This window comes from Dendropsophus ebraccatus, chromosome 5 (genome assembly GCF_027789765.1).
Source record: "Dendropsophus ebraccatus isolate aDenEbr1 chromosome 5, aDenEbr1.pat, whole genome shotgun sequence".
In the NCBI taxonomy this organism is placed as follows: Eukaryota; Metazoa; Chordata; class Amphibia; order Anura; family Hylidae; genus Dendropsophus; species Dendropsophus ebraccatus.
Genome location: NC_091458.1, coordinates 41870684 through 42159041, shown reverse-complemented (window position 1 = coordinate 42159041; position 288358 = coordinate 41870684). Strand labels below are relative to the sequence as shown.

Here is a 288358-nt window from a genome sequence, read left to right as displayed (position 1 = left end):
ACATAAAAGTAAAAAGGAGGTCTTAAAGTGATACTGTCACCTCCTTTCTGTATGAGGACTTCTCTACACAGCTGTAAAGCCTAAATTCCGCAGTTTTCGTTCCTTACTTTATTATACATTTCCACGTCATAGACCTGCCCCTCTGTGATGTCATTGGCATCTAGGCCCCGCCCCCTTGGCGGCCATTGGAACAGACCAGCTTAGAGGTCTAGGCCCCCACCCCCTCTATGTCAACGCATTCCAATGGCCGCCGAGGGTGCAGGGCCTATACGTCGATGTCAAGAAAAGGCTGGCCTACAGCACAGATATGGGTGGGGCTTAGTGACGCTGAATGAATACACGTATAGGCAAAAAAATGGTGCCCTGGCAGTTGATGCCATTAATTTCTCATATTGACCAGCCCCCCTGACGATACACCAAGTGAAAGGTTGGTGCAGAAACACGTAGGGCTATGAGAATCATTACCAGTAACCAGCACTGAGCATTGAATGGAGTTAGTCAGTGATGGGGTTGATAAAGAAAAGAAAATTATCACCTATATTTATAGTACTTTGCAAAAGTTTTAGGCAGGTGTATAAGAAAGTAAAGACCCTAATACACAGGCCAGTGGTGAGGAGCAAGCGAGCTCTGACCTGTCAGATCAGCAGACTGTCATTATCATTCAAAAATCAGCTGTTGGCTGACCGTTGCCTTTTAACATCGGCTATTACACTAAGCGATTATCGTCTGTAATGGCCGATAATGGGCCCGATAAGTCTGATAATCGCTTGGTGTAATAGGGCCTTAAGAATGCTTTGACATTGACATTGGCTGTAACCATGTGCTCATTGTTTTTCTGCAGAATACAAATTTGGAGCCAATCAGACGCCTCCCTGGTGAAAAGCATCTTTCTTTACAGCATTTTTCCATCACCTATCTAAAGTTCTTGCATAGTACATAGAATATTTTTAGAATTTTTTTTATCTCCAGTTTACCAACTATGGATGAGAGCCAGTTGTGTCAGGAGCAAACATTCCTGTGAACTGACAAACACAGTGGGATAGTCAACCCTCTGCTTACTTGCCATTGATTTCTAGATTTAATATTCCTTCAAATTTATCTTTTAGGACATGACTGGGATTATCACAACTTTCTACAACACTGGGGACAAGTTATGATTTTTTTTTTCCATTTGAGGAAGAATAACAGGATTTTCTACTATTACTGTACTTTTTTTTATCAGTGATCCCTGTGTATTAAGAACACAGTATACTTATACATATAAAAGGATTAAAGGAACCTTTTCTCCCATAGTGAGAATCATGAGTAACCATTATAATCCGATTTATCTTATCCTGGATGTTTACTTTTTGAGCCGTCTTGTAGATTTGTAGAACTAGGAGACAGATTTAAGATGGCAGTGCATCATTACTCTGCAAATTATTTCTGCAAATACTTTGTGTTATTCTCAGTGTATTCCACAGTGTGCTTCGTTACCCAGTCTGCTAAATTCAGTATTGGTTAACTTGAAGGAAATTATTGGAAAAATGGGAAAATGTGAATTTTTTAAAATAACATCTGCATGAAATTTGCCTCTCTTGTCTGACTATTCTTCCTTTATTTGATTACCATAGTATTTTTTGAGTCATAATATTACACAATTTAGAGTTGTTAACAAACAAATAGCTGGTGCAAATTTTCAAAAAAAATTCTGTAGTTACTGCAACTAGCAATCTTACGACCATATGCACTCCTCCCGGTGCCTGTGTCTTTCTTTCTTTCTTGACGCTAATGCAGTGCCATCTCCGACCACTGAGGGGCATGTGCGGCCGCTTGCTATGGCCTGTTCAGCCAGTTCAGGTTCATCTTTAACTATTTAAACTTGCACCACCTTTCCTTTTTTGCCTAAGCTTTGTTGGTTTCTTGCATTCCTGGCAAAAGTGTGTTCCTAAGACTCTGATGATTTCCTGTGAATCCTGTGCCTGTTCTTCACTTTAGGCCTGACTGACTCCCATCTGTACCATTTGCCTTCACTGTTGCTGACCTGCCTCTGAAGAAACGAGCCCTGATCATTTGTCTTATTACCATTGCCGTCTCATCCCTGATACCATGCTGACTCTTGTGTTGACGACCTAATCTGCTATGTTACTCGGCCTGTCCCCAGATGCTTTGTACTGACTGTCTGATCCTGGGGGACAAGCTGCTACTGACACAGGAACCACACTTAAAGTGACTCTGTACCCACAATCTGACCCCCCCAAACCACTTCGGATAGCTGCTTTTAATCCAAGATCTGTCCTGCAGTCCGTTCAGCAGGTGATGCAGTTATTGTCTTAAAAAACAACTTTTAAACTTGCAGCCCATGCCAAACGGGAGTATCTGTGCCCTAACTTTGCACCACCCTTTCCGTCCCTCCCCCAACCCTCCTCATTATTAGGAATGCTCCAGGCAGATTGTCTCCTATTCATCAGCTGTGTGAATACTGAACATGGGCTGGATCGTAAAGCACCTGTGCAATGTTCAGCATGGAGAAAATGTTCCAGTGGCATTCCTAATGATGAAGACGGTGGGGAGGAGGGACGGAGGGGTGGTGCAAAGTTAGGGCACAGATACTCCCGTTTGGCATGGGCTGCAAGTTTAAAAGTATTTTTTAGGACAATAACTGCATCACCTGCCAAACGGACCCCAGGACAGATCTTGGATTGAAAGCAGCTATCTGAAGGTACAAGTGGTTTGGGGGGGGGGGGGGCAGATTTTGGGTACAGGGGTCACTTTAAAGAGCAACCTGGTGTCGGCCTAGACTCTAACCTGTTGAGTAGCCTAGTGGGTCCACACTCAGAGTCCATTACAACCTGTTGTTGAGGTCCAACTCTTAATTTTGAAGCAACATGTGCCACAAACAAATTGGTGCTGGCTAACCAGGCATAGAGAGTCTTATGGAGAACATGCCTTAACTCACACAGACATAGTCAATGAGTCAGGCAACAAGTGTTGGGAAATGCGAGGTATAAAACCTTTGCTTATACCTTTGCTTATTATTGAACACCTCCTTATCACACTGTGATGATAAGGAGGACACATCTGGAAAGTGATTTTTACAGAACAGGAACTGAAAGTTAGTTATTAGGCGTAGTGGTTCTGCAAAAATATTTAAAAATTATTTCTATTAAATATAATTTATTATTTACTATATTATTAACATAGTAAAATGGAAAATTAGACAAAATACAAAAATTCCTCCAAAATATGTCTAACATAAAAACTTGTCCGTGGTTGCGGATCCGCGACCAGGGACAATTTTAGGTACCCTTAAAGTGAAAGAAGCCATTCACATGATCCATGCCGTGACCTGCACCGCAAAAAAAAATAGGACATGTCCTAGTGCGGATTGCGGATTCACCTATTCCACCCTGCTGACCGGCTTCATGTTCACCAGAAGTGGCCTGGACTACGCTGCCTTCTTTTCCCCGCAGCGTAGTCCACGCCACTGCCAGTGAGCGCGTGTAGCTGGATGCACGGGGGAATAGGTGAGTAGAAGAAGTGTTTACAGGAGCGCACATCATGCGCTCCTGTCATCTCCGTTGCCGGGGGTGGGTGGAGTGGATCGGTGCCGGGGGGGGGGGGGGGGTTGGGGGCTCAGGCTCCCGTCCACAAAAAGGCCTTACCCCACTACTGCTTTTTAGATGTCAGGCTTATAATTGAGGTAGAAGTATGACTATACCATAGGTTTACCTCATTGCGATTGTAACACTTATGTTGATCAAATAATATTTTATAAGGTCACTGAAATATTGCCGATTTGTTTAATTGCTATAAAAAAAAACAGATTTCCAAAATGATTCCCTCATGGTAGTGTATATCAGTAATTAAAGTAGTTGTATGCCTAAAGACATCAACATGGAGAACACAATGATATGACCGATGATGAATACTAACTGGACTGTGTTATACTTTTTTTGTTTCAAATCACCATTCAAACCTTGGTTATACATTAAATAAATAAAGGGATGCTCTAATAAAGATGAATCCATGCAGTTTCTCTTTCCACTAAACCTTCTCCTTGAATTTTATCTAAATAAAGGAATGCGCCTTGGGACATTGCTACATGTAGTTCTCTTGTCCAGGATTGACATAAAAGCATATCATAGCCAGTAAATTACATTAATCCACTTTAGATGGAAGTGTGGTTGTCCGATATAATGAGAACATGAAGATTAAATATGAGTGCAAATGAGGTAGGCTGAGCCTAGACTCCACTGTTGTTTAACCCCATACTACAGGCTTTGCATTACTAGTATATTGTGTTGTCTTCAAGATCCTGCCTCAGAATTTTCACCTCTGCTTACACTAGTGCCATTACGTCTGGGGAAAATAGTCGCCATAGAGCTGTGCTGGATTCTTCCTAAGACAGTCTAAAATGCTGACCAGCAATCCCTATTGATTTATAATGTGGTCCATTTGGATTCTATTGTTTTAATGCATCATGTGGCTCTATTCTTCCTGTTAAAGTAACAGGAACCCAAGGAGAACCCAGATAGAAGTTTAAAATGTCTTGGTAATCCAGCTCTCAATATGTTCCCTCTAGGTTTCAGGGATTTTGATGGCAAATTTTGAGGGCAGTCTACATCACAGTTGTTGCCATTAAAAACACAGCGACCCAAAAGTAAATGGGATAGTTTGGGATTTCTTAGGATCAGTTTGGAAACAAACCAGTTATTCTAGTCAAGGCTCCATTGATAATGGAAGTCATGACAACATTATAGCCAGTGCTGATCAGTCTAATAGAGTAGAAGCCTCTGTGCTTGTGAAGAACCTTTGTATAACTTTAATTGCCTAAGGATGTAAAGCATAGAGGCAAATTTGCTATATGGAATAGAGGATGGAATTAAAAAGCACTCACTACCACTAAAAGGGTTCTCTGGTTAAACATTTGTTACTTAATTATTACTACCCTGTGTAATAGCATGCGGCCGTGTCTGTTAGCCCCTACCTGCTCGGGTTTGCACTGTGTTGTAATCATCTCCCTTTCTCCCAGCCTGCTTTTTCTCTGATGTCTTTTTTGCTCTGGGCTGGCCTCCTAGAAGATTGGTCTCCCTCTGGTGGCAGGCATGCGCCTGTCCACCTGTATTTATAAGCTTGTTTGAACAAGACTCACAAAAGCCTTGTACTGTAAGGAACAATGTGGTAAGGAAGAGGTATATTTTAGTTTTACCACAAGAGGTCACTGTCTATATATTTGTAACTGTTGCACAGCTGTAGTGAACTAAGGGTTATTGTTTTGTTTGTGATCTGCACTCCAATGAGAGCTGCTCTTCTCTTCTACCTATCTCTATTCTTCTTTCTTCTTGCACTCTCTTCTCCACCACTCACAGGAGCTGTTACATACAACCTGTAGGAAGTTGTCACATGGGGAGAGGAAGTGTAGACCCACAGGAGCAAGACACACAGATTAGGCATCCTGCTGAGTTTAGCCAGGTTCCCTGTCCGGGACAGACCTGCTGTAGTGTATCCTTATGGAAGACACAGAGACTTTCTTTCTTAAAGCAACACTTCTACCTATGATGCAGTGCTAAATAACCAAGGAGAGGAGAAGTCAGAGATCGCCCCAACCCACGCCATGAACATCTTAAACACAGTTTAGGATAGTATCCTAACAGTAGAGGAACTGATCTGGATAAAGCAAAGCAGCTAAGAGCCTACATACTCTATCTCGCAATGCAGGTCACACCAGGAATCCCTCGGACACTTCACTCACCTCAGGTAACTAGGACTGGAGCTTGTGTCATCCTGACAGGATGGGTAACTCGACACTGCAGGGCAAAAGGTGGTATAGCGACAAAGGTCGAAACACGGTCATAAGTCTTCTTCTTCTTTTAAAGTTCAGACAGAATAGTACTACATTGGGTTGGGACTCTCACAATCTACTTCTCTTTACTCTTCTCAGCACGCAACCAAGCCAGCACTGCTATTCTACTTTCTACCTCAACAGTTCTCGGTGCAGATCTAGTAAAGTCAAGACTGTATTATGCTATTGTCACAGCCGCGGCGGCGTCCTGCGTTCCGGGCCGCCGCCGCGACCGCTTCCTGCCCCATGCAGCAGCCGGTGTCCATAGCCGGGGACCCGGCGCTGCTATCACCTCGGCCCCGGGGGGCGCCTCACCTCTCCACGCTCCTGTCTCCCGCTGTGCCGGCCGGCGCGCGCGTCCCCGCCTCCTAGGGCGCGCGCGCGCCGGCTGTCTCAGATTTAAAGGGGCAGTGCGCTCCTAATTGGTAGTTGCACCTAATCACTCCCCTATAAATCCCAGCTTGCCCTGTTCCCTGGGTTGGAGCCTCTACATGCTTCCCATAGCGTTTGGCCCAGCTCCCTGTTGTTCCTGTGTCCTGTCCGTTACCTGGTCCCAAGTCCCTGTTCCTGAGTCCTGTCCGTTACCTGGTCCCAAGTCCCTGTTCCTGGTTCCTGTTCCCCTGTCACTCCACCTGTTCCCGTGTCCAGCCTGTCACGTGCTCTCTCATCTGCAGACTATTGCCTGTGCCATCTCCTGCCACGCCTCGCCTGCCGACACCAGCAACCAAGCCAGGGGTAGCGACCTGGGGGTCGCCTGCCGCAGCAAGTCCATCCCGCCTTGCGGCGGGCTCTGGTGAAAACCAGCGGCCCCTTAGACTCCGCTCCCTGGTGAGGTTTGTGCCATCGCTGGTGCCGGTCCAGTGGATCCACTACTCCGGGCGTTACAGCTATCCACTTGTATCATAGAAGATCTACTAGTAAAGAAAGAGTTTAATTTATGTTACCGGGACTCAGTGGTTATTGCACCAGCACCTACACACAGGCTACACTGTCCTTGGGTCATCTCCCCTTTCTATGGGTGGTGGTACCGACAGTCCAGGTGGGTCATAACTCCACTCCAGACCACTGTGATAAGCGCCCAAGGGACCCATGACAACCCGGCAGGTCAGCGACCATCAACGAAGGGTATAGAAAGCCACAAAACTCTGGCAGATGTGCCTTCATACCTGTGTGCTGAGTTAGCACTGGCGCCACGACAACATACCACCTGGCTGATCTATACTCCACCGACCAGCCACCACAGTAGTGGAGTCACACAGTAGTCGAAGTATGCCATTGGAATTAGTCTAAAAGGTTTATGTGCCTCCCCAATGTGTCTTATGGCTTAATGGGAATCTGTCAGCACCCAGACCGGACCAAAGGTGCTTACAGTGTAATATAGGTGTGTGTCCCCTTGTGTGCATGGTCCCTGTTTAAAAAGCCTCCGTGCAGTAGATTTTTAATAAACGCACTCTAACCAAGTGTCACAGAAAAGTGGTGGCATGGCTTGTGCTGCACTTTGGCATAGCTCACCATATTCATGCATATTTCCCCGTTGCCATCATGTAGTTGCGCGCACGCACCGTTGCTGGCAAGGGCTGCCTGACGACTTTCCAGTGTGTGTCTGTGATGATGATTGGGGGCGCACTCATGGTAAAGCTGTTCACGCATGCACTGTAGGGCAGAAGAACGGTGCACCCATGTTGAATGTTCTGAGGGCACTGGCTTCAGGCCCTGAGTGTGCATGCGCTGCTCTTCTGTTCTACAGCACATGCGCGAACAGCGTTACAGGGAGTGCGCCCACAGAGGGAATAGGTAATATGCATAAATATGGGGAGGAGGAAGTAGTGGGCACAAGTACGGCAAAAGCCATGCCACTACTCCTGTTTGATACTTGGTTAGTGTGTGTTTGTTTAAAATGTACTGTACTGAGGCTTTCTAAACAGGGACCATGCGCACAAGAGGACACACACCTACTGTATGCTACACTGTCAGCACCTCCAGCCGGGTCCGGGTGCTGATTCCCGTTAAGTGGCCAACTACAATTATTGTTGACTGCAAGGATATAGGAAGTTATACGACAAGCCAATAAACTGTCAACTTGTTGAGGATGCTGCTAAAATAGGTGTTAACAGAGCTCTAGCTATAACCCTTGAGTCTGACCATTCATACAGTAAAACACTTTCTTAGAAGTTTATGGTGTAACTACTGAGAACTCAAAGAAAGTTGGGTGGCAACTCCCATGCAACCTGTTACGGGAAAATTTCACTGGACTGGAAACTAGATTGTTGGCAGGTTCCTTTTGAACTTTTGAACAAAAAGCTTTTTGAAAATCTTTTAAGTATTAGCTTTCTTGTAGGAAGTAATGCATATGAATTACATAGAACATCCATAAGCCTCTTCAATCTGTGCTGAAATAATGTGTGTCTTAAAAATTCCATAATAGGTTTTTAAAGTTGTTTAGCCTTTTCTTATCGCAATGCGGGATTAATGTAAAAGTTTCCTTTGCTCTCTTTTCAGTATCGTACTTTCTGTTACTTTTTGGCAGGATGAAAGAAAGTAAATAAATTGCCTGCTGTCACTGGGCTCAGTTAACATTAACCACACGGTAAGGCTGTATTCTTCTACTTAACCACTCTTCTCTGGAGGCTGTTTGTATATATAATACTTATTTTCCCTTGCTGTGGACACCGTACAAACAAATCTGTGATAACGGGAGCAAAAAATAGAATGTTTCTGCTTGAACACGTTTTTAAATGGAAAAGGGTTGAGGTTTAGAACCCTCTATTAATATTTATATAAGGTAAAGTATACGAGGACATCTATAATTGAGAAATTTCTAAACCTTTGCATAAATAAATTTAATATGTTGCATTTGCATGATAGGATGACTATTAAAAGGATAGATACCCTCATTTCACAGTAGATATCTAGGTTACCACTGTAGGAAGGAAGGACTCCCCCAGTGCGTAGGACGGTAGGTCCTCATATTAGGTACAGTAGGTAGTAGAGATGAGTGCAACTCAAGCATGCTCTAATCCGATGGTTCAGCATTTGAATACCGGTGGCTTGTTGGATAGATAGCTCTCCCATGGTAGATAGGTCTCCTCATTTAGTAGGTCCTCAATTAGGTAGGGTCCCCTCCAGTAGTAGGTTCCCCAGTAGGTAAGTAATCAAACGTGAATGACTCCAAACCTCCACTCCAAGATCATAGGTGTAACGTGCTAAATGCATTCATAGGTAAGTGCAAATAAAAACTAGTGTTATGATAAGAAAAGTTTTTACTTACACTTACCTATCAATGCATCCAGCACGTCTTGACACCTTTGATCTTGGAGTGGAAGTTTGGAGTCGTTCATGCGGTATCCATAGCAGTGACCAGTTCCCACACTGTGGAGCGTTGTGCCTCTAAGGTAACACAACCTTCTCAGGTGAGTTTTTTTTTAATTTTGCACCCACTCACATTTTCTATGCGCTTTTCCATGCCATAGAGGGGTGTCTGTGCACCAATATATTAAAAAAAATGCAAAGAAATCCTGAAATTCACATCTCGATGTTCCCATGCCAAGCAGCAGGGTCTTCCTCTTCTACAAGTGGTGTTACCACACTGGGGGTCCAGAGGTCCAAAGCTGTCCCTGCCTCATTTAGGTAGCCTTCAAGAATAAGGGCCAGTTCACACGGGGCAAAAGCAGTGGAACTCTCCACCGCGGAATCCCACCTGCTTCAGTATGACACCTGTAGTCATATCTGCATAATTGCAAATGCTGGTCAGGAGTGCTTGCAGTTAAAGAAACATTTTCGGAAGCCAGGAGGCCTGCTCAGCCACTGGATGCTGCACATGATGACAGCTCAGGGGGCCCAGTGTATTGTAGGTGCGGGCAACAGTTCCCCTGATGCGACGGGCCCCATAGCAGCTTCTTTGGCTGCTACAATGGTAGTTACACCCCTGATCTTTTCCTATGCTCAGTAGCACATCTCATGCCAATTTAAAACTACCCCAGGAGCCATGACCTGAACATTTGACTAAGAATGTTCACACCACTATTATGGGGGATTTAGGGTGAAATACAGGAGAATCCCTTTTATTTGTTCTATGGTACATTATTTAGTGTTATACTGTTCCACTATCCTGTGGGTTTAGTAACATAACACAAGTACATTGCATTCTGTGTAATTTTGGGCACCACCATGGGTTGCTCATTGGTGCAGAGAATACAATTTACGATTTTTATCTTATGTTGTGTTCACATGTATTACACATCTCCTTTTTTGAGCTATGGTTTTATATCCTCATATGTCTACAATACTGTAAATAATTGAAGCCAGCTGAAATATAAAGAGAATGGATTGTTTAGACTCAGACACAGCGCTGCATGTGAATTAAATAATAATGAATGCACAGAATTCATAGTTTTGATCATTCAGCTATGCCTTGAGACATCATTTTCCTCATGGTTAATTAGAGAATGGCATATAAATCATGTTATACAACTGAACGCGCTGATATCTACTCCACTTTATATGCAGTTGAATATTATAAAATATAATTGTACATAAAATGTCATTCATTTAAAAGTAAACAATTTTAGGTCTAATGTGCAATAATAGTAATAGGTTTTTGTGAGCATTTTCTGTATGAATATAATATGTATTTAGAACAGCCATTATGTATTTCTTGTGCAGTGTATAAAATGTTCTGGCTAATTTGTGTCACTTTAGTTTAGCTGAATCTCAAGTTGACTAGTTTGAAGATAAAAACGCAAAAACATTCTGCAAGCTAAAAATATGCACAAACCTTTTTTTTTCTTGGTAAAAGTTAATAACATAGTTATTATAGTTATTTAAAGTTGGTGTTTAATTCAAGCACCTCAGAAATCAGAACCTTATTGTTAGAGAGGTGTTTAGGAAGGAGTCGTGTTTTTAAAGTGATATTGGCACCAGCACCATCCACAAGCTTAGATGCTGCATATTCGATATATACCTGTGTAACACTTGTCTGTGTTTTCTTTTTGCTCTCAAATCACTTCATTTCATTGGTGGACAGTGTCAACTAGGTGGGGCTTCACAGCAGTTGGGCACTCTACTCACCCAGGAGATGGAGCCCAAACTGCTGAGAAGCCCCACCTAAAAGCCCTATTCCATGGGCCGACTATGAGGAGCAAACAAGCGCTGTGAGTGCTCGTTTGCTCCTCATTCCCCGCTCGCTGCCACCACCATTACACGTGGCAGCAGCAAGCTGGTGAGTGCGGGAGGGGCTGCGGGGAGCTGCGCGCGCGAGGGGGGGGGGCTTCCCGGGTGATCGCTAGATCGTCCAGGCAGCCCATAGAGGATAGTGGCGGTCTGCTGCCGCGGCTCCTATTCCGCAGGGCGACGACAGCAGATCACTGCTATCACAGTCGTTTGTTTTTCAACATGGTTGAAAGACATAAGACTGCAATGATCAGCCGTCATGAACGATGTCGGCTGATCGTTGCCTTCTATTCCACGGGATGATTATCAGCCATAACAGCCGATATTGGCCGAATACGGACGATAATCGTGCAGTGGAATAGTCACTGTTAACGGAAATGAAGCGAGAGTGGGGTGTGTGTGACAGTATCACTTAAAAGGGATATCTGTCACAATGATTCTCTCAGCAGATCATGAGGCAGTCAGAGCGGATGTTTAAAGATCAGGTTGTTGTAAATACGTCCCAAACCCAGCAAGTTCCTCACCTAATTAGTAAGCCCGTTTCTGCTCATAAATATCCTACTTTTTACAGTTTTTTTGGGGTTTTATGGTGGGTGGAGTCTAACATGACCCCACCCACCAGTGTAAGTAAGAACAAAGGGGAAGTGATGCATGCTGCTGTGCATTAGGGATGAGCGAACCGTCTGAGGTTCGGGTTCTTATGAACCTGAACTATTGGCTTCTGATTCCTGCTGCCCGCTCTGTGGAGAGGGTGGATACAGCCTGGGGACCGCCTAGAAAACTGGTATACAGCCTATGGCTATGGTTGTATCCCAGTTTTTCAGGAGGCCCTCAAGATTGTATCCATCTTTTCCACGGAGCGGACAGACAGCGGGAATCAGAAGCCGAAAGTTCAGGTTCATACGAACCCGAACCTCAGCCGGTTCGCTGATCCCTACTGTGCATCTCTCTCTCCACTCTGTGTGTACATAAGACAGCCCCATAGACTTAAATTATGTGGTTATCTCAGTCAAGTAACTCAAAGTAAGAAATTGTGCAAAGCGCAGACTCCTCCTATCTCATTCTCCTGATTTGTCGTAATCTAAACTTTTGGCTCCTCACTAACCGATAAAACCTTTAATATGTCTCTACGACAAATCAAAAGGTCTTTTATGTGACAGTGCTCAGTTAATGACTATCAAAAAGAGGAACTTATAGTAAGCTGATGGCTTCAATGCAGTCAGACTAAACTTAAAGGGGGACATTTATGAAATTTACAGCAGGAGCATATGCCAGGGAGAAGGCGCAGATTCACCCCTTCTCCCTGGTGTACGCCTGCCGTATCCTCCGTTCGCCAAATGGGCTGACAGAGGTAACCCGGGGGGGGGGGGGCACGGCAAGGTGGGAAGGAGGCATAGACTTGGTATGTCGGGGCGCCCGCAGGTTCGCACCTCTTAGTAAATTTGGCCAGGGAAAAGGGAGTGGGGCCTAATTTACGAGTACGAGTACACCAGTCTTGATAAATCCCCCCCAAAGTCTCAGACTCTGTGCCCTGGATCCTATAAAGGCCTACAATGTACAATTGATTCTTGTGACTTGGGCTTACAGTATACACAAACAATGGTTCTGCTTCAGAGTTATAGTTGCATGTGATTTCTTATCTCAGACTGCTTTACTTCACAGCCGTACTATTTATTTGCTCTCATGGTAGGCTTCTTCAGCAGGAATTGAATTAAGGCCACACTCCTTACCTCCCTCTTTCCTCAACAGCTTTAATTTTTTTTTTATTCATTACACAGCTAGGACATGTTCACATGTCAGAGAAGATCCTCCTGGCTGGTACTGCAGTACCGGCCAGATAATCTTTGTTTCTGCTAAATTCAGATGCGGGCGCATCAGTGTGCCACATGCACCATTGTGTGAACTGACAAGTCAGTTTTTTGCGGCGCTGCTAGGGATCCCGGCCGGAGTGTGTACAGAGTGTATACACTCCAGCTGGGATTCCCTCATCTGTAGCACAATGTAGGTACAGTATTAATCACGGCTGTGTTGCAAATCGGTAATAACGGCTGTGATTAATACTTTTTGTTGTGTGAACACAGCCCTAGTCAGAGAGTATATATAATTTAGCTAGTATTATCTCATTTGGTTTTATAATCTCTTTTTGGTATTATCACATCTGAAATTCTTTTCTTCAGTTGGGTCAAGTGATTTCATGGTGACCTCTAGAAATTAAAAGTGTTACAAGCTCTTTACATGGGGGAGATAAAAACTCCCATAAGAGTTACTGATGATTGTTACTCAGCTATTGTAACACCGTAAGGCTAGGTTCACACTATGAAAAACAACGGCCGTATTTCATAATAACAGACTTTAATAATAAATAATGGCCGTTATTACACAACGACCGTTGTTATTAAAGGGAACCTGTCACCCCCCGTGCCGGGGTGATAGGCTACCGACCCCCCGTTACAGCCCCCTATACTCACCTAATCCCACCGGGTCCCGCTTCTGGATCTGGTCGGGTGACGGAGATCTCAGCCGCTGCAGCCCGGCGCGCGCGCTGAGAGATGAGTCCAACACCCATAGAGAATGACAGGAGAGTCCAGCACTCCGTCATTCTCTATGAGCGTTGGACTCATCTCTCAGCGCGCTGTTGTTTTTACATAGTTTGAACCTACCCTTATAATGGATTTGTATATAGTCAGCCTCCCGACTATATAATTATAATAATTTATTAATTTATTTTATAGCGCCAACATTATATAGCACCAATATTCTACAGCATCTTACATAGTTTGTGATTGCTCAAATTGGTCTCTGTCCACACTCTAAATAGCAAATTCACCTATCTGTATGTTTTTGGAATGTGGGAGAGAACTGGAGTACCTGGAGGAATATAATCTCAGTACTGCAAAGCAATAATTCTAACCGTGGAGCCACTGGTCTGCCTATACTTACAGCCTCTTATCTTATTTAGAGATATATAGCTATGATGATTAATACACTTTCCTCCCAGCAGGCAGGTATGGTTCTGGCTCTAACTGCCCATGTGACGCTGTAAGGTGCATCATGGTATTGAGAGCAGATTTGAAATAAAGAAAATGCAGTTTGCAACTTGAAAGCCAAGAAAGATATTGGCTAATGACCACATGGCCCAGAGGTCACATGACCCAGATAGAATAATAAAATGTATGGATGCAACAGAGCTGCGATGAAACAGATGACACTGCAGTCATTATATGGACAAAATAATAGCCTGTATTTCCTGGCTTCTTCTTTGTAAACCTTCACATGGATGGTAGAGTAATTTACTGAGGTTTTCTAAAATCACAGTAAAAAGTTGCAAGGAAACCACAACTTATATAGAGTATTATCCATCTTACAAAGCCTTTCTCCTTAGATAACATGTACTTTTCAGTCATATCCTTAATAGCAAGAATAAATCTTTAAGAAATGATCTGTTCTCACATAGTTCAACTTCAATACATATATTTTATATTTCACCGTCTGTACAAAACTATTTGTATTGTCCCCGCTTTGAGCACAGAAGGAACCATTAACCCCTTTATAGGCAATAGCTTTTTTCTTAAGATGAAAATAATAAACGTGTTTTAGACTACCATTTACCTCTTACAATTATCAAGGCTAAATTCTCTGAGGCGACTAATTGATCGCCAGACTTCACATCGAGTTAATAAAGCTTTGCTTTCTGACCCGACTAGCTGTCCCAAAGCTATTTACGGTGTAAGCGATTTGTTTTCTTTGTGTCGTTTTCTACTAATGTGTTCTTATGTAAAAGGTTTTCGTATTCAGTATTTAGAAGAAAAAAATACATAAAAAGTATCTTGCTTAAAGACGACTGATCTTTCTTAACGTATGCCATGGCAGGAACAAGAAGATAATGTAATCTCAAAAGTGGAAAATTTCCTTTCTAATATCTTGGTTGTAAGTACGGTAACAGCTGCAGGGGGAATTACGCTTTCTCAGAACTTTAAAGTAATGTGTTCCAGGTGCGTTAAAAGGGCGTCAAACTGCTCATCACAGCTATTTCAGCAATACAGAATACAAGTCTCAAAGCAAATGATTCTGGGAAAAATATAGCGAAATGGCATAAAATGTATACAGTATCTTAAATGCATATAAAAAGGGTGAAGTGCTGAACGAGACATGTTAGTATCTGCTTACACTTGATTACACCAAGCGAACATAAATAGTTGTGTATAATGGCCACTCTGCAGGGCCGGATTTACCTATAGTCACAATGGGCATGTCACTATTGGTGGCTTTAGGTGCACATAGAATGCACATCTAAGCATTGTGCATTCATTTGTAAAATATATCCATTATCTGAAGTAGACATTTATATTGCTGGTGTGAGAAGGACGTGGAGTGAAGGACAAGGAGAGGGATGCAGAGGATGCTAGAAGATCGCTTCCTATGTCGAATGTTACTAAGAGTGTGTGAAAGCCATGGTGTATGTAGTGAGGACTGGAGGCCTAGCAATGGCTTGTGGACCAGTGGTATAAATAAGGGCTTAAACGAGACACCACCAGTCATCTCAACACTCCAAGGCTTTATTATTAACAACACACGCAGGTGAGAATTCTGTCTCTTATACTCACAGTCTTTTGGTTAAAGCAGTGCTCTCTATCTCACTGTCTTTTGGTTAAAGCAGTGCTCTCTATCTCACTGTCTTTTGGTTAAAGCAGTGCTCTCTATCTCACTGTCTTTTGGTTAAATATGCAAAAGAACACTCCAGAGATCACCATTACAGGTTTTAACATAGTGAGCTAGCCAGACCTTCCCTCTGGGAAGGAACAACCAAGCTAAGGAATGTGTCCAGTTAAGGAAACCACCCAAGCAAGTTATCCATCCACAGACAGCTGTTTTGGGGTATTCGCCCCTCATCAGTGGGGAGCAGGTTTCTGGCTAGTGGGAGCAATGCTAGTAAGTGCATGCAAAAAAGGATGATGGTTGACCTCAGGGAGACCAACCAAAAAACACCACAGAAACCCATCACAGGTCTCGACGTGAGTGTATTTTAGTACATTGCCCCCTGGAAAATCAAATATGCAAAAGAACACTTCAGAGATCACCATTACAGGTCTCAACGTAGTGAGCTAGCCTGACCTTCCCTCCGGGAAGGAACAACCAAGCCAAGGAATGTGTCCAGTTAAGGAAACCACCCAAGCAAGGTATCCATCCACAGACAGCTCACGTTGAGACCTGTGATGGGTTTCTGTGGTGTTTTCTGGTTGATCTTCCTGAGGTCAACCATCATCCCTTTTTGCATGCATTTACTAGCATTGCTCCCACTAGCCAGAAACCTACTCCACACTGATGAGGGGCAAATACCCCAAAACAGCTGTCTGTGGATGGATACCTTGCTTGGGTGGTTTCCTTAACTGGACACATTCCTTGGCTTGGTTGTTTCTTCCCGGAGGGAAGGTCTGGCTAGCTCGCTACGTTGAGACCTGTAATGGTGATCTCTGGAGTGTGCTTTTGCATATTTGATTTCCCAGTGGGCAATGTACTAGAATACACTCACGTCAAGACCTGTGATGGGTTTCTATGGTGTTTTTTGGTTGAGGTCAACCATCATCCCTTTTTGTCTTTTGGTTAAAGCAGTACTCTCTATCTCACAATCTCTTGCTTAGACCAGTGCTTTCTATCTCACAGTCTTTTGGTTAAAGCAGTGCTCTCTATCTCACAGTCTTTTGGTTAGATCAGTGTGCTCTAAAGGCCCTATTACATGAAGCTTTCATTGGCCGTATTCAGCCAGCATTGGCATTACGGCCAATAATCGCTACGTGTAATAGGAGACGCAATGCGCAATGTCGGCTGATCGTTGTCTTTCAACATGTTGAAAAAGCAATAATGCAGATAGCAACTCTCTGCTGCTGTCGCTATCTCCTATGGGCTCCTGTGAGTCCCCCACGCACCTCCCTGTGCACCTACCCGCTCACTGCCGGGATACGAGGAGCAAGCGAGCTCTGACCTCGCCTGCTCCCTCTCATCGCACCCTATAATAGGGGCTTAACTCACAATTTGTTGGTTAAACCACTGATTTCTAACTCACAGTTTCTTTGTTGGATCATTGTTCAGAGTAGGAAGGTGCTTACTATATGGTTCCTGCGTAGAGGCTAGGGAAATCCTTCTATACACACTGACACCAGGCCAGGCCAGAATTCTTGGCACTCACCCAATATATTCTTTTTATTTACATTCCAATAAGGAGGTGACAGTCATATGATGCAATTTGATGCAAAGTCCTTCATCAGTTGAAGGCACATGTGCCAAAATGTATCCTAGGACTGTCTTTACCTAAATTCTGACCAGGTGCTGTCCAGTCTCATCTATTGTGGAGAAAAGTGTTTAGTTGTGGTGCGCAGTTTGCCTCTTGGAGCAGCATCAGTAGACTCCTGCTGCAGCAACCTGTACCTGATATTGGAGCCATATAACATACAGTATATATTGTTTCAGTATATACACAGTATAACCGAGTACTCTCTCCCAGCACCTAAAACCTAGGTGGTCTCAGAGTGTCATGCACAATTTTTCAGGGAACCTCTGATTCAGAATGACCTACTTTGGACCTGATTGACAGCTGACTTATAAATTGGACTCAGATAATAATAAAATTAGAAATGCATACAATTAAACCTGACCTATCGGCTCTGCTTCAGCTGGATTGGCTTTTAACCCTCTCTGTATTTGGCTTCCATATGTTGTTGTTTTTTTAACCCTAAATTTTGATTTGTAATTGGAATCTGAAAACAAAATCCGAGTGAAAAGAAATGAGGCAGCCGAGCTTCTCACTGTTATTCTTGACTGCCTGGTTAGTCCGGAGAGAAATAAGAAACGACAAGTGGAATTGACTACGTGGGAAACAAGTTTACCACAATTGCTTTTCGTTACTTTAATGCAGGAAACAGAGAAGTGACCGCTGCTCTTAGTGCTTAATAACTTCCTCACACTTTTCTCTGTCAGAGGAGGAAATAATAGAAATGGATTCTTGTCAATTGTTTTTAAAAACCCAAGCTGTGACTACTGCTCATTTACTTAATGCTGTGGCAGAGTTTTTTTTTCTACAGTGGAAAGATGACTGTATGTCACTGAGGTCTAATAAAGCTGGGAGTTCTACCAAATTTGACTCATATATCAACTTTTTGGACGCTTTTCTACTAAAAAGAGACTATGAGGGGTATTTATCAAGACTGGCCCTCCCTGCCCCCTTTTGGCCGGACGAATTCAGTAAAAGGTGCACGCCTCTTAGTGAATCCGGCCAATCGTCCGCCCGACCCTGCGCCTGGCGCAACAAATCTGCGGGAGTAGTTTTGAATCATGATTTACGGCATGATATGAATCATGATAAATTCTGATAAATAAAGTGCAGGAGGCCACACCTCCTCCACACCTTAACGCCGCCCGTCCCTCCCCGATCCCCTGATCAGGCAAGTGTAGGATATGGCAGGCATACGCCAGGGAGAAGAATCTGCACCTTCTCCCTAGTTTACGCCCTGGCGGTAAGTTTCATAAATGTCCACCTATGTGAGATTAAGTGACAAGGCATGTCTGGTGCACCATTTGTAAAGTGCATCACTATTAATGCATGTCCCTCAGTGTTTCTCAAGTACTTAGAACTATTTTAACTGGGTAGCTAAAGGCAAAACTATGGGGAGTGCAGATGGAGCAGTGACACCCAAGCCTAGGTACCTCTTCTATGGACCCAAATGCCGTTATGTTAGAATAAATGATACCAGAATTAAGAGAAGTGTTATAAATGGTACATGTTAGGTGGGATGTAGTCACAAATTTTGCATTGGAGGCCGGCAGTTCAATGTTGTATCTGTGAGCAGAACCTTAAAGGGAATCTGTCATTATTTCATTCTGTCTGGACCATGAGTCATTGGGGTGCACCCTAATTTTCAAATCAAAAAATTCAATGGCTTCTTTAACACATTTAAGGATGAAAGTAAGTTCCCGGTTGTTCTTGTGCTTCACTCTTACTCCCAGTCAATGACATAAACAAATCAACATCAACAATAAGAGGGGATAGATCCACCCGAGACCAGCGACTGTGTGATGTACCAGCTCCCAAATGCCCCCATGAACACTTTGGCATAACTGGGGGCAAAGCATGTACCCATCGCACAGCCCCTGGTCTTGCAGTAGACCTAATCAGGTGATTATGAAAAGGACCAATAAATTTTTTGGGTTGGAGCTGAGAGTGGCACTGGTCTACATCTAATAGTTGCCGCATGTGAATATAGGTAGAAGTTCAAAGAACAGTTCTTGAGTTTGTGTTACTTTTAGGGACAGTTTGACACTTAGTAATAACTATCATAACTGAAGACTAGAGATGAGCGAACCTAGAGCATGCTCAAGTCGATCTGAACCTGAACTTTCGGCATTTGATTAGCGGTGGCTGCTGAAGTTGGATAAAGCCCTAAGGCTATATGGAAAACATGGATATAGTCATTGGCTGTATCCATGTTTTCCAGACAACCTTAGAGCTTTAACCAAGTTCAGAAGCCCCAGCTAATCAAATGCCGAACGTTCGGGTTCGGATCGACTCGAACCCGAACCCGGTTCGCTCATCTCAACTGAAGACACATCAATTTTTCTCAACTTTGTAACTTTCTGGCTTACTTGTAAGCTTTTACAGTGACATACAGTAGCTAGGTAGAGGGTCTTAAGCAGTGGGCAGGGGCGTAGCTAGGGGTTCAGCCTAGGGGGGGGGCGAGCAAGTCTGAGTGGGCCCCCAACCGATAATGTTACCCAAAGGGAACCTCACTTGACAACAATGCTTTCTAAATAATAAAGGGTATATTCTGCTCCATTACTCATAGTGAATTAAGATTAAGAGCAGTGTTAGAGACTTCTACATTTACATATATAGACACAAAATGAAAGAGGTTCTTCAGGATAAGAAAAACATGATTGCTCTCTTTTAGAAAAAAACACCACCCCTGTCTTTATCCACATGTCCAGCTCCCCCAGTTTTCCACATGTCCAGCTCCCCCTGTTTCCACATGTCCAGCTCTCCCTGTTTCCACATGTCCAGCTCCCCCAGTTTTCCACATGTCCAGCTCCCCCTGTTTCCACATGTCCAGCTCCCCCTGTTTCCACATGTCCAGCTCCCCCTGTTTCCACATGTCCAGCTTTCCCAGTTTTCCACATGTCCAGCTCCCCCTGTTTCCACATGTCCAGCTTTCCCTGTTTCCACATGTCCAGCTCCCTCTTTTTCCACATGTCCAGCTCCCCTTGTTTCTACATGTCCAGCTCCCCCAGTTTTCCACATGTCCAGCTCCCCCTGTTTCCACATGTCCAGCTCCCCCTGTTTCCACATGTCCAACTTTCCCTGTTTCCACATGTCCAGCTCCCTCTGTTTCCACATGTCCAGCTCCCCCAGTTTTCCCACATGTCCAGCTCCCTCTGTTTCCACATGTCCAGCTCCCCTTGTTTCCACATGTCCAGCTCCCCCAATTTCCCACATGTCCAGCTCCCCCTGTTTCCACATGTCCAGCTCCCCCAGTTTTCCACATGTCCAGCTCCCCCTGTTTCCACATGTCCAGCTCCCCTTGTTTCCACATGTCCAGCTCCCCCAGTTTTCCACATGTCCAGCTCCCCCAGTTTTCCACATGTCCAGCTCCCTCTGTTTCCACATGTCCAGCTCCCCCTGTTTCCACATGTCCAGCTCCCCCAGTTTTCCACATGTCCAGCTCCCCCTGTTTCCACATGTCCAGCTCCCCCAGTTTTCCACATGTCCAGCTCCCCCAGTTTTCCACATGTCCAGCTCCCCCTGTTTCCACATGTCCAGCACCTCCCCCCCCCTGTTTTCCACATGTCCAGCACCTCCCCCCCCCTGTTTTCCACATGTCCAGCACCTCCCCCCCCCTGTTTTCCACATGTCCAGATCAGCCTTCCCCTGTTTACCAGCTGGGTTGTCTGTCCCTGTGTGCAGAAGCAGTCATAGGCGGCCGTCCGGCACTGACCTGGTGCAAGCGCGGGAGACGGAACATCGCGGCGCCAGAGGTGATTGACAGGTGGGCGGGCCAGGGCGGCGCACGTACCAGCAGCGGTGCGCTGAGGCCATACACAACCTCAGTTCACTCACTGCACTCACCCATCCGATGGCAGGTGATGGCGGGCGGCGGCGGGCATCGGCATCACATTATAAAGGGGGGCGGCAGCAGCAGCAGTCATAGGCGGCCGTCCGGCACTGACCTGGTGCGAGCGCGGGAGACGGAAAGCGTGGCACCAGAGTTGATTGATAGGTGGGCGGGCCAGGGCGGCACACGTACCCGCAGCGGTGCGCTGAGGCCGTACGCAACCTCAGTGCACCTGATCAGGTTAAGATGGCGGCGGGAGGGGGGAGGGAGGGGGCTGTGGCTGCACTCACCCATCCAATGGCGGGCGGCGGCGGGCAGCGGCGTAAAAAATCTCTGGAGATCACAGTGGGCCCCTGCCAGAGTGGGCCCGGGGGCGGCCGCCCCCCCTGCCCCCATCAAATTTCGCTACTGGCAGTGGGTCAGGATTCTGGGTCATGGTTGTTAAATCTGGGCCCTGAGTATGATAGATATCATATATAGAGATGATTCTTTCGTGATTCATTCAGTATCGGCATTTGAATCCCACTCTCTGCCCGCTCTGTGGAGACAGACATGGGGGTCCTCGGGCTGCCTCCTCTTTCTTCATGGATGGGATACAAATGCAGATGCTTCAGCTTTGTAAACGTAACTCGCTAATGATATACTGTATTTAGAAATTCAGTATAGACATGTTCAATTCACAATAACTAAACCCATAGCTGATCCATAACAGTTCCTACTACAGTTTAGTGTTACTTTTAGAACCCTAAGATGAAACCATATGAAAGTTAAAAGTCACTAAGCTCTTCATTTCTAATGTCTATCTATGCAGAGTGCATAGCAGTATACAATGTTTGAGTATATGCAACTAATTTCAGTAACTGTGGATAAGATGGCTGAACCTATTAATTAAAAGGGGCTTCCACATGCCTCTGCCCATGTAGTGTATGGGAAAGAGGAATCAACTAGAGATGAGTGAACCTCGAGCATGCTCGAACCCAAGGGTACAGCATGGGATTACCGGTGGCTGAAGAATTTGGATGCAGCCCTAAAGCTGCCAGTAAAACATGGATACTAACACAGGCCATAGGCTGTATCCATGTTTTTCATGACTCCCTTGGGATACATCCATCAAATGCTGAACGCTTGGAAAGCTGAAACGTGTTTGAGGTTCACTCATCTCTAGAATCAACCAAAAGCTAATGTGCAATTTTGTTGCCCTTATTGATTTTAAATTCTGACTCTCTGATATTTTATTCCTCAAACCTGACCCTGAAAAATGAGTTCAGCACTTGACTTTATAGTCTAATCTTTCTTCTACATCTTCATTCATTTACTTTTATCTTTTTAATGAACCCGCGATACAAAGGTCAAAATGGTTTATTTTTGTACTCATACAGTCTTTGAATAATTTTTTCCCATTATATATACTGAAAAAGATAAATGGATGGGAAAATGAAATCAGTTAATTTTATCCAATATGATTTAAAAAAAAAAAAACTTCAATGTTCTCACAAGCTCTTTTTTTTTAGTGATTTTTTTTAACGTAAATTTGGCTACAAATGTAGAATGAGGCGGCCGTCATTAACTTAAATGCATTCCACTGATGTCAGTTAAAATGCAGTTATAATGCGGATGTTATTTTAAAAAGAAAAAAGCATATGCCTTTTCCCTTTTTTTAAATTAGTGTGAACATAGCTTTTTTCTTTAATTTTTTTTAAATCTGTTTTACCCATATAACAAATCCTGTCATAATAATTTAATTTAAATTTAAATCACTGCCCTTTCCTGACTTTTGAAACACAAAAAAACAGCATTGTCCGAAAATGTCTGAACTATAATTGCTTTTTCCCTGCACTTACTACTGCATCAAGGCTTCCCTTCCTGGATAACATGGAGATGTCACTTTCTGGATAACATGGTGATGTCACTTTCTGGATAACATGGTGATGTCACGCCCCGACTCCCAGAGCTGTGCGGGCTGTGGCTGCTGGAGAAGATGATGGCAGGGGGACACTGAGGGACACAGGGCACTGGAGGGACACTGAGCATCCCTCTGCCATCATCCTTTCCAGCAGCCACAGCCCGCACAGCTCTGTTAGTCGGGTCGTGACATCACCATTTTATTCAGGAGGTGAAGTAAGTGCAGGGGAAAAAAGCACTTTATGTGCATTTCCTGTAATAAGTGTATATTGCTAATTTGTATAATTTACTTGTGTTACTGCATCATTTTTTGAATATGCTGCAGTACTGCAATGAAACTTCAACATGTGTGAACACAGCCCTAATTTCACTGCATACTTCTGCATAATCAGTGAAATTGAATCACTCAGGGGATTAAGCCAAGCCTCCAGTGAGATCACGCCCTGCCCCCTCTCTGCATCATCAGCCTGTGCTCAGCAAACACACACAGTGTGAGACAGAGGCACATGATCTTTGTCTCCTAAAGTGGGAGCAGGAGACAATGTGAATTGGTACAGAGGCTATTTTTCTTCACTTCTTGGATTTCTATCAGCTACCAGTATGAGAGAACCGCACAGATATGGTAATACATTATTTAGACACATCAATATAATTTTTAATGTACTTTTAATAGAAAACACATTTTCCTTATGTGGAGTTCCCCTTTAACTTAGCTACTATAAAACAATTTCAGCTGTCAACTTTTTACAGTGTCCTGGAATATACAGCTTTTTCATCACTTTAAATCTATGTACAGTAAGTAGAATTAGCTGTAAATAAAATACACATGTGAGTTGGTATATCACCTGGGGACAAACATGTAAAAATTCTGGATGCTGTATTATAGATGTGAACAGCTGCTTCTGCCTTTTCTGAAATGTGTATGAAAATCATCAATAAAAAATAGCTCATGAATATCCCCGAACCTAGACTTCATATAGCGTACATTACTGCAATGCACAGACATATTCTGAATTGGGCAGGATGTATCATTTCTCTAGGGCTGCCAATAAAAACCTTTTTACTCACTGCAGAATGTTTCTTCCATCTGTGCACTCTAATTTATAGTTATCCTCAAGGCAAATAAGCTGTCATACTCCATTACCTCTTCAGGTTTAGTATTGGGAAGAGTTTCATATAAAAAAAAAAAAAAGAAAAAATTTGACTAATTTTCCCCCTTCAGTATGTCATACTTGACTGGAAACCTACGGCTTCAAACGTATAGAAAGGTATAGAAGCATTATGGCAAAGAAAACTTTGAAATAGTAGCCCTTCGGAGACAATTAGAAGAGAACAAGCGAGGGGAATAGCGCCGTGGAGTGAATAAATATTTCACCTGAAGATTAATGCTGAGCGAGGAAAGTGCTCATTCATGTTAGCAGTAAACATGTTTCCGAATGAAAAGAAAAGTGCTGCTTTGTAGTGTTGGTTGAGATGAAGAAAGGACAGAAAAAGCAAAGCTCAGTCTTGGATCCTCTTTAAGGCTGGCATCACAGAAAGGGGAATTTTTTTTTTTTTAGTTTTCATTTTTTTGAGCCAAAGCCAAAAGAGGAGGAAAAAGAAAGAAATATAAGTTCTTGCTTTTATTTATCTCATTCCTTTTGAATCATCCCTTTAAACTAAATGACAAAGGGCTACAAAAATTGGAGAGTGCTTTAAAAAAGTTAACAATGAATATATGTACAGTATATATGAAATATATAAGAAGAATATATTAGGTGAGGTTTTCTTTTTTCTTTATTATTTTTAATCAAAGAGTATTGTTCCCTTGTTGTTGTCTTGTTGTTCCCTTGTTGTTCAAACTTGTAATGTATCCTATCAGATGAAAATACTTCCTGGTCCTGTTATCAAGCATCTTCTTTCTCCTACCATTCATAGCTAACTATGAATATATGTATATATGAAATATATAAGAGTATATTAGGTGAGGTTCACAATGGTTTCTGTTTTATTTCTGATGAAAGGTATTGTTCCCTTGTTGCTGTCTTGTTTACATTGGCACTGTTGTTTCAACAAACTTGTAATATATCTTATCAGACAAAAATGCTTTCTTGTCCTGTTGTTAAGCATCTTCATTCTCCCACATTCCCTTGCAAACTGTCATACACTCATCTCAACACCATGCTATAGCTAGTGCAAGGATCAAATAACAAGCATGACAACTATATGGAAGGGGGAGGAGGGAGATGGCGGGGAAGTGCCTGGGTACACAGAGAGAGAGAGACAACTAAGAGACAGGCCTATAAGGTATCTCTCCCCAGGGCTTATACACAGTTTAGACTGCTCACTACAACTTTTTTTGCCATATTTTGAATCCTACAGAAAAGCGTATGGAAAAAGATGGTAGCAAAAATGTGAAACTCAATGCATGATGTGTTCTGAAATAATCGCCACTGACCTAAAAAAAACACACCATAGAAATGACACAAACCCAAAATGCATTCTATGAAATGCATTTTATATTTCACGTTGCCACACAAATCACACAGAAAGTCTTGAAAACACCATTAAAAAGTCATGAAGAATGTGGCATTTTACATAAAAGGTTGTGTGTGAAACTAGCTTTAAAAGGGCCTATTAGCTCTTCTGACCTATCTGTCTTAGTAAATACTTGCATTTACAGTTAACCCCTTCCGCCTGCAGTGAAAAACCAAACACAATTGCAGTAATATCCTGTGAGTATGATTACAATATGATATTTATATAGTTTGTTTTGCTTTACTGCTTAAAAAAAATGTAAAAAAAGGGTTATATCACCATATTGTGTTCTCACCCCAATAAATTTTTTTTTTTAATATTTTTTTTTTTGCCTATGGAGCTGTGATAGGGCTCCATAGGCAAGATGTATTGGTATCATGTTTAGATAGTTGGGACTTTTTGATCGCTATTTATTCTGTCATTCTGTCTGAGATCAGGAGATATAGCTAAGGAGACAGCAGGGCAGCAGCACCTGGTTGCAGTGGGTCCCAGCACTGAAACCCACTCAGATCAATACATTTTGACATGCCTGATGACTAGAGATGATTGAACAGGGCCGATGTTCAGGTTCTAGCTTCAGTACCGCCTGGAAAACAGGGATGCAGCCTAGGTAATAAGCTGTATCCCTGTTTTCCAGGCGCTACTCAGGCTGTCTCCACCTTTCCCATGGAGCAGGAGTCAAATGCCGATGGTTCGGGTTCCTACGAACCTGAACATCGGCCCTGTTCTATCATCTCTACTGATGACATGGCAAAAATTGGATGGGCCCTTTAAGGCGACAAACAGAATCTCAATGCCTTTTTGTGCAGGCATATGGTGTTTCCATACAGTTCCATAATTCTGTTAGACCAATATTCTAGGGAAGAATAACTCTATAATATACTGTACTATCCAGTGGCATAGATACCATAGAGGCAGGGTAGGCAGTTGCTATGGGGCCCATGCAGGAGGGGGGCCCTGAGGGAGAAGGTAAGAGCATGTGTCCTTCTGTTTAACCCCTTATGTATTGCAGTGTGTAAGTGACCCAGTGTTTACTTACATGCTGCAACACAAAAAAGGGTTAACAAGCAGAAGACAGAGATCTCTGCTTCACTGCTCTGATAACCCCTGACCTCTGCTCCCCAGTTGCGCAATCAAGTAGCAAAAAGGGCAGAGCTCCATGAAGAGTTCAGAGGTTATCAGTGCACCAGCAGTAAAGCATATGTATATATATATATGTATATATATATGCACAGTGCTTTGTGTTGTGTGTAGGGGAGGGGACCCCTTAAAATTTTTTGCCATGGGGCCCCGTGAATCCTAGCTACGCTCCTGGTACCATCTGATAGAATACATGGCAATTTATATTTGTTATAAACCTAATGGAAACTTACCTCTGTATGAAATCAGAGGATTTTTGCATAGCATGTCTTCTTCTTTCCATGTCTTTTAATCTACAGACAATTGTTAGAAGCAGGGATAGTTTCTTCTGTAGGATTGGTCCATGCCAGCTTTACACAGTGCCTAATTTTAGGCCATGCCCAGCTACTATCTTGAGGTGCTGGGAATACGTTTGCTAGTCTCTGTTGCTATAAGAGTCTTTACATGTCAGTTTGCTATTGTTTTTTCTGGTATTTCCTTAGTATGTATTGTCCTGCTATGTTTTGACTTCTAAGCCTTTCTGCAAAAAAACTACTACTCCCTAAAGGACAACTACTTCTATCAGCCATCAACCTCTTTGGTGAGTTGTTTTTTGTTTTCACTTCTAAAATTTGATTTGAGTATGATGCTTGTATGGTTTGCTTGTACAACTGTGGGTAGGTCTAACTATTCTGTTCTACCATAAGTCCTGAAGGTATCTGAGTACCGGGAGTTTGGGAAAGGCAACTGGTAAAGGTGATGTCTTGTATTGCAGCCTAGCAATTTGTCAGTTCTATTTCAGACAGGGGTTTGCAATAGTGCCCCAAAGGCTTCTTAGGTGTCATATTAGTAGTATTAGTAGTCAACACAACTAAATTAACACTGACTTTCAATGAAAGAACATGAGGTCTTTCTGCAATACTCAGCACATATAGCTCTCTTATATATAAGCTTTTAGAAATCTCAGCATCCATTTTCCTGTTCTAGAAACCATTCACATTTTTTTTTATAGTTTCCTTATTGGTTGAGCATTGATGTACCTGAACATAAAATCAAAAGTGACAAGATATTAATTTTCTGGCATCTTCTTAACCTCAGGGCCTTGTAGCAGGACGGGAGGGGGACATAAACCTAGAGATTATTTGCGCTCTCTCTCTCTCTCTCTCTCTCTCTCTCTCTCTCTCTCTCTCTCTCTCTATATATATATATATATATGGACTATGTATAGCAGGTAATACTTGTGGATAAGCTCAGAGGTCTCCTCTGTTAATGCATGTTCTTACACAGGTAACACCCTGAAATCCTGACCTGCTGGGAGTCTTGGAGACAAAGACTGGTAGTATTACCTATAATTGGAGGAATAGCTCCATGTAACCCTGTGATTTTACGCCCATTCAGTCACATACAGTATGTAGTTAGCAATGGTGTGTGGTATAGGTGGATGTCACGTGTAGCCATTGCACTAACTATACTGAATTACCTCACGGGAGGTCATACTGTATTCTCATCACTAGTAAAACATTTGTCTTTTGAACTTCAATTCAACAATCCAAGTAACAATTTCTCACAGAGATTGCTGCTAAGCCCTCATTTTTTTTCCACAGGGGGCTTACCACATTATAATAATGCTATTCACACTTTTTCTTCATAGGTCTGCAGGCAATAAGCTCGGTAGCTGATCCATTACCTACATATTATTCAACTACAGAGATTTATTAGAAGGCACTGGAGTATATCCCAGTGTGTTATTCACAGAAGCACCTGACTACATATTATAGGATTACACGTATCAATGCTGTTTACATCATGTGTCTATACATGAACCTCGGGGCTGATGAACACAATCAAATGAAGGTACCAGGCATGAACTGAATGTCAAGAGCAAAAGCCAGCTTGGAGAAAGTGTATATAGGAACTATTCACAATATGAATAGTGTCGCTGAGCGATACCGATGACTGAGCAGCATACTAGGAAAGAAGGCAAAAAACAATGTATTCCCGGTCCGCGCTTTATATGACAATATACAACCTCCAGGGTAACGTATAATTTCTTTAGAACTTAAAGCGAATGTACCACAAGTTTTTCACATGGACAGAATGGCACCGGCGTGGGGGAGCCAGTGCCATGGTCCTTTTGAACCATGGCCTGGTTGTAGTGGAGCCCCAACCAGTGCCCGGGAATAGATCAGCGCCGTATGCGGGGACTAAGCCGCAGTTCAAAATCTATCCCTGTGAAAGCCTTAAAGCGAATGTACTGATTAGGGATGGTCCGAACCTGCCGAGGTTCAGGTTCGTATGAACCTGAACGCTCGGCAGCAGATTCCCGATGTCTGCCTGCTCCGTGGAGCGGGCGGATCCAGCGGGAGTAATGCCCTGAAAACTGGGATACAGCCTATGGCTATGGCTGTATCCCAGTTTTCCAGGCAGTCCTCCCGCTGGATCCGCCCGGGAGTCATTACCGAGGGTTCGGGTTCGTACGAACCCGAACCGAACTCGGTTCGGACCATCCCTAGTACTGATGGTACATTCTCTTTAACCCCTTTTCTGGACCACAGGGGTCTCACAGAGTCCTCAGCAGCGTTGAAGGCAGGTAGTGAGACAATGTAGGTACAAAACGCATCAGAACCGCAAGGGAATATTGCGGTATCAGATGAGTAGCCTAACATAACTTCCATTGGATATTTTATTCAACATAGCAACGCGTTTCAGCTGCTTTCTCAAGCTTTCCGAACATACACAGGTAGACACTTATATAACAGTACAATAGGTCAAAACAGAGACTCCAGGTATCAACGGTATCAGCGGTAACTCTGAATCTCCTGGGCCTACAGATAACTGTTTTACATGTTTCTAAAAACTACTAATCCACATAATTATAAAAATACAAAGTCATAATTTACAAAAAAATGCATACAGAATCAGCTCAATACTTAGCAGGTTACCTTTGCCTTCGGTGTCAGTTGAAGGGATGCTGCACAATTTCATTTCTTGTACTGTAACCAGAGTCAAAGAGGAGTCGTGGTGAAGCGCGCCTCACCACTCTGTCCTCCGTCCTCTTCTACATGAATATTCAGTGGTGGCTGAAAGAATTGGCATATCAGTTCTTTGGGGCAGATGGAGGTGTGCACGTGAGACATCCTATTGAATGAATGGGACAGGCGGAACTTCAAGCGGAGTCCATGGCATGGAATCCGCTTGAAATTTCGCCCAAATTCGGTAATGTTAACGCAGCTTTAATACAGACAACCACTCTAGCCAATCCTTACCAGATCATATGTACAAGCAGTGATTGGCTGCAGAGGTCTCATGTCCATGTTGAATGGAGCCAGGAAGTAGAGACTGACAGGGTACACAAAAAACGTTAAAACAGGATCAAAGGATTCATAAATAGTTGGCCAAACCTTTTTTTTTTTTTTTTTTTACAAAATTTTATATCTATGCTACGGTTATAGCTCAGTTAGGGACATTAGTTTGTAAATTAAGGAAAGGAAGACACATGTAAAGTGAATCTCACATCTAGGAGGATTAGGGATTCTGTTCAATGAGTTGTCAAATCTGACCTTGGAAGCCTAACTGCACCCATTATATTAACTACTAAAACCAATATAATGTCCAGCGTAAAAGGAATAAAAAGTGTTTTTTCCTTTGTGTAATGAGTTAAGGCTGTAAGACATTCTATCACGTGACCCCTTCTGGCTCTTCTAAGGACTGAGAAGGCTCCAGAAGATGATATGTTCAAGCTATTTTCCAGGCCACTTATCAGCACACTGGGGGAGGGAGGAATGGACGGCTAAATTAGCACAATTGCATTCATGATGCACAGAGAGCTTATACACTGGCTATTGCTTTAGCACCTCTTCTCTTCTAGAAGGATTGCAAAGAATACTCGAGTGCTAAAATATTCCACAATGTTCTTTACCTCCTAGTTTCTGCATGAATTAATGAGAGAATATGAAATCCGTAAGAAATTTAAGGCACCGAGAGATATAGTATAGGCTCATATATTTTTTATGGATATCCTATTGCAGATTCATGCAACACAAGTTAATAATAAGTCATGTGCATGAGCTTGTATGCCTACTGCAAGAAATAAATCGGGCTAAAGGTGGCTTTCAACAGCTATCGCTCCTAATCTTCCCATGCATGTCTGAATGTTCATGTGTCCTTTGTGGGGATAGGAAGGATGGGAACTCTGGCAGCCGCTCTCTCCAAGAGTAAAAGGGTGCAAAGCACTATTGTGACAAATTAACGTTATAAGAGTAGAATTATATAAAATAATATTGGGGTCAAGGTTACAAATATGGCAGACTAAGGAACTTCCATTCGACCTGTGGGGGGAACAGCCATGGTTGGTCTTAAAGAGTCACTGTCGTTAAATTTTTTTTTGCAGAAATCAATAGTCCAGGTGATTTTAAGAAACTTTGTTACTGGGTTTATTAGGCAAATATGCCATTATTTGCATTTAAAAAGCCTTTTCCCAGGTCCCCTCCCTCCTCTCCTTTCTGTCATCCACTGCTCAGAATCAGGAAATCTAGACTGTTTTTTTTTATCAGTGGGATCCTGTCTGAGCTATGGAGAGGGGAGGGGGGAGGAGGAAGGAGTGAGATTAGTCGGCAGCAGAGAGCAGAGAACAAAGGATTACTCAGTGGGGGAGTTATTCAGACGTCAGAGAGGTCACTGGTGTTGTCCTGTTTTGGTGCCTCATTTCCCTCTCGCCATAGGAAAACCATGATGACAGGGGGGAGAGCTTCAAACTGCTTTTTCATGATAAAAAATAATTTTTCTGCTAATAAACCCAACTACAAAGTTTCTTAAAATTGCCTGTTCTATTGATTTCTGCAAAAAAAAAATTCTAACAACAGTGACACTTTAACCCCTAGATGACCCAGGACGTAGGGTTACGTCATGAAAGTCTGTCACCAGACGACCCTGGACGTAACTGTACGTCCTGGGTGGTTCTCCCGCTATGAAGCGCGCTCCGGAACCTCACCGGTAATGACACGCTGCAGTGATCGCGCTGCCGCGTGCCATTAAGCGGCGTTTAAGTGTAAGTGACAGGGGGAGTCCCCTGTCACTTACCGATCGGGACCCCCGCAGTATGACTGTGGGGGTCCCGATCGTTGAAACGGACCGCCGGAGGTCTCTCACACAGGCAGGCTCAATGAGCAGAGCGCCGATAACACTGATCAATGCTATGCCTATGGCATAGCAATCATCAGTGTAGAAATCAAACTAGTGAATGTAAAAGTCCCCCAAAGGGACTTCAAATGTGTAAAAAAAAAAAAAAAAGTTCAAAACACTATTACACTACCCCAAAACCCCTCCCCCAATAAAAGCTGAAATCACCCCCCTTTCCTATTATATAAATAAAACATATAAACATAAATAAATAGATAAACATATAATATACCGTAGCGTGTGTAATTGTCAGATCTATTAAAATATAACAAGCGACATTGTGATCGGTGAACGGCGTACACGAAAAGAGGGAAAAATTTTATATATATAAAAAAAAATCAATAAAAAGTGATCAAAACGTCCGATCTTCACAAATATGGTATTAATAAAAACTAGAGATCATGGCGGAAGAAATGACACCCCATACAGCCTCATAGGTGAAAAAATAAAACTGTTATAAGTGTCACAATAGGCCCATTTTATTAATATTTAATTGCTAAAAAAAAGGATTTCATAAAAAAAAATATATAACATTAGAGAATCTGTGTAACCTGCATAAGGTTGTGTTCGGACTGACCTATAGAGTAATAATATCATGTCGCTTTTACCATATAGTGCATTACGTAGACACAGGAACCCCCCAAACGTTACCATATTGCATTGTTTTTTACGATTTCACCTATTTATATCTTCATAAATAATATATTTGGAATTCCATCATACATGTTATGGTAAAATGAATGACGCCATTACAAAGTACAACTATTCCTGTAAAAAACAAGCACTTACATGGCTTGTAGATAGAAAACTGAGAGTGCTAGAGCTCTTAGAAAGGGGAGGAGGGAAAAACGAAAACACTAAGATCAAAATTTGCGCGGTCCACTGGGTAATTTTGGGCCTGGTCCTCAAAGGGTTAAGGAGAAAGCGAGTGCTGACCTGTCAGTTTAGTGCTCGCTTTCTCCTCATTACCCACCCGCTGTTTGTGCTACACAAGGGGCAGCGGGGAGCTTCAGGAGGGGCCATAGGACGATCCTTAGATTGTCCGGGTGGCCCATTAAAGTCAGGGGCTGATGCCGCTCCTATTACATAGTGCGATTAGCAGCTGACCATCGCTGCACTGATTGGACTGTTTCAACTTGTTGAAACACCATGATCAGCTGACATTGTGCATGGCGGCTAAATGGGGTCTTTTGACAAGTGTCTATTACACCAAACAATTATTGGTTGGAATGGCCGGTAATCTGCCAAATATGGCCAATAATTGATTGGTGTAATAGGACCTTTAGCCCCTTTGCTGATAGGTATTGTGAACCTGTGCACACTCATTTCTCAAGACCGCCTAACCTGTCAGCAGATCAGGGTATGTTGAATTAGCCTAATGGTCCTGGATAAGTCTTGGAAGGGCAAAGAAGCTCCAAGCCCTTTTGTCCTTGCAAAACTCATACTTTTTCTGCAAGGGCTCTTCTCTTCTAGCCATAGCTCTTCTTGCAAATTAATTTTTTTTCCATGTTAATCCTCATTGACCTTACTTGTGTCTTAAAGGGGTGCTCCAGCGTGGGGGCACTTTTTTGGGGGGACCAGGGAGGAGGTGGCTGAAATAAAAGATGTCCACTTACCTCCCCTGTTCCAGCGGCGGGTCCAGCATCACAGCACTCCGGTGCCCAGTTCCCGGCCGCTTCCTGGTGTCTGTCGCCGCCCAAGACGCTACATCTCAGGGCCGCTCAGCCACTCATTGAAAGAGGCGGGATCCGTTTGAAGTCCGCTCAGATCCCGCCTCCTTCACTGAGTGGCTGAGCAGCCCTGAGACGTAGCGTCTCGGGCGGCGTCGGACACCAGGAAGCGGCTGGGAACCGGGCACCGGAGCGCCGTGATGCGGGACCCGCCGCTGGAACCGGGGAGGTAAGTGGACGTCTTTTATTTCAGCCACCTCCTCCCAGGTCCCCCCCAAAAAGTGCCCCCACGCTGGAGCACCCCTTTAACCAAGGCAGAGTATCACTTACTGCACAAAAAAATCATTCTCAAGTTTTTGATTTCTCATTCAGAAATAATTTGAAATACTGAATGTCAGTCACTTTCATTGGCAAAGTTTCAACATCTCCTTGCCCTTTCCTCCAGATGTACAGTGTTCCTTGGGCATTAAGCTTTATCCATATGTTAATCACATTCAGAATTGCCACTCCTGGCTGACCTGACTCCTGACCTCACTCACTTCTCATGAATATAGTCTTTTGACATTCTGCTATTTTTTTGTCATCTTGTACAGAATACATGTAAATCCTTCGGGAAATGAGATCCATACTCATAAGGCTGTGAATATTTTAATTAACTCCCTAATTTCCTACCTAGACTTTTGCAGCCTCATGGCTTTTTGCCTTTCTAATGGATGGTTTTCTTATGTCAAATCACTCCAGACGACTCAGGACCGAATCCTGCAGCTATCTGTCCACTTTAGCGATCACATTATACAATTGCATTGTCTTTTGGAAGAAGTTTTAGGAAGTCATCTGGTATGCCCAATTCCTTATTTAAAGGGCGGTAAAGGGAACCAATTACCCAAAAATGCCTGTAATGCTAATAAAATGTGCTGCTACATGACCTAGCATGACATATTTCTGTAGCCCGCCTCCCTGCCCGGTATAAAGAGCAAACTTACTTTTTTAAAGCTCCACACTCTATGTAAATGAGGCCCAATTAGTCATCTAAGCGTACTTTCTAGTCATGAGCGAATAGTGAGATATTCGAATATTCGATATTCGTATGAATATCCTGCGAATATTCGAATATTCGATCGAATATTCGATCCCATTAAAGTCTATGGGAACAAGTATTCGATTAGTGAAAAACATTTGAAAAACATTTGACCATTTGGAGGGTAAAACCGGAAGCTGGGGGATTTGAACGCATATCGAATATTTATCGAATATTCGCGGGATATGCGTACGAATATCGAATATTCGAATATCTCACTATTCGATCGAATATCTATTCGATCGAACAGTATTCGCTCATCACTACTACTTTCCTTCCTTTCCACAAGTAGTCACGGTCAGTGCTGTAATCACACCCCTCTGGACATGATTCAATGTTCTGTAATCTCCATAATGTTATAGACAGGCAGACTTTTGCGTCACCAAGAGGCGGGGGGCTCCGTCATCTTCCTTACACCACACATGCGCTGTACAGCAGCGTGCTATCCCCATGAGCAGGCCAAAGTTGGCCCCAAAGTTGGCCCCTGAGTTGTCCATCCCGCCCTCAGAAAACTTTCATAGAGACTCTATAATACACCAATCTGCATGTCTTGTCTTTCTCTCTCCCCAGCTTGCCGCGCCACCAAGGGGGAATTCATGTTAACTCTAATTTGGTTCTCACAGGCAATTGATTCCGGTTCCGGGCCTACTTAACACAACTGAACGTTTGTCAAGCATACAGACCTTATGGGTTGAAACGTTGCTGTTATTACCTCGGATATGGAATAAAACTTAATCAGGACTGATGCTGACGGACTTCTCTTCTCTGTATGCTACTTTGGTCAGTATTGGGATGATTGACACTCCGGCGTGCATCCTTACTACTACCTGCCATTCTCTCGATCTGTTTCTATAGTGCTGTTGGATCTCCAAGCATTTGTTATGCCTGATAACATGTCAAAAGTTATTTTCTTAATGACAGGTACAGTACTTCTTCACCTGTCCAGGACCTCATTCTCACTTGGACACCACGTGCAACCACATTCTACATGCCCTCTACACGTGCACACACACCCACGTGCATACGTAGTGGCATGTTTCCCCCCACTGCTTACAGTGTGGCACTTATGACCAGTACTGAGAATAATGTCAACTCTGTAAAATCTCTGACTTGACGGAAGACCTATGAGCTATTTCTATTGGTGATATGTATACAAAGTCCAATAAATCATCGGAAATAAATCCTCATCCTCAGACCTTTTTTACCGATCATTTTATAAACTGTAAGCCATAAATAATTCTGTAGTACAAGAAAACATTTTCATTGCCTTCCATTTAACTTTTTATATGGCCCCTAAGTTTTTTTTTTTTGCTAAAAATTTCAAGTGTTTGCACATCCTGAACACAACATCTACTTGTATAATATTTTTAGTGTTTTACATAAACATACAGAAAAACTCTCTTACTCAGTGTTTCTTCAGAGTTATAAGGGAGACTGGGAATAAGTATTGACTAAGATTCTAATATCATTTACCCTAAAGAGCTGTAGAAATGTGCAGAGAACACTCAAATGAATTTGGCTGCCATGTACATAGCAATTTGTTCTGCGTATTTTTGTTTTCGCATTGTGCATCTATGTTCACTTTGCTGCCGCTCCCGGCTAAGTTACTGTCACATTGGATTATGGCGTTCGCGGCTCTCGCTATTCTCACAGTACCGTTGTTAGTGGCTGTCAATCATCTGTCTTGGCTGATAAAAGAATTGTTGCTGATGAATTGTATCTTCTGTTGTATTTTTTTTTCGATGGAAAGCTGAATGTAAAGCAAACCTGTCAGTCTGAAGACATATATAATTCCAAATAATAACCAACAAGGGTGAAAAGTAAGCACGCACTAAGGTGTACTCATACCCTCAGGGGGAGTCAGACTTTCATGTCAGCTGAAATGTTTTCTGCACAATGTTTTAAAGTGAAAATAACGGAAGTGACAATACTTTGCTGGGTTGTATGACAAAGGCTTAGTGGCTACAAGCTAGACAGAAATAAACACAATGTTACTACACTGCCAGGGTCAGGAGTAAGGGAGGGGGTGGCTTTTTAGTGACTTAAAGGGGTTGGCCGTTTTAAAGTTAAATTGTTCAGTGTACAGTATTAGTAAGTGTAGTCACTGTATATACTGACAGCAGCTCCCTGTGTACCTTATAGAGCTAATATTAGACTCCCCTTCTCCAAGCTGGGCTGTCCTGCTCTGTGGTGAGTCTGTCTTTAAGATGGCCGGAATGGAGGAGCTTGTGACCATGCCCCGCCCCCTAGTGTCCAACACTGAGCCTGTATAGGCCTATGGAGGACACTGGAGGCGGGTCATGTTCACATGGTCTTCCATATCGGCCATCTTATAGACAGAACAGCAAAGCATGGAGGAAGGGAATGTCATTTTAGTCCTATGAGGTACACAGGGAGCTGCTGTCAGTAATTGCTGTACATTGCTGTAAGTGAGTACACTAACTTATACTACACACAAAACAATTTTACTGTGAAGTGGCCAATCCTTTTAACCAGTGATTTAATAAACCAAGAATAGTACAAAATAAGTTATTAGAATTTTTACTTTTTATAGGCTGGGTTCACACTACGTATATTTCAGTCAGTATTGTGGTCCTCATATTGCAACCAAAACCAGGAGTGGATTAAAAACACAGAAAGGCTCTGTTCACACAATGGTGAAATTGAGTGGATGGCCGCCATATAACAGTAAATAACGGCCATTATTTCAATATAACAGCCATTGTTTTAAAATAACAGCAAATATTTGCCATTAAATGGCAGCCATCCACTCAATTTCAACATTATGTGAACAGATCCTTTCTGTGTTTTTAATCCACTCCTGGTTTTGGTTGCAATATAAGGATCACAATACTGACTCAAATATACTAGGTAAAATATATCTTACCACTCAACGGTGACTGCTGAGTAGATGGTACCGGAGCGATAGTGGACCATACGGGATGCGTAATCGTCCTGAACCCCAATGGATTCCACGATGAGCGGCTGAGATCCTCTGGTATAGAGAAATGGAGGACAAAAAATGGGGTGCACACTGTGTAGGAGATAGGACAGCCGATCCCTGACACTGTCCTATTGCACCCTAAAAGTACTGTCCCTCCAGACAGAGCTCTCGCCCTAATAAGGGCGACTCCGCCACACTCGCTCCTAGGGTCCCTAGTTAAACCCTAATACTCACTGGTGGCTGTGTCCCAATGCATTTCATCTCCCGTTAGGGGAATCATCAGGGGATCTAATAAAAAAAGTGCCACGTACAAAACAACAAAGAAGGGTAGAAGCTGCACGTGTGGTGCCAGCTACGCGTATGGCGTTCCCCTATTGATACACAAGACATGCTGGTTTATATGTACAAAACTCCGCCCAGAAAAGGTTGCGGCTACACACCTGATGCAAATCCGTCTCCACCTGGACATCCTAAAGATCGCGCTCTGACATGCTCAACCCCCGCTGTCACAGTCATGTGTTATCTAGTATTTCCGGGTCCGAAGAGCATCACGGTCACGTGAGCCTTCGTATCATAGTTACGTGTGCGTCATGTGATCGCCCGTTTTGGTCACATGTCCGCTGGTCATTCAGTGCACGTCACAGTGGGTTAGTGTAAAGCTGGAACGCACAACCACGTCACCTGAGACGCACACCTATACTGACCAATCGGCCGACAGCACGAACACTAGTATGCTATGTTTAAAAGGTGCATATGAATGGTACATACTATGTGTAGCATTGATCCCAATGTAAACGCAGTGTCCTCACATACTGTGACTACCATATGAATCCAATGAAAGCTAGAGGTGGCGCTATTCCCAATGTCATCACGGTGTCATAACAGAGGGTATAATACTACCGTATCATATCAAAATATCTATGATAATTCCTGCTACAGTGTAAATTTACACTGACAGTGAGTAGCAGGAAAAAACTGTCATAGCGGCAGCCCATATCTAGTACAAACACGGAGGGCAGTAACCAGACAGAGATGAAACATGTGTCTCATACGATATGTTTCACAGCGGATATAGTATATGCATATCCAAAGCGCGATAAAAATAGGATAGGGGATAAACGGACGTGTGTAATTTAAACAAAAATAATATTATGTGATAGGTCATGGTTGGTTAGGTCATGATTTAGAAAGGAGTTAACATAGATAAAGATACATATTTCATACTACTCCGAAATTTATAAAAAACAAGCATAGCTGATTTGTTCATTCAAACCCAGAGGGTAGACCGTTTTTAATTTATAAATCCAACGGCATTCTTTTTGGAGGATCACTTTGTCCCAGTCGCCACCACGTCTGGGTGGATGCACCTTTTCAATACCCACAAAGGATATGGCTTTTACATCACCATCATGGACCTCGTTAATATGTTTCGCAATTGGGGTGTTCTCCTTCCTCCTAATATTGCCAACGTGGTCCTGTATTCTTTTTCTGAGCTCCCTTATAGTTTTCCCTACGTACTCACGGGGACACGTACATCTTGCTTTGTAGACTATGCCTCGGGTGCGGCAGCCCACAAAGTCTCTGATTTCAAATTCTTCACCCGTGACTACGGAGGAAAATTTTTTTGTTTTTTGTAAAAATTCACATGCAGAACAAGATCCACATGGAAAACACCCTTTCGGGGGTTTAGGGAGCCAGGTTTCATTTTGAACTGGGACAAAGTGGCTATGGATTATCCTGTCACCAATACTTCTCCCTTTGCGATAAGTTATCGCTGGGTGTGGCGGTATAACTTCCTTAAGGACAGGGTCCATACGCAAAATGTCCCAGTATCTATTAAGGATAGCTCGTACCTCTTTGTGTGCACTGTCATACGTGCCTATCACTCTCATGAGTTCATTACCTCCTTCTTTTCTTTTTGGTATTAAAAGTTCCGATCTCTCTATGCTGGAGGCTACTTCACTAGCTTGAGTGATAACATCATTAGGGTATCCCCTAGTCTGGAAGCGCCGCTGTAATTCATTTCTTTCAGTCTCAAAGTCTGAGCGCGAGGAGCAATTGCGCCTCAGACGTAGAAACTGCCCTTTTGGGATCCCCCTTTTCAAAGAGAAGGGGTGCCAACTCTCCCAGCGGAGCAAGCTGTTTGTCGCAGTACTTTTTCTAAAGATAGTAGTGCTTAGGGACTGATCAGGATTCTTCATGATCTTTACATCCAGGAAATTGATTGTTTTTTTATCAATTTCACTTGTGAACCTCAACCCAATGGGATTGTTGTTCAACCAGATCATAAAATCCTGAAAACCCTCCTTCGAGCCAGTCCACACCAGCATCACGTCATCGATATATCGTGACCAGAAGGGGATGTGATTAGAGTGGATATTATCACTATCCCCAAAGACTATGTGAGCCTCCCACCACCCCAACAGCATGTTGGCATACGTTGGGGCGCAGGGGCACCCCATTGCGGTGCCCCTGCGCTGGTGGAAGGCTCTACCGGAAAACACAAAGACGTTGCTGGTGAGGACTAGCTCGAGTAAATCCATGATAAATTGATTATGCTTTTGCTGATGTATCCCTCGCGATCTTAGGAAATAAGCCACTGCTTTCAAGCCCCACTCATGGGGGATTGAAGAATACAGGGCTTCGACGTCCACACTGGCGAGGAAACTTTCTTCGTCCAGTGTCAAGCCGTCGATCTTCCTTAGCAGATCCATCGTGTCCCGGGTATAGGATGGTAATGTTTCAACAAATTCCCTCAGCACTCGATCCAGATAAATACCAGCATTCTGGGTGAGGCTGTTGACCCCGGACACGATGGGTCTAGCTTTCAAGGGATCAGTCCCTTTATGTAGCTTAGGTAGGCCATAAAATGTTGCCACTTGTGTATGGTCTGGAAACATAAACTCGTATTCTGACTGCGAAATGACTTTCTCCTCTTTTCCTCTATCTAAAACCCCTTTCAGTTTTTTCCTTAGTTGACATAAGATATTGGGATTGCAAGGTTCATATGTGGATCTATCTTTAAGTATATCCATACACATTTCCTGGTAGCGATTGGTGTCCATCACCACCAAATTCCCCCCCTTATCAGATCTTTTTATGATAATACCAGTATCACTTTCTAAACTTTTGAGGGCTTCACACTCCTCCCTGCTGAGATTTGCAACGGGATGAGGTTTAACTCTCTCCAGATCTTGTGTAACAAGCATCAGGAACGCATCAATGCAGGTGGGATCCCCCACCGGTGCATCCCTGGTGCTCCTAGGACACAGATCTGTAAAGGGACCCTCTCCTCTACTTCTCTCATTCTCCTCTAGCAGGGCTGCCAGATCCCTGACAGCTGGGAGTTCATTAGTGGTTATTCCCAAATGAGTGCTGACATTTTCATCTCTCATTTTATGAAACTTGAACCATCTCAATTTTCTGATGAACAGATTAATATCTTTTGTCCATACAAAGGGGTCAAAATTGTTAACAGGCACAAATGATGAGCCCTTTGCTAGAACTGATAATTCATAGGTCGTGAGCTGTCTAGATGACAGATTCACCACCTGGTTCTCAGTAGACTTACACATGGTGGTATTTAATTTTTGCTTCGTAGGGGATATCCCACTGTTTTGTCTAAAAAAGCCCCACCGGATTCTGAAGAGTGTGTACTCTGGGGATTCCGGGAGTATGTGTTATTTGTTTTACCTCTACCTCCCCCTCCCCTTTTATTCTTAGCTTGGTAGTAATGCTTTTTTGGGGGTCTATCCCTCTCAATATCTGACTGTTCTGTTTCTGAGGACGAAATGTCAGTTTCTCTGTGATGTTTTGGGTTACTATCCTGATATGTGTAAATTTTGTTATCCTTAAAGTCCTGTATATCACGTAAAAATTGGTTATGTTTACGCTCTTTAATCTTAAATTGATGTCGTTCAATCGTGTTTTGAAGTTGTGTTTCTTTTACTCCGTATTCGGAGTCTTCTTTAAATTTAAGAACAACTTCAGTCTGTTCCTTTACTTTTTTTTGTAATAGATCCAAAGCAATCTTTTCTTCCTCTAGCAGTATTCTCATAAACCTGAGAGAGCTGCTAGTGGCTTCCTTTTCCCATCTACTTGTGACTTGAGGGGTACGGCTTCTAGCTGCCGGTTTAAGGGAAATTCTCAAGCCCCTAGGGACAATCCCTTGTTTGGTGTATGTATCTAGGGATTGGACTTCCCACCAAGAGGTGGTGTATTCTTTGTATAAATTAGTAAGTTCCCTAAATGATGAACTCAGAGACGGAGTGTATTTTTTCTGTGTGAATGCTTTGTCTGAAAACACTTCCAAAGCCTCATTGGACCACGTCTCTGTGTTTAATAAATCAGAGACGCAACCAGCCATGACCAAAAAGAAACAATAAATATATAAATCCAAAAAATATATCACAGAAGAAACTCACACTAGTAAATAGCTAATAATACAAATAGTGGAGTGCAATGAATTAAATCTAAAAAATAGCTTTTATTAATTTAAAGTTAAAATTTAGGTTACAAAAAATAGACCAGACAATTTAATAAGATAGATATCCTAGGTAAAATATATCTTACCACTCAACGGTGACTGCTGAGTAGATGGTACCGGAGCGATAGTGGACCATACGGGATGCGTAATCGTCCTGAACCCCAATGGATTCCACGATGAGCGGCTGAGATCCTCTGGTATAGAGAAATGGAGGACAAAAAATGGGGTGCACACTGTGTAGGAGATAGGACAGCCGATCCCTGACACTGTCCTATTGCACCCTAAAAGTACTGTCCCTCCAGACAGAGCTCTCGCCCTAATAAGGGCGACTCCGCCACACTCGCTCCTAGGGTCCCTAGTTAAACCCTAATACTCACTGGTGGCTGTGTCCCAATGCATTTCATCTCCCGTTAGGGGAATCATCAGGGGATCTAATAAAAAAAGTGCCACGTACAAAACAACAAAGAAGGGTAGAAGCTGCACGTGTGGTGCCAGCTACGCGTATGGCGTTCCCCTATTGATACACAAGACATGCTGGTTTATATGTACAAAACTCCGCCCAGAAAAGGTTGCGGCTACACACCTGATGCAAATCCGTCTCCACCTGGACATCCTAAAGATCGCGCTCTGACATGCTCAACCCCCGCTGTCACAGTCATGTGTTATCTAGTATTTCCGGGTCCGAAGAGCATCACGGTCACGTGAGCCTTCGTATCATAGTTACGTGTGCGTCATGTGATCGCCCGTTTTGGTCACATGTCCGCTGGTCATTCAGTGCACGTCACAGTGGGTTAGTGTAAAGCTGGAACGCACAACCACGTCACCTGAGACGCACACCTATACTGACCAATCGGCCGACAGCACGAACACTAGTATGCTATGTTTAAAAGGTGCATATGAATGGTACATACTATGTGTAGCATTGATCCCAATGTAAACGCAGTGTCCTCACATACTGTGACTACCATATGAATCCAATGAAAGCTAGAGGTGGCGCTATTCCCAATGTCATCACGGTGTCATAACAGAGGGTATAATACTACCGTATCATATCAAAATATCTATGATAATTCCTGCTACAGTGTAAATTTACACTGACAGTGAGTAGCAGGAAAAAACTGTCATAGCGGCAGCCCATATCTAGTACAAACACGGAGGGCAGTAACCAGACAGAGATGAAACATGTGTCTCATACGATATGTTTCACAGCGGATATAGTATATGCATATCCAAAGCGCGATAAAAATAGGATAGGGGATAAACGGACGTGTGTAATTTAAACAAAAATAATATTATGTGATAGGTCATGGTTGGTTAGGTCATGATTTAGAAAGGAGTTAACATAGATAAAGATACATATTTCATACTACTCCGAAATTTATAAAAAACAAGCATAGCTGATTTGTTCATTCAAACCCAGAGGGTAGACCGTTTTTAATTTATAAATCCAACGGCATTCTTTTTGGAGGATCACTTTGTCCCAGTCGCCACCACGTCTGGGTGGATGCACCTTTTCAATACCCACAAAGGATATGGCTTTTACATCACCATCATGGACCTCGTTAATATGTTTCGCAATTGGGGTGTTCTCCTTCCTCCTAATATTGCCAACGTGGTCCTGTATTCTTTTTCTGAGCTCCCTTATAGTTTTCCCTACGTACTCACGGGGACACGTACATCTTGCTTTGTAGACTATGCCTCGGGTGCGGCAGCCCACAAAGTCTCTGATTTCAAATTCTTCACCCGTGACTACGGAGGAAAATTTTTTGTTTTTTGTAAAAATTCACATGCAGAACAAGATCCACATGGAAAACACCCTTTCGGGGGTTTAGGGAGCCAGGTTTCATTTTGAACTGGGACAAAGTGGCTATGGATTATCCTGTCACCAATACTTCTCCCTTTGCGATAAGTCCCTAAGCACTACTATCTTTAGAAAAAGTACTGCGACAAACAGCTTGCTCCGCTGGGAGAGTTGGCACCCCTTCTCTTTGAAAAGGGGGATCCCAAAAGGGCAGTTTCTACGTCTGAGGCGCAATTGCTCCTCGCGCTCAGACTTTGAGACTGAAAGAAATGAATTACAGCGGCGCTTCCAGACTAGGGGATACCCTAATGATGTTATCACTCAAGCTAGTGAAGTAGCCTCCAGCATAGAGAGATCGGAACTTTTAATACCAAAAAGAAAAGAAGGAGGTAATGAACTCATGAGAGTGATAGGCACGTATGACAGTGCACACAAAGAGGTACGAGCTATCCTTAATAGATACTGGGACATTTTGCGTATGGACCCTGTCCTTAAGGAAGTTATACCGCCACACCCAGCGATAACTTATCGCAAAGGGAGAAGTATTGGTGACAGGATAATCCATAGCCACTTTGTCCCAGTTCAAAATGAAACCTGGCTCCCTAAACCCCCGAAAGGGTGTTTTCCATGTGGATCTTGTTCTGCATGTGAATTTTTACAAAAAACAAAAAAATTTTCCTCCGTAGTCACGGGTGAAGAATTTGAAATCAGAGACTTTGTGGGCTGCCGCACCCGAGGCATAGTCTACAAAGCAAGATGTACGTGTCCCCGTGAGTACGTAGGGAAAACTATAAGGGAGCTCAGAAAAAGAATACAGGACCACGTTGGCAATATTAGGAGGAAGGAGAACACCCCAATTGCGAAACATATTAACGAGGTCCATGATGGTGATGTAAAAGCCATATCCTTTGTGGGTATTGAAAAGGTGCATCCACCCAGACGTGGTGGCGACTGGGACAAAGTGATCCTCCAAAAAGAATGCCGTTGGATTTATAAATTAAAAACGGTCTACCCTCTGGGTTTGAATGAACAAATCAGCTATGCTTGTTTTTTATAAATTTCGGAGTAGTATGAAATATGTATCTTTATCTATGTTAACTCCTTTCTAAATCATGACCTAACCAACCATGACCTATCACATAATATTATTTTTGTTTAAATTACACACGTCCGTTTATCCCCTATCCTATTTTTATCGCGCTTTGGATATGCATATACTATATCCGCTGTGAAACATATCGTATGAGACACATGTTTCATCTCTGTCTGGTTACTGCCCTCCGTGTTTGTACTAGATATGGGCTGCCGCTATGACAGTTTTTTCCTGCTACTCACTGTCAGTGTAAATTTACACTGTAGCAGGAATTATCATAGATATTTTGATATGATACGGTAGTATTATACCCTCTGTTATGACACCGTGATGACATTGGGAATAGCGCCACCTCTAGCTTTCATTGGATTCATATGGTAGTCACAGTATGTGAGGACACTGCGTTTACATTGGGATCAATGCTACACATAGTATGTACCATTCATATGCACCTTTTAAACATAGCATACTAGTGTTCGTGCTGTCGGCCGATTGGTCAGTATAGGTGTGCGTCTCAGGTGACGTGGTTGTGCGTTCCAGCTTTACACTAACCCACTGTGACGTGCACTGAATGACCAGCGGACATGTGACCAAAACGGGCGATCACATGACGCACACGTAACTATGATACGAAGGCTCACGTGACCGTGATGCTCTTCGGACCCGGAAATACTAGATAACACATGACTGTGACAGCGGGGGTTGAGCATGTCAGAGCGCGATCTTTAGGATGTCCAGGTGGAGACGGATTTGCATCAGGTGTGTAGCCGCAACCTTTTCTGGGCGGAGTTTTGTACATATAAACCAGCATGTCTTGTGTATCAATAGGGGAACGCCATACGCGTAGCTGGCACCACACGTGCAGCTTCTACCCTTCTTTGTTGTTTTGTACGTGGCACTTTTTTTATTAGATCCCCTGATGATTCCCCTAACGGGAGATGAAATGCATTGGGACACAGCCACCAGTGAGTATTAGGGTTTAACTAGGGACCCTAGGAGCGAGTGTGGCGGAGTCGCCCTAATAAGGGCGAGAGCTCTGTCTGGAGGGACAGTACTTTTAGGGTGCAATAGGACAGTGTCAGGGATCGGCTGTCCTATCTCCTACACAGTGTGCACCCCATTTTTTGTCCTCCATTTCTCTATACCAGAGGATCTCAGCCGCTCATCGTGGAATCCATTGGGGTTCAGGACGATTACGCATCCCGTATGGTCCACTATCGCTCCGGTACCATCTACTCAGCAGTCACCGTTGAGTGGTAAGATATATTTTACCTAGGATATCTATCTTATTAAATTGTCTGGTCTATTTTTTGTAACCTAAATTTTAACTTTAAATTAATAAAAGCTATTTTTTAGATTTAATTCATTGCACTCCACTATTTGTATTATTAGCTATTTACTAGTGTGAGTTTCTTCTGTGATATATTTTTTGGATTTATATGACTCAAATATACGTAGTGTGAACCCAGCCCAACTGTAAAATGGTGTTTATTGAAACATTGGTGACACAAAGTCTACCTGCAACAAATTTAGTCTTGCACTCTTACCCCTTAAAGGGGAACTATCAGCAGGTTAGGCAAATCTAACCTGCTGATATCTTACTATTGTGCAAGAGGCACTGAGGATGAACGTATGTCTCTTACCCTCCTCCTTGGCACTGTTCCCGCGCACTTAGTCATTTACTGCACAGTCTGGTAAGACCGTTTGGAGCACTGGGGCATCGTTAGGAGCACTGCCAGACCCTATACTTTTGATACGCCCCCGGCCGGCCCACCCATTCTAATGACAATCAACTAAGCGAGCTGGCCAGGGGCGGGCGGAATACCCAAGTCATTGCCCTCAGAGCATGGAATGTAGTTATTCTCCAGAAAAAACTAGCATGCTCTCTGGTGTAAATTACGTAAGATAGCCAAGGCAGAATTTAATTTTTGTTAAAAAAAGATAAAAGATCAGGACTTCTGGGAAGATGGCAGACAAATTGACGTGGTCTGGAAACAGGTCAGAATCTAAGTAGTCAGAACAAAAAGAACATCTCGTCTTTCTTGAACTAATAGCATTTCAGAACATTTAGAACCTCATCTCTCAGGCAGTAACTGTTGGAGATGGATCCATAAGTAACCTGAGATGACTGATGATTGACAGAAGAAGTATTTGGATCCGTGTTGGTCATTTAAGTCACAACAAAGGGCACAGAATCTGGAACCTGCACTAACACTGACTGACATGTTGTTTCTTCCTGGTTCTTCATTGGTGGGCCCCCAGGATCATTTCCTCTGCAGGGCCCCAGATATCCCAGTCCGACACTGATGCAGAGACAGGGTTTTTATAATCAAGGTGCTACCTGGCTCTGGATGGTACACTACTCAAAAGTAGTCTCTTTTTATAGGTAGTGGGCAAGAACTTTTATGCCCTCTTAGGGAAAGACATATCTGTAACTGCAGGCAACATTCTAAAGAAATCTGACTTTTTTTTTTTTGCAGATGATAGTCTATTGACATTTCTCCACTATCAAAAGATAGCATTCCAATTGTAGATCATCTGTAAGATACTTGACAATTTAAAATATCACTTAGCATTTTCACTTTTCATCTTTTCTGGCTGATTCATCAAATCATTCATCATCTGAGCCAGAATGATAATTTGGAAGTTAGAAAATAAAATTAATTATTAATAAATTAACTTACTAGAACAGGTCATCACAACACTGTTAATTGTAGGTTTTGGGCCTGGACAGACAATCTGAAGTGCCTGGGACTATAAGTTTTTAAGAGTAGGCGTCTTTTCCCAGGACAGAGTCTGTAAAGTCATTTATAATCCATCTGCACCTTCAGGCTATGTTCACACTACGTATATGTCCGGCCGCATATTTTCCGCGGCCGGACATATACGTATGAAACTCCGGCCGGGACTTTACGCAAGTTGCGGCCAGATACGTACGGAAGCAAACTTACGCCCGTAGTGTACTTACGCTTCCTGAGCGCTCTTCGTAGCGATCTGACAGCGGTCATTTACTTGGAAATCTTCGCCTAGCCCCGGACACCCCACAGAACCTTTTGGATCGGCACAAAAAGCTTGAAAAATGAAGAAATCACCACTACGTACGGGACCGCATGTAACGCTATGGCCGAAATAATGGTCTGGTTCATTTTTTACGGCGCCGCATACAATCCGGGCGTAAGTTCGTACGTAGTGTGAACTGTGCAGCCGTAGATCGTATACTTTACATTGTACGCAAACTACGTAAGTTTCCGGCCGCTTATTCACGGAACGCACTACGGCCAGAAACTTACGAAGTGTGAACCCAGCCTAAAGGTATTAAAGTTATTAACAAGTTAGTAACTTCTTTTTTGATGTGCCCGGTAAGTGGTCCCAATGTAAGTGTACAGTACATAATTAAAAAGTGTAATTAAAAGTATAATTATAGACGCTTGTATGGTGGTGGAGGGGGCCGAAAATTTTCTGACCATGTGATATAGCTGTGTATCACGGGAAATGTTCTCGGTTGTTTCCGCTTTCCGTGTTGATAACCGCAAGAAATATTGCAAGCCTGATTGTGGCAAACTATTTGACAATTCATATCTTCTTTGATATTCTACATGACCACCTGGACACATTTGAAAAAGTGCCCTTGGTTCAAGATGGCGGCCATGTTCCGAAGAAAGCCTAGAAGAGGGGCATCCATACCTTGTTTTGGAATGCTGCTGCTTTGCTGGACAATTATCGTATATTATGCAGCAATTAAAATATTTGCAGGGAAGCCTTGGTTGAGTTGCATTTTAACCTTTACACTTGTGATCATTCACGGCTGTGGCCTTTTTTACCTCCTCTGCTGCATACAGATAAGGACTAGATAGATTTTGCCGTCCTACATGTAATTACAATAGCGATAAGATCAATCGTTGTAAAGTTGGTTCACAGTTTTCTCCTCTTGCAGAAAAACTTGTCTAAATCATAATCTTTAAGGATTAGAAGAGAAGAATTTAAAATACCAATGTGAGAATCCAGCCACAATTTCACATCTGCACCACTGACCCTGTTAAAGTGACACTTACTGAGAACCATCGATTCCACATAATGATTTATTTAGTAGCTTCATATATTGGTCAGGTGTGTGCACTTCTCTTGATAAACCGCATGCTACTCTCTAGATAATGGAATCTTCTGACTGTCACACCAATCAATAAAGTTTAGTTATAGAGGTGAATTAGACACTGAACTACACAGAAATCTTTCAATCAAATCCAATTCCTATAGTAAATGGAGCTAACGTGTAATAGGTGATACGTCAATTTTAATAAATCGTTGGACCTTTTCTGCCTGAATATCACAATTCAAATAAATAAATAATTTGTATATTTGTATATTGTATGTATTTATATTGCTTGTAGGAATAAATTAAAGGGGAATTGCTCTTGGACTCTGCTTTCGTCTAGCCCTTCTGGAACCCAGATCTGATGCTTGTTCTCCTGTGTCTATGCCTGTTGATCTTGTCTGTTCACCAGTTGATCCAGTGTCTTGGCCTGTCTCTTCACCTGCTGGTTCTGTGTCTTAAGCTTTCACTCAAATCAGGCAAATACTGCCCCATGTAATAGGGCCAGCGATCATCATCCCTCGCCCCGGGTAACTGTAGTTAACCCAATAGTGATGTCCCTGGTAGCCCAATTAACCCCCCTAGTCATGTCCCTGGTAGCCTACCCCCAGTCATGTCCTTGGTAGCCTAGTTAACCCCCAGTGCCTGTCCCAAAAAAAAAAATAAACATCCCACTCACCTTTCCTCCACTCCTACGCTGCCCAGGTCCTCATCTCTCCCCTGTAGCCTATGCCCGTCTTCTGCAGGCGGAGTGCGATGAAATGATGTAATCGCGTGCAGCCCGCAGGAGAAGGAAGATGTGCGCCGCTCTGGAGGGAAAGGAGCCGGCACAGACAGCATCCTCCTGTGTCTGGCAGCCGTAACAGAGACAGGAGGATGCTGTGTATGCCGGCTCCTTCCCCACCAGAGAGGCCCATTTAAAAGTGCTAGTGATCAATCGATGATCAGGAAAATGACAGCTCATCGGCTGATTGGCTCTTTTGACCAGAGGTAAAATCTATGGTTATTGGCCTCACATCTTTCTGTGTAACCAGGAGATTTGTGGCCGATAACAATGACTGTTCATTGCCAAACAAACCATACAGTGATCATACATGCAACACAGACATGCAATTCTTTGCGCCTTTTAAAGGATCTGCATATGAGCATCACTCTCATTTGCCACCGCAGATGGCGGAAGATCACTATGTGTAAAAGGACCCATAGACTACTTGGACCTCTACTGATCTAAACTTATGAACTTTTATTATGATGTGTGAAAAGTTTTTTAAAAATGATAGCTATTCTCTAAGAAAGCTTAAAGACAGGGGATTGCGGTATGTTTTATGTTTTATTTCAATAAGCAACATTGGAAAAAATTTAAGAGCATCTTTGAAATCCAGAATGTATAATTAATGCATAAATAATCTTACAATGTGATGAGAAAAAGCATCTGCTCAAGTACTTACCTGGTTTAGAGCCCATTTATAATGAAATATACTTTAAAAAGGAGTCACTTTCTTGAATTTGTATTACCAAATTCATAGTACAAACAAGAACGGGAGTCTATAATCCGGAAAATAGAATATTAAAATGAAATAAGTGGGTACAGCTTGGAACCATCAACCCAGGTAAAAGCTATAGGAATATGCCATAGACTTGGCTAGGAATGCTAAAAGACAAAAGTGAAGTGTAAGCAATTACTTGTAATGAGAAATGCTGAATGTACGGTTTTCGAACTGTGCGATCTCGCTGGATATGTTGAGCAGTAATTGTGCCCAGACATTAATTCACTCTTAGATGCAACTGGCAATAAATACCTATCAATTTTACAAGTGACTTGTTCTGCTTTACTCTTGGAATTTTTATGCGCTTGATTTATGATAATTTACAGCTCCGAAGTGACTTAATGCCTAGCATCAGTCAGTTTGTGCTGCCAGACATAGCACAGTAGTGTTTGTACTTTACAGCTGATAGAAGTGGAAATCATTATATATATATATATATATATATATATATATATATATATATACACACAGTGGTGCCTTGGATTAGGAGCATAATTCGTTCCGGGGCTTGTAATCCAAATCTACTCTTAAACCAAAGCAAGCTTTCCCATAAGAAATCATAGAAATGCAGACAATTGATTCCACACCCCAAAAATAATGATTTATTATTCTGAATAACATGTAAAGCAAATGAAACAAATATTCGGAAACAGCAGAATATGTGATATTATAGGTTACTGTACAGTAATGGAGAGTATGGGAAACACAAGGGCTGACAGAGACTGCAGGGAGCATGAAGGAATGAGCAGGACAGATGTGGGCACAGTATAGCAGCGCTCTCTGTCTGGGGAGAGAGGGGTTACAGCTATGATGAGATTACCCCACAGTTCTGTCCCCTGATGCAAGCCTCAGCCTCAAGTAGATCTGCTATGATTTGGAAGGTGAGGGAGATTTCCTGGGTCAAAGTACTGGGCTGTAGACCCCGCTATGCAGACCATGCCCCTCCCTCACCAGCCCTCCCATCCAGTACAGGAAGCTTTTAAACCAAAGCAATGCTCTTAAACCAAGTAACAATTTTGAAAAACTGTGAGCTCTTTAACCAAAATGCTCTTAAACCAAGTTACTCTTAAACCAAGGTACATATATACCAGAAAAGTAGCCGAACATCCAAAATTCGATGCTGTGGGTGCTTACAGAGTAGGTCCCTTGGCAGAGGATCCCCAAAGCTATGTAGTAAATGTCCGCAGCACACCAGCCTTAAGTGTAAGCGTTTCTCTTAGGGAAACGGGCCTGACTTGCGCCTGCTGTATGCTCCTAAGCAGGTGTAGATTTCTGCCAGGTGTTAATCCCTACCTTAACGTGCCCCCCCCTTACCTAATGGGTGGGCAGGGGTTACAGCAGGCGTACACAACTGGCAGAGGTTTCGTAAATTTCCCCCTAAGTATTTAATATTTTTGACTAAAGAGAAAATTTGCCAGGGAGGGGGTGGGTAAAAAAACGTACACTTATCTGGTGTACCAGACAACCACTGCTTCAGTTCCTGGTCCCTAGCCACTTCCTGGTATAGAGACAGGATCCGAGACATAAGGCATCAGGCCTGCTCAACCAGTCAGCATCAGAGGCAGGACACCACTACATCCGCTCGCTTTCTCAGCAGGCCTGGAAAATCATGTCCGAAGTCCCGTTTCTACACCACAAACCAGCTAAGGACTGGGGACTAGAGCGGGGGTGGTAAGTGCACAGTATTTTTTTTACAGACCTCCTCCCCAGGAAGTTTGAAAAAAAAAATGTCCTTGCCCAGACTTCTCCTTTAACTAATATGCAATTAGTTTTACCAAAAACAGGAATGAGTCCAGAAAAAAAAAAAGATCTAACCTTTCCATTGTAGTTTTTCTCTGTTGGCTCTAATTCTGGTTTTGGTAGAATACTAACCAAAATGGGGTTAAAGAGGCTAAAAAAAAGTGGGAATACAGGCTTACTGTAAATGTGACTAGTGCACTGATGATGCATAGTGATATACATTGTAAGACAGACAGCCCACTTGGTCTTCTCTTACTGATTTATTATAAGAAATTAATTAGCATTGAGGAACAATACTTGACAAGTACTATAAAATGGCAAAGGTTAAAGATTGTTAACTTACTGTTTCCTGGGCAATGATCATAATAATCTAATCTTTACCAAGATTTATGTGAAAAAAACAAACTCTGAGAAGCTTGAAAAATGTCAAATCATTGTAATTATTTAGAGTAAATGTCATTCCCATTAGTAACAATGTAAAGCAAATGGATTTGCTTTATTGGGTAATAGTAGCATTATGGACAATATTAGAGTGTGCTCAAGTTGCAATTTACAATTTAGAGCAATTTTTTAGCATGAATTAAAAGTCTACATGAACTTTAAGTGGTCACTGTCATTCCAAATAACATCCCTCCATGTAATAGCTTATGTGGTCTGTAACATACAGTAGCTGTAAATCACTTCAGTTAACAAAAACACGGAAACTGTCGGGAAAGGAACGGCTGCACATCCCATCTATGGCTGACACTAATGCCTATATTAAAAATCAACACCAGAGTGTCTGTATATGATTTGATCAAGCCATAATAGCCCCGTGTACCAACGTGCAGGTCCTCTGGTTCACACGGGTCCCTATGCTAACTCCACACCGTGTCGGTCAGTGACCGCCGCCCCCGCAAAGCGTGCACGCGCAGGGAAGGGGGGCCATGGAATGGCCCTGCAACCCCCATGTCACAGGACCAGACCCAAAAAGCCCCACCAGAACCCGGCCAGCACCACCGGCCAACAAAAACGACTCCTTACTCCAGAAAAACATCTCTAAAATCTTGACGCAAGATGTCTTACTTCTCTGCTAACTGCTGTCCACTGACTGTTGTTAGCGGAATGCTGCCATATCTAGCAGGAGAGAGACCACTCAAGCACTCTTGGGTCTATCCAAACCGAAACGCGTGGCATTTGATAACCAGTGGCTGAAGAAGTTGGATACAGCCCTAGTGAATCCTGGCGAACTTAGATACAGCCTATGGCCTATTGCTGTATTCATGTTTCCTGGCAGCCTTAGGACTGCATCCAACTTTTTCAGCCACCAGTAATCAAATGCTGCACGCTTAAATTCAGACGAACGTGAGTGTGCTTGAGGTTTGTTTATCTCTAATTATCATATATTATGCCTGATGTGCTAATTTTTCCTAAGAGCTGAGGATACAGATGAAAGAGACTGGGACCCCAAGACAAGGCAAACTTTTAACATCAGGCCCCCCTAGCCAGTTTGCCTTATAGTGGTCTACCTACTGTACATTAGGAGTGCATTACTAACATCTATTCACAAGGGGGTAAAATATATGCATACGTCACTAATAGTCAAAATGTTAAAGCATCACTTTTGTTACGAAAAACTTTTTACATGTCATAGAGACATTTCAAAAGTTTTGATCGGTCCGGGTCTTAGTGATCACACCCATTCCAATCGGGAGAACAAGTAGGGAGAAAACACTCTCTATGAAGCCCGACTTTTTTTTTCTAACCCAGAGTGGGGAGAGGACGCGCTGTAGCCTTCTCCTGATTGGTATGTGTCTGAACACTCAGACCTGGACTGATCAGACGACAGTGACACTTGGCAAGGTTTGGCAACATAACCTGAACCAGAATGCTCAGCGTTTGATTCCCCGTAGCTGCAGAAGTTGAACTTCACCTTCAACCTGGAAAAGATGGATACATAGATTACTTCACCTTTAACCTGGAAAAGATGGATACATAGATTACTTCACCTGAGTCCTGGAAAAGATGGATACATAGATTATATCCATCTTTGAGATCGGATAAAGTTGCTGAACCTGAACATTTTGAGAGGTCCGCTCAACACTAAACACTCTAGATACAGATACAACCTGGGAGAATGCACGGCAGTGTGCTCCATTCCTTGGCCAGCCGAATGTCCAACTCTTTTGCTTCATTGACTGTAATGAAGCGAAAGAGTCAGATTTAATTGACAGCTGGGGACAGCAATGGGCTGCCACATACTCCCCTAACATTGTTACTGCAAAGATGACAAAATCAAAAATATCCACTGAAAACTATTTGTCAGTATGAATATAATCTACTTTATACATTTGTAAAAGCTTAACTTGTACTGATCATGAATGACTGTATATCTTGTATCATAGTCTAGCGCTGCATTCACATTTCTGTCAGTCATAATTGGAAACAGTTGAAAACCTTGTCAGCAGACACCCGCCTACAGTTGAGCTCCTGTAAAATGGTCTTCAGAAGCATGTAATTTATATAAATAAAACCAACCTAATAGCAATAATACGTGTAGTCCGTAGCTCAATCAGAATATCACTATATGGTATATAGAATGAAGCATGGCCATCTATGGTGTCTTTGCATACAATATTCTACACACAGCTGAAACGTTTTACTTAGTTGCCACTAAAAAGGAAAACGTCTTCGCCTTTTACAAGACGTAAGCTCGGATTATGAACATTTTACAGGACATAATGGTCATTTGGCTTAAGTTTACTTATTATCATTAACTCCTAATGAATAATTCAGTGCGGTGTAAAGAAATGATCACACTTTTGGTTTTTACATAATGGACATCCGGTTATTAAGTGTTATAATAAGAAGAAGAAGAAGAAAAAGAAGAAGAAGAAGAAATAAACCTTCTTGGAAATGATTATTGGGGATGGTATTTGCATAAATAATACATCTAAAGCACAAAAACATTAAAACAATTAGTATTTTTCCATTAAATAGCAAACTTTATAGTATTATCTGTCTATGTGTACTGTCTAAATCTCAGCTGCTTAGATGTCCAACATGACCCTTGTGAAGTTTACAAATGTACAGTAATTTGTAGTATCAGGGGCGTAACTAGAAATGGCTGGGCCCCATAGCAAACTTTTGATTGTGCCCCCCCCCCCCCGACTGACCACTAAACGGTCAAGTGAAGTCATAACTACATAACTGCTAGCTCTGGTCAGGAGTGCTTGCAGTTAAAGGGACATTTGCAAAACCCAGGAGACCAGCAGGGCCACCCGGTGCTGCAAATGATGACGGCTCAGGGGGCCCAGTGTATTGCAGGAGCAGGCCATGGGGCCCCCTGATGCGGCGGGCCCCATAGCAGCCACTATGGCTGCTATAGTGGTAGTTACGCCCCTGTGTAGTATTCCTAAAGTGAATTCTGCAGGAGGTGAAGGACATCTCAGTCCAAGGGGCTATAATTTGGTGGCTATCATGGATGTGATAATGCCGCACATGGTGTGCAGTGGAGACTGGTTGGGTCTAAAACTTGTCCATATAACTGTGTGCCTAGTCAATGACTGAAATCTACACCATTGGGTTGTGAGAGAGTATGGGTATGTTCATACTGAGTAATATAGGTGGAATTCACCCTCCGCTGTGGAATCCCGCCTGCCTCAGTGTCTCTATGGGATGGCTTGCACACCTCCATAGAGACACTGTGTGACGCTGAGGCAGACGGGATTCTGTGCCGGAGAGCTCCGCCTTAGAATTCTGCCTATATTACTTATTCCTATTCCACGGAGCCATAATCTGCCGAATCGGCCCATGGATTATCACTCCGTGGAATAGAGACAACGATCAGCCGATGATCGTGTCATCGGCTGAGGATTTATTTAGGTTAAAATCATCAGGCACCGACCGCGCATTGGTGCGTGGAATAGCGATGTGCGCCGGGCAACCGACATTTTCAGAAGCGCCATACTTTACCTAAACATGTTGCAGGTCTTCTGCGCTCCTTCTCCCTCCTGGTCCCCACGCAGCAGCAGCTTCGGTGCGGCCTGTCTTAGCTAACAGACCGCTCAGCCAATCACTGGCCAGGACTGCCGTGGCCAGTGTTTGGCTGAGCTGTCTGTCAGTTCAGACAGGCCGCACCGAAGCTGCTGCTGCGTGCGGGACCAGTAGGGAGAAGGAGCGCAGGAGAAGCCGTGCAGCATGTTTAGGTAAAGTATGGTGTTTAAACAAGGGCTGCAAGGACATCTGTAACAATGTCCCTGCAGCCCTCACTAAACGATTATCGGGCCATGTAATAGGCCCAGTAAATGAGCGCCGATCTAAGAGATCGGGCCCCCATCGGCCCGTGGAATAGGACCCTTAGTGTGAACATACTCTATTAGATCAATGAGGGACTGAGAAGGAAGAATCTTCTGTTTTGGACAGAAATGTATAATACTGAATTCCATAAAAGTAAAGGATAAAGAAAATATTGTGCCGCCGATTGTATTGTTTATATTATATTATTACGCTTTTCAACTATAATTTTATAAGTCATCTTCACAAATGAAAAAACAGCACCTGATGTTGAAGTTGCATATATCAACTCCTTTCACCTCTCCCTTCTATCATTGTTATTTTTATACGGTAAGAGTGACATTTATGGAAATGAAGAAATGACTAGTATGTCATATTCTGTGGTGAAGGTATTGAGTATACCTGTGACATGTTGCTATAATTAGAGTGTCAGTATTCCGTTCCCGTGCACTGTGTGTGTGAAGTGCAGAACGAAAAAACATTCTGAAATCCAGAGCAGATAAAGGGTAGAACAGCGCACTGACTTCCCAAACAAAACACAACAAAGTATCAGCTATATTCACACTTTACTGGGTTGACATAAATTATAGTATGTAATACTAACTCATCAAAATATTGCTCCAATGCATCTGATACTTCTAGGTGAGAAAGTAGATGCATAACGAAAATGTATCTGATATAATTGTCATTATCACTATTAGTTTTCTAACATTAATAATTTAAAGCTGGCCTGTCAGCAGCATTTTGCTGACTAAAGGAAGGCATTGTGCAATAGTATTTCATACCCTGAATCAGGAGACATAATTCTTATTACAATCTATCGCTCCAGCTCCAAAACAGAATCTTTAAAAACAGTATGCAAATTAGAAGATAAAGCCCATGAGGTGGTCTCCTAGGCTGCAGAAGCTGAATGGTGCTGGGCTTTTGCAGCCCAGGGTAACACTCAGTGAGCTTTATCTCCTTTTTTTTTTTTTTTAACTTTTAAAACTTATATATCATAGATTTAAATAAGAGTTATCTCTCCTGATAAAGGGTATGAAACACTATAATACACTGCTTTATTTTAGTTAGCAAAAAGCAACTGACAGATCCGCTTTAATGGCTTTAGAGAATTATGGCTACATTTATCTAGAAATAGCACACAGTATATATGCCAACAGTACATACAGTCCAGTTTTGTTTAATGTTAGTGAGCTATAGTGCAACACATTGGACAAATGTGGTGAAATTGGTAGATATGTTTCCTGCCAAAACCTACAATAAAAATAGTTCCAAAATGCACTATTTCATGTGGATACAAGCAAGTGGTGGGTCCTCCATGGTTTTTGGCAGCTCAGACCAGCCTAAGGCATCTCCATGTTTTGTTTTGTTTTTTTGTCAAATCTTAGCTTTATTTTTTATTTAAAAAAAAAATAGTTGAAATGAAAGAATATCTAAAAATATACATATTTTCATTTACAAAGATAAAATTTTAGAGTACTAAGGCAGAGTTTCTTAGTTTGTCGTTAAAAGAAATGAGTGCAAAAAACAACAGAGATACTACCTATACAAAATAATGACTATGACACTGACTATACAGTTCTAGTATACTGACATGGTGTGTAAGATAAAAGAGCCTGCCTTTCCAATGCATTTGAATATGGAAAGATTTTTAAATACCTGCAACTCTTTAGAGTGATAACATGAGGATTTTAGTGTTCTCACTGATGGTATTGAGCCCTTGAGGATTCCCTTCATGGTATCCAGTTCTTTCTCCGGAACCTTCTTGAAAAGTAGCGACCTTGGAGTTTCCTGCGGCACCGCCCATCTTGCCTTGCAGTGGGCCCTGGTAAAAACTGCGGGCTCTTTAGACTCTGCTCTTCGGAAAAAGTATGTCAGCATTCTTTGGTGATCCAGGGCATCCACCTCCTCGTGCTTGGTCCATCCGTTATATGCTGAGATGAGGGGAAACAGACAGACACAGAGTGGACCTTCTGGTGCAGACAATCTCAAATATTGCCGGTACACAGCCCAGGCTCATTATTGCCCTCTCCTGCACATACCGTGTTTCCCTGAAAATAAGACATCCTCCTAAAATAACACACCACAGCTAGCCTACCAACTAGCCTAAAATAAGGCATGCCCCTGAAACTAAGGCACCCCCCGAAAGTAAGGCCAGGGGGCAGCAGGAGAGAGCCGCGGGGAGAGATCAGCAGGGGAGAGGGCCGGGGGAGAGAGCTAAGAGGGTAGGCTGGGAGGACGTAAATAAGACATAGGGGGAGATTTATTAAAGGGTGTAAAATTTAAACTGGTGCAAACTGCCCACAGCAACCAATCACAGCTCAGCGTTCATTTTACCAGAGCTGAAAGCTGAGCTGTAATTGGTTGCTGTGGGCAGTTTGCACCAGTCTAAATTTTACACCATGTTTGATAAATCTCCCCCATAGTGCCTTTTTGGGAGCAAAAATTAATATAATGCAATATAATGTCTTATTTTGGGGGACACACAATAGCAGTAGCTAAGCCCAATCCCCACTTCCTCTATTCAGCCCTGTTTTTTCTGTTACTAAAGATGGAGTTCTCCTAACAACAGGCAGTGAACATAAGATTGCAAAGAAGTAAAATATATAGTGACCAAAATTTTAAGGGGGAGATTTATCAAACTGGTGTAAAGTAGAATTTTCTTAGTTGCCCCTAGTAACCAATCAGATTCCACTTTTCATTCCTCACAGATTCTTTAAAAAATGAAAGGTGGAATCTGATTGGTTGCTAGGGGCAACTAAGACAATTCTACTTCACACCAGTTTGATAAATCTCCCCCCTATGGCTTTTTTTAAGGGTAAGAAAGATTTTTGCAAAATTAAGAGATTTACAGATATGTTACAGATCACATAGGCAACCAAATTAGGGGACTAGTATAAAATAGTAGACACTACTTAAAGGGGGGCCTGTCTTTTCCCACAAAGTGGCACCACTATCTCACATCACTAGTTTTCAGAGGTGTCTGCAGTTGCCAAAAAATGAACCCTGTTATCATACCAAGAGAACTTTAAAGTAATTATCAGGGAAACAGAAGGCCTTAGCCTACTGCTTCCCAGACCTGAAATTATTCTCCCCCTCCTTCCCTTCCAGGACGTGGGTGGGAAAAGTCACAATTGTGATTAGAACTTAAGGCCCTACTACACGGGCCTATCTAGAGGAGCAAGCGAGTGCCGACCTGTCAGATCAGCGCTTGCTTGGTAAGCGGGTAAGAGCAGGGGGACCGCAGGGAGCAGTGGGACGAGCTCTCCAGACAATCTTTAGATCGTCCGGGGAGTCCATAGGAGATAGTGGCCGCTGCTCCTATTACACTAAGCAACATCCAGAAAACCGTCTCTACCGTTCTATTTTTTTTTTCCAACGAGGATCAGCCGACATTTTGCATGTCGGCTGATCGTTGCCTTTTAATTGGAGCTTTTACATCAATCGATTATCGGCCATAACGACCGATAATCGTCCAGATACGGCCAATGATCGCTTGGTGTAATAGGACCTTTAGCCCCACCTAGCTTTCTTCTGAGATGTGGAGTTTCAGGAAGTGGTTGCCGTAAAGCAGAAGGCTTCTGCTCCCCGGGCAAACCCTTTCATCCCTACTCATGCTGTATGGCACTGAGCTCTACAAAGAGGCAACAGCAGGATCTGCTAAATATTTTTCCCTTACACAATAATTAATCTTATTTGACGTAAAGGCACATCATGCACCAAAATGTTCAGAGAATTATATTTATTACTGTAATCATAGGTGGGAATCTCAGCATCGTTATAGAAAATATACTTCAACAGAAAACACTCCTCTGTGACAGAGCTGCTTTTAACATGTGACAGGCCAGCTTTTAATATTTTATAAAAGGAAGCTTTGGTGTTGGCAGCTTTTCATTTAAGATTTTTTTTATAGCATGTCTTGTCTGGCTCACTGTAACCAGAATCAATATAAGGTTCTATCTAGGTGACAATGTGCTTTATCTCTTCTGGTATATACAGTATATTCATCATTTTGTTCAGTAATGATTATTGGAACAACATAATCTACAGCTTGATCCTCTTATGATGCAGTGTCTCAGAGCGGACGTGCCACTACTGTATTTTTTTGTATATAATGTAGGTCGGTACTATTCAGCATATGTTGTCTGGGCTGAAGGTGCCTTTTTGCACTTTCACCGCTAGACATCTCTCTTTACTATATGACACAGCTGATGGGAGGTTTATCAAAGTCATGTATTTCTCTGTTTCATGGCACTATCTCTAAGTTGACTTGAACCAATCCCCGTGAGGGTTCCTCACACGAATCCCTCCTCTATCCCTTTAATCTATCAGAGGTTAGACAGATGTCTCCTGATGTTCTTTTCTCCAATCAGTTAGCTCCCTGAGGTCTATAAATAAGAATAGGCTAAAATGACTAAAAACAACAAGGGCGCACAATAGGGTAATATCGTATAGATAGGTAGAGGTGGGAAGCTCAAATTGACTCACCTATGGATGTTGCGCCGAGAGCACAACATCCATCAGCATATGTGAAGCACTCAAGCAGGCAGACTCTGTATGCTCTATGATGCCAAAGCCAGAGGGTAACGGACGGGAAATAAAGTGGAATTTGGTGCTGTGGATCTAATAAGTGTCCATAAGATCCAATGCAGAGTTATCATTGGCACTGCAGTTTCAGACGTACTACTGCAAGCAAGGAGATTCAAGGAGATGCCTTGAAGCCTATATATGTGGTATGTTTATATGAAAAATAAACACCTAAGGGCATATTATAGCAATAAAACCGCATTTTTATTAATACATATTAAAATAAAACATACCAGGTGTGAATACCAGTCTGGCAATATAAAAATATAAAGTGTCAACAATATTGTAAACATATAATGTATGTAATCAAAAACCATGTGAAAATGCTATAATCTAACCTATTCAGACCTCTATCCCACCCATGTAACAATAAGGTCCACCACAGTTAAGGCAAAAAACGTAGACCTGACCGCACCCCCAATGCATGTTTTGCGATCCTCTCGCGTCCTCAGGAGGGTATCAGGAGGTATATATGGTATGGTACAGCATATGGAGTGTAGTCTAGTATCCTGGTTTAGTGAGAGAATGCACAAAAGAGATATCACTACTGAAGAACTGACCAGCGCCTTGCTGGGAGACATCTGGACCCATCTGTGGGGTTCTATGCCATTCCTGATCTTTATTCTTCAAGTGTCCCAGTGCTAGCCATGCTGGGCTAGTTGCATCTGTGGTGAAGCTACTATAGATGGGGAGCAGGGACTTATCCAGGCTGGGATCTTCTTTATCTTCTTCAAGAGCCCTGATAACAGAGACAGGAGCCAAAGATGTAAGCAGTTGACTAAAGCCAACTAAACTAAAGTTGCAAACTATGCTGCAAACTTGCTAGGATCCTATAGGGTAATCCCGATTCCCAATCCCAATTCCCACTAGGTGGGGCCTATGTTCCTGGATTGCGACATTTGGTGCCCTTGAACAGCAAAAGACCAGCACCAGCACTGAGATCTTCATAGCTGTAGGCACAGGTACTGTACGTTCAAGTTTATTGCCACCAAGCCAAAGTGGTTAGTGCCTCTTCAGCTTAGCCATGTGTCTGGATAAATTCCCCTTAAGGTTTGTCCAAAACGTTGCATTGTGAGGGTCTGGCGTTTTATTCTTGCAAGCTGTGGTGTTCCTATAGAGTTTAATAGAATTTCCTCTGTTCTCCTCAAAACGCCCAAAGGCAAAAAAAAGCCGTCCACACCTAAAGTCAAAAACGCATAGATAATCTTTGGCACTTTTTCTATCATTTTTTTTTGGGGGGGGGGGGGGGGAACAGACAAATATCACAAAAAAAAAGCTGTATAAAAACATTTTTATATCAAGTCATGTCAAGAAATTTTATTATTTGGGGTCTGGAGGTTCAGAGCACTCCTTAGCATGCTGCCTTTTCAATCTTGCAGTTGGGAAAGGTGTCCATTCTAAGTTTATGCGGATCATTTTATGCAGTGAGATTGAGATCTTGGAAAGCTGGGGAGTAAATCGCTTAGCTAAGCATTTTTCTTGCCTCTGTCTAAAGATCATTGGGAGTCAAAACACCCAGACCCCCAATGATCAAAAGTTTTGACATGCCTCTTTTTAAAGTCACAGGGACATTTAAAGGGGATTTCATTTAATAGTTACTTGTCCCCTATCCTATGGATAGGGGACATGTAAGAGATCACAGAGGGTGCGACCTCCGCGCCCCCTTGCCATCTCCAGATCGGCTCCTTTGTTTTGAAAGCAGCTATGGGTCGGCATGTGACCTGCGTCTCTATTCATTCTCTATGGAGTTGCTAAAGAGAGCAGAGTACAGCACTTGGCTCTTTCCCATGGCTGTATTCAAAACAAAGGAGCCTGGGGCCGATCTGGAGATCGCCAGGGGGCAAGGAGGTTGGACCCCCCACAATCTCTTACTTGTCCCCTATCCAAGAGGGTTTTAATTGGAAATTAATACAGGGCAATTAATGGTCCATGTTGAAGACCCATTGATCGTCTGAAGAAGGAACAGTCACTCATCTATAAGCTCATAGCAGGGATTGTGCAGCCCTAAAAACCATTCTTGGCCAGCAGCATATCTCCAAGTGTAAATATAAGATGTGCAGCTGGCAATGATATAAAAGAGACACATTACTGACTTGAACTAAGATATACTGGGACCTTATTGCTGTAAACACTTGATATCCCTGACCTAGATTACTGCCTATGGCAATGTTCCCACTATGGGATGATAGTGGGGAAAGTTCAATATTACGAGACGCCTTTCCTTGCTCTGATCCTGTAGTGGGAATATAGCCTATGGATTTTCAAATCATGATCATGTCAGAATACCAGAAAGTGGATTTGCACTGCTGTATGAATGCCTGACATGGAGTAGGACAGTGTGAACCTATAACCAGAGTTAACTGACGCCATTATGGACTATAATTGGTTTAGTCATTTCCACGATGACCCGAGGTGGAAAGAATTTACTCAACATCTTAAAGCAGAGTAAAAAAAAAACAACAAAAAAAAAAAACACCCGCACTGATAAAAATAAAAGAATCTGGTTTCCTAGGCAACAGGAACCATGTGCAATTTCTTATAACAACTCCACCTACACTTAGGTTGTCATGGTAACAGCTTGATTATGATTAGCTTGAAGCACAGATTGAAATATTGTTAAGCTGCAGAAACTACAGGAAAAGAGGAACGTGTCCTGTAACAATCGCAGATCATCTCCGTCTAGAAGCAATGCAAGATGTTTTGTCTGATGTAACATACTGAGCTCCGGAAAACAGTCTGCTTTACTGCTCCCCCCTGCCTCACCACTCCACATAATGCCGTCATACGTTATGTGTAATGAGCCATAAGACAAACGTGCAATGACTGTTTTACTATTAAGTAATGATCGCCACACCAGCAGTGCTCGGTTTATGTTATTACCGTAAAATATGCAGATTTTTGTTGCATATTTCTTATGTTTATTTGTTTTGCCCTGACAATGCTAAGTAGTTTCTGCATTAACTTTATTGGGGAAAACGCAACTGGTATAAAAACCTAAAATGGTAGGAATTAGGAATCTTCGCCCAATCGTCATGCAGACGCCCCTGACGATTTTACATTGGGTAACAATGGATGCGACTATGACGGTTGAGTTTTGTGCAGGAGTCTTACTCTAATTCAGTATGGCTCGGAACTCATGCGGCATGGTGGTATCCATATTTACCTGATCTTCCAGTGACAGGATTCAATATGGCTCGGAACTCACCCGGCATGGTGGTATCCATATTTTTAGAAAATTCTAAAGGTCACAGCTTCTTGAAAATTCTAATCCATTTATTTTGGCAAAAAACACAAATAAATAACTAAATAATGTTAAAAACACGCCAATGCGTTGTGAGGCTCCTGCCTGTCTTCGATCGACAGGAGAGACTGCACACCGATTGGTGGAAGATTCCTAATGACAGGTACACTTTAAATAAAAACTTTTGATGTGTTAGTCCCTGAAAGTTTTTATAGGTCAGGGCAACCACAACCACACTGCTGCATGCTCTTCTCCTTGCTTTGTGTCTGCAACCTAGATGGACCCCATAGACTAGCATAAAGAGTCTAGGAGTGAACATGCTTCTTCTCCCAGCTCATTCTCCTGAACATTCCGACCCCAACTCAAAGCTTTTGACATGTGTCCCTAACAACAGTGTCTCTCTAATGACAGTGCCCAATAAAATGTAGCCGTTACTTAAAAAAAAACAACTATTTTTTACATATCGTAGAAATCATTGCGGTAAGTGTCCAGACCAACACCAATTGCTAGAATGACCAGGGAGAGAAGCACATGCCTGAGGGCTCCTCTTTCTGTACAAGCAACTTATACAGTGTAGTTGTCAGGTAGGGGGTATGGGAAAACAAGATGAGTGCAGCCCTAGAACTGGCACCCGTCCCAGCTGGCCCTACCTACTTGCCACAACAGCCCTAAGTGGCTGCGGACAACTGGGCAGTGTTCCCTAACCTGGCACAAGTGAATACACAAAAAACAGAGACAAGACTAACAAACGAGCAAGGGGAAGTCAGAGGTCCGTGTCGGTAGCAGCCGGTCAGTATAGGTACAAAATCGTGATCCAAAGAATAGTCAAGGTCCAAGCCAAAAGGTCAAGATACACTGGAGGAACCAGGAGCCCTCAGGGCTGATACTTACGGAGCCTGGAGTCCCAGCCCCAGACTGATTGTCCTGCCAGATACAGACAGCTAACTGGTAAGTCAGCTGTCAGTCAACAATCAGTGAACACACACAACACCCACAGTATGCTGATCAGCAAGGGGAGTGAAACCCTGGCCTCCGCTACGACAAAGAATAGCAGAGCAGAGTAGGGGAAAAACATGAGAAGCATAATGGCTGCAATGGATGCCGAGCCAAACGCGCGGCCCGAGTCCTAACACTAGTCCCATAGAAGGTATACTGCAGAACACTTCTGAGCACTGCAGGGACATTTGTTTTCACTATCCTAAACTTTTAGGCCCACAAGCTAGTATGTCAGGAAAACAGTCATTTAAAATATAGGAAGCAATACAGGCCAAAATGATGATGTAGCATGAACTTGTCTGAATCTTACCATTTATTTTACATAAATTACATTTTATTCTGCTGTTCTACCTTTATGCTCACATAGTTCTACATTGTACACCCCTCCCCCCCCCCCCAAACACACACACACACACACACTTACACGTTATCTATTGTAGTGTACTGGAAATTATTCGGCTGTCAGTTATCCCCGTCCTCCTGGGGGGTATAGCTTATCCCTCGAGAAGCAGTGATTTTCCATCACGCCTGACCCCAATCACCACCAACACACCAACACTAAAAGTAAAAAGTGTTTGGGGACCTTAAAACTAAGAGACCAGAAAGTCCATCTGCTACTGGTAGAAAATTTGTAATAAAGACAATTTATAAAGTTGCTTGGTTTAGTATTTAGGAAAGAAATCCACAAAATAATAATAATAATAATAATAATAATAATAATAATAATAATAATAATAATAATAATAATAAATCAATATTAGTCTATGTTCACATACCATTTTATATTAACAGCCGTTAATCATTTCTACGGCTGTTATTAAAAAAAAAAAAAAGAAGCATTTTTTTTCAATTTGAAAAATAGTGTGTGAACATAGCCTGTGTGAACAAAGGTATTCATCATAGCCTTCAAGTTCACCTACACTAATCTCGAGACGCTATTTTTCTACATTGTAACCGTTTACAGAAAGTTTAAAGAATTTACAGCCTATAATTTGTATATTCTGTATATTTTTGGAGCTAATGTTCCAGCACAAACCAGCTAAAGCCCATTAATCCTCCTCCGCCAAGCTTGGCAAACAACATTATACATTTGTGCAGGAAGTGTTCTCATGGTATTTGCTACACACAGCTTTTTGCATTAAATTTATAGATAGAGAATCATGATCCACCACTCTAGAGAAATAGCTGTCATTGCTTCAAAGGCCAATGTCAGCGTACTTTACTCTAGCAGATGCTTGGCATGTAGATGGTGAATCCAGATTTGTGTGCAGCTGCTCAATTTTGGGAATCCAATTCCTTTAAGCTCCCAATGGACAATTATTACTGTTGCGCCATTGCTTCCAGAGGCTTCTGGGCCTTGATAGATACAGTAGTGTTGTAAATAAGGACAGCTAATGTATGTCTCCTGGGCTTTAGCTTCCTCTTTGTGCTTGAGTTTTTGCTGTTTATAGAAATTTCCATTTTTCAATAGAATGTATCGACATTTATGGCGGCTATAGTAGGGTACACATTCAATGATGTGGCTGGTTGTAAAGCTGACATTGAATACCATAAGTAGGGGCCATTTCACTGGTAAAGCTTGTATTTGTATATAGCTTGGCTGTAGACTTGCTGTTGGACAATGCTTACTGTATATAACTAACCTTTTAAAGGGGTATCCACATATTGTGTTTCTTGGATAGGAAATGCCTTTATAAGGCTAGGTTCACACTATGTAAAAATGATGGCTATCTTTCACAACAACGACCATCATTGTGTAAATAACATCCATTATTTAAAAAATAACTGACATTATTTGCACAAGGTGTAACAACTAGAGTCGTGGATCCGCTGTACCACTACTAGCGATGACGTAAGCAGAACCAGGGAGCGCAGTTTAAGGGGCCGCCGGTCTTCACCAGGACCCGCTGCAGCTGGATGGATTTGCTGCGAAGGTGACCCTCAGGTCACTACCCCTAGCTTGGCTGGCTAGTTGCAGCGAGCGAGGTGAAGCTGGAGACACGTAGGCAGGCAGGAATGCAGCGGCACACACAGCTGATAGCAGGAAAGATATTAGGAAGCACAGGCAGCAGGGACCACAGGTGGCAGGGACCACAGGCGGTAGGGACCACGGGCAGGAAACACAGAGAGCTGGGACTACACAGTTAGGGAAGCATGCAGAGGCACCAATAGGGAAAGTCAGGACAGGTGCTTTATTTATAGGGCAGGTGATTAGTGCACTGACCAATTTGGGATGTACTGTCCCTTTAAATCTGTGACAGTCGGCACACGTGCACACTAGGAGGCAAGGGTGCTGGCCAAGACAGCAGGGAGCAGGCGCGCGAATAGGTAAGGTGCTCTGTGGAGCTGAAGAGGCAGCGGCACCGGACCCCTGCATGTGGGCTCCGTTGTCCACTGCCAAAGCACAGTACGGAGAAGTGGAACTGCAGTGGCCCTGGTTTCACCGTCAATTGTTTTTGGGTATGTGTGAATGGGGATTTAAAAATACTATTCACTTATGCTGTGATCCATTCCACAAATCCACAGCAAGTGCACACAGATATGTTGGGTTATGTCTTTTTATACAATTGTGATTGATTGATTTCTTTAGTTTGTGATTTCAGCTGGCAGTGCTTATAATAATGCTACACTGCAGTTCATAATTGTATATTCTGGTGCATCATGGTGTGTTGTAAATTTATACTACTATATAACTAGTCACAGTGTGCTAATATACGATTTATACTTCATTATTAAAACAACAGAAATTTTTAATTTATCTATAAATATTTAGGTAGAATAAACTTTAACAAAAAAACTTTTTCAGCGTGAGGCAACTTGTTCTATGAGCAATGCAATTGCAATTGGCAATTATTTTAATATTCATGGAAAATGAACAACCCCCTCATAAACCACCTTCCGCTCAAAAAAAATCGAGTTTATATTTTTAGATACCTTAAAAAACATTGCAATCAGTTCCATTCATCTCAGTCGTCTGCAGCCTGGTAAGCCTGGCACTTGTACCGATTCCTCTCTGGAGTGTGAAGGAGCCCCTGAGGACTTGTTTACATTGCATAGAAATTTTAGTCTTTTTAAAGCCGAAACCAAGGCTAGATCTTTCTTCCGGACTCTTTCTATCTTTAGAATCTTCTCCTGATTCAGGTATAATTATCCAGCACTTAAGGCATACCTGTCGTTATGTAACTTTTCCTAAATGGCATGCAGTCACTCCTGCAAATGGAAGAACAGATAACTACTATGTGTCCCCGAAAATAAGACGCCCTCCTAAAATAAGACACCCCAACTACCCTACCAACTAGCCTACAGTAAGGCAGCTCCGTGAAAATAAGGCACCCCCCAAAAGTAAGGTGCCCCCTGTAAGTAAGGCCATCTATTGCTACCCACCACCACCCACCTAATCCGCTCTTGGACCTTCACAGCCGACACTGCAGGCAGCCTGGCCCATTGACCCCCACGGCTGCTGCACGTCTGGCGACTGATGCCCTCTTGTGAATATTCCAGGGAGGTCCAGCTAGGGAGAAAGCTTTATTTCTTTCCCCCGTGGGAAGAGAAATAGGACATACCCCGAAATTAAGACAATGGGGGACATTTATCAAACTGGTGTAAAGTAGACTTGTCTTAGTTGCCCTTATCAACCAATCAGATTCCACCTTTCATTCCTTACAGATTCTTTGAAAAATGAAGGGTGGATTCTCATTGGTTGCTAGGGGCAACTGAGCCAGTTCTACTTCAAATCAGTTTGATAAATCTCCCCCATAGTGCCAGTTTTTGAGTAAAAATTAATATAAGGCACTGTCTTATTTTCGGGGAAACACGCTATGTATATGTCAAGGCCAGGTGAGTTTTGTGCACAATGAGATTGGGCTCATGCATGGAACTCACCTGGCGTGCATGTATGCATGGTTACGCCATCTTCTGGTGGCAGATGCAATTGCAAGGCGATCAGGAGAAGCTGCCTAGCACGTTTTAAAAACTTTTTATGTTTTCACCCCATTATAAAACATAACAAACATCTTATTCTTACCTCGCTATGCTCCCTGCTGTCCTCCTGAGGCGTCTAAGGGTCCCTCACTGACAAAAAACTTGTCTCGGCAGTGGCAGTCCGCTCAGCCAAATATTAGCTGTGGTGCTATCCTGTCTAATTACCTTATTAGCAGAGTGGGCTGTCACTCCTGAGAAAGGTTCGTTGGTGGCTGCAGTCAGTGGGGGACCCTAGAGACATCGCAGGAGGACACCAGGGGAGTGCAGAGAAGTAAGATGTGTATTATATTTTACTATAGCTCAGCAACATGTAAAAAGTTTTGAAGTGTTGGATAACCCCTTTAAAAAAAATTAATTTAAAATTAACTCACTTTCAGTTTGTTATTTTACAGTATGGAAGGGCAGCATGCCTCAGATCTCTACTCCTATTAGCCCTCCTCCATCTTTACTTGCCTCCCCCAACCCCTCGGTGCAGTGAACTAAAAACCACTATGTATACACGTGTTCTATGAGTACACATCATTCTTTCATTGCTGCTTTTAGGGTGAAAGTGCAAGATCAGGTTTTGTTGAGGTTGCATTGTGGTTTGTAATGGCATTACATCAGTTTCCCATAGTAAGAAATGGAAAAATTTCATTGGAGTATTGGAAACTGCAAAACAACCTGGTTGTGTTTTTTAACCCTTAGGCTATATTCACATGTTTTTTCAGCTCTGTTTAAAATTATGTCAGTTTTTTTAGTCTAAAATGATGGATGTCATTTACTGTAGCTGTTTGGTCGCCCGTCAGTGCAGTGTTGGCTGTTGGGACATTATTCTAGTTTGCGTGGACTAATTGGCCTTTGGATGTGTCTATAATTGAAAAGTCCATTGAATTTAATAGTAAAATCGGTGAAAGGAGAGTGAAAAAAACTGTTATCAACTAAAAAATAACGTCCGCTGTTTGCGAATAGACGTCTATAATAAATAGTTGCTGTTATTTTAAAACAATGGGTGTTATTTGTCATTAAATGGCAGCTTCCACTCAATTTCTACAGTGTGTGAACATAGCCTTTCTGTGTTTTCAATCCACTTCTGGTTTTGGTTGCAAAATACTGAGCAAAAATACTGTGTGGGAACATAGCCTTAGCTTAATGCTTTCCCACCATTTTAGCTACTATTAGGGTAGGTTCACACTACAAAATGAGCGCAGAGAAGTCCCTCTATAGACACCATTTTATGGCCGGGCCGATTCCACGTTCCGCCGAAAGAATAGACATGTCAGTTCTTTCGGCAGAACACTGAAAGGTATCTTTGGCACAGGCGGATATGCGCGTGAACGGGTTTGAGCAAAGGTATCCACCGGAACTTATCCGGGCAGATTCTGTAGTGGGAACCTTACCTTATGATGGATTTATGCTGATAGATCTGGTTAAAAAATTTGTGTGAACATGTCTAAAAGCACCATAAAAGGAGAACGTGCACTTCTTTTACAATAAATCGTAATAAATTATAGAATAATGGTTATATCGGCATCATTCCAAATATCTGGTAGGCTTTCCAGTGGCTCTGTGGTCCCCCAGTAAATATCAAAAACTTTTCAGCACCTGCCCATAAAGATTACTATACTAGAGCTTATGGATATAATTTCTGAAAAAAAAGCTTTTCCTGTGGGTTCCTAAATTGGACAGAGAGGAGGGAACAAGTGATAGAGAAGATGAACTCAGCAGGAATCTGCTTTTTCCCTTTGTTGATCTGTGACTCCCATTCTCTAAATTGTCTATTTATTCCTCATTCACTGCTGGCAAATACACCAAATGACGGTGTGTTTATTGGCTCCAGATTGTCAGCTCATTTCTCTGGTGGACCTCATACAGAGCTGCCCTTCCTGTGTAGATTGTATTTTTATGGCATATTATGAAGTGCCTAACGGAGGTGTACAAAGTGGACCTCCCAGCATATACCTCCATATATGGTCCTTTTACACGGGACGATTATCGTTCGTTTTTGCACGATAACGGTCTAATTCGAACGATAATCGTACGTGTAAACGCTGCAAACGATCAAACGACGAGTGAGAAATTGTTCATTTTGATCTTTCAACATGTTCTTAAATCATTGTTGATGGGTTGCAAAAAATTTGCAGATCGTTCAGTGTAAACATTCTTTCAACGATTTCCCCTATGTGTGAGATCGCAAAACGATCGCATAGCGAATTTTCCGTACGATGTATTGTTCCGTCTAAACGCTGATCGTTATAAAAAAAACATTGTTCATTCAAAATCGTTAATGGTGCGATCGGGCGAATTATCGCACCGTGTAAAAGTACCATTAGAATGAAGCTGTTTTTTTTTTGTTTTTGTTTTTTGGAGCAAGTCATCAAAAAAAGGTAAAACGTGTCTTTATGCCTTAAACACAAAATTATATTGTCAGCAGAATATAAGGCTGGTGGCAGGAGCAAAAAAACACACCCAAAGCCTGATACATTTAAAAAAAAAAAAAGTTTAGCGACCCACAAAAACACCAAGCCCCAACAATGCTGATTATTAAGATTTTGCACTACTTTGGTATAGACAATAAAGGGGTTAATAATTATAATTAATAATAATTTTTATTTGTATAGCACCAACAGATTCCGCAGCACTTTCCAATTCTGGGGGTCCAGTGAAAATCTTTTTCTTTCAAATCCACTGGTTTCAGAAAGTTAAAAAGATTTGTAATTTTCTTCTATTCAAAAATTCTCAAGTCTTCCCATACTTACCAGCTGTTGTATGTCCTGCAGAAAGTGTTGTTTTATTTTCAGTCTAACACAGTGCTCTCTGCTGACACCTGTGTCCGAAACAGGAACTGTCCAGAGCAGGAGAGGTTTTCTATGGGAATTTGCTACTGCTTCTCAGACAGAGTTATCAGCAGAGAGCACAGTGTCAGACTGAACAGAAAACACCACTTCCTGCAGGACATACAACAGCTGATAAGTACTGGAAGACTTGAGAATTTTAAATAGAGGTAAATTATAAATCTATATATCTTTTTGAAACCAATTCGTTTGAAAGAATTTTTTTTTAGCGGAAATACCCCTTGAGGCTATGTTCACACTACGTATATGTTCGGCCGCATATTATTCGCGGGCGGACATATACGTGTAAAACTCCGGCCGGGATTTACGCAAGTTGCGGCCGGCTACGTACGGTCCGCGAACTTACGCCCGTAAGCTAAGTACGCTTCCCGAGCGGCGTACGTAGCGATCTGACAGCGGTATTTTACTAGGATATCTTCGCCTAGCCCCGGACACCCCACAGAACCTTTTGGATCGGCAAATCAAAGTGTAAAAATGAAGATAACACCACTACGTACGGGACCGCATGTTACGCATGTTACGCATGTTCATTTTTTACGGCGCCGCATACGATCCGGGCGTAAGTTCTTACGTAGTGTGAACAGTGCAGCCGTAGATCGTATACTTTCCATTGTACGCAAACTACGTAAATCTCCGTCCGCTTATTCACGGAGCGCACTACGGCCGGAAACTTACGTAGTGTGAACATAGCCTGAGGGTACGTTCACACCAACAGGATCCCCAGCAGATCTGCAGCAGATCCGCAGCAGATTTGATGGTGCAGATTTCATGCTGTGTTCAGTTATTTAAATGAAATCAGCTGCCGATCCGGTAAGTGGGAACATACCCTTAGAGTGTTAGTGTCATTTGTAAAAACTTTGTAAGTCCTGAGATCCACTGCAATCATAAAGTTATAATTATAAGGTATAGTATAGAGATAAGTGCAACTTGATTATGCTTGAGTACGATTGTTCAGCAATTGAATACCAGTGGCTGAAGAAGATGCAGCATTGGTCTGGGAAAACATGGGTACAGCTAAATTGTCAGAGTGCGCCATTTACACTTCTAAGTAATGTAGCTGGAGAGCTTAAGGGCCAACTCAGGAAGATAAGGGACAAGCAGGTGGGAGTTAGCAGCATACTCTATACTGTGGGATCATCAGTGTTAGACATCAACAAAATTACAGTCCAGTATAAAATATACTTTGGTGTAGTTTTTATTTCTATTTACTTTGTTATTTTAACCCCATACAATAAATAACAACACAACCATCTAATAAAAGTTGAAGAACTGAAACAATCTCTAGTAGTACATTATCATAAACCTATAAATCCTTTTAGAACACATATTCTTTTATCTGTGGTGAACATCTTTTCATAGTTACATAGTTCTTAACTTGACTTATCCACAAGACGAGTGTTATATATAGCAAGCAAAGTTGCTCTACCTTGAAGAAGGTCACCTATATCACCTTGAATATAAATCACTGAATTTTACTTAGAGACGACATGACCCTGGAGTGATCCCATAGGTCAATCAAGTTTCCCAGTTGAGAAGGCCATGTTCAGACAAGCGTAATATGGCTGCAAGTATCAGCCTCACCAGGTCTAATGACCAGAAAGAAAAAGAGTACAGATATCATTGATTTACATGTACTGTGTTTAAGTATAATTTCAAATAAAAAAGACAAAAAAGAAAAAAGAGAAGAACCCGGAATTGCCCTAGCCGTCTGGTCCAACACTCAACATTGCTAGAACTCTCCATTTTGTCACCAGTTTGCATGGAAGACCATAAGTGGTGCTCTGCTCCAATGCATATACCTAACAGTAGAAGAGAAAACAATGAAAAGAGATGGACACTCTTCCAAAATGTGGTATTTATTGTCATTAATAAATGCCAAGCAGGGTCGGGGGATCTAACACAACAGGTGTGTTCTGCTAAGACAACGAAAGTTTCGCGCATGCACACTTCTTGCGGCCTAGTGGTAGGAGTGGTAGGAACTCCTTGGCTGGAGGAAGCGCGCACATGCGAAACGGCCATTGTGTCAGTGGATCGAACCCACTGTGTTAGATCCACTGTTCTGCTTCGCATGTATCATGGACATTAAAGACCATGATTATTTAGATTATTTTCTTTTCTACAGTTAACTGTCTCACTTACATTACATGTAAGAACTTTAAGCATTGTTTTACATTACCAATAATGAGCACTGTGTTCTGGCTTTCTCTTCTTGGTAACAGATATAAAAGTGAACTTCACAGAGAGACTTGTGCCCTCATTAACTTTCAGCAGATGTCTCTCCTGAACTTACGAAGGTTCATCAAACGCCAGCTTGCTGCCTCTTCTTTTTGATGTTTAAATCCAATAGAAAATGCTTCTCTTTTAGTCAAAAGATTGAAGGAACTATCACAATATTGACAAATGCCAACGTTTTAGATAAAAGCAACTTTGCTTTGTCATATTCTGTTCTGTAGCCAAAATAAAGAAATGATGATATATGGCTATAATGTAGATGTATAGATATGTTGCATATATACTATACAATATATACTATAGCTATACAGTATATACACTATCTACACCACTGCTTTTTTAGAGCAGTGGTAACCTAGATAGTTTTGTGATATGGTTTTATGACTACGCAGCTTATATGGTCAAAACAGTTGAAACTAGTATGCAGGGCCCCATAGTGAAAATAAAAAAGTCCCTTTACAGTAATGCTTGACACTTCTAGACTCCTAGCTCCCCTGGACATGAAGTTCTTTTGACTCCATTTTCAGGAATTTTCAACTTTCTTCTTTTAGGCCTTGTTTCTACTTTCAGGCCAGTATTGTTGAGAAGAGACAAGTTGAGCAGCAGGAGGAGGCAGCAGTTGATTGCTCGCCTCTCAGGCCAGTATTGTTGAGAAGAGACAAGTCGAGGAACAGGAGGAGGCAGCAGTAGATTGCTCGCCTCTCAGGCCAGTATTATTGAGGAAAGGCTACTTGAGGAGTAGACAGCAGTTGATCGATTCAAGGCCAGTATTATCGAGGAGAGGCTACTTGAGGAGGAGGCAGCAGTTGATCGATTCAAGGCCAGTATTATGGAGGAGAGGGTACTTGAGGAGGATAAGGCAGCAGTTGATTGATTCAAGGCCAGTATTATCAAGGAGAGGCTACTTGAGGAGGAGGCAGCAGTTGATTGAATCCAGGCCAGTATTATCGAGGAGAGGCTAATTGAAGAGGAGGCAGCAGTTGATTGATTGAAGGCCAGTATTATCGAGGAGAGGCTACTTGAGGAGGATGAGGCAGCAGTTGATTGATTCAAGGCCAGTATTATCGAGGAGAGGCTACTTGAGGAGGAGGCAGCAGTTGATTGATTCAAGGCCAGTATTATCGAGGAGAGGCTAATTGAGGAGGATGAGGCAGCAGTTGATTGATTCAAGGCCAGTATTATCGAGGAGAGGCTAATTGAGGAGGATGAGGCAGCAGTTGATTGATTCCGGGCCAGTATTATCGAGGAGAGGCTAATTGAGTAGGAGGAGGAAGTAGCAGCTGATTGATTCCAGGCCAGTATTATCGAGGAGAGGCTAATTGAGGAACATGAGACAGCAGTTGATTGATTCAAGGCCAGTATTATCGAGGAGAGGCTAATTGAGGATGAGGCAGCAGTTGATTGATTCAAGGCCAGTATTATCGAGGAGAAGCTACTTGAGTAGGAGGAGGAAGTAGCAGTTGATTGATTCCAGGCCAGTATTATCGAGGAGAGGCTAATTGAGGAACATGAGACAGCAGTTGATTGATTCAAGGCCAGTATTGTCGAGGAGAGGCTAATTGAGGAGGATGAGGCAGCAGTTGATTGATTCAAGGCCAGTATTATCGAGGAGAAGCTACTTGAGGAGCAGGAAGAAGCAGCAATTAATTGATACCAGGCCAGTATTATCGAGGAGAGGCTAATTAAAGAGGATGAGGCAGCAGTTGATTGATTTTAGGCCAGTATTATCGAGGAGAGGCTACTTGAGGAGGAGGCAGCAGTTGATTGATTCAAGGCCAGTATTATCGAGGAGAGGCTACTTGAGGAGGAGGCAGCAGTTGATTGATTCAAGGCCAGTATTATCGAGGAGAAGCTACTTGAGTAGGAGGAGGAAGCAGCAGTTGATTGATTCAAGGCCAGTATTATCGAGTAGAGGCTAATTGAGGAGGATGAGGCAGCAGTTGATCAATTCAGGGCCAGTATTATCGAGGAGAGGCTAATTGAGGAGGATGAGGCAGTAGTTGATTGATTCAAGGCCAGTATTATTGAGGAGAGGCTAATTGAGGAGGAGGCAGCAGTTGATTGATTCAAGGCCAGTATTATAGAGGAGAGGGTACTTGAGGAGGATAAGGCAGCAGTTGATTGATTCAAGGCCAGTATTATCAAGGAGAGGCTACTTGAGGAGGAGGCAGCAGTTGATTGAATCCAGGCCAGTATTATCGAGGAGAGGCTAATTGAAGAGGAGGCAGCAGTTGATTGATTGAAGGCCAGTATTATCGAGGAGAGGCTACTTGAGGAGGATGAGGCAGCAGTTGATTGATTCAAGGCCAGTATTATCGAGGAGAGGCTACTTGAGGAGGAGGCAGCAGTTGATTGATTCAAGGCCAGTATTATCGAGGAGAGGCTAATTGAGGAGGATGAGGCAGCAGTTGATTGATTCAAGGCCAGTATTATCGAGGAGAGGCTAATTGAGGAGGATGAGGCAGCAGTTGATTGATTCCGGGCCAGTATTATCGAGGAGAGGCTAATTGAGTAGGAGGAGGAAGTAGCAGCTGATTGATTCCAGGCCAGTATTATCGAGGAGAGGCTAATTGAGGAACATGAGACAGCAGTTGACTGATTCAAGGCCAGTATTATCGAGGAGATGCTAATTGAGGATGAGGCAGCAGTTGATTGATTCAAGGCCAGTATTATCGAGGAGAAGCTACTTGAGTAGGAGGAGGAAGTAGCAGTTGATTGATTCCAGGCCAGTATTATCGAGGAGAGGCTAATTGAGGAACATGAGACAGCAGTTGATTGATTCAAGGCCAGTATTGTCGAGGAGAGGCTAATTGAGGAGGATGAGGCAGCAGTTGATTGATTCAAGGCCAGTATTATCGAGGAGAAGCTACTTGAGGAGCAGGAGGAAGCAGCAATTAATTGATACCAGGCCAGTATTATCGAGGAGAGGCTAATTAAAGAGGATGAGGCAGCAGTTGATTGATTTCAGGCCAGTATTATTGAGGAGAGGCTACTTGAGGAGGAGGCAGCAGTTGATTGATTCAAGGCCAGTATTATCGAGGAGAGGCTACTTGAGGAGGAGGCAGCAGTTGATTGATTCAAGGCCAGTATTATCGAGGAGAAGCTACTTGAGTAGGAGGAGGAAGCAGCAGTTGATTGATTCAAGGCCAGTATTATCGAGTAGAGGCTAATTGAGGAGGATGAGGCAGCAGTTGATCAATTCAGGGCCAGTATAAACGAGGAGAGGCTAATTGAGGAGGATGAGGCAGTAGTTGATTGATTCAAGGCCAGTATTATTGAGGAGAGGCTAATTGAGGAGGAGGCAGCAGTTGATTGATTCAAGGCCAGTATTATAGAGTAGAGCACAGAGCACCAGCAGAGCACAAACGGACAGCTTTTGTGGGGCGCTGACTTAGTGTCACCTAGAACAGCTTATCACAAACAAACAAACTATTTTTATTTTTTTTTTGAAGTTTTTTTTAAACTTTTTTGATTGCGGGCAGCTAGACGGGGTTGACGGCAACCAGCAGAGCACAAACGGACAGCTTTTGTGGGGAGCTGACTTAGCGTCACCTAGAACAGCTGATCACAAACAAACAAACTTTTTTTTTTTTGAAGTTTTTTTAAACTTTTTTGCTTGCGGCTATATGCGGTTAACAGCACCCAGCAGAGCAGCAATGTCTAGCGCCTCCTCTCTGTCACGGAACAGTAGCTGGTTCAATGCCACGTGTCCTGAGTGACTCTTCTCACTTTTCTCTCCCTATTTCTTTTTTTTATCTCAATATCTCTCCCTAGATATCTCAATTTTTGAGTTAGATGCCTATCTATCCCTCTCTCTACCTAACTCTTGATTTCTCAGCCTCTTTCACTATGTATGGGCCTATCAAGCTTTCCTTGGATCTTGCGATTTTTTTTTAATCTTCCTCTCTCCTGCTTCTCTCGCAAACAATATATACTCTTTCTCTATCTCTCCCTGTACTTATCCAGTTGTTTGGATATGTAATCTAGGTGTTTTCCCTCTCTGCATAACGTACACCTCCTCTCTCTCTGCAGTCTAGACACACAATGAGAAAGAGCATGGACGCTCAGGCACTTCCTGTTCCTGTAGTGACGTCACACACCTTGATATTCACATAATAACAGGATAAAAGGGATTATAGGAGTAATAATTCCTTATATCCTCTTCCATTCTGTGAAAACAATACAGTTTTGCGACGCCGTTGCGATTTTAACGAACTTCGTAACGAACTTTTTGCAAAGTTCGTAACGAATCTGGTTTGTAACAGTTCGGTTCGCTCATCCCTACCAGGCAGGTTTAGGGCTTCTTCTATGGTATGTACAATCCTGTGAATAGATTAGTCAAGCACGAACTAATGAACTCAAGTAAAAGAAATGGATGTCCTATGGATCCTCTGAATTGCTCACGTTTTGCAGTGACTCAGTTTTCTCACTGCTTTAAAAAGAAAGAGATTACATCAGACGGACAAGCCTTGGTCTACTTTACAAGAACTACCATTCTACTAAAAATTGTAGAATCGTACTACTAACCTTGGGCCAGGTTCGGTGAGATGGGCACCCACCCGCTTATTATATTCATTATGGCCTGTGCTGTTGTATGCATACATTGTAGACCAGTCTACTAAATCCATTAGACTTTTACTTTTCTTTTAACTCTTCTTTAATGCATTTAGCTCTTCTCCCTAATAAATAACAATAACTCCTTTCCTTAGAACTCTGTATTGTGTTCTACCTCTGATATTCCTCCTCGAAATTTATAAATAAGGAAAATGGTAACTCATATATATATATATATATATATATATATATACACACACACTTTTTTTTTTACTGATATATAGAGAATATCCCTTTACCTGATTTGGCCTGTTTCATTACCTTATTGCACCTTTCTTCTAAAGCACTAAACAGTAGCATTTTATTATGTCTAACAAGTCCCAGGTTAATGGGTCTCTCAGTGTAACATGGATAATACATTAAAGAAAAACTGAATGGCGTTCCAATAATATAATGCTGTGCTGAACTTGTGCAATGACCTGGAAGTCATAATACAAACAAGGAAATAATGGCATTTTTCTCCAGTTCTCACATGCAAAAATGACATTGTGATCATCACTGTTTATTTGGTTGACTTGGTGACACATTGGATGGTTGAGGAGCCCAAACTTTAATAATTAATGTTCCTATCCATTCTATGCCATGCATACTAGCAGCTAAAATTAGAAGGTATTTAACAATGTATTCCATAGGATAGACATGCTTGACTTTTTGCATATTTCCCATAGGCATGAATAAAGAAATATGTGCCCTCATGCAGTCAGCTCTTTATCTTATTTCTTTCAATGGCTATGTTCACACTATGTTAAACAGTGTCCGCCGGGCTGCATTCAGCCAGTTCCTGCAGCCGATACCTCTGAAACATTCTTCTTTTACAACTGACTTGTGGGCACTGTCGGGTGTGCCTGCAAATCAATTAACCATTCACTTCAATGTAAAGTGTGGTTGCCGACGGCTTTACATTGTGTGAACAGCTACTATTTCCGGATGCTGTTCAGTGGACAGCGTCCGGCATTAATAGGCATGTACATTCGGAGGCTGCGTTCACACTACGTATATTTCAGTCAGTATATTTCAGTCAGTATTGCAACAAAAACCAGGAGTGGATTAAAAACACAGAAAGGCTATGTTCACACAATGGTGAAATTGAGTGGATGGCCGCCATATAACAGTAAATAACTGCCATTATTTCAATATAACAGCCGTTGTTCTAAAATAACAGCAAATATTTGCCATTAAATGGCGGCCATCCACTCAATTTCAACATTGTGTGAACAGATCCTTTCTGTGTTTTTAATCCACTCCTGGTTTTGGTTGCAATACTGACTGAAATATACATATACTGACTGAAATATACGTAGTGTGAACGCAGCCTAAAGAAAGGGTGTTAAAATAACCATGTGTGCATACATCGGACGGCATTACATTGACTTTAATGCAATGCCACCCCTGAAGTAAAGAACGGACGCTGATGCCTTTGCAATCAGTGCACGTTCTTTACTCAAAAATAATGTTGTGTGGGCCTAGCCATATTATGTATCGTGCATTAGTTTATTATCACTATTGATATAGATACAGAATAACTCCCATTTCCAATCACAAACGCTAGGGGAGAAGTGTCCATCCTACAGTACTGTCAAAACTTGGGTTTCTCATTTCAGGACTGCACATTCCACCGGTGAAGATGAACCCCGTAGTGGGCGCCCCACAACCATGTTGCAGGTTTGGCAACATGCTTGTGCCATCTCAATGTCTACCTAAAATTAAAAAATTGTTATTAGATCGTAAATATCTGAAATGTTTTATGCCTGACACTCTCCACCATTTTTGTAGTCTGTCTTTGAACCTTTTCTATTTTATCAATATCTTTTTGTAGGTAAAGTCTCCAGAACTGGACACAGTATTCCAGATGTGGCCTCCCCAGAGCTCTATACAGCGGGTTCACAATCTCCCTCTTCCTACTGGTTATACCTTTAGCTATACAGCTCAGCATACGATTAGCTTTGCCTACCACCTGGTTGCGCTGGTGGCTCATTTTAAGGCTGTCAGAAATCACTCTTCCTAAATCCTCCTCTATTAAAGTCTTTGCCAACATATTTACATAGTAAAATCCAAAATAGGAAATATGACTTTATTATTATTATTATTATTATTATTATTTATTTATAAAGCTCCCTTGATTCCAGAGCACTATACAAGAGATATGGGGTAACAAACAGGAAAATTACAAGATCAAAACACATTACATGAAGGCAAATGGCAGACTGGTACATAGGGGAAGAGGATCCTGCCTATGAGGGCTTACAAATTAATCTATAGTGTACTGGGAGAGAAACAGCAGTGCAGCCAGTTCGGTGTGATGCAGAATTGTTATAGGTTGCAGCCTACTTTGAAGAGATGGGTTTTCAGGTTACTTTTGAAGGACTTGATGGTGGGTGAGAGCCGGATTTGTCGGGGTAGTGAGTTCCAGAGTATGGGGGAGGCTCAAACAAAGTCTAGGAGGCGGTTGTGTGAGGTACGAACAAGGGGGGAACACAAAAGGAGGTCATTGGAGGATTGAAGGTTGCGTGAGAGATGGCAGCTAGATATCAGGTCAGAAATTTACGGAGGGGACAAGTTGTGTATGGCCTTGGTCAACAATTTAAAATTAGTACGTTGGGCAATGGGGGGCCACTGAAGGGGATGGCAGAGGGGAGAGGTGGATTAGTTGGGCAGCAGAGTTAAGAATAGACTGCAGGGGGGCAAGGGTGTTAGATGGAAGGCCAGAGAGGAAAATGTTACATTAGTCCAAGTGGGAGATAATGAGAACATGTACCAGCAGTTTTGTGGAGTCAGGGGTGAGAAAAGAGCAGATTCTGGCAAGCTTTTCAGGTGAAGGCGGCAGGAGGTGGTCAGGGTCTGAATGTGTGGTTTAAAAGACACGGCAGAATCAAAGGTGACTCCAAAGCAGCAGACTTGGGGGACAGGGTACAGAGTGCAGCCATTGATAATGATTGACAGATTAAATGAAGGGGTGGAGCAAGATGGGGGAAAGATGATTTATTCTGTTTTGTCCATGTTGAGTTTTAGAAAGCGGGAGGAGAAGAAGGGCGACATAGCCGCTAGACACTGTGGAATCCTGGATAGCAAAGAGGTGACATCTGGACCGGAGGGGTAGATCGGAGTGTCATCGGTGTAGAGGTGGTTCCTGAAGCCATGGGATTCTATGATGCGTACTAGGCCAGATGCATCCATATATTCACAAAAAAATTCTGAAGATTTTTTTTTAAAGGATATCAGTTGTAGTTGTAGCAGTTGTATTTGACAGTAATGGTCGAAAACAGGATTATTGCCCTTTCTAGATTCAAAATATAAATAATGGAGAAAAAAACCATAAGAAGCTGCTAATGCAGAAGCAATAAAAGTGTTTAAAATGGGTTTCTTATCTTAATGGGTTTTGTAGTTTGTAATAACTACATCAAGCAATGACTACCTGAGGTATTAGTAAGTAACACAGGGGCTTGTATGTACAGTGTATTAACTCTCCCTTGTAAGGGTCAGATGGCAGTGATTTCCTAGTGAATGTTTATAATGAAGCTTCTCCAGCTCCTTGTCCTCCTTTGTGCCTGCTGAAGGATATACAATGAACATTATAAGTGGGAATTTCTAATTTAAAGTTCTTCATCCATTTTGTGAAATGTGGAACTCCCTTTTATTACCAAACAATAATTTTAGCATGCTGTGTCACTAACAGGGCACAATTAATAGGACACCCACGGCTATTAATTGACACTTAGCTCGACTGTGATTTATCTTGACTCCTTTAAGGCCGATGCACAAGATAATGCTGAGCAGGAAGCCTATAAGAAAGAACTGTGATACGGGTTCTATCAAAAATATATGACTGTGTTAAAGGGAATGTACCAGTGGTACACCCATTAGAATCAATGGAGCCGTGTCATAGAGGGGAGGGGGTTTTCTCCCACTAGGGGCAGGCTGGCCCGCCTCGAGTGCTTTAGGCCGGGCCGTCGCTCGGTAATAGACGGGCACCTTGCATGGGAACCGGGCCACGGTTCAAAAAAACGACTGCGGCATCAGCATCCCCGTGCTCGTCTATTTATGGTAAAAATAGAAAAGCGATGTACCGCTGGTACATTCGCTTTAACATCCTAAGCAGTATCCCAGAACCTATGCACCACTGTTGGGTATGCATGTACTGTATGTAGGTTGCCCATATATTATGTGTACAGTATTTCAGGGTATTCTTTGGATAAAGGTGTTTACTGCAATATGGTCACTAGATGGCACTGTTTCTTCTATAGTGAGCATATGCTGAAGGAGCCTTATTAGGGTAAATTGCACACTAAACAGCTGGAAGCGCTTGAGAGGAAGTTTGCCACAACCTTCCTAACTCTAGGCCTATCACAGCCATGGAAAAGTTTCCCTTTAGTTCTGCCCTATCAGGTGCCAAGGTACAGCACAACTTGCTCTACCAACAGGAAACTAGTCCTGCACCTTACTTGTAAGTCTGGTGAAGAGAGCCATATGTTCAGTCTTAGTTCTGGTTCTGGTGAAAAGAAAATTTATACAAGTACAAGGGCAGCATGGTGGCTCAGTGGTAAGCACTGTAGCCTTGCAGCGCTCGGGTCCCACTAATCCCACCAAGGACAACATCTGCAAAGAGTTTGTATGTTCTCTCTGTGTTTGCGTGGGTTTCTTCCCACACCCAAAACATACAGATGTATTACTATGTAAAGTGCTGTGGAATCTGTGTGCGCTATACAAAAAAAAGTTTTTTGAAAGCCTGACTATGGCCTGTTAAAACCAACAGGGATTAACAACTGCAGACGAGGTGATCATAACTATACCATCTTGCACCCCTGGATTACCACACCTAGAAACTGTGATACTTATATAGGATGTAAAGTGTTCTTTGTCAATGAGGCATGTTGCTAGCATTACAATTTATGTGTTTAACCCCTAAGTTACCAACCCAAGCAAGTGACCAAAGAGATTGTTAATATCACTGATAACCTTTGCATTGCCTGAAGAACCCAGCTTTCTTGTATTATAATGGTAAAGAAGTTTCATTGCCACCATTTGAGTGGTTCTGTTGCCTGCTTCCCTGCACCCATTGTGATTGTAGAGCTGCAACTTGCAGGCACTAACCACCTTTTTGACAGTGAAGGCCATGCTGTTTTTTTTTTTATTATTTATTATTAAACTAAACTTTATTTAAACTGCTTAGTTGATGTTGGCAGGAGGTGTCTATGAGCACAATCACTTCATAGATTTTAATAACCGTTTTTTCTCACATTGTGCTAATCATTATACAGTAGCTATACTTATACTGTTGGCTGCTCCATTGCCCTCCGCTGCCTCAGACCCTAGGGTTCTGTCAATTTATTTTGTTCATTTGGTACTACATCTATGATAATATTGTTAAGATCATGAAGACATGCCTTTCTTCATTAGAATTTTTTTTTTTTTCACCCAGCATTATAATATTTTGTGTTTTTTGGAACAAATTTCATAGGTTTGGGCATCATTATTGGGGGATGACTATTAATTTATATGAATATCTTAAAGTAATACTGTCACCCCCTTACTCTATGTGCGTTTTTTTCACCATCCTCAAGCTTAGTTTCTGCACATTCAATATACACCTGTATAACACTTGTCTGCTCTAAAATCTGCTCTAAAATCAGTGGACTGTTTGACTTAGGTTGGGCCTTGTAGCAGGTAGGGCCTAGTTGCCATGACACTGTCTACCCTGAAGAACCGCACATAGAATAAGGGGGGTGACAATATCACTTTAAAATGGTGGAATGCAGTTAGACTAAGGGGGCCGGCCTTAAAAATGTTCCCGCAGCGCCAACAGTAGACTGATTTATGTAGAGGTGCACTGCCTCTACATAAATCCTGTGTGTACCAGTGTGTGCGCCAATGAAAGCTACGCCAGCTCTGAGCTGGCGTAGGTTTCCTTATAATTTTTTGTTGAGAAAAATGACAAATTAAACGGACCCAGAATCCGCGCCCCCCGTTCCACTCCCTTCACACACCCTCCCTGCCCCCTTGCACAGTGGGCGGAAAATGGCCAGATGCGAATAATTATTTGCAAAACAGCCATTTGCAAATAAATTTATGGCATTCGCATTTTCTGCTGAAAAATACACCTTTTTGGGATGATAAATGTCCCTCTGGCAGTACTTTGCAGGTTGTAAATAATGAGCATATTCATTATATGGATGGTAGTAATTTTCCGTTTACTTCAATGAAGTGCATTATTATATTAAAAATGAGGCCATATTTTCACCTCAAGATAACTCCCATATTTTACTTTATTTTACAGTGTATGAACATTTTTATTTTTTACTGTTTGTGATTTTGGTTTAATAATAATAATAATAATAATAATAATAATAATAATAATAATAATAATGTATAAAATCATTGGGGAAGATTTATCAAACATGGTGTACAGTGAAACTGGCTCAGTTGCCCCTAGCAACCATTCAGATTCCACCTTTCATTTTCCAAAGAGTCTGTGAGGAATGAAAGGTGGAATCTAATTGTTTGCTAGGGGCAACTGGGCCAGTTTTGCTTTACACCATGTTTGATGAATCTCAACCATTCTGTTTAATTATCTACTTATTTTTCCAGTCCTTTACTTAGGTCCCCGATTGTGAGTATATAACCAGCAGCCCAGGCAATGACAACACTACCTTACTTGTGTGCTAATGGTGGACGTGTTTTCCGCTCCTAACCCTTATAGCAGTAGTACTGCTATCAATTAGAAATTTCCTTCCGCTATAGTCCAAACAAACAATGATGCAGAGTTATGCCAGGGAGCGCCCATGTATGAATCAGCTGCCAATTGGTAGTTTCTTCCTCAGATGGTAACTACATGGATTTATAATTTTGTTATATTTTAAAAACTTTACCCTCAGCACATCAGTCCCTATAGGGCACATGTGTTAAGATGTTCTTTGTATCTAGGAGTGCTCTAGCTTAACTATACATCCTCTTAACTTATAAAAATTGTTTAAAATCAATAGACGATCAGTATACATCAGTATACCAATTCATTCTAGGCTTCTTCCTCCCTCAGGGAAATTTGTTCTTAGATTGACAAGCTCAGTTACTATAGATTGAAAAAATGATGTTCATATTTCATAAAGTATGATATATAAGCCCAGAAATAGAATCCATTACATTTTTCGCATTTTTACAAAGGCAATAATCTGTCAAAGACTTCTTTACATTACACCAAATGCACTAACGTAATAAGTGAAAGCTACAGTGAATACAACATTGCCGCTCACCTATTGCTCAGTATACAAGAGCGAAAATTAGAAATCGAAAAGGAATCAGAAAAAAAAAAAATCTAAATTCTGACAACTTCAACCAAATCTGATATGCACTGAATTGATACGCTCATCTATACAAGGTACACTAATTGACTTGTTCATAACATAATACACAAACTTTATAGACGATCATTATCGTTTAGAAATGTCTTCGTTTGCAGAGATCCTGAGCTCAAGGTGTCATTTTCACAACTTTTTTTGCTAAGAAAGTTTTTTTTTTTTTTAAATTTTTAACAGGTGATTGATTCTAACTGTATTTTAGATCTAAGACGTGTAAGATGTTATTTTAAGTGTCTATATACTTCACTAATTAGATGCAGATTTTTATTTTATACATTTGATCTAAAAGTTTTATTAGTAATTGGAAGCCTAATTTACATTCAGTCATTTTATCTATTTGTTTGAACTAGTCAACAGTTGTGAAACTAATGATGCTTTCCGAATAGGTGCATTATTATTTTATGTACAGACTGTTAGTCTATCTGACATTTACATTCCTAAAGGGAAGCCACATTTTTTGGATCTTAATTAAGAGATACTGAAAATTGCCTCTATGAGCAATGTACAGTATAATTGGCAGGGGGAAATGATGTAGCCATCCCTGCCTTTACCTATGCTGATCATATTCAGAATGTAGAGATGAGCGAACCGGGTTCAGGTTCGAGTCGATCCGAACCCGAACTATCGGTATTTGATTAGTGGTGGCTGCTGAAGTTGGATAAAGCTCTAAGGTTGTCTGGAAAACCTGGATACAGCCAATGACTATATCCATGATTTCCACATAGCCTTAGGGCTTTATCCAAGTTCAGCAGCCACCGCTAATCAAATGCCGAAAGTTCGGGTTCGGATAGACTTGAGCAAGCTCCAGGTTCGCTCATCTCTATCAGAATGCCAAAATGCTTGTGTAGCAGCCCAGAGAGATTGTAGTAGGGTAGAGCCTATAGGCTGGTGGCATATTTTCAGTATAGTACTTTCACAATTCAAAGTCCTGTGTGACATTATACCATGTACGGAAGCCAGTGAGGGGCAGAATACCTTTGACTTGTTTCGAAGAGGGAACGCTCTCAATAATTTTGTCACATGGTACTCTGTCTTCCTTTGTATCGAGCAGTCAACTGAACTACCGGAAGTCCCCCAGACTGTACTGTAAGTGTATTACAATGCAGTCTATGGCGCTTCTGGGGGTTCCATTGACTGCTGTGCCAGAAAAATGATAGGTACACTTAGAGGAGGGGCATGTATCAAGACTGGTTTATTCATGCGCCAGTCTTAAATAAAACCTCGACCATATTTACTAAGAGGCGTACGCCTCTTAGTAAAGCTTTCCGGCTCTGAGCTTGGTGCAGGCATTGAGTACCAAATCTACACCTTGGGAGCAGGTGTAGATTTGTTTGATGATTCAAATCTATGATGATTTATGGCTTGAAATACGCCATGGGAAGGGGGTGAATCTGCTTCTTTTCCGTGGCGTACACCAGGGGAGCATGATGATAAATCTCCCTCTAAATATTCAGGATTGAGTTTTACTTGAACCAGAAGGGGCAGCAGAGAGTCTGTGATAAGGCTCCGTACTTGAGATAGTAAAGTAGCCCAAAACTACCAGAAAAGTTGAGAAACATTAATAAAATTACGTTACATTATTAAGTTTATACTTTGTATCAGTATTTCATTTATCATTTATTCTTTGGGCTGTACAACTTGTAATAAACTTAATATCCTGTTTAGACAATTCTGCATCCATTTGTCTAAAGTGCATGTGGTTTTTGTAGCCATTTGTCTGCAGAATGCTGTTTAGGGCAGTTTGCTATCACAAAACACCACATTTACAAAGATCAATAGAAGCTACTACAAGTTTAACCCCTTAAGGTCAAAGCCAATTTTCGTTTTTGCGCCTTTGCTTTTTCCACTTTATGTTTAAAAGGCCATAGCGCTTGCATTTTTTCACCCAGAGACCCATATGAGCCCTTATTTTTTGCGACACCAATTGTGTTTTGCAATGTCAGACTTTATTTTCCCATAAAATATGCTGCAAAACCGGAAAAAAATCGTTTGCGCTGTCAAATTGAAAAAAAAGGAATTTATTTTCATTTCAGGGAGTTTTGTGTTTAACTTTAATAAAAGTAAGAGATAGCAGTGGGGTCCAACCTCCGTACCCCCTGCCAATCTCCGTATTGGGGCCCCAGCTTCTTTATCATGAATAGAGCCTTGGGTATGACCCATGACCCGTGACTCTATTCATTCGTATGGAGGTGCCCGAGAGAGACTCTTCCAGCTTACTCTTTCCGGCACCTGCATTGGACTGAATAGAGCCACGGGTCACGGATCAGCGGGGAGTACAGAGGTCGGACAACCCATCACCCCCCCCCCCCCTTCCTGCCATCTCTTACTTTTCCCCTATAGTGTGGATAAGGATTTTTTTCTATTGCTTTTGGCCATTGGATACTGCATGTCCCACAACCTGGTTTTATTTGTTAATGGTTAACAATGGCCATGAATTCTGCGGAACCTATGTAGTGTGAACATAGCCTAAGGGCCCTATTACACGGAATGATTATCATGCAAAAAATCGTTAAATCATTCGAATTTAAATTATAATCGTTCTGTGTAATTGCAGGCAACGATCCAAAAATCGTTTCTTATGTCATTGATCGTTTATTTAGATCTGAACCCAAAATTATTGTTAATCGTTCGCTAATCATTCGCTGTAATTCCGCAGTCGTTTGCTCAAGTTCCGCGTTTTTTCACTATTCGTTCAGTGTAATAGCACATTTTCCATAGTTTTTTTGGGATCAAAAGGAATAAACGATCATAGTAACGATCTCAATAACGATCATAATAACGATCGTAAATAACGATTATCGTTCTGTGTAATATGGTGAATGATTTCAGGTTAACGATAAACAATCTCGTTTACGATTGTTTATCGTTAGTCGTTAATCGTTAAAAATCGCTCAGTGTAATAGGACCCTAACACATTGTCCTCCAACTCAATTCTGACAAACAGGTGAGAATATTCAGTGTGAAAAAAAGGGTATATAAAATGGGTTCCGTACCTTTAAAAAGAAGTTTTTATAACGAAACTACTTGAAAAGATTCTTGTAATGACAGTAATGACAACCATTGCATACTTGACAAGCAATATACATTAACAAAAGTAGTGTACTGTACAGAAAATTACAGGTTCAAAAGTCATCTATTTGCAACAGTGATAAGCAATATGAAGAGAAAACATTCAGTAAGTATGAAACATTAATAGCCCCAAATGTGAACAAAGCTGTTTTGTCTGTCTCCTAATAATCATCAGTTTACTTGTTTATTTCTAAAAGCTTTCTGCTTTGTACTAAGGTGATTATAAGACTGTTAACAACTCTAAACAGCATTTTCTCCAGAGAAGCAATGGATTATTTCATATCTTACTGGTTCACTAGGGCTGCAGAAGGAAATGAAGCACTTGGAGTGCAGCTCAATGCTCATCATTTCTGTTCATCGAGATCAGAGACAAGGCTTGTGTGTGCATTGTAAACATATTGGTAATAATGGCATGGTAGTTCCCTGTCTACAACACACAATCTACTATTATCACGGATGATTACCATACATTGTTGCAACTTGATTGCTGGTAGTTCCTTCGGTTGTGACTGTTCTGAGAAATTATTCTTATGGGAAAGATTTATTAAAACTGGTGCATTGGAAAAGTGGAGCCGATGCCCAAAGTAACCAGATTTTTTTTTTTTTTTTTTTAACCTTTCAAAAATCAAGGTATCAGTCTGGTTGCCTTGAATGTCTGGATTACTTATTTCCCAGTTTAATCCATTAATAGCCACCTTCAAATTTAAATTTTCCTTCCCAAAGGTGTTAGTTTTTGTGGTACATTTTAAATTTATGTCCAGTTGCAGCATGGCGTTATGTCTATTTTGACCCCTTAAAGACATAAGAAAGTTTACCTTTTATACTAAAATGATTCACTGTATTGCAACAGTAGGTTTATGGTACTTACTCATATATGTAATGAAAGTTGCCTACCCGAACCTGTGATTGGCAGTCCCCTCCATAATATGGCAGTGCATAGAGGAGCATGTGACATATGTCTCTCTGTGTCTTTTACCGTGCCTGTATAGTCCTGTGGAGGACGGCTAGTGATGTGCATGCCACATACTCCTTCATGCATGGTCATATCATGGAGGGGATTACTGTTCACAGGATGGCAAGTATTGTACAGGAAGAGAGCATGGTGTCATATGTTAGTGACAGTAACCTGCAGTTGCAATACATTGAATCATTTTAGCACAGTTTTATTTCCCCCTCCAAGTCCTAACTTTTATTTATTATTAAGTGCCAGGGCCCACAGTACCTCTAGGGGCCCAGAAAGGGAGAGTGCAGGGTGAGCACTGAACATCAGAAGACATAGGAGAGGGAGCAGGACCTGCACAGAGAGAGAAAAGGGTGAAGAACCTGATCACATGACCCGCAGGTCCTCAATCTTACAGTGTGGAGAGCAGCTGGACAATGAAGAAGAGGGAGAAGTAATCACTGTGTTAGTGTCTGAGTGTCAGTGTCAGTCAGTCAGTGTCTGTGTCAATAATGTGTGCTTTTGTATGTTAGAGGTATCTTAAGTGATTGTGCATAGTGTGTGAATAATGGATGCATGTGGGGCCCACTGAGGCTCTGTTGCCCGAGGGCCTGCAAAAACCTGGAGCCGACCCTATATTGTATATATATTTTTTTATTTATTTATTCAGGATCAGGGTGTGCTTGTAGATAATAGACTAGAGAACAGCACACAATGTCAGTCAGCTGCTTCTAAGGCCAGCAGGATATTGTCATGCATCAAAACAGGCATGGACTCACGGGACAGGGATATAATATTACCGCTTTATAAAGCTTTGGTGCGGCCTCATCTGGAGTATGCTGTCTAGTTTTGGAATCCGATTCATAAAAATGATGTTCTAGAGCTGGAGAGGGTACAAAGACGGGCAACTAAACTAAGAAGGGCAATGGAGCATCTTAGTTATGAGGAGAGATTAAAAGAATTACATTTGTTTAGTCTGGAGAAGAGACGTTTAAGGGGAGATATGATTAACTTATTTAAATATATAAATGGCCCCTACAAGAAATATGGGGAAAAGATGTTCCGGGTAAAACTTCCATAAAGGACAAGGGGGCACTACCTCCGACTGGAGAAGAAAGGTTCAGGAGACTGTCAAGGTGATGAGTCTACTTTTAGTCACCTTGCATCAATTAACTGTCTCTGTTCTAATTAACTAGCCCGTGCCCACATAGCCCGTATTAGAAGCTACAATACAGAACACATGGAGACAGGACACAGATGTGTGCACACACCAACTTCCTCTTTTTATTAGAAATGTCTCTCATTTTATAATCGCGGAATACAGGAGTGGTTACATAGTCACATGTATATATTTGATATAACATGATTGGATAAACTTGATCTTCTGATAAAAGTACGCAACAAACGGTTATATTATTGCATTGATATGTATATAGCAAGTTTAGCAGCTTATCTGCCTAGCAATTGGCAAGCTGTGAAGATTCTCCTTTAGTCATCCAGAAAGAGAAAGTTCTGGAGGTCCGGTCTTGCAGTTTTAGCATAAGCTGGCTGTCTGGAGCTGAAACATATCTGAATTAACTATTAAGACTCATAACAAATTGAAATGTTTCTCTATAATCATAATCTATAATCTATAATCAATAATCAATACCGACCCTGACAGTCCTTCCTAGAAACATTGAAAATTACCATAAGCATTTAATGATTATGTGGAGTCTGTAGAGAGCAGAGCCCGCACTACAGGTGTATCAAGGCTATCTGGTGGATAGGTATGGAGACTGATCCTATATATGAGACCTGGCGCTGTGGTGCAACCGGAGAAGAGGAGACTGTATATGGCAAAAGCAGGTAGAAAAAATCCAATGCACTCACCAGCAGATGTGGTCTGCAGAAGTTTATTCAACACAGATCACCATCGGGAGGGGAGAGGGTGGAACAGGTGCAGGAGCGTAGGCAACACAACAGTTTCACGCCGCAGCGCTTTGTCAAGTTTGCCAAACGTGACAAAGCGCTGCGGCGTGAAACTGTTGTGTTGCCTACGCTCCCGCACCTGTTCCACCCTCTCCCCTCCCGATGGTGATCTGTGTTGAATAAACTTCTGAAGACCGCATCTGCTGGTGAGTGCATTGGATTTTTTCTACCTGCTTTTGCCATTTAATGATTATGTTAGACAATTAAAACAATTGAAGAACTTCTTATTAGGACAACTGAATTGATAAATTTATCCTTATCCTCTTCCTGATTTAATCTTACACATCACTGTCCCTAGCAGATACATTCCTAAAATCTGTCCCTTTGCCGGGAGAGGGAAAGGAAAGGGGAATTGGATTCTTCGGCCACAGATTGTTTTGAACAATCACCCTTCTCGGTTGAGACAGGTTATCCCTTCTGGATAACCTCCCTTTGTAGTGGACTTCTGCAAAGGAAATCAGATTCTATTCTTTACCTATTATCTCCCTAATTTTTTACCCTAAAGGAGTCTACTATTTGGGTGGTTAAGGTTATAGTTGTCCTTTATATGTGTAATTGTGTTTTACTTATTGGTCAGTTCATAACCCTCAATATGAACCATAGTTTTCAATGGGGGAATATCCTTAGCAGTGTTTTTTTTTTCCAAACCATCCTCCTCTAAGTAGGCTACAGTCGGTGTGGCTTCATCTATACCTTTGGATATCAGCGTCTTAATACAAGGGATAATACAAATCACAGCAATCAGTAAAGTTAGCAAAACAATTCCAAATACCATCCCTGCCTGTGCCAACCACTTCTGCCACCCACTCATCCAAGAAAAATATTTGTCCCATAGATCATTTACTCCTGAGTTCTTGTTCATCTCTGCAGACAGGTCATCTAACTTCTCTATTGCCAGAGTCACTTTCCCATTAGGCCCAGTATTGTCTGGTATATAGGTACAGCAGACACCTTTTATCATCTTACAGACCCCTCCTTTTTCAGCTAACACCATGTCTAGGGCCATCCTGTTTTGGAAGGTCATTATGGAGGTAGGGCCTACTTGCTCTGACAAACCTTGAAGTGCATCTCGGGTATGGTTAATGAACCTCTGTTGATTGTAATACACATAGTTTATCCATGCCACATTTTTGTTTATAGTCACCCAGGGAAGTATTGCTTCAAAGCCTTCTTTCACTTCATCCCTGGCCTTGAACTCATCTGGCACCCCCCTTGGGACCCCTATTACATCCAAATACACATGTGGGTCGAAATTTCCTCTGGGGTGTGGATCAGTAGACCTTTTGCATCTTAGGTGATGGGGGGAGACTTGTTCTAGTTTGCTCTCTTCCAGGGGCAATATATGAAGAGGCATTATGGCTTTAGCCAAAGCACATTCCCCAGTCCAATTGCCTGCAAGTCTGGATCTAATCTTTATGTCCATATCCAGAATACATCGGCTACAGATTGTACCTGGTTGATAAGTTCCTTACTGTTGGCATTGCTATATCTACCACAATAGCCTGGTTTAAACTTGCCTAAATTCCTACCACCCCCTTCACTAGTAAAGCATGTATAATTCCCAGGGTATATTGTGATTCCCTGACTTGGGGTAGGTGTTTTGGTGACTATGGGATATTTTCCTTTCCATGTCTCACAGTCTGGGTTTGAAGTGGGGCGATTAGTAAACAGGCTAAGGAAACACTGTTTCGAGGCAGGGTCTAAATGTAATCATCATTACCAGTGTTCCATCCTACAGCTCCCTCCCCAATAATCACATTCAGATCCCCACAGGCAGCAACATCACAGAACTCAAATTTAAAAGTTGCCACTTAGGCACTTGATGAATTATACCAAAATGTAGTTACTCCTCGACTTTGTGTGATTGCTACTTCTTGTGTCCTCACCCCCACCCAAACCAGACACAATTTAAAAAGGATATAGGCGTTTTTCATGGTGAAGGACAGGCGGTAGACACTTTCTTGCAGTGTGAAGCGTGGACCCAGGTAGATTTTCCCTCAAGTTTCACAGAGGTTGGGGACACCAGGAGCACTTGAAATGGGCCTTCAAATCGGGGTTCTAAAGCGTCTCTGACGTGCTTCTTTACAACCACAAAATCGCCAGGCTGAAGTGAGTGAGTACTTTGGTCAGCTTCACTGTCTGGAATGGAGGAAAAAACTGCAGCATGTGTTATTTTCAGCTCATTACACAGATTCACAACATACATAACAAGACTATCATTTCCTGCTGTCAACTGTTGGGGATAGTAACTTCCAAGCCTAGGGGGACCTCCAAAAAGGATTTCAATTGGGGTGAGGCCAGTGGGTTGCCTAGGGGTGTTCCTAACAGAATATAGAGCAATAGCTAGGATGTCAGGCCAGGGAAGGGACAGTTCCTTGCTGGCTTTCAGGATTTTATTTTTCAGAGTGGCATTCATCCTCTCTACTTTCCCACTACTTTGGGGGTGATAGGGAGTGTGTAGGCCTAGATCTGCCCCTACCATTTTCCTAATCTCCCTGGTTACATCTGTGATGAAGGCTGGGCCTTGGTCACTTTCAATGACCTCTGGGACTCCAAATCTACAGACTAGCTCGGTCAAGAGTTTTTTAACTGTGAGTTTTGCTGTCATATTGGTGACTGGGTAGGCCTCTGTCCATCCTGAGAACATGTCCACCACTACTAAAATGTATTTGTACTTCCCACTTTTTGACAGTTCCATATGATCAATTTGGATTCTCTGAAATGGGTAGAGTGGCTTGGCCAGGTGTTTCTTTGGGGTTTCTCTGGATTACAAGTGTTGCAGATGTCACAACTTCTAGCATAAGTGGTTGCTGTAGTCGAGATTCCAGGTGCAAGGTATAGTTTAGCAATTGCAGAAATCATCTGATTCTTTCCTCGATGGGTAACTCCATGGGCCCATTGTACCACTGCGGGATACAAAGCTCTTGGTAGGCAATGTTTCTTTCCTTTCCTCCAGAATCCATCTTGTTGAATCTCAGCTCCTTGCTTTTCCCATTCCTTCTTTTCTTCTGGGCCTGTTAAGAGTCTGAAATTGCTTCAGTAGAGTAATGCCTGGATTTGATATTCCTTGTTGTTTTGTTTCTCCCTCTTCTTCTTTTTTTTCCTGCTCTTGTCAACACATGTATGCCAATGCCAGCCTCTGCTTCCTCTCGAACCTGTGTAAGAAGTGCTGCAGCTTTTGCTGCCAAATCTGCTCTGTGATTGCCTCTGGCTTCTTCTGTCTCTGTTCTGCCATGAGCTTTTATCTTCAAAATGGCTACTTGAGTTGGTAGAGGGAGAGCTTCCATCAAAGTCTTGACAGCTTCATGGTTCTTGATGGGCGTTCCACTAGCTGTCTGGAAACCTCGTAGGGCCCACTTCAGGCCAAAATCATGCGCTATTCCATGTGCTTAAGCTGAGTCCATGTAAATATTGGCGGTCTTCCCTTCTGCCAGCCGGCAGGCTTCAGTCAAGGCCCTGAGTTCAGCTTCCTGGGCCGACATCCTAGAAGGTAAGGGAGCTACCTTCACGGTTTCTGATGAGGTAACCACAGCAAAACCAGTATGGAATTGTCCCCTTTCATTCGCATATCTTGAACCGTCAGTGAAGAAAATGTAATCAGGATTGTCCAGTTTAAAAGCAGAGACAGTGGAGGGTTGTGAAGTTTCTGCCTCCATTTGTTTAAGGCGATCATGATAGTCATCATCAGGACTTCCCTCGTGGGGTGTTTGGTTAGGAAGTATGTCTTCATAATCTGACTGATAGTCCCCCCTTGAGAGAGGAAGCAGAGTAGCAGGATTTAAAAGAGTACATCTCTTCAAGGTAACATATTCAGGTATAAGCAAGGAACATTGGAGACACATGTTGCGCTGCATAGAAAGATGAGGTTGTTGAGACTGTTTGAGAATTGCTTGAAGATCATTAGCAGCAAGAATAGTGAGTGGATGACCTAGAACAATGTCTTCAATCTTGTCAAGGAGGGCCTGGGCCGCTAGAACAGCTTTGAGGCATGTAGGTACTGAGCGAGCCACTGGGTCTAGTCTGCATGAGTAATAGTCAAGAGGCCTCATCCGATGGCCATGTTTCTGGGCTAAGACTCCAGAAGCATGGCCTTGATCTTCTGAGATTAATAGGTAGATTGTTATCAGGTATCCCTAGGGCAGGGGCTTCCAAGATCAGTTGTTTAAGTTTCCAGAAACAGTCTTCAGCGTCAGGGGTATATCTTCTTGTTTCCACAATGTCTTTGAAGGAGTCATAAAGAGGTTGCATAAGGGTGGAGGCATTGGGTATCCACTGACGACAATAGGTGATCAGACCAAGGAAAGCTTGGAGCTGTGTTAAGGTGGTAGGTAGAGGGATTGCTTGGACAGCTTTTTTTGCGTTCTGCAGTGAGGTGTTTGGCCCCTTCTGATATGCAATGACCAAGGAAGACAACTTTCTTGAGGCACCACTGAAGCTTGGACTTAGAGACTTTACAATTTATGGACAACAAATGTTGTAGAAGACTGATGGAGTGTTCCGGGCAGGCAGATTCATCTGGAGCACAGAGGAGTAGGTCATCCACATATTGTAGTAGGGTTATCTCCGGGTGAGCCAAGATCCATGGTTGTAGACGAATCTGAAGAGCCTGAGTGAGCCTGGGAGAGTTTTGGGCTCCTTGGGGCAATCTGGTCCAGGTGTATTGGGCCCCTCGATATGTGAAAGAAAATAGGTATCTGCTGTCCTCCCTCAGAGGAATGCTGAAAAACGCGTTGGGCAAATCTATGACTGTAAAACAAGCCGCAGTAGGAGGGATTTGGCTGAGAAGGGTGTGGGGATTTGGTACCACAGGGGTCTCCAAAACAGTAACAGCGTTCACAGGTCTAAGATCTTGAACCAAACGGTATTTGGTAGGTTCACCTGGTGCAGTTCTTTTCTTGAAGAGAAACAGAGGAGTATTTGCTGAAGATATACATCGGATGAATACTCCTTTAGCCAAAAAGGTATTGATTTGCTCTTCCAGAGATTTCTCTTGTCCAGCCTTCAAAGGATACTGTGGTAATCGGGGTGGAGATGCTCCTTCATTGAGGAGAACACCAACAGGTGCCACAGGGAGCAAACCAATGTCATCAGGACCTGTGGACCAAAGACTTTCAGGAATCAAGGGTATTACTTCAGGAGGAATGGACGTCTCCAGGCTTGGGAGGATCACAAAAGTATTCACCGCTTGAAGGGCACACAATTCTTCAGATGAGGGAGTATTCTCCAAGTCCAGGTACATTCCAGAAGAGTCATATCTGATAGTAGCCCCCATTTTTTGTAGGAGGTCTGCACCCAATAGATTGGTTGGGCAGGAGGGAGAGACAAGAAGTCTGGATAGTTTATTTTGATGACCAACAGGTACCAGATAGGTAAGACGTGTCTTGGTAGGATTTCCATCTACTCCAACACAGGGAATAAAATCAGGAGAGAGAATGACCCCAGGTGAAATATCAGAAGTCTTTAGTACAGATCTGGCTGCACCTGTGTCCACTAAAAAAGGAAGTTCATGACCATTCACTGGGAGTTTAACTGTTAGAACAAGGCCAGATTGGTAATTGGGGTCATGGGTGAGATTGGTAAAAAAAGCAGACGCAGGCTCGCCAAAATCCTATAGTTGTTCAGGATAGAATTGGTCTTGAAGAGGAGGACCCTGTTGGTTGTAGCCTTGAGGAGGAGGAGGAGGAAAGGCTTCTTGATCCAGAGCTCTGTAGCATCTTTGGTTAGGTGCCTGGTAACGTCCTTGATTATGTGCTTGGTAACGTCCTTGATTATGATCCTGATAGTTTCGTCGTGATTGCATGTTGAAATTTTGGACATTCTGAGTCCCTCGATGGAAAAAGCGACAATTCCTCTGTAAATGTCCGTGCTTTCCACAAAAATGGCAGTTGATATGTTTGGGTGATATGTGTCTGGTATATGGTGCTTGTGGGAGCTGAGATTGCTGTGGTCCATGGTATTGGTTCCTAGGATAAAGTTGTACAGGTTGATTAATCATTATTGTCTCAGTCTGGGATGCTCCTAAGGCATCAATAACTTCTTGCAGGACAGCCACTTTGGTTTCAGCTTTCTTTGGTGGAGCAGTTTTAGTTTGCTTCTCAATGGCTTTGGCAATGAGCAAGACTTGATTCTCAGGTAAGTCCACATATTCTGGTCTGGATCCTTCTAGTTTTTCTGGATGGGGTCCAATCGACGAGGTACATATCGACGACGCTCTTGTTGCAATAGAGTAGGGTCAGGTGGTGGCAGTGATGCTGGTGGTGTTGGCTGTGGTAGTCGTGTCTCTACTGCTGGTGGTAGTAGTAGTAGCTGTGTCTCTGGTGGTGGTGGTGGAAATTGCATTTCAATCAAAGGTAATCGTGACTGTAGTTGAGGTTGTAGTGGTGGTGTTGGTGGCTGTGGCAGACCTGGAATTCCTTTTTTATCAGGTTGTGAGAGGGAGCCATCACATTCTGCAAAGCAATTTTTGAAGGCCAAAAAGGGGTCTTGGGCAAAGTAATATCTTTCCAGGTCTCCACCAGTAGATCTGCCGTTTTAGGTAAGGGCACAACAATCTGGACTTCCCCCAATGTGGGAATAGGGTCATGTTCCCGCACTGCAGAAAGAATAGTGGAGGCACAGGACAACATAGGGAAACCAAATAACCCAGAAGAAATAAGTGGTAGAGAGACAGATTTAAATCTCTTAATTTTAACCACATCAAGGATGTTGTGTATGGCTTGTTTCAATAAATGGACAGACACATCATGACATTGGGCATCATATATGGGGCCCACAGCATGGATGATGCAGAGACAAGATAGTTTGCCTGGTCCAGTTAAAGCAGTCTCAGAAACTGGTAGGGTGTGTCCCCCTTTTGCCATGATATAATTATCACTTTCTGCCTGTATCTGTGTGCCCCCTAGCTGCACAATATGTTTTGCTACTCCCCCTAAGTGTTTCAGTCCACCATTAGTTGGGTTTACAATGGCTGTAGTACCTTGACGTGCAATGTCTCCTACACCTATATTAAGGGTAGTTCCTGTGTTCCATAAAGGTGCTGTATAAATTGGAGTAAAAAGAGCAGACATGTCAAAATCACGGGTGTCAAAGCTGACTCTGGCAGGTTTTGGGGGCCCCCTAGTAGTAACATCTCACAGGATGATAGGTCGATATGAGTCAGAGGGGGATATAAACTGCCTATCAGCTTCTTGTGCTAAATCTCCTGGTTCTGAAGCTATATTAGGGGTAGTGGAGAAAGCATATCTCTCAGCTTGTGTTAGCTCAACCTGGGCTTGCGCTGAGATCTCAGTTCCCTCTTCTAACTGCTGAGGAGTGACCAGAGTATTTCCTGGGGTTTCAGTTTCCTTTTTCAATTGCTGCGGAGTCAGCAGAGTATTTTCATATTGGTGTTGCATTATCATGAGAGGGGCCAGGTTTGTGGCAGGTACAAAATAAGCTCCGTAGGCAGTTAATAATGGGTATAATGGATCTGGAGTAGGCCCCTTGGGTGTCCCAAAATGGCCACTGGCACTGGAAGTTTCTGTATTGGAAGTTCCGACAAAAGAGGAAGTGGAAGAGGGTGTACTGAGCTGGGATGTGTCAAGATGGCTACTGAATACAGGAAGCTCATCTTGGACAGGGGCGGATGGCGTAGGTTTGCATGACGGGGCAGGATGGGGGCGTCCCCTTCCACAGCTACAACAATACTCAGCAGAGGGTGGATTCTGTGGGTGACAATTCGGACACTCCCAACATTAAGGCTCGCCGCCATTATAAGGTGGTGGCATATCTTTCTTAATGTGATACATATATGCATTAACACTTCCCTTTTTGTCCTGAAACTCTACTTCAATATAGCCCTGTTTTGCGATTTGAATCGCTGTTCGTTGCCAAGCTAGAGCAGCTGTGAGTAATGCATTGTCTTCTAACACCCCTTTATTCTCTTTTACAGCCTTAGCCCATTGGTTCACCTGCAGCCTTCCCTTTCTATGCATATCACAGAGTCTCATCAATTTTTTCACATTAGTCACGTGTTTCTTTCCCTCTCTTTTGGCCACCAATTGGACCGCGCTCTCAGTTTCAATAGTTTGCTTACTCTTGGGAGCAAGCAAGGACCGCAAGCTTTCCATCGTGTTGCGGGTTTCCACCTCCCCTACAGCACGGGTGACTGGTTTCCCTATTTTGTGCCCACTCTGGCACGCGACTGCGGATCCGATAGAGATCTGACCTTTCCTCTCCGGAACAATCTGGGCTAATCCCTAGACTGTGACCGGCGGAGTATGGGAGGCTGGTCTGTATTGCGCAAACCACCTTTATCAACTACATCAAGGGAAAAGGGTAAGTGGAGCTAGTCTCAAAAACAAACATTTCACAAGACCTACTTAACCCAAAATTACATGCAGCCGCTCACTAATTAATCTTCAGAACTGACCTTATCCAGTGACCCCACAACTAGGGCTAATCCACTGGTTGGAGCCAAGGACGGAAGACAACTATGACAGTCACAATTTCGATCTCTGCAGTGAAAGAAATATTTTGTGCTGTCACCACTATATCACTATAACTATGCAATTATCAGTTCTGGTAAACTAGAAAGACAGAGCTAAAGCAGTAAAAGAAAGCACTATACTATCCAGTCACCATGTGCTGCTAGGGTTTCAATCAAGTTATCAGACAACAGTTAATTGGTAACGACAAGTTGTACATGTATATAAATACACATACGGGTTCTTGGACAGTACCACAGGCAGGAGGGACACCTCGTCGTTAATAAAGGCAACCACTGGGGGTCGATCGGGTCATCCAGACTCACACAAGGCTGTCTGATCTGATACGGATAAGTTACACATTCATAAAATCAGTAAACTTACCGTTTTCAGTGGAGGTGATCAGGCTCCGAGTTTCAGACAGTCTAGGATTATCCCAGACACCAGGGCGTCGGCCACCAGAAGCTAAAGTCCCTCCTGTCAAAATTTGAGGTACCGCGGTGTTCGGGCGCCATTGTCAAGGTGATGAGTCTACTTTTAGTCACCTTGCATCAATTAACTGTCTCTGTTCTAATTAACTAGCCCGTGCCCACATAGCCTGTATTAGAAGCTACAATACAGAACACATGGAGACAGGACACAGATGTGTGCACACACCAACTTTCTCTTTTTATTAGAAATGTCTCTCATTTTATAATCGCGGAATACAGGAGTGGTTACATAGTCACATGTATATATTTGATATAACATGATTGGATAAACTTGATCTTCTGATAAAAGTACGCAACAAACGGTTATATTATTGCATTGATATGTATATAGCAAGTTTAGCAGCTTGTCTGCCTAGTAATTGGCAAGCTGTCAAGATTCTCCTTTAGTCATCCAGAAAGAGGAAGTTCTGGAGGTCCGGTCTTGCAGTTTTAGCATAAGCTGGCTGTCTGGAGCTGAAACATATCTGAATTAACTATTAAGACCCATAACAAATTGAAATGTTTCTCTATAATCATAATCTATAATCTATAATCAATACCGACCCTGACAAGACAAGCCTTCTTTACCATGAGAACAGCGACTCTGTGGAACAGTCTACCACAGGATCTGGTTACAGCAAAAACAGAAGGGGGCTTCAAAACCGGCCTTGAAAATAATATAAATGCATATGTATAGAACTTATCCTCATCTGTCCCCCTTCCCTGTATCCATCCCCTCCTTGTATACCCCCTTTCCTGAATCTATCCACTCCTTGTGTATCCCCCTTCCCTGTATCCATCTCCTACTTGTATATCCCCCATCCCTGTATCCATCCCCTCCTTGTATATCCCCCATCCCTGTATCCATTCCCTCCTTGTATACCCCCCTTTCCTGCATCTTTCCCCTCCTTGGTTGAACATGATGGACATGTGTCTTTTTTTCAACCATGTTAGCTATGTAACTATATGTAATTATGTAATATTTTTTTTATTTATTTTTTAAAGTTTAACTTTTTTTTTTAATGTCTCCTTAGTTGAAATCACAAGGCAATCTTCTTCTACTTAGTATACTAAAAGGTGATGTACTAGCTCTTGCCTCCAGCACAGCCATGGTAAATAAGGGGGGGCTTTGTCAGGCCTATGGTTACTATGGAAACCATCTTCACTCACATCAATGAGTATCAACAGGTAAAGATCCTTTTACACCTACAGATTCTTCTACTGTCCGCAGATGCAAACGAGCGCCGATCAGCAAATGTGACAGCCGTCTGCAGTTCCTTTACATGAGACAAATAATTGTAGTGGCCCTGCTTTGTTCTCCACATAGTATTAGATTTCGAATGTATCCCAATACATCACTAATAACCCCCTCTCTGTTATTACACAGTACTTGTGCCCCCAACTAGTTACATTGCCCCCATTTTTTACCCCCACACTGTTACACTACCTTTTGTGGGCCTCCATACAGTAACCCCCCATCTGTACCCCTATAAAGTAACACGGCACACTATGTACCCCAACATAGTGATATGACTCCCTCTGTGGTCCCACATAGTCATATTGTGCCTTTATGGAGCCATGTGGTCCCCTCCTCCAACATATTAATAATTCCACCTCGCCCTAAAAAACAAACAAACAAAATTAAAAACACAAAGAAAAAAAATAACACTTAAATAGAGAATAAGTGAGAGAGGTACATAAAGGAAGCATTAGTCTGGGATGTGTATGTTCATATTAACCACAATCTCTGTCTGTCATTGCCTGCTCATTTATTATAGATGGTTGATTAAACACCTTTTCGATAACCATCTGTTCATATGTTGGGGACATACAGGTGGTGCAGAAATCTTATTCATTTTTCATTAGAGTCCATTACATGCACAGAGATGGGGTCTTAAACCAAGATCATGTGTCTGGTTACCATGAATATTTATTATCGGAGAATAAACTTTGCTATTTTACATAACTATAGTTTATCATGCTCACAGATATACAAGCCCTAAAGGATAGTAGAGGCCCTACATTTTTGTTTTACCTGTTATTTGCTTTTTTTTAAAATCATGGACCATCGGTTATTTTTCTCGACTGGCTCCCATCCTCCCCATAATAGGAAAGTTCAGCACAGCCAAGTGCTCCTGTGTTCTCTATAGGGAGGGTAAGTTACAGCGAGTTAGCTCTGAATGTAGCTTGTCTCTCCTGAAACAAAGGGGTCAGGCAGTGATTTTCCTTCACGCTTGACCCCTATCTCTACCAACATCATCGGATGTTGGATGATCGGGAGAGCCCCGTACATGGTATACTGATGGCAGAACGTGCTGTAAGCGGTGGTTATGGCCTTCAAAAGTCTAAAGTATATGGGGACCATAAAGAGACCCAGTCAGTAGGTGTATGCTGTCCTTTCTAAGGTAACAGAGAAGCTGAACAGAATGATGTATTACTCACATTGTTCTGTACAGCTGATTCAGACATATCCCATAGAATAACAAGGACTGGAAAACTAAACTTCTCCAGTATGTGCATGCGCTCAGTAGTCTTAAATATTCATGAGCATCAGCTTTCTTTGCCCTCCGGCTGCTGATTGGCAGTTGATTTGTCAATCAACATCTGGAAGGTGGAGGGAGCAGTGCAGCACAAAGCTCAGTCTCCTCAATATCCTAAGTCTACGAGTTAGTTTGTTAGGAGCATCTTGAGGGTTTATTGTCGACCAAAACAAGAACAACTTTTTCTAGCAACTCTCCACTGTGCCTATCAGATAGGTATAATGAACTGGTAATCTCTTTCTGTGATGTCATTATTCTTTGAAGGGACATATGGAAATGGATTGTCATGAAAACTCCAATAATGTGGCACGATGGGCATTATGGATGTCACATCCGGTTATTTTCCAAACAGACACAGATTCATCTAAACACAGATTATATAATCGTGCACATATTGCAGCATAATGGATATACTTCATGTCTCTCTGGAGAGTTTAAAGTTATAATATAATAAGACTTGTTATCATCCATAATAGGCCTAATAAATATGAAGATAAACAGGAACTAAGCCCTAAGCATGCTGTAAATGAGAATAGGATGAAACATTACTGGCTGGGGACGGGAAGATAGATGGTGCATGGAGTTTAATGATTTTTTATCAAATTCATTGTAATAGTGGAAACAATAAAGGAGGAGAGGGACAGATGTTATATTGTGTTCAAAATGATCATTATTATTGTCAAAAGTCTATGACAAGGACAAGTCTTGTGATGGTTAAAAATCAAGAACAAGGATTTCTATCCAGAACAGAACTTTATACTGTTCTACTATTACTGTTGTTAGGATGGTTATCAGGAGCAAAGTCTGCTGCCACCTCTGTCCATGTCAGGAACTGTCCAGAGCAGAAGAGGTTTTTTTTTTTTATGGGGATTTGCTGCTGCTCTGGACAGTTCCTGACACGGATATATATATATATATATATATATATATATATATATATATATATATATTTATTTATTTTTATTTTTTTTAAAGAGAAGTAACTTAGGCTGGGTTCACCAACATTTATGCAATCCGTTATTTTTTTCCATACGCTTTTGCAAATAGCGGATGGAAAAACAGATGGAAAAAGGGAAGCATTTAGCCCCGTGATCAAGCTCTGGTACGCGAAACGTGCGTTGGGGAAAGGAAGGTGCCCACGAACCATCGGACATTAAGGTATACATACTTAGCTGCACTGGCACTTTGCTTTGTGTTTACTTATTTTGGAAGCTGATTGCCCCACTGGGGACAGATTCAGGAGCGGCATTTCTATGTCAGGGAGACTATAGGAGCTATGTTTGCAGCACTTGCACTTTATATTTATATTTATTCCCTCTGACACCTTTGTGCTTCCCCTATAATTATATTGTCCAAGTGGGATCTGTGGTGTACCCATACCACTTCTGCATTTCTGCTTATACATTTATATGTTTTTAATCATGTTATTTTTTGAATATGTTGAATAAAGGATTTTTTACTTGAATATTTCTAAGGGGTGCCTTTTTTGTAGGATTTCTTTGTGGTATACAGGTATCCATGGTACATAATTTTTGTTCTATATAGGATTTATATTATTACAGAAAATGCTTATAAATTGATTTTTCCCCCCTGCACTTACTACTGCATCAAGGCTTCACTTCCTGGATAACATGGTGATGTCACTTCCTGGTTAAATGGTGATGTCACTTCCTGGATAAAATGGTGATGTCACAACCAGACTCCTAGGGCTGTGCGGGCTGTGGCTGCTGGAGAGGATGATGGCAGGGGAATGCTCAGTGTCCCTCCAGTGCCCTGTGTCCCTCAGTGTTCCCCTGCCATCATCCTCTCCAGCAGCCAAAGCCCACACAGCTCTGGGAGTCAGATCGTGACATCACCATTTTATCCAGGAAGTGACATCACCATTTTATCCAGGAAGTGACATCACCATGTTATCCAGGAAGTGAAGCCTTGATGCAGTAGTAAGTTCAGGGAAAAAACACTTTATGTGCATTTCCCGTAATAAGTGTATATTGGTGATTTGTATAACTTTTGGGGGGGCAAAACAATACTTTAATAAAAATTTTCACCGGACATAGAGCAAAGGCTTCTCTCACTTACTATTAAAAAAAACTGGTTTGCAAATATATTTTCTGGGGGGGGGGGGGGGACTTAAAAAACTGAATGTGCACATAGCTTTAGAGGTACAAAATGTGCCTGTACTTTGTGTCAAATTGTCCTTAGCAATGTTTCATGCTATGACTACGAGCAGCTCAGCTCAAAATGCCCAAGAAAATTATTGCCTTTATAAGTCGAAGAAGTCTTATTGAAGGGATGAGACATGGCTGGATACTGCTGGATGCTGCTGTCAGTGTGTGAACTGGAGTTCATAGGTTTCTATACACTAATAGAACATTGTGTGAGTGTAGCTTGTAAGTTCATGCATTAGCACACAGATAGGAAGGAGACTGCCGAGTGCATTAATGATGACAGATACAGGGGAAGCAGCACACAGCACAGAAGACAGGCAGCTGGGATCTGTAATGATCAGGTAAAACTTTTAGCAACCAATTCAGCATGTACAGTATGCTTTGGAATATTCTGTGCAGTTTTTGCCACCTGTGCATATAGAAGAGCTGGAGCTGGTGGCGAAGAGCGTGATCCAAGTAAGGCTATGTGCACACTGAGCAATTCTCAAGGAATTGTAGCTGAAAGTTTTCAGGCAGAATTCAAGCAGAATTTAAGCCCCCCATTGACTTCTATAGGATTCCTCTAGCAGATCTACAGCAGAAAATTCTGCTCGGAAATTCTGCAGTGTGAACAACAGAGCAGAAAACCCATTAAACACAATGGGACTTTGCTCTGCACATTTTTTACGGGAGGAATTTCAAGCTGAATTTCGAGCTGAATTTCAAGCTGAATTCCTCGCCTTTTCCTCAGTGTGCACATAGCCTAATTAAGAGGATGGGTGGATAAGAGTGCCCAGAAAGATGATTAAACTTATTCAATTTATATAAAGATGACTTAGAAATGAGCTGCTCACAGGAAAATCTTTCCCAAGACTAGTGCAGTGTCTATGTGGTCTCTTGTTTCTTAACTGAGTTGTAGGATACAAAACTCCAACACTAACACTTCTAGGCCACATTCACACACTGTATTATTTTGTTAAGCAATGGACGTTGTTTATTAACAGTGTTCAGTGAAATGGAAGTGAATGGAACAATGGTCGTAGTGTATATACACTGTATACACCATGGCCGCTATCCACTGCGGCTGTAGAAAGTAATTAACATGTTTATTTTCTATGGCCGTAGTACGGTGAACAGTGGCCGTAGAAAATAGGCTGGGCTCACAGTGTAAAGTACGGCTCCCGGCCATACTTTACACTGTGGTCAATGGGCAATTGGATGCAGGCAAACTCAAATGTGCCCGCATCCCAATTAAAATAAAATGATGTTCATCCGGCCGATACTGCTGTATGGGCGGAGTGCAAATGTAAAACATGTAAAACATGTTAAACAACAGCCAATGTTCTTAGTCAGTGTGAACATGGTCCAAAAGTTATTTTGCCTCTCTCATCCTCTTTTAATTAAAGAACACCTGTTACCTAGAAACTAAGTACCATTCTACTGACAACGTAACCTAGTTCTTGGGGAAAGGCTACACATTACTATCCATTAAGCTGTCTGTGACTACAACCTGATAAAAAAAATGCTGTTCCCTGTTGTTGATAACATTTAACACAAAAGAGACAAATCTGATTGTGGCAATCAATTTCTGAGACAACTTCTTTGATATGCTCCATGACCACCTTCCCATTGGAAAAAACTTGCCCTTGATCCAATATGGTCATATTATATAATCCAACAAGGGTCATATTATATAATGTATATTCCACATATGGGGTTTTCCCTACTTGACCAGCCAATCACCCTTCTTCTAGGGAGTGGTTTGCCATTGTCATTTGCCTGATTTCTAAAGCTATTCTAGTTTAGTCAAAAACAGAGATAATCTAGACTCTGGGATTCTATAGAGACCCTGCATGTAAGAGATACCGAGTGAGAGACAATGGGGGAGATTTAACAAAGGGTGTAAAATCTAGACTGGTGCAAACTGCCCACAGCAACCAATCACAGCTCAGCTTCCAGCTCTGGTGAAAGGGTTGCTGTGGGCAGTTGGCACCTGTCTAAATTTTACACCCTTTGATAAATCTCCCCCAATGTGTGAGATAACATGGACAATTAGGGATGAAGAATTCACAGTAAAATGAAGCACTTTGCTAGGCTCGACGATTGGCTTTTCAGCCGGCAGCCTTTGAACTCCATGCTGCTCCATGACACTCCTCTCCGGCTGCCTTTAGGTTCAAAATATTTTTATTGGTACACAAGAAGGAATATAAGCACTGGAGAAATTCCAACTCAAATTCTTGGTACATAGTATTTTTCATTGAATGGGGGAGACATCTATGAACACATTATTAACAAGACCAACTGGTCTAGGAGGGGGGGGGAAATAACATAAAGAAGGTCATGTAATTGATTTCCACTGTGTATCTGTGCATCATCTGTCTAGTGGTGATTAGGAAGAAACCTAGGAGTCAACGTTTGATTTTAGCAATAGACCCGGGTTGAATACATAACAGTGCCATTTCCGGAGTTAGAATGATGCCCTTCAAGGTAAATAGAGGTGGAATAGAGAGACTGAACGGCATTCCACAAAGGAGCAATACCACCAAACGTGTAGCATGGTCCTCATTGCTATAGAGCATCTCCAACATAGATTAGAAGTAGACAGGTACATTTGGTGAAGGTGCTCAGGTGTCCAATACCAGCGTGCAAGGATTTTATAATTAAACTCCTGTACCCTACTAGCTACAGATAATTTATGTGTGAGCACGAGGGCCGTAGTCCAGTCCTCCGTGGGAATATCATGACTCAATTCGTTCTGCCAAGCTCCCTGAAAACTCAAGGGTGAGTCCTCTGTTCCTTCCAAGATTAGAATGCCATACACCAACAAGATCTTATGGACTGGGGCCTCTGACACCATGTAGGGCTCCTCAAACGGTGTCAAAGTAGCAAACAGGGTGGCAGAGGGTGCCAAAAAACCTAATGCAGCTTGCAGTTGGAAATACGACACATACCACATACCTGGACCTATTCCACTGTCACCTCTAATCTCTGCCATTTGCTTGATACCTGTACTGGACATCACATTCCCAACTCCGGCTGCCTTAAAATCTGGATCTAGTTCTGGGAAACTTTTCCCAGTTTCCCATGACTGGATATAGCTTTTTTCAGGCATAGAGGCATGGAGTGGCACGGAGTTTAAAGGCTGCCAGCTGACAAGCCAACCACCAAGCCTAGCGAAGCGCTTCGCTTTACTTGTACTGTACATTCGATCATCCGTACAATCTCCAGGAGTTTTTGGTAAAAAAAAAACTAAAAAAACCTATCAGTTTTTTTGTGCCTTCCACTGCATCAACAAAAGTCAGACAGGTATGTTTATGTTTGTACTTGCAATAAAAACATTTCATACATCGTATACGTAATACATGGAGCAGCATGTTCTCTTTGACACATTGTGCCTACTGGCCCTATATATGACCTTAATCTGTTGTACTTTATGGTTGAAAGATCTAGCTGTTTACTTAACATTTTTACTGTTTACTGCCATTCATGCTTGAAAATTGCTTATTCAATTTTCTTGTGTTATATCAGGCATGCTAATTTCCATTGCTAATTGATAGCAATACAGCTTAGAAATGAAATCTTTGCAAAGATACCGTTCTGTGATCTAAACCAGTATATGTAATGTATAGGAAAAGCCTGTGAGCTGTTTCTGTAGTTTCACCAGGAAATATCCTTAAGAGTTCGGGTTCACACAGCTGTGATATAGCCACATGTCGGCTACAATGTATTATCTACCTAAATTATAGCCGGGTGGTTGGCCATAAAGGGGGTTGCTTAAAACTAGATAATGAAACATATTCTTTTACCTGATCTGTTTTTATTATATATATGTGTATATATATATATATATATATATATATAATTTTTTTTTTGCTGTGCATGATTTGTGGGGGCAGCCATATTGCCCAAGCTACATTTTAAAGGGGTTAAGCAGGTTTAGAAAAACATGACTGTTTTCTTTCAGAAACAGCATGACTCTTGTTTCCAGTTTGGGTGTGGTTTTGCAAATAGGCTTATTCACTTCAGTAGAGCCTAGTTGCAAAATCACACCCAATCAGGAGACAGAAGAACAAAACGGCCATATTTTTCTATGCCTGAATAATGCCCTTATTATCATTTAAAGATATACTTTACAGTAGCTATGTAGACCATAAGATCCTGTATTCTGAATCTGACTTATTGACTTGTATGGAAGGGTTCTCGGTATGCTTTGTGCCCTATGCAGAGGGCTCAGTACTCCAAATATAGGGATACAGTGGCTTTGCAAAAGACATAACTATTTGGAGCTGATTTCAAAACTAGTTACCTGATATCCTATTAAATCTTAGGGGGGAGATTTATGAAACCACTGCCAGTAGTACACGCCATGGAGAAAATGCAGATACTTACCTTCTCCATGGCGCACGCCTGCCACAACCCCCACTCGCCTTATGCTCGCAGGCATAAATCATGGAAGAAATCTACACCTGCTCAGGAGTGTACCTCTTAGCAGGCGGGCACCACTTAGTAAATAAGGTGGATATTTATGAAACCTCAGCCATTGGTGCACACCATGGGGAAGGCGCAGATACTCACCTTCTCCATGTCGCACGCTTCCAATAAACCCCACTCACTTAATGCTCGCAGGCATAAATCATGGAAGAAATCTACACCTGCTCAGGAGTGTACCTCTTAGTGAATCCAGTGGGGTAATTGGGGGGGGCTAACTCAAGACTGATATACGAGTCTTAATAATTGTCCCCCATTTTAATTTCCTTACAGTAGGAAAGTTCCTCAGAATAATATATGACACAAGACCAATGAGACCAACCATTAATTAACTGGCAGGGAAATCACTGCTCCAGAATGGAGAAACCACTAGAGCAAGTGGTGTTTGTTTTATTATTATATTAGTCTATGTATATATATATTTTTTATGAACGTACAACTCAATTGTATGGCAAATATTGGTTATAGAGTTGACCATTGATTATAGAAACATTGCTTTCCAGGGATTTTCTTCAAAGGTAGAACCTTTTTTTTTATTATCTGTGAAGACCCATTATTGGAAGAAGAATCCATATTGCTTTTGAAGCAGTTGGAAACTATTGATGATTAATATTGTTTAACTATAGTTTTGTAGAAATTGTCGGAAGTAATTCTTTAAACTCCTGACAAGAGAATAGAACAAACTTTTGATCTTGACAATTGGTTTTATCTTCCTTCCAGTTACTCTTTTGGGAAGCATGTATTTTTATTACAAGAGGAACATTTATCTTCTGAGAAAATCTTGCCCCAGTACAAATTACCTTGAATGGAACGGTTGCACTTAATTGCAGTAAAAGTCATAAATCAAACTGTTTGTATTTTTACGCGTGTCCCATTTGGCAGTCAATCTGCTATTCAAAGGGAAACTAAGGGAGAGAAATACAACACAAGATCTACTGCTAAAAATCAATGTTTGCAGATAGACAAATGGAAAAGTAGCCCCAGGAGCACAGAAATCTATTTGGCCTCTTCCCCGTATACAGTTGAAATGGAATTTACTGATAATGAATAAAAGTATGTGGGTATTAGAGATGTGTTAATCTTTATCACAAGTAAAAGCCCTTTCACATGGGCCGATTATTGGCAAAGAGCGTTACTAGAAACATTCAGTCAGCCGATAATCGACCTATGTAAAAGCGACAGCTTTCAGCCAAGGAGTGAGAAAACACCCACTTGTCGACTCATTGCATCTTTTGTTGTCACGGCCGCGGCGGCGTCCCGTGCTCCGGACCGCCGCCTCGACCTCTCCATGCAGCTGCCGGGGTCCTTGTGCAGGGACCCGGCGCTGCTACATGTTCGGCCCCGGGGGCGCCTTACCTCGCCCCGCTTCTGTCTCTGTCTGTGCCGGCCGGCGCGCGCGTCCCCGCCTCATAGGGCGCGCGCGCGGCGGCTGTCTCAGATTTAAAGGGCCAGTCCGCCCCTAATTGGTGTATGCACACAATCAGTCCCTATAAATTCCAGCCCTGCCCCACTACAGGGGTTGGAGCCTCTACATGCTTCCCATAGCGTTTGGCCCAGCTCCCTGTTGTTCCTGACCTTAGTCCTTGTCCCTTGTTCCTGTCTTCAGTCCTTGTCCCTAGTCCTTGCCCGCTGCCTTCCCATTGTTCCTGAGTCCTGTCCGCCACCTGCGAGCACGTCTACAGTCCTCTGCCTGCACTATCTCCTGCCTACTGCTCCTGCCACACCTCGCCTGCCGTCACTAGCAACCAAGCCAGGGGTAGCGACCTGGGGGTCGCCTGCCGCAGCAAGTCCATCCCGCCTTGCGGCGGGCTCTGGTGAAAACCAGCGGCCCCTTAGACTCGGCTCCCTGGTGAGGTTAGTGCTATCGCTGGTGACGGTCCAGTGGATCCACTACTCCAGGCGTTACATTTGTAAGGCACTAAAATTTATCGTTATCAGCAACACATCTCACCGTGCAGCCGATAACCATGAATCATGGCCAAACGATTTATCGGGCCTTGTAAAGGAACTGCAAGCAAATGCCGATCTTGCCCTGTGGATGGGCGAAGATACATGTTAGTGGACCCTAAGTGTCATACATAGAAGATAGGGGTCCTAGTGCCAAGAGTCCTCTATTATGCTGCCAGGGTCAGGACCAGGGTTTTCTTACCATCACAGCCTGAAGGTGTCTGAAGTTGTTTCTCGGGAAGGAGAGTCTTCAGCGAGTTATCAACAAACAAAAGCAAAGCTGGTCTCCCTCTTTACAAGGGCCCCATAGCAGCCATGTGAGTAACCTCTATAGTACATTCTCCTTTGTCACAAGCCAACAATTCTGCTGAAAAAAGATAATTTTTTTTCCCCCCACAGCTGTTTACGAAGGTTATAAATATGTAAATAGGCTTAAGATTGCAGCTTTTCACAAAGTGGATTTTTTATTAAATGGCAAAGTGTTTAAAATGAAAAAAGCTCAGCAAATCATTTCCGAACAAAACCTTACAACCTTCCCCTTTAGGGGGTCTGCATTATAATACATGATAGTCTTAGAAATAAAGTGCTGTTCATGCAAGCAATTGACTTCCTCCCACTTCCCAGAATGAGATCCATCTTGCAATATTCTGGTGATGTAAGTGCCTTAATTTGAGAAAATATAGCACGGTAGGAAATGTTACATAGCATGTCAATAAGTATCTTAATAGAACTTAATTGTTCTTTATATAGAAATGACTCAGCATTGCTATCTATCTATCTATCTATCTATCTATCTATCTATCTATCTATCTATCTATCTATCATCTTAACTTGTTAACATGTTCCAAATGTCTATGGTGGTGGAATACCTTTAAGTGCAATTTTTCATAATATAGGTGCCTGGAAATTTCCAGGACTTATTTTTTTCAAAGACCCAATACCCCACAGATTGCAGCACAGGGTACTGCCATTAGAGTTGGCTATAATTTTTAACTTTTATTTGCTTCCCATTCATGTGGACCCAAATCTACTGTTGCATCTCTGCTGGACCAGTTTATTTATACTGTGGCACAAGTTAAGTCTCTCAGTGTATTCATGACAGAAATGTTAAAGGGAATCTGTCACTAGGTTTATTCTGCCATAAATAAGGACAGCATAAACTTGTGATAGAAATGCTGAAAAGATTAGCGTATTACTTGCTTTATTTTCTTCAGCCGTTCTCCTAATATGCAGGAGAATACGATTCTTGCCCCACCCCTTCCCCTCCCATCCAGCTGCTGATTGACAGTTGACTGCCTATACACAGCATGGATAGATAAGTGCCAATCAGGAGCTGGTGGGTGGAGTTTTCTGCTTCTCATGAATATTGAGGACTACTGGGCTCATGTACATAATGGAGAGGACTACTTATTGTCCATGTTATTCAGGGGGTATCTCTGGATCTATGATTAAGCGCGCATGAGCGAAACGCGTCAGTCCACCAGGCCGCACAGCATAAAATTTTGGAATTTTACCTTATTATTTGGAGTGCCGGATCCTCACTTTCCATTGAATTACTTACTCGCTGACGGACAGCCACCGCCAGGAACCGTGCACCCTCCCGTATATGCTGAGACCCTAACGGACACATGAGGAGGTGAGCTGATCTCCACCATTCATTTATTGTTCTATCTCTGGATCAGCTGCACAGAACAATGTAACTGATACATTATTCTTTTCAGCTTCACTGTCACTAGTTTATGCTACACTTAAATAGGACGGCATAAACCTACTGACAGAGTCTCTTTAAGGTCAACAAGTCAAACAAATGTCAACAGCAGTGAATAAAGATGGGGCATAAATGGTCAGAGTTGGCTTCAATTTCTCCACAGCTCTTTCACTTTAAAGTGAATGTTACAGCTGAGAGTGGGTTTTCATACTCACCGATACTCACTGCTGTAATAAGCATGGCAGCACCGCTTGTCTGGGGATCCATCGCCCCATTCTGTAATAATTGTTTTTGTTATATTTAGATGAGCATGGTTGGTGCACTGGAGGCAGGCCTAGTGCCCCCCAGTGCACTGAATTCTTCTCATATTCATGATGCATCTCACATGACTAGAATGAGGTGCGCCATCAATGAGAGGATAGTTCGTTGCACTGTGGACACAAGTCCAGCCTCCAGTGCACTCATCCACATATAATAAATACCGGCTATAACTACAGAATGGGGCAGTGGATCTCCAGACAAATACCACAACTGGAATCAGTGCAGCAGCATCGGTGAGTATGAGAAACTTCTACCAGCATATGTTCTGGTACATTCTCTTTAGGGGCCCAGGAATAGTGAATGTTATTACTTACAGCTGTTATACGAAATCAGCAATTCCAATATTCACTCCTAATAGACTTTTCTGCTACTATTACTACTACTACTACTACTACTTCAGCATATGTGGTTATCAAAAGTAAATGTGGTGAAGATAGCAATGGTCATTGGAGGGGATTTATTAAGATTGCCTTATCTGTACACTAGTCCCAGACCCTATTTCCTACGCCTGATTTACTGAGAGGCAAAGGCCATGTTAAAGTATCAGACATAGCTCACACCTGCTAGCACACTACACTACACTATCCCTGCCAGCCCTTTAGGTAAGCATGGCATACATCAGACAATAGTTGAACATTTTTGCACAAACCCGCTAATTTGCGCTTAAATCTGTGAAGTTTTGTCGATGTATGTTGAAAGCAGGGATGATCAATCCTTCCATTGTGTTAATTATGCCTGTAGCATACCTGTCATTGTTCTTGCTGCTAAATGGCTAGTGTAACTTAATGTAAATAATTTATTAGCTTTATAGACAATTGGGGCAATCTCTTTTGTATTTTTGGTTGTGATTTATTCTTGGCTTTATTACACATTGCTAATATGTACAATGCCTTGTAAAGTAGAATGACACATTGTCAGAATAATGATTTATTACAGTTAGTATATCAGCATTCAGCGTTTCTGTATATACATGTGAGCAGAGCGAGCACTTTAGAATAATAGGTAAACAACACATTTGCTTTTCTGTCATCTGGCTTCACATATTTATTGTCAGGCCCATAATTTATTTCTAATTGCTCAGAACATTTCTAGAATTGAAAACCAATCACAGTGACTGCTCAGTTTGCTGAGGCCTCTTGAGGTGAACCTGGCACTGAGGTCCTATATAATGTGAAATTTGACATCATTTCATTTCTAGACACTAGACTGAGTTCCATTAAATGTAAAACCTGTATAAATAATCGTACCAGTCCATTCCAATAATCCCGCTGCAAATTACTTTCCAAAATTTTAAAAAAAAAAAGTTCTATTTTTTTTCTTCTTTCCAACTAGAGTACTACTACTGACTACGGACAGTACAAGAGTACTGCTATTGATTATGGACTGTACAAGAGTACTACTACTGGCCATAAACTGTACAAGAGTACTACTACTGACTATGGACAGTACAAAAGTACTGCTACTGACTATGGACTGTACAGAAGTACAACTACTGGCCATAAACTGTACAAGAGTATTACTACTGACCATTAACTGTTCAAGAGTACTACTGACCATGGATTGTACAAGAGTGCTACTACTGGTCATAAACTGTACAAGAGTACCGCTACTGACCATAAACTGTACAAGAGTACTACTAATTCTGATTATGGACAGTACAAGAGTACTACTAATGACTATAAACTGTACAAGAGTACTACTACTGACCATAAACTGTACAAGAGTACTACTACTTCTGATTATGGACAGTACAAGAGTACTACTACTTCTGATTATGGACAGTACAAGAGTACTACTAATGACTATAAACTGTACAAGAGTACTACTACTTCTGATTATGGACAGTACAAGAGTACTACTAATGACTATAAACTGTACAAGAGTACTACTACTGGCCATAAACTGTACAAGAGTATTACTACTGACCATTAACTGTTCAAGAGTACTACTGACCATGGATTGTACAAGAGTGCTACTACTGGTCATAAACTGTACAAGAGTACCGCTACTGACCATAAACTGTACAAGAGTACAACTACTTCTGATTATGGACAGTACAAGAGTACTACTAATGACCATAAACTGTACAAGAGTACTACTAATTCTGATTATGGACAGTACAAGAGTACTACTAATGACTATAAACTGTACAAGAGTACTACTACTGACCATAAACTGTACAAGAGTGCTACTACTTCTGATTATGGACAGTACAAGAGTACTACTACTGACTATGGACTGTACAGAAGTACTACTACTGGCCATAAACTGTACAAGAGTACTACTACTGACTATGGACAGTACAACAGTACTGCTACTGACTATGGACTGTACAGAAGTACTACTACTGGCCATAAACTGTACAAGAGTACTGCTGCTGACCATAAACTGTACAAGAGTACAACTACTACTGATTATGGACAGTGCAAGAGTACTACTAATGACTATGGACAGTACAAGAGTACTACTAATGACTATGAACTGTACAAGAGTACTACTACTGACCATAAACTGTACAAGAGTACTACTACTACTGACTATGGACAGTACAAAAGTACTACTAATGACTATAAACTGTACAAGAGTACTACTACTGACCATAAACTGTACAACAGTATTACTACTGACCATTAACTGTTCAAGAGTACTACTGACCATGGATTGTACAAGAGTGCTACTACTGGCCATAAACTGTACAAGAGTACTGCTACTGACCATAAACTGTACAAGAGTACTACTACTGACTATAGGCAGTACAAGAGTACTGCTACTGACTTTAAAATGTTCAAAAATACTACTATTGACCATAAACTGTACAGGAGTACTACTACTGACTATGGACTGTACAAGAGTACTGCTACTGGCCATAAACTTTACAAGAGTACTACTACTGACAATGGACTGTACAAGAGTGCTGCTAATGACTATAGACAATACAAGAGTATTACTAATGACTATGGACAGTACAAGAGTACTACTACTGATCATAAACTGTACAAGAGTATTACTACTGACTATGGACAGTACAAGAGTACTACTACTGGCCAAAAACTGTACAAGAGTATTACTACTGGCCATTAACTGTTTAAGAATACTACTACTACTACTACTACTACTGACCATGGATTGTACAAGGGTACTGCTACTGACCATAAACTGTACAAGAGTACCACTACTGACCATGGACTGTACAAGAGTACTGCTACTGACCATAAACTGTACAAGAGTATTGCTACTGACCATGGACTTTACAAGAGTACTACTACTGACCATGGATTGTAAAAGTGTACCACTACTATTACTGACGGTGGACTGTACAAGAGTACTACTACCAGGGGCGGTCTTGGCATGTCTGGGCCCCCCCCCTCGACACTCGTTCCAAAACAATAGACCCCTGTGTGTTGCCCCCAGTAGTATATACCCCTTGTGCGCTACCGCCAGTAATATATACTCCTTGTGTGCTGCCCCCAATAGTATATACCCCTTGTGTCCTGCCCCCAGTAGTATATACCCCTTGTTTGCTTCCCCCAGTAGTATATAGACCCCTGTGTGTTCGCCCAGTTATATATAGCCCCCCCCCCGTGTGCTCCCCCAGAAGTATATAGACCTCCTGTGTGCTGCCCCAGTTGTATATAGACCCCCTGTGTGCTGCCCCCAGTTGTACAGTATATACCCCCTGTGTGATCCCCCACTAGTATATAGGCCCCCTGTGTGCTCCCTCAGGGGTATTTAGCCCCTCTGTGTGCTTCCCCACTTGGATATAGACCTCCTGTGTGCTCCTCCACTTGGATATTGACCCCTGTGTGCTCCTCCAGTAGTATATAAACCCCCTGTGTGGTTCCCCCAGTAGTATATAGACCCCCTGTGTGCCCCACCAGTCTTATATAGACTCCTTTTGTGCTGCCCCAGTAGTATACAGACCCCTGTGTGCTCCCCCAGTTATATATAGACCACCTGTGTGCCTCACAAGTAGTATATAGACCCCCTGTATGTTCCCCCAGTAGTATATAGACCCCCTGTGTGCCCCACCAGTAGTATATAGACCCATGTGTGCTCCCCCAGTAGTATATAGCCCCCCTGTGTGCTCCCCCACTTGGATAAAGACCTCCTGTGTGCTCTCCAAGTTGTATATAGACCCCATTCTGCTGCCCCAAGTAGTATATAGACCCCCTGTGTGCTGCCCCCAGTAGTATATAGACCCCTCTGTGAAGCCCCAGTAGTCTATAGCCCCCCTGTTATATAGCCCCCCTGTGTGCTCCCCCATTTATATAGACCCCTATGTGCGTTCCCCCTGTTAAACAGGCCCCTGTGTGCTCCCCCTCCCATATAGTATATACCACAATAAAACAAACACTTATACTCACCTGGGTCCAGGGCGTCTCCTCTTCTCTTCACTCTTGTGGCCGCAGGAAGGGTTTTCCCTGCGATCACAAGAGGCCTCACTCCCCTTGTCCTGACGCCGATGCACCAGTGATGTCACTGGAGCACCGGCACCACAAGGACAAAGCTGCCACTTGTGACCGCAGGGAAAACCCTTCCTGCGGCCACAAGAGTGACTGACAGGAAGGGGGCCAATGTCTCTCGCCCTGTCAGTGCTGTTGCATGTAACTATGAGCGCTCATTACGAGTGCTCATAGTTACAGTTCAGATGGCAGCAGCGAGCGGGGCGAGCGTGGCCCTGTCCAGTGGTCTTCAGCACAAGAGCGGGGCATGGGGGCCCCCCTGGATGTTGGGGGCCCCAAGCGATCGCTTGGGGTGCTTGGTGCCAAAGACCGCCACTGACTACTACTGACCATGGACTGTATGAGGTATTGCAGCTCAGGCTCAAGGCTAAGAATTTCTCTGACTGTTCCATTTTTTAATAAAGTTTGTAGAATCCATTTTGGGTGTGGAAAAATGGCTGTAAAGTAACACCTAATCTATTAGGGAGGTGTCTGATTGGCTCCAACTTTTTATTCTGCCGAAGGACAATGACCCCAAACATTCAACCAAGGTTATTAACTATCTTCTGTGTAAAGAAGAACAGGGAGTCCTGGAGGTGATAATATGGCCCTGATCATCCAGTCTGTCTAAGATTACCTGAAGAGACAGGATCTGAGCAGCGACATCCATAAAAGATCTGGGGTAGTTTCCCAAAATGTTTGCAACAAGCTCCCTGCCGAGTTCCTTCATACACTGTGTACAAGTACCTAGAAGAACTGATGCTGTTGGAAAGGCAAAGGGCGGTCCCACCTAATATTGGGTACTCCTGTGGGGTCGGGTACTGGGCAGATTTTTGATAAGTACTGATATGCTAATTAGCGGGTTCCAAGCATTTGGGGCGTTCCCGCGTCTGCCCGTAGCACCTGCCCGGCACGCCTAGCCTGCCCTCCTGGCCCGCCGACTATGCATATTTTTGTATGCATAGTTAGGCCGCTTGTTACAGGCTGCTCCCTGCACATGCGCAGTAACAAGCGGCCTAACGGTGCATACATGAATATGCATAGTGGGCAGGACCTACGGTTATTAGCAGCTGGCGCATATCAGCAGGTTCACTGGCCCGAACCTGCTGATAGTGCTGCTTTAAGGTTTAAAGGTAGGGATCTGCACAAATTTAATCTTTGCTGTTCCTGTCTTCTGTCTTCTTCTGTCTTCTCGTAAAATACACTGATCATGGTGGACACCAATCCCCTGGATACCTAGACAGCTGTAGCAGCTTCAGCATTCACCTGGGGAAAAAGAGAGAATGCTGTTCATCAGCAGATGGCCGGGGAGAATGCATCTTAGGAATACTTTGGACTCAGAGCTCTACCATCACGCTGCAACAAATAACCTGTAAGTCCTACAAAGCTAAAACACATATACACATATGTGACACACTGCTGAAATCGGCAGGACTGTCACTACCTTATACTGCTCTGAGAGAGGGCAGCGTGAAGAAAGTGACAGGTTCCCTTTAAGCTAACTTCTTTTTTTTTTGCAAATTCAGCGGAAGAAGAAATAAAATGAATTCATCTGGGAAAATCTAACAGAAGAATTGTTTAACTCTTTGAATTGCAATCGGAAAACAGGCCAGAAATTAAGGAAGAGAAAGCTATCATAGTAAATACCATTGTTACTAATTTTTATGCGGTCTCAGAGAGGGAATGCTTTTGCGCAGTTTGCCCAACACTTACCTAAGATCAGCTATGTTTTTCGATTATTATACAACATAAAGCCGTAGCACTTAATTTTTTCCACCTACAGACCCACATGAACCCTTTATTTTTGCGCTAATTGTACTTTGTAATGGCAGACGTAATTTTTCCATAAAATATGCTGCGAAACCTGAAAAAAATTATTTGCGCTAGTGAAATTGAAAATAAAACGCAATTCTTTTTATTTGGTGTGTGCGTGGGGGTGGGGGGGGGGTGTTGGGAGGGGGAATGGGGGGGTGTTTGTGTTTACACCGTTTGCCCTATGTTAATACTGACATGTTATCAATGTTTTTCAAGTCGGTATGATGATATGTAACTTGTAACTATTGTGAGAAGGTACAAGGGGTCATAGTAGATGACCGATACGTGTCACCGAGGTGCCTGGCCTCGGTGAAGTGAGCTGGTAGCTTTTGTCAGTAACCCTAGGTTACTGACACTTTTTGTTGAATAGTATGGCTGTTTGCACAGTTGATCCGGGCCGGCCTTTCACTGGAGCAGTCTTAGAGCTGGGTGGGATGACTGCTCCCACGTATTCCAGGCCGGGTTTTCTGTGGCTGGATAGAATCCAAGTAGCTCAGCAGAGCTGAGGGTGTGGGCCCAACTCTGGAGTTTGTGGGACTTGCAGTGCTGGAGCGTGTCAGCTGGGAAGCTGGTGGGTGTCTGGAAGCTGTGCCATCCCACCTTTCCACATCCTAGCGGGTGAACCCGCAACTGAAAAGGACTTGTGAGTTTGTGACGTCCACTTGGACTTTATATTCTGTTTTGCTGAAGTCAAGCCATTAGTGTTTTAGTTTGCTGTCCCTTCTATGCTGAAAATAAAAGGACTGCTGTTTGGCTAAACTGCATATTGAGAAAGACTTTTATATTGCCATTTGAACTCATCCCCACATATGGTGGAGGATGCGGGCAGCAATCCTGTGAACTTTCTGTATGTCCTGGGTCAAGGCTGCAGTATAGAGCCAGACCACACCAGCAGCCATGGAGGAGGTGATCAAACAGCTAATGCAAGCCAACCTCCAACAACAGAGGGCGCATACAGAGGCAATGCAGGCCCAGCAGGAGACTAACAAACTGTTCATCCAGCAGATGGCTGTGCTGTCAGATGCCATTCATGCTCGGGAAAATCCACCCGGAGCCATGCTGGATGAGGGACATAAAGTCAGGAGGACTGTGAGGGAAGCTCTACAGAAGATGACGCCAGAGGACGACATCGAGGCTTTCCTTACCGTGTTTGAGAGGGTGGCTGACAGGGAAAAGCTGCCGCCGGATCAGTGGGCTGAAGTCCTGGCCCCATATTTAACCGGGGAGCCCCACAAGGCTTATTATGATTTGGCTTTGCAGGACGCTAAAGAGTACACCAAGTTGAAAGCGGAGATTTTGGCACGGCTCGGTGTCACATTGGCTGTCAGGGCTCAGAGGGTACACCATTGGGCCTACCGCATGGACAAACCTCCAAGATCCCAGCTATTTGACCTGTTACACTTAGTTCAGAAGTGGTTGCAGCCTGAGCTATGTTCCCCAGCCCAAATGGTGGAGCGTGTAGTCATGGACAGGTTCATGCACTCTCTTCCCCGACCTATCCAGTGCTGGGTCGCACAGGGTGACCCCCAGACTGCAGATGACCTGGTGGGACTGGTGGAGAGGTTTCACACTGTGGAGAAATCCCTGAGGGGACCAGAGAACCATAAGTCTCTCTACTGGGGAGCCCAGAGGGACTTGGACAGTAAGTTATCTGCCCCGAAATCCTCTCGAGAGGGTCGTCCCAAGACCAGGGGAGGGACGGAACCCATAACCAAAGGGCCTTCTCGGGAGATCATTTGCTGGAGATGTCGGGGTCCAGGTCATATGGCAGCCCAGTGCCCACTCACAACAGAGCCAATGGACTGCTCTGCAGGCCGCCGCAGTTCCCTCTTTGCGCAGCCAGCATGCAGCGCTGTTCCCACTAATGGGGAGGGACCCCAAATGTGTACCCTAACTGTTAATGGGACTATTGCCGCAGGACTATTGGACTCAGGAAGCCTGGTCACACTTATCTCAGCCTCTCTCCCTCATGTGTTGCTCCCTGGGAAAAATCTGGGGGTCACATGTATCCATGGGGACACCAAGGTGTATCCTGTGGCACAGGTGGTTCTGAAGACAGACTGGGGTACCCTGTCACATAATGTGGGAGTGGTTAAAAAACTGATGCATGAAGCTATTATTGGTCGTGACTGCCCCCTGTTCTGGGACCTGTGGGAAAAGACCACTATGCCAAATCGTCCAGGGGGTTCAGACAACCTGGGGGGTCGGGAAGAGGAGGTAAACCCGGAGTTCCCTATGACCGCCCTAGTAGGGGAAAATGAGACTGAGGTTACCCCAGAGGAAAATGTCCCTGACTTGGAGGTGTCCCGGGGTAATTTCGGTACAGCCCAACTCAGAGACTTGACCCTGAAAGGCGCCCTAGAGAATGTTGTGGTCCTTAATGGGGTTCCCCAGGAGCCTAGGGCAGACGACCGGTTCCCACATTTTGCCATGAATAGTGACCTGTTATATCGGGTGACCAAGATAAGAGATGAGGTGGTGGAGCAGCTACTGGTGCCAGGACCATATAGGCGTATGGTAATGGATATGGCCCACTCACATGTCTTGGGTGGTCACCTAGGGGCAGACAAAACGCTTGAGAGGGTTCTACAGCGTTTCTATTGGCCAGGATGTTACAGAGAGATTAGGGATTTCTGTCAATCTTGTCCTGTCTGCCAGGTCACCTCCCCGGTAGCCCATTTTCGTAGTCCTCTGGTCCCATTACCAATTATTGAGGTTCCCTTCGAGAGGATAGGAATGGATCTGATAGGGCCGTTGATGAAGTCAGCTAGGGGGCATCAATACATCCTCGTACTTGTTGATTATGCCACCCGGTACCCTGAGGCTGTCCCCCTAAGAAGTCCCACATCCAGAAACATCGCCAGGGAGTTATTCCATGTCTTCTCCCGAACAGGCATTCCTAAAGAGATTTTAACAGACCAGGGAACTCCGTTCATGTCTAAGGTAATGAAAGAACTGTGCAAGGTATTGAAAGTCACTCAATTGCGCACATCGGTCTATCACCCACAAACAGATGGCCTTGTTGAACGTTTTAATAAGACCCTGAAGGCGATGCTAAAGAAAGTAGTGGAGAAGGATGGGCGGGACTGGGATTGTCTTTTACCATACCTGTTGTTCTCCATTAGAGAAGTGCCCCAATCCTCTACAGGGTTCTCCCCCTTTGAATTATTGTATGGCAGGCACCCCAGGGGTCTCTTAGATGTAGCAAAGGAGACTTGGGAAAGTGAGGTCACGCCCTACAAAAGTGTGGTAGAGCATGTAGCCCAAATGCAGGAAAGGATCTCCAAGGTGATGCCCATGGTAAAAGAGCATCTTATGCAAGCCCAAGAGGCACAGTCCAGGGTCTATAATAGGCCTGCTCGTCTGAGACAGTTTAATCCAGGAGATCGTGTACTAGTGTTAGTCCCTACTGTGGAGAGCAAGTTCCTAGCCAAGTGGCAGGGTCCTTACGAGATAGTGGAGAAAATAGGGGAGGTCAACTACAAGGTCCATCAACCAGGAAAGAGGAAGCCCTTTCAGATCTACCACATTAATCTGATAAAACCGTGGAAGGAGAGAACCCCCCCTGAAGTTTCTTGCCTGGTGACACAACCAGAGACCACCTTTGAGACAGTTAAAATTTCAGAGACCCTGTCCCCCTCCCAAAAACAACAGTGTAGGGAACTGCTGCAGAAGAATAAAGATCTCTTCACGGAAACTCCCGGGTGCACCTGTGTAATAGAACATGAGATCCTTACAGATCCCCAAGTGAGGGTAAACCTAAAGCCATATAGGATCCCTGAGGCCCGCCGGGAGGTCATTGCCAAAGAGGTCCAGAGAATGTTAAAACTGGGGGTGATTGAGAGGTCCAAAAGCGGGTGGTCCAGCCCAATAGTGTTGGTGCCAAAACCAAATGGTGAATGGAGATTTTGTAATGACTACCGCAGACTTAATGAAGTATCCACGATGGATGCCTACCCCATGCCAAGGGTAGATGAGTTGGTGGAACGACTAGGGCCAGCTAGGTACATCAGCACCCTGGACCTCACTAAGGGATACTGGCAAATCCCACTGTCCAAAGAAGCTAAGGAGAAGACTGCTTTCTCCACACCTGAGGGGTTGTTTCAGTACCTCCGGATGCCATTTGGGTTGCAAGGGGCTCCTGCCACCTTCCAGAGGGCCATGGACCATGTTCTACGTCCCCATAGGAAGTATGCTGCTGCATATTTAGATGACATTGTCATCTTCAGCCATGATTGGGGAAGTCACCTCATTAAGGTTCAGGCTGTCTTAGACGCCTTAAGGAAGGCTGGTTTTACTATAAACCCAAATAAATGTGCCCTAGGGATGGAGGAAACCAGGTACTTGGGGTACATAGTTGGCAGAGGAGAAATTAAGCCGCAATTGAATAAAGTGGAAGCTATTCAGAATTGGCCCCGCCCACTCACGAAGAAACAGGTCAGGGCATTTCTGGGTATTGTGGGATACTACAGGCGGTTTGTCCCCAAGTTTGCGGAGATAGCAGTTCCCCTGACTGACCTTACAAAGGGCACAAAGTCGGCCATGGTGAAGTGGTCCCCAGAGGCAGAGAGGGCCTTTCAGGAACTAAAACAGTCTCTGTGTAGACAGCCAGTGTTGGTGGCTCCGGATTTCTCCCATGAGTTTGTGGTCCAGGCTGATGCATCGGATGTCGGTCTAGGTGCAGTGATGTCCCAGGTAGTGAACGAGGAGGAGCACCCAGTAATTTACCTTAGCAGGAAACTGACCCCAGCAGAGAGAAATTATGCCATCATCGAAAAAGAGTGTTTAGCTATAAAATGGGCACTAGACTCCCTTAGATACTACTTACTGGGAAGGAGATTCAGGCTAGTGTCGGACCATGCCCCACTTAAGTGGATGAGAGATAAAAAAGGAAATAATGCCAGGGTTACCCGCTGGTTCCTTACCCTGCAAGAGTTCTCCTTTTCAGTAGAACACAGACCAGGAAAAATGCAGGGAAATGCAGATGCATTGTCAAGGGTGCATAGTCTGGTGGGTGAAGGTGCCCAAGCCCCTGGCTTTGGACAGAGGGGGGGGGTATGTGAGAAGGTACAAGGGGTCATAGTAGATGACCGATACGTGTCACCGAGGTGCCTGGCCTCGGTGAAGTGAGCTGGTAGCTTTTGTCAGTAACCCTAGGTTACTGACACTTTTTGTTGAATAGTATGGCTGTTTGCACAGTTGATCCGGGCCGGCCTTTCACTGGAGCAGTCTTAGAGCTGGGTGGGATGACTGCTCCCACGTATTCCAGGCCGGGTTTTCTGTGGCTGGATAGAATCCAAGTAGCTCAGCAGAGCTGAGGGTGTGGGCCCAACTCTGGAGTTTGTGGGACTTGCAGTGCTGGAGTGTGTCAGCTGGGAAGCTGGTGGGTGTCTGGAAGCTGTGCCATCCCACCTTTCCACATCCTAGCGGGTGAACCCGCAACTGAAAAGGACTTGTGAGTTTGTGACGTCCACTTGGACTTTATATTCTGTTTTGCTGAAGTCAAGCCATTAGTGTTTTAGTTTGCTGTCCCTTCTATGCTGAAAATAAAAGGACTGCTGTTTGGCTAAACTGCATATTGAGAAAGACTTTTATATTGCCATTTGAACTCATCCCCACACTATGTATAACTTTTTCTTTATTTTAAGGCTTTTAAAAAATCAAAAACTTTTTGGAAATGTAAATGCTCTTTAAACATTGCTCTATTACCATGCTTATTGCGCTTTTATCCTTTGGTCTATGGGGCTGTGTGAGGTGTCATTTTTTTGCGACATGATCTGTACTTTCTATCGGTACCTTGTTTGCGTATATGTGACTTTTTGATCAATTTTTATTACAATTTTTCTGGATTTGATGTGACAAAAGAATCAACTATTTTGCACTTTGGCGGGTTTTTATGCCATTTACCATGCAAGATCAGGAATGGGATAGTTTAATAATTTGGGCAATTACGCACACGGCGATACCAAATATGTTTATTTATTTATAAAATGGGAAAAGGGGGTGATTTAAATTTTTATTAGGGGAGTGGATTTTTTATTAGTGAAAAAAAAACGTTATTTTTATTTTTTTACACATTAATTAGACGTCCCCCTGGGGGACTTCTATATACACAGGACTGATCTCCCATTGAGGTAAATGCTGAGTATATAACAGTACTCATAGTCAGCGCTGTCCACATAGAGAAGTGGCCGAAAGATTTAGAGGTCAGTATCTACTACAGCCATGTGTAATGCTTCCCTGCTGATGTTGTGAGTGTCAGGACTCTACTTCCAGTGCCTCATGGAAGTAGAGTCCTGACACTCACAACATCAGCAGGGAAGCATTACACATGGCTGTAGTAGATACTGACCTCTAAATCTTTCGGCCACTTCTCTATGTGGACAGCGCTGACCGTGAGTACCTTAATTCCTTTTTATTTTATTCACTTACACTCTCCACGGGCCCCTTTATTTTGGGAGTATCCTGTGTTTTTGGTACAGTCAGCCTAGCAGTCCCTAGAGGTAGTAGGCCCGTATACAGTGTACTGTCACCAAACAAGACCCTGGATTCGGATTTGTACCCTGTTGAGGGGTGATATGCACAAAGCCCAAGTGGCATCCAGGTGAGCACCTTCTCACATAATCCTTATTCTTGGTGTATTGAGGTATCACACGAGGCGTCGGTGCCCGCTTTTTTCTTCTTTTTCTCTCCCGTGTATATAATAGAGCACTTATCCATTAGATCGGTGCTCTATTGGTCTGGTCTACTGCAAACCAGAGCAATAGAATACCGAGCCTGGATCAGCGTCATTCCGATGCTGAGGCCCGGCCGGGTAAGTTGAGCTTTTAAGTGTTTAAGTTGTAAGGTTAGTTAGAGATTACTTCTATTGGCAGGAATTTACAAGATTGACCTGTGTAGTAGGGGTACTATTGTTGGCTTCAGGAGCCTGGATAGATCACCTATTATTTACCAAATTATACTATTTAAGAGATTAAGCAGTTGCATACAGTATGCTAGCTTTGTATAGCTCTGTATGCTAGCTTTGCATAGACATGATCTTCATGTATGCAGCTTGCTTTCTTCCCCATGCCGATTGCTTTCTCTTTTATCATTTTCAAAACCAACATTAGAACATAAACATTCACATATACAACATATACACAAAAGAAGCTGGCGGGGACACCAGAGACCCATAAGAGGACACTGGGGGAGCATAGACAGGTAAGCATAGGCTCTTTTTTTTTATGTGTGTATTAAATTGTGCGGCCGCCATCTTTACAAACTTGTTACAAACTGGAATAAATTTTGTTCTGTAATGATCTGAATTCGTACTGTTTGTAAATCGAATTTGTAAAAAAAGTTATCCTAGAACTTGTAAAAAAATATCCTAGAACTTATTCATGTGACATTTCTTTGGAGGTCAAATTGTCAGTAATAGGTATTTGTACTACAAAATCAACAAAAAAGTTTAATGTGGAGAAGTGTAAGTTTACGCACTTGGGTTGTGGCAACAAAATGTATGATTATTTGTTAAATAGTAAAACATTGGGTAAAACCACTAAAAATTACTTGGGGTTATTGATGACCATCAAGAGGCATATGTACTAAATGTAAGACCATAGTTTTGCCTCTATACAAAGCACTAGTAAGACCACTCATAGAATAGTATCTACATTTTTGGGCACTTGTATATAAGGACATGGCTGAGCTAGAGCTTGTGCAGAGAATGGCAACTAGAGTAATAAGGAGATTGGGTGGACTAGGTTAATGGGTGGATTGGTAGATGGGTGAATCAAATATAGATATAATTAAACAAACATTATGTGAAGCTCCCCCTGACCATATACTACAAAAGTAAACAAGCACTTGCCTACACACCACACAATACACACAGCAACAGAATACAGTTGGAACTTTACCATCTTTTTCTCAAAAATCTGGATCTAGAATTTAATATTAGCAATGTAAAACAAGCTATATCATAAAAAAGTGCATTTGCTCAAGAAAAGAATTAAACTAGAATGTATATAAATCGGACACAAAATGTACCTAGTCCATACAGTTCAAAAGTTCTCTGATTCCTCCAACAGGAATCATTTACCAAACCAATAATCTAAATATATTGTCTCCTCCAAGGAAAACTCCCACCTTTGGATTTTCAAACCTACAGTCTGTGTAAATACGATAGGAACAATAGGGGGAGATTTATCAAACATGGTGTAAAGTGAAAGTGTCCCGGTTGCCCCTAGCAACCAATCAGATTCCATCTTTCATTCCTCACAGACTCTTTGGAAAATGAAAGGAGGAATCTGGTTGCTGGGGGCAACTGAGCCAGTTTCACTTTACACCATGTTTGATAAATCTCCCCCAATGTGACTAGAAAAAACAAAGCTGTACCCATCGTCTTATTGGTAGGCTGCCATAGTTCTGCTCAGTCTCCTTTTCGGCTACGTTACAGTCCTCCAAGTCATCCCGATACCCAGCATCTTTTTGATGGTTAGTCTGCATTTCTTCTCCATTCGTTCTGCCTACACTCCTCCCTTCTACAGAACTACCTAAGCCATCGGATCTATGTACTATAGGCAGCAATTTTTCTGCAGATAAGATTTAGGGGAGTCCCTGTATTGTTTGAAGTCAGCAGCTCAATTAGTCAGTAGCTGGATGACGCAGGAACTGAAGCACGAGAAGTCCTTAGAAAATATAAGAGTACAAGTCACAAATAGATTTTTGAACATTTTTAAAGGGATTGATTCTGAATTCAGTGCAGTTGGCTTCTGCCTTATAAGGGTTTTTGGCCCTCCTTTAAATCAGAGATTGGACACCTTCGGCCCTCTAGCAAAATTACAACTCCCATAGCTTTGGCTGTCCAAGCGTGATGGCAATTGTAGTTTTGCAACAGCTGCAGAGCCGAACGTTCCCCACCCCATTCTAGATCAACAAAGTAGGAAGGACCTGTTGGACTCTTGTTGAATTGGATGGCCAGATAAGGAGAGATCCAAGTTGTATTACACTATCGTACTCTATCGCAGAGGGTTTAGGACCAAGCCCAAGTGCAATCTAAATTTTTAACATGTCTACACGTCAAACGTTTCTATTAATGAGAGTATTTATGAAAAAAGATAAATATGTAGGACCGCATAGATTATTTGTCTTTTCTATGTTTTTGTCTTGTAGCTCTCTAATACCATTGATATGTTGTGTGTGGTGTCTGGCATATTTGCTTTTCTAGATGAATACAAATTATTAGTGGAACCACTCACACAGCATTTTGCTGAAATAATATAGTAGATGCAGATGATGCGCAGTGCAGATTTTGATCTGCATTCATATCTTGTCATTGTTTCTTCACTGTAATAAAGTGTTTGGTATCCAAAGTGTTATCTCCTGCAAACAAACCCTGCAGTATTTCAGCCACAAAGAAATCATGTTGCAGAAACTATCACAATTATTTCTGTATCTCATCTGGCTTGGTCATTATATTATATCTACTATGAGCAAAGCTCGAGTACGCTCTTGAGTACGCTCTGCATTTGGACACCGGTGGCTTATGACATGTAAATTTTTTGAGCGGAGTATGGCAGAAGCAGAGGCGCTCAAGCTGTCCCATTGAAACAGCCCCTATGGGATTGACAAATATAAAACCAAGGCTTTGACTGAGTTTGCACAACTGATTTTCATCCCAATCACGGGAAAGCATCTTTTTTTAAATTCTTTATTTGTATACTGGACACATGGAGGTGAGACAGCAACATTCTACCAGTCCTCTGGTCAAAGCTTGTGGGTACATAGCCCTATTTCCCATGCCTGTGCATTGCACTACTTAAAGAGGAACTATAAGCAGGTTAGACGAATCTTACCTGCTGATATCTCCCTATTGAGCACGGGGCACTGAGGATGATGGTAAGTCTTACCTTTATCCTTGTCACCATTCTTGTGCACTTAGTAGTTGAACCCTTGGTCCGGTAAGGCAGTTTGGAGCACTGCCCCACTTCAAAACGCTGATCTGCCCCTGGGATCAGGGGTCTGGGGGCGGGGCAGTGCTCCAAACAGCTTTACCGGACTAAGGATTAAAATACTAAGTGCACAAGAATGGTGTTGAGGATGAAGGTAACAGACATACCTTCATCCTCAGCACCCCATGCACAATAGGGAGCTATTGGCAGGTTAGATTGATAGTTCCCCTTTAAGCCTTGCACCCTCTTCCTGTATTTTTTATCTTATTCTTTCTGCTGCTGTAGATGGATTTCCCCTAATAGCAAATTGGAGGGAAGGGGGACACCTCTTAGAAAAGACTTTAAAACTTTTTTCCTTGGCCAAAAAGTCTTTTTTTGGTAAATGTGCACTTCTATGAACAATTTTCCTCCAGTTGTTGTTATGCTGCACTAGGAGAACTTGAAAAAAATGCACAGTATTATTTTCCAAAATGCTTAATTACTTAAAACGCGCTCTGGGTTTGAGTGTTTACACGAATAAAGCAATAATTTGTCTTCTGTGATAAAAATCAGAGATTTGACCAGTTTCCAAGTCATCTCCAATTCCTTGATGCATGCACTGATCTTCTCCTTCCAATGTTATGTGGTTTCTAGGCAGACAAATCTAAGATCTTGCTTTAATTTGTAAACACCTGCGCAATGAGAACATCAATTCATTGACTTGGCCAATTGCCATATCCATGTACCATTACAGTCAACAACAGACATCTATCTGCATTGGATTTTCATGGGAAGAATGGTAAATAACTTCTTTACACATATGTTCCGTTTATTGCAACATAACTCTGTTATACCCTGGTAATTACATAGGAGAGGCAGACAGCCTTTTTTTCATATATTTTCTTTTCCTTCTGCACGCATTTGGTGCGGTATTTTACTTTTTTCCCCCTTGCTATATAAGAACTATAACCTTTTTTTGTTTGTTTCCAGACCCATCTGAGGGCTTATATTTTGCAGAGAAGATGGAAGGTCCTTAACGATTTTGTCTCACTGACATGAGTAAGATTGTCATGGTAACCGAGCAATATTCTTTACCATTATAAGGTGAGGAGTCAGTGAAGTGCCAGAGGTCAGTAAGTGATGCAGCAAAGGGCAGTCAGTGATGTAGCAGAGGTCAGTCAGTAATGTAGCAGAGCTTATACCCGCATGACACAGCAGAGCTAAATCGGTGATGTAGCAGAGCTGATCCCCACATGACACAGCAGAGCTGAGTTGGTGATGTAGCAGAGCTGATACCCGCATGACACAGCAGAGCTGAGTCGGTAATGCAGCAGAGGTGAGTCAGTGAAGTAGCAGAGGTGAGTCAGTGAAGTAGCAGAGGTCAGTCAGTGATGTGTGTAGAGGTCAATCAGTGATGTAGCAGAGGTGAGTAAAATTAGCCCTTAAAGTGAAGGTACCAAAGTCGCTTTTAAAGGGGCGGTACCAAACTCGCTCTTAAAGGGCTGGGGTAACATTAGCTTATAAAGGGAAAGTACCAAAGTCACTCTTAAAGGGGCAGTACCAAAGTCTCTATTAAATGGAAGGTACCAAAGTTGCTCTCAAAAGGGCAGTACCAAAGTTGCTCTTAAAGGGACGGTACATAAGTCACTCTTAAAGGGACAGTACTAAAGTCACTTTTAAAGGGACAGTATTAAAGTTATTTTTAAAGGGCTCGGGCCAAAGTCACTCTTAAAGGGATAGCACTAAAGTTGCTCTTCAAAGGGTGTTACCTAAGTCACTTTTAAAGGGACTTAGTGACCGAATATAGGTCACTATTAAAGGGTTGGCACCAAAGTTTGCCTGGAAATGCAAATCTAGTTTAAATTAATTTCACACAACACTTTCTTTCTGTATTAATCCCACACAGTTTTCCACAATACCCTTACAAAATGGCAATATGGCATCACTTTCAGGACCAGTCTCATTCTCTACAACTTCTGCAATAAATAGGGCTTGTAAGTGTCGCTGTCAAATTTACACAAAAACATAGAATCATATAGCAGTAATTTACAGGATTTAAATTTGCCTCTGTGCCATCGGATATATCTCCAGGATTGCAAAAAATAAGGGTTTCTATTGAATGACAGCAAGAAGTGTTGGCACCAAAGAAATTAAAGAAATGATGCATAAAGTATATTGGACAATTCTCTAGCTATTTATTATACTGAGAATGTTTATTGTCTGATTCTGTAATATCCTATAACACATTTTTTTTCCCATTAACACACTGTAAACAACAACAACAAAAAAAAAATAGAAAAAACATTCACCTAAAAGGCAAGGGATTCGTTTTATATTTACAATATAGCGAATGTTATACATCATAAAACAAGTGAAGGAATTGCCAAAAAACATTGCAAATCAGATGAGTTTAAAGGTCAGATGAATATATATGAGGCAGGCAAACAGTCAGCTCCAGGACTGGCCATCAGAAGCCAGGACTGCAGCTGTCCGTGTAATCCGTCAGAGCGCTGTACGAGCTGCTGGCAGAGAAACCCAGTCTATTTGCATCTGTTCTGCGACAAGTAAAATGGCATTTGGCTCTTGTATCTAGACATCAGAAAGATTTGCCATGTGGACAGAGAAACCAAGTCTAGCATAAACCATGACACAATATAGAATATTTCCATTCATATAGTTGTATAAGCAACAGCAATGAGAAAGCACAGGGGATGGACTTTGAGAATGTACAGTACAGGTATGTGATCTGTAAACAGGGCTTGGCACTGAAAGCCGAGCCCTGTATGTCAATCATACCTCAAGTCTTCCAGTACATATCAGCTGTTGTATGTCCTATTTTTCCAATACAAAGAGCTCTCTGCTGACAACTTTGTCTGTGCCTGTAGCAAATTCCCATAGAAAATCTCTCCTGTTATGGACAGTTTCTGTCATGGACAGAGGTGGCAGCAGAGAGCACTGTGTCAGACTGTAAAGAATACACCACTTCCTGCAGGACATAAAGTGTGTAGCCTCTGCAGGTTAGTTAAAGAAGTAACAAGTACCTGGTTATTGGGAAGTACGCCAATAGACTGTGTATGGGTGAGGAAACCTTCCTATTGTTCAATAGCTGCCACATGGGAAGGTTTGTTGTTTTGTTTGTCACAGATGTTCTATGCTGGAAAAAGTGTTGGCAAATTACTGCTGTCACTCTTTTGTTTAGATTAAACAAAGTTTAGGCATCACTAAAATGTCATTAAAGGGGGACATTGTAGTTATGGGTGACTTCAACATGTCAGATGTGAATTGGAATATCCCTTCTGCACTTACATGTAAAAGCAAGAATATAATAGAGACCCTTACAGGGGCATCTCTAAAACAGCTTTTGAAGTCACCAACCAGAGGAGAGAACATTCTAGATTAAGTATTTACTAATGGGGATCGGGTTTCTGAAGTTAGAGTGGAAGAAAATCTAGGTTCCAGTGACCACCAGTGTCTATGGTTTGACGTACAAACTGACTACGTCCAATCCCATACTACAACAAGAGTATTGGATTTTAGGAAGACAGATTTTAAGAAAATGGGGGAGTATTTAGATAAAGAATTAAGAGGGTGGGATAAAACATGGGGAGCGAGCACTCAGTGGGCAGAATTAAAAAATGCCATATTAAAGGCAACTAGACTACTGTACATGTGCGAGAAGTTAGCAAAAGTAAAAGGAAGAAGAATCCATCATGGTTTACTAGAGAGGTCAAGGCCATTGCAAAAGGAAAAAAGGCAGCGTATAGGAAAAATAAGGAGACTGGGAATGAAGCTGACAGAGAGACGTACAAAAGTATACAGAAGGAGGCAAAGCAGATTATAAATGCTGCTAAAGCCTGAAGAAGAAATGGCAAAATCTGTTAAGGAGGGGAATAAAACCTTCTTTAGATATATAAGTGACAGGAAGAAGAAGAAGAATGGCTGCAGCATTACTAAAATAAGTAATGGGGAGAATATGTTAATTGATGGAGATAAGGCGGTCGCCGACTATTTGAATAGCTACTTCTGCTCAGTGTTTTCAGAAGGCGGCCTTCACAATCACAGGATGGTTGGACACAACATTGCCTCCAGCTATATGGGTTCAGCTCCAGTATTTTCAGAGGCTGAAGTTGCAGAGGAACTTGCCCGTTTAAAGCTGAATAAGGCGATGGGTCCAGATGGCGTCCTTCCTAGGGTTCTTAAAGAACTCGGATCTGTAATTGTTGCCCAAAGAGGACACAGTGAGAGGTTAGTTGAGGGAAAGATCAGAAGCAATGTGAGAAAATATTATTTTACTGAAAGAGTAGTAGATACCTGGAACAAACTTCCAGCAGAGGTGGTTGGTAAATCTACAATAACAGAATTTAAACACGCCTGGGATAAACATACATCTATCCTAAGAAAATAAGAAAGAAAATACTAAAAGGGCAGACTAGATGGACCCAGTGGTCTTTTTCTGCCGACAATCTTCTATGTTTCTATGTTTCTATGGTGTCTCAGTGGTGTACTTATCAACAATACAAAAACAAAGATCCTGACACCAGCTCATCTCCATATTGGCCAGAAGTGAGTTTGCAGTAAAACTGTTTATTATAAACATTTTCTCAGTGCTGCAAAGAGAATATTATAGAGAAGGCAACAATATAACAGTCAAGTGAATCAAGGTAAAGTAAATAAAACATTTGTGTTGGACTGTGGGAAATCATACATAGCTCTATCTCATTTTTATGTAGCCTAAAATCTTGCCGTTTTGTACATTAGACCTAAAACTAAGCTGAGGCTTCTTATTCTGTCTGCAATGATAAGTAGGGGGCTGCTAGAAATTGATCTGTACAGCATTGCAGCAAATGTAACATTGGTAGATAAAGGAGACAATAGCAGCTCTGCTCCCTCCTCGCTGTGGAATGACCTTTCTGCAGGTCATAGAAGTAACAGAGCATGCCTAAAAGTGTGTCCGATACAAAGTAGAAGGTCTGGAGACACTAATTGTGTCTATGTCCATTAAGCTTCCAGTAAAGGATGGCAAGATGGTGGCCCCCATAATAATGTACTAAAATTGAAGTAAAAAAAAATTACAATTAGAAAATAGAAACAGATTTAAAGAAAAAAAAAACATGTTCCAGTATCTGGATCTAATAAGTACAAACAAATCTTAGCCATGAGGTTCCTTTAAGACACTCTGGGGGAGATTTATCAAACTGGTGTGCAGTAGGATTGTCTTAGTGGCCCCTAGCAACCAATCAGATTCCACCTTTTATTTCTCAAAGAATCTGTGAAGATTGAAAAGTGGAATCTGATTGGCTGCTAGGGGCAACTAAGACAATTCTACTTTATACCAGTTTAATAAATCTCCCCCTGTCTTTTGTTTTTTTAAAGATTGCATTTACTGTACATGTAACAAGTTTGCCACAGATTTTACTTTGTGGGAAATCCACTGGGGGTTTTGCTACTCATTGATTTTTAAAAAGTCTTCAATAGTGGGGGATTTCCAGTGGACCCATTGAATTCAATAGGTTGTAAAATCTGCATCCGATTTCCTGCAGTGTGAAATCGTCGGCACACATAGCACATCTGAATGTACTCTTAATAAAGACTCTCAGTGGTGTGTATCCAGTGCTCCTACCTGAGTCTGTGCCACTGTTTGTCTCACTACTCTGGCCGATCACTCAACGCTATCAGCCACTCACACAATACCACTGTTCGTTTCCCTTATACAACCTCTGGTGCTACCTTCTGGAAATAAGCTTTGGAACATCACAACTTTCCAGTCATGTGAACACTAGTGATGAGCGAATAGTGAAATATTCGAATTTTCGATCAAATATTCGATCCCATTAAAGTCTATGGGAACAAGTATTCGATTATTGAAAAACATCTATTCGACCACTTGGAAGTAAAAACCGGAAGCTGGGGGTTTTTTGAACGTTTATCGAATATTTATCGAATATTCGGCAAACTATTCGATAATATTCCATAGATCGTATACTTTACTATTCGATCCAATATCTATTCGATCGAACAGTATTCGCTCATCCCTACTAAGCATCTAAAGCTAAACAAGAGAGATAAATCTAAAGCTAAAATAGCATCTGTCTTCCTCAATTTCCCACAGGCTCCAGGCAGTTGCAGGACCCATGAACCCCAGGTTGCATGACTATGAAACCAAATAGAGTAAGTTCAAGCAGCAGATTGCAAAACAATTATGAAAGGTCCCCCCAAGGTGTATGCCAGAGTGAAGGCGCTGATTTGCCTCTTCTCCCTGGCGTACACCTGCTGTATCCCCCACCCGCTTAATGGGAGGCAAAGGGGTCAAGGGGGCGTGGCAAGGCGGAAAGGAGGCTTGCCTCCTCCCGCGCCACATTTACCATGATTTACACCTGCTCGCAGACATAGATCATGATCTAAATCTACACCTGCTGGTACGCCGGGCACAGTATCAGGAGCCCAGCCAGCCAGATTCATTAAGAGGGGTGCACCTTTTAGTGAATTTGGCCGGGGGAAAGGCGGCGGGGCCTAATCTAAGACCGACGTATGAGTATGCTGGTCATGATGATCCCCCGCCAATAATATGTACATACATATATACATGTACAAAAGGCATAAAACATTCAGTAGAAAACACCTGTAACAAGCAACTGGTATGGATCTGCTTTGCTACCCAATTGTGCTAACCTTGGGCCATACTCAGAAGCAGAATCTAAGTACCCTCTAGGTTTTCACCCTTTATCCCAGTCCATCATGTGGAAACTGGGCTTAGCTGTTGGAGGGTACCATGATGTTTCCCATTAGTGATCCTGGTGTAAGTAATAGCTAGTACAGTGCACCAGGAGACACTCGAGCACCAGGCAAAGGCAGGTCTCAGAACAGCCGATGTTATACCATGCATGAACATGGCCTCAAGTAACAAATCGTACATGGACAATCCTCATATTTTCTGTATTTTTTATTTGCCTAAATTTATAGGATTACCATGATGACATTACATTGAAGAGTACAGGTAAAAGCTGTTAGAACGGCGTAGAGGATTCGTGTATCACTCGCCATGTACCAGTGCTTTATACCTTCCCTGCAATTCATTAAATCTCCTCTGTGCTAATATATAATTAAACCAACATAACATTCCGCTAGTAACAATGCTGAAGCGTAACAATGAAACCTCCCAACGCATTTCACTGACTGATAAGAGATCATTTCAAGTGCCACAACAATCCGTAGGAACTACCTTTTTCTTTTTTTTCCTTTTATTAAAGTACTATAATAAAGATATTTGCAAGGGAAAGGAATCCAACCTTCCAGACTTCTAGACTGTATGCGATCTTGAGATTATTCTAAAAAAACCTTCATGGATATTCAGTAAAGCGCAGCTGAATTCCAGAGGAAAAGATTAAGACTGGCATCACATTTCCAGGCTGTGGAGGAGAGACACTTTGAAAACATCCATTACATATAACAGACAGTGTTATTCCTGGATGACTACTAGGAAAAAATGTCATTTCCTCAATTTCACACTGTAAATATAAAAAAAATTAAAAAAATTTAAACGGGGGTTGGTAAGAAACTGTTTTCGCAGTCTTATTCCCTGGTTTTGTAACATTTCTCGGGGCAGATGTATACAGCATTCCCCATAGGACTCCCAATGCAATTCAACACTGTATACAGATATGCTGTCAGTTTCCAAAATCCTGTAGGCAGAGAACAAGGGGAAAAAAAGATTGAATTTTAAACAGGAGCACTGGCTGTGTAAAGCAGAAAACATCCTGGCCATTTTATACTAAAGTTACTTTGTTTTTGTTTGTTTTTTTTGCTAGATTTTTATCTTTTTATTTTTAATTTTTTTTAATCTTAGATTGTTGGATACAATTTGTAATTCAAGTTCAAAAGAATAGCAATGACCTGATTAAAATCTGGATACTTTAGTCAGGCTCTACTTGTCTGCGAGGAGCTCAACAGATTTTACTGTGAGTGACAGAAAGGGAAAAAAAAACAAACACACACACACACACATACACACATACCAGGCAGGCAAATGGAGCCAGCAAATCAGTAGCAAGTGATCAGTGAGCAATAGGGGAGATGCAAGAAAAGAGCTTTAAGTCAGTGGGAGGAAGGAGAAAGTACTCAGAGAGTGGGAGAGAAGGATAATCGAATGGGAAAGCAGGGAGATCAAAACAGCATGAAGGGATACCCTAAGGGATTTCACCAAAGAGAGGCGGATACTTTACTGTTGAGAAAGATGCAGCCTCCATATAAGTCAATGTAGGCTAGCAGCAGTCCAGACAAGTGCGAGTGGTAATCTTCATTTCATGTGCACGCTTCTTAACTACAGCAAGACAATGAGCCTGAAGATGACATGATGGCAATTCTGCAATCAGCATGGGATATTCTTATACACTTTTCTATTGATTTTAGCCCTTTGCCTCTTAAAAGCTGCTAGAGAAAAAAAAAAAAACAAGAAACGACGAAGAGATCGTAAGAAGAATATTCAATCTTTTGTCTTTCCTCATACTAATACTAATGAAGTTTTACTTGGAAAAAGCCAGTTTGGAGAATCTGTGAACTTAACCTGTGGATATTGGGAAATTGCAATTGCACCAAGTAAGTACTAAATAACTTATTACCTATTTTATATATGCATTGCTATATAATGAGGAAAGAAATGGCCGATCTGTCAGTAAATAAATGGAATATTTTATTATAGCTATGATTGGCTTTAATTAGGAGTTATTTATTATATTACCTTTTGTTTATGTTTATATATTTTACTTAGTGGCATGGTTAATAAAATGTACTATTTGTCATGGCATCAGCAGACATAAGAGGTTTCTTTTAGTCTTTTGTACAATGGTATAAGGCTGGGGAAGGCTGACACCTGCAGGAAGCCTGAGAAACCAAATATTGCAAAAAAAGAGTTTTCAAGTGTTTTATTATTTTTTATTTTTATTTGTATTGTTGGTGCATATAGATATCAGTTTATGGATCAATTATGTTTTCCTGTAAAAGTGTCGCTAGATGTATCTTAATACCGTCTACTCCTCATCCCAAGGAAATGCAAATAGGAAGCTGACATATGAGGAGCTGTTTTCCTTTCAAGAGCTGGTGATCACTAGTTTAGTGGTTAGCACTGTAGCCTCGCAACACTGGGGTCCTGGATTTAAATCCCACCAAGGGGAACCACAAAGAGTTTGTATGTTCTTTCTGTGTTTGTATAGGTTCCCTCCCACACCCAAAATATACAGAAAAGTCAATTTAGATTGTGAACCCTAATGGGGATATGGACCAAAATTGTACAGTGCTGCAGAATCAGTTGGTGCGCTACAAATAAAAGTATTATTATTATTATTATTATTATTATTATTATTATTATTATTATTATTATTATTTCCTTACTAATAAAATATCGGTTCTACATAGTTTAGTAGAATAAATTACAGTGAATTTTATATTTTCCCCATGAACTATCTTGTCCCTGGAGGGAATGGAAAGGCAGGATGCAATCAAATGGGGCAGTTATTGACCACACATGCATCTACTTTATTCACTCAGGAGACAAGGGACTCCCATTCTTGCTAGGGGGGCATAAAAAAGATGGGCGATCAGACACCTTGGGATACTCCCAAAAGTTGCTGTGGAAAGTACACACCTGGTAAGGACCCTTCCTTGACCATGGGTATATTAGAGAGGAGGAAGTTATCCAGGATTAGAAATAAATGCTGCCTTCCTCTTCAAACAGCACCCCATCTGTATTCAGGCTGTGTGTGGGGTACTACAACGCCATTCACTTGAGTTGAACAGAACTGAAATACCATCCACAAAGAAAGGGCAGGTGTGGTGCTATTTTTGGAAGAAAGCAGCTGTGTTTTTTTTAATCTTGAATAACCCCTTTAACAGAAGTTGTATTATAAATGTCCATCCGAACCCGAACTTTCGGCATTTGATTAGCGGTGGCTGCTGAACTTGGATAAAGCCCTAAGGCTATGTGGAAAACATGGATATAGTCATTGGCTGTATCCATGTTTTCCAGACAACCTTAGAGCTTTATCCAAGTTCAGAAGACCCCGCTAATCAAATGCCGAATGTTCGGGTTCGGATGAACTCGAACCCGAACCCGGTTCGCTCATCTCTAATTATAAAGTTTCAGGTTTCAGTATGTTCTGCCACCTGTGTTCAATTAAAGGGGTACGTCATTGAAAAACAAATAGTTTTCAAATCAATAGGTGTCAGAAAGGTATACAGATTTGTAAATTACTTTTTAACCCTTAGGGGACACAGCCAGTTTTCATTTTTGCGTTTTCGTTTTTCCCTCCTCGTGTATATAAGGCCATAGCGCCTGCATTTTTCCACCTAGAGACCCAAATGAGCCCTTATTTTTTGCGCAACTAATTGTCCTTTGCTAAGGCAGATGTAATTTTTGCCTAAAATGTGCCGGGAATCCAGAAAACAATTATATGTGTGGTGAAATTGAAAAAAAAAACGCATTTCTTTTATTTGGGGGAAATGTGTTTTTACGCCATTCGCCCTGGGGTAAAACTGACTTGTTATGCATGTTCCTCAAGTCGTTACGATTAAAACGATATGTAGCATGTATAACTTATATTGTATCTGATGGCCTGTATAAAATTCAAACCGTTGTTAACCAATATACGTTCCTTAAAATCGCTCCATTCCCGGGCTTATAGCGCTTTTATCCTTTGGTCTATGGGTCTGTGTGAGGTGTCATTTTTTGCGCCATGATGTGATCTTTCTATCGGTACCTTGATTGCGCATATATGACTTTTTGATCGCTTTTTATTACAATTATTCTGGATTTGATGCGACCAAAAATGCGCAATTTTGCACTTTGGGATTTTTTTGTGCTGACGCCGTTTACCGTGTGAGATCAGGAATGTGATTAATTAATAGTTCGGGCGATTACGCACGCGGCGATAGCAAACATGTTTGTTTATTAATTTATTTATTTATTTTTATTTATAAAATGGGGAAAGGGGGGTGATTCAGACTTTTATTAGGGGAGGGGGTTTTGTGTTATTAAAAATACTTTTTTCTTTTACTTTAGACATATACTAGAAGCCCCCCTGGGGGGCTTCTAGTATATGCACTCTGATCTCTCATAGAGATCCATGCAGTATAGTTATACTGCATGAATCCATGAGATCGGTGTTCTATTACTTTTGGCTGCTGCAGCCAAAAGCAATAGAATGCCGAGCCGGGATCAGCGCCATTACGGAGCAGACCCCGGCCCGGTATGGATGCAGGGATCGCCCCCCCGCAATCGCGCCGCAGGGGGGCGATCCCCCCACTAGACCACCAGGGATGTATAACCACAAGTATTTAGAAGCAGCTGTCAACTTTGACAGCTGCTTCTAAGTACTTAATTAGCGGGCACGGCGATCGGACCGTGCCCGCTAATAGCCGCGAGCCCGGGCTACTCGCGGCACCCGGGATCGCGGCAGTTCAGAGGGTGGTCGCCGCGCGACCCCCCTCTGAACTCCCATAGCGGCACGAGGACGTTAAATAACGTCCTGGTGCAGCTATGGGTTAAATTACTTTTATAAATCTCAAGCATTGTAATACTGCTGTATTTCCTGCAGGAAGTGGTGTATTCTTTCCAGTCTGGCACAGTGCTCTCTGCTGCCACCTCCGTCTGTGACAGGAACTGTCCAGAGCAGTAGCAAATCCCTATTGAAAACTGCTGTGGACAATTCCTGTCACAGACAGGGGTGGCAGTAGAGAGTGTGGTGACCACTGGGAGTGATGTTATCAGTGGTATGATACAACTCAGCCAAAGGTGGTAATGTTGTGATGCCAGTGCTAGTCCAGCACGCAGGTGTGATGGTAATACCTGCTTTGTAGTTAATGGCTGCCTGTACTCCCCTGAAATGGCCGGTGACCTGCCGGACTGTAATAGGTCCCTTGGTCCCTGTCATGGTAGTCTTGAGTGGAAATTGACCCACCCGGACTTTTGGTACTTCCACCCACAGAAAGGAAAAAATGACCCAAGGTGTGTAGCAGAGGTGTATATGTACTGGTGCTGAGGCAAGAAGGACTGAGTCCCGATAGAATAAATAAAACACAGTACAGTACAGTACAGTACAGTCTCTGAACAATATAAATGCTTGGGCTGTAGATAGAAACCGAATCTGTGCTGAGAGATACTGGTAAGTGCTGAGTATAAGAGAGGTAGTTGTAGCTGTGCTTGTATAGCTGAGAGTTTTGAGTAGAGAGGAGAGGAGTTTGTCAAGGGAGTCCCAACCTAAGGTAGTTTTGTGCTCTGCCGGAACTTGAGAGAAGAATACTTGAGACTTGAGAGTTAGAGATACTTGTACCCGTGTTTAGACTGTATTGTCTGACCACCTTCTGCCCTACAGTGTCGAGGTACTCGTCCTACTAGGGTGATTCAAGCCCCAGCCGTGAACTGTCCCGGACAAGGGTCCTGGCAACGCCAGGCCCTGGCTCAACTACAGCAGGGATGTCCGCTCTGTGTGTCTTCCTCCCACAAGACTGAAGCTACACTTCCTCCCACCAAGTCACTACTTCCTACAGGGGTGTGTAAGAGACCCTGTGAGCTGTGGAAAGTAATGTGTGCAAAAAAGAGAAGGAAAGTGATAGGTTAGAAAAAAAGAGTATATCTATTGGACAATAAAATACGTAATATACAAAGAACATTAACCCCTTGTTCACTACAACTGTGCAATAGATAAAAGCAAACATACAAAACATACAAAATACTGACATCTAGTGGAGAAATAGCGAACTACCTTCATTACCACTTAACTTTGAGTAAAGGGCTTTTGCAACAGATGTGACATATGACACCACAAGAGCACTGTGTCAGACTGGAAAGAATACACAGCTTTCTTCAGGACATACAGCAGCTATAGCAGATTGGCCCTAATTTACACTGTGGTACGGGCCTTTACCCTAATGATGTCTCTGTCCTGTCTCTGCTGATGATGTTTCAAACTCAACACCGCCTTAATGATTGTCTACAGTAGATTTGGAAGAGCCAGGATGGCGTATCATCAGGGTAAGGGAATGGGCGCATCAGGGAAGAGTGCCAGCACTGGACCAGGTGAAGTGAATATGGGGTAGTTGGGTAATTTATACCCCTAGCAATATATATTTTTTTAAATAATTAGAATATCCTTTTAACTCGAAATTGGCACAGCACTGAGGACTGACTGAACACTATCAAGTGGTTTAGGTAGCAATAAGGTGTCTTATCCAGTCAGGCCAGGAGACAACTATATTTAGTATTCAGAATAAGTTCTCCAACATTCTCCATTACCATGCACATAACTATATCCAATGGCATCAGAATGTGGCCGGTGAATTAATATGTCTGGGACATATCAAAAGTTTTCACTGTTTGGGTTTGTGTGTTCAGACATCCACTGATTGCTAGGACCAGCAGGAAGAAGCATTTGGCTAAGTGCTTCTCTCCTCATCTCTCTCCTGGCTACAGAATACAGGTTCTATAGACTTCTATAGAATTCATCTCCTGCAGCAAGAAGAAAGAAGGGGAAAGAAGGTGCATAGGCTTGTCTGAACACCCAGACTGATTGAAACTATGATTTTTTTTAAAGTTTGAATTGACGTAATAGTTACTTGTTGCATTCTATAAAGTGTCCATAGATAGGTCTTGCGGGTGATAATCTGGAATGATGGCAGTCTAATGTTTCCTGTGTGTTCTCGTGTGATGTGTTATTGGCCATTATTACCACTCTACGTCATTAGCGTCTTATCCAGAACACTGAAACATTTCTTAATAAATTACAATCTGCTGTCTGCCTTGGATTATGCCTTTCATAAAAGGAAACGCTACTTAGAGTCTTCCTCTAGTACTACAATCTTATTAAGCTGATGGGATCACACAAGCATTTGTTTCACTTCTCTGAAATAAAGTTGTGATAATTCTTATAAAGAATTGCCTATCCTATGAATATAAAAAGACATCTTTCACCAAGACAGACCTTTGTACATTGTTCTCAAGTTGGGACAAAGTGGAACTATCCACAGAAACTAAACTTCTCTTAAGGGTGCCGATTAAGTTATCGAAAGGTAACATGTTCTTGATCTTCAACCCTCTCTACCAATCAGAAGTCCCAAGAACACTTGCGCCTTTTAATCACGCCTCCTCTGCACTCCAAAAAAAAACAGGAATAAACTAGGTGGTGGCTGTAACAAAGTTGTGGATCCGCTGTACCACCGCTGTACCACCGATGGTGTAAACCGCACCAGGGAGCAGAGTTCAAAAGGCTACTGATCACCAGTGCCCGCTGCAATTGACTTGCTGCGGCAGACGATCCCCAGGTTGCTACCCCTGGCTAGGCTTGCTATACGCTGCGGGCGAGGTGTGGCTGGAGACATGTGGGCAAGCAGGGACAAAGCAGGACTCATGGCTGGTACTGCAGGCAACAGGAACTCAGCAGGATTGGCGGCTGAAGCCACAGATGGCAGGAACTATGGGCAGAAACAATGGGCAGGAACTACAGAGAGCTGGGACCACACGCTAGGAAAGCATGCAGAGGCTCCTACAATAGGATTAGGGGCAGGCTGGGATTTATAGGGACCTGCTCAGACACATGGCCAATTAAGGACGTAGGCACGCCAGCCCGAGAGATAGGAGGAGTGGTCCAGGAGGGCAGGAGGCTGCCGGTCCATCCAGAGGGACACGTAGTCGTGACGGGGGATGGAGGAACAGCCTCAGCCAGGGATGAGAGCACGGCCGTAGCGGAAGGTACAAGCCACGTCCGCGACTTTAACAGTGGGATTGGCTATTTGCATATAGTGGGTGCTACTATTCAGAGGTTTAGATCCATTTAGTAGGGCAGTTGTCCTCTGTAGTGATTCTCTGCTGAATATGATACATGAAGTTGAAGATGTCTATCCTTATGATAAAGTCATGAACATACTGTACAGCAGAAGTTCACAAACCTTTTGTAGGTCACAAGAAAATTTCAAATGCACTAGATGATGATGAATCCCACTGAGTATTTAAAGGAAAAAAATTAAACATTTGAACTATTGATATGACATTTGAATTCAACATAAAAATGATAAAATGTTAATATACAGGCAATGAATTATTAACTCCTCATACATAGTCTATGCTGTATTAAAATTACATTCAACCAGAAACCCGGGAGAGGTAAACAGGGAGACATGTTTCTGGGGTACAAACCCTAGGGGAAGGAAAGTCTTATTCTGAGTCTCCAGTAAACACTTTTTAAGCCCCTGAAATAGCGATAATACAGATAAACCAGGGCTGAGATTACTTGGCAAGACTTATCGCTGAATCATACTATTTTGCTTGCTGTAAAACTATGACAAACTTAGTGCTACAATAAAAAAAGGCCTAGTAAATAAATACCATACGACTGTTTTAGCCCATACTTTTTGCTACTTGATGACAAGAGCCTATGTATGATTCTCCTCTCCATTGTGAGCAAAACCTCCGCTTCCTAATTCAGTCTGTCATGCTTCCTGTGCTAGCAACATAGAGAGAAGAGGAAAAATAGGTCATTAAAATAAAACTATAAATGTGGGAGCACTATGTGGGTCATATAGGGGCATCACTACTTTATGGGGGCATAGTGTGGGGGCCTAATACTATATGGGGGCCTATATGTAAGCACAGAGGTCCTATTATCTGTAAAGGGACAAAGAGGGCACAGGGGGGCCTAAATACTATCTAGGAATACAAATGGGATACTTTGTGGGGGTACAAAAGGTCTTATATACTATTATTCAGCAATCTGATGGTGATATTAGTCCTTATGTTGTGCATACATAAAGTTCAATGTACAGGGGTATTATTTGTCACTTGTATACTGGTATTATTGGTAATGTTGGTCTTGGTATACAGGGCCGTATTTACCACTAGGCACCCGTGGTCCAGTGCCTAGGGCAGCACCTTGCAAGGGGGCAGCACCAGGGAGCAGGGGGACAGAAAAAACAATTTTTTTTGGTTTTATTCTTTAAGTTTCCCTCCTTCTGTTCAGACTTGCCAGTAAATCTGGTGTCTTTTCCAGGGGGGTGGGGGGTATGGTGGTATTGGTCAGGTCTGTTATCGCCGTGAAGATGGGGCGTGAAGATGGGGCGTCTTCAGGTTTAGTGCCTAGGGCAGCAGCAGCTGTTAATACAGCCCTGTTGGTATACTAGATTTGGTTAGTAACAGTATGATGATAATATATATGGGGTTAATATTTGCTTCTTGTATACTGCTGTTACTTGGTAAATGTATGACTACACAATATTATCATGCCCAGAAGATTGTCTACAGTTTGCCCTTTTCCCGCAGTACACAGTTTTACCAGTGATGGCAGTATATGCTGTAGTGTTTAGTTCAATGATTTTAAATGAATCTATGTGAACCCTCCTAGTATGTTAAGGACCAGCATTAAGCCAGTTTGTGCCTAACACACTTTATTATTGTAACCTATGTACAAATGACATAAAGCTGAATTTGCGCTAAATGCTCTTTTCAGTTAAAAAAACCTCATCTGTGCAACATCTCACATATTTAACTTTGCTGCATCTGACATACTCAGCTCTGCTACATCTATACATACAAAGCTTAAAATAGGTTGTGCAAATGTTAGTGGATTTCAAATATCTCCCCCCTGAGGTTTCTATATAAATAAATTGCTCCTTTAAATGCATCACTTTATGTGAGACATAAGACCTGCAAAATGATGTGTGACAGTGTGATGTGTACCAAGGTTTTTCTCACATCTTATGTGTAACCAAGAATCAGTGTCAGTTATTGAGCTATGTATGGCCACTCGATAAATGACAATTAAAGGAGAAGAGAATCCTTTTTTATATAGATCTTATGGTAGTTTAATAAAGTGTAAATGGTTTGGCATTTAGAATACTTACCTCCTATAAGGGTCTAGACAATGGCATACATGTTTGTTTGTTTATGTATATCATATAATAAATGACATTTTAGATTATTCTTGTCATCCATCACATGATGTCCTATTTCATTTAATTTTCAGCTCCTTACAAAGTCAATATGAGGGGCCCCAGCTGGTGATCATATCTGTTTCTATGGCATAGTCACCAGACACAAATGATTCATTGCTTTTAGTTGTTTTTGTAGGGGAAATTACTGTATAAAAGATTCAAGTTTTGAGTAAATAAAAATAAAATATTGCAATAATAATAATAATAATAATAATAATAATAATAATAATAATAATAATAAGTAGATGTTACTTGTACTCTGGTACTCTTGTAGTCTGGTGGTACTCTGCCGACCAATGTATCACACCTATAACAAGATCAATAGTCTTCAAATAGTCTGATTGTACAGTATATGCCTTATGGACTACATATTTACTTAAAGGGGCTGTCCAGTGTTTTGTATGAAAAGGATTTCTAATGAAAGTTTATATAAATTTTTAATAGACACTTACTCCTCGAACATCACAACTTTTCTGACTGTGGTTTTGATTTAACATGGGTTGACATTGATCCCTACCACCAGGCACATGCGTATGTGGGCGTCCATGCATACACTGTATGCATTTTTACTCATTTTACATTAACTGGGTCAGGTGCTCTTGTATGCTACACAGGTGATTGGTGATGCATACAGTGCATGCATCACCGATCACTACAGTACAGGAGCAGGGAGTCCACCAATATACAGGATACTCTGGTTCCATAGTGTAACACACCATGGACAGTGGCGTAGCTGCCATGTAGGCAGACCATGCAACCGCTAAGGGGCAGGGGGGTACAGGCTCTCCAGTGAAGCGTGGTCTTCCTACATGGTTGCTAGAGCTGGCTGACACACGACACATCCCACCCTCGCCCGTTCTCAACTCCCAACTGTCCCTCACTTGTCAACACATAACCCCAAATCCACCCCATCCCACCTGTTCTCAGCATTTTCCCAGCCAATACATAAACCTCACAGCTCCCCCGCCAACTGTTAGTTGTCAGCCAGGGGGAAAATTGAGAACACCAACCCCCCATAAGCTTCCAGTGGACAATTGACAGTGAGTGCAATGGCAGAGGCACCAGGCGGGGCTTGTGAGCTGTACCCAGATCATTTCGGGGGCAGGGAACAGAGGAGCGAGGTCACTGGGGTCAGCTAGGTGGAAGCAGAAATTGTGGCACCTAGGAGTAGCAGCATCATCAAGATAAGTGCCAGCCCCCCCCCCCCAGACAGCCGTGCCCCTTAAACACCACCCACCCAGAGATGCAACAAAAGTAAGACAGAAAGCAATAGCAAATAGATAGATCAGATCGTATGAAAATCACTTTACGTATCAGCTAAAGTATTGTCACATCAATCTACAAATTGCTGAAATACATAATTGTTGTGACATTAGAGGTCACAGTAACCTTGCTTTAATGACCATAGTATCAGGTGAAAACAACAAGCAGGCTGTTACACTGCATACAGTTCTGTACATGTCAGATGGCAACATTTCCCCCTAGCTTCAATGCCGCTGACATTGTAATTAAGAATGTAATCATTATTCTACTAAATAGAGATGAGTGAACTTACAATAAGTTTGGGTTCGTCAAACCATGAATGCTCGGCATTTAACTCCCATAGGCTGTATCTATGTTTTCCAGGACTCAATAGGTCACTAGGGCTGCATTCAACTTCTCCAGCCACTTAGAGTCAAATGCCAAGTGTTCATGATTTTGCAAAGCCAAACGTACTGTAAATTCAAAACTCGCTCATCCCTCGTCATAAATATACAATGTAGAACTGACTTACTGTGTACATTGTGACTTTCCCTAATTCAATGAGCTGCATATTGAACATGTGTGTGTCTTAAATAGCTCAACAAGAATTTTTAAGGCACTGCTAACATACTGTAAATTAAAATTCATAGACATCCCTAGAGCCCTAAGCAAAGGGGGACATGGTGTATGTGAGGTGTCTGTATAGTGGTATATATCTAAGCACAGGTGGTTCTGCTTTAAGACGTAGAAATATTCCTAGTGTTTTACTATAAGGAGGGTGGGATTCAGGAATAGCTGTAACTTTCTGTCTTCTCTCTTTCTTCCTTTCTCTTCCTCACCCTCCTTCTTTTAATATTTATTCTACAACTGCTTGCATTTATATCATATAATCTTTTGCATTTATAATTATGCATGTATTATTGTATGTCTTATTTGCTTTATATTGTCATTGCATATCTGACACCATGTATCATTTGATGAGTTACAGTTTGGCATTAACCCTCTAAACCCAGGGGAAGACAATCCTTCAGCCATGGTTCTCTGGAGGTTTCTTCCACAGGGGATTTTTCCTCTCCTGATCGCTTAAGGATTAGAATTAGAAAATGTGTAAAGGAAAAAAACAAAAAACAAACCACATGAAATATCTTATATACTGCCATAGCTTTGATATGGTGTTTTCTAGTTTAGAAGTTTCATGAAGAGAGCACGTTAAACCTTATAGTGGTTAACAGCTGAGCATTGATATGAGCTGTTCTTAAAGTAAATGTACCATCAGGTACATTGCTTTGTGTTTTACTTGAACAGACCATCGGGATGCAGGAATGCCAGTGGTGCAGTTCTTTTTTTTAACCACCACCCTGCTCCCACGCACGTCGCTGGTCCATTCCCAAGCACCAAACAGGCATGAAACACTGGAAACTCTGTGACGCGATTACATTAAAATCAATGCAGCTGCCTCACAGTGCTTTATGCTGGGCTGGTGCATGGGAATAGACTGGTGTCATGCATGGAAACCAGGGGGCGGTTGATAAAAATCACCATGGCACCAGCATCCCTGTGCCGACACAGATAGATTCTGGTAAAAAAAAACAATTGTTGGTCGGAAGTTTTGGGACTAATTGTGATCCTGAAAATAAAGGGGCCGCAATGCTGATGTGGCCCCTTTACTTCTTTTATCTCACTTTTACCTGTACATGCATGGGTGGCCAGAGTTGGTGCTACTTAGGCAATATTAAAGTGGCAGCAGTTCCATACCAGTGCTGCAGATCCTGCATTCCCAGGATTACAGGGGGGAGATGGGAAAGAATGGAAATCGGGCACCCACCAATCATAAAGTGATGGCATATACCAGCAATATGCCATAACTTCACAAGATAGAAAAAACCCTTTCCAATGGAAATCCTTTCTTTTTATATTTTTCTGCATCCACTTTCTTGCACAGTGGGGCATTAATGCTTATGGCTTGTTGTTTGGACAAGTAAACTCAGTCAGGCAAACATTAAACATCATCTTAACATGATTCGACCGTAAAGTCTGCAGGAAATATTAGTTATACTATTTCTACATTTTTTATAGCTTTTTTTGTTGTTTAAACTGTATTTAATGGTCTAGTACATTAAAAATGTAGATGGTGTTGTCACTATTTTGTTCTGTATTACGGTAATTTAAAACAAAAACAGCTAAATTACAGTACATCTCGTACCTGAGATAAAAGGACAAGAAAACTTCATTGAAGTTTACTGTCTATGCTGTACAAGCTCTTTGTCCGCAAACATTAAAGCATACCACTTACATTTTTTTCCATTTTCTCCTTCATTAGTGTTGCAGTTCCATATACCTGTCTATTGAACTGTCAGTAACTGTTCAGGACCTCTGCACTCACTAAAAAAACAATAGAAATGACAGTGGGTGAGCAGACTTACTAAGGGCTGAAATTATACAAGCTCCAGTGAGAGTAAAGAGAATAAGAATGTAGGATCGTGTGCACCCACATAGTTCTACTTTTAATCATCTTTTAGTAAGTAAGTATCTCTAACCGGCAATTGAGATCAAGGCGATCTGTCCTATCCGTACTAAATTTGTATAAGGCTGGGTTCACACTACGTATATTTCCGTCAGTATTGTGGTCCTCATATTGCAACCAAAATCAGAAGTGGATTAAAAACACAGAAAGGATCTGTTCACACAACGTAGAAATTGAGTGGATGGCCGTCATTTAATGGCAAATATTTGCTGTTATTTAAAAACAACGGCTGTTATATTGAAATAATGGCAGTTACTTACTGTTATATGGCGGCCATCCACTCAATTTCACCATTGTGTGAACAGATCCTTTCTGTGTTTTTAATCCACTCCTGGTTTTGGTTGCAATATGAGGACCACAATACTGACGGAAATATACGTAGTGTGAACCCAGCCTCATGTTTTAAATGCTTTACCGCTGCTGTTTCTATGGAACAAAAGTTGAGGGGTTGCCAGTTCTAATGTCCTATGGAACAGAAGATAATTAGCCACAGTATTGGGGATTGGAGGCCAGGACATTGATCAGAAACCTCTGTTTGTTTATTAGAAGCTGGCACAAAATGGAGTAGGAAGGGACAGGGTGCAGTGCTTCTGAGTGTGGGAACCACATTGCTGGCAGTTCCCAAGCCTTCTTGTTCTGAGCTTAGAAGAAAACTGGCAATTGGATGGTAAGCTTTTAGAGGGGGAAAGCTTCTGATAGAAAAGATGGTGCAGAGGGCACTGTAATGAGAAATACTAATAAGTACATGTACTAACTCTTGATGTTTTTCCAAAATTCCGCTGTAATGATAAATTCATTTTATAGTTAGACAAACTCACTATTTCCAAATAAATTAACTGTTGATTTCTTGTTTATTGGAACGAGAGATGAGCAAACATTTTAAAGGTTGGGCAGCTTTGACAAACTTCAGCAAAAAGTATGGTTCGAACTGAGTCAGTTTAGCCCAAATTCAAACTTCAGCAGTAGCCTTAAAACCTGTATTAAACATTATTTTACATTATTATGTAGGTCCTTCTAGGCTGTATTTAAGGCAAATTTAATGTAAAGGTTACAGCAACACATATGGCTATAAGCATACAGATGCTACTTGGTAGTAACTATCAGCTTGTTAAAAAATAATAAATCCAAAATTATGTTACGTTTTTCAGAGTTCAATTATCATAACCTAGCCAAGAGAGAAAAGGAGGATTCATCGCCGAGAGAATAGAAGCATAAGGTATTTACTGTAAAAGCCATAGAGTCAGTGGACAGAAAAATCATTACTGTCTCTGTCTTAGTAGGACATGTAATTGTTACAGTCATTGTAAAATCTAGGGTTCTTAGCTACAAGTTTTATCGTAAAAACAGGGTAAAGATAAGTGAAGATGTTCTCTATAGCAGTCAAATAGTTTTTTTTTTTTTTTAACTTTTATTGTCAAACCAGTGGTAGGTTACCAGTTCAGTGAAGTAGGCTTCATCTTCTATGTCCCAATTTAAAATCTGTAACAGTGTCCCCAACTTACCATTGACCATTTATTATACTTTAATTGTATAATGTAGCACAGGAGCTTCTGCACCCTCTCAGGCCCCAGGGTCTATGCAAAACATTTATTAAGACTGGCGTACCATTTCCCCACCCGGACTCACTAAGGGGCGCACACGCCCGGCTTACAAATTCTACGCTTGTTTCCAGCAGGTGTAGGTTTGAATTTGATTTATGAGCAGGCATAATTCTTCAATTTTTACCTCTTAAGATTGTCTTAAAATCTTACTTCTATTAATTCAATAGCCAAATTGCATACAAATAGTGATTATAAACATTCCAAATTATATATAGGACATTAGATATTTTAGTTTATTAGACAGTTTGCGCTGTAAACTTAAAAAGGTATTATACCTTATGTGGCTCATTTTTTATACCCTAGAGGCAATACTTGTAGGACAGTGTTTCTTAATGCTCATAAGCGAAGAACCCACCAAGTATTAAAAAAAAAAAAAAAATAATTCACAGATCTCTGCATGTATTATAGTATCAAATAGCCTGGTCTGTGCATCTGTAACCTCTGAGCCTGTCCGCCTTCTCCTGATCATCTCTCTGATTACTTTCTGGGCAACTGTCCCTTGTATTGTTAATTCTGTATGTAAACAATGCTGCCTCCTAAATAAAATCCCCATACCTCCCTCAGTTTACCTTCTTATCATCATTACCATCACCTTCAGCAATAACAGTTTTGTCTTTAGTATAAACACTTCCATTCTGTCCTGCTCTTTGTTTTCTACTCACATAGCACCTTGAAAAGCCAATACATCAGTAACCCCTTGTCCTTCCACATGTAATTTATTGTCTACTGTAAATGAAACCCTAGTACAGTGCCAGCCTGCTTAGTCCAGTGCATTTTTACCAGTGCTATGTTATGCCATAGTAAATAGGAGTAGGTACTGCTCTGTCCTGTGATTGGCCAGATAAGTAAAGGAATGAAAGTGCCAGTGTGTCTACTACTGGCAACCTAGCTCTGATCCTACTCCCCAAAATGGAGGAAATATAAAGTACTTGTCCACCATGAAAGAGACTTTCAGGGGTTCAATAAAAGCACTGGGAGCAGAAAAATATTTTACTGAAAGAGTAGTAGATACCTGGAACAAACTTCCAGCAGAGGTGGTTGGTAAATCTACAATAACAGAATTTAAACATGCCTGGGATAAACATATATCTATCCTAAGATAATAAGAAAGAAAATACTAAAAGGGAAGACTAGATGGACCCAGTGGTCTTTTTCTGCCGACAATCTTCTATGTTTCTATGTTTCTAAAATCATTGTTAAGAAGTTTGTAAATTTTGCAAATAAGCCTAATTTGCAATAGGTTGTATAATTTTGATTGGAACTGTGTAAACCATGAGATCCTGGTAATAGACACTTATTTGGTAAGTGTTAATATTGCTTTTCATACATATATATGTTTACATTGGCTCCAAGATTTCAATTAATTATTTGAATTTCTGGATAAATTGTGGCATTTCATGGAATTCATTACACACAATCTTTTTCATGGTAATGCATCAAATAATGATTGCTTTTAATCTATATAACAGCTAGTTACTAATAAACTGAAGGGTCAGTAAGTATCAGAGACGTTACTACAGCAACCTGAATACTTACTCATTCCAACATCTGTTACTTTACATAATTAGCTAAATTGCATCTTCTATATACAGCACACTGTTATCTAAACCCAGCTATAATTAATCTATAGAAACAATGTTTTCAGGGAAGTCATCAAGTACATTATCATTCCTGATATGTGTTTGTAGAAGACACTAAAGAAACAAACCAAGAAGAAAAATAATCAAGTTTAAGATAAGTGCATTTAAATTTAGTGTGACCTCCTTAATATCATTGCTTCTAGCGATTTTCATATCAGTATTGGGTTTATCTCTTGGCATTAGCAGTGAGCTGTTGCATTTTTTTGTGTTTCTGTATTTATATATTTTCAGCCATAGCAACGTGCCCCTGTTTGCCCATGGTGTTGTAGAAGAGTTGACCAAGGTTTTTTTTGTCTCTGTTGCAGATGGGAGGAGTGGTTGCCTCTACTTGGTCGTGCACTCCACCCATCCCACCCTGGGGGTTGTTATGGCCAGTATTAGTTGGATCCCGCATGCCCAGAGTAAAGGCTTATTATCGGCCCAGGAGAGGCCATAGTTAGGGTTCTTGCACACTACAAAAAACACGCAGATAATTTGCCGCAGATTTCATGCACGCTCCTGCTTTTACATCTTCAGACAGCTAAGGTGACATCACTATTTGGTGGGGACACTAAGACCAGGCCTGTGTTTAGAGTTCATGCTGCCCTAGGCACTTTGCATGCTGTTCTAGGATCACTTCCCTGCACTGAGCCCCCACAACTCTATGTATTCTGATCCCCCACAAATCATCCAGTGTATAATGCACCTAGGACCCAACTACAAGAGCTGCAGGCACTACAACTCCCAGCATATCCTGAGGGCTGCAGACTGTCAGTACATGCTGGGAGTTGTAGTGCCTGCAGCTGTTGGTTCCTATACACTGGATGCTTTGTAGCATAAGAATACATAGATCTGTGGGGGCTCAGTGTAGGGAAGTGACCCCAGAACATCACTAATAGGGGATAGAGGTAGATGTTTTTGTTCTATCCCCTATTAGTGATGTTCTGGGGTCACTTCCCTACACTGAGCCCCCACAGATCTATCCAGCCTGCCTCTCTTCCTGCTGCCCGGCTGCTCCCCCAATCACACCACGATTGATTTGCTACTGATCGTGTGAATAGCCCAATGACCTTGTCACCATGTGTTCCCTAATCAAACTATGAAAGGTCACCAGAGATCCCGGGTGAAAGAGCTGTTTTACATTTATAAACCCCCTTCATGTACCCAAAACCTATAATCTACAATCTTATTCAGTTCAACAAAATTATTATTTCCCCATAAAGGGGTAACCTTCATACTTTACTTTATACCACATATCTAGGGCCATATTTACCACTAGGCACCCTTGGTCCAGTGCTTAGGGCAGCACCTTGCAGGGGGGACAGCACCGGGGAGTGTGTGGGGGGGACTGCTTTTTTAAATTATTATTTGTTTAATCTCCCACCTCTTGGTCAGACTTGCCAGTAAATCTGGTGTCTTTTTGAGGGGGGTGGGGGGGAGGTATGATCAGGTCTGGTGTGGCGATATTGTGATGCCTGGAGCTATTATCTACTAATCTACCAACCCTGTAGTGAGAATTCCTTCAGACAATATGCAGACGGCTCTAATCATTTATTCAATGTGGAAATTTATGTTTTAATCAGTTAAAAACCATGAAAATGTGATTCAGACAATGTTTCTACATGTAGAGAAATGCATAAGGCCAAAACAGCGCTCCCCAAGATGAGGCATCTTTAGGTTTAGTGCCAAGGGCAGCAGCAGCTGTTAATACGGCCCCGCAAAAATCCTCTTAACCCTCTCCCATACTTTATTTACGATTTATGTGTAAGGCCTGACTCCAAGAAGCTCAGCATATCTTCATATAATTCCTTCTTTGGTCCCATTACCAGGCACCTAACTGTGTCTGTTGGTGTATTAAGGACTTTTGGATCTGCATGGCAAAGAAGTAGTAGCTGAAATCCGGCATGGAGAATCCACCCTCTCTCTCCTGCACTGTAAAATATCTATATTTTATTGCAAAATCTACAATCTTTCAATCCATAATTGGGTAGAGGGTCCTTATGGTCTATATTTAAAAAATATGACTTATTTCAGTTGACTTGAACAGTTTTCAACTTGAAAACTTGAAATTTGAACAGTTTTTAATGCTCAAGTGCTTGACTCAAACAATGAGCCCTATTGAAACAGTGGTAAATGCGAGTATCTAACCAGGTTATGTTAACCCCCTGGGGACCAGGCTTTGGCTTTGGTCTGTTGGGGGGGGGGGGGGATTAAACCTACCTCCTTTTTTACATCTGTCTTCACTATTGCCACTCAGCCAATCAGCTACTGGGAAAAGAAATTCCACTCAGCCAATCAGTGAAGGTAGAAGATAGAAGATCGGAGAGGTAAGTATAATCCCCCCCCCCCCCCCTTCTCCATCCCCATGGGTTTAAGACCATGGAAATGCATTTTGCATTGTCTTATGTATGGTGAGCACCCTAGAGCACTTGTGATCAGGCACTTTCTATGTGACACAAGCAGGAAGGACTTAGAGGATCTGGCACCACTAGAACCATCACCGGTGGCGCATACCAGTTTTTTTATTTTTCCCTCCATGAGTAATATATTCTAATCTAGACAACTTCTTTAATGAATGTTTCAGCAAAAGAAACACATGTTGGGTCAATGAAAACAGAGTATTAATATGTAATTGTGCAATTGACAATACTTCAGAAAATATGCTAGTCCGGCCCTCCTCTAGTGCCAAAAGAGCCAAACTTATTGTGGTTTCTGTTTTACCCAATACACATTAAAGTCCCTAACCCATATACAAAGCCGCTCTTCTGATCTTTTTCACTCTTTTCCTTCTACAAATTTAAATAATAGAAACTACTGAATCTACCAGAAGACGCTGAGTGCATTGCTGATGTGTTTTTTCTCTTTGCTGTCACAACTTACAAAAACTAACTAATCAGATATTCTTTCCCTATTATTCTACTTTTTGCTACAATGTGACACATTCCCAATTTTGTCTATTTTAAGTTCTTAAGGGGACATTCAAGCACAGACTTTCAGATCTATTCAGCCTTATTATTTTGCCATCATTGTTTGTTTTTAACATGTTGGCAATATTTGATCATGGTTGGGTGGCAGGCGTTTAGTATATTTAATATTTATGAGTGTTTTTTTATCATTATTTTTTATAAACTAGGGTTAGATAATCTTTTAGTCTTTTATTATTATTTGTACAAACAAATGGAAAAATAAATATATAAAAATATTAAATAAATAAAAGAAAAAAAAAAATCTGATTAACCCGTAACCAACCAATCAGAGATCAGCTTTTATTTCTTAACAACAAACCTATAAGAAATGACTGAACTTCTAATTTATCACAACAAAAAAATCTTTATTGATAAAAAAATATGATCAATATAGTACAGAGGAAACAATGAATCACGACTGGAAAAGACATTAAAAACATTGAACATACAAGCGGGGGTTAGTGCAGGTGGACAAAATAAGGTGTGAGCTAAACAAGGGATATAATAAAGTATCTGATGAAAGTATTAAAGGAACACCTATATGTCTCTCACAGAAATAATCAACACTAGAATATCACTTAGTCACAAAAATACATTACCAAAGTGGTGAATAGTGGGAATGTCCACCGGCTGCCCCCACCCCTTAACAAGCTCTTGTAAAATGAAAGCTCTGATTGGTTGCCATTGGTTGGTATCTCTGCATTATAACATTTTTTTAAAATTTTAACCATATAAAATATTAGATGAGAGAACAGGGACACCCGAAATCGAGCAAACTCAAATGATCACATGACCAGGACGTCTGATGCCGATGGGAAGCTTCACAGCCAATTAAAAGGCGTGAACTGTATATAGAAGAAAGACAAAAGATTTTCTCCAGCTCTCTAAAATATGATTTTTATTGGATAATATTTAAAATTGCCGACGCGTTTCGGGCTCACTCGCCCTTAATCATGGCTCTGTGTCATCAAGTCCTACAACGACTCCTGAATAAGAGGTCGTAACCCAAAATGTAAAGGGGGACTGTCACTGTCCATGCCCCACATGTGTGAAGTATACGAACAAAGTGGCGTGAGTAACCGGCGTGGTTACTCACGCCACTTTGTTCGTATACTTCACACATGTGGGGCATGGACAGTGACAGTCCCCCTTTACATTTTGGGTTACGACCTCTTATTCAGGAGTCGTTGTAGGACTTGATGACACAGAGCCATGATTAAGGGCGAGGGAGCCCGAAACGCGTCGGCAATTTTAAATATTATCCAATAAAAATCATATTTTAGAGAGCTGGAGAAAATCTTTTGTCTTTCTTCTGTTGGATGCCCTTGGGTCCAGGGACTATTCTCACGCGCTCTCAGAGTGGCATACAGCCAAAAACAGGAACACCGCATTTTGATTCAAGGGACCTTGTTCTTTGAGTGCTGACCACTTACTGTCTTCGTGAACTGTATATAACCTGGCGGCCACCCTAGCAGTGGACATTTTTAGCTTGAAAGATTAGAGTTTGCACAGCATCAGTGCAGGACAGCTGGCTACTTTACACCAGCCACAGGTATCTGACTCTCATTTCCTCATTCAGCATCTCATCAGCATACAGCAAGGAACAGAACTGAACAGGCAGGGAGATATAAGGAGGATTCTGTGCAGTAAAGGCCCTACACCACGTAACAATTATCGACCGCATTCGGCCGTTACAGCCAATAAAAGTCCGGTGAAATAGAAGGCAACGATCAGCCGAAATCGTTCATGACGTTGAATAGGAGCTGTGGCAGCAGACCGCCACTATCCTCTATGGGCTGCCCGGACAATCTAGTGATCTCCCGGGCAGTCCCCCCCGCAGCATCCCCGGCCCCACCCGCACTCACCTGCTCACTGCCACCGCATGCAATAGCGGCGGCAGCAAGTGGGGAACGAGGAGCAAATGAGCGCTGACAGCTCTCTGTTGGCCCGTGGAATAGGGCCTTTAGTCTGCAGTGCAGCTGGACCGCTGTAAGTGACTACTTTATACCAGGAGGCAAGTAGCTGAGTCTTATCACCAGTGATGCACCAAATCATCAGATAGTGTGTGGCAGTTTTAGGCCCTTTTTAAAAACCTGGTTTGTTTAGAACTGGTTTGGGTTGAAGTGAATCCTCTATTGGAAATTTTGTTAACCTGATGAACAGAACTTTTCAAAAGTTCGCTCACCATTATTTATAACATATTATAGCATATATAAGGCCATAGCCATTCTTCACTAGTAGTGGTGTAGTGGGATATTACACCATCTAGTCGCTTATTGGTCATTTCCACACTATTCCACCATATAGAATAGCCAAGTCTTCTATTCAGGAGGAGGCTGCTTAATACGATTCTTGCGTATAGATAAGGCTTTTGTAGGGTGCCGGCACAGTTACATAGTTAGGCTATGTTCACATCACATATGAGACCGGCTGGGTCACGAAATGGTCGGTCTCTGAAAAGATCATCCCGGCCGGTACTGCAGTACCGGGTGGATGATCTTTAGCACCGCAGAGTTCTGATGCGGGCACATCCGTGTGCGCCCGCATCAGAACTCCCCACAGCACACTATGGAGCATGCGGCCGGAGCCGCTCGCTCCACAGTGTGCACTGACAGGGTTTTCTGCAGCCACTATTCTATGAATAGCGGCAGCAGAAAACTGACGTCAGTTGTTTGCAGCACCGCTAGGGATCCCGGCGGGGCATATACCATGTGTATACACTCTGGCCTGGATCCCATAGACGGCAAGGTAACATATAATGTGCAACAACGGCCGTAGTTTTACGAAAATATATGTAGTGTGAACATAGCCTTATAGTGCTTAGACTTGCTTACAATCAATTAGTGGCACCCAAACTATCCAATGAAGAGGGCTGTCGAGCATCTCAAAAGTGTACTACACAAAGCAGAGACAAATACTAAGCGACTACTTTCTAGCTTAGTGAATCTAACTTCTTGCCAATGAAGATCCCATGACAATGTAACTCAAATGTGTCTTGTTTTCCTCTCTACTAAAAAGAATTTTTGATCCCATTAATTTATAATGCCTAATCCCCAGATAGAAAAAAAACACTTCATGGAACCTGGCATATTTAAGATTTTAATTTCATAATTTGCATAATTAATAAAGGATCTTAATATGCAGCATTAATGTACATTTTTGCTCAAAGGCATCATGGTTCATCGTACAAATGCTTCTCATTGGGTACCGAAAGCTGCCGTGTTTTACGAGACTTCTAGCAGGTCTACATCTCATTTTTAGTACTTTTCTCATATGGTGTCTTTTTTAAACTGAAATTCAAGGAGGAACATTTATAAAGGACTCCAGTAGATGACTAGAGATAGCCTTGGTAACAAAACAATTGTACATATGCTTATCTAGATATTCTCATTCTGGTGTCAGTTCCCACCAGTTCTGTATTAGTCCAGTAACGTTATAGTGTTATCAGTACACCATGCCTACAATAAACCATACATAACACAAATTATGTAAAAATTGGAAAGTGTTTCGACAAATGACTAAGCAAGGCCCTTAACTTATCTTAAAATGGAACCCATCCCTTTAAAATTTCTGATCTCAAAGGCAAAGGGGCACTGAGATGAAGAAAACAAACAAGTAACCAAATTTCAGTTTTAAAGGAGTACTCTGGCCCGGTGGTATTTTTAAGCTATGGCCGGGCCCTGGATCGCGCCACCCGGTACACCCGTACCCCGGGCGCTTCCTGGTGTGAGCTGCCGCATGAGACGTGACATCTCAAGGCAGCTCAGCCATTCAGTGGCTGAGGCGGGACTCCGAGGTAAGTGACCACCGCCGTCCATAACCACCGCGGCCATAGCTTAAAAATACCCCAAAAATACCCCTTTAAGTAGACATACATTTTAAATAAGTTTGTCAAGTTATTTTCATAGGCCAGGGAACAAGTATGAGATCGCAGGGGGTCTACCATTGGGCCCTCCCGGGATCTCTAGAATGGTGCCACAGATTAGCACATGACCCGCCACTTCCTTTATTCTCTATAGAGCCACCAGAGATATCCGAGTACAGCACTCGGAGAATGAATGGAGTGGCGAAAAGAAAGGAGTCAGGGCACCATTCTAGAGATATCCTATACATGGGGGACAAGTACAATTAACTTGGCAATCCCCTTTAACTTTAAATATTTTTCAAGTAGCTAAATTAAATTAAATATATTTTAAGTAATACTATAGAAATTCTGTTACACACCAAAGGGGGATATATCACCCCTGTGTTTGGCGTAGTTTGGAAAAAAGTTCACACCCTCTTTAAGCTGGATTCACACTTCATCAGAGAGTCCATTTGGTGCCACAGAACAGAGCCAGATGGTCCGTTCAAAGTCAGACACTAACTGATGTAGACAGATACCAGATGGGAGTCATTAAAGTCAATCGAATCCCTCAAGTATCTGTTCATTTTGCTATTTGTGAGTGGACAAAAAAAGAACTTGCAGGGGAGCTCTCCAAAAAGAGTTCTGTCTGAAATGCCTACTTAGCCTTATAGATACATTCACATGTTCCTAAATTTTTCCGGGTTGTATATTATGTCTACAGTTCTTTGCAATCTTCGTCCACAATCCACAAAAAATACATTGGTAATGCATCAGTAATCTCTGTTTTTTGCGGATCCATAAAAGTGAGAAGTTGCTAACCAAAATGGCTGCCAGGAGTACTGTAACTACAACTGTGACATCAAAATAACAGATCCATATTTTATGAATATTACAGGCACTACATCCGTAGCACCAGCAAATAACGGATGCTCCCATGGACTTCTATGGGACAATCTATGCTGCAATTACGGTACATACTCATATAACATATGAATAGCCTGATAGAAATTAATAGGTCCTTACTTTTGTCCATTGCTGCAGGTTTGCAATTGCGGACGAACGTACGGAACGTGGGAATGACGCAATGCAATGTAATTAAGTAACCGTGAGGTCTTGGGTAAATATTTTTTTAAGTAGTAATTACTTGCTTTACAATAAAAGGGAACTGATAGCAGCGATATGCATATGTCTGTGCTACCAGTTTTCGGTGACATATTACATGAACTGGTACCTTAGAGGCCCTATTCCACCAACAGATCTGACGACAGATTCTCTGCCAAAGATTTGAAGCCAAACCCAGGAGTGGATTTGAAAAGAGGAGAAATCTCAGTCTTTCTTATATCACCTGTTCTCTGATTACAGTCTGTTCCTGGGTTTGGCTTCAAATCTTTGGCAGATAATCTGTTGACAGATCTGTTGGTGGAATAGGGCCTTAAGTGCTACTCTGTAATCCAGAATCTTTGTTAAAAAAAACCCTAACTTTATTTTGCAGTGACAGTGTCATAGAGGCAGGACTGGGACCCTGTTTGTGCCTGCTCCACTCTTCAGCCACTCCTCTGTCTCCAGGATGCTCCCGCCTTCTCCGACAATGATTGACAGCCCATTCATCTTTGGCTATGTTGAAATGTGTCATCCACAGCCAACACTCATTATGAAACACAACTTATGCTGCATTGTGCAATTCTTACTGTAGCAAGTTATTTAGTATAGTCTGGCTTTATATTTGAAATTAGTTGGATTCTAGGCCATTGACTTAAATGGCATTTTCAGACGAGGCCACATATAATTCATCATTTTATTTAATATTATGTTCAGTTATTAGACATTATAACTTCTCATATGAAGACAAACATAATACTAACAGAGGAATACTGACTGCTACAGTGCAACAGATGGCCTGGTGTTCATGCTTTAGTGTAACTGGGAATTGATACATAAGGACAGCAATTTACTGCATGCATTGCAGTTGTCTTCATTTACAAGTTGATAGCAGTAGACGTTACAAAGCAGCACATGGGAAAGTCGATTATAATTACATGTGTCCTACATTGCTCAATGTCTAGGCTATGGAGAATAATATGAAATGAAAATGTTACACTATGTGTTATCGTTGTACAAAATTACTAGGTTAGTATGAGGAAATCCAAGGAATGAACTTGCACAAGAGCCTGGTGGAGCTAGGAACCATTAAAGGGGTAGTGCGGCAGTAAACAATTATTCACAGAATAACACACATTACAAAGTTATACAACTTTGTAATGTATGTTATGTCTGTGAATGGCCCCCTTCCCCGTGTCCCCCCCCCACCCGTGTACCCATAAGTGTGGTGCGCTATATATACCTGTCGTCTCCTATCTTCAGTCAGCGATGTCGTCTTCGGACGGCCGGGCCGAATCCCTCCGAGCGTCCTGAGTGCCGGTCACCCTCTTCAGCGTCATCAGATGCTCAGACGCGATTGGCTGAGCACAGTTTGGCTCAGCCAATCGCGGCTGAGCAGCCGATGACGCGGAAGAGGGCGGCCGGCACTCAGGACGGACGGAGGGATTCGGCCGAAGACGACATCGCTGACTGAAGATCGGAGACAAGTCGGCACGTGACAGGTATGTATAGCGCACCACACTTCCGGGTACACGGGTGGGGGTGGTGGGACACGGGGAAGGGGGCCATTCACAAACATAACATACATTACAAAGTTGTATAACTTTGTAATGTGTGTTATTCTGTGAATAATTGTTTACCGCCGCACTACCCCTTTAAGAAATGGGGGGTATAGTAATAGAGGATTAAAATCGATCGAGGTAGTATTAGTAAGGTGAGGCTAGGCAGTCTAAGATGATGCTGGGGAAATACGTAGGTGTTAGTGGAGCCTTTGTCCTAAAAACTCAGGGCATTATATGGCAGGAAGAGTAGGAAAAAGGGATAGTATAAAGAGTATAAAGAGGAATTGTGACCCTGGCATGGGTACTAGTTGGCCAACTATGAGTGGGCAAGAACATGGCTTTGAGCTGGGCACGACCCAACAGACTGAGCCGGGTAATGTTGTGGTGTGACTTTGGCCAGGTTCTTCAAGTTTGTGCCTGTTTATAGAATACAATAAAAATCGGCAGCGAAGGCCGCCTTATTTTTTGTCTCAACACCTTTTTTTTGTCTTCTGTTAGTAGTGTGTGTGTGTGTGTGTGGGGGGGGGGTAGTTGATTCACTTGGGAGGGGTGATTAGCATATGCTTTTTCTAGGCTATTAAACTCTTTTGAGGTGATTATATGGAGACTTTCTGTATACAGTACAGCCCCAGATTACTGCCCTAGGAAGAGCACTGAACACTATATAGAACTGTTGTTATATACATAAATGTTAAATCTAGCAGAAACAGATGAGCCTGCCCCCCCTCCCAATTCTGCCCCTTCCCCGCCTCTCTGGCACGTGTAGCCCCCCTATGCCTAAAAATGTCCAATTCGCACAATAATGTATGTACGTATCTAGTAGTACTGACTCTCTTTGAACTATGCTTCACTATAATATACACAATTGTACTCCCTAACAATGCTGTTGTGAGGTTAGTAGTGGATGGGGGCGGGGGTACATAGCTGAATTGAAGCTTTCAGATACAATTCTTCCTCTTAGGGTCCTATTACATGGGGTGATTTTTAACGATTAATGACTAACGATAAACGATTGCAAACGAGATTGTATATCGTTAACCTGAAATCGTTCACCATATTACACAGAACGATGGTCGTTTGGTAGTTACGATCATTATTGCGATCGTTACTAAGATCGTTTACTCCTTTTGATCCCAGCAAAATAATGAAATGTGCAATTACACTGAACGATTAATGAACAAATGTGGAACTTAATCGAACGAATGTGGAATTACAGCGAACGATAAGCGAACGATTAACGATAATTTTAGGTTCAGATCTAAATCAACGATCAACGACACATGAATGATTTTTCGATCGTTGCCTGCAATTACACAGGACGATTATCGTTTAAATTCAAACAATATAACAATTTTTCACACGATAATCGTCCCGTGTAATATTGCAGCTTTACCACAATTATGGTATATGTCTATAAAGAAATAATGATCTAAATCACAGAGAAAATATTTTAACTTTAGTTTATCCAGGATTAGCAATTTTTTATATTTCAGCAACAGAAACCATTTAATATCTGCATCAGCTTTTAAGATAATCCTATGTAATTGATGTTAACGACATAATGTAATTAATCCGGTTAGGTTAAGTATGTTTAATGAAAGAAGCCAAAGATATATATATATATATATATATCATAAATACATGGTAATGTATGTTAATGTGTATCTCCGTAGACAGCCGCTCAGTGTAAAGGACGGTATTGTAATGGATTGTCTAGAGTGTCGATTAAGAAAACATTGTCTCAAGACAGATCATCATTCTTGTATTCGTCGGTCCAGGCTGTGATGGATAATTGTACTTTACATAATGAAATGTCACTAAATACAGTAATTGATGTTAGTGGAAAAGAAAACGGAGAGCAACTTTTGTAGGGTGAAACACAATGCAGCATGAATTACATACAAAATCCATTATTAAGGATTTAGCAGCGTTGACTATCAGTATTTAGGATAAGCATGTCGCCTATTCTATGTGATAAGATTACGGCTATGTGATGCTGAGATATGTCACAGTATGACAACGCGTGCTTTATCTGTCAGTTTGGTAATATTAAATTGACATAAAAAAACCCTACAGTTTTGTTTTATAGCAAATATTCTGGATTCCAAAAATCTATTATTTAGTACCTGTTAAATGTATGGAGCGAGTAATACAGCTGCATAGTCAAATACTCTGACACACATTAAATGTTAATATTCTTGCAGATGCACTTAAAGGGAATCTGTCAGCTGCAATTTATATTCAAACTAATGACACTGTTAGATAGCTGTTAAAGTGACTGTACCACCAGGCCCAGGCGGAAGCACTGGAGGCGGGCCTATCCACCCTTAGTGGGAGAAAACCCTAGCCCCTCTATGATAGGGTTCCATTGATTCTAATGGAGTCACGTCATGGAGGGGCTGGGGTTTCTTCCCACTTCAGCCTGGGCCTGGTGGTACAGTCACTTTAAGTAAAGGAGACACATGATCCCTTTCATATATCCAGCTGTGCTTCTAAAATGTAGAAGAATGCTTTTATTTTATAGTACTAAGAGTCAAAGAGGCTTTCTTGAGCTCCTGAAGGGCAGCAGGCTGTAACACCTTGGTACTTCCTCTCCCATACCTGACCCTGTTTGCATTCAAGCTAGCAGCAGATCAGGAGCTTAGGAAAGCCTCTTTGACTCTGTGCCAGACAATAAAAGAAGAATTTTTCTACATTCAGGAAGCACAGCTGGATATAGAAAAGGTACCATGTGTCTCCTAGACCGAACAGCTATCTAACAGTGTCAGTAGTTTGGAGCCTGAACCTGGATCAGTTGTAACTTGTATGTAAGGAACTTACCTGTTTGCATTCCCGTGGCGGCCGTAGCATTGTAGCTGCTGCGTAGGGAACGGGGAAGAGGTCTAGAGCCCTCCCTGGTCTCCTGACGTTGCAGTCATGCAGCAAATCACTAGTGAGAGTGTGTTGCAACGACCGACTACAGTGGCGCTTGATCTTCTGCTTATTCTCACCTGACCTTGGCTTTGTCTATTGATACTGTACTGCCCTCCCGTATTTGTTTCTGACCCTGGCTTGTTAAAGGGTTTTCACTTTAAATTAATCTGATCTGGTCCGGTTATTGCTCTTTTTTTCTGACCCTTTGGCTTTGGTGTTTACTGATTACTCTCTTTGGGTATGTTCACACTGAGCAAATACGGCCGAATTCCGTGGTGGATCAGTGTCCCACTGTGAGTGAATGAGAGGCTTGCGCTCCTCCGCTGCCGCCGCTCTCCACTCAAAGAAGTGACATGCCCTTTGGTTCTGATTTGCGGCCTAGACATTATCGGTGGTTACAGACTGTTCTTTCCCTTATGTGATGTGGGCAGTGACATGGGTCTGGTCCAGCTAGGACTCTCTGTACAGTACCTCCCTGACAACCTTTGTATACACAAATAGGGTTTGAGTGAATTGTCCATGTCTAGGTCAAAAATTCTTCACAGATGTATTACTTTCCTTTGAGTCTTGCTGTTTTGTTTTATTATGTTGTTACCTCTAAGTGTAACTAAACAAACACAAAACATTGGTAAATTCGGTAGAAAGGGATTATTATTTTAGGCCATTACCGCTATGAATAAGCTTGTATATTTTCCTTCCCTGAATCACTAATGACTGTTTGCTAATGACGCCTGAGTCAATCTGTCGCCTTTTTCTTTGTTATTTATGATGTCTCTTGAGAATTCACAATGAAAGAAGAGGCTATTTATTTCTCAAAAGTGAAGAATAAAGTAGTATTGCAAAATCTATGCAACACAGTGTGGCCAATATTTTAACTGTGTCAACTATAACATCATTTTATATTAATTTAAAGTGTGCCTCCACAGATTTTTGTTGTTGTTGAGAAATTACTATTGTACAACAGTGTGGATGGCAGCCATTACTTTAACCCTTAGGGGACACAGCCAGTTTTCATTTTTGCGTTTTCGTTTTTCCCTCCTCGTGTATATAAGGCCATAGCGCCTGCATTTTTCCACCTAGAGACCCAAGTGAGCCCTTATTTTTTGCGCAACTAATTGTACTTTGCTATGGCAGATGTAATTTTTGCCTAAAATGTGCCGGGAAACCAGAAAAAAATTCAAAGTGTGGTGAAATTGAAAAAAAAAAACGCATTTCTTTTATTTGGGGGAAATGTGTTTTTACGCCATTCACCCTGGGGTAAAACTGACTTGTTATGCATGTTCCTCAAGTTGTTACGATTAAAACGATATGTAACATGTATAACTTATATTGTATCTGATGGCCTGTAAAAAATTCAAACCGTTGTTAACAAATATACGTCACTTAAAATGGCTCCATTCCCAGGCTTATAGCGCTTTTATCCTTTGGTCTATGGGTCTGTGTGAGGTGTCATTTTTTGCGCCATGATGTGATCTTTCTATCGGTACCTTGATTGCGCATATATGACTTTTTGATCGCTTTTTATTACAATTATTCTGGATTTGCGCAGAAATTGCGCAATTTTGCACTTTGGGATTTTTTTGCGCTGACGCCGTTTACCGTGTGAGATCAGGAATGTGATTAATTAATAGTTTGGGCGATTACGTACGCGGCGATAGCAAACATGTTTGTTTATTAATTAATTAATTTATTTTTATTTATAAAATGGGGAAAGGGGGGTGATTCAGACTTTTATTAGGGGAGGGGGTTTTGTGTTATTAAAAATACATTTTTCTTTTACTTTACACATATACTAGAAGCCCCCCTGGGGGACTTCTAGTATATGCACTCTGATCTCTCATAGAGATCCATGCAGTATAGTTATACTGCATGAATCCATGAGATCGGTGTTCTATTACTTTTGGCTGCTGCAGCCAAAAGCAATAGAATGCCGAGCCGGGATCAGCGCCATTACGGAGCAGACCCCGGCCCGGGATGGATGCAGGGATCGCCCCCCCGCAATCGCGCCGCAGGGGGGCGATCCCCCCACTAGACCACCAGGTATGAATAAAAGCAAGTATTTAGAAGCAGCTGTCAAAGTTGACAGCTGCTTCTAAGTACTTAATTAGCGGGCACGGCGATCGGACCGTGCCCGCTAATAGCCGCGAGCCCGGGCTACACGCGGCACCCGGGATCGCGGCAGTTCAGAGGGTGGTCGCCGCGCGACCCCCCTCTGAACTCCCATAGCGGCACGAGGACGTTCAATAACGTCCTGGTGCAGCTATGGGTTAATGTACATCTATTTTAAATTTGGTGCCAAATAGGTCTCTGAGCTCCCTTTTTCCCCACCTCATAAATCTCTATACCTTATGGTTCGGGGCTTCCTGGTATCTCCATAGCTCACTTCTCCAGCATGGGACCCACTGCCAAAAAATGGCAACTAATATTCAGGAAACAGTAAGGAGGCCTGTACATGGGTATAGTTTGTATTATTGGACACTGCATTGAGTCTCACTGCATTGAGTTAAAGAGGTACTTAAGGGGAAAATGTTTTCAAGCAGGTACCCTAGAGGCAGACTATGCCACTGCAACAGGGCCCATGCACTGCCCGCCCCTGGATCTTTAACTGTAAGCATTTGTGAGGAACGCTTACAGTTAAATGCTACAGTACTCTGACAGAGCAAGAAACCATTGGCTCCCTTCCCTGTTAGTCTCTTTTTTGGCAGCATTGTACCTTCATCTGCAACAGTCCGCTACCCCCCCATACAGATACTAACTTGGCCCTGCGCAGTCCCCTGACATTTGTTTTCCCATCTCCCCAGTGCAAGTGATGTCACTCATGTGCTGGGGAGCTGGGAGAATGGAGGAAGGCCAGGAAACTGCCCCGGGACAGGTAAGTATGTGGTGGGTGGGAGATGGAGACCTGTACAGGATCCATGGAGCCCCATACAGTTTTTTGCTTTGGGGCCATATGAATCCTAGCTATGCCCCTGACCAGCAAGCCTATTTGTCGATGCCAAGGCCATAAATAGCAAGCTAGTATCAACGTGGTGTATGTTTTGAAGCATAGTACATTTGATTGATAGTGTTATAGTCATAACACCCTGTATCTAATATTGACCTGTACAGTTCTATTATACTTTATAATGCTATTGCACCATCTTAGCTCCATCTCAGCCTGAAGCCTCTCTAGTAATCAATTACTCTTCTTTGTAAAGCACAATCTGATTGGAATGAGGATTGGCACAAGGTTTTCTGTTGAACTCCAGCCCAGAAGTTTTGGCTTCATGTGAGTGTTTCCGAGTAGAGGAAAAAAGATTGGTTATTAAAATGAAAAGGAAATCAATTGCCATTTAGTTAAATGATTGAGCAAAAACCTGGGGGATCCTTGGGGTGCGTTTAGTCATTTCTTTATGAGTATTTAGTTTCCTTTTTCAATATTGTTAATAGAATCTTCAAAGTAAAACATATAACAATACAAAGGATAATAACACAGATGAGTATTTAGTTTTAAAGCAACAGTATATTATTTCTATTGTTATTTAACAAAGATGCAATGCTTTTCCATGGCATATAAATGACTAATAGGACTCAGTGTGTGAAAACAATATTTAAGGGGTTTTGTTTAAGGCTACGTTCACACTACGTATATTTCAGTCAGTATTGTGGTCCTCATATTGCAACCAAAACCAGGAGTGGATTGAAAACACAGAAAGGATCTGTTCACACAATGTTGAAATTGAGTGGATGGCTGCCATTTAATGGCAAATATTTGCTGTTATTTTAAAACAACGGCTGTTATATTGAAATAATGGCCGTTATTTACTGTTATATGACGGCCATCCACTCAATTTCTACATTGTGTGAACAGATCCTTTCTGTGTTTTCAATCCACTCCTGGTTTTGGTTGCAATATGAGGCCCACAATACTGACTGAAATATACGTAGTGTGAACCCAGCCTTAGTAAAGGTGTATTCCCATCTCAACTTGGGACCCCCACGAATCCCAACAACAGGGTTGCAGTTTCCCTGGAATGAGTGAACCTATGTGGCCACTTTAGTCTTCATTCATTCTTCATTCTCTATGGGGCACAGAATTAGATCAGTGGGGGTCAAAGTCATCTGACCCCCAGTATTCAGAATGTTATCCCCTTTTCTATGTATCATATTCTATGATACAAAACAACAACTTTGGGCATAAAGTCTGAATAATCACATTGGGGGAGATTTATCAAAAGGTGTAAATATTAGACTGGTGCAAACTGCCCACAGCAACCAATCACAGCTCAGCCTTCAGCTCTGGTGAAAGAAAAGCTGAGCTGTGATTGGTTGCTGTGGGCAGTTTGCACCAGTCTAAATTTTACACCCTTTAATAAATCTCCCTCAATGGCTCCCTCAATGGCTATTTACCATTATTAACTTACAACATTATTTAAAAAATAAATTTTTGCATTAAAATATAAAAAGAATTTTTTTCTTAAAAACAACCACACACAAGTAAAATTGCATATAATTAAAAAATACCACCTAGAAAAATGACTTGACAAGATATCAGTGCTAGGAGGTGTCTAATAAAGTGCCTAATCAATATGTAAATATAGCCCTAATATGGTGAACGATGTCTAGGCAATATTATATACAGACAAAAACCTCAGTAACGTTAACACTCACCCATTTTACTATGTGGGTCACAGCTGTCCCTACGTATGTTTCGACAACACAGGCATCTTCAGAGACCTGCCCCCCTCAATCCCCATCTCTCTTAAATATGCTGGGCCTCATTATTACTCCATACCGCTTCCGGGCTATTCGGCGCGCCGGACCGGAAGTCGAGGCCGCGTCACTTCTAGGTCAGCGGCTCATTCCCCGCATGCATGGCCGCGGCGTCTGACGTCACGGATATGCGCACTGAGACCACCCAGAAGTGATTTGCACATCAACAGGTCAAGCGCGCTCTCCCATCAGCAGAGGAATCCCCATTTAACACTAACCTCCTTGGGACAGCGATGGCCAGATGCACCATAATATACATGATATACCTATGACATAGCAATATGAGATAAAGAACATGATTATCTACCACAAAAAGTAATGAAATGCCCTGTAAATACTATTAAAATACAAAAAGAGAAAATAACATATGAAGGAATTAAGACAAAAAGTGAAAAAACATTCATTGTATAATCATTAGTGATGAGCGAGTACTAAAATGCTCGGGTGCTCGTTACTCGAGACGAATATCTCCCGATACTCGAGTGCTTGTTTCGAGTAACGAACCCCATTGAAGTCAATGGGAGACTCGAGTATTTTTGCAGGAGACTCAAGTTCGGGGGGAAGGTCGTGTGAAAACCTGTCAACGTCAGAAATTGATGGAAACACAACAGAAATGGACAGGAAACAGCAGGGGCAGCATGTATTCATGCCTCTGAGGCTGCCTAATGGCACCATTATGCCTAATTCTGTGCAACAGCCTGGTTAAAACAGAGGGACAGCAATGCATTCTGGAACCTGTAGTCCTGAGTACATCTGCTAAACCAGGAAGTTAACATTTTGTCATGTTAATGTGTTTTCCCTGAGTCCTATTAGCATCACAACAGATGGTGTGTTCTCCGCCCCTATGAGCTCCTAGGACGAAGGAATTTTAATGATTAAACTCTTGACTCCACCCCCTGAGGCTATATAGCGGCGTCTACCTCCCCCATACCTCAGTTAAATTTAAAAGTAGCATAGAAGGGAGGGACTCTTGTGATGCTAATAGGACTCAGGGAAAACACATTAACATGACAAAATGTTAACTTCCCTTGCATCCTATTAGCCTCACAACAGATGGGGATCTAGCAAGAAGTACCCCCACTGGGAGGGCATTCAGTAGATACAGCGCTCAACACAGATCTAGCGAACGCAGTTCGCTTAGTGAGGATGGAGTCTAAGCGGTAATATTTGACAAAAGTCAAAGGAGAAGTCCAGGTTGCTGATAAGCAGATATTCTGTATAGGAACTGAGCAGCGCTCAGCCCAAGATGTGGACACTGCCCTAGTGGAGTGTGCTCTAAGAAATTCTGGTGGCTGAAGTCCTTCAAGATCGTAGCATGTTCTTATGCAGTCCGAAATCCATCTCGAGATAGACGGCTTAGAGGCTTTCTTGCCCTTAAATCTACAGTGGAACAAGATGAAAAGATTTTCCTCTTTACGGAATTCCACTACTCTTGCCAGGTAAGTTCGAAGTGCCCGTACAACGTCCAATGAGGAAAAATCCCTCTCTTCTTCCGGTAAAAAAAGCAGGTACTAGAATCGATTGGTTCAAATTCGCCTGAGAAGGCACCTTGGGTCTGAATGAAGGTAAGAATCTCAAGATGACCTTGTCCGAAAAAAATGATACATATGGCTCTGAGGAGCCTAAAGCCTGTAGTTCGCTTACTCTTTTAGCAGACACGATTGCCAGTAGAAACACTACCTTCAGAGTGAGGAATTTAAGCTCTGCAACTTCCAAGGGTTCAAAGGGTTCTTTGCAAAGACATCTGAGAACTAAGCCTAGGTCCCATGCGGAGACCGGTCTTACTAGTGAAGGTCTCAGTCTATCAATAGCCCTGGTAAAATCTTTGATTTCTTGAATAAGTAACAACTTACGTCCTAAGAAAGCTGACATGGCCGCGATCTGGACCTTTAAGGAACTAGGCCTCAAGCCTCTGTCGAAGCCATCTTGCAAGAAATCCAGGATCCCTGGAATTGTTGGAGAATTCGGATCGATGCCTTTTGGAATAGCCCAGCGCTGAAAGATCCTCCTTATTCTTTCATAGGATCTGTTGGTCGCCTCACTCCTAGAGTGAGAAAGCGTTTCCAACACCCTTTGAGATAACCCCTCGGCTCTCAATACGGGCCTACTAACCTCCAGGCTGTCAGATTGAATGATTTCAGGTTGGTGCAAAACTGGCTGTTCTGGGAGAGTAGATCTTGCTGCAGCGGTAGTCTCCAAAAGTTCCCCTTGCACATATTCCACAGGACCGGGAACCACACTCTTTTCGGCCAGAACGGAAAGATCGCAATCACTGACACCTGGTCTCACCTGATCTTTGCTAATACTCTCGGTATCATCAATACAGGCGGAAAGATGTATGCCAACTGGTAATTCCAAGGTATAGACATGACATCTATCACTACTGGGCTGTCTGTCTTGTATAGGGAACAGAAGTTCTGGAGTTTGGTGTTGACTCGTGTCGCCATTAAGTCTATTTGGGGAAGACCCCACCTGATCACCAACTGATTGAAGATCTCTTCTTTCAAACTCCACTCCCCTGGGATTGAAAGTCCCCGGCTGAGGCGATCCGCTAGCACATTCTGTTCCCCCTTGATATGGGTTGCAGATAACCTCGTTATCTTCCCCTCCGCCCAGTTGAAGATCCTCCCCACCTCCTTGAGGAGAGCTTGGGACCTGGTGCCTCCCTGTTTGTTGATGTAACAAACGCACGCGATGTTGTCTGTCCGCACTTTTACTGCCTTGTTCATCACATTTACAGCAAAGAACCGTAGGGCCTGTGCAATCGCTCTCAACTCTCTGGCGTTGGAGGACATTTGAGACTCTTCTGCAGACCAAACCCCTTAGACTTGACGGTCCTCTAGGTGTGCTTCCCATCCTGTTCCAGATGCATCGGTTGTAAGGACTACCCATTGGGGTTCTTCTATCTGGCGACCGTCTTTTATATTGTTCCACCAAGAAAGGGATCTCCTGCTGCGTTCGGAAAGGATGATTGGGTTGTCTAAGGTCTCTTGGGACCTGTGCCATGTCCACAGAAGTTCTACCTGAATTGTACGCATGTGCCACAGGGCCCAAGGCACAGCATTGGCTGTGGATGAGAGGAGACCTAGAAATTTAATTACCGTCCATATGGGGACCTGTCTTGGAGCTGCAAGATACTGACAGCCTCTCATCTTCTCATCTTCCTCCCGGTCGTCAAGAATAGTCTCATTTCTATTGTATCGATTACAAAGCCTAGAAATGTTTTGGACGTTGCAGGGATAAGATCCGATTTGTCGTGATTGACTTTCCATCCCAGCTGTTGGATGAATTGCAGAGTCGTGCGGACATGCGCGTTGAGGAGGTCTTCCGTGGCTGCTATGATCAGCCAGTCGTCCAAATAGGGGATTATTCTGATCCCCTGCAGTCTCAGTTCCGCTACTACCGAGGACACCACTTTGGTGAACACAAAGGGAGCAGTGCTTATGCCAAAAGGCAATACCCTGAATTGCAGATGCCTCAGTTCTCCTTTGATGTAAACTGCAAGTTTTCGGTGTGGAGGCCAAATCGGTATGTGGAAATATGCATCCTGTAAATCGATGGTTGCTAGGTATTCGTTCCTGTGAAGGACAAATTGTACTGAACTTATGGTTTCCATCCGGAATTTTTTCTTTACTATATATTGATTGAGGAAACGCAAGTCTATTATTAATCTCCACTTGCCGGAGGGCTTGGGAACTAAAAATACTGGGGAATAAACACCCTTCCCCCATTCCTCTGGAGGAACCTCCTCCAATGCTTGTTTGGAAATTAATAACTGGATCTCCTCTTCCAGGATCCTGCTTCTTTGGGGTCCTGGTCTGTGAGAAATTAAATATCTTTCTGGGGGAAAAGGATCCAGTGATAGGGAGTAACCCTCCCGAACCAAATTTATAACCCAGGGGTCTTTTACCGCAGACCCCCAGACCTCTGAAAAACACATCAGTCAACCTCCCATTGGAAGGTCCGTACCGTCAAAAATCAGCTTTTTTGGAGGTTCCTTTGGCCTGTTGTCTTGTGTTACCTCTTCTAGAGGCATAGGCTCCTCTTCCTCTGGAGGAATAGCGGAACTGCCGAACCCTCTGCGGGGTTCTATCTCTCCGAAATCTACGAAAGTTTCGCTGAGCTTGAGGGAGAGATTTACCTTTTTTGTCTGAGAGGTCCAACATGAGCTGATCTAGCTCAGTACCGAACAGACGCCCAGGAATATATTCCAGGTTACATAAAAAATATTTTGATGAACAGTCCCCTGTCCATGGTCTCAACCATAAAGCCCTCCGGCTTGCGGTTGATAAGGACATGGACCTGGCAGCAAGCCTTACTTGCTGGGATGAGGCATCGCACAGGTAATCAATACCCATATTTACCTGTTTAAAACGGGTTAGAATATCATCCCTCCCTACTCCAGTTTCTATTTCCTCCTGAACCTTCATGAGCCATCTCCTCAGTGCCTTACTGACTTTCAGCGCTGAGATGGATACCGCCTCTTGTGCGGCAGCTGCTGAGTATGCTCTTTTTAGAGAGACTTCCAAACGTCGATCCATAGGATCCTTTAGGCTTGATCCGTCGTCAGCTGGGACTAAGGTTCTCTTAGATAACTTTGCGACCGCCAAGTCAACCTTAGGGGCAGGCATCCAATCTCTAGACTTATCCTCTGCCAGAGGATAGAGGATCTTAAACCTGCGAGACAAAACTGCCGCTTTTTCAGGCTTCTCCCATTCTATACGCATCATCTCCAGCACTGACTCATCGATATCAAAGCCTCTGCAACCTCTTGAGGTGGATGGCCTGTCATCATCCTCATCTGGTTGATTTTGTGCTTTGACAGCTCTAAGGAGTTTAGCAAACTTCTCAGTTGGGAAATAGGTCCTGACTCTCTTTAAGTCCTCATCACAACTTCATCCACTACTGTATAGTCCTCCCTTTCTGGAGAGCCCTGCCTGGGGGATTCTTACCTCCTAGGTCTTTTATTGGCCACAATCCCGGGCTGAAGCAGGGAATCCTTGAGATTACTGAAAGCTTGATTAAGGCCTGAAAATTAAAAAACAATTTACCATAGATTCTATACCGGAGTAGGGGAAATGTCTGTGTATGGGCTTACCACTGACAGACTGTTCCATATAGTCTTTCACCCACACAACCACATCATGGATAGTAGGTTCCCTGTTCTCCACAGGAGAGGAACGGCACTCTAGACATTTTATATATTCCCAATCCTCTGGAAGGGTTATGTCTGTATAGCAAAATATAGTTTTAGACTTTCAACCAGTAAAAGGAAGGTAAAAGGTTGGTGCAGCGCTCCACCTACCACACTGTGCACAGGTCAGATGTTTCTTTTTCAGAGTATTCTTCCTCCCAGGAGCACCTCCTGAATCCTCTCTGGAAGACATCTGTGGAACATCCTCCATTAAAATCATATAGCAAGCATACCTGTTATAGAAATTCTCCTTTAGATCGCACTCACCATAGGCTAGTAACCTGGTCCGGATTTACACCGAATAGACAATAGTCCTACACTGTGAGAGATAGCAGCGGCCCTCGCCATTCCGCGGGTTTAAATGGCCGCTTTGGCGCCAAAAAAAGGTTAGGCCACGCCTCCTCAGAACGCCACCAGTCATATACAAGAGGGATACCAAACCCAAGTAAGCTTTACCCATCCGCACTGAGACTGCATCAGGGGCTATAACGCATGTTAGAAATGCCAAAAACGACAATAAATACCTTGTTTCTGTCGTCCGGTAACCGGAAGTGCGTCATGAGTAAGTGCGTCACTTCCGGTTCCGGACTCCGGAAAAATGGCGGTGCCCATAGGCGAAGACCCGGACGCCGCGACCTTACTCAGGACGCCTATCCTCAGGTCCGGAGCCCAGAGACTCTGTCCAATACGTCTAGTTCCAGATCTGTCACACATCCTGGAGCTATAAGGATGAAAGAAAATAACTGAGGTATGGGGGAGGTAGACGCCGCTATATAGCCTCAGGGGGTGGAGTCAAGAGTTTAATCATTAAAATTCCTTCGTCCTAGGAGCTCATAGGGGCGGAGAACACCCCATCTGTTGTGAGGCTAATAGGACGCAAGGGAAATACAGAATCACAAAACAGAACAAAAAAACACAAAACAAATGGATTTTTGGTAGTTTCAAAACTGGGATAGATAGGTAATAAATAATGCTATATGCTTCTGCAGAAGTTTCATTTTTTCTTGCCTCAATCCAGAGTTCCCCTTTAAGAAAAAAAAAAGGAAAATATTAAATTAAGAAAAAAGTACAATATATCTATACATGGTGTCTTAGTAAGGGGTGGTGTGGTACATCATAATGCAAATGTTTGGGGGAGAAAGCACACATCCTTCTAAACTATCAAAGTGGTAAAAGTGAACTCAAACTGTGCAATCAAACAACAACCAATGAAAAATGAGATAAGTGCAGAACTTAAAACTTTTACAATGTGAACTATGAACTGAAAACAGTCACCCAACAATAGTGTCATCCCATCCCCTAGTTGACTAATGTGACAATTCTAAGTGCTAACTGGTTTAAGTGCTAACAAACAAGCATGAGCACAGCTAGATAGATTTCTCTCTCATACTGCGCAAACTTACAATATGTATATATCCCAACAAATTAAACTGAAGGGTAACCATCATTTCCAAATTTCTGACATGTCACCAAACTTGTTAGGGTCCAAGTGCTGACCCTAACCCTACTTGCTTAAAGGAAGGGGCAGAGGGCCCTCAGCAGAGTGCGGCATCTGTTCCTTCCTGATCATCACTTCCCGGACAGAAAAAAAGAAACAAAAAGGTGACGACCTGACCACCTCTGCCCTATTTTGGCAACTGTTGGGGGTAAGGAGGCTGACAGGTCAATATGAAAGTTATAGTCACATCAATCGTTCTATGAAGTGATAGTTACCCTCCCCTTTAAGGCACAAACAGCATTAACAAACTATTAACTGTGGCGGTGTGTATCCTAAACGTCATTTTTGTCAACTCCATTTCCTCACTCTCCTCCTCACTTTGAGTTACATCCATGACAACAACCTCACTGTCTGATAACCGGGTCTCATCGTCATCATCAGACACCTCTTCCAACCCCGCTTGCAAGTCCCCACTCTCATTACCCACTGACTGCATGAGCTGCATAGTTTGGGCAACAGGACAGATCGACTGCTCCGATTGCTCTGACTCAGGGAAGGGTCCAGAAAAGAGCATGGTGGTGGATCTGAATCCCTTCTTTCCCTGGAGGGGCCAGGCTGTGGGGAAGGAGGCTAAGCTAATGGAGTAAGGGTTCCACTCCCTTGGGTAGCATGAGCGGACTGCGTGGAAGACTGGGTGGTGGATAAGTTACTGGACACATTATCCGCTATCCACGTGATCACCTGTTCACACTGCTGCGGTTTCAATATCGGTCTACCTTAAGTTGGGCAAAGAAGCTAGGGAGTGGACGTCTGCGGTGTGCCACTGCTACCTCCTCAACAGGTGCTGCTGTGTCACCCTGCCCTGAAGCACGGCCTCCTGGGGTTCGCCATTTTATGGACACTGCACAGTATGGAACTTAGATAGGCCTTGCGTATGAAATATAGAAATCAGGAAACATACTTGTGCTCCCACAAGTTTTGGGGGGGCTGTACGGTACAATCTGATAGTGGCTGGACCTAGATACACGCTGTGATACCCCCGTCCAATGAGCAGTGAAGTTTTATAAAGGTGTACTACAAATCCCAGCAATCCAATGTACTGTAGTACAGCAGGACCGCCAGCCCCAAAATAAAAAAGGAGTACACTGAGCACTTCTTAGGGGTTTGTATGCAACACCTAATGCCCCCTTTCTGCCAGCAGCTGGTCACCACAGTGTGCTGTTGAAATCGTGGTAGCAGCACTGCAAGTCCCAGCCAGCAGTCTGTAGTAATACTATTAAAAAACGATTTGAAGCCTTAAAAAGGGCTGTTTGGTTATTTCGCTAGTATTCCCTGCCTACTGGAACGCTAAATCCTACACTGACACTCTGTCCCTAATCTCTCACAGCATGCGTCTGAAGCGAGTACTGCCGGCTGCGCGTTTTATATGGCAGGGTCATCTGATCTGGCCAACCAATCGCTGCTATCGACATGTATGGGTCCAATGTGAACGCAGAATGTACCAATGAGTCTCCTGCATGTTTAATGGCTGAGCAATTGCGCCCAAACTTACAGGAAACGGATGATGAGATTTTCTAGAGTATCGCGAGATGCTCGTCCGAGTAACGAGTACCATAGAGTACCCTAATACTCGATCGAGTACCAAGCTCAGACGAGCATGCTTGCTCATCACTAATAATCATTAAATTAAGTGTTTATATATACAATATTACAACAATCAATCAAGGGCAAAGACATAATTTGTAAAATAATAAATATAATTCATAATATGCAAGTAAAAAAATGAAAAGGTGGATATAAAACGCATCAGGTGAAAAAAACGCATGATGTGAACTAAAGTAAAAATAATAATTTTTATTTTTTATTTTTATAATTTATTTCATTATAATATGTGCTTTTAAATAAATATTAGAGAAGAGCGAATACGATTCGATCGAGATGGTAGTCCCCTGACTCCCTGAAGAAGCGAATAGCGAAACGACGTTGGAGGAGTGTGAGGTGGGAGTCCTGAGGCTTTGGGAATTATATCCCTGGGTAATGTTGTTTATGTGCACTTGCCTATACTTTACCATACTGATCTATGCAGCCTGTGTTTTTGGTTATGTTTGAGCACTTGCACCTTATAATATGCTTATAACCAGGCTGTATACTGAAAATTCATGAGTATTTAATATATGCACTTGCACTTTATTTTGTAAACATATACCTTTCCTCATGCTGGGCCTCCCACCTCCCAGGTCTTTGTTTGTTTTTATATACATTTTTTTCTCTTGTTCTTATTATTGTTGCGATATTTCTCAATAAAGTTTTCTTGTACCAATTCATTTGATATTTTTGCTCATTTGCATATCGGATGGGTTTATAGGTGTTTATCTCAAGTACCATTCGGTTATTTTTCTTCCCCCCCCTTATCCTTTCTTTTTGGGGTATAGGACGTTTATCATAGAATCCAGAATCTATAGGTGTTTTATACTGTTCCAGTAGCCCACTAAGGGCACGTTGACGTTATACATACTGTTCCAGTAGCCCACTAAGGGCACGTTAACGTCATACATACTGTTCCAGTAGCCTAGTAAAAGGCACGTGATACCTATTGTTCTAGTAGCCCAGTAAAAGGCACGTGTAGCTATTGTTCCAGTAGCCTAGTAAAAGGCACATGATACCTATTGTTCTAGTAGCCCAGTAAAAGGCACGTGTAGCTATTGTTCCAGTAGCCCAGTAAACGGCACGTGATATATATTGTTCCAGTATCCTAGTAAAAGGCACGTCATACATACTGTTCCAGTAACGTTCGTACAGCATGATGCGTGATATGCGCGAATAACGTGACGCTCTACGGACACACATTGGAATCATGTATGTAACGCTGTGCAAGAAATACGAAGGAAATGTGTGAACATTGCCGTAAACATTCGTAAAGCGTTTGCAAATATTTTTCATTCACAACTGCGGAGAGTGGTATTATACTGCGATTTTGCACCCAGGCATGCTCCCCCTAATGTCACAGTGTCATTCTGGAGGTGTTGGCATCGTTTAGGGAGGTTTCATGGGGGACTTTGTGACCTCCAAGTGGTCGAATTTGGATTTCCAAGTGCCGAGAATTTTTTCCCCATAGATTATAATGGGATTGAATATTCGTTCGAGTAGTCGAATCTCGGTGTCTATTCGATTTGAATTCTCGAAAGTCGAGTATTTCACTACTCGCTCATCTCTAATAAATATCCATCCATTAACATGTAATCTATGCCATAAAATTGCATACAGCTTATATCGTAGATTTCCATAGAGCCCCTTCCCCCACCGTGGAAACCACAATAGCATACTGATCCTGTCCCATCATGAATCCCTTTATTTCTTCTGTCAAATGCGGAAAAATTGCTGATGGATGCTGATAATGGATTCTCCCATGTACATGCTAATGCACCTTATAGCCAGTCCTGACAATATGTGTGGAGCTTGCTTTCAGCTCTTAAGAAATGATATGATGTTGTTGATTTATACGCTTTCCTCTTCTTCAGTTGGGTCCACGGATGGGATATGCTCAGAAATCTTCGTAGCTCTGGTTTGGTGTACCATGTATACGCTACGCTTATTATGTGAATGGCTGTTTACTGTACGTCAGACCCCCTGATAAAACATTTCCAGGCATGAACTGAAGCTGATACCATGCCATGTGTAATAGACATCTTCTCATTGTTTACATCTTGAATTATATATGTGCTGAGACTGTATATTGTAACATCAAAGTTGGATATTGCTCTGTTTCAACCCTTTAAGAATCAGAGCTGAGTTGAAAAAGCTTAAAAGTTGAAAAAAAAAATTTGATTCCATCATTGCAAATTTTTGTGGACTTATTTTAGTGGGATGACGTAAAGTTTTCCTAGGAACAACTTTAGGCTATGTTCCCACAACGTCTCTTTTCGTAAAATCCTGGCCAGAGCGTATACACATAGTATATGCTCCAGCCGGGATCTCTGGCGGCGCCGTAGAAAATTGACATGTCAGTTTTCTGTGGCTGCTATTCAGTGACTAGCAGCTGCAGAAAACCCTGTCAGTGCACACTGTGGAGCGAGCGCCTGTGGCCGCTCGCTCCATAGTGTGCAGTGGGGAGTTCTGATGCGGGCGCGCACGGATGCACCCACATCAGAACTCTGCAGCTGCAAAGATCATCCGGAATGTTCTTTTTAGAGACCGTCCGGTCTCTTACGCAGTCTGAACATAGCCTTGATGTGTATGTGTATATAAGTCTTTGAAAGGGCATATAAAAAGTGACATAAAATAGGGTCAAAAGGTTTGAATAGTTGGAGTCTTCCACCAATCAGGAGAACAAGTCTGCATTGTATTTCTCTGCTTGCAGTAAATTTTGTCCAGGTGGCTTCATAATAAGTTTATGGGGCTGCATGGATGGAGATGATTGACAGAGGGGCAGTGCAAGAGCTGTTATACGCATCTTCCCACTCATTCTCCTGCCAATAAGAGGATACAGCAGTGAGACTCCACCGATCATGACAAATATGCTTTTATTTATATTGCCAAACAACTACTGAAAATGTCTGAATGTTATACATGTTTAAAATGTGCCTGGTACCTTGGTTAGAGCAAAAAATTATCTTTCAATCCACATCTGTGTCATACTGGCGTGGCCTAGTGTCTGTGCCCCGAGACTGCAATGCCTCTTCTTTCTTCCTCCCCACCCTTCTCATCATTTGGGACACCCTTGGCAGGATTTCTATTCATCACTTGTCTAAACAGTACACCTGTGCCATAGCAACACAGGTGTACTGTTTAGATGAGCGATGAAAAGAAATTCTGCTTGGGGTGTTCCTAATGATGAGAAGGGTGGGGAGGAAGAAAGGAGAGGCATGGCAGACATGAAGTACAGACACTCTAGGCCATTCCAGTATGACACAGTGCTGCAGATTAACAGATCATTTTTTTCTCTAACCAAGGTACCAGGCACATTTTAAAAGACACAATCCGTACGAATTTACTCTCATCCAACGGATGGTACTATCGAATTGGTGGGGTAGGTTGGTGGATACAGAGTCGCTTTAACTAGCAGATCTTAACACCCACCGCTCAGAGTGAAATGAAGCATACATAATGCAAACATTAACTATATATATATACAGTGGTGCCTTGGATTACGAGCATAATTTGTTCCAGGACCATGCTTGTAATCCAAATCCACTCTTAAACCAAAGCAAATTTTCCCATAAGAAATCATTGATATTCAAACAATTGGTTGCACACCCCAAAAATAATGATTTATTATTCTGAATAACATGTAAAATAGATGAAACAAACATTCAGAAACATCAGAATATGTGATATTATAAGTTACTGTACAGTAATGGAGAGGATGGGAAACACAAGGGCTGACAGAGACTGCAGGGAGTATGAAGGAATGAGCAGGGCAGATGTGGGCAAATACATGCAGCACTCTCTGTCCGGGGAGAGAGGGGTTACAGCTATGGAGATAACCTCCACAGTCCTGTCCCCTGATGCAAGCCCCAGCCTGATGTGGATATGCTATGATTTGGAAGGTGAGGGAGTCTTTCTGGGTCAGAGTACAGTGCTGTAGACCCCGCTATGCAGACCATGTCCCTCCCCCACTCCCCCTTCCACCCAGTACAGGGAGCTCTTAAACCAAAGCAATGCTCTTAAACCAAGTCATAATTTCGAAAAACTGTGAGCTCTTAAACCAAAACCAAGTTACTCTTAAACCAAGGTATCACTGTATATATATATATATATATATATATATGCAGGGTTTTGATATTTTTTTTTATACGTCATGACAGGTACATTTTAAATTCTTCATCTACATTTGTGCCCACCACTATATCTATAATGCTAGACTAAATGTATTCAAAATTGAACTTGCACAGCATGTAACATTCAATGCTCTATTTTGCTCTTTTAATAATACTGTATTGTTTTTAAACAGCCTTCCTTTTACACAATCTGGTTTTTAAATGCAATATTCCACTTTAGTGTAATGGGTCGGAATGATGGCTTTGCATGCATTTCCTAATAGGTGCAAAGCAAAGGTACAACATATTCTGTGAGAAGATTGGTAGGTAATACGAGGGTTCTTTGACCAATACATTTCCATGGTTGGTTTGTGAGCAATTCCCTTCAGAATTTAATGGCCAAAAACATGTATTTATCCTCATGGTTATTGGGTTTTCATTGCTTACTCCAGGAATATACAGAAGGTTTATAAGCTGCAATAGACTAATCAGCAAAACTATCTGTTCCTTCTGCCTATTAGATCTACATCATTGGCTGCTTAGTAAATGAAAACATTTGCATCATCCACCCTGTCTGGCCTGCCTCTTCTAATGAATATTGGGGTGGCGTCACACTGGTGCTCATCACTGCAGAGCGCTGGATATTCATTAGGAAAGGTGACCTGGCAATGACGGATTGGCACACTGAGGGTGGTAGTACGGCCCCCACTACACCAAACCACCTAATTTACAAATCTAATAAACATATACAAAGGTTCCAAAATATTCAAAGGTTCCACAAAATGGCACTGAAGATAAAAAAAAAAGAAAACTACCTTCATCCACAGCACCCCGCGGACTGTAGGAGCATAACAGCAGTTTAAAGGGAATCTATCACTAGGTTTATGGTGCCTTAAATAAGGGTAGCATAAACTACTGACAGAAATGCTGAACAGATCAGTGTATTGCTTCTACTACATCATTTTGTTCAGCCGTTCTCCTAATATGCAGAAGAACAGGATTATTGCCACACCCCTCTCCCAGCCCAACAGCTGCTGATTGACAGTTGACAGCATGGATAAATAACTGCCAATCAGCAGCTGGTGGGTGGAGTTTTCTTATTCTCATAGATATCCAGGACTACCTGGCTCATGCACATAATGGAGAGAACTACTTATTGTCCATGTTATTCAGGAGGATATCTCTGAATCAGCTGCACAGAACAATGTAACTGATACATCATTCTGCTCAGCTTCTCTGTCACTAGTTTATGCTACCCTGAGATAGGACAGCAGAAATCTACTGACAGAGACTCTTTAAAGGCTTCTTACCTGCTGATAGTTTCCCTTTAAGGATGTTCCTCTTTTACTGAACTTCTAGCTCCACTCAGAGTAAACTCTTAGGGGGTTAAGAGGTGTCCAACATCCTTTATTTTAAAACTAAACATAACATTAAAAAAATTTCAAGCTAGTCAACAACCTTGTTTTTATATTATGATATGTTTTTGCCAAGAAACGTAACCCATGGGGCTGCGGGAATGCTGCCATCATAAATAATTGATATTTCAGCTGTTCATACCTTACCTACCAGGCGGGTCGTCAGATAAAACATTGAATAAAAAACTGATAAAGCAAGCAGGAAATGTCCTTGGTGTAAGAATTTGTTCACATCAATGGGCTCATTTGATGACGAGAGCAAAATTATATAGTGAGTAACACAAAACAAGCTAAAGGTCATGATAACAAGGATGACAACTATGAAATCTAGGGCAGATCCATAAAGATGCCATTTTAGGACACTGTGGGACTTGGAAGCAGCCAACATTTCTTATGAAACTACATGTTTAGCCTCTATGGGAAATATTTGGCACAGTGGCGGATTTTAACTTTGTTGTTTATGACGTCCCGGTGGCCGACACACAGGTAGTTATGTAACGCCAGTGCCCTTAAATTCAACGTCTAAATCATTCTTGGTTCACCTAATAAAACACAGGCACCTTCTGAAATCTAAATATTTATAAATAGGCTGTAGCACCATGGGAAAGGAATGTTCCTGTTTGCATAAGAAACATACCTTTAGTTAGATACAGTATTTGCTATCATCCTGCAAATTTTCAAATGGAACGCAATGTCTACGTAGAGTTTATAGTTTCAGTATAAAAGTTTATCTTTACATTTCTGTACTTTTACTTATCTTATTCTTATGTAATTGATGCTGGAAATGTTACTGGGGAATTAGAAATGTAGAGGTTCAGCACAGATAATGGTTTATTGGTGGATCTAGTTTTAGTGCTTTACAAGTACACCAATGGAATAGTTGCCATATATGCAAGCCATGCCCCTGAAATGTTGATGGAAGAATTTTTATTAAGGGGTCTTACATGGATGAAACGTACAGGGAGTCTGTGGAAAGTTTAGAACCCTCAATGATTTTGACAATGCTAGATGCAGTAGAATATACACTGCTCAAAAAAAGAACACTTAAACAATACAATATAAGTCCAAGTAAATCAAACTTGTGTAAAATCAAACTGTTCACTAACGGGGCTAAAACAAACGACTGATGTGCAGCACATTAGCAGTAGATCTGCAGCAGATTTGATGGTGCAGATTTGATGCTGTGTTCAGTTATTTACATAAAATCTGCAGCGTATCCGCAGCAGAAAATTCACTGCGATACGGTGTGTGTGAAGCTACCCTTAGGAAGCAACACTGATTGACAATCAATTTCACCTGCTGTTGACCAAATGGAATAGACAACAGGTGGAAATTATTGGCAATTATCAAGAAACGCACAAGGAGTGGTCCCGCAGGTGGGGACCACAGACCACTTCTCAGTACCTATGCTTTCTGGCTGATTTGGTCACTTTTGAATGTTGGTGGTGCTTTCACACTCGTGGTAACATGAGACTGACTCTACAAACCACATAAGTGGCTCAGGTAGTGCACATCAATGCGAGCTGTGGCAAGAAGGTTTGCTTTGTCTGTCAATGTAGTGTCCAGAGGATAGAGGCACTACCAGGAGACAGGCCAGTACACCAGGGGACATAGAGGCTGTAGAAAAGCAACAACCCAGCAGCAGGACCTCTACCTCCGCCTTTGTGCAAGGAGGACCAGGAGGAGCACTGCCAGAACCCTGCAAAATGACCTTCACCAGGCCACAAATGTGCATGTGTCTGCACAAATGGTTAGAAACCGACTCCACGAGGATGGTATGAGGGCTCAACATCCACAGATGGGGGTTGTGCTTACAGCCCAACACCATGCAGGACGCGTGGCATTTGCCAGAGAACACCAGGATTGGCAAATTCGCCACTGGCGTCCTTTGCTCTTCACAGATGAAAGCAGAGTCATACTGAGCACATGTGACAGACGTGACAGAGTCTGGAGACGCCATGGCCAGCTATCTGATGCCTGCAACATCCTTCAGTATGACTGATTTGGCAGTGGGTAAGTAATGGTATAGGGTGGCATTTCTTTGGAGGGCTGCATATTCCTCCATGTGTTTGTCAGAGATAGCCTGAATGCTATTAGGTACCAAGATGAGATCCTCAGAGCCCTTGTGTGACCACATGCTGGTGCAGTTGGCCCTGGTTTCCTCCTTATGCAGGCGAAGGCTAGACCTCATGTGGCTGGAGTGTGTCAGCAGTTCCTGCAAGATGAAGGCACTGAAGCTATGGACTGGCCCGCCTGCTCCCCAGACATGAATCTGATTGAGCACATCTGGGACATCATGTCTCGCTCCATCCACCAACGTCACATTGCACCACAGACTGTCCAGGAGTTGGTGGATGCTTTAGTCCAGGTCTGGGATGAGATCCCTCAGGAGACCATCCACCACTTCATCACTAGAGATGAGTGAACCGGCCGAGGTTCGGGTTCATATGATACAGCCTGAGGACCACCCAGAAAAATTGGATACAGCCTATGGCTATGGCTGTATCCCAGTTTTCTAGGCGGTCCTCAACTGTTTGGCTTTGTAGCAGCAACAGAGTCTAAGTACTCTTTAGGTCTTTACCGTAATTCAACTCCATGATGTGGAAGCTGGACATTTGCTGCTTTAAGGTGCCAAGTTCCTCTGAAAGTAGGGTCTTATTGTGGGTAGAAGCTGGCTCAGTGAACATGATGGTAGCAGTGTAAGGCGCCGATGGGTAAGCAAAGTCTGTAGTCCAAATACAGGAGGGTCAGAATGGTACCCAAGGTCGAGATGGTTTAGGCAGATGGCACTGGTTTAAGCCAACAATCTGGGTTGGCAACAGGAGAGTCTGTACAGTACAAGAAGGTTTAGGCAGATTCAGAACCCAAGAAATGGGCATGGGTCAAAATACACCAGATATCAGGATCAGAATAATACATTGTCACTAGGAACACTAGGAATCAATAATGCTCAGGCACAGGATGTTGAGCAGAACACTCATACAGAGTTAATTCGGAGTGAGAATAGGTGAGGAACAAATCAGATGTGTGAAAGCTGGTTCCTTAAATTTGTGAAAAAGCTCCATGTGGCCCCTATAGGCCAAAACTGAACCGATGATGGAGACCAGGAGAGTGGGGCATGGAGCAGAGGGCAGCAGAGTGCCACCCATTGGCAGAAGATTACAGCAGGCAGGGAGCAGAGAAAGGGACTGATGAGGACTGAGGATGGTTAAGTAAGTGACAGAAGCTGCATCATCTACCATAATTGCAGGGCGTCATCTTAAACGGAGCTGATAAAATGTTGTGTGAACATAGCCACTGTGTTATGTTAAAATTTAAGCTCTTTACTAGATGATGAAACAGGGCTTCACCTACGGTCCTAGCTGTATCTCAGAACATTATTTTATTTTAATTTAAAAAGAGATCATTTACACTTGTTTTTGTTTAGCACCAACATATGCTATAGCGCTATGCTCTCATACATACATACTAGGGCCAATTATGTTTTCTTTTCATTGACTATCTAGGTCCTTGAGGTGATTGGACTATGGAGCGTTTAGCTCTTTCAGGACAATTTAGGAGAGCAATTCCGTTTTGTAAGTACTCATCCCTTCCAGCGATAAAAAGTGATCATGAATATGTGCTAATCTAGGGATGTTATCCTTGTCCAATGTCTCTTCTTGGCTTCTTTGCCAGGTTCTGTATACCTTACCAAGTCTTATATTATGCCTTATATTGAGCTCAACTCACAGCGTGAGAGCCAAAAATTGTGATTTTTAATTAAGGAAATATCAGCTTGCTCGCTAAATTTCTTGGATGAGTAAATGTGTTTAATTAAAATAAATCATTGTCTTAAACAAGTTTGTTACAGTCATTGCTTGCAATCAATCTGTCGCTCGAATGTCAAAAATGCTTGTTTCTACATGGATCCCTTGCAGGGCAAGTGCTAGAAAACAACATAGTGTAAAACAGATTATAACAAAAACAACAGGGCAAGCATTTTAAAAGAAAACCTTAACCAATATGAATTGAAGCTCTAAGTGCTGTTCATATCAATACAAATATTGTTCCCTATAAGCAATCATTCACTTTTCACCCTGGCCACTGAGCCAAACAATAGGCTTAGAACTTCTGTGCTAAGAAAATCAGTGATCATCACTGGGAGGAATTCACAAAAACGATACCTTTACTATAAGGCTATGTTCACATACAGTAGGATAATACCAAAATACGGCTGTAAAACAATACAGCTGATTTTCCAGTGTTAGGCTATGCTCACACTATGTAAGTTCTGTAGTTATCATGGCCGTTGATTACTACGGAACTAGTACAGAAGTAGTGCTGCCCTCTATGGAATACCGGCCGTAGAGTATACACATAGTATACACTCCGGCCAGGATCCTTAGCGGCGCCACAAGAAACTGACATTTCAGCTTTCTGCGGCTGCTATTCGCTGAATAGTGGCCACAGAAAACCTGGCAGCGGGGAATTCGGATGCAGGCACGCACGGATGCGCCTGCATTCGAATTTAGCAGCAGTGAAGATCATCTGGTGATGATCTTCTCTGACACCAGCCATTCTGTGACCCGGCCGGTGTGTTACAAAGTGGGAACATGGCCTAATAATGTGCTTCATTGAAGTCTATGGGGAATTGGCCATCAGTGCACAGATAGTAGGTCCTTCAGCTCCTGCCGGCTTTACTAAGAAGCATGCGCCATTGACTAATCAAAGAAATCAGGCTTTATTTATACAGGGGTGATTTAAACTTTTACTTGTGAAGGGGCTTTGTAATATTTTTAAAAGCTTAAAAAATATACTTTTTAAATGCCCCTAGGGGATTTCTATAAGCAATAATTAGATTGCCTATACTTATCAATGGTATTATTTTGCACAGAATTGATTAGTGATATCAGCAATCTGCTACTACAGTCTGCCTAAGTCAGACACTAGATGCAGATTGTTCATCTGACAGGATGACGGTATGAGACCTCTGGCTGACAGGGAAACTGATGAGGACCCCTGTAGTCACACTGTGGGGATTCTGATCAGTCAGTGACACTCAGTCAGTCTGATCCTGTCACTGACACCCATAAAGGGTGCAATTGCTATAGACTGTGGTGTTTAAGAGGTTAATGGTGGACAGCAGCATGATTGCTGCTTTCTGTCATTGTACAGGCTGCTGGTACTTTGATGTTTGCAGTGCTGTTCACACTGAAGCAGAACTGCACACATTAAAGTCCCCTACATACCTGCAAAGTGCATATACTGTACATTCCAACTACACGGGGCCTCAACAGCTGGAACGTATATAGCAGCATGGCTGACGTAAAGAGGGTAATATGGTGAGCTGTTACACATACATTATACACAGTATAAAAAAGAACACAGGCAAAACATAAGAAAACAGAAAAAAAGATTTCAGAGTTTTTAATTTATACAAGGCTGCTGCGAATGCGATCAAAGTTACTCTTCTAAAGTTTGATTAAATGTTTCTGGATTCGGTTAAATGTTCTCTACAGACGCCATCTGTTTGATTAAAACAAGCTTCTTTCTAATTTATTATAAGGAGATTAAGAAGAAGACATTTACATGGGCTCACTCCTAAACGTTAGCGCTTTTAATTTCAACACGTTACAATGCTTCACGTTACCATCTTACGGAGGATGTTATAAGAATGTGAGGGGAGAAAACTTTTTATACATTATTCTTATACATATAAGGGACGATTTTCTAGAAGAGATAGGCCACATACTGATATTAGAGGATGGACATATTCTCTCTGTAATCTTGGTTTCTAGCGGCTTCTATGCTAAGTGACCACTTTAACAACAGTCTAGGAACGCGTTGGACCAATTTCCAGCTTTAGGACTATTGTTACTAGAGATGAGCAGAGCGAATCTGGTGAATCAAGATTCACTGCGAATAACCATGTCAATTTTGCGAATTTCCTTAACAAATCAGAGGGAATTCGATTCGCAGAACAAAGTGAATTCCTGACGATTTAAGGAAATTCACAAAAAAAAAACTAAATGGCGGCTGCACATGCTGTCTGGAGCATCACTGGGCAGGAGAAAGGGATTAACCATAATCCCTAGCGCCTGTCCAATCAACTGCAGGCCCCTCTGTGATGTCAGCACCTCCCCCTCGCCCTCTGTATAAGGCAGTTAATTTACGGAGGTGGCCAGTGGGCTGTGTGTGGAGGAGAGAGCAGGATGGCAGCAGGCAGTTAGAGCAGAGCAGGGAGAGACTAACAGAGTGATATAGGGACAGAGAGGAGAGGAATGGCGGAAATTGGATGATTGACTGGCTGATTGACTTTTTTTACAACCACATGCTTTAACAAATTCACCCTTCTGTAATAGTCCCAGTATTGTAGCTACTTTAGTTTTGGCTGTTTTGATGAAATTCTTTAAAATTTGATTCGCAAATCGCAAAGTTTCACTGAAAATTTGCGAAGCTCGTGAAACGAATTTCCGGCTGCTTTGCTCATCTCCAATTTTGACATAAAGTCCACTATGTGATGAAATTAATCTGGAGGATATTGATCAGGATAGTGTCTTGCAGGTGCCACCTATTAGATGAAGGTACTGTTATTATCTGAACAGTGTTACCGTTCCCAGAGATGCTCTATAACAGTGGTGTCAAACTCATGGCCCTCCAGCTACAATTGTCATAATGCCTGGACAGCCAAATTATAGTTTGACACCTGTGCTGTATAGGATTGAGAGCACAAGGGCACTGACTTATGTTCCTCAAACTAATCCATGACTATCAATTAAAATTAAATCCATTACAGTGTATTAAAATTAAAGGGGTATTCTGGCAAAAAAAAATAAAAAATTACATTTCTGGAAAAAAACATATAATTTTATTTAAGAAAATGTACCATTTTTTCCTCTGCATTTTTATACTTTGTGTAGCAGTAGTATGGAGTGATGCTGCCCTTCTGCTACCACCAATAGCTGCATAAAGAACTACAGGGCTGCTCAGCTGTGTCAAGCTCAGCTTTTTTAAAAAGCAAATGTCCTGTCATGCATTGCCTGTTAATGGTGGTTCATATCTTAGCCTGGGTCTCATTCTTTGTGCTATTGTAGGTAATTTTGATTTCTAGTTTACCATACTCTCAACCTTGTTCCCAGATACTATTTCTGATTCTGGAATTTTTGGCCTGGTACTTGTCATTCTACTTCCTTTGGTCTTTTACTCCCATTCCTGACTATGCATTCATCTCATTCTCTAGATCTCATCTTGATTTCTCTACTTGTGTCGGCCCTGGCTTTATTTTTGCCTATGCCTATAATGCACCAGTGCTAGTCTGCCAGTCCATGACTATTCTGGGGGCTGCAACCCAGGGTTGTTCCTGTAACGAAATCTATATCCATAAAGTATTGTGGATGCCAAGTATGCCAAGAGTCCCAACCCGAACGCGCTTGAGGTTCACTCTCTAATTATGGGAGAAACCAGAAACCAGATAATTTCACCTCTGTCCAGCCAGATCCTAAGGATTAGAGTTTAGAGAACCCAAATCTCCAGTACATGTCTATAACTGTAATTATAATTTTACAGCTCACAATAAATGCTGCTAACATATCTATGACAGTATCTGAGCTATAGGCATACTGCATGCCATGTATGATCTTTATGATTCATTATGACTTTTCGAAAAGTCATATGTTATGTATTGATCCTCAATAGGTTATCACATTCTGGTTTAAATCTTTAATATCCTATTAAGCCAGGCTCAGATTTATCTTATCATTTGTAATATGTACGCTTGCTTTTATTCCATGTGTAAAGCATCTGTCAAGATTCCGAAGGATTGCGATTTCCAAAATACAAACTCAACAAATCCCTTCACTTGTAATTGTCACAAACCAATTTACTGAGAGCTTTGATCCTGGTAAAGATTATGCTTTATATCAAAAGAAATTAGCAAAGCTGTAACAGATATGGATACAAATACTCTTTTACATCAATGACCATAAAGTATAAATGTGTCGTAGATTGAAAGGAAGTGATTTCAATGGGGATGATCATCAGGCTCTCAGTAGATGATATCGGATAATCCTTAGCATGGGAATTTTATTATTTTAAATTCAAGATAAAACATGAAGTTACAGCTGTAGGAACACTTGACAGAAATGAAAGGCTGTGCTGTGTTGGCTATACATATAAGATAAAGGTCAGGCAAATCTAATGATGTTAGTGGGACTGGAAAACCATCTGATATGTATGGAAGTAGAATGTTAGAGGAGGTAAGGCAATTAGACTTCACTTTGTTCCCTTGGGGAGTAAACCACCACCAGAGAGGTCTGGTAGAGCCTTTTTCTCTATGAAGAACACATACATGCTCTGCCATATGAGCATGTGTTAGGTGGGATCATCTTTTATTAGAAATCCCTCTCATTGTGACTTGAGATGAGCGGAACTTTCGGACTTTCGGTGCGAAAGCCGCTCATTCCAGTGTGATGCCTACGATCCCGGGTGCATAGTTGCCCTCCCGGGAATCTGCGGCCGGGATCTTCCAGGGAATTCAAAATACATTCCCTGGAAATCCAGGGAATGTATCTTGAATTCCCTGGAAGATCCTGCCCGCAGATTCCCGGGAGCGCAACTATGCACCCCGGATCGCAGGCATCGCAGGCATACTAATTGAGCAAAGATGCCGTCGGACCAAAAGTCCGACGGTTCGCTCATCCCTAAGTGACTTGTATGAGCGGGTCATTAATATATTTATTATTCTAGATCACTCTTCTCATCTTGATTCATATAGTATAAATTCAGATCTGTGTATCTTTCTTTTGTCATAAAGAACAGTATGCAGGTGAATGTTAAAACATACCTATCATATCAAGTGACTTTTTTTGGGATCAGCTGTCCTGTATGTGTACATGAGGAGCTGCACTATATCTGCCCCAATTTGTCAGAAAAAGTTGTGTTTTAGCTGTTTTTCTCTTTCCCTCTGCAGCATGGAACTTCCCCTCCCACCTCTATAGACTTGTATTGCCCCTGTGTGTACATAAGGAGCGGCACTATATCCACCCATTATATATTATGTATATGGCATTTGTCAGCAGTTTCATGCTCTGTGAATTGTGTTTTAGCTGTTTTTCTCTCTGTCTCTCTCTGCAGCATGTGTGTGTGTTTCCAGGAACTCCCCCTCTCACCTCCATAGACTTGTTTTGCCTGTGTGTGTTCATAAGGAGCTGCACTATATGTGCCCATTGTAAATCTTGTATATGGCATTTGTCAGTAGTTCCATGCTCTGTAAGTTGTGTTTTAGCTGTTTTTCTCTCTGTCTCTCTCTGCGGCATGCATGTGTTCCCAGGAACTCCCGTCCCACCTCCATAAACTTGTATTGCTTGTGATGTGATCCCTGAACTAGCTACAAGTTGTAAGCAGTAAACAAAAGTTGATACTAAACTTATTCTGAAAGTGGATAAAACAGGCAGGGGGAAGCAAGATGCTTAATAACAGGAAAAGGAAGCTTTTTTTGTCTGAGTAAAGCCTTTTTTCGGATACGGTTTTCTTAGCAAAGGTATAGTGACCTTCTGTCCACTCTGGAGTCCAATATGCAGTAGGATTCACTAAACTGTTTCTTTAGATACAAGTCTGGTAGCTCCCTCATTCATTTAGCTCCACTACAGCATGTGAATCCACCCTCACGCACCTTTGTAGAAATCTACTGCACCTTTCACATTAATGGCACATGGTACCCCGCAGTACCCTCATCTCTTATTTGCAATGGTGCCTTTTGATACATTTTCACCACATCAGCATGTGAACAGTTCACAAGGTGTGCAACTTCAGAAATTACCACCCCATTAACCATTTGTAAGCAGAAAGCCTATCGCACACTTTATATACCCACTAAGCCAGCCTGCCACCATGTGAATACAGCCAATCTTGTAAACGACAAAACTAGAGATGAGCGAATTTACAGTACAATCAAAGAGAATCGCTTCTTTAGCTCGGCAATCTGCTTATCAGCCTTTTGCTTTTGAAGTCCATGCCGCCCCATCCCGGGTGCTTGGAAAACCTGTATACAGTCCTGGAAAATTTCTCCCAGGACTGAATCCAGCTTTTCCAGCCACCCGGGGCGAAGCAGCACAGACTGATAAGGCAGCAGGCTGATAAGCAGATTGCTGAGCTAAAGAAGCGATTCGCTTTGTTTGTACTATAAGGCTATGTTCACACGTCGTATGAGACCGACCGTTCCGTGACCCCGGCCGGGTCACGGAACGGCCGGTCTCTGGCCAGATCATCTAGGCCGGTACTTAAGTACCGGCCAGATGATCTTTCCAGCCGCAGAGCTCTGATGCGGGTGCATCAGCGTGCACCAGCATCAGAGCTTCCCATAGCACACAGTGAAGCAAGCGTCCGGAGCCGCTCGCTTCACTGTGTGAACTGACAGTTATTTGCGGCCCCGTATGGGATCCCGTCCGGAGCGTATACGATGTGTATACGCTCCGGCCGGGATCCCATTGAAAGTAAGGCATTGTTCCACTGCGCCAAAAGTATGGCCGTTGTTGCCATCGGCAACAACGGCCGTACTTTTACGTAGTGTGAACATAGCCTAAATTTGTTCATCTCTAGACAAAGCCTCAAAGAGTAACAGTAAGTAACATTTAAAGCAAAATTTTAGCTAAAACCGAATCTGTCTTTGGAGAGAGAGGTTCTAGCACACTTTTAGATTTATTAGTCAGATCATAAAGTTAAGCATAAAGTCGTGATTTTTCCTTACACTTATGCTGACAACAACATTAGCATTTGTTTTTGCCATTGCATATTATGCAAGAGACAGTGAGGATATTCATATGACTTTGCCCCTAGGCATGACTCGGTGGACATCGCTGTCTATCAGAGAGTGCGAGTTCTATAGCTGGAAGCAGCTGTCTGTGTCTCATCCTAATCACTAATGATATAAAACACAGACAACACTTAATGCTGAATTTCCATTTCGATCTCTTGGAGGGTATATTGGCATGTTTTTGTTGTTTAGTTCTTCTCTGTATTCATAAGACGTTCCCTGGAGACCTTCTATAATAATATTACACAGGAGTAATGGGAAGAAGCTAAAATAGAAATTCCATGAGAAACATTTAAAGGGAATTTATTCTAAAAATCTATGAAAATTTAAATAGATCATGATGGAGCTCAGAATTATGTAAATGACAGTTCTCCTGCTCAGGATGAGACTGCAGCCGTAGGAATGTCTAATGCATTACAGGATTAATACAGTATATGTCATCTGATATGACTACTTAAAGGTATATTTAAATTTTAGAAAGTTCTCTAAAATAACTTTATATCAAGCTTTTATAAATTGATCAAAGATCTGGTAAAATAGTTTTTATGCACTTAAACCTTTTGGGACTGATTGTCCTTCTTGAGTATTCTGATTCAGATTTTTGTTACCTTAACGTCGTCCTTGTTTAATATTAACTGAAGTGTTTTAAATAATGATATTAACCAGTATTAAAAGGGTACACTAGCGGCAAAAAAAATCTTTCAAATCAACTGGTGTCAGAAAGTGCCAGAGATTTGTAATTTACTCCTATTAAAAAATCTCCAATCTTCCCGTACTTATCAGCTGCTGTATGTCCTGCAGGAAGCAGTGTATTCTTTCCAGTCTGACATGGTGCTCTCTGCCGCCCCCCCCCCTCTGTCTGTAACAGGAACTGTCCAAAGCAGTAGCAAATTCCCATAGAAAACCTCTCCTGCTCTCCAGACTTGAAATAGTAACACTTCCTGTAGGACATACAGCAGCTAATAAGACTGCAAGACTGGTGATTTTTTAATAGAAGAAAATTGCAAATCTCTGGCACTTTCTGACACTAGTTGATTTGATTTGTTCCTAATCATTGTCCAATGGTTAACTGGTGAATAGGCAGATGCTCATCTGACGTGATTGTCTTTGGCTGGTCCCCCTGAGATCAGTGATCTGGTTCTTTTCTGGCTCTACTAGGCATTGCTCCCACATAGCCAGAATCCTGCCCCACACTGATGAGGGGCAACACACCGAAACAGCTGTATGTGGATAGATACCTAGCCTTGGGTTTTTCCCTTGTCATTTCATTGACTTATGGGGCCACTTAATATGGTGGTTTTGGTGGTTTTCCTATGGGAGCCACCCCTTGGCTGGGCCCTTCCGGAAGGGATGTCTGTCTGGTCCTGTGTTTTAAGACTCTTAAATGAGGCTTCACATGCTCCTTTTTTTGCATATTCATGTTTTCCAGGGAGAAATGCACCTAGGATTTCACTGCATTTAGTGCTTTAACCAGCAGCCGGCAGTGTTATCGTTTGGCTGGTCTCCCTGAGATCAGTGATCTGTTTCTCTTATGGCTCTACTAGACATTGCTCCCACCTAGCCAGAATCCTGCTCCACACTGATGAGGGGCAACACCCCCAAACAGCTGTATGTGGATGGACATCTGGCCTTGGTTATTCCCTTGTCATTACATTTACTTATAGGGCCACTAAATATGGTGGTTTTGGTGGTTTCCTTACAGGAGCCACCCCTTGGCTGGATCCTTCCCGGGGCATATCTGACTAGTCCTGTGTTTTGAGACTCTGAAATGAGGCTCCGCAGGCTCTTCTTTGCATATTCATAGATCTGATGTGATCATATTTTATATGAAGATGTTTAAGATGATCATTCCTGTGTCTATGACAGGAGGGGGTTGAAGAAACAATTACAAGAACAATTATCCTTTCAGTCGTTTCCTGATAATTGGCAGGTGTATTAAAAGGAAAGAAACACTGATCAGATTCTGTTTTTTTCAGTCAATGCTCATTATTGGGAATTCATCTGCCCATGTAAAAGATCCTTTAGTGTTATTTCCCACAGGAAATACATACACAAAGATACACTTACATCAACACACACACGTATATATTACTGTATTAACCCATAGCCGCACCAGGATGTTACTGAACGCTCTGGTGCCGCTATGGGAGTTCAGAGGGGGGTCGCCCGGCACATTTTAGGCAAAAATTACATCTGCCATAGCAAAGTACAATTAGTTGCGCAAAAAATAAGGGCTCATTTGGGTCTCTAGGTGGAAAAATGCAGGCGCTATGGCCTTATATACACAAGGAGGAAAAAACGAAAGCGCAAAAATGAAAACTGGCTGTGCCCTAAGGGTTAATATAACATAGAGATACATATGTGCTGTGCAGTACACATACATATATAGAGAAAAAAACAACAAGGATAAGTTTTGCCTTCTTTTGCTGTTATTCCCAATATGATGAATAGGTCAGACAGTACCTAAAAGGGAGCCGCTTACCTGGAGTGGTCATGTGACACAACTCCAATTGCTAGCAGTTAGAATAAAGAGTAACAGAGACCTGTTCAAGACCCTGGGATGGGCTCGTTGAAAAGAACAAAGGTGACTTCACAAAGCGATCCTGCCCGACGAAGAAGGTGGTATAGGACCTTCAAAATGTGTTGTCAAAATAATGGTATTTAATTCTTCAAATATATATTCTTACAGAGGATTCCAGAAGGGCAGGAGAGCTTTATGACGTCACCCTTTGTTCTCTTCGCTTCCAATACAGTACTCCCATACATACATACACACACATACATACATACACACATGCTATACCTATACATATACATATACATAAACAAATACATGTCTCTGCACTGCTGTAACATTTAGAGGTTTTAAGGTACATTTTTTTTTTCCTTTTTGAAAAGAACTTTCCTAGACCATCATAACTTGCAACCACCATTCAACTTACAATGCTACAGGTATAGCTGATCTGCGGGAAGACTTCTCCAGTCACTTTGCAGGTTTCTCTGGTATAATGTCTGTGATTCACCAGAACCACTGAGCACATAGTTTGATTTCAAGAACAGTCAGTCAGACGTCCTACAACGCTTGTTATCTATTTAAACCTCTTTGGAGAACAGTAAATCATACTAATGTGCTGTATTGTTCTTTCCCTATGCTGTATGACCTGTACTGATATCTACACGTGCTTCATGTGCTGTACTGGTTTCTAGCTGTGTTATATGAACTCTGGGGGAGATTTGTCAAACATGGTGTAAAGTGAAACTGTCTCAGTTGCCCCTAGCAACCAATCAGATTCCACCTTTCATTTGCCGAAGAGGCTGTGAGGAATGAAAGGTGGAATCTGATTGGTTGCTAGGGGCAACTGAGCCAGTTTCACTTTACACCATATTTCATAAATCTCCCCCTCTATTTCTATCCACATGTACTGTAAATAATGAACATCATCTATACTGATACTACTTGTACTGCACTGCTCTCTACATGTGTACTGTACTGCTACAGTAACTACCTGTACCACATATACTGTACTTACTGCTTTTTTAATGGGAGGCTATGATTGCAACATCCTGTAAAAATGTGTTGCAAAATCAAGATTAGCTGCAAATCACACTGTCAATTTGCTTAGTTCTGCGAAGCGAATTCCTGCTGAAATTAATAAAAAAAAAAATGCTGCCCGTACATGCAGCCAGGAGCGTCACTGGGCAGGAGAAAGGTATTAGCAGGATGGCAGCAGGTAGTTAGAGCAGAGCAGGGAAAGACTAACAGAGTCAAATAGGGACAGAGAGGAGAGGAATGGCGGAAATTGGATGACTGACTGGCTAATTGACACTGTCTATGGGATCCCGGCCGGAGCGTATACACATAGTATACACTCCGGCGGGGATCCCTAGCGGCTCTGCAAACAACTGACATGTCAGTTTTCTGCTGCTGCTATTCAGTGAATAGCGGCCGTAGAAAACCATGTCAGTACACACAATGAAGCAAACGGCTGCGGCCGCAAGCTTCATAGCGTGTAGTGGGGAGCTGCAGTACCGGCCTGGATGATCTTTTCAGAGACCGGCCGCTCTGTGACTTGGCCGGGTCATGGAACGGCCGGTCTCTTACGCCATGTGAAAATGGCCTAATTGTGATTTTTCGATTTTTGACACTTTTACAACATGCTTAAACAAATTTGCCCTTCTGTAATATTCCCAGTATTGTAGCTTCTATAGTTTTGGCGTTTTAATTAAATTTGTTAAGATTCGATTTGCAAATTTTAACGCAAATTTCTCTAATAATAACAATAAAAAAAATTAAATAAATAAACAAATATTATTATTTCACATGAAATCAGTGTGGATTCTGCATTGGGTAGCTTAGATGTGATTTAGTCCTATTGAATAGGGATAACCACTTCCAAAACCTTTGTCACATCCATTCCATACAAGCTGTAAATTCTCAATGAAAACTCTGTTAACCCCTTAAAATTTATGCCATTGATTTAACAATGTTTTTTTCCTGGGAAAAACTCAATTATGTAAACATATTATAGTATGCAAAAATCAACAATGTGAATACACCTTTATAATTGTCAGTACTGTTACTTATTTGTGCTATGTGCACTGTATCTGACTTGCATAGATCTTCCAGCTCATATCCTAATCCTTAACCCTTTGAGGACCAGGCCCAAAATGACCCAGTGGACCGCGCAAATTTTGATCTTAGTGTTTTCGTTTTTACCTCCTCCCCTTCTAAGAGCTCTAGCACTCAGGGCTTGTTTGTTACAGGAATAGTTGTACTGTATAATGGCGTCTTTCATTTTACCATAACATGTATGATGGAATTCCAAATATATTATTTATGAAGATATAAATAGGTGAAATCGTAAAAAAGAATGCAATATGGTAACGTTTGGGGGGTTCCTGTGTCTATGTAATGCACTATATGGTAAAAGCGACATGATACTATTATTCTATAGGTCAGTCCGAACACAACCATATGCAGGTTACACAGATTCTCTAATGTTATAAATTTTTTTTAAATGAAATCCTTTTTTTTGGCAATTAAATATTAATAAAATGGGCCTATTGTGACGCTTATAACAGTTTTATTTTTTCACCTACGGGGCTGTATGGGGTGTAATTTTTTCCGCCATGATCTCTAGTTTTTATTAATACCATACTTGTGAAGATCGGACGTTTTGATCACTTTTTATATTTTTTTTTTTATATATATAATGTAACATAAAATCGGTAATCCGCGCACTTTTTTCTCTCTTTTCGTGTACGCCGTTTACCGTTCGCAATGACGCTTGTTATATTTTAATAGATCGGACAATTACGCACGCTACGGTATATTATATGTTTATCTATTTATTTATTTTTATATGTTTTATTTATATAATGGGAAAGGGGGGTGATTTAGACTTTTATTGGGGGAGGGGTTTTGGGGTAGTGTGTTAGTGTTTTTAACTTTCTTTTTTTTACACATTTGAAGTCCCTTTGGGGGACTTCTACATCCAGTACTTTGATTTTTACACTGATCATTGCTATGCCATAGGCATAGCATTGATCAGTGTTATCGGCGCTCTGCTCATTGAGCCTGCCTGTGCAGGCTTAGTGCAGCAGATCGCCGATCGGAACGCAGGGAGGCAGATAAGAGACCCCCGGCAGTCCGTTTTACCGATCGGGACCCCTGCAGTGACACTGCGGGGGTCCCGATCGGTAAGTGACAGGGGACAGGGGATGCAGAGTTAATGACACGCGGCAGCGCGATCGCTGCAGCGTGTCATTACCGGGGAGGTCCCGGCTGCTGATTGCAGCCGGCCCCCACCTGCTGTGAAGTGCGCTCCGCTCCGGAGCAGGCTTCATAGCCGGAGAAACACCCAGGGCGTACAGTTACGCCCTAGGTCGTCTGGGGACAGACTTCCATGGCGTAACTATACGCCCTGGGTCGTCTAAGGGTTAAAGGGGTAGTGCACCAAAAAAATTTTTCTTTCAAATCAACTGCTGCCATGATGTGCCAGAGATTTGTAATTTACTTTTATTAAAAAATCTCAAGCCTTCCAGTACTTATCAGCTGCTGTATGCCCAGCAGGAAGTGGTATTATTTCCAGTCTGGAGAGCATGAGAGGTTTTCTATGGGGATTTGCTCCTTCTCTGGACAGTTCCTGACATGGACAGAGGAGGCAACAGAGAGCACTGTGTCAGACAGGAAAGAAAACACCACTTCCTGCTGGACACACAGCAGCTGATAAGTACTGGAAGGCTTGAGATTTTTTAATAGAAGTAAATTACAAATCTCTGGCACTTTATGGCAGCAGTTGATTTGAAAGAAAAATTTTTTGGTGCACTACCCCTTTAACCTAACAAACCTTTAAAAGCCAACTTGTAGGGATGGTGTTCTGCTATCCCATTCTCCTATACTACACATTTATGTTCTAAAAATCTCTATTGCACTATTCAAAGAGGTTGTGTAAGATTAGATAAGAAAATCATATTCACCTACCTCAGCTACTTTATCAGACAGGTCACAGACTGGAGAGAATTGCTATTTTTGGAAAAAATCTGACATTCTTTATCGAGTTTCATGCAAATCCTGAATGTCTTATGCCATTGAAAACTTAAAATTAAGACCATTAAGTATCATGTAGCAGATGTTGGCGGTAGTGTGGACTCAAACAGCTGCAATCCAATTCGCTTTAGCTAAACCAAGGTACAGAATCTAATGGATCCCATGTTATTAACCTCCATATGGAGATATATACCTTACTGCAAGAGAATATCCAGGTTGCGGTCCCAGACGTAGCAACTGAGATATAGTTATATGTAGCCAAGGTCAGAACCAAGGGTCAATCAAATAAGGGAAAACCAGAGACACAATCAAAGGCAAGCTATTTTTGGTAATCAGATATTGAGAACCATTGAAGTAGTGCAAAATGAATGATAAGAGTCCCAGTCACCAGGCAGTGAGTGAGAGGTCTGACAGTACTTAAACAACATTCCGGACAATCTCATCCAATAAGCTCAGAATCAGGAAGGATTAACCACTGCACTGCTGTAGCAGAGCATGGAAAAGAAAAGCTTGAATTAGATGAGGTATATTACATATATTCCTTCAGTATTGCACTAATGACTTTTGGATGATGATGAAGTAATACCGTGTTTCCCCCAAAATAAGACCGTGTCTTATATTAATATTTACTACTAAAAATGCACCAGGGCTCATTTTCAGGGCATGTCTTACTGTTACATGAAGAAGAATTCACATGTCACACCAGGGACAGAGTGTATGCTATGGTGGTTTTCCGGCCACCAGGGGGAGCTCACCACAGCACACTCGTACAGCACAGCAGGGACAGTGTACAATATGATGGCAGGTGACGGGATAAGGGCTGATTGTGTGCAGCTCTGGTGGTAGGGGACAACAGGGGTAACGGCGCACAACAGACCTCTTGATGCCTTGCCTGCACATTTAAAAGTGGCGGCCATGGAAGGGAACAACGTGGTTGACATCAGGTGATGGTCTTCATGGCCTGCATGCAGCTGCTCTGCAACTGACGGTGAAGGTAGGGGACAACGGTGGCGTCTAAAACGAATCACAGCTGCATGCCCTGCTGTTTTGTTCAGTGGGTATGCTTCCAAACAAAAACTTTTAACTTTTGAGTGGGGGAGGGGCTACTTATGTTTAACAAGTCAGTAAAACCTCTACTAGGACTTATTTCCAGGGGATGCCTTATTTTCAGTGTAAACAGGGTAGTAGCAATAGCATCCTCAATTGTAATATTAATATTTTCATTTTGCTCCTATCTTATTTTTTATGGCCTTCGACACAGTGCTAACTAATCCTGTTTTGTCCCTTTTTTCAATTTATCTGCAAAAAAAATCGATGCAACAAAACTCTATAAGGCATCGACAAAAATCGTAGACAGAAAGATTTCTAGTCAAAGCTCAAGGAGGTGTGTAATTCTGTGGGTAGAAATGTTATTTCAGATTCTATGAGTCATCAATGTGCTGTTCCCAGTCACGAGCTGTGTAATAGTGCACTGTTATATCTCGTCAGGCGTTAGGGATTACTTTGTTTTCTATAGTTTACCCGATAATTAAGAAAATAATATTGTGTGAAGGTAAACTCACAGTTTATTGTGCATGGGAGTATATTAAAAAAAAGGATAAAATGAGAAGATATTCATGAATCATGTATAATTGAGCATATGTTCTCAAAGGCTTATTTTTGGAATTTGCAATAGATAATATATAAGGAGGTCTCTGATGACTATTGTATGATATGATAGAATACGGTTCAGGACCTATAACTTTTTACTTACCACAACTGCTGTGTATGGATCATGCATTGTATTTTCACAGATATATTTGAACACACTAGTGTTGAGCAATTATGTGGGGGTGCTCAATCAAGCTCTATGCTCCACCGCGGGTCTTGTATCCAGTAAAGTAGTGTGAGTATTTCAACAGTTTTGAGCTCCTGACATCATTATTCATAATGATGCCAGGATCTCTAAAACAGTTAAAGGCCACGTTCACACGATGTAAGTTTACTATTAATCACAGCCATTGTTGCCAGTTTGCAACAACAGCTGTGATTAATAGAAAATTTATGTTGCACTGCAGTCAGAGTTGCTGGAGTTTATACACATAGTATACACTCCAGTCAGAATCCCTAGAGGCCGCATCGAAAACTGACATGTCAGTTTTGTGCGGCCGCTATTCATTGAATAGTGGCCGCACAATATTGACAGTACACACAATGGAGAGTGTGGTTCTGGCTGCACTCTCCCTTGTGTGCAATGGTGAATTGGGATGCAGGCGTACACGGATGCGCCTGGATCCCAATTCAATAGAAATGAAGTTTATCAAGCCGGTACTGCCTTACCTGCCAGGATAAACTTCACTGACACCGGCCGTTCTGTGACAAGGCCGGGTCAAAGAACGGCCGAAGTCATACTAAATGTGAACATGGCCTAAAGGTACAATACTGTAAAAAGTAATAAAGCAGTCATTCTTACCTATCTGTGCTCCTCCCGATGCCCACCGGCTCAGTTTTCCTGCTCAGTGACAACCAATAACTGGCTCTGATTGGATAGTGCAGTGATTGGCTAAGCAGGCTGTCAGCGAGTGGGCAAATGCTGGCATCCTGCCAGAGTTCTAATTTGCCTTGTAGACACCTATTATATTTTTTCATTTTAATTTTTGTATATTTTATTTAAACATGTCTTCATGGGACAGAACATACAAAAATTTGAACAAAAAAGAAATAAGATTCTGCAGTGGGCGGGAGATATCACTGACGACTGAAGCCATTAGTAATTGAAAGCGTATGGCCACTCTTACCTGAGCACCACGCGATGCTGGATCAAACATTATGCTCAACACTAGTAGAGATTTATCAAAACTGATACAATAAAAAAGTGACAATGACAACCAGTCAAGTGGCAGTATTCATGTTCCAAATCTTCCAAGTCTTCTGTAACACATAAGCTTACTTGGTCACTTTTCCTTTGCACGACTTTTGTAAATTTGCACAGAACTATAATATAATAGGATTTTAGAGCAAGGACTGTTTCTTACATTGAAAACATTACGGTCAACAATGCAACAGCCTATGGAGAATAAGTAGGCATATCTGTTTCACTTCAGAGTCACAGTTGTCCTTTCTATTGTGGCGTGCCTTAAAACAGTACTTTTCATGTGTCCTATAATCCTGAATGGACGGCATGACTCATTCACGTTCCCCACAGATGAGAAGGAATTGATGCAACATCAAGATGTATTTGTCACTGTAAATGCTTCTCTCTCTGTCCTTTAGAGCGGCAAGGAGGTTGTTGTCAACCCTGCAGTCATATTTTTCAAAGCAAGATGGATGGGGATACATATAGACTCTATGTAGTTTACATATTGAGTCACAACAGTTCTAAGTCACAGCCATGTAATTTCACAGTGCTTTTTATTCCCCAGACGACCGATGAAGCTATATGTACAGAAATACGCATTTCACACTCATAACCAAAAGGAGCCATAGACACATATATGTGGAAACTATTTTTGTTTATGGACATGTGATTGTTATTTATCTCCTTGTAATGCTATAACATTGGATTCAAGCAGGACTAGTGGACTTTATTTTATCATATCATGCAGAGTCTATTGTCTTATAATATAATTTATATCATTTCTATGTATAAGGAGGTCCTTGACTGAACCAGGGGTTGGAATTTAGTTTACACACTTGTTTGTGTGTTGTTTTTTTTAGCTGTTTTCTGTATTTATTAGGCTGCAATTTGTTATACATATATCTTTGAGGTGTCATTTGGTGTACATGTATGTTCTCTGCATGTACTGCATCTATTTGTGGTGACTGGTCTGTTTTTTTTTTATTGGTCAAATACTTTCTTACATCCCAAAACATATTTAGAAACCAAGCCATTTGTTTGGCTTGGTGGCACTTTCCTACAAAGGATAAAGATGGCCACCGACCTAGCAACAGAATAAGTGAGTAGTGTCTGACCAGTGGAGATCAAACTGCTAGGACCCTCATCAATCATAAGAATTGGGTCCAATGTCATGTCACACGCAGTAGTGGATCATAATAGGTCCGAGTAGCCCGGGGCCCTGAGCTCCGTGGGGGCCCATGGCCACCCAAAAAGACATATACTTTGTGGTGTCTTGTGTCCTGACTACAGTTATGCCATGATTTGCAAAACAAAATGCAGCTTTTTTTCTCCAATTTTGCACACATCAGGGCAACATGACATTATCTATTCTGTACTATTAACGCTACGATAGTGCTGTTATAGTTACAGTGTGTGTGTGTGTGTGTGTGTGTGTGTGTGTGTGTGTGTGTGTGTAGGGGGGGGGGCAGGCTTGGTGAGAACAGCCGGAGGCCTATGTTAAAGCTAATCCGCCCCTGGTCATATGAATGGAGGGGCAATCAGACTATGGGCCAAAAGAAAAAAGCTTAAAGGTAGATTCGGCTGTTTCTATTCAACCTATACATTGTACAGTATTTTGCCAAAGGCGCGTCGGCGCTTTCTTTATTTGTGCCCGCAGCTGGGGCTTCCTTGGCCGAGCGGCAAAGATGTCTGCTATTAGTATTGCTGCCTGACGGTTCACACTGGCAGTCAGCTGTCAGTATGTTGCCGGACCCGGGACTCCAGGCTCCATAAATGTCTTCCCTTGTGTCTTAGTCCCTGCCTGTGATAGAGGCTAGTGTGTCTTGACCTAGCGTTCCCTGCATTGTTTACTTTGTATTCTGACTTTTGGCTTCTGGATTTTTTCACTTCTCTATTGGAACACGTTTTGTACTGCGCCGCCCTCTTGTTACTGACTTGGAACCCTGACTTGGATTTATTGTGTTGTGTTTGTCTGTCTTTATTACATGTCCACACTATATAGGATAGGGACCGCCGACCAGTTGTACGCTGCCATTTACGGTGGTCAAGGGAAATAGGCAGGGACAGCAGGGCCGCTGCCAGAGTTAGGGTTGCACCTGTCCTTTGTCTTACTGGTCTTGTATCCTGACACATAGGCTGTATTCATGTTTTCAAGACTCCCTAAGGCTGCATGCAATTTCTTCAGCAACTGGTAATCAAATGCAGAACGTCCAGAGACTGACAAACCTGAGTATGCTCGGGATTGACTCACCTCTTCTGAGAACATTATAAATTGCGCTGAGCAGTCTGTGATATTCATGAGCTGCCACTCCTGCCCACCTAAATGTCAATGACTGGCAATGTTCTCTATATGCACGCATGCTCAGTGCTCAATCCTGAAATCAATCCTTTAAATGACTATGCCATAATATATAGCACAGCATAATAAGAAATTTTTGATGATATTAATACACTCCCTTTATTTTTCAGAAACAGGACGTGATGGCATAAAATATGGCTCAGTTTTATTACAAGAGTAAAGGAAACAGTTCCCATTTCCAAGATCGGATCCCTCTCCGCATCGTACGCTCAGAATCTGAACTCTCGCCGAATGAGAAAGCCTACCTGATATCAGTGGAGAAAGGAGATTACGCCAGCGTGAAACAAGCTCTGGAAGAGGCAGAAATTTATTTCAATATCAATATTAATTGCATTGACCCCTTAGGAAGAACGGCTCTATTAATTGCCATTGAAAATGAAAACCTTGAACTGATTGAGTTATTGCTAAGTTATAATGTCTATGTCGGAGATGCATTACTACACGCCATAAGGAAGGAAGTGGTCGGAGCGGTGGAGCTGCTATTAAATCACAAAAAGCCAAGTGGAGAAAAACAAGTAGGTACATTGGTATTTTATTATTAATTTTTAAAGATGAATATGCAAAAAAAAAAGGTTGTATATGGCTTGCACCAACGTTTTTATGTATTGATAAGTATTTAACATGACACCAAAAGGATATGATAGTATACACCGTAAGTAAAAAAAAAAAAAAGAAAAAATAGCAACTTCTTTTCAGCTGGTCTAGTTTTATTTACGCTGACTTTTCTACAGTGTTAATAAATCTGACCAATTGAAGTAAACAACAAGCTTTGTATAAACTAGGTTATCTCAACTTGGAATGTAACATAAATGTATTAGGTAGAGATGACCAAACTTATTATGGCCTAGGGCTGCATCCATCTTCTCCCGCCACCGGGAATCAAATGCAGATAGTTGTGTATTTTTTACTGTAAATTCACTCATCTCCAGTATTAGGTAACATCTTAGTGCTTTGTACAACAGGATTCAGGCTCTGCTCGTGTACATTCATGCACTTGGATGAAATCAGATACCGATGGTTTGTCCTAATGAAGGGTATCACTTAAAGCGCATCGGTCACTAGAGTTATGCTGCCTTAAATGACAGAAATGCTAAACAGAATGATGTATTACATTCATCATTCTGAAGTAATAACTGCTAATCAGCAGGTGGGCGAAGTTTGATGCTGCTCATGAATATCCAGGGCTACTGAGCTCACGCACATAATGCAAAGGATTATTTATTGTTCATGTTATTCAGGAGGATATCTCTTTATCAGCTGCACAGAACGTTAGGCCTCATGTACATATTCCGTGAATCCCAGACCGTGTGGACCATGAGCTGTGTGGTTAAACCACAGTGGTGGAAAGTATTTAAATTACCTAAGGGGTAGTATTCCAGTGTAGATAACATAGATCAATGCAGTATATATTTACTGCATTGATCTATATTAACATTCAATGTACTACATATAAAGTTGTGTAGTCCCATAATAAAAGTTTAAATCCCCCGTTTTCCCATTTTATAAATAAAAAATAAACATTTGGTCTCCCTGCATGCGGAATCACCTGACCTATTTAATTATGGCATTCCTGATCTCATATGATAAATGCCAAAGTGCAAAATTACTGTTTTTTTTTGTCACATAAAATCAGGAAAAATTGTAATAAAAAGTTATCAAAAAAGTCATATACAGGCAAGCAAGCTATTAATAGAAAGAACAGATCATTGCAGGAAAAAATTACACCTCATACAGCCCCAAAGACCAAAAATAAAAGCGTTATAAGGATGGGAATAGAGCGAGTCTGTAATTGTAAAGTACAGTTGGTGCTGCAAAAAAAAAGGGGACATCATGTGGGCCTCTAGGTGAAAAATGTAAGTGCTATAACACGGGGAGGAAAAAGCAAAAGTGCGAAAATAAAAATTGTCCTTTAGGGGTTAAAAAGGAAAGAATACCCATCAGACAGCGGTTTCAAGGTTATTGTCCTTGGTCAGTACAGAGCAGGGCACTGGCTGGCTATGGAGAGGCTTATTGTCGTGAGACCAAACGGATACTAATTCTATTTTTGGAGAAATTTAGTTATGTTAAGTTTTGTTCTAAGATTAGAGTAAAACACTGATTTGAAAGTAAAAAAAAAAAACATTTTCTCAAGGTGGTGTGAGAGCTATTTTGTAAATCCTTTCTTCCCATGGTCCATTGAAATCAGGCTTCCCTCTACTCCCAGTAAATATAAAAAAAAATTTCTCTTTACCTGTCAACTTCCTAACATATCACATTAAATGTCTGTCTTCTATAAAGAATATTCTAATTAACTGTCAGTCAACTATATCACATGGAACATTGGCCACGTTATCACATTGCAGCAAATCTTACTACTTTTAAACAGCTGTCTGGCAGTATTTGACATGATTTTTTTTTTAATTTTTATCTTTTATATTTTTTTTTACTAAGGTATTCCTGTGCTTATTTTTTCTCCAAAAGATCAAGCCTTGTCCTGTTGGTTTGTTAGCATTAGATGCCTTCGCCCTCTGCTACAGTATTCAACTATATGTATATGGGCCGGTTAATAGGGGCCTAAATTATGCACAGGCTTATTTGTTCTTCTTAATAAAGGTCCATGTACACCAAACATGAAAGAAAAAAGAAAAATATTTAGCAAACTTAGGTGGATTTTGTTTGAACATTGTGTAAAAATGACAAGTTATCTGTCATTGCTTTTATCTGTGTGATTAAAGCAATAGCCAATTTATCTAGCCTTTGTTTTATTTTAGTAATTTTAAAAAATATATTTTTAAAAAAAAAAATTATATGCTTAAAATTCCTCTGTTCCCAATATTGTTTTTTTTTCTGCCAATGGGGCTTTATTAGGGCTTATTTATTGTGCCATGCTCCATAGTTTTTAAAGGTACAATTTTGTCTTTTTATTTTGCTTTTTCATATCTTTTTATTAACTTTTTTTTTATTCTAAAGGGCAGGGGGGGGGGGGGGTGATTTGAACCTTTATTATGGGAGTCTATTAGCTGACACCCATTGGCAGCATTAAAGGGTAAGTATACACTTCCAACATATAATAACGTTTCGGGGGTGCCGATTCACCCCATTAAGTACCACAGTTGTATTACATTGTGGCATTGAAAGGGTTAAATGACTGCCAACAGCAGGATTGCTGGTGTTAGTCATTAGCAGCGGGGTCTTCCACACATAGTAACATACCCCTACTCTAAAAAGCGAGGGTCAGCTCCACTGACCCTGTCACAACAGCCAATGTACATACACGTATGGCTAATGTTAAGGGGATAAAGAGGTAATTAAAAGGGGTAATCAATGGTGTCAGAAAGTCATACACATTTGTAAAATAGCTCTATTTAAAAATCTCAAGTCCTCCAGTACTTATCAGCTTCTATATGTCCTGCAGGAACTGGCATATTCTTTCCAGTCTGACACAGTGCTCTCTGCTGCCACCACTGTCAGTGTCAGGAATTGTTAAGAACAGTAGCAAATCCCCATAGAAAACCTCTAATGCTCTGATGGCCAAATCCCTATACAGTTCAACAGAGCTCATTATGATATTGGAAAAATGGCTATATTCTTTACTAAACCTATAGCCTTATTTTAGTATTATTTAGACTCAGTGTTAAAGGGATATTTATTGATCTTCTATTTCTCTGAGCAGCCCTGCCTGGTATATCCTGCTTATTTATTCACAACTCTGATTCCAAACACCGTATTTAGAACAGTGAAACCAAGGAGGCGAAATGTAAGATGCACATAATTAGAATCCTAACCTGCCTACCCTTTTAAGTAGTGCGTGCAGCGCATGCCAGGGACTCGCTACTAATTCATTTAGGTTTTTAGATTCTTTTCCCTCCTCCCTCTCTCCTCCTTCCCAGAAAATTATTCTTAGAAAGATAATTAAGGAGACGGCTGGCAATAGTAATTCATATAAATATCCAGAAATAAGGGGGCTACAGTAGAAGATAGGCCTGGAGGACATGAAGCTAAAACCTACCCGGGGAAATATCTCTCTACTTCCTACTGTGACACATAGACACTCCATAGCACATTAATTGCCAGAACTATTTACTTTTACTTATTCTGCAGGGACCAAGAAAATAAAAATAAAAAAGTTTTTAATGTCTTTTCTATGTACTGTGAAATTGTTAGTATCCCAATTGGGTTAATTAAATGAGTGGGTTTTTTTTTACACCAAATATTCGCAGGATATGCGTATAAAGGTATGGTTTTGTAATCTAGGACCCCCAGGATTCTGATATTGGGGGTAACCTATTTGAATTAGGAAGGTGTCTGTGGATGCCTAAAGTCTCATAATTAGGCCATGTTCACACAACGTATATTTTTGTAAAAGTACAGCCAATGTTGCCAATTGCAACAACAGCTGTGATTATCCATAACATTGCCGCCTATGGAATCCCAGCTGGAGTGTATACATATGGTATACGCTCCGGCCAGAATCCCTAGCGGCACCGCGAGAAACTGACATGTCAGTTCTCTGCGGCCACTATTCATTGAATAGCAGCCGCAGAAAACCCTGTCAGTGCACACTATGGAGCGAGCAGCCCCAGCCACATGCTCCATAGTGTGCAGTGGGGAATTCTGATGCGGGCGCGCACGGATGCTGTAGTATCGGCCGGGAAGATCGTGTATGTACAGAAGGGAGTTGAAGCATTTTTGGATTTCTAGCTGGCATGTTTGACCATTGTATCAGTTATTTTGAAATGACGTCTGTCATTTTGAGGTCCAAAAAGATGGCCGCCGAACGGCCAAAAGATGATGGTGTGTGAACCTGGCCTATTTTATGCATTATTTCATACTATATTTATATTTAATAATATAGTGAACCAGACATAGGGAAGATGATCAAAAACTTTCATTTTACCAGAGCCTGTAGTAAAACAACAATATTACTATTAGACAAAGTTTGATTATATCCTTTTCTTCCAATGTCCATGACATTGATCAGCTGAAAAAACGATCCCAGAATAATTATATTCCATAAAGAATGAAGGAGCCTCAATTCTATTCCCTACATTATGGATGGTTTGTCTGAAATCATTAAAGTGATGATACAGTAGGAGAATAATCTAAAAGAACGTTGCTCTCTGTGAATGTCACCATTTCCCGTAAGGTAAAATAATTAACATTTGTAAAAGGGAATAAAATAATACACTGATTAAATGTGTCAATGAAATGCAATCCCATCTCCCAGAAGAAGCCAGAAATAGCTGGCCACAGCATGGTAACAAAATGTGTAAATAAAGGATCTTTTTGTAATTGTCAGGTTGAAACAATATTAGCTGCTGTTACTTCATTAGACTTCCATCATGAAAATAAGCTCAACGTTTGCAATTAAATTCTTTTATATGTTATTTCAATGACATAATCTGTAAATACAAGGCACTAGTCTGTAATAATAGATTTGAATTATTTCTGCCATTATAAAATGTTCAACTGTTAATCACCTGTACACTATTGATGCCTAAGAAATATCTGACACAGAAAAAGAAAGGTTGAATTATTTTTCTTAAATTTTGAGAGGACAAGGAGACATGTGGTACCTTTCCTATGTCTGTTTGTGCTTCCAGGATATAGAAAATGTTTTCATTTTTTGGTTTAAAGTGTCCTTGAAAAAGAGGCTTTTTCAAGCTCCTGAATAGCTGCAAACTGGAATACCCCCCCCCCCCCTCCCTGCTTGATTGACACCTAGAGTTCCAAGCAAGGATAGGTATGGGAGGGGGAGTAAGGAGGTGTTACAGCTTCCTGCACTTCAGGAGCTTGGGAAAGCCTCTTTGACTCTTTGTACTATAAACTAATAAATTAAAATAAGTTTCTATATTCTGGAAGCACAGATGTCTATATGAAAGGTATCATGTGTCTCCTTGTCCTAACAGCATTTAATAGTGTCAGTAGTTTGAAAAACTGATTTATATGATTTGAATATTTCACTATTCGTTCATCACTACTAGTTAAGTAACATTTTATACTATGTAACTATGTAACTATGTATAAAATGTTACTTAACTAGTAGTGATGAACGAATAGTGAAATATTCAAATATTCAATATTCGTACGAATATCTCCCGAATATTCGAATATTCGATCGAATATTCGATCCCATTAAAGTCTATGGGAACAAGTTTTCAATTATTGAAAAACATCCATTCGACCACTTGGAGCAGGGCCGTCTTACCTATTGGGCATGGTAGGCGGCTGCCCGGGGGCCCTTGCGTCCTAGGGGGCCCCTGCCCTGTGACATATTCCCTGGCCCTTTAACTGGGAGTGCTCCTGATGAGCGTTTGCAGCTGTGGGACTGTGCACAGCTCGCTCTTGTGGCCGGAAGCTGCATTCTGCTTCCGGTCACTAGAGGTCTCTCTCACCCCCTGCATTCCCGTGCGGAGCAGGAGAGTGACGTCACCAGCAGAGCCCTGAGAGGAAGGAGAAGCTGGAGGCCTGAAGCACAAAGCCTGAGTGAGTATGTGCTGATAGGAGAGGGGGAGGCTAGCTGGCAGGGAAGGTGTTAATCATGGGAGTGCTCTCTGCAGGGATGCAGACAGGGCCGTGGGTGAACTGGTAAACAGGGAGGGGGAGGGATCGGGGGTGTAACTCCTCTGAGTGTGTATATATATATCTCCATTCAGTGTATACAGCAATGTATTATATACTTATCCTCCTCCTGAGTGTGTATATATATCTCCATTCAGTGTATACAGCAGTGTATTATATACTTATCCTCCTCCCGAATGTGTATATATATCTCCATTCAGTGTATACAGCAGTGTATTATATACTTATCCTCCTCCCGAATGTGTATATATCGCTCCATTGTTGTCTTCCTGTATACTGTATAATACAATATAAAGGGAAACAACATGGCTTATATATAGAGAAGGGCAAAACAACATGTCTTATATATACAGAGGGGCAACAACATGACTATTATATATGAGAACCATGTTGTCTCCCTGTATGTATACTGTATAATACAATATACAGGGAAACAACATGTCTCATATATACAGAGGGGCAACAACATGACTATTATATATGAGAACCATGTTGTTTCCCTGTATGTATACTGTATAATACAATATACAGGGAAACAACATGGCTTATATATAGAGAAGGGCAAAACAACATGTCTCATATATACAGAGGGGCAACAACATGACTATTATATATGAGAACCATGTTGTCTGCCTGTATGTATACTGTATAATACAATATACAGGGAAACAACATGGTTCATATATATAGAGAAGGGCAAAACAACATGTCTCATATGTACAGACGGGCAACAACAATATATATAATAGTCATGTTGTTGCCCCTCTGTATATATGAGACATGTTGTTTGGCCCTTCTCTATATATAAGCCGTGTTGTTTCCCTGTATACTGTATAATACAGTATACACAGACTCCCTGTATTATACAGTATACAGGGAGAAAACATGGCGTATATGCAGAGGGACAGGAACATGTCTCATATATAGAGAGGGGCACCAATATATATTAATTAGGCTTTTACCCACCACCTGTATACCCCACATATACCTGTACCCCATATATATATATATATATATATATATATATATATATATATTATAATATATGGTATGGTTGTACACATATATCACTATTATAGGCTATATAACCACCTACCTACTGCTCCACCTTTATACCTGTATCTATATGGTTGATAAATAGGTGGTAAGGTATATTGCCTATAATAGTGATATACTGTATGTGTGCAACATATATGACAATCACTATCATAGGCAATATACCTTACCAGATAAGGGGGCTTTGATGGCGGTGGCCGCTGGGGGGGGGGGGGCAATTCGCACCTCTGCCCAGGGGCCCATAATGCTGTTAAGACGGCCCTGACTTGGAGGTAAAAACCGGAAGCTTGGGGATTTGAACGCTCATCGAATATTTATCGAATATTCGTCAAACTATTCGATCAAACAGTATTCAATCATCACTATTAACTAGTAACTAGTAACTAGCCAGAGAGGTCCAACAGCAAGAGAGTCAATGGTTACCAATGAGAGACATTAATTGTGACTAGAGATGAGCAAAGAGAATCTGATTAATTCTGATTTGCAGCAAATCAGGCATTAAATTAACTTCATAGCGATTCGGAATTCGCCAGATTCGCTTTGCAAATTTGCTAAACATGGTGGCCACAATGGCGGCCGCACATACAGTATTATCTTACAAAAATATCTTTTAACTGGAGCAAGGGATTATCCATAATCCCTTGTGCCCATCCAATAAACTGCAAACCTCACTGTGATGTCAGCGACCCCTCCTCACCCTCTTTATAAGGTGACTGGCTTCCTGGAGGCGGCCAGTCGGCTGTGTATAGTGGAGAATAGGTTGCAGCAGGTAGTTAGATAGGAAAAGAGAGAAGGGTGGATTGTGGGTGGTTTTCTGTTGGAGCAGTGAAGCCATTGTCCAGTAAACCAAGTCACTGGGTGACTGTTGTTCATTATACCAAGTCGCTGGGTGCTGGGTGTGCATTATACCAAGTCGTTGGGTGCTGGGTGTGCATAATAGGAAGTCACAGTGAACACAGTGTCCATCTTAATACCTCACTGGGTGCTCATTTACCAATGTCCACTGCTGTCCTGCGAGAAAATTGTTATTAAGCCGCTGATCCACCAACGTCTACTACTGTCCATGGCGGAAATTGAATGATCGACAGGGTGAATGACATTTAAAAAAAAAAAAGACATTTTCCAATTTTGACACAGCAATAGCTGTTGAAAAAATAGCTACTCTGTAATAATCCCTTTATTGTAGCTACTATAGTTTGCCTGTTTTAATAAATATTTGTTTGTATGCGATTTGTGAATATTCACGAACTTGCATGAACATTTGCAAACTTCGCAAAACGAATTTCTAAGTGATTCACTCATCTCTAGTTGCTGAAGCAACCATATGAGGCCCAAAACATCCCATGCTTGAGTTTACTTAATAGTACTCATGGAAGGAACTCGCTGAGCACTGCACAGTTGCTTGACCAACCCAACTGCCCAGAATGGACCTGTGTCTCTCCATGCACAGACGGGCAGGAGCTCAGCTTTACAGGTATTCTTTGAGTAGTAGTCTGTGATGAGCTCTTCAGAAACATCCCAAGATTAAAGCGACTCTGTACCCACAATCTGACCCCCCCAAACTGCTTGTACCTTCGGATAGCTGCTTTTAATCCAAGATCTGTCCTGGGGTCCATTCGGCAGGTGATGCAGTTATTGTCCTAAAAAACAACTTTTAAACTTGCAGCCCGTGCCAAACGGGAGTATCTGTGCTCTAACTTTGCACCACCCCTCCGTCCCTCCTCCCCGCCCACCTCATCATTAGGAATGCTCCAGGCAGAATGCCTACTATTCCCCACCTGTTTAGTCTGGCACATGGGCTGGATCGTTTACCACCTGTGCAATGTTCAGCATGTAGAAAATGTTCCAGTGGCATTCCTAATGATGAAGAGGATGGGAAGGAGGGACGGAGGGGTGGTGCAAAGTTAGGGCACAGATACTCCTGTTTGGCACGGGCTGGAAGTTTAAAAGTTGTTTTTTAGGGCAATAACTGCATCACCTGCCGAACGGACCCCAGGACAGATCTTGGATTAAAAGCAGCTATCCGAAGGTACAAGTGGTTTGGGGGGGGGGGGGGGGTCAGATTGTGGGTACAGAGTCACTTTAAACAGTCTGTTAGCAACAAGGCACCTCAATGCGAAGAGAAAGAATACACTGCAGTTTTACGTGAATTATGACCAAAATTTGTATAAAACTTGTGTTTTGGTGCCAAAATGATGGCCGGCCAAAAAAGCAGCAGCAAAACGGCCAAGAAAAAAAAGACATTGTGAGAACCAAGCCTTAGGGTAGCTTAACATGCAGCAAATTTGTTGTAGAGATTTCTGCCATAAAAAATTACGTGAATGGCATCTGTTTTGGATTTCTGTAAAGCCCCATTCAGATCAATGGGACAGTCACAAAACACTCTGCTACAGATCCGCCACCTTTTGGGGACAACAGTTGGTAGTGGTTTTGCAGAAACAAGGCAATGTAAATTCCTGGACAGGTTTGTACAGTAAGACAAGTGTGCTTATTAAATGTGCAAAATATTAAAAGTTAGTAGCCGGAACCTTATATACATATGACACACAGATTCCTATATAAACCAATAAACTCTTTATTTTATATCAGAGTTTGATGCGTCCCAGCACTGATGCAGTTAAGTATATTTGCATTCATGCATGTAAGTATACAGATTGTTCTTTTCGCAGCTAGAAATAGCACTGGAACTAAAGCTGCACATCTGATTCCAATACTAAAAAGATGAATAAATACAGACTGTGCCATACTAGTTTCTGATTGTCCCTCTGAAAAATTTGGTGAAGTGCCTATTAAAAACAAGTGCTTCTTCTCAGGTTTTCCATCAGTCTACTAAAATAAACATACATACAAATATCATATACCCTTTTTTTCTGTATAGGGGTAGCTTCACATGTTCCAGATTTGCAGCGGATTTCATGCTGCAAGTTTGCAGCAAAATCTGCTGCGAATTCATGTAGTGTGAAGTTCAATGGGGTTGCAAATGTAACCCAGCCCCTTTAATGCCCCGCCGCCCTCAGCCTGCCACCTGCCGCCCCGGGCCCAGAGCATACATTACCTGCTCGGTGCCGCAGCTGCGTGTTAGGCTCCCGTCGGTCCCCATCAGCCAATCAGTGCTGCCCGTGGGGACAGACAGGAGCAGACAGGATCCTCACACGCAGGACAGGATCCTCACACGCAGGCACCTAGCAAGTAATGTATGCTATGGACGGCGGGCTGTGGAGGGGTTAAAGGGACCAGGTATGTAAGCCTATTGGACTTTAAACTACATGAATTTGCAGTGGATTTCGCAGCAAACTTGCAGTGTGAAATCCGCTGCGAAGCCGACATGTGTGAAGGCGCCCTACAGCAGTTTCTTTGAAATACTTGAGGGACGAATTCTAAGTTGAGTTCAACATTATAGTCTGGTTTTCAACAGTTGTCTGTGGAACAGTCTAATTTGTATGTCCAAGATAATGTCAAAAGTCAAAGGGATACTCTGGCAAAAAAAAATAAAAATTATAATAAATAAATTATATATATATATATATATATATATATATTTTATTTTTTTTTTGTCAAATGGTATCAGCAAATTATACAGATTTGTAAATTATTCTATTTTAAAATCTTACTTTTTCCAGTATTTTTCAGCTGCTGCATGTCCTACAGGAAGTGATGCATTCTCTCCCATTTGACACAGTGCTCTCTGCTGTCATCTCTGTCCATGTCAGGAATTGTTTAGAATAGCGAATCACCATAGAAAACCTTTCCTGCTCTGGACAGAGGTGGCAGCAGAGAGCACTGTGTCAGACTGGAAAGAATACACCACTTCCTGCAAGACATACAGGAGCTGATATGTACTGGAAGAATTGAGATTTTTCAAATAGAAGTCATTAACAAATCTGTATAACTTTCTGGTACCAATTGATTTGAATTTTTTTTTTCTTTTTGCCGGACTACCTCTTTGATTTATTTGACAGTGACGCTTAGGGATACCTATCATTAATGCTGGCAGCGGGATAGGCTGTAGAAATCCTGTCGGTACGCTGTCTGTTCAGGTGGGAGGCAGAATTCTTCCAGAAGCACTTCGAAAAGTCGCCAGCATGCGTCTGAACAGACAGCGTACTGGCATTTAGTGATTTAGCAGCCTGTCACACCAACCAATCTCCAGAGATTTTATCACTACTCTATCAAGTGTACACACTGTCTAAATCTGTGTGCCTCCCCCAGTGATTGATATGTAAACTGGCTACTTTGTGAGTGATATTATGTGGAAAAGGTTTTATGACAAATTAAAAACCTTAAATTAAATAAAGGAAAGGGAAAAGTGGACAAATCTGTGATGAAAAAAAAAACATATAGTAGGGAACATATCAAGTGCATCGTTTTATACACGCCTTTTATCTGAACATCTGTCGGCTTTACTGGATTTGCTGGGAGCAGGGGCGTAGCTAGGATTCACGGGGCCCCATAGCAAAAAATGGCCAATGGCTGCTTGCTTTGACAGTCCACTCTTTTTACCTATAAGGGCCCATTAGCAGCCCTTATGGTTAAAGACATAGGTGCAGGAGCGGACTACCCTCTGCTTATGTGTCTACTTCAGTGTGTAAGTGACCCAAAGCTCAGAAGAAAATGAGATATCTGCTTTACTGCTTGTGCACTGATAACCCCGACCTCTGCACGGAACTCCGCACATTTTCCTTTCCTACGATCTCTGTCTTCTGCTTGTTAACCCTTTTTCTGTGTTGCAGCATGTAAGTAAACATTGGGTCACTCACACGCAGAAGAACACATGCTCTTACCTTCTCCACTGGGCCCCCCTTCTGCACGTGCCTCATAGCAACTGCCTACCCTGCCTCTATGGTAGCTACGCCACTGGTTGGGAGGTACAAACCTTTCCCACTTGCGAGCATGATAAAGTCAATAAATGTATCAAATCCCCCCATAATACTACAGATGGAACTGTGCTCAGTGCAGGCAGTCATATAATATGGCCCTCTAGAAAGTTTATCTACACCATAAACCATGCAGTGGGGACCAATGACCTTGGCTTTTTCTACTCAATTTTTATTTTATTTATTTTAGTACAAGCTATTTTTCAGAAACTTTGTAATTGGTTTTATTAGCCGAAAAATGCATTTTTATCATGAAAAACAGGTTGAAGCTCTCCCCCCTGTCTTCATGGCTTGCTTTCCTGATATTTTGCAGTGAATGGAAAAGGGGGGGCGACCTGGGAAAAGGCTTTTTGAATGCAGATAATGGCATATTTGGCTAATAAATCCAATTACAAAGTTTCTTAAAATCGCCTGGACTATTAATTTCTGAAAAAATAAATAAATAAATTATATATATATATATATATATATATATATATATATATATATATATATATATATATACACTCACCAGCAACTTTATTAGGTACACCTGTCCAACTGCACGTTACCACTTAATTTCTAATCAGCCAATCACATGGCGGCAACATGCATTTAGGCATGTAGACATGGTCAAGACAATCTCCTGCAGTTCAAACCGAGCATCAGTATGGGGAAGAAAGGTGATTTGAGTGCCTTTGAACGTGGCATGGTTGTTGGTGCCAGAAGGGCTGGTCTGAGTATTTCAGAAACTGCTGATCTACTGGGATTTTCACGCACAGCCATCTCTAGGGTTTACAGAGAATGGTCCGAAAAAGAAAAAAAATACATTGAGCGGCAGTTCTGTGGGCGGAAATGCCTTGTTGATGCCAGAGGTCAGAGGAGAATGGGCAGACTGGTTCGAGCTGATAGAAAGGCAACAGTGACTCAAATAGCCAACCGTTACAACCAAGGTAGGCAGGAGAGCATCTCTGAACGCACAGTACGTCGAACTTTGAGGCAGATGGGCTACAGCAGCAGAAGACCACACCGGTTGCCACTCCTTTCAGCTAAGAACAGGAAACTGAGGCTACAATTTGCACAAGCTCATCGAAATTGGACAGTAGAAGATTGGAAAAACGTTGCCTGGTCTGATGAGTCTCGATTTCTGCTGCGACATTCGGATGGTTGGGTCAGAATTTGCGTCAACAACATGAAAGCATGGATCCATCCTGCCTTGTATCAACGGTTCAGGCTGGTGGTGGTGGTGTCATGGTGTGGGGAATATTTTCTTGGCACTCTTTGGGCCCCTTGGTACCAATTGAGCATTGTTGCACCGCCACAGCCTACCTGAGTATTGTTGCTGACCATGTCCATCCCTTTATGACCAGAATGTACCCAACATCTGATGGCTACTTTCAGCAGGATAATGCGCCATGTCATAAAGCTAGAATCATCTCAGACTGGTTTCTTGAACATGACAATGAGTTCACTGTACTCAAATGGCCTCCACAGTCACCAGATCTCAATCCAATAGAGCATCTTTGGGATGTGGTGGAACGGAAGATTCGCATCATGGATGTGCAGCCGACAAATCTGCGGCAACTGTGTGATGCCATCATGTCAATATGGACCAAAATCTCTGAGGAATGCTTCCAGCACCTTGTTGTATCTATGCCACGAAGAATTGAGGCAGTTCTGAAGGCAAAAGGGGGTCCAACCCGTTACTAGCATGGTGTACCTAATAAAGTGGCCAGTGAGTGTATATGACAGTGACTCTTTAAGTAAAACTATACTATATATAACTTATACAATACAATACAATACTATACAATACTATACAATACAGTGTTTTCACTAATGACATGAAGTTGAAAATACAAGAACTACAAAACGTGTATTGTCTACAGCTCCCTGACTGCTCCCTCTCTTTGTCATAGGATGTTTTATTGGTTCTTGAGTCTAAGCTATAGCCCAACCTCCCTGAGTGATGTCACCATCTCTGATCAGCCCCCAGCGTAAGTCACCATTGCCCTGCCCTGCAGATCTTGCAACCTCGCTATTACAATAGTCTGCAGTGAAATTAAGTGTTCTGCAACAGTTTTGGATGAGGAGCTGGCAGAAGTGCTGTGGGAAGGGAGTAGGGAGGATGGGAGGACTGTGATGGAGAACTTAGAGAAAGCAGTGCATTTTAGGTATAGCAATACTGAACGACTGCTCAAGCAGGTGATACAGAACTAAGCCCTCCCCCAAAAAATAAATAAATAAATAATTTGATATTTATTGGTTTCAGCACTGGGGAAGATAGGTGATCAATGTTATACTCTTCTGCAACATTTTATTACTTTTTACCCAATCTCAGAGTACTTCTTTAACATTTGCCAAGAGCTATATGAACAATAGCTATCATATTTTTGGGCTATATACCGCTGTGAGTTATTGTTAGCATATTACTGAATTTCTAGAATGATTGATTCGGGGCATATTTAGCAGCATGAATGGAAATTTTTCTATTTCCTGATACAGTAAATTGACTTTTAGGAGTGAGAAGAATTTTTATCTATGAATGCGATATTATCTTGTCACTGAAATGTTGGATTTCAAATTCAATATTTTATTATAACTGGTGAATGGCACAGACGATAAATTGTTCCTTTGTGGTTGTTATAAAACGTTATAAAATATTCATGCCATATTTTGGCACCACTCATCCTGTGTAGTGAATAGCTGATAATAAAACATTGTCAGAGATTAAAAAAAAAAAAACTTCTATAAAATTTCTTAGTAGTCAACCATTTCTAGAAGTAAAAAAAATATGTATAAGTTCCTGTCTATATCAGTGTTTCTTAGTGGAAAACAGCCTTGTATAAAATGTCATCTTGCTTGTGACAAGTTGACAACCGGAATGTAGCAGCGCAGCCGCGCCCTGCAGGGGGCCGTTCTTTTCCATCTCAGACAGCTATCCTATAATAAACTTATAATGGGAAAAACTATATAAGATAGATGTAACAAAAATGAACAAAAAAATTCGAGGCTCTCTGTTCTGCTGGATTTTCCATGTATTTTGTAAATCAAGAATAGAGAAGTCTACAATAAAAACTGACTCCACATCTAAATTTATATTAAAATAATTGGCTTTCCATGCATTGCATGGACCTAGCAAATCCACCACAGAGAGTCCTGCTCCTTAAGAGCTCTCTATTCCAGAGGGCTATCTATTAGAGTTTATAGAGAGGGGCGTGATGCCTTCCAGTTTCCCATCACAAAGGGGGTAGTTGACATTTTTTTTTTAAATCTATTAAATCAACTAGTGCCAGAAAGCGCCATATATTTTTAATTAAATTCTATTTCAAAATCTCAAGTTTTCCAATACTTATCAGCTGCTGTATGTCCTGAAGTCTGGAGAGGTTTTCTATAGGGATTTTGCCACTGCTCTAGAAAGTCCCTGACATGGACAGAGGTGGCAGCAGAGAGCACTGTGTCAGAATGACCACATCGTGCAGGACATACAGCAGCTGATAAGTACTGAAAGAGTTAATATTTTTTTTAATAGTAATTGACAAATCTCTGGCACTTGCTGGGACCAGCGGATTTGAACGTTTTTTTTTTTTTTATGAACAACCCCTTTAAAGAAGTCCAGCAAAAATTTTTTATTAAAGTATTGTATTGCCCCCCAAAAGTTATACAAATCACCATATACATTTATTACAGGAAATGCTTATAAAGTTCTTTTTCCCTGCACTTACTACTGCATCTAGGCTTCACTTCCTGGATAACATGGTGATGTCACGACCCGACTCCCAGAGCTGTGCGGGCTGTGGCTGCTGGAGAGGATGATGACAGGGGGATGCTCAGTGTCCCTCCAGTGCCCTGTGTCCCTCAGTGTCCCCCTGCCATCATCCTCTCCAGCAGTCACAGCCCGCACAGCTCTGGGAGTCGTGACATCACCATTTTATCCAGGAATTGAAGCCTTGATGCAGTAGTAAGTGCAGGGGAAAAAAGCACTTCCCGTAATAAGTGTATATTGGTGATTTGTATAACTTTTTTTTGGGGGGGGGGACATACAATACTTTAATACAAATTATCGCCGGACTTCTCCTTATTTCTATGGGGGTATTTTCATATTTCTATGACATATTGTTAGAATGTGATATTAGTTTATGATTAGTGGGGGTCTGAGCTATGGGACCCCTAAAAAGCATTATTTATGTTACAGAGAAAGACATTTTTAAAGGTAGTCTACTACCAGGCTTGAATATAATAGACCATGTGGATTGCTAAATAGGGGAGGTTAGTATGTTTGATCAGCCATTTCTTTCTCTAGGGCTTTTATCTAATATGTGATTTTTTTTTTCTTAAGGTCTCCTTAAACTTTATACTTATGTCAGCTGTCATCGTGTATGGGGGTCTACCAAGGCTCCACCGATATATGATGTCAGTGGAGATAGAGGTTAAGCATGATGTAAGATCACTGCCTAACAGCAGATAAGTTGCCACCAGAACTGCCTGGCTGTGGCTTATGCCGCCTCTCTACATAGAGAACACAAGAATGTTTGGCCATGCTGAATGTTCATGTGTATGGGGAGAAAGAAGAGATACCTGTTGGCTGAACGTTCGTTAGTTACTAAAGGAGTATGGCCACCTTAAAGGGGTACTCCGGGCTGGGGGGCTTTTTTCCTATGGCCAGGGAGAAGGTGGATAAGGGCAATGACGTCCCCTCACCTCCCCGGTTCCAACGCCGTGTGCCGGATCACGCTGATCCCGGTCCGCACTGCCCAGCCACTTCCTGGTCTCCGTAGGGGCTTGAGATGTGATATTTCAAGTCCACTCAGCCAGTCCGTAGCAGAGGTGGGATCCCACCTGTGCCACTGACTGGCTGAGCGGAACGTCACGTCTCAAGACCCCGTCAGTGACCAGGAAGCAGCACGGCAGCGCGTACCTGGAGCGGCACAATCGGGGACACAGCGCTGGAACCGGGGAGGTAAGAGGACGTCATTGCCCTTATCCACCTCCTCCCTGGCCATAGGAAAAAAGACCCCTAGCCCGGAGTACCCCTTTAAGGTGCACTAGAGGCAGGGCTTTATGAATGCCCACCTGTATCTTCTCCTTTAGCCATTCCTGGTAAGAAGGAGGAGCTAGGAAGGAATCTGAGCTGCATGGTAGAGATAAAGTCATGCCCCAGTCCATCTAAGAGCTAATCTACATGTTGGATAAAAGTCATTTTCCTGGACAATGAAGCTGAAAGTATTGATCCTTACATACTAGCAACCCAAATGAAGAGGTTGTCCTGGCCAAATTAACTTGTCCCCTATCCACAGGATTTTGTCCGACCTCCCTACCCTCTTCCAATCTACTTATCGGGCTCCTGGCTTCAGGTCGGACCCCCCGCGATCTCTTACTTGCCCCCTATGCCATGGATAGAGGACAAGTAAATTTTTCCTGGTCAACCTCTTTAATTATCCTCAAATCTGATGGTAGACTCCCTTTAACATTTATTTTCCTTAAAGGTTGAATTAAGTTCCCTACAATGTAGTGGGTGACTACTAGCGGTATAGTTTTCTTTTCCTATATTACTCGTATTTTCTCAGTTAACTTAATATGTGGTGTCCCAGAAATCACTGCATACATGTTTACACCACAGTCTAAGAGCCAGAGGCTAGCTTGTTATAACAGCCAGCATTCACCTATAATATTTGTCGTGGCATGCCATGAAAATTGATGTATATTACTTTTTTTCTTGTTACATGGGTGCATCATGCTATTACATAGACTGTAAATATAATGGGCTTTTACCTTTCGGATCATGTTGCAAAGCTGCAATCTGCCCATTTCTCCCTTTGTTGTTGCTCAGTCTGGTTGTCATCCTTGAGTACAGTATCCTCCTCCCACAGATACTTATTTTTTTCGCCTGGAGCTTTCCCCCCATAGCTGTACCAATTGCTGTCATTTCAAATTACGCTGGCTTTTCTTCTCGCTCATCTGTGTCTTACCCTTTCAGGGCTTGGCGCAGCTTCAAATAACTACAAATTATTTGATGCTAGTCCTAGCGGCTGAAATGATTATATGTGCTCTTCATTGCAAGAGCCAAATAAAATGTTAAGTTCTTGATCTCGGATCCTCTGCACTATCAACCATGTATTATAACAAGAGGAAATGCCGGATGGTTAGAACCTTAATTAAAAGGAAAGCGTGTTTTCTGCCAAAAGACGAAAACCAATCAAATTGGAATAATTGAATATGGAGTCATCAGATAAGGAAATGCTAAATGTTAAATGTTACATTTGTGTTCTGGATAAGCAAACACATCTCTCTGTGGATCAATGATTTGTTCCCTGTCTGTACAGAAGTGGCAGAAAAGTGACAAATCCAATTATTATACTAATTTATTATCCTGCTTTTCTGCAAAAAGTGAACAAAGTTCTGGATAGGTTACCTCTCGCTCATTTTTTTAAAGATATTTATGTGCCAAGGTCAAGAAGTTTAGACTATTTGAGAGAAGAATATGTAACTGTTAAATAAATAGAGTGCATATGGTAAGTATTGTGGAGATTTTTTATTTTATTTATTTATTTATTATTCATTTTCAAGTTATACAAATTTGTAAATTGCTTCAGGCTTGAGATTCAAGCCTTCCAGTACTTATTAGCTGCTGTATGTCCAGCATGAAGGGGTTTATTCCTTCCAGTCTGACACAGTGCTCTCTGCTGCCACCTCTGGAGCAAATCCCTATAGGAAACCTATCCAGCATTAGACAGCTCTTGTCATAGACAGAGGTGGCAGCAGAGAGAGTCATGTCAGACTGGAAAGAACACCCCACTTCATGCAGGGCATACAACAGCTCATAAGTACTTGAAGAGCCCGTGTACACCCCTAAGCTGATGAAGGCCATGCTTGGCCGAAACGCGTCCTTGTACCATATGTTTGCTACACTACAATAAAGAAGCATAATTTACTTGGTGAGTGCCGGGCTCTTCCTAATATCTGAACATTTTTCTCACCTCGAGCACCACCACGGAAGTGCCGTCTTCTACATATTTCTACATAAGTACTGGAAGACACAGATCAGGAGAAAAAGAGGGATGAAGAGCATGTCAACATACTTTACCTTTAAAAAAGCATTGTGAACCTGGCATCCTTAGACTTGAAATCACCCAAATCCAATTGATTTGTCGGTATGTATTAATTTCCCAAACTCTCAAAAAGCATACTTCCCTCAGCTCTTTATGACATTCCTGCCACCCTGCCTACTCCCTTCTTACAAAACTCCAGTTAATTCCCTACCCAGAGCTGTTGCAAAACATTTCAGTACACAGCAGACTATTGTTCTGCATTCAGTAAATTTGCAGCACCTGCTGTATTCTTTCCCTGGCAGTTTCCCTGACTGAGGCATCATTCAGAAGGCAGTGTATGCTGTAGGCACACTTTTCCCCCCTTAGCTTCACACTACAGGATCCGCAGCGGGTCCAAACTCATAGCGTGAAATCCGCTGCGGATCAGGTACGTGTGAAGCTACCCTAAATGTCACTAATAGGTCTGTACTCTGTAGTACTCTGTAGTTTTTTTTTTTTTATCATAGGTACACTTTACCTGTGAGGGACAGACTATAAAAAAAATCCCCAAATTACATTCATTTTTATATAATTAATTTGCATTTTATTGCATGAAAAAAGAACTTGATCCCGTACCAACCAGCAAGAATTCTAGCTCTCACAGACCTGTTAGTTTTTCTTTACGAAAATTCTCCTGTTCTGCACTCGCTACCTTTATTTTTTTTATATGTTTGAACATATCAATGGTCAATGGCCTAAAGAGAGAGCTCGGACCACAGTCACAAATATAACTGTTAGTAACACACAACGCAGTCATGGATTAAAATCCTGCAGATAACTATCTGGATGATCCAGATGAGGCATGGGAGAAGGTCATTTGGTCAGATGAAATGAAAATAGAACCTTTCAGTATCAACTCCACCCACCATGGTTGGAGGTAGAAGAGGGATCAGTACAACCCCTAAGAACACAGTCCCAATCATGATACATGGGGGGAGAAAAATTTTATACTTTGGGGGGGCTTTTCTAAAAAGGGGACAAGGAAACTTCACTGTATTAAGTGAGGATGGATGTGATCATGTATTATAAGATTTTGGCCAACAACCATCATGGCTGGGTTTTCAAACATGACAATGACCTAAAACACACTAAACTTGGTTAAGAAGTACAGGAAATGTCTGATCTCTATAACTGCAAACAAAGGTTTCTGTACCAAACATTAAGTTCTGGTTTTTTTGTATCAAATATTTATTTTATACAATAAAAGGCAAAATAATTATTCAAAAGTCATAAAATGTGATTTCCTGGAGTTTTATAATTTCTAGAGATGAGCGAACTGGATTCGGGTTCGAGTCCATCCGAACCCGAACGTTTGGTATTTGATTAGCTGGGGCTGCTGAACTTGGATAAAGCTCTAAGGTTGTCTGGAAAACATGGATACAGCCAATAACTATATCCATGTTTTCCACATAGCTAATCAAATGCCGAACGTTCGGGTTCGGATGGACTCGAGCATGCTCCAGGTTTGCTCATCTCTTTTTATTCTCATAGTTGAAGTATACCTTTCATAAAAATTACACAGCTCTCCATAAAATTGGCATTGCATCAAATACTTATTTTCCCCTCTGTGGCTATATATATGGCTGTGGTTTGCGTTCATCTGTACATAGCGGGAGCATAGCCTGTGCGTGTATGAAAGAAATAAAAGCTGAAATAAATCATTATCTCAGTGTTATTCTGACATTTCACATTGTTGAACTATAGCAGTGATCCTAAGTGACCTAAAGAAGGGAATGTGTACTGGGACTGGATGTCAGGAATCCTGTAAAACAGAGTTTTAATGAATGCGGCTAAGGGGCACGAAAACCTATTACATCAGCTGTACTTTTATAAAGGTTGGATAACGCCTTTAACATTAACACATCCATATACATTATTGAAAGACAATATGGGCCACCTTTACAACGTTATTCTTTAGTATTCCCTTTGGGGAATGGATGATTAGATCATCTGAAGTGATTGAGACATTCATAGTAAATGATAGGGAAGAGTGCTATTTTGGGCATTTTTTATGGTGAATATACTTTTTAATGGGGGAGATTTTTCAAACATGGTGTAAAGTGAGACTGGCTCAGTCGCCCCTAGTAACCAATCAGATTCCACCTTCCATTCCTCACAGACTAGTTGGAAAATGAAAGGTGGAATCTGATTGGTTGCGACTGATAGGGGCGACTGAGCCAGTTTCACTTTACACCATTTTTTATAAATCTCTCCCTTTACATATCTTGTATGGTACCTTTTTATTCTCTAAAGATCTGTAAAAGTATACAGTGTTGGTATTTATCTTACTTCTCTCTGGAGCTCTAGATAGATAGCTTTATATTTAATCGTTGTGCTACTAGTTATCTCTATTGCTGTTTCTTTTAATGCGCTGTATGTGGCTTACAGACTGCTCCCATTTACCCACTGATCTGCAGAGACCACCCGCAGCCTCTGCTTTTCCACTGACCTAATTACCTGCTTGTATTCTCTTTTCCCAATATCAGGCAACTTTACTATCAATTTATAATGACTTTACAATGTTTGGGGGTTTTCTTCTTTAATCTCCTTAAAGGGATTAGACCTAAACAACCTAGTGTTTATTACAATAAGGTAGATGATAAGTGGTTCATTTTTTTTTTTTGAGCGAATGAAAGATATAAATTTAGATTTTAAAGGATTTTCGTCCAGACTGTGACATCCAGTGATCTTTTCAGACGTGTAAACTGTCATCACTCTCTAGGTAGTGCCCTGCTAGGACTTCTTTCCATCAGTGACTTTACCATAGAGCTATCATTCTGTACATTATTCTGCACCCAATTAAAACCAGAACAGGCATTACGGTGGGAACTGATTCTGGCAATGTAATGAGAGGATGGCGAGGAGGGGATAGGGGGACTGAGCACCTGAATTAAAATAATAAACTCTATTTAGTGCATTAACAACAGTGGTATAAAGGTTTCTAGAGTCTGATGGGCTTCATACTGATGTGGCTCACAGTCGTATGACTAAAAGACACATTGTCGAGAAACATGTCAGGCACAAGAAACCTTTATACCACAGTTCTTCACCTCTTCATGGCGCAGTCAATTTTAGTTTTTGCACTTTTGCTTATTTCCTCCTGATATATACAGTATATATTTTTTTTAGATAAATGTGCTTAAAATTGCTATATTCTGACTTCTGTAACCTTTTTAGCTTTCATAATTTTTATCTTTTAGTCTTCGGTCTTTTGCGCCACAATCTGCAGTTTTTATCGGTACCACACTTGTTTATATGTGACTTTTTGATCACTTTTCATTCTATTTTTTTCTGAATGTGATGTGACCAAAATGGTTAACTTTGGTCTATTGCACTTATGCCCCTCAAGAGGACTTCTATGAGCAATAACACCGCGTTTAAGCGTTTAAGTGTAAGTGACAGGAGCAGCTCCTGTCACTCACCAGTTGCTGTGTTGGACCGCTAGAGGTATCTTACCTTTCTCTGTGTGGTCCAATCGGTGCTCTGCTTATTGAGGCTGCCACAGGCAGGCTCAGTAAGCAAAGCGCCTATTACACTGATCAATGCTATGCCTATTGCATACCATAGTACAGTGTCTGCAATCTAATGATTGCATGTAAAAGTCTCCCAGGGGGACTTAAAATTTGTAAAGAAAAAAAAAGGTAAAAAAGTTTTTAAAAATACCCCAAAGCCCCTCCCCCAATAAAAATTTAAATCACCCCCCATCCCATTATACAAATAAAACATATAAAAACAATTATATATATATATATATATATATATATAATACCGTAGCGTTCCTAATTGTCCGATCTATTAAAATATAATCATCATCACGTACGGCGAACGGCGTAAATGAAAACAGGGAAAAAAGCACCAAAAAGCAATTTAAAACAATTGAACAAAAAGTGAACAAAAGTCCAATCTACACAAATATGGTATTAATTAAAACTAGAGATCATGGCGCAAAAATAGCACCACATACAGCCCCGTAGGTGAAAAACTAAAACCGTTATAAGTGTCACAATAGGTCCATTTTATTAATTAATTGCAAAAAAAAAAAAAAAACATTAGAAAATCTGTGTAAACCTGCATATGGTTGTGTTTGGGCTGACCTATAGAATAATGGTATCGTGTCACTTTTACCGAATAGTGCATTACGTAGACACAGGAACCCCCCAATAGAGATGAGCTGACTTTTCGGATTTCTGGTTCGTGAGAACAGGAACCATCGGTGTCGGATTCCCGTTGTCTGCTGGCTCCATGCAGCGGGAGGATACCTCCTAAGGAACGCCTGGAAAACCATTGGCATTGGCTGTATCCCAGTTTTCCAGGCGTTCCTTAGGAGGTATCACCCGCTGCACGGAGCCAGCAGACAGCGGAAATCCGACGCCGATAGTTCTGGTTCTCACGAACCAGAAATCCAAAAAGTCTGCTCATCTCTACCCCCAATAATATTGCATTACTTTTTCCAATTTCACCAATTTTTATTTTCATAAATAATATTTTTAGGAGTCCCATCATACATGTTATGGTAGAATGAAAGACGCCATTACAAAGTACAGCTGTTCCTGAAAAAAACAAGTCCTTACATGGCCCTGTAGTTGCCAAAAGTGCAAAAATGAAAATTGGCGCAGTCCACTGGGTCATTTGGGCCTGCACCTTAAAGGGTTAAACATACATTAAAAAGGCTCTTGCCTAGAGTGCTCCTTTAAAGGTGTAATAAAACTACATTTCTGTAATTACTGCTTCCTCAATCATTGAAGAAACTATAGAAGCATAATTGAGTATTCACTTTGGATAAATTGTACAATAAACCAGTTTGCTGCTTCTGTGAGTTATTAGACTGTGTTGTCCTGATCCATTAGGGCTTGCGCTGATAAATGTAACGTAGTTGGCATTTCATATTTTTCGCAATGACCAGTGAATTCCGGTAATTACGCCGCTGATAACAGCTCAGCTTCTATTTATATTTCTGTCTGAAAACCCGGCATTTGCTTTTCAAGCTTGTCAAAGTCCTTAGAAATCGAGCCGATAGACGGCTTCTGCTCCAGTCATTTCTGATGTTACCGACCATGTAATCTTAGATTGTCTGTATTTTAAACTCTCTGCTGACTTATATTTTACATTTAGCTAAAAAATTTTCAACCAAATTGAACAAGGCAGTACACAAATGTCAATGTTCGGATTCTTTCCGGTCTATTTATTCATGAACTTCTTGTGACCAAGTATTTTTCAGCCCTTTGAAGTACAAATTTAGCCCATTAAAGGGGTACTAAAGAGGTTTCTAAATCAACCGGTGTCAGAAAGTTATTTTTCTTAAGCCTTTCAGTACTTATTAGCTGCTGTATGTGCTGCTAGGAAGTGGTGTGTTCTTTCCAGTCTGACACAGTGCTCTCTGCTGCCACCTCTGACTGTGACAGGAACTGTCCAGAGCAGGATTGGTTTTGCTATGGGGATTTACTACCATTCAGGACAGTTGGCAGCACAGAGATGGCAGCACAGAAGGCACTGTGTCAAACTGGAAAAAAAAACACCACTTTCTGCAAGACATACAGCAGCTGATAAGTACTGGAAGTCTTAAGATTTTAAGATAGAAGTAATTAAGAAACGCTGTATAACTTTCTGATATCAGTTGTTTTGAAAGTAGAGATGAGCGCAATTGCCAATAGTTCAAGTTCACACAAGCCCGGACAATCGACATTGAACCCCACTGCCTGGAGAAGGTGAATGCAAATCAAAGACTGCCTGAAAACATGGATACATCCTATGGCTATGTTCACACAACGTACATGTAGTGTGCAGTGGAGAGTTCTGATTCTGGCGCGCACGGATGGGCCCGCATCAGAACCTTACGGTCAAAAAGATCATCCGGCCGGTACTGCTGTACCAGCCGGGATGATCTTTTCAGAGACCGGCCGTTCCGTGACCTGGCCGGGTCACAGAACGGCCGGTCTCTTACATAGTGTGCACATAGCCTATGGCTGTATCAAATTTTTACAGGAAGTCCATGGGCTGCATCCACCTTCTCCAGGCAGCGGGATTTAAATGCCAGTTGTTCTAGCGTGTGAACACAAACTTTTGGCAATTGCACTCAGCTCTATTTGAAGGCAATTATTTCTATGGAGTACCCTTTAAAGGAAGTTTAACTTTTAAGGAGGTGCATAAAGAACATATACATTTTAATTTATAGGATGTAAGCAAAATAATGAAAACTCTTCTTTTGGCTAATATTCTACTCTAATGACAACAGAACAAAAATCAAAGCACATTTGTTTTCATTAAAAAGGTTGGACACTTTGTAGTTCAGAGTACAGTATTAGTAGGTGTACTCATAGCACTTACTGACAGCAGTTCCCTGTGTACCTCATAGAGCTAAAATCAAACTCCCCTGCTCTTTGGTGAGTCTGTCCATAAGACTTACACACTCTGTCCATAAGATGGCGGACATGGAGGAGCATGTGAATATACCTCACCCCCAGTGTCCATCATAGGCATATACCGACTCAGTGTTGGACACTGGGGGGTGGGGCATTGTCTCACCACAGAGCAGGACAGACTGGAGGAGGAGGGAGTCTGATTTTAGCTCTATGAGGTACACAGGGAGCTACTGTCAGTAAGTGCTGTGAATACATTTACTAATACTGTACACTGAACAATTATAAAGTGGCCAACCCTTTTAACATTATAGATTTTAATAAAAAATGTATGACATTTATCAATTTATAAATACACATGTTTTCTTACAGGTCCCCCCAATACTTTTGGATAAGCAATTCTCAGAATTTACTCCAGACATCACCCCAATCATTTTGGCGGCTCATACAAACAATTATGAAATAATAAAGCATCTTGTCCAAAAAGGAGTCTCCATCCCCAGGCCACACGAGGTCCGCTGCAACTGTGTGGAATGTGTTTCTGGATCTGATGTGGACAGTTTACGTCACTCTCGATCAAGACTTAACATCTACAGGGCATTGGCGAGCCCCTCCCTGATAGCTCTGTCAAGCGAAGATCCTTTTCTCACGGCTTTCCAACTTAGCTGGGAGCTACAAGAACTAAGCAAAGTAGAAAATGAGTTCAAGTCTGAGTACGAGGAGTTATCAAAACAATGTAAGCAATTTGCTAAGGACCTTTTGGATCAGACAAGGAGCTCGAGAGAATTGGAAATTATCCTCAATTACAGGGATGATGGTAGCATACTGGAGGAGCAATGCGGCAATGACCTGGCCAGGTTAAAACTGGCTATAAAGTATCATCAAAAAGAGGTAAAAACATTATTATTATTATTATTATTATTATTATTATTATTATTATTATAATCATACCTTAAGGGATTGTCCAACATGCTATTACTCAATAACTATAATTTTTACCTTGGTAAAAATACTATTATTTGGGATGTAGACAGCTTTATTGTTTTTCTCTTTCATTCTCTCTGGCCAGTTAATGTGATGGGTAATCATAAACTAACAAGCTTTAACAACAATCGACACCTATCAACAGACTGAAACGCTATGATATTGACATTTTTAAAGACCCTGCATGCCAAAATTGTTGCTAAAAACTAAATAAATCAGGGAAGGCTAAAGCACTGAGCTTTTATATTAGGGCCAGCATGGAAAACCCCCATCTCGATAACCCACCCGCTGCAGTCATTATGCAGAAGTAATGATAAGAAGTAGAGATGAGCGAAACTACAGTAAGTTCGGTTTTGTGAAACATGGGGTTCTCGATTTTAAACTCCAGGTGGCTGGAGAAGATGGATGTAGCCATAGGGCTGCCTGAAAACATGGATACAGCCTATGGCATTTGAGCATTTGTGTGTTTGTGTGTGTGTGTGTGTGTGGGGGGGGGGGGTATCTATTGGGCACTTTAATCAGCAGCTGACAGTATTATCTTTGGCTGGTTTCCCATATGGCTCTACCAGGCATTGCTCCCACATAGCCAGAATCCTGTTGCACACTATGAGGGGCAACACCCCGAAACAGCTGTATGTAGATGGTTACCTGGCCTTAGTTTTTCCCTTGTCATTACATTGACGTATAGGGCCACCTAATATGGTGGTTTCGGTGGTTTCCCTACAGTAGCCACTCCTTGGCTGGGTCCTTCCCGGAGGGATATCTAGCTAGTCCCGTGTTTTTAGACTCTCAAATGAGGCTTTTCTGCAGATTCACTAAGAGAAGCACGCCTCTAGGCGTTAATCATAATAAATGAGGTACGCCTCTAGACGTTAATCATAATAAATGAGGTGCGGGAGGATGCCTCGCTTCTCCTCACCTTGCCTCGCCCCGCCCTTTAGGCAAGCAGGGCATACAGCAGGCGTACACCAGGTGAAAGGGGCAGAACTGAGCCTTCTCGCTGGTTTACACCAGGGGCGCAATAATGATAAATTTCCCCCTCGTTGTTTCATGAACCTGAACTTACAGTAGTTTTGCTCATTTCTAATAGGAAGATGTCATATTACTTACACATTTTCTTTTACAATTAGAACAGCAACAGGGTTTCAGAAATACAAGTATACGTATGAGACAAACAGCCTGAGCATAATCACTAGAGTGCATAGATCTTCTGCATTACGCCACAGTATACACTGGCATCCCATTGGCAGCATGATGATGTGTAGCTACAACTCACTCCCTGGCGCAGTGTGACATAAGCCTTAGAGATGCGCTTAGCTCGGTAACATGGGATTATTGGAATCCTCATAAAGGTTGTTGCCTTTTACATAATTAGACATATGAATCAATGTTTAACAGATGGATGCCATTTGTTTCGTTAAAACATTCCATACATGTTGATGATATAATCAATATGGAAACTCCCACTTCTGTCTATAAATACAGTATACAAAGAACGTGCAGTGCACTCTCTGAACTCAGTCCATATGATTAGCCAGGTGTGATTTAAAGGGAAATCACACAATGTTTTACCAACAATAAACATTTACCATGTAGTTTTACAGAATTGTCAAGACCACATGAGATTCTATCGGGTTACATACACATTATTTATTTGTTGTTATTATTTCATTGCATTGAATAAATATCGCAGTTTTCTTTAATTTTGAGCCTGCACTTGCGCTTGCATGCCTTAGACTTATTTTGCGAGCAATATTATAAAGCAAGATTACCAACTCTTCAATGCAAAATATTGGTAGTGTAACATTAAAATGTAACTTTTATTCTCCATAATTAAAACATAAAAGTGTAAAAAAAAAGTATATACAATAATCCGTGCACTTGATGACCCTGGTAGGGACAGTAATCAACAGTATGGGATAAGAGTAGATACTCACAGTTAGGTTTCTTCAGGGTTACGATACACTCCCAGGATAGATGCTAAGGGAATAAAGAAAAAATCCTACAGTATTTAAATTGTACCTCAAAATTTTTTTTAAAAGACACTGTCTCCATAAGGGGTTCATTAGGAGGCCAAGCAGGTTATTCCGTAGGTATAGACAATAACCCTCTGGGGACCTGGTGCCATGGATGGAAGGTGATTTCATGCTGCAAATTGGGCTTCCAATTCGCTTTGTTATGCAAAACGAATTAGGCATGATTCATTGCCTTTAATTACACTAAGCTATTATCGCCCATAATGGCCAATAATTGGCCAAATACAGCTGATAATAATCGCTTTGTGTAATAGGGCCTTAATAGAGATGAGCGAACCTCAGGCATTCTTGAGTCCATCCGAACCCGATCATTCGGCATTTGATTAGCGGGGGCTGCTGAAGTTGGATAAAGCCCTAAGGCTATGTAAAAAACATGGCTATAGTCATTGGCTATATCTATGTTTTCCAGACCATCTTAGACCTTTATCCAACTTCAGCAGCCACAGCTAATCAAATACCGAACGATCGGGTTCGGTAGCATGCTCGAGGTTCGCTCATCTCTAGGCCTTAATGATCGGTGGGGTTCTAAACACTTAGATCCTGATTGGTCAAAACTTTTGACATGTGGAACATTTTGTTAAATGATAAAGATACAGACCATCACCCCATCATTTATAACACTGCCGGATGAGGAACTTCTTTCTGCAGTGAATATTGCCATAGGGAAGGATGGAGGTGGACAGGACCAGAATAGGCATATAACAAAACTATTTTTATTTTTCATTAAGCTAATTGTGAGTACTTTAATTGGAAAAGACAGCTTTTTAAAGCAGAAAGTAAGTCTGTGAACTTCACATGTAAAACTGAGACGAATTGTGCCGTACACTGAGACTTTTAATAGAACTATTAAAGCAAATGATGAAGGCTTCAAATTAAATTTGACATTGTCATATAAAACTACTGTTATCATGTGTCTATGACTCAATTTATGTGAGAAATTACTGAGCTGAATAATGTATTTATAATAGGTGAACACATGATTAACTGAAATTAAATAACTAGGTTGAGAATCATTCAATTCGTTACCTGATAGAAGGTGCTTTATAATTCTGTGGGGGCCAAAAAAGTTCAGTATAATTAGAAAAAAATTGTATATTTTATCAGGTTTGCCCCTTCTCTTTGTGTGTGAATGTGAATGCAGCTTTAAAGCTTCCTGCTTTGGTCTGTGTCTTGGCATCTTCATCTGCACTGCAGCCTCTAGTGACCATTTAGTGAACCTTAAAGTATTGGTCTGCATCTGCAGTGTAGATGAAGCTGCCGGGGGCTGGGACAGAGTGGGGAGCAAGGAGTATTGTAACACTACCCCGCAGAGAAGAAGAGACACCTGTAATTTTGACAGGTGTCAATGCTCCTCTACAGTAAACAGCTTTATATATTATAAAGATCGGGTGAAAAAGTAAAAGCAAAATACAAGCATTTACCTGCTTTAATAAAAGAAATTGTGAGCTACTGAGCATATCACTTTTCTACACAGACCCATACAAGATTAAGCATTGGTTGTATGATTCAGCTAGCTTCTAAAATCCTTCAGAGAATAAGTATTCTAGCTACAGCCGCAGAGCCATGGTTGATCATAACTGTCATATATCAGTCTTCTCTAATGAGGGCATTTGCCATGGCAATGTTCTGTTATGTTAATGGCCGAACCGAACGTCCATTGTTTGTTACACCTGTTTCTGCTTTAAACCTTTCTACATAAACCTTTTGTGGATTCAAGGTGCTATGTCCACGGTGCATTTACACAGGTTTCACTCCCTCTGCTCAGAAGTAAATGCACTACTACATGTTGCTCTTTGCAAAAGAGGGTCCATTTTTCTACACCTTTGGCTGCCACTTGTCTCAAGCTTTGCATTGTATTTGGTTGAACAATCTAACAGGCATTATACATGTACTACATTTCATTAGCTTCTCTAAGGTCTGGTTAGCATAAATGCTGCATGTACAGACAAAAAACAAAACAAAACAGAAAGTACACTGCATGTTCAGAAAAAAAAAAAAAAAACAAGACAGGAAGTGCAACAGCAACCTACAGGTGCAAGTGCTTACCGTATATAATCCCATACACACATAAAATAGCATACACACAAGGGGGAGTATATATGGTAAGCACTTGCACCTGTAGGTTGTTGTTGCACTTTTTGTATTTTGTCTGTACTTAAGCCACATGCAGCTTGCAACCTGCAGTGTGAACAGAGGCATAGAGGTGTGGCCAATTTTTGCTTTTTTTTCCTGTTGAATGTGGGGTGTGTGGCTACCCCCTGTTGGCGTGTACTCCACCCATGTCTTGTAAGTGCTTTATATAAAGATTTGGCTCCTATCTGCTCAGTTGTAGGATTATTTAGGCTTGGAGAAGCCATTGCTAGAGTGAGAGTGCTAGAGTAGAACCATGTCTCTGAGGACACTTTAACGTGGTGAGATGGTACACTCTGTTTGATTAAATAGTTTGCTAAGATCCTCATTTTTTAATATCTATAGAGCAGGTTTTTGTCGTGTGTATGCCGGTGGGAGCAGATACGGTAAGCACTTGCACCTGTAGGTTGCTGTTGCACTTTCTGTTTTTATGTCATAGAGACATGTTAAAAGTTTTGATTAGTCCAGGTCTGAGTGTTCAGACCCATACTGATCAGAAGATAGAGCTAAGCGCTGTCCTCTCCCAGCTCTGTGTCACATGATCAGTCAGACTGATCAGTCAGGCTCCACAGAGCTCCATTATAAGTCCAGCTGATCACGTGACAAAGCCCGGAGAGGACTGCGCTTAGCATGGTTTTGTCCCGGCTCTATCTCCCAATCGGTATGGGTCTGAACACTCAGACCCAGAACAATTAAAAGGTTTGACATGTCTCTATAACATGTCAAAAGTTATGGGAAATGACAGTGACACTTTAAGTCTTTTCAGTGTTCTGATAAATTGTTGTAATAATGTATCAAATTTCTTTAATGAGAAAGTGCAGTGCTCAACTAAAGTAAAGAAACGGTAAGATGAACAAGTCTGTATATCTCACCCTAGTGCTTGGCTCACAGTTTAAACTGTTCTCCATGCTGCTTCTACTTCTAAGAGTGTACAGGGATGAAAAATCCCCTCTCTCTTTTATTGGAGACAGCATATCAGCTAGTCTTCACCCACTCGCTTAATTAGAAATGAAGGCTATGGAAATCTAGAGTAAAACACCATGTACAGGTAATGTAGTATACACAATTGTACTGTCATTTTTCATTCTCATGTATTCTCGCATTGGTTAATATTAGATTGGTTGGAATACTATTTTAGTCACCCCTTAAGTTATTTCAAGGCGCTGCCACGTTTGGGTGAGAACCACAACTCATCAGCTCATTATAACACATGCTGTACTTTTCACTGTGGTTTCAATAGGAATCGAACATGTGTGTCAAATAGCTCCCACCAGTCTAAATTGGATTGCCTATTGTTGATAGGCTTTTTAATGTCTAGTGCAGTGATTTTCAACCTTTTTTGAGCCGCGGCACACTTTTTATACTTAAAAAATCCCGGGGCACACCACCAACCAAAATGGCACAAAATGACACTAAAACAGTACATATTATACATATAGTTAATAATACAGATTCTAAATGTATTTATACTCACTCAGTGTGAAACCTGGGCCTGTTTTCTTCTCCCCCCTGTGCTTCTCTCCTGTGCTTCTCTCCACCATACTTCTCCCCCCTGCTTCTCTCCTGTGCTTCTCTCTACCATACTTCTCCCCCCTGTGCTTCTCTCCTGTGCTTCTCTCCACCATACTTCTCCCCCCTGCTTCTCTCCTGTGCTTCTCTCCACCATACTTCTCCCCCCTGCTTCTCTCCTGTGCTTCTCTCCACCATACTTCTCTGCCCCCTGCTTCTCTCCACCAAACTTCTCTCCCCTGTTTCTCCCCCATCCCCATGTTTCTCTCCCCCATCCTCATGTTTCTCTCCCCCATTCCCATGTTTCTCTCCCCCATTCCCATGTTTCTCTCCCCAATGCTTCTCTCCGCTGTTTCTCTCCCCCATCCCCATGTTTCTCTCCCCTGTTTCTCCCCCATCCCCAGGTTTCTCTCCCCCATTGTTTTCTCCTGTTTCACAGGGGCACCATAGTTTGGGGAACTTTCCCCGCGGCACACCCGACCATGTGTCGCGGCACACTAGTTGAAAATCACTGGTCTAGTGACATGTTCACTTTCTGACTTTGATGTAAATTCTTCTTCTATTTCTCTTTGTGTTTCACAGTTTGTCGCTCAACCTAACTGTCAGCAGCTGCTTGCTTCCCGCTGGTATGATGAATTTCCTGGCTGGAGGAGAAGACATTGGGCAGTGAAGATGGCGACATGTGTAATAATAGGACTACTTTTCCCTGTCTTCTCTGCCTGTTACTTGATAGCTCCCAAAAGCAACCTCGGACTCTTTATTAGGAAACCATTTATCAAATTTATCTGCCACACTGCATCGCATTTGACTTTCCTGTTCTTTTTGCTACGAGCTTCACAGAGCGGAGAAAACAACAACAGGCCGGGCCCTGCACCTGCCCCCATTGAATGGATGATATTACCGTGGGTTTTGGGTAAATGAATTACTAAATGCAATACATGATATGTACTGTTCATCAAAGGTTTATAGAACTGAACCATGTTTTCATATAGGATAGCACGAAAGTAAAAAAAAAAAATTGTGTATAAGGGTTATATGAAGAAAATAAGGTAATTTAACATCAATCGGAAAATTTATCAACAACAAAGAGACCTATATAGGTCATATATTTTGAATACCGGCTGTTGTTTTGCATAGTATGGTGGTCGTCAATTCAATGACGGCCGTCAGTACATTATTTAAGTTTGGGTTGAACTATGGCCGCTTTCAACACCCTTTAGGGTATGGCTATTATTAAAGGTCTACAAAATTTTGTTGAAAAAACGGGGAAAGGACGGCCAAAAGAAAAATCTGTGTGTGAACTGAAAATAACAGTCGTTGTTCGCTAAATAATAGCCGCCAATAAATGTCCTGAACAATAATTTGACAGTCACTGTGAACAATGGACGTTATTCTATGCATTGGGTGAACGAACAGCCATTGTTTTCATAGGCTTTAATAGAAATCATAGAAGACTGAAAATAACGGCCATGTTATTTTTCAGTTTTGACTTTATTATATGTTGATGCTATATTTTAGTGCTTAGACCTTTATTGCATAATATTTACTCCACATTATAACATGCTTGTAAAAATAACACTTGAGAACCATTAAAGTGACACTGTGCCCCCTTTAATGCATTATGACTTCTCTACACAGGTGTAAAGGGTAAATTTAGCAGTTTTCCTACACTAATTAAAATCATACGTCATGGTGCTTGTACCAGTAAAAAGTGATCTTTTATTATCTGTAGATTGTGCTACCTGGGTGGAGCTTCATGGTTACAGCACCACTTAGCCCTGCTCACATCGCCCCCGTAGCCCTACATCTCCATGACCTCATCAGGGCTTATGTGTCGATGATGTCATGGAGGGGCGTGGATACTGTGGTGATGTAGGGGGGGCTAAGTGATGCTGTGGCCTCAAGGCCCCGCCAAGGTAGCACAATCCACAAATGATAAAAGATCACCTTTTACTTGAACAAGCACCATGACGTATGATATAAAATAAGGTATGAAAACTGCAAAATTTAGCCTTTACACCTGTGTAGAGAAGTCATAATGCAAAAAGGGGGTGACAGGGTCACTTTAACAACAAATGTTGGTGTCTGGGTCCGTCTCAGAATATCAGGAGCTGCAGGGGTGGATTTTGCAAGAAAGAAAAGTACAATAGATAGTTATTTTGACAAAATCCTATTGCTTATTGTCCAAAAGGAAAGAGGGATCCAGCAGGACAGCATTGCTTGCTTTTTATAAAGGTTTAGAAGAAGCATTGCAATGTAACAGGAAAAAGTAACTCCTGAGTAAAACCAGATGACGAATGAGCCCAAGTGATAAGCTATTAGGCTTCTATATTTGGATTCCGAGGTGCACAGTACACTTAATTCCTATACTTCAATGACTAACTGTGTTCAATTAAAAAAATAAATCTAACAGCACTATGTGGGAGGTAAAGATGTTGCCTTTATATGTGTGAGAGCTAATACCAAGCTGATCTTAATGCCCATACCAATAATAATGGTGGTTAATAGAAACGCATCTGCATTCTGGGGGAAAGGAAATCCATTACGCTTCAAAAGAATACTAAAAACATCATTACTGATTTCCTACAGGATAAAGCTGGATATTACTAATGTATGTTGAAGGGGAACTATCAGCAGGTTAGACGAATGTAACCTGCTGAAAGCCCCCTATAGCGCACTGGGTGCCGAGGAGGAAGGTATGTCTCTTACCTTTTTCCTAAGCATCATTCCCCTGCAGTTAGCAGTGTAATCCTCTGTTCGGAGCACCGATAGGAGCACTGCTAACTGCACAGAAAAGGCGCAGAGAAGGCAGGTAAGACATGTACCTTCCTCTTTGGCGCACTGTGCTCAATAGGGGGCTATCAGCAGGTTACATTCGTCTAACCTGCTGATACTTCCCCTTTAAATAGAGAAATTATGCAATTTTCCAAATAGGCCTTGAATTAAAAAAAAGTTCTACTCCTTTATTTACAGATGTAAGCGCTAAGTGAGCACAATGTTTTGCACTGTGTTATTAGTGTAGCATTCCAGGCAGTGTACTTGGAGAAGGGACACCTGTTTATCCATGGCTCGCTGATTCTGTACACTACCATAGATGGCTGTACATGCAGTACTGTATCCATTTCCTCCCAAATTACCCTAATAGGTAATGACCTATCGTTTAAATCAAGTTTTTATTTGAAACATATTTACTTAACAATTTTTGGTGTTTCTTTTTCTTACATTGAGCGAAATCCGCTAAAAATCCATGTAGTGTGAAGTTCAATGGGGTTACATACCCACCCCGGCTGCGTGTGAAGCTCCAAGCTCCCGTTGGTCCCCATCAGCCAATCAGTGTTGCCCGTGCACTGATTGGCTGATGGGGACCGACGGAAGCCTCACACGCAGTTGCGGTGCCGAGCAGGTAATGTATGTTCCAGGCAGCGGGTTGCAGAGGGTTAAAGGGGCGGAATTACATACTCGATGAAAATTCTAATGAAAATTCCGCTGTGGGAATGTAACCCCATTGAACTTCACACTATATGGATTAGCAGTGGATTACGCTGCAAACTCGCAGCGTGAAATCCACTGCGAATCCGGTATGTGTGAAGGCACCCTAAAATAGTCCCCAAATCTTGCAGTTTTAAGTCTGACCACTAGGCCTAATAATTAGCTGACACTTCCTGTCCTGTAGAGATCACTTAGCAGTGTCCTTCTTATCATGACAGGGAGGTTCACAAGGGTCACCAATAAATAGATAACACAGGACCACAATTGTTAATGTTCAGGGTCCACGGACACCCTTTTCCTCCCTGTATGAGAGAGCATACCATTCACAGAGCATGCCTAGAAACCTCTCCCACAGCAGTGAAAAGAGTCCTCTTCAGACTATTATGCCCTTTAGATTTGCTGTAAAGCATATCTCTAAATGCTGTTAAAATGTCTCAGGCAAGACGGCAGCCAAGTAATTAAAAATAAATAATTAAATATATATATTCAGAAAAAAAATGTAAAATCATAACAAATAAAGAAATAAATTAAAAAAAAAGGAGATTTTTTAAATTAAATCTATGTTATACATCTGTATGACACATGCAAGAGCACATGAATATACACCAGGATAGGTGCAAGAGTGTCTGGTCCAGTGACTCTTGTAAGTGCCAATGTATACAGTACTGTACACATCACTGCTCATTTCATAGCCACCGGCCACTGTGCTTCAGAAAGGCATAGAGCACCAGCATGCTATGTAATAAATAGATACAGTAGATAGATAATAAGAGATAGATAGATAGATAGATAGATAGATAGATAGATAGATAGATAGAGAGATAGATAGAGATAGATAGATAGATAGATAGAAGATAGATAGATAAGAGAGACAGGAGATAGAGATAGAATGCAGTATAGAGAATAGATAGATAGTTGGGGACTGAAGAATAGATCTTTACAGCTGACAGCAGCACTTTTCTTCCTTCCATCTGTTCCTCTAATCTACTCCACTATTTCCCCTGGAGGATTGATGAATATCCGCCCTATCGAGAGAAACAAACCTCAGTAAAAAATGTAGATGCCACTGTGCAACATACAACTTCTTATACGACAAGAAAGTACTATACTAGGCTCTACGGCTCCAATATATATTGCGATTACTGGACTGTGTGATCTGGCGGATGGGAAAATGTACAATTATATCTGTTGCCTAGAAAGATTTTAATGAAGACTTTAAAAGTCTGCTTTCCCTTCCTCAGCTGGAGGTCTCCATAGTTTGTTTTTAGCGTTACATGCTGGGCTTTAGATCAGCCTTACACCACCGCGAACTCAATTTATCTCTGACAATTTAAAGATTTGGATTAGAGTACAAGAAAAATAATAATGCTTACCTCAGCAGCGTCACCTTCAACCTTCACATCTTTCAGTATTTTTAGCTGAATGTGTCACAAAAATGAAGCAGTGAAAAGCAAATGTTATTTTTATTGCTTAATAGCAAAGCACTGGCTGCAGATCATCAGCAACTATATAGGTAATGCTTGTCATTGTATGGTGTCAGTTTTGATTTTAATGTCACTGTTCCAGTGGTCTATTTGGTGCTCAATGCTCTCCTCTTGCTCTGCTTTGGTAGGTGGGCCCTTAGATCAGTGCTGCAGCAGTGTACAGAGGTGTGTGTGTACAGGGGTGTATACAGGGGTGTGTATGGCTGGTCAATTAGCATTTATCTTCACTCTGCCCAGACTGGCCCAGTATAGATAAGGGGCGTAAACCATGTTAAATCTGGCCTGGGAGGAGGCCACACCCTGCCTGTCCATCAGGTGAGCGGGGATATGGCTGGCGTACGTGTGGGGCACCCTTTGATTCATATAAAACAAGGTTGTCTTAGTGTGACACATGATTCCAAGGATACACGGGATCAGTGGGATAGGATTTCCCATAAAACCACAAACATGCCGTGGGGTAGGGCTGGGTGATAATGGCCTAAATTATTATTGCGGTTAATCGTACATGTTGCCACGGTAACAATAATTGAACAATAATTATGACACGCCCCTTTTATAAGTCACACCCCTTTTCAAAGACACACCCAATGGGAGTCACATGTATCACCTTCATTCACAGTAAGGCGCTGGGTGCTTTATACACAGATACTATACTGCACTTACATCACAGGGGGAGTGGAAGGGGGTCCACTTACTTTTCCTCCATTCATCTGGGGCACCAATCTCAGCCTTCCTTTTATATACATGTATTATTATCCTGGACCCATAGGTCATTGCCCCTCTATGTATCTCCTCCATATACAGGGGGACACCGTTGTATACAGACATTATCATGCAAACCATCACTGGAATGGGGACGCTCCAGTACCTTTTTCACATTTGTTCTCTATGAAGCCGCTGACAGCGGGACAGCTGAGGAAGGTCAGCACAATGTCCAGCACACCACCCCTTGTCCTCCCGCTCATTATTTCCCTGTGCTCCTCAAATTCCCCTTCCCCTCATTATCCCCCTGTGCTCCTCATATCCCCCTTCCCCTCATTATCCCCCTGTGCTCCTCATATCCCCCTTCCCCTCATTATCCCCCTGTGCTCCTCATATCCCCCTTCCCCTCCTTATCCCTCTGAGCTCCTCATATCCCCCTCCCCCTCATTATCCCCCTGTGCTCCTCATATCCCCCTTCCCCTCCTTATCCCCCTGAGCTCCTCATATTCCCCTTCCCCTTATTATCCCCCTGTGTTTCTCATATCCCCCTTCCCCTCATTATTCCCCTGTGCTCCCCCTAATAACCTCCATGTGCTCCCCCTTCCCCTCATTATCCCCCTTTTCTCCCTGTTCTCCCCTTCCCCTCATTATCCCCCTGTGCTCCTCCTTATTTTCCCTCTGTGCCCCCCTTATTATCCCCCTGTTCTTCCCCTTCCCCTCACTATCCCCCTGTGCTCCTCATATCCCCCTCCCCCTCATTATCTCCCTGTGTTTCTCATATGCCCCTTCCCCTCATTATCCCCCTGTCCTCCCCCTTCCCCCCATTATTCCCCTGTGCTCCCCCTAATAACCTCCCTGTGCTCCTCCTGCCCCTCATTATCCCCCTTTTCTCCCTGTGCTCCCCTTCCCCTCATTATCCTCCTGTGCTCCCCCTTATTTTCCCTCTGTGCCCCCTTTATTATTCCCCCGTTGTTCCCCTTCCCCTCACTATCCCCCTGTGCTCTCCCTTATTATGGACCTGTGCTCCCCCTTCCCCTCATTATGCCCTGTGCTTTGCCTTATTTTCCCTCTGTGCCCCCTTATTATCCCCCTGTTGATCCCCTTCCCCTTACTATCCTCCTGTGCTCTCCCTTATTACCCCCCTGTGCTCCCCCTTGCCCTCATCTCCCTGGTTCCCCCTTCCCCTCATTATCTCCCTGTGATCCCGCTTCCCCTTATCTCCCTGTGCTCCCCCTTAGTATCCCCCAGTGCTCCCCCTTATTATCTCCCAGTGCTCCCCCTTATCTCCCAGTGCTCCCCCTTATCTCCCTGTGCTCCCCAATATCTCCCTGTGCTTCCCCTTATTATCCTCTTGTGCTCCCCCTTCCCCTCATCTCCCTGTGCTCCCCCTTATTATCCCCCATAGTAGTGTTGCAGAGGGGGAGCAGAGGCCACCGGGGCTCCTGTGGGCAGCACAGACTCGAGCTGATGCTGTTGCATCTGCTCTAGCTGCTGGTCCTGGAGACGGGCTGCTGGGGTCGGGGGAGCGGGAAAGTCGCCATATCGGGGAACATGACGGCGCCATGAACTGAGCACACACCAGAGGGACGTGACTGTAACCGTACGCAACCAATGTAGGGCTGCCGGTGACATCACGCAGCCACAATCTGGCGGTACATGGAACATGAGAGACGCCATTAGGGGGACGGAGGCAATTGCGGAATATAATGTAGGCGGTTTGGGCGGCCGCCCGGGGCCCGAGGCTCCGGGGGGGCCCATGCCACGCCGCCCACATTATAATGCCGCCCGGGAGGCCCCCTTCCCCTCGCCACTGCACTCTTGTGACCGCAAGCATTGTTTCGCTTGCGGTCACAAGAGTCTCCGGCTGCCTCCGTCTGATGCGCGGCTGCCGGGGGTGTCCCGTCCTCTTCCCGGCAGCGCGCGCATCTCACAGCTCCTAGTGCCGCCTGGGGCCCTGACTTCCGGTACTGAGAGCGCACGTACCGGAAGTCAGGGCCCAGGCGGCACTAGGAGCTGTGTGATGCGCGCGCTGCCGGGGAGAGGACGGGACACCCCCGGCAGCCGTGCATCAGACGGAGACTGCAGACGGAGAGAGGATCGACGGGGGAACGCAGGGTAGGTGAGTTGTATTTTGTTATTTTTGTGATATTTACTCACTGGGGGGGCATCTGGAAAGGGGGGGAAAGAGGGGGACCATCTATAAAGGGAGGGGGGAGAGGGGGACCATCTATAAAGGGAGGGGGGAGAGGGGGACCATCTATAATGGGGGAGAGGGGGACCATCTATAAGGGAGGGGGGAGAGGGGGACCATCTATAAAGGGAGGGGGGAGAGGGGGACCATCTATAAAGGGAGGGGGGAGAGGGGGACCATCTATAAAGGGAGGGGGGAGAGGGGGACCATCTATAAGGGAGGGGGGAGAGGGGGACCATCTATAAGGGAGGGGGGAGAGGGGGACTATCTATAAGGGGGGAGAGGGGGACCATCTATAAGGGAGGAGGGAGAGGGAGACATCTATAAGGGAGGGGGGAAAGGAGGACCAGCTATATGGGGGGAGAGGGAAGAGGGGGACCATCTATAAGGGGGGAAAGTAGGACCAGCTATATGGGGGGAGAGGGAAGAGGGGGACCAGCTATAAGGGGGGAAAGGAGGACCAGCTATAAGGGGGGAAAGAGGGGGACCAGCTATAAGGGGGGGGAAAGAGGGGGACCATCTATAGAGGGGGGAAAAGAGGACCAGCTATAAGGGGGGAGAGGGAAGAGGGGGACCATCTATAAGGGGGGAAAGAGGGGGACCATCTATAAAGGGGGAAAGAGGGGGACCATCTATAAGGGGGGAAAGAGGGGGACCATCTATAGAGGGGGAAAGAGGGGGACCATCTATAAGGGGGGAAAGAGGTGGACCATCTATAAGGGGGGAAAGAGGTGGACCAGCTATAAAGAGGGAAAGAGGGGGACCATCTATAAAGGGGGAAAGAGGGGGACCATCTATAAGGCAGGAGGGAGAGGGGGACCATCTTTAAGGGGGGAAAGGAGGACCAGCTATATGGGGGGAGAGGGAAGAGGGGGACCAGCTATAAGGGGGGAAAGAGGGGGACCAGCTATAAGGGGGGAAAAGAGGACCAGCTATAAGGGGGGAGAGGGAAGAGGGGGACCATCTATAAGGGGGGAAAGAGGGGGACCAGCTATAGAGGGGGAAAGAGGGGGACCAGCTATAAAGAGGGAAAGAGGGGGACCATCTATAGAGGGGGAAAGAGGGGGACCAGCTATAGAGGGGGAAAGAGGGGGACCATCTATAGAGGGGGAAAGAGGGGGACCATCTATAGAGGGGGAAAGAGGGGGACCATCTATAAGGGGGGAAAGAGGGGGACCATCTATAAGGGGGGAAAGAGGGGGACCAGCTATAAGGGGGGAAAGAGGGGGACCAGCTATAAAGGGGGACTATATCCATCAGGGGACCAGGTGAGGTGGCGATATGTTTATTGGGGGCAGTGGAGGTGGGGTGGGCAATGCTTACTGGGGGTAGCAGCAAGGGACCAAACATTATGTTTATTGGGGCCAGCAGGGAGGGGAGGCAGGCAGTGTTTATTGGGGACAGTGGGGGGGGGGGACGCAGTAGCAGATTATAATGTGGGCGAATTGACTGGGGGGGGGGGGCCCAGGTTGGGTGGACAGCCCGGGGCCCAGTGTACATTTAATCCGCCACTGGACGGAGGAGGTGTGAATCACTATTCGCACAGAAAAGCATGCTGCCAGGGGCCGCGGGACAGTTTAATCCACGAGAGTCTGGCAGGGTAGGAGGCTGGAGAGCCATTAGAGGAAGGAATAGAAGAAAATACCGCAAATACCGTCCTGGCAAAGTTGTGGTCGGTTAACAGACGCCAGTGATGGTATTGGTATTTTCACGGTATATTGCCTAGCCAGGACGGGTAGTCAACTCATTTCAGGTATCACACCCTTAATCATGACTAAGGGTGTGATACCTGAAACGCGTTGACCACCAGTCCTGGGTACCCCACAGCATGCTTGCGGTTTTATGGGTCCATAAATAAAGAAATCGTATTTGTTCACAAGACCACGCTGATGCTGTGTATGCTTTAAACCACTTTCTACATTGGAATGAGGGATCGTGCAAGGCTCAGGATATCCTCATCGTGAGCTGGCTACCTGTATCTTCTTGTTTAGTGTAACACATGGTTGATATGGGTATAACGTAACCTAATAATTAATTTAAAAATTATAGTTATCTAATTCATACTTTATTGTAAGAACAGAACACAGTCTTTCAAATATGCATGCCTATACCAGGACAAAAATGTCTAAGCATAAAATTTTAATAAACTTTAAATAGATTGTCCTGGAATAGTAAAAAGAACCTGCTTTTTCTCAGGAGCCATGATAAAGCTCAACCCCATTCACCCGAATAATGATGAGCATTCATCTCAGGTACAATCCATGGATTCTGTTACCAGGAAAAAAGCAGATTCTTTTTACTAATCCTGATTAACCCTATTAATAAGGAATATAATCTCAGTCACTAAGCCGGCAATATTCTTCTTTGTGTCATACACAGAAAATGATCAGCCTGAAAAACTCAATTATTAATATGATTTATAACACTCAAACTTAAAGCTTCGAGTGATGCCAAGGACAAAATATACAGGCTATGAATATTTAATGCTAGCTAAATTTGTATCTCCCCTTATAAAATGTTTAATAGTTCATTCATTTCCTTAGCAACACAGATGGCATTTTAGAAGACTCTGTTTGTTTTTTGTTTGTTTTTTTTTAGTATGAAGATGCAGTCAGATAATTACATGGGGCACATTTGTCCGAGTGCATACACATACCATAATACAGACCTACATTTGTAGTACAACTTCAGATATTCCATATATGTACAGTACAATATCACAATGTACGGTATATGGCTATGTTTACACATCGTATAACACCGTCCGTTGCCACCGGGCAGCGTTCGCCACATTTCTGCAGTCGACACTGCTGTATCAGCTGCAGTAATATAATTTTTTTACAATTGAATTACAAAACAATTAACCATTTACTACAATGTAAAGTACTGTACTTTACATTGTGTGAAAAGCTATTGTTTCCAGACGCTGTTCGGTGAACAGCGTCCGGAAATAATAGACATAATGTTCATTATTTTAACGCCCGTTGAAACACAGCAGGCAGCATTGCATTGAATTCAACGCAATGCCACCTCTGCAGAAAAGAACGGACGCTGATTTCATTGCAATTAGGGTCCATTCTTTTCTAAAGAAGAACAACATATGAACATAGCCTATTACTGGCCTTTTTTTTTTGGTTTATTAAAATAATATTCTGTGAGACAGATTTAAGAAAACTTGGGGAAAAAAATATCTGTGTTCTTTAACTAAATTTTTTCCCTTTCCCACAATTCTAAAAATACAGCGAAGGCGGGTGTAATCTGCTTCGACCATCACTATGTAATAATCCAGAATAAAGGATTTTACAGATGTCTTCTTTTTTTTTAAATACTTCTGAAGACTACTTAGATATTATCAGCCTTGTACATAAAATTGCTTTATACAGTACAAAATACAAAGAAGTTCCCACTGAGCATAAATTTGAAAAGACATAGTCACATACTGTATTACAGGAAAATGCTGCCGTTCTTACTATGCAATACACATTCTACTACAGGTACTTACAGTATATCCATGTGGCTGTATTGTGTTGCAATATATTATATGGTAAAATGTATAAGGCTATGTTCACACAACGTCAAAAATAGAGGAAAGCTGCCGGATTTTGATATTTAAAAAAAACGTCAGTTTTTGCCGCGATTTAACTGACTGCAATGGCAATGCATTGAATTCAATGGGAAGACGGACGTCCAATGCACACAATGCATTAAATAAAGGATGTTTTTACCGCGGACGTCAAAATAATGAACATGATCATTATTTTCTGACATATTTTGTAAACAGCGGACGTTTTTAATTAGTTGTTCACACCCAGTTTTTCTTTTTCCACCGTTCTTTCTCCGTTTTTACTATTTAATTCAATGGCTTTTCAATTAAGACACACCCAAAGGCCAATTAGTAACTCCAAACTAGAATAATGTACAAACACCACTCAGTGCACTAAGGGGAGGCTAGGCAGTTAAATGGCGTCCGTTATTTGAGACTCCAAATAACGGACGTCATTTTAAACAAGCTGAAAAACATAGCTTAAGGCTGCGTTCATACTACGTATATTTCAGTCAGTATATGCATATTTCAGTCAGTATATTTCAGTCAGTATTGCAACCAAAACCAGGAGTGGATTAAAAACACAGAAAGGATCTGATCACACAATGTTGAAATTGAGTGGATGGCCGCCATTTAATGGCAAATATTTGCTGTTATTTTAAAACAACAGCTGTTATATTGAAATAATGGCCTTTATTTACTGTTATATGGCGGCCATCCACTCAATTTCACCATTATGTGAACAGATCCTTTCTGTGTTTTTAATCCACTCCTGGTTTTGGTTACAATACTGACTGAAATATACGTAGTGTGAACGCAGCCTTAGGCTGGGTTCACACTACGTATATTTCAGTCAGTATTGTGGTCCTCATATTGCAACCAAAACCAGGAGTGGATTAAAAACACAGAAAGGCTCTGTCCACACAATATTGAAATTGAGTGGATGGCCGCCATTTAATGGCAAATATTTGCTGTTTTTTTAAAACAACGGCTGTTGTATTGAAATAATGGCAGTTATTTACTGTTATATGGCCGCCATCCACTCAATTTCACCATTGTGTGAACAGATCCTTTCTGTGTTTTTAATCCACTCCTGGTTTTGGTTGCAATATGAGGACCACAATACTGACTGAAATATACGTAGTGTAAACCCAGTATGGCTATGTTCTTAGGGTGTACTTAAAAGTAAACAGTCCAAAGCAAAAAAAATAAAAATCTCTGCGGTGAGAAGGAAATTAAAATAATAGTTAAAGGGAACTAGTAAGCACTATTCAGCTGACATGGTTCCCTGCAGCACAGTATAGAGCTACTGTGCAGCTTGCGGGCATTAACAGCTGCGGCTGCAGCAGTAGCTTTACATCGGGGAAAGAGACGTTTGATTATGATGCGTAAGGCCAGAAGAGGGGCGGCAACTGGTCACCTGAACAGGGCTCTCTGCCTGTTAGGGCCCAATGTAGGGATGATTGAGAGGCAGAGAGGCCACTAATGCCTGTCAATGATTCCCTGCTGCAGCCGCGGCTGGTATGCTCTGCAAGCTGCACAGTAGCTCTATGCTGTGCTGCAGGGAACCATATCAGCACAATCATACCCTTTAATACCATTTCAGTTTCTAAGTTAATTTAAAATGCACCTGTTGTTTTATAAAGCTGCATGGTTTTAAGTTTAGTGCCATTACTGCTCTTATTAAGTCCCTCGGCCCAGTTATTTCTTATAGGAGTGTTTGAACTGTTTGCCAGCAGTACACACACAGTTATTCCCTTCCTTACTTCTCGGGATGTAGTATATACTCTCCTCTGCTTCTCCATGTGCTGGGGAAAGTATGTTGGGCTGAACATGCTGGCACTGTGCTGGGCTAATGATTCATTCACTGATGAAGGAAATAAACAGCAGCAACAGGATCACATCATAGTTTGGTTAGCTTAAACTAAGAGCTGCTACTCTTGCTACTGCTGACAAACTAAGGGAAGGGGGATATACATCTATCCTAAAATAATAGTAAGAGAAATACTAAAAGGGCAGACTAGATGGACCCACTGATCTTTTTCTGCCAACAATCTTCTATGTTTCTATATTACAAAGTGGACACACAGCAGAAGGTACACTAGTACCTCCTATACTAAGTATACTAGTGTTTGCATTTGTATTTGAGTACTGCTATAGGCTTAATGGGTGATCAGATGTGAGAGGGAAGGCTTGATTTACCTTTGTGGATCATTTTCAGCTTGCAGGTACACTGCCCAGGCTTTCTCAGGGGAACACACTCTCTCTCACTCACACTTTCTCTCTCTTACACACACCTAGCATTGAATAATTTTTGGTACAAAACACTGTATTAATTCTCTGTATAATTTTCTTTACTCGTAACAGATGTCTAAATGGTAATTTGTTCCTAATGAAATAATATGCTGAATTACTAATCTATATTTATGCCCCTGTTAGAGTCATTAAATTAAATCACTGTACAGTGTCTTCAAATGTTTTCTTTTACAATACACAGGTATTATATGGGCTGAAATTAAACAGATGTGGGATGGAGGATTTCAAGATTATATCCATGACTGGTGGAACCTAATGGATTTTGTCATGAATTCATTATATTTGGCAACTATTTCATTAAAGATTGTTGCATATGTCCAGGTATAGTTGAGATATATTTGAATAAATGTTTAAAGTTGAATATCTATATTGTGAGTCATAATGTCATAAAAAATCAGTATTATTATTATTATTATTATTATTATTATTTGTTACTACCAATTACATTTTTAATAGAATTAATATAAAACTTGCACGTGTTGTAAACACATATTATAATCTCTTGCCTAAAAGTGTATGCTCTATGTACTGCATGTCTAATATTACAGTCTTTATATTAAATCACAAAAACTTACTATATCTTCACATAGTCAATGATAAATCTAAATATAACTTTTACACCAAAATCTCATATGTGGTGACAGTGCTTGCTCTACATTCCTTAAGGGAAGGATAATGTATATTTTTCACTTTAAGGGTCAGTTCACACGGAGTATCAGAGACAGAATTTCGCAAACGCACTTTCCGTCACGGAATCCCGCCAACCTCCGTGTCATACAGGCTGTCAATGAGAGGGCTTGTGCACTTACTCTCTCTGCGCCTCACCACTCAAAGAATGGACATGTCAATTCTTTGAGTAGAGATGTGCGGAGAGCGGAGGCGCACAAGCCCTCTCATAGACAGCCTGTATGACATGGAGGCTGGCAGGATTCCGCGACGGAGAGTTTGGTTGCGGAATTCCGTCTCTTTTACTCTGTATGAACTGGTCCTAACAGCTATGCATTTTTATGTAAAACATTATGATTAATTGAAGTTTACTTTAATGCATAGCCTTCTCCTATTGAAAGTTGTAAACGTTAATGATAGATGTTACATCTGTACTTTGGATGTACCTCTGATTAACATTACATTTAGTATTCAGTCATCTGTCTATTATTGTACAATCTGATTAATTTCTAGCTAGTTACCAGTGGAAACCAGAACTTCTATAGCCTTAAGCCAAACTCACACTTTGCATCCAGATGACGATTTTTTTCTACGGATATAAGTGTAAATAAAAGCTTTCTACACTATATATAGCATGGGTGCATAACCTGTAGCCCACCAGCTGTTGCAAAATTACAATTAATATCATGCTGATATAGACAAAGCCGGTCCAGGCATGTTGGAAATTACAATTATTCAATTTAAAGGGAAACATTGGGATAGAAGAATCTAATGTGCAAAATTAGAACTTTTTTTTTATGTACAAGAATGTGGTATTGTTAGTAAATAACATAATTACTTTTCTTTCTCTTGTTTTAGTACAGGGAAAAAATATGTCAACGTGAGGACTGGGACATGTGGCATCCGACCTTAGTGGCAGAAGCATTATTTGCTATAGCAAATATCTTTAGCTCCTTGAGATTGATCTCATTGTTCACAGCCAATTCTCACCTGGGCCCTCTGCAGATCTCTTTAGGAAGAATGCTTTTGGACATTTTAAAATTTCTCTTTATTTACTGTCTTGTGTTATTGGCTTTTGCCAATGGATTGAATCAACTATACTTCAATTACGATACAACTGATGACGTAAACTTGAACTGCACTGGAATCCGGTGTGAAAAGCAAAACAATGCCTTCTCCACGTAAGTCATAAATCGAAGTGTTATTTTATGTACATCTATGCACATTTTATATTAACGGAAACTCTCTGCCACATATACTGTATATCCAGCTGCTGAAAAAAAACAAAGGAAATCATACTCGCCTACCCTGATTCCCTGCCTTTCCCATTCTGCCTGTCCCTTATGGTGTCCTCTACATGCAAAAACCCAAAGGACATCATACTCGCCTACCCAGATTCCCTGCCTTTCCCATTCTGCCTGTCCCTTATGGTGTCCTCTACATGAAAAAAACCCAAAGGAAATCATACTCGCCTACCCTGATCCCCTGCCTTTCCCATTCTGCCTGTCCCTGATGCTCTTTGCCTCTCCATGTTTCTTATGGTGTCCTCTACATGCAAGAACTGCCCACTCTGCCAGTCACTGACTAAGTTGGGTCCCCACCTTGGCCAGTGATTGTATAAGAGAGAATTTCCTGCACAGAGTTGAGAGGCAGCAGATGGCAGCAACAGGGGATCAGGGCAGGTAAGTAGGGTTTATTTTTTTTATTTTTGCAAAATCCAAACTCTCTTCAAGAGGTTTGTACCTCTTACTGCACTTAGATAATCTTATATTCATTAACTTTAGTTTTAGACTGGTGTGCGAAACACCATTCTTTATATATCTGCCCCATAATTCCTATGGATCTGTATAATGGACACATAGGCTGTATATGTACCTCATTATGACACCTCTATAAGACACTATAATTTCTACTTAAAGGGAAACTAACAGCAGGTTAGATGAATCTAACCTGCTGATAGCCCTCTATTGCACACAAGGCGTCGAGAAGGGTGGTATGTCTTTTTTCCTCAGCGCCATTCCCCTGATATTAGCTGTGTATTCCTCAGCCCGGAGCACCATTAGGAGCACTGCCCCACCCCCATCGCGTGAGCTGGCCCACCCACTCCATTTATTATCATTAGAAGGAGAGGGCTGGCTCACATTCTGGGGGTGGGGCAGTGCTTCTAATGGTTCCCCAGAACAAGGATTACACCGCTAACGGTCCAGAAACAGCGCCAAGGAGAAAGGTAAGAGATATACCGTCTTCCTCTGCGCCCTGTGTGCAATAGGGAGTCATCAGCAGGTTAGATTTATCTAACCTGCTAATAGGTCCTCTTTAATGCTTTTTTGGGAGATTTCCTCTGTAATATAGCAAGTGACAGTATATGTTGCAAATTGTTGTTCTCATTGGCTCATAAGTAGTCTGGGATGCAGACAGTAGTAGAGTGGCAGGAATTTATGCAATACAAATCCAAGATACAGTCATGTCCATTTCCCTGAGTTATATTCTTTTACCACCATGGATGTTAATGATGGCTAATAGACAATTCATTTTGGGAGGATTCAGTAGAATACAAAAGGAATAGGGACTCTCTATTTATCCCTGTCTGGCTATCTATCTTTCATTTATCACTGTTCACTCTAGAATACCTACTATTCTCTAAATTAGGATGAAAGAGCAATATTTTAATAAGCGCACACAATGGACAGATGTCAGGCGTTTCATAAAAGAAATGTCAGAACCTTTCTGATAATTAACACTTAGCACAAATGATATAGTAAAATAATAGCATACAATTAATCTACCACTAGATAAAAGACCCCCGGCAGTGACAATTACAAGCTGTGAGCTTATTAACATATTTCCATCCAGCCTCAGGCAAGTCCATTGAAATCTCCTGAACATAAATACTGTGAATATATATAGTTGGGAAGAGTCTTGACGAGAGTGGATTTCTCCTTATTATTCTCTAATTAAAAAAAGCAATAGCTTTAGGATACAATGGTCGTGGGCAATACATACATCATTCATTTCAATTTTACATGGAAACTAACAATAATAAAACTAATCTGCCCACTCAAAGTTACCCTGGTGTTTACCGATATCTCATTATTACAAGATGAATGGGTAAAATGGAAATTTCTCGAGGGTAATGAGACATATACTTTTACCATTGAAACTGTAGACTCCATTAATTGTAAACTATGAATTTTACCCAGTAGTGGAATTCAAGCTGGTATGAGTAGACTTTCTTATTGTTACCTAATGTTGGCTTATATTTAAAAAAAAAAATTCCATCCAACAAAGTAAACCCATGGCGCTCACCTCTTCCTCATTCAGCATAAGGTGTAGTAGAAACCTCTAAATAACTAAATAAAGAAGAAGGACAGCATTTTTGTTTGTTGGACAGAAGTTCTATGGGGGTCTATATAAACTTTACCACCACAACCACAAATTGCCATCGAAATGTGAATACCAACATAGCTACGAAGTGTGTAGGAGCAGTGATAGCCAGGAATTTTAAAATCTTCATGGTTGAATAGATCATATTTTTTTAAATGTACCAGTAAATCTGGACCAAATTGCACTTTCCTCACAATCAATTCTAACTTTGTAGTTCTAATCGGATACGTGGTAATGAAACCATTGGTATTAGATGGGCAAATTGCTGCCCAATATAGGCGCTGGTTACTTATGTACAAATCATTCAGAGTTCGTTTAAAGACTCTGGATGGGTCAATAATTAATAATAAAGCTAGATCAGCTGGTGGCCCTTCATTTCTTTCAGCAGTACATTCGCAGTACAGATTAAATATTATAATATTATGAAATAGTATGACATCAGAAAAATATGTATTGGATTACAGTGGCCCCTCAGACATAGAGAGGACCTTTAACTAAAATGAATGGTTTCCTATATTTATTACAAGAAGAACATAAGGGGAAGCTTCTCCCACAAATGTGACTGACAAGAGAGAGAGAATCTTTTAATTCTACCAAATCTCTTAAAAAATATTAAAAGACTATGAAGTTCAGAATGTTATGAGAGTCAGGCTATTCCTGGCATGGTTGGTTCATGTTTTCATGGTTGGCGTGTCTTGTATTATTGCTGTATGGATGACAAATGCATTGACTACTGCTTGGAATTGTAATGTTAGGTAATGTACAGATTGCACAATATAAACAACCCCATCATGATGATGTTCATTGTCTTTGAAAATGCTGTTCAGTTATGGTATACTACTAGTCATATTATGTTAAGAAAAAATATATAATGATGAACTTTTTAAAAGAAAATTCTTTTTTCCAGGTTATTTGAAACATTGCAGTCGCTGTTTTGGTCAATTTTTGGACTCATTAATCTATATGTTACAAAAGTAAAACCGGATCACACATTCACAGAATTTGTTGGTGCAACCATGTTTGGAAGCTACAATGTCATCTCCTTGGTGGTTCTTCTTAATATGCTAATTGCCATGATGAACAACTCCTACCAGCTCATCGCTGTAAGATACATTTTGTAAAAATTGTCTATTGTCATTTCTTATTCTTTGGCTGGTTTTATTTTTATCCGATTGCTCGACAAAAGCCATTTACTTTCTGATCTTACGGATATATCTGCTCAATGGGACAGCTGTGAGACATTGTATGTATGTATGGTTTCATTCTAGGTGTAACCATGGGGCCTGAGGTGGCAGATTAGGCAGTTATGAGCTTCTCTTATATTCTTCATCTGGTGGCAGTAATGGGAAATGGCACCTCAGCTAACACTGTGAAACCATGGTTGGATCTTGGTAATGCCTATAAAATAAGGGACTTCTACCTTAACAATTATTTTTCATACCGATGTATAAACTTGTCAATTTTAAAGTCAAAAATGGGATTTTTCTGTTTAAGATCTCCTTAAATTACTAGCTTCCTTCATGAAAAAGACAGCCCATCTAAGGGCTACATGAACAGCCCATTGATTTAATGGAACACTGCAAGGGAAATTATCTTCACCAGTGAACAGGGCCCAACCATTGAATTATTGTGGAGCTTCCCAGAACTGTTCTTGGAGAACATGTCCGCTGCGACAAATCCAACAACCTTAACAGGGGTCTAAATAAGCCCACAGCTAACTTAGGCCAGTCCTCATGATTACAGACATGCCTTTTAAATCTCCAAAGTTCTTTTAAAATGGAAACATATAAGCCTTTATGATTATCTGTAATTGAGGCTCAAAAGTCCAAGGGGTGTTCTGCTGCAGAGCAAAAGTCCAGGTTCTCTTTATTGAGTGACTATCAGTATGATAGGAAAGGCGAATAGAAGCAGGTACGATAGCAGTGAATAAAAGAAGAATAGCTAGATTTACAAGGGCTCTTGCGGTGCAGTGGAAGGTCCCCAGGAATTTCCCGCCCTATTTACATATTTTTTAAAAAAAACTACATCTCAGGACTGGAAAAGACTACAGAGATAAGAGAGGTATCTGATCTGACCATAGGCTAATTCACACCCCTGTTTTTTTCTGTCGACAATTTGCACTATATACAAAATATTCAAAAGCTTATATAATATCTACTTTAAACATCAACAACCATTTTTTTTTATAAGAGCTGAGACATTCACTGCCCATAATATTTAGTAATACATGGCAGCCAGCCAGATGAATGGTCATCCATATAAATCAAGGGTGACTTGAAGTCCAGCAGAACTGGAGCTGCTCTTACACAGGGGCTCAAAGTGACCTAATAGGATTCATAAACGGGAGTCGTCTTTTATACTATGTTTACTGTATAGTCAAAATAACAATGCATTATATTCTGACGGCTTCCATTTAGCACTTGTGCCCAAAATCTACAGCATGACTATAACAACATAAAGTGGAACAAATATTTAAAACTTTTTTGTTTAGTATATTGATAAGAAGCATTATATTTTCATTTTTTTTATTTTTTTTTATCCATCTCTCTTTAAATCTCCTCCCTAGGATCATGCAGACATTGAATGGAAGTTTGCAAGAACAAAGCTCTGGATGAGTTACTTTGAAGAAGGGGGGACACTTCCTACCCCTTTTAATATTATTCCAAGTCCTAAAACTCTGTGGTACCTTTGCAAATGGGTTCAAAAACAAATATGCAAAAAGTACACAAAAAAGAAGCCTGAAAGTTTTGGCGCCCTAGGGGTGAGTACCTGAAATATAGTAATATGTAGGCTGTATAGCTGGCATAAAACAGATTGTCAGCAGAAAAAGACCATCTTGTCTGCTCTTATAATATTTCCTTTATTATTTGTATGTTAGGATAGATATATGTTTATCCCGGGCAGTTTACATTCAGTTACTGTAGCTTTACCAACCACATCTGCTGGAAGTTTGTTCCAAACATCTACTTCTCTTTCAGTAAAGTAATATTTTATCATGTTGCTCCTAATCTATCCCCCACTTTTCAGTTTCTTATTAAAAACACTGTCCTCTGGGACCTTATGTAGGCCTTTGACATACTGTATTTAAAGGTTTCAGTCATGCCCCCCCTTACCCTTCTTTCAGACTATACAGATTTACATCCTTTGGGTGCCTTCACACCTACCGTATCGCAGTAGAAAATCTGCTGCGGATCCGCAGCAGATTCGCAGCAGATTTAACTAAATGAATGAACAGAGCATTAAATACGCACTGTCAAATCCGCTGCGGATCCGCAGCAGATTTGTAAGTGCGGATTTGATGTTGTGTTAATTCATTTAGTTAAATCTGCTGCGGATCCGCAGCGGATTTTCTACTGCGATACGGTAGGTGTGAAGGCACCCTTAAAGTGGAACAGGTTAGACAAATCTAACTTGCTGATAGTTCCCCTTTAACAAGGTTGTCTGGTAGGGAATAGAAAGATTAGGTTTTGCCCCAATGGGTGGGTGGGTGGGTAGGTAGGTAGACAATCTCTCAAAAATAAGGAAGAAGACTGACCATAGACATTACTGAGATATCTGACCATAAGAGGTTGACTTGTCTAGCTTGTCTAAGTGTTATCCTCTTTTTCTTTACAGAGAAGAGCTGCTGACAACTTCAGAAAACACAATCAATATCAGGTGAATCTTTTAAAAGCGATTTCACTAAAAAAAATTCAATACAACTGTAGAATAGTAATTTACAGCAATCCCAAGGTAGCTTTTTTTTAGTAGAACATACTGTATATCTGTGTGTGTGTGTGTGTGTGTGTGTGTGTGTGTGATTGATTGATTGATTAATTATTGATTGAGCATCTTTTTCTCATATGTGGCTTATTGACAGCAATAATTTATAGTCTCTCTACCTTTGATTTTATGTAACCTTCCTGGTATGTATAAGTGTCTGTATGCTTCCTATTATGTACGAGTGTATGTATGCTTCCTGGTATATATAAGTGTATGTAACCTTCCTGGTATGTATAAGTGTATGTATGCTTCCTGGTATATATAAGTGTATGTAACCTTCCTGGTATGTATGAGTGCATCTATGCTTCCTGGTATATATAAGTGTATGTAACCTTTCTGGTATGTATGAGTGTATGTATGCTTCCTGGTGTATATAAGTGTATTTAACCTTCCTGGTATGTATAAGTGTATGTATGCTTCCTAGTATGTACGAGTGTATGTATGCTTCCTGGTATGTATAAGTGTATGTATGCTTCCTAGTATGTACGAGTGTCTGTATGCTTCCTGGTATGTATGAGTGTATGTAAGCTTCCTGGTATGTATGAGTGTATGTAAGCTTCCTGGTATGTATGAGTTTATGTAAGCTTCCTGGTATGTATGAGTGTATGTAAGCTTCCTGGTATGTACAGTATGAGTGTATGTAAGCTTCCTGGTATGTATGAGTGTATGTATGCTTCCTGCTAGGTACGAGTGCATGTATGTTTCCTGGTATATATAAGTGTATGTAATGTTCCTGGTATGTATAAGTGTATGTATGCTTCCTAGTATGTACAAGTGTACAGTATGTATGCTTCCTGGTATATATAAGTGTATGTAACCTTCCTGGTATGTATAAGTGTATGTATGCTTCCTGGTATATATAAGTGTATGTAACCTTCCTGGTATGTATGAGTGCATCTATGCTTCCTGGTATATATAAGTGTATGTAACCTTTCTGGTATGTATGAGTGCATCTATGCTTCCTGGTATATATAAGTGTATGTAACCTTCCTGGTATGTATGAGTGCATCTATGCTTCCTGGTATATATAAGTGTATGTAACCTTTCTGGTATGTATGAGTGTATGTATGCTTCCTGGTATATATAAGTGTATTTAACCTTCCTGGTATGTATAAGTGTATGTATGCTTCCTAGTATGTACGAGTGTCTGTATGCTTCCTGGTATGTATGAGTGTATATATGAGTGTATGTAAGCTTCCTGGTATGTATGAGTGTATGTAAGCTTCCTGGTATGTATGAGTGTATGTAAGCTTCCTGGTATGTACAATATGAGTGTATGTAAGCTTCCTGATATGTATGAGTGTATGTATGCTTCCTGCTAGGTACGAGTGCATGTATGTTTCCTGGTATATATAAGTGTATGTAATCTTCCTGGTATGTATAAGTGTATGTATGCTTCCTAGTATGTACAAGTGTACAGTATGTATGCTTCCTGCTATATATAAGTGTATGTAAGCTTCCTTGTATGTACAAGTGTCTGTATGCTTCCTGGTATATATGGGTGTATGTATGCTTCCTGGTATGTATGAGTGTATCTAAGCTTCCTGGTATGTATGAGTGTATGTATGCTTCCTGCTATGTACGAGTGTCTGTATGCTTCCTGGTATGTATGAGTGTATGTATGCTTCCTGCTAGGTACGAGTGCATCTATGCTTCCTGGTATATATAAGTGTATGTAACTTCCTGGTATGTATAAGTGTATGTATGCTTCCTGGTGTGTATAAGTGTATGTATGCTTCTTGGTATGTATGAGTGCATGTATGCTTCCTGGTATATATTAGTGTATGTAACCTTCCTGGTATGTGTAAGTGTCTGTATGCTTCCTAGTATGTACGAGTATATGTATGCTTCCTGGTATGTACTGTATGAGTGTATGTATGCTTCCTGATATGTATAAGTGTCTGTATGCTTCCTGCTATGTACGAGTGTCTGAATGCTTCCTGGTATGTATGAGTGTATGTATGCTTCCTGCTAGGTACGAGTGCATGTATGCTTCCTGGTATATATAAGTGTATGTAACTTTCTGGTATGTATAAGTGTCTGTATGCTTCCTAGTATGTACGAGTGTATGTATGCTTCTTGGTATGTATGAGTGTATGTAAGCTTCCTGATTTGTATAAGTGTCTGTATGCTTCCTGGTGTGTATAAGTGTATGTATGCTTCCTGGTATGTATGAGTGTATGTACTGTATGCTTCCTGCTATGTACGAGTGTATGTATGCTTCCTGGTATGTATGAGTGTATGTATGCTTTCTGGTATGTATGAGTGTATGTATGCTTCCTGGTATATATAAGTGTATGTAACCTTCCTGGTATGTGTAAGTGTCTGTATGCTTCCTAGTATGTACGAGTGTATGTATGCTTCCTGGTATGTACTGTATGAGTGTATGTATGCTTCCTGATATGTATAAGTGTCTGTATGCTTCCTGCTATGTACGAGTGTCTGAATGCTTCCTGGTATGTATGAGTGTATGTAAGCTTCCTGCTATGTACAAGTGTATGTATGCTTCCTGGTATGTATGAGTGTATGTAAGCTTCCTGCTATGTACGAGTGTATGTATGCTTCCTGGTATGTATGAGTATGTATGCTTCCTGCTATGTACAAGTGTATGTATGCTTCCTGGTATGTATGAGTATGTATGCTTCCTGCTATGTACGAGTGTATGTATGCTTCCTGGTATGTATGAGTGTATGTATGCTTCCTGCTATGTACGAGTGTATGTATGCTTCCTGCTATGTACGAGTGTATGTATGTTTCCTGGTGGGCTTAGGCTTTGGCTCAGCAGCCAATCTGAGTATACAGAGCTGCAGTAATGAAAGCAAGAATCATGCAGCATCACAACACTACATGTGGACATGGTTTCAACCACATACAGCAGCTACACCATGGAATCATACACTAATTAAGGCTATGTTCACACAATGATCATGATTTGCGGCCGCAATTACCAAAAGAGTCTTTTACAAAAAAAAAAAAAAAATGCCTGCAAAGTGATAGTGTGTGAACATAGCCTTAAGCTGTACCTGGTCACATGACCAGGATTGATTTTTCTTCCATTGTAAATAATAAAGGTTCCTCTTGAATGGCAGCATCCACATGTCTTGAAAACCACGAATAATGAATGCAGGAATAGCCATGTTACCTGTTTTATGGCGTCACTATTTTGTTTAATTTAATTGGTAATTATGCTGAAAGATCTTTGATGTATCTTCTCTTCATGCTTCAGGAGGTTATGAGGAATCTTGTTAAGAGATATGTTGCTGCAATGATCAGGGATGCTAAGACTGAAGAAGGGTTAACGGAGGAAAACTTCAAGGTATCGTGTTCATTATTCCTGTTCCAGTTGTTTGTCATGTTTCATCTATGCAACATTACCTTACAATTCTTCGCTGTGAGTAATAGACTGGTGAAGTACATCTAATTGAATATTTTAAGGTTATGGAAATGTGGAGGTAAGGAATATACCTCCTTACATACATACAGTATTCTTCCCTATATTTATCCTTATTTTCTTTGAATTCTCACTGTGACTTTATTGTATAATTGCTAACACTCACCAGAACTTATTTTGTAATTACAGACTTTAATGTGGATCCGTCATCATATAATACTCCCCTGTTCTTTTTATTAGCCAAAAGAGTAAAGGGGCCTATGGGTCTTGGTCATTGATGGCAGGCGGATCTTTTTTTTATCCCGTTTATAGAATGCATCCTGTAGTGTGCATTCTATGTGTAAACTATGTATACTATGGACTGTTTCAATTGCAGCAATACTATATACCTACAGTATATAGTATTGCTTATAAGTATTTCTTATAAGTATTAAATAAGACCAAAACAGACTGGTTTTTATGGCCCTCCATCTAACATGAACCGCTTGATCTAAGCTTCTTCTGCACAGGTTACTTTTTAGGCCCCCTCTTCCTGATACAGGTTACTGCAGACCCCTTTTCTACATACTTAGGGGGAGATTTATCAAACATGGTATGAAGTGAAACTGGCTCAGTTGCCCCTAGCAACCAATCAGATTCCACCTTTCATTCCTCACAGACTCTTTGGAAAATAAAAGGTAGAATCTGATTGGTTGCTAGGGGCAACTGAGCCAGTTTCACTTCATACCATGTTTGATAAATCTCCCCCTAGATGTATAAACTCCGGCTGGGATTCCATTTATTCGCATACAATGTGTGTGTTGTATAAATCACAGCCCTTGTTGTAATTCTACAACACCTACGTTGTGTGAACATAGCCTAAGGTTATGTTAACACAATGTAAGAGACCGGCTGTTCCGTGACGGATGATCTTTCACGCCGCAAAGTTCTGATGCGGGCGCATTCGTGCGCGTCCGCATCAGAACTTACCACAGCACACAATGGAGAGTGTGCTCGCTTCATAGTGTGCATTGACATGGTTTTCTACGGCTGCTATTCATGTCGGTTCTTTGTGGCGCCGTGAGGGATCCCGGATAGAGCGTATACTATGTGTATACGCTCTGGAAGGGATCCCATAGAAGATATGGCAATGTATATTTCTGTAGAAAGTACAGCGGTTGTTGCCGATTTCAACAACGGACTTACTTTTATGAAAATATACGTTGTGTGAACATAGCCTAAGGCTGTGTTTACACACAGCAAAATTATGGTTGTATTTTCAATAAAATATTGATCTCCATTGAAGTAAATAGGAAATTGGCTGTCAGTGCACACAGCGTATAGAATATAGAATATATAAATATATATATATATATATAATTTTTTTTTTTTTTTTACTACGTGCGAACTTAAGGTAAGAAAGGCATAAGAAATTTGAGGCAATTATAGAGCAGCTACACAAATGTTACCTTATCCTGGTGATCAAACCAATTTTTTCATTTTTCATAGGAACTAAAGCAAGATATTTCCAGCTTCCGTTTTGAAGTCTTGGGATTGTTAAAAGGAAACAAGTTAAATCTTCACAACACTAAAATGAACAATGTAGCAGAGGAGGCAGAAGAGAAAAGCAAACCCAAGGAAAAGAAAAGTAGAACACAGAAGAACAACTTCAGCTTATTCGACATAACGACGATGATTCATTCTAGAACGGCAGAGATAACAGCCGATAAGCATAATAATGTCAGCAATGGCTCCGCTTTGCTGGCTTCAGAGACTAAGGAAAAGCCGAAGAAAATTCAATTTGCCAAAGACATAAAAAGCTTTGGGCTTTTTCACAGACATGTAAAAAGTTCTAGCACAGAACAGAGTTCTTCTAAAATCTACTCCGTTTCTGAGGAAATTCCGGAGCTGGAAATAACCAGCCCAACAGAAAAAACATTGAATTCTGTAAAAAGCCAAGAACTTACCTCCGAATTAAATGTTAACAAACTGGATGAACAATGCATAGTATCTCAAGGTACTAAGGACACCTTGGAATGTCTACCATTAGAGCCTTCTGACAGTGGCCACGGTGTAATAGAGGAGAGTCATTTAGATGACGTCAAACAAATGCTACAGTCAGATTCAAAGAGCACACAAGAGGAACCTTCCACAGAAGAACAAGATACAACAACAAGACTGTGATTACCATCTGTACATAGGACATATGTTTTAAGTGCTTTCGGAATGTTCAGTAATTCCTTACATGACTGATACAAGCATTGTCACTTTGGGGCATGATGACCATTTATACAGATACAACCATCTATAGGGAATGCCAGTAGGGATTGTATGATCGGCAAAAGGACAGTGTGTTAATGTATTTTTTTTTCCCATAACCCAAATATCAGTATATAATTCTATCCATATAAGCTAGACTATGCAAAATATTCCTATTGAATGCATTGAAAAACAAAAAACCATTCTATATTATTTCTTGTTGGGATGTATTTCAAGGCACCTACTGTAGTGTATCGAGGAAACTGTTCTTCACATGGAATTAGACATGAAGCTCAGGGAATATTAGAGAACATGTTTTTTATGTACAGGGTGTTTCATTGTGTATTGCACAAACTATATAGGAGCAAAGGGTATGATCCATAAATAAGGTGGAGCCTCACTTCATATAGTTCTCATTGTACTTCTCGGGAGGAGCAAAGCATTTCGACAGTTTTTGAAACAGCGATAAAGAGACCTGGTAGACCTGTTGTTGAATGGGTCTCTCTTGTTTGAGTTTGGTGACTATGTTGGCATTGGCTTCTTTCCACAGACTAGGATGGAAATTGCAGGGATTTTATCTACTGAACAGTGGTTAAAAACAATGTGGAAGACAAGTATTAGGGACAAAACAACAACTCTTCTTCTTTTCCTTTGTACTAATTTAAAATTTCCAATAAATGTCTTCTGTTTCGTCATTACTTTATCAACATCTGATGATCATATTTACACTAAATGGATTCACCTTAAAGGGCAAGTCCACCTTTGTGCAAAATTCAATTTTTATTGGTGCAATCTTTAAAAATACAGGGCAGTACTTAACTTCTGTTGTATTCTGCATTACAACTAGCTTTATACTCCAGAGCTGCATTCACAGTTTTGTTGGTTATCATTAGAAATGCACTCCCAACATAATATAGTGGGGCAGTTAATTTTATCTACATCATATCATTGTACAATACTTAGTATAACTCTTTTAAGAATCTAATGTTGCTAAGATTTTAACTCAGAATACTGTAGAATTATAAAAGTTGCTTTGGTATGCAGGTATTATACAAGGTGAGACTAAATTGCCAAATTCTACATACACTGACATATATATATATATATATATATATATATATATATATATATATTAAACTGTAATAAAAAAAAATCAATACATATATTCAATACATTATGACAAGAAATAAAAACTAATATTACATTATGTATCATATTATTAAATAATATATCATTCAACATCATATGTCAGCTAATACCATTAGGCTTCAGTAATATATTTGACATTTGTTGTAGGAAAAGCAGAACCATTAAAGTCTGAGATAACTTGTATATTTTAGACCGTTTACAGTAGACGTCAAACTGCACCATTTTTGTACCAGTTTAATAAATCTGTCTACTCGTCCACACTTTCCTAGCCACTCCTCTATTTTTTTTTTACTTATTTATACATTTGGAAAAAGTACTTAAAAAGGCTGAATAAATATAATGATTTGGTACACATGCAACACGCAAAAGCTGCAAACTATATGTAAATTTTCACACAAACATAATTGCAAATGTGGGCCAGCATCCTTAATTATGTATTTTCTGTAAAGTTATAAATATAAACTACAAAATATCATGTAAGGTAGATTTAGACAACTGTTATTCCACATTTTATCATCTCTATTGTGGCCTTAATGCCAGCGCATCCTGTGCTTTTACTGAAACCAAATTAGATCAACAGAACGCTAGATTTGATTCAGGGACCTTCCCCCACTTAGGGCCCTATTAAACAGAACACTAATTTGCCGAATCGGCCTGATTCTGCCAATCATCGCTTTATGTAATAGAGACAACGATCAACCGATTACACGATCAACAGCTGATCGTTTCTTTAGGCCCAGACCTAAAATCATCAGGCACCAACCACGCATCACTATGTGTAAAAGCGATGCATGGCCGATGGCTGACAATTGCCCAAACAGTTATATATTACCTGTCTCCCTGCTCCCAGTCATCTTCTGCGCTCTGTATGTGGCGGTCGAGGCCAGTGATTGGCTGAGGGGCTTTTCAGCTCAGACCGATCTGAAGCTGCAGCCTGGACTTATACAGAGCGCAGGAGGAGACCGGGAGTGTGGACAGGTAATGTATTAACTGTGTGGGCAAGAGCTGCATGGACATCGCTAATGATGTACATGCAGCCAATGCTAAACAATTATGGGGCCATGTAACAGGCCCAGTAAACAAGCGCTGATCTAGCAGTTTGGTGCTCATTTACAGTATTGATCGGGCCTTTATCAGCACGTGTAATAGGACTCTAAGTGTAAACACTGTGAAAAGCTCCTTTTACACCGACGATTATCAGCAACAAGTGTTGCTATAAGTTGCTATAAGGCCTGTGTAAAAGTGTCAGCAATCAGCGGAGGAGAGGTAAAATGCCTGCTTGTCGGATGATTGCATCTTTTGGGCAGTGGCAACATTTATTTCTATTGGACACATCTGTTTAAATGGCCACACGAAAGATGCAGTGATCGTTTGTACAGCCCAGCTGCCTGATTGATCGTGTCTTCAAAAGGCTCTTTAAATGAGAGCCAATCTCACTGATCGGCGTTCATTTGCAGCCACGGATGTCCGAATATCTTTCAGTGTAAGAGGACTGTGGAGGGGCAGATATTGTTATCTAAATGATGCCTTTTGAGTGTATTTATAACATTTCAGAATATTATGTTTAAAGAATGTCATGTAAAAAATTCTTTCTCTAACTTATCTAAGGGAATGGTATAGCTAGACACATCTGTATGCATGCTAAAGTGTGGCTGTATTGTCACCATCTGAAACTGGTCTAAGCTATAAGCAATCACATAACATAAGAGGAGCAGCTATTTATCATAACCATACCCTAAATATTACTTCCTTTAGATCCAGACCCAAATAAATGGATGAACAGCAATCATTTTATATGAAATTTTAAAGGGGTTTTCCAATCGACAGTACTCATCCCCTATCTGCAGGTTTTCAACTTTATAGAAGCAAATAGAAGTTTTGTATATCAAGGTCTTACAGAATGAGACAGAAAACTATAGTGCCATGTTACATTGGATATCGAGGATATCCCTAATATGGTGCTGGAGGCATTGTAAGTTTAAATATGAGGTGACTACAGGACTATAGCCTCAATACCACATGTGGCTGGGCCCTTAAAGTGTGCCCATAATAAAGAATTCCAGGATTTCCTTGGATTCAGACTACATTGAAGACTAGAATTTTTCATGTTAAATTTATTCCTGATGGGTTTTTTTTGTTTGTTTGTTTGTTTTCTTTTACATTACTGGTATATTCATTCCATTATGCATTATGAAGAAGGGGGTTAACATTACCCAGGTACCCACTGTCACAAGCACCAGGAACACTTGGATACCTTAAAGCCAGGAGAATCTGTGGGGTGGCAAGAGACTAGTATCTTTAGGGTGACAAGAGCCCAAAAACTGTGAACTTTTCCATCCTGGTAATACTAGGTTGCTGCTGTCTGATTTAAAAAAAAAAAAAAAAAAGCAAAGGGCCTTTATACGGTTTTATTTTGGGTATTTATAAAAAAAAAGAAAGCATGTAATGTGGGAAAAAACAAGGCACCGGGTAAAAAAGTATGCAAATAAAACTAAAAACCCTGCACCCCAATTTGACCATTTGATTGAATTAAAATCTCAAATTCAAGGTTGTCCACAGAATACAAAAAACATTTAATATAATAAATAAATAATAAAAGCTTTAATTTGATGGGGCAGAGATCTTTGTGTCAGGTGCAGAGCTCCCAGTCCAGAGAATCTATAAACAGTAAGTAAGGGATGCATAACCGCGCTCTGAGCTCACTATGCTGATTTAGAAATAGTTAATGTCATTGCAGAATGACTGAGGACTGATTTCATTTCTACAATGATGCCACATTATAATAGAACTCACAATGATCTTTTGGACATGTATACAGGACTTTTAAAGTACATTTGATCACATATGTGTATTTGTTTGTAATTTTCACCCTTTCTTTACTAAGGTGAAATCTGCTGCGATAATCCAGAAAAAATCAATGACGTAAATGATCAAACATCCTATTTTTTTTTTCCACCATGCGTAAATGTGTTTCTGTAAAACCCTATTCAATTGCATTGTATGGAACTTTGCTGCAAAATTTTAGTATTGAAATGCAAACAGGCATACACTGTACTTTTTACAAAGCGAGCCTCAAACTTCAGAGCATATCAGGTTCTCTAACATTTATTTTTTGGGGAAATCGGCAAAGCTACATGCATGGAATGATACAGTACCTCCCACAATATAAATGGTGACATGTTAGATGTCTTGAATGGTGGTGGTCCAGGTGCTAAGATCCACACCAATCCCATAAAATGATAAGGTAAAACCATTTTACTGAATATTGTACTGTTTTCATTCGAGTCTGCTTGGCTATCCTCAGGTGTGTGCAGTGTATAGATTTATAGAAAGTTTTATACCCATTCTATACTTCTTTATGCTATGTTCACACTACGGATGAGACCGGCCGTTCCGTGACTCTGGCCGGGTCACGGAACGGCCGGTCTCAGCCCGGATCATCACGGCCGGTACTTAAGTACCAGCCGGATGATCTTTCCTCCGTAGAGCTCTGATGCGGGCGCATCAGCGCGTGCCAGCATCAGAGCTTCCCATAGCACACAGTGAAGCAAGCGGCCGGAGCCTCTCGCTTCACTGTGTGAACTGACAGGTCCTTCTGCGGGCGGAATTCATTGAATTCCATCCACAAATAATGAACCTGTCAGTTGTTTGTAACGCCGCATGGGATCCGGCCGGAGCGTATACGATGTGTGTACGCTCCGGCCGGGATCCTATAACAAATAATGCTATGTTCCACCCCGCAAATCCTGCGGCGACAAATACGGCCGTAGATTTACGTAGTGTGAACATAGCCTTAGGCTGGGTTCACACTACGTATATTTCAGTCAGTATTGTGGTCCTCATATTGCAACCAAAACCAGGAGTGGATTAAAAACACAGAAAGGAACTGTTCACACAATGTTGAAATTGAGTGGATGGCCGCCATATAACAGTAAATAACGGCCATTATTTCAATACAACAGCCGTTGTTTTAAAATAACAGCAAATATTTGCTATTAAATGGCGGACATCCACTCAATTTCAACATTGTGTGAACAGATCCTTTCTGGGTTTTTTTAATCCACTCCTGGTTTTGGTTGCAATATGAGCACCACAATAATGACTAAAATATACGTAGTGTGAACCCAGCCTTAGGCTATGTTCACACAACATCAAAATGGCAGTGTATTTTTTTTTTGATGGCCGTCAGTTAAGGACAAAAGGAGGACGCAAATAATGATCATGATCATTAATTGAGGCCATCATTGACAAAAGACGACAATCTTTTGGCATTAAAGGACGGCAGTCCAAAAATACCAATCATCATGTTATGTAAATATAGCCTAATGGTCCTTTTACAGGGAACGATTATTGTTCGAATTTTCGCGATTATGATCGCATTTAAGGGATTATCGGCTCGTGTAAACACAGCAAACGATCAAACGACGAGCGAAAAATCGTTCATTTTGATCTTTCAACAAGTTCACAAATCGTCGTTGGTCGTTCGCTAAAAATTCGCAGATCGCTTCCTGTAAACAGTCTTTCAAAGATTCACCCTATGTGTGAGATGGGCTTAAGCGATCTTAAAACGATTGCAATAATGATTTTTTTTAAACGATCTATCGTTCTGTCTAAACGCTGATCGTTATAAAAAACACATTGTTACTTCAAAATCGTTAAACGATCGACTGGGCGAATTATCGCTCAGTGTAAAAGGACCATTAGCCTGCTAGCTTAATTCTAATGACTGAGCACATCTGCTGACTTTTTCTAGCTATCGGTTGGGTGTAACCATTTGGACCTCCACCAACCAAAAATTCTGATGCCCTAATTTGACCTGTCAGACATTTGTAAAATTATCTGTATGTTTTCTTTAACATTCAAGACTTATAATAGGGTGTGCACAATACCAGAAGGAAACAAAACAATCATCAGTTCTGTCTACCTGTCTACCTACCTGCCCATCTGTGTACATGGGCCATCAGCTGAAGCCCTATGGAAAACCACAGAAAACACATCAGGGTCTTGATTATTTGTGCAAAAATTATAGAGCATCTTTAATTGTGGATTCTTAGCTCCAGGCACATGTTTATAAACAGTATAGATTTTTAAATTATTTTGTATTATACTATATTTATTTTATGGGAGACTAAAAGACTGTTGGTGGCATATCTTTCTGTATTAATAGATATATCATGCCCTGACCTTCTGTAAAGTAAGCTTATTTATTATATAATAAAGATTTTTTTTAATATATTTTTTGGATATTAGAGGAGTACACCAGAAAAAAAAGTATCCATTACCTACATACCAAGCACAGTGTTTGTTTGGTTGTTTCTCTCACTGAAATAGACTTTTAATGGCGTGACATAGCTCATGCTGGATTGCCACTCCATTCAAACTCCTAGTCGCGGCTGGGTAGCTTAACAGGTAAGGGGAGCAAAATACTTTCAGCAAGTGGTCTGCCATCAATAACCTATCTAGTTGATGGATAATAAATGCTCTTGACTGAAGTATCCCTTTAATTTCCATTTGTTTCAAGATGTCTACTTGTGATTGAGTCCTCATCACTTACTTCTAGAGGCTGAAAAACTTTCCCGGTCATTTAGTGACCACACAATGGCACGGCCCATTACAGTTCGGGCTATGTGCACATATGCTGTTGTTGTATTTTTTTTTTCAACAATATCCTGTCATATTCACCAAAAACATCATAAAAAGAAAAAAGCTGTAAAAAAAATAACTATGTGTGAAATGCCGCTGTGTAGCCATCACATGACCATGTGTTTGTGTCAATCTTGAGGTCTTGAATGTTTAAAAAAAAAAAAAAAAAACATTGGTTGCTAGATTTGCCTCATATCTTGCGGTTAGCGGCATCTATGATGATGGGTTTTTTTTTATTATGAATTTTTTAAAATGTATTTGGACTTTGGAAAATTATGTGTCATGGTCACACAAAATTAAAAACTTTTTTTTTTTTGCTCAATTTAGAGGCGTATCAGGGTAACATTACGTGATGACCAGAGTATTTCTTTATGTTTATGTTTCCGAAGTGAGTAACATAAAGACATAAACTGTTCATCATCATTTATGTTGCTATGGTAACACTATTGAATACGGCGTCAGCAATCGGGTTTTTGTACAAGTAACTTACAAGATCTGTGTTTTGTCTTTATCAAATGTTTTCTTTTTCTTACTCTGATTTGGAAGCATCTGGTCATTAGTAAAAATATCAGTAATATAAAACCATTGCTACAGAGTCTTTTTAATATTTGTCGTGTTGATTGATTCAGTGATTATATTAAAAAATTTTTTTTTATTTAGTTTCATTTACATTATAAATGTTATCAATAACTGGGTACCCATTGCAACTAGTGTACAGCTTTCATATTTTCAGGTTAATTAAAAAAAAAATTCAGTTGCCCTCTGATCGGTTGCTATGAGCAGCAAAACAATGGTTGGGATGGGTATTGAGGTCCAATACTGTTTCAGCGTAGACAGTAGGTTTGAAAATATTCTTTAGGGTGCGTTCACACGTACAGACTCGTAGCGGAAATCTTGCTGCAAGTTAAGGTCCTGGAAGGCCCCTGGGACTACATACTCGCAGCGGCCTGAAAGACTGATTGGCTGGGTGGGAGAGCAGGACGCCGGGACCCCGTGCGGCAAGGAGAGAGGTAATGTATATACAGACAGCAGGGGAGCCAAACGAGAGCTGAAGCATTACAGACCGCTTTCTTTCAGACCGCTGCGAGTATGTAGTCCCAGGAGCCTGCCAGGACCTTGACTCATAGCGGATCTCGCTGCAAAACTCACTGCAAGATTTCCTCTGCGAGTCAGTACTTGTGGTCATACCCTTAAAGGGGTTCTCAGGCATAAACGATTAATGTATGATACCTCAGGGGCTGCGGGGGACATACCAGTGTCAATAGCACTGTATATTGCTGTCTATGCTGAGTGGCCATTTCCTGTGAGAATGGCCACGTCAGCTGTGAAAAAGATGACAGCGGCAGAGAGCGGGAGGCCTGGAAACCGGCAGCTGGGACAGAGCAAGACAGGTAAGTATACCGCACTGTTATGTACCACGCAGCCCCGGCAGCATCAGAGATTAGTTGTTTATGCCCGACAACCCCTTTAAAAATAAATATAATGTACTAAAAGTAATATTCCTACCAATTGCATACTTACCAATGAGTCAATGAAATATTTAAAGCTGCTCGTTGTATACTCAAGAACTCACTAATATACCCCTTTAAAATAAAAATTTGCACACCCAACTTCATATTGCAGTTTACAGGATTTTTCATTTCATGCAATCAAATAACAAATGTTTATTTTTATTTATTTATTTATTTATTTCAGGAGGGTGACTCATTTTTTTTTATTATTATTGGATGATTTATTTATATTTTCAAAGACATTTGTTTATTTTAGGTATTATACACTTTATAGTTCCCCATGGGGACTTCAATGAGCAATCCTATGTACTGCGCTAAACCATTAGATCAGTGCTTCATTAGTACAGCCTGTCCGTATCAATAGCTAACAAGTTACAGTACCTACGTATTAATATCTGAACATATGTTCTGTACAAGTAGATGTAGGTAAATGCTTTTCATTGTTTGTCTGTGGTGAGGTGAAGGTATAGGGGTTGTTGTGTCAGCTCAGCCAAAGATGGTAGTGTTGTGACGCCAGTGCTTGTCCAGCAAACAGGTGTGATGTTGGTACCTGCGTTATTTATGTGGCTCGCTATGTTCCCCAATGATCGTAACCTGCTGGGTTTGTTTGGGTCCCTTGGGGTTTTTTCACGGTAATCCTGAGTGGCAATTGACCCACCCAGACTATCGGTACCGCCACCCACAGTCCAGGGAAAAATAACCCAAGGTGTGTGGTTAGTGTGTGTGGGTGCTGGTTAGGGATGGTCCGAACTGAGTTCGGTTTGGGTTCGTACGAACCCGAACCCTTGGTAATGATTCCCGCTGTCTGCCTGCTCCATGCAGAGGGCGGATCCAGCGGGAGGACCGCCTGGAAAAAGGGGATACAGCCATAGCCATAGGCTGTATCCCATTTTTCCAGGCAGTCCTCCCGCTGTATCCGCCCGCTGCACGGAGCAGGCAGACAGCGGGAATCCAATGCCGAGCGTTCGGGTTCATCCGAACCCGAACCTCGGCGGGTTCGGACCATCCCTAGTGCTGGTGTGTAGGATGGATGACAGAGTCCCAGTGCTATCAAAAATAGAACAACTTTACTGTAAAGTCTCTCAGCAGTACAATACAATTTGGTAGAATAGAAAAATCTTCATGTACACTTTAGTTCTTGAACTTGTTTGTGCTTGAGGAGGTGCTTGAAGACGTAGAGTAGAAGAGGTAGTTGTAGCGGTGCTTGAAGAGTTGATAGTAGAAGAGAGTAAAGGAGAAGAGTTTGTAGAGGGAGTCCTAACCCAATGTAGCAATGTACTTTGCCCGAACTTTGAGAGTAGAGAAGTTACTTGTACCTGTGTATAGACTTCAGTCTGACCACTTTCTGCCCTACAGTGTTGAGTTACCCGTCGAGTTAGCACTGAACACATAGTATAACAACAACATTAACCCACTGCTAACTTCAGCTGTGCGGACAAGAACATAAGCATACAAAAGATACTGACATCTAGTAGTGAAACTATAGACTTACTCCATCACCACTTACCCTGGCATGAGAACTTTGCAACAGGTTCCTAAGGCACTAAGTAGTGGGACACCACATGTCACTACCGAAGCAACATTTATATTGGTGAACCACTGGATTATGTACCTTAAGTAACTCTCTTTAAAAGAATAAGGCATGCCAGCCACTGAGGCCTATCAAGGGATAGAATGCTTAGTGCTAACTCTTAGTAGCAGTCACTTGGGATGTCAATGGGTATGCTGCAGTCCTGAGCCCACTTCATACACCTGTCACACAAAGGGACCTATAGACATGTACAATACGTGATGGTGGCTAAGGGTGCGTTTACACAGACAGATTTATTTGACAGATTTTTGAAACCAAAGACAGGAATGGATTTGAAAATGGAAGAAATCTCAGTCTTTCCTTTATTACCTGTTACCTGTTTATAGTCTGTTGCTGGTTTTGGCTTCAAAAATCCATCAGATAAATCTCTCTATGTAAATGCACACTTTAAGGGAGATTTATCAAACATGGCGTAAAGTGAAACTGGCTCAGTTGCCCCTAGCAACCAATCAGATTCCACCTTTCATTCCTCACAGACTCTTTGGAAAATGAAAGGTGGAATCTGATTGGTTGCTAGGGGCAACTGAGACAGTTTCACTTTACACCATGTTTGATAAATCTCCCCCTTTGTTTCTTACTAACTGATTCTGATTCCCAATAGCCCCTTGTAACACTTCTAAATCTAGAGATGTCATGTAGGCAAGAATGTGTGGATGGAACGGAACTGTCACATATTATAACCACATAAAGAATTTAGTGCCCTAAGGCATCCATGAAAATAAATGGGTTAAAATTATATTTGTACCAACACTAACACAGCTAGTTTATTTTTATTGGCAAATTATAATAGAAAGTGAGAGGACTATTAATCCAGAGTGACAGCAAGAATTGCCAATGGGAAGATTTACTATAAGTACTGTATGCAGCCACTTGGCAAACTATATATTTCTCGAAGAGATTTCCCTCTGCTTTATCTTGAGCTTCTGCTGTCAGATATTAAAAGGAGACATTAAAACAAATAGATCCCAATCGGACTCATTACTCTAAGCAATTTTTAACCAGAAATTTAATATTATTGTCATTCCTGACAATGCTTCATGTAAACTAACAAACACACAGAGAATATGTTTTTTTTTTCCTTTGTCTGACGTAGCAGCCAGCAAACTGATTGGTAGAAACTCACTATTTCATTTAATAACCCCAACGTGCCAATGGACATGCACTTATATATTACAACCAACAATCCCACAGGACGTTTAATATTTTCCAATATTCATTTTTTCATCATTATACAACCATGGCCTTAATCCTGCTCTCTACATAACAAAAAGTGGAGAAAAAACTCCTATAAAGCATTGCATGCCCAGTCAGAAAATAATGCAATATCATTTATATAAAATGGATAATATACTTTATATATAACAAATAAAAAAAAGTATAACTATAAGCAAACACGTTGCATGGGGGGGTTGGTTGGTTAGGTGACTGTTAAAATAACAGATGCGCTAATACACAATAGTTGTGTTTTATAAGACCATGTTCACATGTCGTAAGAGACCGGCCGTTCCGTGACGGCAGGTCTCTGAAAAGATCATCCCGGCCGGTACTGCAGTACCGGTCGAATGATCTTTTACGCCACAAAGTTCTGGTGCGGGCACATCCGCGTGCTCCCACTTTAGAACACTCCACAGCACACTATGGAGCGAGCTGCCAGATCCGCTCGATTCATAGTGTGAACTGACAGGGTTTTCTGCTGCCGCTATTCAGTGAAAAGCAGCAGCAGAAAACTGATATGTCACTTCTTTGCGGGGCCGCGAGGGATCCCATATACACTCCGGTCAGGATCCCATAGAAGATAAGGCAGTGTGTCTTTTTGCCGATTGCAACAACGGCCATACTTTTACGAAAAGATACGCTGTGGGAACATAACCTAACAATAGAAAATTGCAATAATGCAATAATGCACAACTCCCTATACTGTATATCTCGTTATATACTGGGATTGGCAAACAACTGCTCATCACTAGGGAAAACTTGTCTTCAGCAGAGTGCAGTAGGGAAAACTTGTCCTCAGCAGAGTGCAGTGTCCCGGAACTCTGCTTGTCGCTGTGCTGTGGAATGATGGCATTTGTAGTGCAGCACTATATTTCTATTTCAGATATTCGCAGGTACTGAGGATAAAGGTGTTAAACTGCATTTTGGTCTGTAGCTGTCACTGTGTCACTGCTTTCCTTTACAGCAAACACATGTGGCAGGATGCTAAGGGGTTAATTTCCTACGTGGCAGCCACCTCGCTATCTCTAGGCCCATCACAGTGCTGCAAAAGTTTCCCTCCAGTTCTGACCTATGTCAAGCTACCTCAGGCTCCTCTCTACCAATAGGGAACTACCTAGAGGTCTATAAGTAGAGGTGGAGAGGGCAATGTTCTCACTTTTAGTTTGGGGTTTCAGTGTTAGAGGAGTGCAGTAAAGTTGAGTATCCTGAGGGTGTTCTTCTTGGGGTCTAACCCTCTGGATAGTGCCTGAAATTGTCAAGTGTATGGTGTGTTCCAGTTTTTTCAGAGTTCCTGGAAGCCAGGCTATGCCTTGCTAATGCTCCTAGGATTGACTATTGCTGACAATGGACATAGGCCTGTCCATACTGAGGGGATTACCATTCTACAGTTTTTCTCAAGTTATACAAATCTACAAAAGGGATTAATAAAAACACTTAGAGAAGTTTACTATTTGCCAATGTGCCCCACTGGCTTTTGCTCAGCTTCCTTGGCTAATGTGGAGGGGTTGGCTCCACCCAGTTGTTGAACCCAAGGACTCGTGCTAAAGGACTTTCCACTCTATGTACCTTCCCAGCATTGACTGATCATTTATAGCCATGAGTACAGGTTATTCTTATAGGTTCCAGCTGCCCATCAGGTTCAGTTTACATTGCCCACAGAAGTCTATGGAGAGGGGAGGATTGAGGGGGCATGAGTGAGGATTGGAAGTAATGCAGGTACATAGACACAGCTAGAGACTCTTCAGGAAAGTTAGAGTGCTTTATATGCTTCTACAATATCTGAGCGTTTGTTACAGAAAGCTATGGATCCCCTATTTTTATGTGCATGAGCCATGCACATAATCTGAATCCACTCTGCAGCTGAGCTTTAGAAAGGCTAATGGAGCCTGCATCTGTATCATATACAGTACAGTGATCCCTTAACTTACAATGGCCTCAAGATAAAATATTTTCAACATACAATGTTACTTTCTGGATTCTTGAGACAAGACTCAACATACAATGCTACAGACAGTCCAGATCTGCAGAACATGTAAAAAAAACTTGCTGATCCGCCAGTGAAAGTGGCCATTTTACTGGTAAAATCCCAGTTTTAGTGAAGTGCCTGCACCGGTCGGCTGTCTGGTATCTCCTCTCTACAGTACAGGGTGATACTACATGTCCTGTACTGCTCTTTATCTGGGCCAGAATGAGTTGCACCTTTGGGCACCAGGTTCATTTTATTTTTCTGGGACCCTGTGTGATCTGTCTAGGACCTGAAAATGCTCCAGTCGTTTACGCAGAAAGATATTTAGAGTCTCTTGTAGCTCTTTCTGACTGTTGTATGTAAGAACTTGCTGTATTTATATTAGTTAGCTGCTTATTTTCCTTTAAATTTTCATTTTTTCTCATTTTGGAGGATTTAGAATCAATTACCAGTTTTCCATTGAGTTTTGGTTTCAACGTACAATGGTGGTTTTTAACATACAATGGTCGTCCTGGAACCAATTACTGTATTTTCGGGCATGTAAGGAGATTGGGCGTATAAGACGACCCCTGACCTTTAAGAAGATTATCAGGGGTTCGCCTTATACGCTGGAAAATGTTAACCCCTGCTTTATCACAGCCAAAAGTACTTGGCATTCACCAGGTAGGGTAAAAACATCAATTTATTAGAATGGGAACCATGATGTACATCCTCAACCTCAAAGGCATACAAGTGCACTTTATGTCACTGGTGAGTGCCTGGACTTTCATGTTTTGTTGGATACTTCAATTTTACTTACCTTGACACCACAGAACACCTAAGAGATTGGCATGAGGATTGTATTACAGCATGACGAGGGCTGGTGCATTTCTCTGCATATTTTTTTATAGTGGTATTCTACAATCTTACTTGATATGATGCAAAATCTCAATGTTCATTCAAACCCATAGGGGGCCATTTTACCTCACTCAATGGCTTTTTCCTCCTCTGATGCCACAATGCATGCTCTAAATTTTCTCTTTTTACATAAATTTAGGATCACAGTTATAAAAGACCATGAAGTGTTTAGGTATCACTTACTGTAATGCCATGTCCAACCATTGTCCTCTAAAAGCAAAAGGATTTTTTGACTTTACCATATAATGGCTTCCTACTAGCAAATCATTCAAGTTTTCCCTATTTTGCTGTCAGCACAGATATTGGGTAGGTATATGGTTAATACATGATCTGCCTGTAACATTGACCAATGTTTCTGTTTCACAGACCTCATTATTTCCCATTGGCTATCATATATAGAAATAAACCAAATTCTCTCATTCTTTTTATGTCATGAATGTCATGGTCTGTGCATCTGCACAGAGTCTTGGCTTCATAGACTAAATCCCCTTTACAAGGGCAAGGTCTATGATTGCGGTGGCACATATGCAGGTGCCCACAATCATGGATGACAGTACGGTCTTGCACAAGGCTATGTGGATGAGGCCTTTGTCTGAATAATGTTAGCTCAGTCAACATAAATCCCAATATAAATTACTGTAGATAAAAGAAAATGTAACAGTCTGAAAATAGAACAGATAAAAAAATTGTATATGCTATATGGTTTGAATTAGCAAAGCTAATAATGGCCCATGTCCAAAACAGTCTGGTCCTTAAAAGGTTAAAAATCAATGTCAGCTCTTAAAATCCTCTCTTGGCAGAGGAAACCTATTTATGTTATATTTTAAAAGCCTATAAGAAATTTTAATTTGGCAAATACATCAAAGTGGTTCGGTTATATCAGGACAGTGCGGCGAAGATTTGTTAAGATATAAAACACATCAGACTAAAGAAATTAAATCTGTATAGTTTAGTGGAAAGAAGGGAGAGGCAGGCAAGATAGAAACATTTCACTATGTGAAAGGGTTAAAGCGAATGTACCATCAGGTACATTGCTTAATTTGTTTTTACATGAATATGTGATGTCCCACCACGAGTGTTTCGTGTTTCACACCTGTGGCAAAAGTTCTTTCCTCAAAGCTAAGTGGTGATGAAGGTATTTTGTAATTTCACCACTAGATGTCAGTGTTTTATGTTTATGCTCTTATGCTTTGCACAGCTGAAGCTAACCAAGGGTTACTATTTCTCATATATCAAGTACTTTTATTGTCCAGTGGAGACACTCTTCTTTTCTCACCTATTCTTTCTCTTCTCTTATTTGCACACATTCCTTTCCACCACTCACAGGGTCTCTTGCACACCCCTGTAGGAAGTAGTCAATTAGTGGGAGGAAGTGTAGCTTCAGTCTTATCAAGATTCTCGAGGGAGAAGGACACACAGAGCGGTTGTCCCTGCTGTGGCCAAGCCAGGGCCTGGCTCTGCCAGGATTCTTTTCCAAGACAAAGTTTAGTTGTGTTAGTGAGGTGGTGAGACACACGTGTATGAAGCAACCAGAGACACAAATTTTTTCCAGTCTATTCACTATTTCCACTATGCAATGCTAGACACTACAAGATGGAGAAAGTCGGGGATAAACCTAGCCCATGCCGAGAACCACTCTACAAAGTGCAGGACAGTATCCTGATACACAGAGAAACTAGCCTGGATAGAACAAAAATACCAGGAGATCTATGTATTCTATCTCGCAGTGCAGGTTAAACCAGGACACCCTCAGACACTTAGCTTCACCCAGGTAACCACGACTGGGGCTTGTATCACCCTATTAGGACAGGAAACTGGACACTGTAGGGCAGAAGATTGGTCAGACACTAGTCTAAACACGAGTACAAGTATCACTCAACTACATTGAGTTGGCACTCCCTTTACAAACTCCCCCCTCTACGCTGCTCCACTCTGCTCTCAACTATACAAGCACCGCTACAACTACCTTTACTGTATTCCACTCTTTCAAGTATCTCCGCAGCACAGATCCAGTTGAGCACTTAATTTGTGTCAAGATTATTTGCTGCTAAAGTGTTTTATATTATTCAGAGACTGCACAGGAAAGCAGTTTTTTTTTAATCACTGGGACTCGGTCATATTTTCATCAGCACCTATACACATTCGCCACACACCTTGGGTTATTTGTCCCCTTTCTGTGGGTTGCGGGTGTCCGGGTGGGTCAATTGCCACTCAGGACTATCGTGACAAGAGCCCAAGGGACCCATCACAGCCCTGCAGGTCACTGACCACTTCAGGGGTATACAGTCAGTCACTCTACAAAGCAGGTACTAACATCACACCTGTGTGCTGGACTAGAACTGGCATCACGACAATACCATCCCTGGCAGACAACCGACCAACCACTACAGAGGTGGCGTCACCCGTAACATCACAGAAGGTCACCGGTCGAGAACCACAAATTTTTTGAACCGCCGCAGACAAAGGATGAGATACAAACTGTCACACACACACCTAATGGTTAGACAGCAGTGCCACCAACAGCCTCCCAAGGGAATTGCTTCTGGCAGGGTGACAGATTCGAGCAAGTGGGTGGAGCTATGTTAATGAGCCCCACATAAAATCTTAGGTGTGACAGGAAACCGTTGAGATGAGTCACAGCACAGAGGTGTGAGGAGAGAGGTTGCTTGGAGTCCTCCCAGCGTGTGAGGTCAGATAGGTAGACTGACACTGTGAGGCGAAAGGAGGACTGAGAAATAGAAGACAGACCTAGGGACAATTAGGTGCTGAGAATAACTTGCAACATTTTTAAGATTTAAAGAGGTTATCCAGCGCTACAAAAACATGGCCACTTTTACCCCTTTCTTGTCTCCAGTTTAGGTGTTGTTTGCAATTAAGCTTCATTTACTTCAATGGAACCAAGTTCCAAACCCCACCCAATCTGGAGGCAAGAGGGGGGAAAAGTGGCCACGTTTTTGTAGCGCTGGATAACCCCTTTAAGGATATACTTCTAGGAGCTGTACGTAGAAGGCTCAGCCTAGATACCCATTGGTAAAGGACTCCACTCCACCCAAACACATTAACCCATCTTAGGCCGCCAGCTATCTTAACAAGAATTATAAAAGACTGGACTTTATGTGACAGTGCCTATGTCAAAGCTGTTTATCAGTAAAGGGGTTACTTTTCCACGACTTCCTTCCCCATCTCCCTGTTGTCTGTTTTTTACATCTGTACCACATAAACTTCAAGCCCACTTCATCGATCTCCACTACCACAAAAGACTTAGGTTCAGCCCCTCTAAAATCTCTACAGAGGATCAGTGTAACATGGAAGGGAGGGGATAAGGGGCCATACAATAGTTTGCAATGTGGCTCATCCTTTCCTAGATATGCTCCTGGTGATGAGCCAAAAATGTCTAGATGGCAGATTCTGCACAAGCGAAACTTGCTGAAAGAACCAATGGACCACATAATGAAGAAAATAAACAACTCCAGATAAGACGTCACCTGTGAGTCAATGGTATAGGTCCTAGAAGCTCAGATGAAGTATGCACCTATTATATGATGTCACAATTTTTCCCAGAAAAAATGTGCAACTATTGGCCCTCACATAATATGCTTTTATCTGTATGCAGTAACAACAGACCTTACCCATAAAATTAATAGATGGGGGTAACAGTGTGTATTGCAGTTAAAGTGACACTGTCACCCCCTTTTTGCATTCTGACTTCTCTACACAGGTGGAATGGGTAAAATTTAGCTGTTTTCAAATCTTATTTTATATTATACATAATGGAGCTTGTTCAAGTAAAAAGTGATCTTTTATCATCTGCGGATTGTGCTAAGTGGGCGGGGCTTCACAGGGAAAATTGTCACTTAGCCCCTCCTACAGCACCACCGTTGGCCCAGCCCTTCCGTTACGTCATCTGTGCATAGGCCCCGCCCCCTTGACACCCATTGCCTATTCCCTAGATAATATTTACATGCACAAAGCCATGCCCCCTTTTACCTTCCCCCCCCCCATTGTTTATCATGTGTTGAAAGTGGTACTTGGATTCATAAAGTGGATTCACCCAGTTTGCTTCAGATATCTCTGCCCTAGAATGTGTTTAACTTGTTTCCTTGGATCTGATATTCTTTATTGTGCAAAAACTTAAATATGGGTTTCTTATATGCCATCTAACTTAATAAATGATTCCGCAAATATGTGTAATATATGATATACTGTATATTGATGCTCTTATTCATTACGCGTAAATTCTTCACATGCTTTAGACTTCATCATGTGATTGTCTACAATTTGAGAGAAGGGATGTGGTTTCAACTGTTATGCCACAGTGCCCTCTAGTGTCACATTTTGTGAATTACACAATAGTAAATATTTATGAGCATCAATTCGGTTGCATTTACATGAATCACAAATTTGCAAAGTAGATTGTTTGCTGTTATAAAACATTATGCTGATGAGCAAAAAGTGATCCTTCCACAGAAGTCATAAAAAGCAGTAATGTTCATGTCTTTACTGCAGACGCATTGCAGAATCCATATATTATAATGTCTGATCGCGCTCCTCTATTCAATATGTGATAGTGCTCCTACTATGTTATAACTATATATATATATATATATATATATATATACACAAATATATTCACACAACTTATAGCGGTGCACTCACCTAGCAGTACTAAATCAGAAAAAAGGCTCTCAGTGGGTGTAATCACTGTTGTAGTGCTAGTGCAATACAGGTGGTTTGTTCTCACTCACCCTTTCACCATGATTGCACTTTTGGTCCCAATAAATCTGAATATGCAGTGTGGAGTTAAATTCGTTGTACCAATGTCCAAGGAATAAGATATCGATCCTCAGTCACTTGTTGCTGGAGGAGCACATCCCGGCCGGTGACGTTGCCCAGCTTTCCGGTACGCCCCTCTTTGTCAAGAAGCTCCCCGAGGGTTAACTGTTGTATGTCACCTGTTGCCTTTTGTCCTCTCACAGGGAAGGTGCTCTTCCTCCTTTCTCTAGCCCATCTTCTCCTTTCTTTCTCTCTGCACACACACAGCCGACCAATCACAGACAGGGTTAAAAAGACTGTAGTTAGGACTTAGTTCCCGGTGGGTGGAGTTAGTTGAGTTGTAGTCTGGATGCCGTTTGACAGGGACACAGCTAGACAAGACAGAGTTCCTTCCTGATGAGCACCAGAACCCCTATGCAGTGCTTGAACTCTAAAAGGGTAGTGAAGTCAAACAGGGAAAACCTTGTCTATGCCAGGAACCTCTCTACAAAGTGGAGGGCAGTTACCAACTGGACAACTGGGAAGTCTCAGGAGTCTGCTTAGTCCAGATAATAAGGCCTAGGGCTTGTATTTCCCACCTAAGACAGGTAGCCTGCAACTAGGGGGCATGAGGTGGTCAGACTAGAACTCATTCATGGGTACGAGTATTCTCTATATATTCTTCTACACACCTCTACTGTTCCTGCAGAGTACACTTCTACCTTGGACATGGCCCCTCTGGCAACCCCTTTCCTATATCCTTTCTACTAGTGATGAGCGAATAGTGAAATACTCGAATATTCGATATTCGTTCGAATATCTCCCTGATATTCGACTATTTGAAAGAGTATTGGATTTTAGGAAGACAGATTTTAATAAAATGGGGGAGTATTTAGATAAAGAATTAAGAGGGTGGGATAAAACATCGGGGGCGAGCACTCAGTGGGCAGAATTAAAAAATGTCATATTAAAGGCAACTAGACTATATGTACGAGAAGTTAGCAAAAGTAAAAGGAAGAAGAATCCATTATGGTTTACTAGAGAGGTTAAGGCCATTGTAAAAGGAAAAAAGGCAGCGTATAGGAAGTATAAGGAGACTGGGAATGAAGCTGACAGAGAGACGTACAAAAGTATACAGAAGGAGGCAAAGCAGATTATAAATGCTGCTAAAGCCTCAAAAGAAGAGGAAATGGCAAAATCTGTTACTGCGGGGAATAAAACCTTCTTCAGATATATAAGTGACAGGAAGAAGAAGAAGAATGGCTGCAGCATTACTAAAATAAGTAATGGGGAGAATACGTTTATTGATGGAGATAAGGCGGTCGCTGACTATTTGAATAGTTACTTTTGCTCAGTGTTTTCAGAAGGCGGCCTTCACAATCACAGGATGGTTGGACACAACATTGCCTCCAGCTATATGGGTTCGGCTCCAGTATTTTCAGAGGCTGAAGTTGCAGAGGAACTTGCCCGTTTAAAGCTGAATAAGGCGATGGGTCCAGATGGGATCCATCCCAGGGTTCTTAAAGAACTCAGATCTGTGATTGCTGCCCCCCTGACAGATCTGTATAACCAATCCCTGCTAACAGGAGATGTCCCCGATGATTGGAGAACAGCCAATGTTATACCAATCCACAAGAAGGGGAATAGAGAAGAGCCCAGTAACTACAGGCCAGTGAGCCTGACATCTGTAGTAGTGAAAATGATGGAAACTCTTCTAAAAAAGAAGATAATGGATCACCTAAGAATCAACAATTTGATGGATCCAAACCAGCATGGCTTTACTGAGGGCCGATCATGTCAGACTAATCTCATTGATTTCTTTGATTATGCCACAAAAGTGCTGGATGAAGGTGGTGCTGTGGAT

At 41.7% G+C, this 288358-nt stretch overlaps 1 protein-coding gene across 3 annotated transcripts; it reads left to right on the top strand.

Moving 5' to 3' along the window:
- Positions 1–138707: 138707 nt before the first annotated feature.
- LOC138792470 (short transient receptor potential channel 4-like) lies at positions 138708–268855 on the top strand. 3 transcript variants are annotated; one of them, XM_069969943.1, is made up of 12 exons: positions 138708–139193; positions 152484–152551; positions 208141–208545; positions 234317–234835; positions 241186–241516; positions 254511–254650; positions 255854–256176; positions 259287–259482; positions 260946–261140; positions 261995–262036; positions 265368–265457; positions 267021–268855. In XM_069969943.1, the coding sequence occupies exons 3-12, from the start codon at positions 208165–208167 to the stop codon at positions 267693–267695; spliced, it is 2892 nt and encodes a 963-aa protein (XP_069826044.1). In that variant the 5' UTR covers positions 138708–139193; positions 152484–152551; positions 208141–208164; the 3' UTR covers positions 267696–268855. The 3 variants fall into 3 exon arrangements, with proteins under 3 accessions (XP_069826044.1, XP_069826043.1, XP_069826045.1); XM_069969942.1 differs by lacking the exon at positions 152484–152551; XM_069969944.1 differs by lacking the exons at positions 138708–139193; positions 152484–152551; positions 208141–208545; positions 234317–234835 and having other exon boundaries at positions 241446–241505.
- The last annotated feature ends 19503 nt before the right edge of the window (positions 268856–288358 follow it).

What these genes read in the sequence shown, in the direction of transcription:
- LOC138792470 (XM_069969942.1), top strand. Translation starts at nt 208,165, where the DNA reads ATGGCTCAGTTTTATTACAAGAGTAAAGGAAACAGTTCCCATTTCCAA. An exon ending in TAAAGTATCATCAAAAAGAG is followed by an intron (nt 234,836 to 241,185) that starts GTAAAAACATTA and finishes TGTGTTTCACAG; the next exon opens with TTTGTCGCTCAACCTAACTG. An exon ending in ACTCCTACCAGCTCATCGCT is followed by an intron (nt 259,483 to 260,945) that starts GTAAGATACATT and finishes TCTCCTCCCTAG; the next exon opens with GATCATGCAGACATTGAATG.